A 288,358-nucleotide genomic window follows, 5' to 3' on the forward strand; every position below is an offset into this window, starting at 1 on the left:
GGGGAGGAGGAGGTATTTTTTCATGCTTTGTGTGTATATAAAAAGATCTTCTACACTTTCCATAGTATGCATCCGATGAAGTGAGCTGTAGCTCACGAAAGCTTATGCTCAAATAAATTGGTTAGTCTCTAAGGTGCCACAAGTACTCCTTTTCTTTTTGTGAATACAGACTAGCACGGCTGTTACTCTGAAACCTGGATAGATAAGCTAAGTGGCAATAGAATACAGAACATCTGGCCTACAGTAGACTCACTACTTCCAGTTTACGCCCGCCTGGTGGTAACTTGAATGTTATAATCGAATGTGGGGAAACTTCCTTTATTCAGAGAATCATTCTGGGAGCTGATTCAGCTTCAAGGGCTGCATGACACTTTTTTTTTTTTTTTTTTTTAAAAAGGACTAAACTCCTTATAAAGAAAAATAATTGCAAAGGCTCACAGATTCTGTGTGCTGCTCACATGGGGCTGGGCGCGAGTCACAGGCCAGAGCTCTTTGAACTTGCCGGCTGCTGCTAGGACTCCATTGAGCCTCCCAAGCGTTCTGAAGCGCGGGATCTGGGCTTGGGCCTTGTGGGCGCAGCGACTGAGGGGAAGCAGGAATAGCGGGGCCACGTTCCCTCGCTAAGCAGAACTTCCTCGCCGCCCCGGTGCTAAGCCTACGCCGGGGCCGCTGTCCGGACGCTGCGAACAGGGAGGCGCGTTCTGCGCTCACCCGCTGTTAGCGCCTCTCGCGCTACTAGGTGAGCCGTGCAGGGGGGCCGGCCGGCCGGCGTGTTCGCGGATTGCGCTACACGCTGGGGGTGAGCGGGGGGGGGCCCAGGCCACCTGGAGCGGGAAAGTGGTTTGGGCGGGACTCGCCTGACCTTGGGCCAGGCCGCCCCGCAGCTCGGCGCGTCCTGCCGCTAGGGAAAGGCGAGTTGGGCACGGCAGCTTCTCCCTCCTGGGGTCAGCCACAGGGCGGGCCCAGGGCTGCCGAGGCGACGGCCCGAGCGGTTGTTCCCTCAGCTCGTGTCTAACGCTGCCCCCCGGCACGAGGGGGTGCTAGTGCCAGAGGGGGCAGGGCTCGCCCCATTCGGCAGCCCCTGGGCCCTGCCAAGGCCTGGCTGGGGGACGCTGGGGCGCAGCCCGAGGGGCCCCTCTGCCGGCCGCCTCCTGATCGCCGGGCTCCTCCTAGCGGTCAGGGGCTGCGCCCCGCCCAAACCTGCCGGCGCGGAGAAGCTGCCAGGAGCCACTCACGCACTGTGCCTTGCTGCTCCTAACGGCCGCGGGGCGCGGGCGCATGCGCAGCAGGCTGCGTTGGGGTCCCTGGCCTTGCCTCTGTAACCCGTGCCTGAGCCGGGCCGTTCCCATGCGCAGCGGCGGGGGGGGGGAACCTGCTGAATGTCCCCACCGGAGACTGGCAGTAGGCGGCGGAGGGGCGCAGTGCTGTCAGCGGTATGTGGCTGTGCGGGTAGTGCTCTGGCAGTGTGCTGCCTCCCCGGTGTCCCGAGAGATCCCTCGCGGAACCCCCTCCCCAGGCTGGATGCCGATGCCCTTCACCCAGGATTCCTCCAACCCCCCGGGGCATTTCCTCCACCCCAGGTTTATAAATTGCACCCTGCACACTCCCCATCCTGTGTCTAGATGGAGTCCCGAGAATACTGAGACCCGTTCTTCTGTCTGTGCATTTCCCTTGGTGCCTGCCTGTTTTTGTACCTTGTTGTGTGCAGGGTAATTCCTTTCCTGTGCTTCGAAAGGCTCATCTCCCTTTCCTTCTCCTTTGTATTTTTCTCCCCATCCTAACCACAGTATTTCTCTCCCCTTCCGTTTCTTCCTCTGCCCTAAGTGTTCCCTACCCTATCCTAGGTGTTTACTAAAGCACATAGTTCTATTTAAAATGTTCGTTAGAACTTCAGGATCTTTACATGGCTTTGTACTTATTGCTGTTTTGCATCTTTGATCAAATAGAACGAGAAATTTAGGAATCACTGACATGTTAATCATATATATTTTTCCTTTGCTCTCCTCTTCCCACGTCTATGAAACATATAGTTAAAGGTTTGGTCCATTCACACTGAAAATAATGTGGTTTAAATTATATAAATACATTTGTTATGTGGGGAAAGTGGGAGTTTAGTGATTTTAGGGCTAGATCTTGCTAGCTGATGAGCACCTCCTATGAGAAGGTATGGCCATCAGCCCACATTTACTGCCCAGACACAAGGTACATATTTATTTATTTTGTCATTAAATATTTGTATATAGTACCATAGGGGCCCATGATGTCTTACAGAAAGCATAAAAACACAGAGCCAGATTTTGTGCTACAAGGGGTTGTAAACTGGCCATGTCTCCCCATCTGGCATCTGCACCATCTCCTTAAAACCTCTCCTATAGGTGGGTGGGTAGAGGGTGTGGTTGAATCATGTTGTGTTCTGGCAATCTGCAAGTGGTAGATGGCACTTGTGTGCTATAACCAGCCAGTGTTAATTAAAGTGCATTGAGGAATGCTTTAATCTCTGCTGGGGCAGACACAAAAACTGCTCCCTTGCAGTATCCCTCCTCTGTTACATCCAGCAGAGAATCTATCCCACAGTCTGGTCCCAAGGAATTTATATCAATTTGAAGATTGACTTTATTTCCTAATTTGAGTTACTGTTGTAATATTTAACTTCTTTATAACTTTGTTCAAGCAATGTTGCTCTAGGGCAAAATCCTGGTCCTAGATTTATAGGTTTCAAGGTCAAAAGGGACCGTTGTGATAATCCATTCTAAGCTCTAGTATAACTCAGGCCATAGAACTTTCCAAATATAATTCCTAGAGCAGATCTTTTAGAAAAACATCCAACCTTGATTTTAAAATTGTTGGTGATGGAAAATCCACCATGACCCTTGGTAAATTGTTCCAGTGCTGAATTATCCTCACTGTCAAAAACGTATGCCTTATTTCCAGTCTGAATTTGTCTAGCTTCAACGTTCAGCCATTGGATTGTGGTATACCTTTCTCTGCTTAACGGAAGATCCCATTATAAAATATTTGTAACAGATTTATAGACTGTAGTCAAGTCACCTTTTAACCGTCTCTTTGTTAAACTAACTAGGTTGAGCTCTTTGAGTCTATCACTATAAGACAGGTTTTCTAATCCTTTAATTGGTCTCATGGCTCTTTTCTGAATTCTCTCCAATTTATCAACATCTTTCTTGAACTATGAGCACCAGAACTGGACACAGTATTCCAGCAGCGGTCACACTAGTGCCAAATATAGAGGTAAAGGAACGTTCTACTCCTATTCAAGATTCCCCAGTTTATGCATCCCAGGATCACATTAGCTTTTGTGGCCATAGTGGCACACTAGGTGCTCATGTCCTGTTGAAACCTACAGCAGTTTTACCTTTGACTTCTTTGGGACCAGGATTTGTCCCTTGGGGCCTAGTCCTGCAATGTGTTGTCCTGAGAAGTGCTAAGAATGCTCAACCACCCTTGGTGTTAATGAGAGTTCAGAGCACTCGCATCTCACAGGAGATACTTAGCATTTTGTAGAACTGGGTCCTTTCTTTTGGGAAAACCCCCTTATTAAATGTTGAGGGCCTGCCTCTAGAATTTATATGATAGTTTGGTCTCACTAGAACTACTCATATTTGTAAAGTTGCTCATGGGTGGAAGTATGTGCAGGATTCGGATCATATAAGAAGACACAGTCCCTTCCGTAAAGGCTTTACAATCAAAGAAATAAATCTTTATTTTAGTTTAAGAAACAAAAATATTTCTTTAAAATTGTTTATGTACTGGTTATTTTACTGTTGAATTGCTTGTATACCTTATATATATAAAACCAGTACAAATTATTTTTAGTTTTCGTTACAGCTGCCAATCCTAACGTTCCATTTTCTGTGCAGATGTCACTTAACTTGGATTCTGAAGATGACTTCTGTTTGGAAGAAAATAGATTCAAGCAGTATTGTGCAGAGTTCATTAAACATTCACAGCAAATAGGAGATGATTGGGAGTGGAAAAGTATAAAGGTATGGGTAGTAATTTGATATTTAATAAAAACGTATTGTTGTAAGGTTTTCCCTCATCCTACAGCCTGGTAAACCAACCAAGCCCCAAACACATGCCCCATTATGCGAGGCATTGTGAAAACACATAATGAGAGACTGTTCTCACCTTGAAGAGTTTGACCTAAATAAACAAGGCAAACGCAAGGTGGGAGGATAAAGAGAGGCACTGAGAGGTGAAGTGACTTCTCCAAAATCAGACAGCAGGTTACTGGGACTAGAATCGAGGTCTCCTGAATCCCAGTCTCATACAACCATGTTACCTCTCCAATCCAGTTTTCTTTTTCTGACCTCACATATTTTCCTTGTCTGAAAACTTGCACCTACTTTTAACTTAGTTGTAGACAATATCAAAATGAGACGTTCAGATGTAATTTGCCTTTTTCATTTATAAATTTTTTCCATTAATTACTGAACACACTGGCCCAGATTCTCCTCTCTGGTGTGAACATTTTGTGTCACACTGCTGGATATAGAACCTAAACCTGGGGTAGTTAGGCATGAGTGGATCACTCAAGGGTAACAAGATACATCTGGTGGGGTACAGCATGCATAGCAACTTCTAATCCACCCTCTTCCCAGCTTCTCTGTGCTGGGGCTGCATTATTGACCTTTTGTTGTGTTTGCAGTGAGCATGAGTTAGAGCAGAGGTTCTTAACCTTTTTCTTCCTGAGCCACCTCTTCCCCTTCATCAGAACACTATAAAAACTCCATGGCACACCTGTGCCTATAAAAGTCAGGACCAGCGTTAGGGGGCCCCATGAACCTAAGTTGCTCAGGCTTCAGCTTCAGCCCTGGGTGGCTTTGGCTTTCTGCCCTGGGCCCCAGTTAGTTTAATGCCAGCCTTGCTTGGAGGATCTCCTGAAACCTACTCGCAGCACCCCGGAGGGCACCGAACTGCTGGTTGAGAACTGTTGAGTTAGAGCATCTCTCAGGTTGCTCTCGCACACACATCAGAGAGCTTGGCCCTTTACGCAGAACTAGAAAATGCAAAGATGACTATAGCTGAGAAACTAGACCAGTAATTCTATTTAATGACTTAGTCCCTCGCCATCCTTTTCTAAAACTTTGGGGAAAACCATGTGCAATGTTTAAAGTTATCTTTATAATATTTTAAAATACATTGAAGGCTTGTAGATCTGTGACAATACTTTCCCTATAAACTAGAATTTAAGACTCTCACTGCAAAAAAGGCAGGACTCTGGTAAAAAGGAAGAACCTGGCTTCAGCCACAAAATTGCAACTTCTCTTTAAATCACAGTTTTTTAAAAGAGTGAAAATATTAGCAAAAGAGTTACAATGCACCCTTTCATATAGGCAGCCATTTGAAACCTTAGATTTCAGTCCAAGGCTATGTGTCTGAGGAGTTTATTCAGAACAGAAAGATGCTCTGAGCCTCTATCAGGAATTCAATACTTGGGTCAAAGTTTGAACTTTCTGTGAAATAGAAGCTTGGCTGAAAATAGTGAAATGAGACAGATTTTTTTGTTCTCACATATAAAAAATGGTGAGATTTTTTTTTTAATGGGCCAAGTTGGCGACTCTGTGATTCCAGATTGTGATAAAAACTTGGCCATGGAGAACATCCATTTATTCAGTGATAATCAGGGGAAGAAATTTCCCTTGAAAGAGATGAGTGTCTCAAAGCAGAATGGGTTATAGACAGGTTTTTTGTTGCCTTTCCCTCTCTCCCCCCCACAGTGTGTGTGTGTATATATATATATATATATATATATATAATATGTGTGTGTGTGTGTCATGAACAGTTTGGTGTACTCTTAATGTTGCTGATGTCATTTACTTGGAGCCCATTCCTGCATTCCATACTCACATGAATAGCTTCTTTGATGTCAGTGAGGCTACTCATGTAAGTTAGGGTTGTAGAACTGTTAATAAATTTAGTAGAAATTAAGTTAATGATAAAACATCCAACTTTATGTGAATTAGGCTATCATGTCAAACTCACCTGGTCTAAGCAAAACCCTGTATTTATAGATGTGGAGGGTGAGGTCCATATTATGTTATAACCCTCTCTTGTCAAGGGAGAACTACCATGTGCAGTGTAGGAGTGCATCACTTATAGACCTGATGAAGCTGAATTTGGTTAGTAATACTGAACATTGCACAAATTAGGCAATTATATCTACTCTGCTAAAGCCATATATGCATTTGCTTTCATTATAATTTTTTTTCATAGGCAAATAGGTTAATCTCATTCCCGTGTAGCCATGAGTAACCATGTCAAAGGCTATTATGACCCAAATATATTATGATCTACACTTATTTTTAAGCCAGTTTAAGTACAGGTGAACTGTCTTCCCTTATTTTAAGGAGAAAAGTCCTTACAAATGTATTGATTCATTTATACATAAATATATGTTGTACTAGAGAAGCTCTGTAACATGGGAGATGCTTATCTTTCTTGGGTGCCCTATGCCCAGTGGTGTCAAGGAGTGCCTTCCCATCACCTTGCTGGTATAAAATAGAGATTACTAACCCCACAGATTCCTGGCTTTCATAGATATATCTTCCAGAGAAAATATAGGCTGTAGAGTTTGGAAGTATGTAGAGACCCCCTCAGGAGAAGCTGGTTCAGGGAAGTGTATATTACATGCCCACCCCTGCTCCAGAGCTCATTGTACACCCCCCCACCCCAGGGCAATTCAACCCTGTGGAGGGCAGGTGGTGTTTCTTCCATTCTTCTTCTCCAAAGATTTTCTACCCGTGTAGGCAGGTTTAATTGCCTAGTGCAGCTCTCTAGGAGGTCCACAAATCGAAAATTATCCAGAAAGCCACTTAAGTGGACTCTCTGGCTATCCAGGTCAGGCCTATGTTTTCAGTCATTTCTGTCCACTTTTTGGATTGCTCTTATGGCAATTCATAACTGAGGCTGCAGCTCTTTCTGCCATCAGGGACATCCCATGTATAAGCACACTCTCGGTGAATTTGGCCCACTGAGATTTAGTGGGAAGACAAATATAGCATGGCAGCAAGAGAAGCTAAGAGCAAGGCAATGTCTCAAAACATTATCCGTGTTAAAAAAGTTTACTAACAAAAATATATATATAACCAGCATTATCATATTGTTTCAGGTATGAAACTTGAAAAGAACGAAGTTCACAAATAGCCCATAACAGATGCTGCAGTTAAATATATTTTGTAATATAGGAAAGACGAGACAGAATGAGTGTGTCAGAATGGAACACATGTTGATTTAAAGATCAGAAGAAACTAACTAAACTGTGTCAGAAATGGTAGATTAACCAAAGAGTTAAATGATAGTTAAATTTGCAGACTTGTCAAGCAATTTAATGCTACGTTAATGAGTTTTGTTCAGAGACTTTTTTGAATGGAATCCTTTTACATCACATGTTGCACATATGCTTTCTGTGTTTGTTTGTCTAAAATAAAATGTAATGAAACAGCTAATAAAACCCCAATTTATTTGTTTCCTTTCAGAAATAAGCCCATAGCATGCAGATACTATTTATTGTTCTCCATGCATTTTTGCTGCCTTTCAGGATATGCTTTTTCCAGCAATCCATTATTAACATGTTCTCCCGTCTCTTATTTCTAATTGACAAACTCATTTACAGGATGTAAATCAGGGTGTGAGGAAACCCACCAAAAGTCTTTCTCCAACCTTGTGCAGTTTTGCAAGGACCCTTCACAATACCTGTGGTAAAAAGGGAATGAAGTCTAGGAAGGGTCATCATGGCCATGTCCATCTTCCCCGAGTCTGAGGCCCAGGCTGTTCTCTCTTAAAGAATGGAGCAGATTGCCTCAGACAAGCACTGTTTCTGCAAGTGCACATACCTCTGGTGTGCAGAACAGCAAACTCTCCTCTTAAGTGCCCCTTATGGAGAAGTGCAGCTCTGCAGTGGTCCGTGTACAAGGCAGTGGTGTAAATGCCCATATATTGTAAAGTATATCGTAGCATGCTTGTATGTTGTTTAAATGAAAAAAGCTGATCTATAAAAAAAAAAAAGATGAAAATTGTTAATCATCTGAATGATCAAAATGAGAGCATGTTTAGGGTTAATTTGGTCCCCTCACCCCAGTTCTGACTTTCTGTGTGAGACGTTATACAATCCAAGAGGGAAAAATCCAAATTAATCCTGGGGGGGTTTGCTGAGATTTGGGAAATTTGTTTTGGTGTGACTACATGGTTGTAGGTATGCAGGTACAAGCCCTTACTACAGATATACTGCACCAGTGCAAAATAGGGCATGAATTGGTGTGACATAACCTGGGAATTCATCCAGGTAGGTGGTACTGGTGTGAGCCCTCTCTTACACCGGTACACCTTATCTAGCCTATGGGTTTGCACGGACTACATCATGTAGCTACACTTGGCAGAAACCTTCAGTAGAGAGAGATGCTAAGTGTCTTGTTTAATTTAACCAGCAACCCCTGTTCTGTTGTCACTGTTTTTATAGATGTTATCTTAATATTGTGAAACTGTCCTTTAACTGCCTTTTTATATGCAAAAGGTTTTAGATTAAAATCTAGATTTTAATGAGCATTCAAGGGCTTTACTGATAGTAGGCTTCAGGCATTCCTCTCTGATGCAGTTTTAAGAACATTAATAGTTAGTGTTTTTTAATGTCATCAACACTCTTAATTCTGAGAAGATTCTATTTTCATCCAATACACATTAGGCCCACCTTGTGCAAATGGGACAATTTCCCTACCTGGAGTTGATTTGTACATAGTTCATGCCATTTTGTTGGAATAGTCTTCTTATGATTCTGTTCCTGGGGGAAAAAAAAGCTTGGTGTCAGATACTAAAAATGACTGAGACTACGTTGCTCTGTCTGTCTCCTACGCACTATTTCCCATCTCCTGAGACCTTCCACCTAGGCCCTCAGCTGCTCAACTCTCTTCCAGACCTCAATACAATGTTTTCCAATAGCTCCCTTGTGCCACCCCTTCTGGTACACAGATATCTAGCACTGATGCATTATCTTAGCAGCTGTATCATATTTTATTTTAATTAGTAGGGCAGTTGGCCTCCTCTAAAGCTGTTAGAATTACTCTGAACTGGCCATGAGGGGATACTGAAGATTAGTGCAGTTAGGACCCTCTACCAGCAGGTTCAGAACTTTATTATGCCAAGCATTGGTGCCAGAATTCTGTGTTTTATTTATTCTGTAGAATGGTGGTAGCAGTTAGAACTTTGCATATTTAAAGGATTACTGAAAATGTTTTTGGTTTGTATTTTCTGAGCACAGGACTTTCCTGATGGTTATATGAGTAAAACACACTTCCAAATGAAAAATGGAAATACCTCATTAATTTTCAAGGACAGCACTAAGGAGAGTGATGACCAAATACTGACACACGTTGAGGTAAATACACCTTTCTGTATTGATTTGCCTTTAAAACTTTTGTATAAAAAATAAATTATGAGCAGAATGTTTTCTATTGCTTAGAAAAAACAAAACCCACTTTGGTACCTGGTATACTAGCATGTCGTGAGACTATTCAGGTCTTGAATGATTAGTGAGTTTGAACAGTCTTCATGTAAAATCTTATCCTCTTACTTCCAGTTTATACGTGAATTGGGGAGGAAACGGAGTGGCCTCAAGGCTTAATACACACTCACAGCCTCATCATGGAAGGACAGTACTTATTTGTACCATGATATACCAATATTAAGGAAATATTGACTTCAAAAAAAAATCAAGATTTACTTACCTAAGAGATAAATATTAATCAAGGCAAAATATGAGGTCAGTTACCTTGAGGGACAGTAAATTGATATTTACTGAAATATATGAATTGTGAATATTTTTGAAAATCTTAGAGAGAGAGAGAGAGAGAAATCACTTCATTGTGGCATCAATTTCTTATGCAGTAAAAACTGTGGCACTTTACCAACCACACCCAAACTCCCTCCCTCCATATAACTCTTAGTCAAAAATTCCAGTTAACTGGCACCTTCCATTCCCCCCCAACATGCCAGATAACAAAGCTTTTACTGTGTATAGTGCTTTTTTTTCTTCCGAAATTAACTTTTAAAAAGAAAAAGTAAAGTTGAGACTCATTTCTCACTGAGCTCAGAATGAATTTATTTAAATACGTGATCTGATTTTTGACATTTCTCCAGACTTTAGTATTATTTACCAATCGGGAGATACACAATAGAAACTTACAGTCTTGTTTCATGACTATTTTCAGCCAATCATAAGCCAGGGTTCTTTTTTGAGGAGTGCCCCTGTGGGTGCTCCGCTTTAGGTAAATCTGCACCCCTGCACTTGTACTCCTATTTTTGGTAGTAGTGCCTAGTTGGGTCGCACATGTGCTGTCCCCGTCTCATGCTGCTTCAAGCTGTGCGACCAACCCTCTTAGTTCCTTCTCTACTGCCCCTTGCTTGAGATGGAGCAATTGGCAGCGCTTGTGATCTTTATATTTAGTCTAGCTTTAACTTTAAAGTACTAGTTAATTAATTAGCTAATTGCTCTGTCTCTTCCCCATATATTTATTTCTTTAAAATTTTTTTTTTATCTTAGGAATTTAAGTTTCAGTTATTAGGATACCCGTTACTGTAGTATAGTTATTTCTCCCATGAGGGAGGGCCCTATTCAAAGGGGCATACCTGGCTCCCTGGATTTTAAATGTTACCTCACTTGCCAGTCGTCAATCCCAGTTTCTGATGGGCATTCAGAGTGTGTCTGCTGCCTTGGTGAGACACACATTCCACATAAATGCTCCCACTGCCACAATCTGAAGGCCTGTGCCAGGAAAACAAGGGACCTACAGCTAAAATTCCTCATGATGGAAGTTTGTGCCTAGCATCCGATCTGGGATCACGGACCCCCTCCAGGGCACTGGTCTCCAATGGCGGTGTCTGACAGAGGTTCCCCACCATTCTCTTAGAGGAAGGAGCACTCCGACAAAGAAACTGGTTCTGACCTCCTCTTCTTGGGAACCTTTCAAAAAGGGACATTCCCTGATCCATCAGCCCCCATCGGTACTGACCGCACTGAGACAGTCCACCTCTGAGGTAGCGGGACTGTCCAGTACTATGTGAGCCAAAGACCTTACGTGAGCTAGCTCAGAAAAAGGCACAAAAGGGAAACCTACCAGCCTTGCCTCCGTACTGCTGGAGCCGCTCAAACATGCGGCACTGAGCAGTGCAGCAGCGCTATAGTCTATGGCGCCAACTTCTGCCTCCACAGTGTATAGTGCACGATCATTGGCACCGGCAACCATGGTAAAGGCACTGGTACTACCGACAACACCCTCCTCAGTACCGATGCTCTCGGTACCACAGCAATTTCTCTGACATGAAGACCTTTTAGTCTCCTCAGCACCAGAATCTCCACTCCTCGGTACTGACCTTACTCCAGCATGCTCGATACCATGCCAACTTACCACACTACCCAGATCAGCTCCTCCTTTATCCAGCGACAAGGATGATTAAGGAAGAGGAAATCTACTCCTCCCATCACTCCTTGCCTATCCACACAAGTACCGGACCAGGTCCACTAGAGAAACATGAATACCACCCCAGATCTGAAACTCAATGATGATACATACACCTATGGATGCTGGCACTAATGCCATTCCCACCACAGTGGCCTTACTGAGACCTATGGGCAGTGTATTGCCAACACTATCCTAAGCCTCCCAGTCCACACAAGGAGAGGTCAAGGCATTCTCCATCACCCTCTGAACCTCCGGAAGAGACAGTGGAGGAACTGGAGGAGATTTCAGATCAGGAAGTCACCTCAGCTGCCAATTTTTCAATCTCCTCTCTGGATGAAGCTATCATGCTCCCTTCACCACGATGGGGGATGACTTTAAACAGTTCCAAGAACTATTTAAAAGGATCGCAGATTCACTGAAGATATCACTGGAAAAAGTTGCGGAGTCGCAACATAAGTTGTTGGACATCCTCTAGACTTCAATCTCTTCCAAGATTGCCCTCCCAGTAAACAAAGTGCTTATGGACCCAGCCAAGACCATCTGGCAGACCCCATCAACAATTTCACCCGTCTCTAAAACAGCATATTAAAAAAAAAAGAAAAACTACTATGTCCCTTCCAAGAGGATGGAATTTCTATTTTTACATCCTATGCCAAACTCTCTGGTGGTAGAGGCTGTGAATGAGCAGAGGAAAAACCACCATTCCAGATCCACCCGATATGACAGGGACTTGAAGAGATTGGATCTTTTTGGTCATAAAGTTCAACGACTGTATAGTTCAGGATTGCAAACTAAAAGCATTAGTGGCCAAATACAATCACTCCAGTTACTCAAACATCTGACTTTATTGAGGACATACCTGAGGACAAAGAGGAAGAATTTAAAGCTTTCATATACAAGGGTCAACTCCTAGCTTGCACAGCTTTACAAGCTTCACTGGACTCTGCAGACACGGCAGCACACTCCATTGTCATGGCCATAGTAATGCAACAATCTTCCTAGCACTGCCTCTCAGGTTTTCCCCAAAGAGGAAAATGAACTGTTGATGATCTCCCATTCAAAGGCCCCAAGCTGTTCGCAGCCAAAACAGATGAGTTCCTTCACACATTGAAGGACTCCAGGGCAACTCTGAGATCCTTGGGCATATACACACCTACACAAAAGAAAGAACAGTGGAAGTATTACTTGACACAAAGATCTAGATCTGTGCCCTACACCCAACCTCAGAGGCAATATGGCCTGCAAAGGTGAAGGGAGAGACCTGCAAGGCAGAGCCCACTCCCTTCTCAGCCCTCAGTGTCTCAGCAGTCTCCCTCTAAACAGTTTTGAGGGTTTGGTCAAGAAACACAGACACCTTCCACTTTTTCTGTTGTTGGTCAATGGGTATTAGAAATCGAGACTGGCTATTCCATCCAATTTACCTCCATTCCCCCCTCCCCACCCTCTATCCCCATTCCTCTTTAGGGGCCCTTCTACTGTGATAGGAGGTAAACCTGTCTCTCATGCCTAGGCGTAGTAGAACCAGTACCAACACAACACAGAGGGAAGAGTTTCTACTCCCATATTTTCTAACCCACAAAAAAAAACCCCAGAGGATGGAATCCCATTCCTGACTTAAGAAGACTCAACAAATTCAGAAAGACATAGCGATTCAGGATGGTCATGCTAGCAACAATAATTCCAGCATTAGAACGAGGGGATTGGTTCTTGGCCCTCGACCTCCAGGATGCATATTTCCACATAAAGATACATCCCTCACATAGGTAGTTTCTCATATTTGCTCTGGGAACAGATCGTTTCCAAAGTACTCCCTGTCAGTTTATCTATGGCTCCAAGGTGATTCTCAAAAGTTCTTGCAGTGGTGGCAGCTCACCACTGCAGACAAGGGGTCATAATATTCCCTGATCTGGATGAGGAGTGCTTACTCAAAGCTTCAATTCAAGAAGGGGCCCTAGCAGCTACTGAAAAGATACAGCTACATCTACAAATAAACGAACACAAAACAACAAAAAACAAAACACCCCAACGTTCATACCTGTGCAGAGACTGGAGTTCATTGGGGCCTACCTTGACTCTCTGGTAAATCTGGGCGGAGAGGCTGTAGCTTCCACTCTAGTCAACCTAATTGCTATAACGTAAGCCCACCCACAGACATCGGCCAGGACTTACTCCCAACTGTTAGGCCATATGTCAGAAACAACATTTGTCATCATCACACCAGACTGCATATGTGATGCCTTCAAGGCTGGCTCAGGACAGTATATTCCAAACAGACAGTATAAACAAGTGTCTTATGATGCCAACCAAAGTAAAAAATTCTCTACGTTGGTGGACTCAACCACATAACGTTTGCACAGGAGTTTCCTTCACACAGACTACTCCATCGATGATATTCACAACAATACTTTGTTAGGTTCAGGGGGCACCTGCACAACGACACGATCCAAGGCCTCTGGTCCCCATTGGAATCAACATTACATGTAAATCTGCTGGAGCTGCGGGCAGTTCATAAAGCATGCTCACACTTCCTACCCATGATCAGGGACAAGGCCATAAAAGTGCTGACGGACAAGATCACTGGTATGTTTTATATAAACCACCAAGGAGGGGCATGGTCATACTCCCTGTGCACAGAAGCCATGCTACTATGGAACTGGTGCATCTACCACAACATCATCATCTCAGTCTCCTGCCTACCAGGATGCCAAAACACCACTGCAGATGCACTGAGCAGAAAGCTTTCCCAGCACCATGAGTGGGAAATGAACACCAGGGTACGACAGAACATATTTAGACACTAAAAGAAAAGGAGTACTTGTGGCACCTTAGAGACTAACCAATTTATTTGAGCATAAGCTTTCGTGAGCTACAGCTCACTTCATCAGATGCATACTGTGGAAAGTATAGAAGATTTTTTTATACTCACAAAGCATGAAAAAATGGGTGTTTACCACTACAAAAGGTTTTCTCTTCCCCCACCCCACTCTCCTGCTGGTAATAGCTTATCTAAAGTGATCACTCTCCTTACAATGTGTATGATAAACACCCATTTTTTCATGCTTTGTGTGTATAAAAAGATCTGTACTTTCCACAGTATGCATCCGATGAAGTGAGCTGTAGCTCACGAAAGCTTATGCTCAAATAAATTGGTTAGTCGCTAAGGTGCCACAAGTACTCCTTTTCTTTTTGCGAATACAGACTAACACGGCTGTTACTCTGAAACCTATTTAGACACTGGGGGTTTCCAAGAATAGACCTCTTTGCGACAGCCCAGAATGCAAAGTGCCCATGTTTCTGCTCCAGAGCAGGACTGGAACCCCATTCTCTAGGTGATACTTTTCTCCTCAAATGGGATGCACATCTACTGTACGCTTTTCTCCCACCCCCTCGCCTAGCCACGGTTGTACAAGATAAGAACTGACAACTAGAGAGTCATCTTGATAGCCCCCATATGGCCCAGAAAAATGTTGGTTTCCTTACCTCTTGAAGATGGCTGTGTGCCCACTACCCACTCCTCCACTTCTACCTCATCTCCTGTCTCAGGATGCAGGCCAAGTCTACCACCTGAACCTGGCAAGACTGCACCTGAAGGCATGGCAACTCCATGGTTCCGAGACGATTAAGTGATCTGTTCAGAGGAAGTAAAGGACATTCTTTTAAACAGCAGAAGGTCTACTACATGATATCTACCTGCGCAAATGGAAGAGGTTCCATACATGGTGCCAGAATAGGCAAATAGCAGCACCTACCTCTCCTTTATCAATGTATTGGATTACATGTTGGAACTCAAGAAATCTGGTCTCTCAATGAGCTCAAACAGGGCACACCTCACAGCAATCATGGCGTTCCACCACGAAGTGGACAAGTTTTTGATCTTTGCCCATCCTACCACTAAAAGGGTCTTCGTAACCTTTATCCTGCAATATGAGCCCATACTCTATCATGGGATCTGGTGCTGCAGTGCCTTATGGGGGGGGGGAGGAAGGGGGCTCTTTTGAGCCACAAGCAACATGTTCACTTCTCCATCTTTCAATGAAGGTGGACTTTCTGGTCGCTATCACATCTACCCGATGAATAGGAGAACTGGAGGCCCTCATGGCACATGCCTCATACACGTTTTTCAAAATGAAAGTTACGCTACAACCACATCCCAAATTCCTACCTAAAATTGTTTAATCATTCCATTTGAATCAATCCATCCATCTCCCATCATTCTTCCCAAAACCTAATGGGAACAAATGAGAAGCAATGCTTCATACCCTGGATCTCCAAAGGGCTCTAGCTTTTTACATTGAAAGGACAAAGTCTTTCAGAAAGTTACCAAAGTTATTTCTTTCCATCACAGAAAGATCTAAGAAAGACGCCATATCCAAACAAAGGCTGTTAAAATGGGTCTCCAGCTGCATTAACTTTCGTTATCCCCATCAACAGCTACAACCTCCACTGGGCATCTGAGCACTCTGTACATAGATAGCCTTCCTCAACAATGTGCCTATTATGGACATCTGCAAAGCAGCAACCTGGGTGTCAGCCCATACGTTCACACAGCACTATTCCGTAGAGTGGCACTTGTCATCAGATGCTCTTCTGGGACTTGAAGTTTTATTGTTCGCCATGACTGCAACTCTGAAGCCCTTCCCCTTCACCAAGGGCCACTGTTCTACAATCACCTAAAGTGGAGCATCCACAGGGGCACGCCCCTCGAAGAAGTAGTTACTGCACAGGGTGAGTAACTGAGGTTCTTAGAGATGGTTGTCCCTGATGGTGCTCCACTACCCTGCCTCCACCCTTCTACTTCAGAGTTTTTTCGCACCAGAGACTGTGCGGTAGAGAAGGATCCAAGGGAAGGTTGGCCACACAGTGCTATGTAACCGCCTGAGATGGTGCGTGATGGGGACATCGCATGTGTGACCCAATCAGGCACTGCTACTAAAAATCTCTGATTACAAGTGCAGGGGCGCAAATTCACCAAAAGTTGAGCACCCACAGGGACAACCATCTCAAAGAACCTCAGTTACTGCACAGGGTGAGTAACCTTTTCTTTTTCTCATATACAAAGTCATTTATGTATGTTCATTATATTGTATACTGCGTTGGACTGACTGACATACCTTAATATAGTCTGATCTTTTACCTGTATCATACCTTCAGCTAAGGTGACCAGATGAAACGGACAAAATATTGGGACACATGGGGGTGGGGGGAAGCGGCCGGAGCCGAGTTGCCGAAACAAAAACCAAACAAAAAAACCCCCAAAACCAAACCAAAGCCACAATATCGGGACAAATGGCATGCATTGGTCAGGAATCGGGACAGTCATCTGGTCACCCTACCTTCAGCCTTTTCACTAGCACATTCGTGTTTTCTCCAGATACTCTGATACAGATACCCAGTCTGAGATGAGGATTTTTTATATTCTGTTATTTTTTCAGTCTATTTAGTGACTGGTATGTGCCCATTGTCATGACATCTAGATTTGGCATAAATTAGTCTCCAACACAGTCAACATTATTGCATTATATACTGCTTGATAGGTCATACCCACAAGCAAATGACATATGATATCTGAATGACAACTGAAGCATTTTAAATTTACTTTTTAGATAAATTTTTGAAAATGAGTGCTAACAGCATTTGCTACTGACTGATGTTCTTTAGTTATCTCTCACAATCCTGACCTAAATTAACCCATCACTGTTTATGTACTGAGTTAATTTTTAACAGAAACTGACTGTTGTGCCAAATTCTTAGTACTTTTTTATTGCAATAAATTAACTCCCTTTAAGTGAGTGTTTTGAATCAGCACCACTTAAAACTATGGAGTCTAACTCTCAAGAGAAACACCAGTTCTACAGGTATTGACAAGGCGCAAAAAAAAAAAAAAGGGGGAGGGAGGTTTATAGAGCTAAATTTTTAATGTCCTAAAACATGGACCTAGATATCAAGCAACATATTATTTCAGGATCTTAATATGTAATATTTAAAATGCCTTAAGATTCTGTCTTATTATTACCTGTGTTTAAAAACACTTAATTTGTAACAGTGCTGCTTATATTTAAAAAAATAGTAAACTAAAACATTCTTCAAAATATACCTCATTTACTTTGATTGATGTGAGGGTGAAGTGCCTAAAATCTGTGATGTGAGGTGATTGCTGACTTGGGATCTAGTAAACAGGCTGTGGAGGGATGCTAACATCAGGAATATAAATATCTGGGTTGATTATTGTGAGAGCCATCAGGTCATTTGCTAAAATGCATGTAGGTAATATTTTAATAAGTGTTGGGATGGAGTCTTTGATCATGGTTCATGTTAGTAGCAATGATATAGAAATTCAGAAGAGAGGTTCTCAAAGATGAAATTAAGATTATCAGAAAGAAGGCATAAATTTAGAACCTTTGTAATTCCAGAGGTCTGTACAGGGGAATAGAGACTCCCAATGCATGGAAGAGGGTGTAGAGAAGAAGGATTTAAGTTTAGTAGGTTTGGATAACATTTTAGGACAAGAGACCCTTCACAGAATGGGTACTCTCCATCTAAACCAAAAGAAACCAGGTTGCTAACAACCAAATTATATCAAGTAGAAAATGGGGAGAGCAATCAGGTGTTAAACAATGAAATCTGCCATGGACCATTGAAACTATATATATCTAACAGTAAGTGGGAAGGCAGAAATGATGGTTGCAAAGGGAAAAAGGCAGGAGGACAAATCTGCTCTAGTAAACTAATCCACACCCTGGTGCAGTGTTCTATCGTTTCATACCTGAGATGTTGAAGTCACTCACTACTGTTCTAGAAGATTTTGTTGCTGCCTTAACTACTCTCAACATTCTTATCACTAAGGCTAGTTGTCACCCTTTTGGTAAAAATGAAAAAGTCAGTCTTAAATGGAAAAATAAGTCATGACTTCTTCAAATGAGGTTTTTTATTTAAAAATTGTGCTAAAATATTAGTCAAATAGGAAAATTCCATAAAATATATAGAATGTTTTCAGTAAATAAGTTATATGGTTTTATAGATCTGTCATCTCTAAACATCTCTTTATAAAGAAATAATTTTTTGCAGAAAAACTATTTGTTGGCAAGACTTAAGGCAGCACTACATTGGTTACATGTTTATGTTTGAAACTTTTTTTTATCATTATAAGGGCTAAAACCTTTTTTATTTGAAAGATAACGGTGCTCCACAGAGAACTATTCAGCAGTTAGTTTACTTTAAAAGTATAAAATAAAAAAATGCAGAATCCATGACAAATTGCGACAGTCTGATAAATGTTTCAGAGGAGCAGCCGTGTTAGTCTGTATTCACAAAAAGAAAAGGAGTACTTGTGGCACCTTAGAGACTAACAAATTTATTTGAGCATAAGCTTTCATGAGCTACAGCTCACTTCATCGGATGCATTCAGTGGAAAATACAGTGGGGAGATTTATATACATAGAAAACATGAAACAATGGGTGTTCCATACGCACTGTAACCAGAGTGATCACTTAAGGTGAGCTATTACCAGCGGGGAGGGGGAGGGGACCTTTTGTGGTGATGATCAAGGTGGGCCATTTCCAGCAGTTGACAAGAACGTCTGAGGAACAGATGGGCTGGGGAATAAACATGGGGAAATAGTTTTATTTTGTGTAATGACCCATCCACTCCCAGTCTTTATTCAAGCCTAGGTTAATTGTATCCAGTTTGCAAAGTAATTCCAATTCAGCAGTCTCTTGTTGGAGTCTGTTTTTGAAGTTTTTTTTGTTGAAGAATTGCCACTTTTAGGTCTGTAATCGAGTGACCAAAGAGATTGAAGTGTTCTCCGACTGGTTTTTGAATGTTATTTTTGACGTCTGATGTGTGTCCATTTATTCTTTTACGTGTCTTAGCCATTGCTATTCAGATCTAGATTCCTGTACTGGATGTCCACTGTCGTATCTGTACTTTCATGTTGAGGTTTATGTTCATGCAGTTTCTAGTTCCTGATCCTCTCCATCTATTTCTCTTATAGCAACTCTGTACCTGGTCTATTGTCACTTTTCTTTGTAGGTGAATGGACTGGTCCTAGTTGATACATTTAGAGTGTTGAGAAAGATCATAGAGGCAACACAGCTTTCTAGACATTGTTAATAGTAACTTCAAAATCTCAAATATAAACTCATTGAACAATGCCTCAGGAATTAGTTTGTAGAAACAATGTTTTGATAACAGAGTTGCTTCTCGGAGTGGCTCTGTCTGGCTTCTCTGGAGTTAGTCCTGAATAACACACAGGGATTTGTTCAGGAAGTGTGTGTGGTTCAGCCACTAACTACAGTAACCGTGTCCATAATATAATTTAGATGGTCTCATAGGGATTAACTGTAATGCTAAACTTCAACAACATCAACAGCCTGAAAGGAAAAGTCCATAGAATCAACAAGAAGGCTAGCAAATATCTTAGTAGAGGAACAGAAATTATGCATAGCCCAGAACAACAACAAAAGCAAAAAGGCAACTAACCACTACGGTTACATGGCAGGGTACAAGAGTATATTCAGTCCATAAAGGCATCCTCTAAATAATGGGAATCCAGTGCAAGGGATGCTAATAAAATAGAACTTCACTTTTGGTAGGCAAAATGGAAATTAAGAGGAAATTTGAAGAGCAAATTGCTGATGATAGAAGGAAATGTAATAAAACGTGACCGTTACATGAGTGTAACTCGCATTTAAGTAATTGAATTAAAAAAATTAAAGCACATCAGAAGTAAAAGATGTTGCATGAGTCAATTGGTGTTCTATGATAGGGGAAAATGGTATAAATGAGGCACTCAAAGACAATATTGAAATTGCAGAGAAACTAAACTATTTATTTTCTGCTTGTTTTAATTTGCCCAAACATACTGTACTATAACTGTTTTTACATAAATATAAAATGTATTAATACAAACCACTTTACAAGAATATGCAGTGTATCTGTATTGAATCAGTTATCAGGGTGGATACAATTGCCAACATTAACAAAATGTTAAAAAAAAAACAAAAAGAGAAAGGTGCTAATCTCATTACTCCTATACTAGGAAATAGATCAAATAATTTGATCAACTATTTTAGCTTACTATACAAATAGAAAGTTAACTTTTCAAGTTTGCCAGATTTTTCTGACTGTTATATATGATACCAGTCTAAATGCTTTTGGACAGATCTTGCAGTTGGAGTGGTAAACAATGAAAGGGTCAACTCTACAGAGCAGCCTGGATCATGTGGTAAATTGGTCCCACTTAACAAAATGTGTTTTAATAAAGTAAATGCAAGGAATATATCTAGGAACCAAGGTGAAATTTTGCCCCCATTAAAGTCAATAGTAGTTTTGCTGCTGACTTGACTGGGGTCAGGATTTCACCCCAAGATTATAGGTCACACTTGGAGGATTGAAAACTGTATTTTGGAAAGCAGTGACTCAGAAAACGACTTAGAGGTTGTGGTAGATAACCAGGTGAACATGAGCTCCCAATGTGATGCAGTGGCTAAGAGAGCAAATGCAATCCTTAGATGTATAAGTGGGGGATATAAAGTAGAAGTAGGGAGGTGTTTTACCACTGTGTGATGCTCTGTACCTCGGGGGAACACCCAGCACCCCCATGTTCATCCTTGTAAAATGATTGTGTGGTATCCAGTGCAAAGTTTGTCATGTCCGGTGTTTTCGGAAGGCTGATGATGTACTGAGCATGATTGTTATAGTAATTGTTACAGGTTATAATTTCATGTATATAGTTAGAGGCTAAAAATGTATCCTCATGGCTTAAAGCAAGCCCAGGAAAAACACTCTCCAAGAACAGAGAGGCAGTTCACACCTCATCAGGGCAGGTATGGGACAAATCCAGCCCAGCCTCACAGGAATTAAGGACGCTGGTGTAGGCAGCAACAAAAGAATCTGTTAGACTCTCGAGGGAGTCACCCCCTTTCTTTTGGTCAGTTTGGAACTGTGATAAGGTAATGCTCACCTAAAGTGGGGGGTAAAGCCAAGAGGGAAGAAAGGACATGATAAAGGGAAGAAACATTTGCCATGCTCTCTCTTTCTTCCATCTACATCTGCAGACACCACACCAAGCAACTGAAGCGCTGATCAAAGGGGAGAGCCTGGCTAAAGAGCATTCAGCCAGCCTGTGGTGAGAAGCATCTAAGGTTGTAAGGACATTGAAAGCATTAAGATCAGCTTAGAATGTGTTTTGCTTTTATTTCATTTGACCAAATCTGACCTGTGATCTTTATAGTTAATACATTTGTTTATAATCTATCTTTATAGTTAACACATTTGTTTGTTTATTCTACCTGAAGCGGTGCATTTGGTTTAAAGCGTTTCAGAGATTCCCCTTGGGATAACAAGCCTGGTGCATGTCAATTTGTTTGTTAAATTGATGAACTCATATAAGCTTGCAGTATCCAGCGGACATAACTGGACACTGCAAGGTGGAGGTTCCTAGGGTTGTCTGGGACTGGAGATATTGGCTAGTGTTATTCTGTTGCACAATCCAAGGAGCAGCTTACATGCCAGAGGCTGTGCATGAACAGCCCAGGAGTGGAGGCTCTCACAGCAGAGCAGGGTAAGGCTGGCTCCCAGAGTCAAGGATTGGAGTGACCTAGCAGATCACCGGTCCGGATCACACGTTGTATATGGTATTAATTCATGAGACCACTACTGGAATAATAGGTCCAGTTTTGGTGTCCACACAAACTGGAAAGGGTTCAGAAAAGAGCTACAACAAGAGGTCTGGAAAACCTGCCTTATGAGAGACTGAAGAAGCTTAACATTCTTTTGGATAAACAAAATAGATTAAGAGTTTACTTGTATAAGTACCTACATAGAGAGAAGATTTCTGATAATTGAGGTCTCTAATCTAGAAGGCAAAGACATAGCAAAATTCAGGAAACAGAAGCTGAAGCTAGATAAATTCAGACTAGAATTAAGGCGGACTTTTTTTTTTTTTTTTAAACGGTGGGGATAATTAACTGTTGGAACAACTTATCTAGTAATGTGGTGGATTTCCCATCACTTGAAGTCTTTACGATTGGGTGTCTTTCTTAAAGATATGCTCTTTTTTAAAGTTTGACCTAGATATAGGCTTGATGCAGGATTCCCAGGGTGAAGTGCTATGGCCTCTTTTATGTAGGTGGTTAGACTGGATGATTTTAGTAGTCCATTCTAATGTTAAAATTTATTCCCCAGTCTAGCTCCTTTGCACCAGTTGTGATCAGGAAGAAATCCCACATTAAAAAGCACCCACAATCTGCAGTCCTATCAATGTGATCTGTGGTTTCCTCTGAAGCAACCTAGATGGGTTCTGCTGTAGAATACATGGTTTACTGATCTGTTCTAGTATAGGAATTCCTGTGTTCCCAACGTAATATTAAAGCAACCCAAATGATCATTGGAGAGGCAGTATATAACTGTAGAAAAATATCTCTGTTTAGATTATTCAGGGCATGTTGTCTGTGGGCCACTGTCTTAATCCCATTGAAGTCAATAGGAGTTATGTCCTAGAACTAGGATTTAACTCTTACATGTGTTAGAAGTTCCTGTGCTAGTGTAATCAGTTGCTCTTCTGGTTCTGTAAATATGTTTTTCAGTTTGAAAACAACACAAACTACTAAGATAAGGACTCCCCAGGATTTACATGCGTAATTGTAGTGGTTTAGCTGCAGGGGTTCCTCCCTCTCCAGGTCCATGGGAGGCCACTCCGCCTCACTACGTCTCAGTGCGTCACCTACCATGGGGAATTAGCAGGACGACAAGAGTCTATAGTCCGGGTTCATGTTCAAGGGTCGAGTAACAAATGCAATTAGGTAGCCCAGGCTCTTAGTTAGCGCTGGGCAATGAGTCTATCGCTCAGGCCTGTATTCAGGGTCAAGCAGCAAGGGGTTCGGGCATCCTGGCTCCGGCAGATGGCCAACAAGCACTGGCTTCTTGGCCTAGAGAGGGGGAAGGCTGCCACTCCAAGGTTGGGAGGGCAGGGGGAATGCACAGGCCCACGCACTCCACTGCACTCCGGCCTAGGGTGCAAACAGTGGCAGTGGCATTTGCCACTGGGTCAGTGGGGATCCGGACCGCAACACACTGACTGGGTCGACAGCACTAACGCAGCCAGACTAAGGTCGGCTGTCCCTGGGCCGCTTCCTAACTCCCCCTTGGGGTGCACCTGGGTCTATAGAGGGTTGTCCAGATCATTTGGGTAGAAGGCCTTTGGTAATCCTGGCAATTCTTCTGTGATCTGGCCAGCATATTGGCTCTGGCTGCTCTGGCCAGTCCTCAGCTCCCAAGGAGCCTGCTGCAGCCTTCCAGCTCAGGAGCAAGCAGGAGGCATCTGGCTCCTCTGACAGCTGCAGCCCAGCTGAGCGCCCAGATCCCCCTTTTATACTTTCTGTCCCACACACTGACTTTCAGTGGGAGGGGTGAACATGGCCTAGGGCTTAGTGAGTGGTTCCTCCCCCTCTGGGTCCATGGGAGACCATTCCACCTCACTACAGTGATCTGCTCTTTTTTAATCTAAGTAATTGACAATGGGTAGAATGAGTTTTCTGTCATGAGTAAAACTATTCAGATTATTAATTGTATTACTGTAGCATCTAGGAGCCCCAGTCATGGACCAGGGCCCGCATTGTACTAGGGGCTGTATAAACATAGAACAAAACACAGAACTTGTGTCATTGATCCATAGGATCCGTGCTATACTCCTGCTCTTAAACAGTCCCTTGGAGGTACCTCTTCACTGTGCCTGACCCCAGAGGCATCCGACTCTTCTGCAAATGCAGGCCACACAGCTTCATTGCCTCATAAGAGTGAGCCTCTGTACTCCCGCACTTATGTTTCACACCATGAGCTCTGCCTGCCAAGTCCAACTGCAACAGACTCTTCGTCAGAGACTTTCTTTCCTGTTCAGAGATCAGTGCACCTTAGCAAGAACTTACAGTGACACCAGGCAGCATTTTAAAAACCTAGTAGGGTTTAGTAGTCAACTGGAATATAGCATCAGGAAATCCTCAGGTTAGCATAGAGAAGCAAAAGTTAAGATAGAGTTTAGACTGGCCAACATCAGGACTCCACCCAATCAAGCTGCTGTAGAATCCATTTTGACGCTGTCTCTTTGCCTGTCAATCCCAGATGAGAGCCCTGTGTCTCTCCAAAGCGTTTAACACAGCCACCTGACACCTTCCCCTTTGTTCTTCAGATCAGGGCCTTTGCTCTGCTTCATTGCTGAGAGATGGGAGGAAATCTTCTTCTTGGTTGTTGGTTGGTAGGTGTGAATGCCCCAGCCATTGGGATTCCCATCGTCTTTCTGGATCCTCTGTTGATATGGATCGCTTTCAGCCAGCCCTTAACAACCCATTGTAACAGGGCACACTCTCCTCTTGCAAGCGCTCCCTTGGCCAAGTGTGTGTACCTGCATGCTCTCTCTGTGGGGTGTCTTTGGTGATTGAGCCCTCTGGCCTAGTCACACACAGTCTGTCTGTATGATAAAAGCAAAACAAAATCCCTTTCGGGGTACAAGTCCAACAGGGGTCTCTCTCAGTGCCTGCTGTAATGTCTCCCTCAAGTTGTCCCTGCTCCGGGGTAGATCAGTGCCCCAGGGCTTCCTTCCTGGCAACAAAGTCTTCACCTGCCTAGGGCCTTTGAGGCCAGAGCTCTCCAGCTGGGCCACTGCAGTTGAGTTCCCCCCCTGCGGTGCCTCAATGTCCAGGCCACTTCCCCCAGGAGCTAATAGGGGGTGGAGGACCCAGGCCCACCCACTACTCCAGGTCCTAGCCCAGAGACCCTGTAGAGAGCAGCCATCCGCTATGTATGTCTACACTACGAAATTAAGGTCAATTTCATAGAAGTCGATCTTTAGAAAGTGATTTTATACAGTCGATTGTGTATGTCCCCACTAAGCTCAGTAGGTCAGTGGAGTGCGTCCTTAATACTGTGGCTAGCATTGACTCACAGAGTGGTGCAGCGTGGGTAGCTATCCCACAGTCCCCGCTGCCCATTGGAATTCTGGGTTAAGCTCCCAATGCCTGATGGGGCAAAAACATTGTCGTGGATGGTTTTGGGTACGTGTGGTCAGTCTCCCATCCCTCCCTCCCTCCGTGAAAGCAATGGCAAACAATCATTTCTTGCCTTTTTTCCTGGGTTACCCTTGCAGACACCATAGCATGGCAAGCATGGAGCCCACTCAGCTCACCGCTGCTGTTGTGAGCATTGTAAACACCTCATGCATTGTCCTACGGTATGTGCAGAACCTGGCTAGGAGATGCCAGCACGAGGATGATTGTGAGGAGGATATGGACACAGACGTTTCTGAAAGCATGGTATGTGGCAGTTGGGACATCATGGCAGCAGTGGGGCAGGTTGATGCAGTGGAAAACTGATTCTGGGCCCGGCAAACAAGCACAGGCTGGTGGGACCACATAGTGTTGCAGGTATGGGATGATTCCCAGTGGCTGCAAAACTTTCGCATGCATAAGGCCACTTCCATGGAACTTTGTGAGTTGCTTTCCCCCGTCCTGAAGCACAGGAATACCAACATGAGAACTGCCCTGACAGTTGAGAAGCGAGTGGCGTTAGCCCTGTGGAAGCTTGCAATGCCTGACTGCTACCAGTCTGTTGGGAATCAATTCGGAGTGGGCAAATCTACTGTGGGGGCTGCTGTGATCCAAGTAGCCAGTGCAATCAGTGACCTTCTGCTAAAAAGGGTAGTGACCCTGGGAAATGTGTAGGTTATACTGGATGGCTTTGCTGCAATGGGTTTCCCTAACTGTGGTGAGGCGATAGACGGAACGCATATCCCTATCTTGGCACTGGACCACCTTGCCAACCAGTATATAAACCACAAGGGGTACTTCTCAATGGTGCTGCAAGCACTGGTGAATCACAAGGGATGTGATTGGGAAGAGATGGCCAGCCCTCTGTGGAGATAGAGGTGGTTAGGGACTATTTAGAAAAGCTGGACGTGCACAAGTCCATGGGGCCGGACGAGTTGCATCCGAGAGTGCTGAAGGAATTGGCGGCTGTGATTGCAGAGCCATTGGCCATTATCTTTGAAAACTCGTGGCGAACCGGGGAAGTCCCGGATGACTGGAAAAAGGCTAATGTAGTGCCAATTTTTAAAAAAGGGAAGAAGGAGGATCTTGGGAACTACAGGCCAGTCAGCCTCAGCTCAGTCCCTGGAAAAATCATGGAGCAGGTCCTCAAAGAATCAATCCTGAAGCACTTGCATGAGAGGAAAGTGATCAGGAACAGCCAGCATGGATTCACCAAGGGAAGGTCATGCCTGACTAATCTAATCGCCTTTTATGATGAGATTACTGGTTCTGTGGATGAAGGGAAAGCAGTGGATGTATTGTTTCTTGACTTTAGCAAAGCTTTTGACACGGTCTCCCGCAGTATTCTTGTCAGCAAGTTAAGGAAGTATGGGCTGGATGAATGCACTATAAGGTGGGTAGAAAGCTGGCTAGATTGTCGGGCTCAACGGGTAGTGATCAATGGCTCCATATCTAGTTGTCAGCCGGTGTCAAGTGGAGTGCCCCAAGGGTCGGTCCTGGGGCTGGTTTTGTTCAATATCTTCATAAATGATCTGGAGGATGGTGTGGATTGCACTCTCAGCAAATTTGCGGATGATACTAAACTGGGAGGAGTGGTAGATACGCTGGAGGGGAGGGATAGGATACAGAAGGACCTAGACAAATTGGAGGATTGGGCCAAAAGAAATCTGATGAGGTTCAATAAGGATAAGTTCAGGGTCCTGCACTTAGGATGGAAGAATCCAATGCACCGCTACAGACTAGGGACCGAATGGCTAGGCAGCAGTTCTGCGGAAAAGGACCTAGGGGTGACAGTGGACGAGAAGCTGGATATGAGTCAGCAGTGTGCCCTTGTTGCCAAGAAGGCCAATGGCATTTTGGGATGTATAAGTAGGGGCAGATCGAGGGACGTGATCGTTCCCCTCTATTCGACATTGGTGAGGCCTCATCTGGAGTACTGTGTCCAGTTTTGGGCCCCACACTACAAGAAGGATGTGGATAAATTGGAGAGAGTCCAGCGAAGGGCAACAAAAATGATTAGGGGTCTAGAACACATGAGTTATGAGGAGAGGCTGAGGGAGCTGGGATTGTTTAGCCTGCAGAAGAGAAGAATGAGGGGGGATTTGATAGCTGCTTTCAACTACCTGAAAGGGGGTTCCAAAGAGGATGGCTCTAGACTGTTCTCAATGGTAGCAGATGACAGAACGAGGAGTAATGGTCTCAAGTTGCAGTGGGGGAGGTTTAGATTGGATATTAGGAAAAACTTTTTCACTATGAGGGTGGCGAAACACTGGAATGCGTTACCTAGGGAGGTGGTAGAATCTCCTTCCTTAGAGGTTTTTAAGGTCAGGCTTGACAAAGCCCTGGCTGGGATGATTTAACTGGGAATCGGTCCTGCTTCGAGCAGGGGGTTGGACTAGATGACCTTCAGGGGTCCCTTCCAACCCTGATATTCTATGATTCTATGTTTCACCAACATCAGAGTGGGATGGCCAGGAAAGGTGCATGAGGCTTGCATCTTTAGGAATTCAGGGCTGTTTGAACAGCTGCAAGAAGGGACTTACTTCCCAGACCAGAAAATTACTGTTGGGGATGTTGAATAGTTGCCAATAGTTATCCTTGGGGACCCAGCCTACCCCTTGCTCCCAGGCAGCCTGGACAGTAGTAAGGAGCAGTTCACCTATAGGCTGAGCAAGTGCAGAATGGTGGTAGAATGTGCCTTTGGATGTTTAAAAGCTTGCTGATGTTGTTTGCTGACTAGGTTGCTTGCTGACTGTGAGCGCAACCAGTATGCCATTGTTATTGCTGCTTGCTGTGTGCTCCATAATATCTGAGAGAGTAAGGGGGAGACGTTTATGGCGGGGTAGGAGGTTAAGGCAAATCGCCTGGCGACCAATTTTGAGCAGCTAGACACCAGGGCGATTAGAAGAGCAGAGCTAGGCATGCTGCGCATCAGAGGGGCTTTGAAAAACAGTTTCATGACTGGCCAGGCTACAGTGTGACAGTTGTGTGTGTTTCTCCTTGATGCAAAACTATCCGCGTTGTTGAATTTACTTCTCTGTAAGTAATCCCCCTCTCACCTTTGACCACAGGTGGCGAAGGAACTAAAGTCCCTATCGTTTTGAATCCATGCATTATTTATTTATTAAAAAAAAAAGGGAGATCACTAACAAGGTAGCCCGGGTGGGGTGCGGAGGAGGGAAGGACAAGGCCATATTGCTTATTGTAGCCACACTACAAATCAAAGCTGTTTGAATGACAGCCTTCTATTGCTTTGGGCCATCCTCTGGAGTTTGTGGCTGGGTCCCCGGAGCCTTCCCATCCCGAGTTCTTGGGTGTCTGGGTGAGGAGGACATGGAAGTTGGCAAGGAGGGCAGGCAGTCATAAAATGGGTGCAGTGGCGGTCGTGCTCTTGTTGCCTTTCTTGCAGCTCCACCAGATGCCTGATCATGTCTGTTTGCTCCACCATTAGCCTCAGCATCGCCTCCTGCATGTTCTGATCATGCTCACTGTATGTTTTCCTGGCCTCTGCCACCGAATACCTCCATGCATTCAGCTGTACCCTATCAGTGCGGGAGGACTGCATGAACTCGGAAAACATGTCATCGCATGTGCATTTTTTTCATCTTCTAATCTGCGATAACCTCAGGGATGGAGATGTTACAGGGTGTAGAAACATTTGCACCTGACCGAATGTTGCATGAATGCTTGCCTGAGCTCCTTAACTTTCACACGGCACTGCTGTGTGTCTCTGGTGTAGCCTCTCTTCACCATGCCCTGTGCCATTTTGGCATATATATTAGCATTTCTTCTTTTTGATGGGAGTTCTGCCTGCACAGATTCTTCTCCCAATACAGCAATCAGATCCAGTGTCTCCCGTTAGGTCCATTCTGGAGCTCGTTTGCGATTCTGGGACTGCATGCTCATCTGTGCTGCTGAACTTGCCATGCTGACCAAACAGGAAATGAAATTCAAAAGTTCCCGGGGCTTTTCCTGTGTACCTGGCCAGTGCATCGGAGTCGAAAGCGCTCTCTAGAGCGGTCACATTGGAGCACTCTGGGATAGCTCCTGGAGGCCAATACCGTCAAATTGCACAATGCTGCGTCTGCACTATGCAAAATTCGATCCAGGAAGGTCTATTTTAGCACTACTCCCCTCACCGGGGAGAGTACAGCAGTTGATTTTAAGAGCCCTTTAGGTTGACAGAATGGGGTTAGTTGTGTAGCCGCATTGCTTATAAAATCGACCTAATGCAGCTAAATTCGACCTAACCTCGTAGTGTAGACTGGGGCTGGATCACACTGCTGCCCTAATTCCCTAGGCCACTTTCCTCTAGCTCCGGAACATCTTTACCCTTACCTCAGGGTTGTGTCCTGATGGAGTCCCAGCAACCAGCTCAGGGCTCCTTCTCGCTCTCTCCGGCTTCTGGAAGCACTACCTTATCCGAGGTCCTGCAGCTCCCTCAGCCAGACACACACCATCCACACTCCTCCAGCTCTAGCAAAGAACTGGCCTTACTCTAGCCCTGCAGCTCTTCTTATACTTAACTCCTGGTCCCTGATTGACTATGTCCCACACAGCCATTCTAGACAGCATGGAGAACACTCTCCACTGCCCTTTTCTGGGGTGGGGTGTGGCAGTACCACGAGGCCTGCCATGCACATCATTTATAAAAATATTACAGAAAATACCCACTTCATCACACCCTGCCCCAGAGAGAGTGCCACAAAATCATATTTCACTTATTTTGTTGTGAGGCTGGGTAGCCCAATGAACTTAAATAGTGCCCCTCATTGTAGGCTTCAGTATTTACCATCAACTTAATCCATCCCCAACTTTTATTAAATGCTATGTTAACACCTTTCTTTAGGTGTGAGGGCAGAACTATTATGATTGTCTTATTAAGTACTGACAATGCGATAAGCACTGTACAGGACTCAAAATGAAGACAGTCCTGACCTGAAGAGCTTGCATTCTAAAGGGCAAAAATAGGAAAACCTGGATTTATTTTATAAATTCTTTTTCCTTATTAGTCAAATGGCCCAGCAGAAGCAGTTACTCGGAGTAATAATTCTGTGTGTGGTTTGCCTCAATTCTTTCAGAAGAAGCGAGTCATTGTGAAACCATTTCTGAACCATCATTCATTTCTACTTTATAAATCAGCAGACAGGTTGAGAATGCTCAGGGACAGTCCTCTCCTTTAGAAAACGGAGCATTCACTTTACAATTGAACTAGTTAAAGTTATATACTTATTCCAACATGGGGCCCATCCCATATGCCTGTGCAGGCAGAACTCCCATTATAACTAAGAGGAGTTCCGCATGTATGAGAAAATGTGGGCCTGACTCAGACATCTCTCTCGTATTCCAGAATCTGAGTTAATCTAACTGTTCAGCTATGCTGTTTTGTATATAACAACATAAATGTGAAAATCCCAATTCTCTGTAATTATTAATCATTTTTCTCCAAACAAAACCAGTATTTTTAGAATAAAAACAACTCTCTTTTTTGTGCAAAAGTAAATAAGATGAACAAAAATGTAAACATTTGCACAACCACAGTATTTGTTAGATGGTAAAAAATGTGAAGTAAAAGCCTAACAAACAGTACTTAAGGAAAAAAATGTAAATACATGTAATGGAACCCAGCATTGCATAGGAATAGAAAAAGGGATCTTTATAAAAAGAAAAAAATTCAAGTGTTCTGTACCGATTAAGGACATAATGGAGGTTTTGTCAGGACCCTAGAGTAAGGGGCAACCTGACTTCCCCAGAAGCTGCTCAGAGACTCACAAATCCCACTCCGTTTCCCTGATGACCTGGGGAGGCAGTAAACTGTGATGCATCTGTTAATGGCACAGCATATGTTCCCCAGAACAGCTATGCTGGCTGCCATGTCATGGGATGGGGAAGGAGAGTCAAGACTCTGTTCAGTCTCCTCCTGCCCACCCACATGAGGAATCTAGAATTTGTAGAGCCTGCTTCCCCTTCTGTATTGCTACCTGTGATAAAGTTAGCCAGCATTAGGGGGTAAATTGTCTTGCGTCCCTTGATGCCCCTGCACTGCCAAACCAGCTGGGCCCCTAGTTGCCTCCAAATTAGAGTTGATTCTGCATTTTCTTTTCTAGCACATTCCAGGAGTGTCCATTTTCTGTGTGTATGACTCTTTGGAAGTGCCAGGGCCCAGAAATGAACATCAAATTGGGGCAGGAGGATGGAACCCCACACAAAACAAAACAAAATCAAATATTATTTCTGTTTCCTGAGAAGATCCATATACTGAGACTTAAATCTTCTCTGTTATCTTGTGCCCCGCTTACAACACTCAGATACTTGTGATTTTGTTAATGCATTAATCTGAGAATTGATGTAGTCCTTAGCAGTCCACAGAAAAATACATCCTGTGTGAATTTAATTAACTGGTGTATTACCGTGAAAAATGACAAAAGAATAATATTGTTTAAGAAACATCAAAACTATAAGAAACTTCAATACACTCATTATACCCTTTCTTTGACCTGGAAAAAAACATCTCTAGAAAGGAAAAACTTTGTGTTGACAGAGGTGAGAAGGGGGTGGCAATTCATGTACCACATATTCCCAGCCTTTGGAGTCCTAAGTGTGTCATTCTTGATGAAATGTCTAAATTCTAATGGAATGGCCTAAATGTTTCTGCTCTTCTGAAGAGCTGTAAGCATGGTAAGCTCTCTCCTCTTCCCCCCCAACCCAAACTTTGTTACAAGATCCTGTTGGTATCATTTTTATTAGTGTAAGAGGGAAAAGGCAAATTGCCACGTTTATTGTAAATACAACAAAATATTCCCATATGCAATTTCTATATAGATCCATTCACACACACAGACATTCACACACAGGTTCTACATAGAGGTTGTTATAGTTACCAGCCTAGATGTTCCTTGTGCCAAGTCACTGGCCAGGGTCTGGGCACGAGAGTGGAGCCGAGTTGTTGTCAGATGCACATCCGATGCTCCTGGAGGGTGGTCATAGAACCAGACTCAAAGAACACAGTCCATGGACCCAATTTTTATAGGTCTCTGGTTCAATACAAGTCTATGGAAGTTGCTTCATCATGCTGAATTTACAAATGAGATGACCATCAACCAGCTCAGTCAGCAGGTGGTACATCCATGACGGCTTCATGATGGCTAGATGTTATCTTCTCGTTCTTCCTTGATGCGTTTTGGGTGGATTCTGGTTTGCCCTCCGGGGGTCATCCAGTTATCTCCACTTTGCATATTCTTCGACAGATCGATATCAAGGTTGAAATTCTTAGGATTAGGCTGGCACCATTTACTAACCAATTATTTCCCTGCTTCAGGCTCTCAATTCCATGCACTCATCATTCATTATTTTACTTAACAACACAATCTGTGACTCTTGATTCATTTAACAAGTTTTATCCCACTACCTATTTTTCCCTCTTTGGATACCAAGATTTACCTAGACATGACAAGGGGCCCCCGTGGGGGAAGAGCATCAGGGTGTTGTTTTAAAGAATAGCATTCTTTCCGCAAAGTTCTTATCACTTTCCAGCACAGACTCTTTGTCCTGTACTGGCCTGAAATAATTAGCACTTTGGCCTTGCATTTGTTACAGAATGAAATTCAACAGCATGGAACTGATGTTTATACCTTTTTACAATACCTATATTCTCTTTTGTCTATCTTTATTTCTACTACTAGGTAATTCTATCATACTTTATATAACTTGGAGGGCAACCCAACAACTTCACTATACCAGGACACAGTCACTTTGTTATCCCTGGCAAGTCTGGTTAACAGCACTCACATGTAGCCCTTGGCAGGTAGATGACATGCTACTGGCTTGATTATCGTTGTGGGTGGTAGGGCTCTGATCTTGTTTCTCCTCTATCTTTAAATATTCTTTGATTTTTCTTCTGTTTTACCCAGTAGAATATGCTTAATAAGTTTCCCACAAACCTTAGGAAGAATATCAAAGAAAATATATAAATTAATTATGAAGCGTTTGGGAGAACTGAAGCACATTGTATGACCTCCAAAAATGATCTCCCTCTAGTTAGCATGTTAGCGTGGAGTGACTTCAACTTTTTATCTGCTATCATAACATTCAAAGCTGTCACTTAATATTAACAAATAAACTCCACATCAAACAATTTTTTTAAAAGTTCTAATTCAAATTTTGTAACTGAATGTGACAGTTCAGTTAGTGTAGTAGAGGTTTGAAGACAGGCATAATCTCAACAGGATACCTGCCTCAACTCCCTTGGTAAATAAACCTCATCCTGTTTATGAAACAAGCATCATTCAGATTGTGCTAAGTGAAGGTAGTTTTCCTAATACTTGAACTTTGAAAGCCGAATACCATAATGCCCTGATATAACAAAGGTATTTATAATCTGCCTAATCTGGTTTGGTGATCAAGACATTAAAAAAGAAATACAGAGGATGTAATTTAGTGTCTGTTTAATGTAGATTCTTGTGCTATTTAGAATGTTTACTATATAAAATTAATACTCTAAGATTTTCAAAAATGGGTGCCTAAAGTTAAATATGAACTTAGGTGCCTATTTAGGGGGGACAAATACCGTTGTGATGAGTAACCATATCAAACTTAGAGAGACAAACATTTTTGAAAGTCTGGACTGAGATTTTTAAATTGTTGTTTATGTTTAATTCTGCAAGCCATTTAATCTAAGTATTTATCTTTCAAAAAAACCACCCTATGATTTGATTATATCAGTGTATAAAAAGTTGTCTTTTTAAATGAATTCTGTCATTATTCTGAAGTGGTAATTTTTTTTAAAAATCTAGACTAGATTCCATTGCCGGTCTGGTATTCAGCCTATGAAATATTCAGGCAGATTTACCCTAAAATTACATATCATGCCATACAAAAGTTGCAGTGATATGTAGGTCACGTCTTAGATCTCACATGTAAATGATCTGTTTTTCTTTTCCCCTCAATTTTTTTTTGGGGGGAAGTGTCCTTTTATGCAAGACTGGAACATACTCAGACTCAGATTTTAAATGGGCATACACATGACTTAAGCACATATAACCTCTGATGTGTGGGCAAAAATTGGAGATTCCAATCCAGGCAGTTATGCCAGTGGAAAAACTTGTGAGAGATCAGAAACTTCCAATTTAAAAATATATACTTATGTAGTGATTTTTGTTGTTGTTGTTGTTTTTTAAGGCTGGTCTAAAAACAGATATTTCTTGTCTTTGGCTTTTGATACTTCTTTGTCTGTTGTCAACATTCACCATTAATTAAAAAAACCAACACACATACTCACAACTCACTGATTAGTGGCTCTAGTATAGTTTAACTTTTTTAATGAAAAGAAATAGTAAAAGTGAGATGCTGCATCTGGGAAAGGTACTGAAAGTGACAGTCATGTTGACGCTTCTTTATTTTAAGTCCTGTGGCATCAGGGGCCTATTGTGTATTATTTAAAATGTCACAACTATAATGCATTTGTAACAAATTACTGGTATGCTATTTCATGTGCACTGATATACTGTGGGAAAATATGGAGCCATTCAATAGATTCAGTGCAATTTGAGCTTTGGAATTTACACTATGATCTTTGTATTTTAGTAAAGCTATAAAATATACACTATAATAAAATTATTTTTCATCTTGTGTTGGGAAGGTAGCTGTTGCTACATAGCTTGAAAGATCTGTGTTTGATAGAAACACTGACTAGCCACTGCACCACACAGTAACCCAGTGAAGCTCCAGAACTGGATTGTTCAGGATTTGAAAGAGGCTTCAGACTGTGGAAGCCTAGCAGTGTTTTTATTGAATACAACTCTTAAATGGGGGTAGGCACATGGCTAAAAGCTCAATAAAATACATAAAAGAGCAATGTTACTCTGAATTTTACTCTGACAGTTTGCTTTATCTCCCAGTTGTACAGGCTTGCATAATAAGCCTGAAATGTTTGTTTCTTTTGAATTCTGATCACTGTGTGCTCTCTTTATTCTCTATACTTGCATCATTGCTTTAGGTTATTATTAATAGCTTTGGTTTTAGTAGCATACTTCAATAACATACTTTAGAATTCAGCAGTACATGTGAAAATTATGTTGGTGACAATCTCTCAGAATTGATTAATGTTAATTTCATTGAGATTTACAAAATACAAAAGGAGCGCCCTATAAATACATAAATTAAAACCGACAGAGTGATGTCAAATATGATAAGAATGGGATTAATGTTAAAATATCATCTGCATTCCTAAAAACAATTAGATGTGCTTAGAATTATCTACTCCTGTAAAGTAATGGGTTTTAAAGATCACGGATTTTCTATATTTAATTGAGCAATAAAATATTTGGGAAGAAATTATGTAGGACTAAATTGTGCCCTGACCAGCACAGGACACAGAGGTGTAAATGAGATACTCGCATCCTGGGTAGTAGCACAGGAGTAGAAGCAGACTTTGCAGAGTGTTACATTTCTCTCTCTCTCTTTCACAAACAGTCTTTTGAGACAGGGTTGGGGGGCAGTTGGTGGGAAGGAGTTCCACCTCCAAAACATGGAGTGGCATAGCTGCACCAGCATGTCATGCAGTGTACGCTGTGCCAGGTATACACTGCACAGTTAACTCCCCTCTTGGAGCAGCAGGGAAGCCAGGAGGAAGATTGTGACACTCTAATCACAGTCTTACTCCTGGACTGCTGCACAGACACTGCAACAATGCACTGCCCCTTACTCAGGGCAGATTATTATCTCACAATCCAGCCCTTATTGTCGGATGTTTATAGCATGAACTCAGAACCACGAAGTATGTAGCATTTGCTAATACTGTTTTACCAAAAGTATAATCTAATTAAAGTTAACTGTTTCCTGTTTATAGTGAGACTCAGAATGCCAGGTTTTTTCCAGTCTTACATATACCTTTCTTTGACTCTTCTAAAATAAGTTGTAGTAGTGCAGTAATGTGCTGTAAATATCATATAGGGCAGTGCCTACTGCCAAACACCAATAATGGCATTTTGCTACGTGCCTCTGTTCTGCACAAACAGCACTCTGAGATCCATCTGTCAAGTCAACATATTTGTTTTGTGCACCTTTGACTGGCAGGTAATATTGTAGATTAACGAAGAATATGCAAACATTTTAGTGAACAAGATAAATAGATAGGATGGCCAGACCACCACACTCTTTGTTCCAGACTTGCAAAGCCAACATCTAATTGTTAATTTGTAAAAATAGTAACATTATTGTCCTATTTATAACTTATAGAATCACAGGACTGGAAGATACCTCAAGAGGTCTTCTAGTCCATTCCCCTGCACTCAAGGTAGGACTAAGTATTATCTAGACCAGGGGTTCTCAAACTTCATTACACAGGGACCCCCTTCTGACAATAAAAATTATTTCATGACCTCAGGAGGGGGGGACCAAAGCCTGAGCCCACCCAAGCCCCAGAATTCTAGGTGTGGGGAGCCAAAGCCCGAGCCCCACAGCTCCAGGAAGGGGAGCCAAAGCTGAGGCTCAGGGACTTCAGCCCCAGGCCAGAGGCCTGCAACCTGAGTCCTGCCACCCAGGCTGAAACCCTCGGGCTTTGGCTTTGTCCCTAGGTAGTGGGGCTCTGGCTTCAGTCTTGGGCCCCAGCAAGTCTAAGCCAGCTCTGGTAACCCCATTCAAAGGGGGCCATGACCCACTTTGGGATCCCAACCCACTGTTTGAGAACCGCTGATCTAGACCATCCCTGACAGGTGTTTGTCTAACCTTCTCTTAAAAACCTCCAGTGACAGAGATTCCACAATCTCTCTCGGCAGTGTATTCCAGTGCTTAACTACTCTGACGGTTAGGAAGTTTTTTAATGTCCAATGTAAACCTCCCTTACTGCAATTTGAGCCCATTACTTCTTGTCCTATCCTCAGAGGTTAAGGAGAATACTTTTTTCTCCCTCCCCTTTGTAACAATCTTTTATCTACTTGAAAATGTATCATGTTCCGACTCAATCTTCTCTTTTCCAGACTAAACAAACCCAATTTTTTCAATCTTCTCTCATAACTCATGCTTTCTAGACCTATAATCATTTTGTCGCTCACCTCTGGACTTTCTCCAATTTGTCCACATCTTTCCTGAAATGTAGCGCCCAGAACTCAACACAAAACTCCAGTTGAGGCCATATCACCAAGGAGAAGAGTGGAAGAATTACTTCTCATGTCTTGCTTACAACACTCCTGCTAATACATCCCAGAATGATTTTTGCTTTTTTTGTAACAGTGTTAACTGCTGACTCATATTTAGCTTGAGATCCACTATGACCCCCAGATCCCTTTCTGCAGTACTCCTTCCAAGGCAGTCATTTCTCATTTGTATGTGTGCAATTGGTTGTTCCTTCCTAAGTGAATACTTTGCATTTGTCCTTATTGAATTTCATCGTATTTACTTCAGACCATTTCTCCAGTTTGTCCAGATCATTTTGAACTTTAATCCTGTCCTCCAAAGCATTTGCAATGCCTCCCAGCTTGGTATTGTCCACAGACTTTATAAGTGTACTCTCTATTCTATTATCTAAATCATTGATGAAAATACTGAACAGAACTGCACCTAGGACCAATCCCTGTGGGAGCCTACTTGATATGTTCTTCCAGTTTGACTGTGAACTACTGATAACTACTCTCTGGGAATGGTTTTCCAACCAGTTATGCACCCACCTTATAGTAGCTCCATCTAGTTTGTGTTTCCCTAGTTTGTTTATGATATAAAACACAACTGATACTGTCTTGTGGCACTCTTCCTCAACAGCATAGGAATAGAAGTAGACTTTGCAGAGTGTTACATTTCTCACGCACACACACAGAGCATGATTCGTTACCTTTCTGCCTCAGCAAGAGAAAGCTTTCCTGGGACTTAAACTTTGTGTCTGCTCCATATCACATCAGTCTATCGACCTGACCAGCAAGCTCTTTAAGACACTGTCAGTTTTAACCTTGCCTTGCAAGTAATAATCAGTGAATCCCCCCCTTTCCTGAGTTCCCCAGAGTCATCTCTCTGCAATGTCCAGTCCCTCTCATTGGAAATTCACAGAAATTAACTGTGTTGCTTCCAAAGAGACTGTGTACACATCAGCCTATTAGGTTAGCTGAGGAATCACTCTTTACTTCAATATACAGAATGGAGATGGTTTTCAGTAAAACTAATGACAGGTTTCAGAGTAACAGCCGTGTTAGTCTGTATTTGCAAAAAGAAAAGGAGTACTTGTGGCACCTTAGAGACTAACCAATTTATTTGAGCATAAGCTTTCGTGAGCTGCATCCGATGAAGTGAGCTGTAGCTCACGAAAGCTTATGCTCAAATAAATTGGTTAGTCTCTAAGGTGCCACAAGTACTCCTTTTCTTTTTAGTAAAACTAATAACTTTGTGAATAAAGAACAGAGATTTAAGTGATACTAAGCAAGAATAAAAGAGACAGGTCTGGTTACAAACAAAACAAAACACAGTTTCTAGTGACTAAAACTTAATTTTAGCAAGTTACAGTCTTTGCCTAAGCAGTTTTCTCATTATTTCAAGTTACCAGCATCTCTAGCCCTCCAGGCCAAAAGATCCAATGTTCACAGAATCAGAAGGTGCTGTCCCCTTTGTTCCCTAAGTGATGGATAGCTAGAATGTCTTTTTGCTCCCCTTTTATTTCCCGAAGTCCATTGTCTTTGCCTCAAATTCTGATCTCTGGCATGCTTAATAAGGTGTTTCCTCTGCCAATTATTAGCTTTATTGCTGTGTTTACCTTACATGTAAATGTGCTTTCATTGTCCTCTGCTTGTGATCAAGCCAGTAAGAATGGTAAATCCACATTCCTTTGTCTAGGGCAGACTTGGCTTATGCACTGCCTCCAAAATACATTTTAAGAACGTATTTCCACCACACACATATAACTCTTTATACACAACCTATACACACATCAGTCAGTGATATTCCTGACCAGCACATCACCAGTTTACATCTGATACCTTACATGATATGTCCTGGATACACATTATGACAACAATGTTTTGGGGGTAGTCAGGATGTCAGGCCTAATACTAGTTACAGTATAATGGGCCCTGTATCATTGGCATTGAGGGGCTCTTAAGGTCACATGTTAGCTTTTGAAAAAGATTTTTTTATTTTAATACATTGTAGCTTTTGGTTTTGCTGCATTATTTGCAGCAATCAAACTTTAAATCTGCTATAGAGAATTGTAAGCAGAGAATGAAGTTCAATTGAAAAGTTTAAAAGAATATGCTTGAAATGTAGACTTTCTTTTTGTCCTTCAGGGTTAAGGCCAATCTTGCGATCCCAATTTTTTCTTTAAAAGAAAGATCCCCAAATCATTGTTACTGTCCTTTTAGCTGAGGAAAGCTGTCTGTGGCTCTCTTTGGAGCTCATCATTGTTGCTCTTGAACTGTTGAGAGGGATCACTGCAAAGGTATATGAAGCAATTCCTTGTCCCATCTGGTACAGAGCTTGCTTTTCTACTAAGTATTCCTATTCTGGAAGTGAAGGAGTGAACGCCTGGTAGTGGAAGAGTGAGGTGAGGTCTTGAATTCCCTTTCCTTATAGTGACATCTTGGTCTATCATTAGATCACTCAGCTGGACTCACTGGGTTTTTTTTTTTTTTTTTTTTTTAAATTCATACCCTCCTGGGCTTGTTTTAATGTTTGGTTCTGTGGCTCTTTTACTTCGGTCAAGAGGTCAGAACATGGAGCCTCTCTCAAGTTTAGTGTCAAATTCACTCCATAGTTTGTATGTGATTTTTGAGGTCTAGTCTCTCTTAGATATATTTAATTTACCTTAGTGTTGATGGAGAGTTAGAAACTTGCATTGATTGGAAAATATGTTCATAAATATAAAAAATGTTGGTCAGTAATACCTGTAATTTACCCTGCTTCATTTGGATGTTCAAATTCATTGCTATCACCATTATGGCAAATCCCAAAGATATGTAGGCTTCTTGTAGATCGACCTTGTAACTATTCTACACTACTTGTCAGGGGTAAGCCAGCTCCCTGGTGCCCCATAATGGCTGTCACGCCCAGCTGCTCTGTCATGCCTTCACACATTCCTTTACTCAGCCAGTCCAAATAGGGTTTTCTTTATTGGGGTACTCCAGGTCTCTCAGGCCCCAAAACACAGGCCAACAGAAAGGCTTTAAAACAAAACAGGAAAACAGCTTCATGTGCTGTGAAGTCCTGGCAATCTCTTTCTCTCAGGTGCCATACTTTCTGACCTTCTCTCATCCACAGGCACATTCCCCAAAGTCCTCTCCAGTTTGAGCCATTTTACCAGACTGCTCTGATTCCCTTGCAACCTGTTTCCATTTCTTCCGGCCTGGAACCCTTTTGAGACAGGCCTACCTCACGCAGTCCCATTTGGATTGTCACTGCCTAGGTCTCCCTACTCAGGCAGCCTTCCTTTCTCAGCCACAGAGCCTGCAAGTCTCCTGTCTGTATTCACCCCTTTTTCTTTTAACCACCATGCCTAGTTGACCCCAGCGGGGACTAGTAATGACCTAACTAGCTACAGGTGTCTCTCATTGGACTCCGTTAACCCAGTGTTTTGAGAACGCTGTTGGTCACAAGGAACTTGGCCCTGATCCCTCTAAAAGGGACACAGCACAACCTGGATCCATCTGTAGCTGGGTTGTTAAGACGGTCTGGCTGGAGATTCAGCCTACAGCCATAATTGGCAATTTTATCACCACTGAAGCTTTTGGTGACCACATGATCACCATTTGTGTAGCATGCTTTGTAATTTGTTGGTCTTCTATCTTAATGATATATCCATACCTAGGAACCCACTGAAATTGAACCAGTATTGATGGAGGTTGTTGCTAGGTTCGGCTATGAATATGCTCATTGCTGATCTTGCCCTGCCAATTACCGTGGAAAAGCTGATGAAGGTGAAGGGAGAACTGAAAATGTCAGTCCAATGCTTTTCAGCCTTCCTCAGCCCCACATTTCACTGCCATAGAATAGAGTTGGTATAACTGTGGTTCTGAAGATCCCAGGCTTTGTAGCAAGCTTGATGTCACAATGACTCTACAGGGGCTGTTGAAAGGTCCAAAACATGGTGTCAGCTGCTGCTATACAAGTTTTCACATCTTTTCGATATCCTCCAGCACTGTGTGATGCTTCCCAAGGTGTGGATGTTTATTGTGAGGAGAAAATTTTTGGTTTCTATATAGGGAGCCAGGTCTTGTAATATGTACTCTCTGTAAATGGTGTAGCTATGGTAATCTACAAGTTTGTACTCTTGGACTGCTTTTGAGTTTGATGCACAGCAAAGTGTTTAAAATCCAGAACTAGTGTAAGTGGGTGCAACACCACTAACTCAAGGTTGTTATTACAGTATACAACAAGGATGAATTTGGCTGATGGCATGTGACAGATAGCTGTGCCTGTACATATGAGAAAATATGATCTTAAAATATACCAGCTATCTTTTACTAGACTTCATCTTGTTACTGTTGTGTAATCATCCAGTTCCAGCTAGCCAGGGATTTGCTCAGACGTGTCTTAGACATGTTTATTAACAAGTTAAAATTAAATGTTCACAGTTTAAGTGGACTGTGCATGAGATAGTGGAAGTGGATTCAAAGTAAAGGGAAAATTGCTTGCATGTGTGTTTGAGGCCAGGGAACTACATTGTTTAGCATTAGCTGACATCTATAACTGAAGGTTTTTCGTCTTCCTGAATGAGCAGATTTCCCGTGCTGATCTCTGGTGGTAGCAAAAGAGCCCAGGTCATTTGAACTGAATTCAAACAGCATTTACTATTGGCCTGAATTTTGGGGAATGACTTCACGTCATATGTTAGATAAGATTTAAGCGTTGTGAGCCAAAAAGGAAGACAATAAAACATAAAGACTCTGCTTGGGACAGAGGAGCTGCGTGTTTCCTTGGGACAGGTGATAAAATGGGATACAGAAAGACAGCCAGCTTTTACGATGGGGGAGAGACACAACTGAAGACTTTCCCAAAGAATAATGGGCAACCTCTGATGAACGAACAAGTGAACAGTTTGCTTAGAGTAATGAATGCCTCTGAAAACAGCAAGTTTGCAGGCACCAGATGGAAGAAGAACATTTACTGCAATTTCTGCATCCCATTGTGCAACAGCCAACAGAGCTGTTAAAGCTTTCGGGTGATTTCTAAGCTTTTTAATGTGCTTTTCTTTGAAGGTGTTTTGCATTTCCCTGTCAGTTTGTGTGCTAGGCTCAGCTGTCATAGAAACAAATTTTACTGGCAAATTATCAGAATAGAGAAAAACATGAAGTATAAACTGAAATAAATACATTTAATCATATATTACATAAGTCACTAGGTGGACAGGAAGCTTAAGTTAAATAATATGGAAATATTTACAGAATGGGAGAAAGGTAGTTTACTGGCTCGTTTTTTGGGGCAAAATTGTGTCCCATGATCAATGTCAAACATGTGAATTAATATTTGAAGAAAAAAAGTCAGTCTGAATCCAAACATCATCAACTTTGAAAGGAACTGTGTGTGTTGTATTTTTTTGCATTGCAGTGTTCAGGTCTAGTTCCAGGAGTGGAGATCTCCAATAACAATACTCAAAGGAATATCTTTCAATATCTATGCCCAACAGGTCTAGCTAGGGCAGAAATTTCAAATTTCATTCTAAATTTCCTGGCTTGTGTTAGCTAATGTCACAGCCTTAACATTACTTTAACTCTGAGAATTACTGGACCTAATTTCAGAGTAGCAGCCGTGTTAGTCTGTATCCGCAAAAAGAAAAGGAGGACTTGTGGCATCTTAGAGACTAACAAATTTATTTGAGCATAAGCTTTCAGCTCATGAAAGTTTATGCTCAGATAAATTTGTTAGTCTCTAAGGTGCCACAAATCCTCCTTTTCTTTTTGTGGACCTAATTTGTAAGTGAGTGACATCTGGACACTGTTAATTTTCTGTGAAGAAAGGAAGGGTTTAATGTAACTAAAAGATGGGGACAGGACTGGATTGTTAGGAAGAGCAGGTCTGTCTATCTGGTCTTTTCCCCCTCCTCCCACCAGTTCCCTCATTTCCTGCCTTGCTTTTCTGATGTACTTTACTCTCCTGTCGCCAATTTCCTCACCTCTCTTCAGGATGAGAACCAGCAGGGGAAAGGCTAGATAGAACTGAAGTGGACGTTGTGGGTGTGAAAGAGACCAGAGCAGATCAGTGAAAGGACACAGCAATGGTTGTGCTGTGAGGTAGGCAGGGAGCATGATACTCTCTGCTTGCATGATGGGGATTGTATCTTTTGTCGTTATGGGAGGATTAGGGAGTTCTGTTCAGAGAAGGAGAATCAGCTAGGTCTGGGGGAGGGAGGCCGAATTCCTGCGGGGCCAAAAAGGAGAGAGAAATTGAGGAACTGCAAAAGTTTGTATTAATCTCTCTGAACAGAACACAGCTAAAAATCTACCATGGATGGTGGATATACCATATTGAAAAGTCTAAAGGATTTCAAATGCATCTATTTTCAACAAGTAGTTGCTAAGGCACAACATATAGATTTCCTCTAATTTACTGTGCCCATAGCTAAGGTTGCCCAACATTTCCCATTATAAGATCCTGTTTTCAGTTATTTATAACTTTGCTAAACTTCAGTTCTTCAGGCTGAAGTTTTCCATGCCAGGTGTCTGCCTCGGGGTTAGTTTTTTTGGAAAGTTTCAGCAAAAAAACACTCTGCTGTTTCCAAGAACAAGATTAGGGAAAAATAACTTGTCCAAATTTGGACAAGTTAGAAGCCTCTGAAAAATCACAGTTCGCACATGGTCAGCAGAGACTTGTTGGAGTTTGGTAGGTCTCCAAAGATTCTGTTTTCACTGGGCATGCTCCGTCTCAGGGCTGCATGTGCTGAGCAGGGCTTTTGCTGCAATAACTCTTCCTGGCCGCCAGGGACAATTGTGGTGTCAGGCACCAGGAATGAAAACTGAAACAACCTCACCTGTGCTCTCAATGTTTATGCTGCGAAGCCCAGGAGAAGAAGGAAGCCACCTGACTGTAATGAAGAGGTGGTGGGGGATAGAGACCAGCATGAAAGGATAGGGGGAAACAAGGTGTGTGGGTAGGAGGAGTGGTTATAGAATTCCTAGTCTTCCACAGTAGGGAGCTGAATAAATGTAGAAACTTCCTAGTTGCTGCCTAAAGCAGGACTATTTTTGTTTATGTCCTCATGCTACATGACGTCAGAAGTGAGTGGATCTCTCTGAAGGCGTGCCGGAACCTGTGTAGAAGTGGGGGGGCCTTGGGTACCAGAACTGTGGCCAAGCTCCTCCTCTTCCCTCTGGCGCCTCGTCTCCTGGTGAAGCCAGAGCCAGGCAGTGGTAAGAGTTGCCCAGGGAACCTGGGCCACAGTGGGGAGGCCCGCATTCTCCACCTGCCCTGGGTGGGGGGTCGGGGTGCCTGAGAGCAGTCCCTGGCCTATGTCCCCACCTCCTGGGGCATGCTGCCGAGGGCAGGTGGAGTGTCCGGGGCTCTCTACAGTGGCCTGGGCTCCCTGGGCAGCTCTTACCATGGCTCAGCTCAGGTTTCCAGCCAGCCCATGGGTGGGGGCAGGGCCTCGTGGCAAGGGGGTTAAGGCCCACCTCAGCCCCCCACCAGGAAGAGGCTGGCGCTGCTGGCAGGGTCTGAGCTTTGCGGCAGGGGAGTGGATCTCCTTATTAGCTCCCCTGCTACAAAATGTAGCCTGTACCACCACTGTCTGCCTGCCCGAGTCTATTAAGCCCATGTTAAAAAGTGGGCGGGCATGGCCCCCCCGGCCACCTCCGGTTCTGTCGTCCCTGTCCTTCTCTCTAAAGAAGGAGTAAAGAAAAGAGACCTCCGGAGTGGTAAGTGTTAGGATATAGATATTCAGGCCTGTCTGTAAAGGCCTATACTCTAAGAATTTAGGTGTATTCTTATCACTTAGCTAGTTATAGAGGTATAAAAGAAAGAATCAAAATCACTGTCTGCCGGTGTAAGGGCCTTCTCTTATTGTGACAGTCTGAGGCCCTGTTCTTAACCTAAGGCCTTTGGCTAAGCAGCAGAGGCAGCCATAAGCTGGGAAGCGAGCGGTCACACCCTTACATTCCAAACTAGTAACATTGAAAGAAGGTGCTTGTGGGCTGTTAGGAATACACTCCTGTCCTGATAATGCTGATCACCTCCAGAGAAAGGGAAGAGTCTAGAAAATGTAAAAGGAAAGTTAGTTTGATAGCATCCTGTCTGGCAAGAACTCACTTATCAATAGCTGGGATGTGAAATCCTCACTTCTGTATTGTTTTGTCATTATAGTTCCCACTTTGCTATTGTTTGTCTGTATAATCTCTGTCTGGTTCTGTGATTGTTTCTATCTGCTGTATAGTTAATTTTGCTGGGTGTAAACTAATTAAGGTGGTGGGATATAATTGGTTACATAATCACGTTACAATATGTTAGGATTGATTAGTTAAATTTCAGGAAAATGATAGGTTAAGGTATAGCTTAGCAGAAGTCAAGTTTTACTATACAGTCTGCAGTCAATCAGGAAGTAAGGGGGCGGGGAATGGGAAACAGGGAATGGGGGTGGGGAAATTGGAATCATGTTTTTCTAAGGGCAGGAAGGGGAACAGGGACACAGGTAAGGCTCTGTGGTGTCAGAGCTGGGAAGGGGGACAGTAAGGAAGGAAACTGGAATCATGCTTGCTGGAAGTTCACCCCAATAAATATTGAATTGTTTGCACCTTTGGACTTTGGGTATTTTTGCTCTCTGTTCATGCGAGAAGGACCAGGGAAGTAAGTGGGTGAAGGAATAAGCCCCCTAACAGTAAGTAAGCAGGGAAAGTGGATAATCAGAAAGGAGTCCTGTGAAAGCTGCTACAGGAAGGAGGCAGAGCCCTATCTTAATGCAGCAATGGAGCCCTTAGGACAAAAGGCTCCATTAGAGAAGTTTAATTTTAGCAACTGAAGCAGCTGGCCGTGCTGAATTTATAGATTTTTAGTATTTCTGGGTGGCTTCTGGTCTAACAGGGAAAGCACAAAAATGCCAGGTAAATTCCTGATATTTGCCATGTATGATGCTGATGATTGTATCCTATGTGTCCCACCCCTCACTGATGAGGAAAAGAAAGAATACCCCAAAGTGAAAGAGGCTTTTGATGCCCGTTTAATAGGCAGACAGAATATTATATATGCAAGGGCCAAATTTCATAGGAAGTGTCAGGAACAAGGGGAAACAGCTGAGACTTTTATTACTGAAGTTCATAGTCTTGCTGAACGTTGCAAATATGGAATATTAAACGAAGAATTAATAAGAGACAGGATAGTTGTTGGAATAACAACCAATTTACCAGCTCAGTTTCAGTTGGACTCAATGATCAGCAAGTTGGATTCAATATGAAGGGCAGCGCCGATCACTATTACTGGTACGACTTGAACTACTCCAGTTTCCAACCTTCTGTTCCTCGCTTCCCAGCTATTAGGTGCAAAGGCAGGGTCCTGGATGCATTACTGTGCACAGCCAACTATTAAGACGGCTTACTTCACAATTTAATCTGAAAACCACATCAAAAATACTGTCAAAAAGTCAAGAAGCTCCTTTTCTGAAATAGTTGAGCCTCTCAGACAGTACATCAGACATGACCTAAAGAACTGTGGCAGCAGGAGATGTCGGATTATATTTTGGATCAGTGGTGCATTTCTTGGAAGATAAACCAATCAGATCTGCATCCTGTAAGACTCTCTGGATCAGCTCTCGCATGCTCCTCCGAACTAAAAGATCCTTCTTCATTACAACAGGATATGTTGTGGTGACAGGTGATTTAACTTACATCTTTACCGTTAGGGCTTCTTAAGCTCCCCAAGCTACCCCTGGGGAGTTCAAGAACAACATGCCATCTGGTTACGGACTGCTCTCTATCATCTTGATGGTGGATGGATGCACTTGACCTCTCTGGATGGTGCTGCCATGCTAGAGTGGCTATGTCATTTACCCAGTGTCTCATTGTTTGTGCCATCAGAAGCGATGTGCCAGAAGAAGTTAGACCCAGATCTCACACTAGCAAAAGCTACAGCAAACTGAGAATTCAAGAAACTATAAAGAATAGCAATGTGATTTACGTACTAGCAGCATAGGGGAGAGTGCATCAAATAATATTGAAACAAAGAGAAATGTTTGTTTGGAGAGCAGATAAAATTTGTAGGATACATCATTAGCAATCATCAGGGAGTTCAGCCAAATTCAAACAAATTGAAGACATTACTCATCTTACCTGAACCTAAAGATGTTTCTGGGCATGACAAATTTTTTTGAGAAACTCTTACCAAATTTAGCTCATCTAACAAAACAGTGACGAGAGCTCCATAATGGTCACAATACTTGGATCTGGGATAGTCCACAACAAAAAGTATTTAATACAATAGTTCAGGGGTCAGCAACCTTTTAGAAGTGGTGTGCCGAGACTTCATTTATTCACTCTAATTTAAGGTTTCGCGTGCCAGTAATACATGTTAATGATGTTAGAAGGTCTCTTTCTATAAGTCTATAATATATAACTAAACTATTTATTGTATGTAAAGTAAATAAGGTTTTAAAAATGTTTAAGGAGCTTCAATTAAATTAAAATGTAGAGCCCCCTGGATCGGTGGCCAGGACCCAGGCAGCGTGAGTGCCACTGAAAATCAGTTCGCGTGCCGTAGGTTGCCTACCCCTGCAATAAGAAAAGGAGGACTTGTGGCACCTTAGAGACTAACCAATTTATTTGAACATAAGCTTTCGTGAGCTACAGCTCACTTCATCGGATGCATACTGTGGAAAATACAGAAGATGTCTCTATACACACAAACTATGGAAAAAATGGGTGTTCATCACTACAAAAGGTTTTCTCTCCCCCCACCCCACTCTCCTGCTGGTAATAGCTTATGTAAAATGATCACTCTGCTTACAATGTGTATGATAATCAAGGTGGGCCATTTCCAGCACAAATCCAGGTTTTCTCCCACCCCCAAACAAACCCACTCTCCTGGGGTAATAGTTTTTTCTCTACCAGCAGGAGAGTGGGGTGGGGGGAGAGAAAACCTTTTGTAGTGATTAACACCCATTTTTTCATGATTTGTGTGTATAAAAACATCTTCTGTATTTTCCACAGTATGCATCCGATGAAGTGAGCTGTAGCTCATGAAAGCTTATGCTCAAATAAATTGGTTAGTCTCTAAAGTGCCACAAGTCCTCCTTTTCTTTTTGCGAATACAGACTAACACAGCTGTTACTCTGAAACCTACCCCTGCAATAGTTTATTGAATATTGTGTTTTGGTACAATATTTAGTAAACTATTCAACAGTCAAAGTGGACACACCTCCATATGGTTTAGGAGCAGTGCTTACACAAATGCACCCAGGAGACCAGAGACCTGTTACATTGATATCAAAAAGCCTCACAGAAACCAAGCAGCAATGTGCTCAAGTGGAAAAGGAAGCTCTAGCAGTCACTTGGTTCTGTGAACAGCTCATTGCATATCTGTTTAGCTTGAATTTTAATATAGAAACAGACGACAAGCTCTTAGTGGGATTATTGGGTTCAAAACCACATGGTGACTTTCCACTTAGTATTGAAAGATTTTGGCTATGGCTGATGCTATTTTCTTTTAACATTGAAAACACACCGGGGAAAGCACTCATAGTAGAAGGCACTCTATCTAGAGTCCCACTTTAGTAGCCACCTATGGAAGAAGAAAAGGCTTTTAGAGAAATATGTCAAAGTACACTTTGACCTAGTTCTGGCAGCAATTCCAGCATCTGCCAGCTGACTTCAGCAAATTAAAGATGAACAACTAAAAGATGACTCAACTCTGCCAAAGAGGGTGACGTTGAAGAAGGCAGCTTCCAACAGACCTATACCATATTGGGAGGACCGAAATGACCTTCATGTGACTACTGGCCTTCTTCTGAAAGGACAGCACATTCTTATCCCTATAGTACTTTAGAAAGCGGTGCTCTTCAAAATCCATGAAGGGCACCAAAGTATAAACCAAGGTATAAGTACCAAAGTATAAGTGCAGTGCCGTAACTAGGAACCATTACTCTCTGCAAAGCTTCCTGACAGACCTTGGCATTGGGTAGCCACATATTTGTTTTTCTGGAAAGCGTACGCATACATTACTATAGTTGATAACTTCTCCAGATATATTGACTTACACAGATCACATTGGCTCAAGTCATCCAGAAACTAGTTGATGTTTACAGGACATGGAGTTCGTGAAGTTCTCATATCTGATAATGGGACTCAATTTACCTCTGAATTATTCTTAGCATTTGCATGGGACTTTGATTTTGAACATCAGACTAGTAGTCCACATTATCCCTAAAGCAACTGGGGGGTTGGTGGGAGGGAGGGGCCTCTTAAAAGACTTCTGCAAAAATCATTGGACACATATAAAGCACTCCTGACATAGTGATCAACACCACTTGCATCTGGACTATCTCTAGCAGATCTTCTGATGAGAAGAAGGTGAAGGATGGCTTTGCCTGTGGCATGGATACAACTTAAACGTAAGTGCCCGATGACAGAATTTTGAAAATGGAATGCTGAAATAAAAATCCAGCAGCAACAAAACTTCAATGTTGAGCAAAGAAGAAAAGCACCACCTGAACTGAAACCAGGGAACAATATTTGGCTTAGTAGCCTCCAGACATTTGGAACAATTCAGAACTTGGCTGAAACTCTAGATCCTATCTAGTGGAGATTCTAAAAATACTTCTCTGGAGGAATTGTGTTCATCTTCAGTATTTCCCAACACAACAAAGAGAGGATCTGGGATCTGCAAGCACTCTATCAGGAAGTGAGTCCTGTCCACAGGGAACTCCACACACAAACTCAACAGAGATGAGAACATGGTCTGGAAGACCTCACAGATTTGATCTTTAGAATACTGCTGAGGATTATTTTTAAATGCAAGTGATAAGGGGATATAGTAATGTAAAGAGTTTTAAGGAATTTTGAGTTTATTTTGAATTGTTGTGCATGTATACATTGTCTTATTATTTGTTTTAATCTTTTATTATAAAGAAAAGGAGATGTGGAGTGGTTGTAGAGGTTCTGGTTCTCCACAGTTACGAGCAAGGTCCAGGATGTGTTGCAGCAGGGAACTTAATAAACATAGCAACTTCCTGTTTAGGAAGTTCTCTAGTTGCTGCTTAAAGCATGGCTCTTCAGTTTATGTTCTCACACTACAGTGATCAGGGCAGGGGGAGAGGTTGAGGGAGTTGAGATGTAGGGAGAGAATAGGGGCAGGCTCAGAAGGGTGAAAGGGGCAAGCTGTGTGGGTGGGGTGGCAGAAGAGAAGTAGGCAGTGACAGACTGCAGAGGAGGTATGCGCAGTGACAGGGTGTGAGGGGCAGAGAAAGTTTGCAGTTGGGGATGGTGGGAGTGACAAAGACAGGCTTTGGGGGCTGATGCTAGGGACACAAAAGGTAGGTGGTGATGGTGGTAGGGGTGATAAGGAAAGATTGTAACCACTAGATTACAGTTCCTTCCAGAACCCAGACTAGAACCAAGGATTCTTTGAGTCTCAGGTTCCTCTGCTGTCTAACTAATATCTTTAAAATCAACTGGCAAGTATGTTTCTCATCCCCTCTAGAGCTGATCCACAAAAAGGGTAACAGTCTGCTATTACTATCCGTTACTCCCTTAGCTCAAGTGATAGAACTCTGTGCTGATGAAGCATGTGGGGAGTTCAGTGTGGTTCTACAGTATGGAATTTCTGTTTTTGTTTGCTTTTAAAAAAAACCTAGGTAATTACATGCAACCCCCCTACCCCCCCCCCCCACACTCATGTTAGAAAATTAAGGCTCCCAAAGTCAGAAAATACCAGAGTTAAGGTGTCTCAGGTGACCTTAATTTGGCCCCCTTATACATGTATATTATGATTAGGGCTCCATGTCTGTCACAGATGTCATGGAAGTCACAGATTCTGTGACTTTCTATGACCTCTGTGACTTCTGCAGCGGCCAGTGTGGTTGACCCCAGGGCCACATATGAAGTGGAATAAAAATGCTAAGTACTGTGAACAGTCAGATCCCAGGTGTCTCAAAATGGGTACCTAAAATTAGTGGACAATTTTGGCCTTAAACTCTCTCAGTTCCAGTTCCTAAGCTATAAAATGGGGCTAATTATACCTCCCTTCCTCACATACGTGTTGTGAAGATTAGTTCATGAATGTTTGTGAAGCACTCAAATATTATGGTGATAAATACCACCAAAAAGCCCAGGAGGAAATAAATCAATTGTAGTCAGTGCATGGTTTGGGCAGTGTGCAATAATATGGCATGGGCCACACACTGAATGATGTGTATAGAAATCAATATTTAATATCTACCCATTCAGTGAGTACTGGCCATCCTGTGCACTAAATGAGGCAGGAAAAAATAGTATGGGATCATGTAATTAAAGAATTAAAGATCAGGTAACAGTATGTGATCATGTAAGTAATATGGTCATGTAATTATAATGCATATACATACGAGGGCCAAATTTAGGTTGCATAGACAACCTTCATTCTGGCATTTCCAAACTTTTGAGTACTTGACTTTGCAACCTTTACTTTCTTTTACCATAATTTTTGGGGGATAAAATTGTAAATAAATTCATGTTGATTCCTTATGATACTACATACATACCATTTTTTTTACAGTAAATCACATAGTATTTTGTGTGGGCTTTTTAATAAACTATATCCTGCTGTCGAAATGGTCTAATAATAAGATGTATATGACTGAAATCTTGAAGGGCAGGATCTCCAATTTGGGATACTTGTCATGTGAGGCCAGTTTTGAGGTCTTACACCCTGATGGTATCCCTTTAAATATTGCTTCATTTATTTGTGGAGTTCTTGTCCTTTTTCAAATAAAATAAAATAAAATGAATATTTCAAAGAAAGCAAGAGAGACTGAGTTAGCTGAAACACATCATGTCTTATGGATAATTAGGGAGGTTTTAAAAAACTAGCTATGTACCTTGTGGACTGGAAATGCTGCAGAGGAGCTTTGGAATTATACAACCAGTATACAGTACAGTGCTTTATGCAGTAAATGCCCTATAAAAACTTATTTTAAAACGTATTGTGTGCTTGCAGTACAGTTTTAAAACTATAACATCTTGGCCACTTATGATTCAGTATTATAATAGGCTAATCACTTGCACACTTTCAATTTTAAACCTCTAGCTATTGCATTATAAGATTTCAAAATAATTATCAAACTTGTAAATGTCTGTACAATATATGGATTGTTTTGTTGAAAAAGCAGCAAAGTTCATGCTAAGATCTTGTATGGAAAGTTTCAGCAGCCAGAAAATGTGGTTTATAATGCAAGTGTGGATCCATATGGGCAATAATATCAGAGAATTACCCTCTGATCCCACTGAGGGTTACCAAATGGAACTACACCATTTGCTGAAGAAACTCCCTGAAAAAGCACAAGAACAAATCCGCACAGACACACCCCTGGAACCTCGACCTGGGGTATTCTATCTGCTACCCAAGATCCATAAACCTGGAAATTCTGGACGCTCCATCATCTCAGGCATTGGCATCCTGACAGCAGGATTGTCTGGCTTTGTAGACTCCCTCCTCAGGCCCTACGCTACCAGCACTCCCAGCTACTTCAAGACACCACTGATTTCCTGAGGAAACTACAATCCATCGGTGATCTTCCTGAAAACACCATCCTGGCCACTATGGATGTAGAAGCCCTCTACACCAACATTCCACACAAAGATGGACGACAAGCCGTTAGGAACAGTATCCCTGATAATGTCATGACAAACCTTGGTGGCTGAACTTTGTGACTTTGTCCTCACCCATAACTATTTCACATTTGGGGACAGTGTACACCTTCAAATCAGCGGCACTGCTATGGGTACCCGCATGGCCCCACAGTATGCCAACATGCGGCCCCATGGACTTGTGCTCGTCCAGCTTTTCTGAATAGTCCTGAACTACTACTTTCTCCACAGAGGGCTGGTCTCCTCCTCCCCATGCTGTGCTGCCCAGTGCAGTAGTCTGGGAGTTGACCTTGTTCATGAAGACAGAGGCAAAAAAAGCACTGAGTACATTAGCTTTTTCTACATCCTCTGTCCCTCTTGGGACAATAGCAAACAGTAGTGATCCTCCAGGAGATAGGGTGATCTGAAAAGTATTGGGTAAGTGACTGCAAGATTATCATCCCAATCTAGGCCATGATTTTCAAAAATAGATGCCTACTATGCTTACTTATTCCTAAGTAAGTGGTCTGATTTCCAAAATTACTGAGCATTCAGGAGATCCCATTGATATCAGTGGAAACTTCTGAGTGCCCAGCACTTTTGAAAATCAGGCCACTTTGCCACTTTAATTTAGGGTACTAAATCCATATTTAAGTGCTCATTATTGAAAATCTTGGCCGAGATCTAGAAGCCAAGTTGAGGAAACTAATGCTGCATTTCTGTGTGTCAAATAAGAGTAAAATGCAGCAGAAGATCAAGCACAGATGTCCTAAATGGTGCAGTAAGCATGGAATAAGTTTAAATGTCCCTCACCCAGAGTCTTTCTGCTCCACTTGTGTAGCAGCATCACACTTCACCTGTGTTGGAGATATTTTTGAGCTGTTATGTGATTTAAGCCATTATTTAAGCCAGTGGTTAAGCAGTTAAAGAACTATTGACAAGTTTAGAAGGCATTAGTTAAAAATATTTTTGGTCATATGAACCTGTCTTAGCTTAGCTGGATTGTTTGGAGTTCCAAAGGTCATGGCATTGACAGCTCAAGTGTTAAAAAATAATGAGATTTAAAAAATAATGCATGTTTAGTTCTTTTTATTTGTCTTCTGGTGTTGGAATCTTTAGGATTCATATTTTCCACTTTTTCCTTCACAACCCTGAGGGCTAGAGATTTACTTTTCATTTACATGAAAATCTCATGTTTTATTTTTAATCAGGACCTGAAGCTTTAAGAAAAATGCCAAATAATTGGTACCATTGAGGGGTATAATATACCAAATGTAAGCAAGGTAGCTATCACTTTACTAAAAGAAATTTCCTTATTCTCCTGTGACTGTGCTAAAAAATTGTTTTTAAATGTTATAGGCAGAGTCTCATTAAATTATGTTGACATTCTTTTGTCTTGTGAATTTATGTGCATAAAATAGCAGCTAGAGTCCATGTGAATATGGAACTATGACAATTTTACATGTTTGGGGTTGACTAATGACTTAATAATTCGTAAGGCAAGTTCAGTAAAGCTCTGTGGCTCAGCCACATGCAAATCTTCCATTCACATGGGTAGGGAAATGGCTTTTAAAGGTTTGCTGATGGTTCTGAAGAGTGCAAAGTCTAAGTGACAATATGCATACCATATGTGGAGAGAGTCACAGAGCTGACTGTTCGGACATACGTTTTTTTGCTCATAAATGGGTAATTAAATCTGTTCTGTCAGCTAATGTAAAGGTAATTGGGGGAAGAAAAAACCTGTATGGTAGGGTAGAGCAGTGGTTCCTCCCTTCTAGCGTCAGAGGGAGGCCACTCCGCCTCGCAGCGCCACCTAGTGGCTGAGAGCTGATCAACAGGGGATTAGCATAGTAAGGCAGTAAAGAGTCTAGGGCCCAGATCCCTGGCTGCGCAGACAGCAGTCAGGCTCAAACCCTCTGGCTGGGGCACAGCAAAAGCAGTCTGTGGCCCAGATCCCTGGCTGGGTGGACAGCAAGCAAACATAGGCTTTCCAGCCGAAGGTGGGTAGGCTGCCACTGCAGGGGTGGTGTTGGCAGTAGGGAGTCCAGGCCTACCCTACTCCACCGGCTCCCAGCCCAGGGCTCTAAGAGCGGCAGGGAATCCTGCCACTGAATCAGCAGGGATCCTGCCGAAATACGATGCCCATGGTTTCAGCAACACAATTGGATTAATGTCTGGTGTCCCTGGGCTACTATCTACCCCTACCTGTTTGTAGGGCTTCATCGTTCACAGACCTTCAGGCTCTTCAGGGTTCTTGATAGCTGGTAGTTCCAGCAGCTCCTCCAGGTATTTCTCCAGAGGCAGGAGTTGGTACAGCTTGGTACAGGGGCCAGCAGCATCTGACTCCTTCCCTAGCTCTCCCTCAACTGAGCTGGAGGCCCCGCATCTTATACTTCCTGTTCTGCCCCTCTGCTTCTGGCCCAGTGGGTGGAGAGTGGTTCCTCCCTTTCAGCATCAGAGGGAGGCCACTCCGCCTTGCTACAAGTAGTAGGGCTACAGTTAATCTGGGTTTAGCTTTTAAAGCATTTTATTTGTTCCCTTTTCATATCACAGCAAGTCCGCACCTTCAAGGCACTTCCCCTCCCTACTGACCTGCTTTTGCTTCCTATCACATCACCCCTTGCCCTATCTGCTCCATCATCAATGCAAGCCTTTACTGCCTGCTTGCCACTCTTCCCACTAAAATTCCAATGTTGCCCCTTATGCATGGAATGCCCTTCCCTGAACTGATCCTTTAGAAGGCCTTCAAATCCTTCCTCCAGATCCTCATTTGCTGTGATACCTGTAAGAAATCAGCCAATCAAGAAGGTTAAGGTGGAGAGCAGTCATATATTTAAAAAAAAATCAAATGTATATATTGATTGTATCCTTCACTCTTCTTTTATATGTAGCTTGTCGTCTTAGATTATACACATTTGAAGGTTTGGACTGCCTCTCTTCATGTGTTTGTATATCGGCTAGTACACTAGGACCACATCCTGTTTAGGGTGTCTGCACACTACTGGAATATAAATATTAAATAATAATGAAGAAAGCCATGCTAGCCTATCAAAGTAGAAAATTTTAAAAGCTGCTGCTTTGATAAGATTATAGGCTTAACTCTGCTATTAAACTATCAAGGAAGGACTCATAGCCATTCATCACTGCTAGTGCTGGATTGGAAATTATGAGTTTCTGAAGAGGAGAGGTATGAATAACTCTGAGGGGTATCTTCTAAAGCAGAACACACTGGAATAATACTCCTTCTGTGTTTAAATACAAGGAAAAAATCTTAAAATGAAAGGATTTGTTGCTTCTTTTGGACAGGCCTTTTTATGTTTCAAAGTGTTTTTTTCCTTGTTTTCATAATTATGCAGCTGTAGTACTACATGAAGCACTGCTAACCATTGGCAGGTTTCAGAAAAAGTGAATATGAAGTATCTGATCAATAGAAAGACTCATTTTGATTTCATTGGGAACTAAATCTGGCCCTAACTGGGCTCTGATCTGATAGTAGCATGTTTAGTTCTTAGGCCTAGGCTCAGTGGTAATCATCTTTCTTAAAATGAAACTGGAAAATGTCTGTGTGATGATGTAAAAATACTTCTGCTCCTTGCTTTTGTATATAGAGTTTCCTGGGTTTGTAGAATATCCTTGGTATCCATTGCCACTAAGATTCTAATCTTTGCCATCAGTAATCAAATTTTTTATGTTTGGACTTTATAGTTTGTTCATTGATCCATTTAGACCTCCCAGATTTTCATCTGGAATAATAATTTCATTTATTATTCCCATTGCCATGGATCAAGAGAAGAGGCTGAAGGTCAGAAGACACTCTGCTGCCACAGTAGATTCAATACTTAATTACTAAATGTTGGTTCATGCCTCGCTCTATAAGCAGGTCTCCTTGTTTTATCTGAAAAATCTGCTATCTTAATGGACACCCTATAAAAAAAGAGTAGAATAGGAAATCATCTAGGAGATGAGGGTTGTGATTGGTTTCTTTCAATTAACGTACTTGATTATCCTCTTGTCTTATGGGTAGCTTTATTTGAAAACCCTGTTGAGATCCTTAATGCTTAATTTTCTGGAAGCTCTCTTCAGTATCTTACTTAGCTAGGGTCCCTTGAGAGTATTTGAACTTCTACCTGTTGGCTTTCAAAAACAGCAAATTATCATGGATTTCTTGACTTTCTGTAAATACAGTAGTATTATAAGAGACAGCAGCCTGTACTATTGATAACAGCTGGTTATGTTGTGGATCTCCAGATGAAGGTATTTTTTATTTTTCACATATAAGGAACTGAAAATATTGTAATTAGGACTGTCAAGCCATTAAAAAACTTAATCACAATTAATTGCACTGTTAAACAATAATAGAATACCATTTATTTAAATACTTCTTGATGTTTTGTACATTTTCAAATATATTGATTTCAATTGCAACACAAAATACAAACTGTACAGTGTTCACTTTATTTTTATTACAAGTATTTACACTGTAAAAAAACAAAAAAAATAGTATTTTTCAATTCACCTAATATAAGTACTGTAATGCAATCTCTTTATCATGAAAGTTGAACTTACAAATGTAGAATTATGTTAAAAGAAAACTGCATTCAAAAATTAAACAATGTAAAATTTTAGAGCCTGCAAGTCCACTCAGTCCTACTTCTTGTTCAGCCAATCACTCAGACAAACAAGTTTATTTATATTTGCAGGAGATAATGCTGCCCGCTTCTTGTTTATGTCACCTGAAAGTGAGACCAGGTGTTCTCATGGCACTGTTGTAGCCAGCGTCGCAAGATCTTTGTGTGCCAGATGTGCTAAAGATTCATATGTCCCTTCATGCTTAATCCACCATTCCAGTTGAAAAATACTATTTCTTTTGCTTATCATTTTTACAGTGCAAATATTTGTAAGCAAAAATAATATACACTTTGATTTGAATTATAACACGGAATACAATATATATGAAAATGTAGAAAAACATCAACATATTTAATACATCTCAATTGGTATTCTATTATTTAACAGTCATTAAAACTGCGATTAATTGCAATTAATTTTTTTAATTGTGATAAGTTTTTTTTTTTTAGTTAATCGCATGAGTTAACTGTGATTAATTGACAGCCCTAATGGATAGTTATTCAGTAGAATAAGTGCAAGGTCCTTCAGAAACGATAACATTCTTTAACAGCATAAATAATATGCAATTAAAAAAAATAAAACAGTCTTTTGCTGACCAAAGCACATTTAATAGCTGTACATGGAAGAAATTAATGCCACATGAGTAATGCAGCTAATTGCTCAAGGAAATCAAATCAAAATTGTGGGTCCAGCAAACTCTTGATGTTTAATAATAATAATGATGATAGAATATAAAAAATTGAGTTTTACACCTGGAATTGAACTAGGTAATAGTATGTTGAGGTATTTACAAAAAAAAAGGATGGGCAAGGAGGAACGAGTGCAATGAGGTGAATGGGGGGTGGAGCTGCTGCATAATGCAATCCAGTGATTTTTTGCAAAGAAGCAAGAAGGAACCACTCTAGCTAGTTGGAGACTAATTTTAGAGCAGCTGTAAGGGTGCTGTAAATTGCTCTGAAGGCCATTTCAGCTTCAGGATCAAGAGAGTGGAAAGGTGGCTTAAAGCCCTATGCCATCCCCTTTCTAGTCCTGCTCTGATCACAGATCGAGCCCTTGAAAATACCTTTTCTATCTATCATCCTATGGTAAATTAATTTTATAGTTGTAAATAGGTTCTGAATTAAATAATACTTAAAAATATTTAAATAAAACTATGACTCCCGAACAGTAAAGTGCAACCCTCCAGTAATCTGGAAGTCTTAATCAGAAACAGTGTTGAATTCAATAACATGTCAGTTTGATAACAGGAAAAAGCCTTCTTTACCTTCCCTGCTGCACTGGTATGTTTGATACAGGTTTTACAAAATCCAAGTATTGTACAATTGAAGAGAAGAAAAAAGAAACACTTCCAGGCATTTCAAACAATGTTTTATTTTAGTTAAAAACAGGAAATAATCACATGGCTTTGAATGACAGTCAGTAAATCAATTAATAATAATGTAATAAAATGAGGGCCAGATTCTGCCACCCTTGCTCATATTGAGTAGTACCTTACTCTGGGCCATACTGTAGGACTCTTATTCATATTTAGTAGTATGTTACTCCACGAATAGTCCGACTGAAATCAATAGAAATACTCATGGAGTAAGGAACCACTCTACATAAGGGTGGCAGAAGCTGACCTTTAGTTAATAAGTGAAAAGTTTTCAGTAAAGTTAGTGAAATAGCAAATAACATTATAGTAGAAAATATAGATAAGTAAACCCCAAAAGAAAAAGGAACAAAGATAATTATCTCCCTCATGGTACTGGGCTTCAGAACAAATGCTAATGCCCCCACCCCATTTCCCTTCTCTCCTTGTGTGTACTATTTATATGCAACATTTCTCTTGGGTATTTTTAGTCATGATAGATAAATAGTAATCCTATCCCTGGGTATTTGGAAGAATGCAGAAAGCCTCCACAGCCCATCCCTTCAAAAATAGGTTAGGAAATAGTATTCATTAAAGGAACAAGAAATCAGTTCTGGAGGATTTGCAGCTTTTTAGGTTACAATAACATTTGAAATAAGAAATGTCTACTATATCCATAGTCGCAACCTCTGAAAAACTGTTTTGTAAAATTCTAGTCACCCACTTGTCCACAGCAAGTAACTTTTCGGATGGATGAGTAAAATATCATTAGTTATCATCAGTAGCCATAGTAAAGGTTTGGTGACTAAATTTTTTGCCTAAGTTGGTACATTAAGTTTTGCAAAGCTGCTTTAAGGGTCAGATCAGTAAATGAGACAAGAAGTTCCATACACATTTTTTTTATTTAATGCTGTAATGCTTATATGGCCCTCATCTCTGTAATACCTGAAGGTGAGAGTCTCACCCCTGCTCTGGGAAAAGGGGCTACAAAATACATGGATCTGGCTGGGAGAGAATTCCCCGAGGAGTCATCTAAGTTATGCCATGGGACACTACAGCCCCAAATCAGAAGCACACAAAGGTGGTTTATAGCCATTTTAGCCTGCCCTCTTCCCAAATCTGTGAGTTCTGCATTGTGTTTCAGCAGCTCAGAATATCAATCTGACTGCCTGCATATGCTGCAATTACTGTAATTTTGGGTGAAATAGCCATGTATGTGTGCTAATACCCTACATTAGTGTGCAATTATGGTAACTGTGTATGCAAATGTAAACTAAAATCTGGACAGAATAATGTAATTCTTTTTTGCATGGGCTTCGGGCCTCACTTTCTGAAAATCTGACTCCCAAGTTTCTCATATTCATTCATTCTGAAAGTGAGATCTCCCATTGATGTTTACAGTGTTGTTGTGGCTGTGTTGGTCCCAGGACATTAGAAAAACAGGGTGGGTGAGGTACTATCTTTTATTCAGAGCTGCAGAAGAGCTCTGTGTAGCTTCATAGCTTATCTCTTTCACTAACAGAAGTTCCTTCAATAAAAGATATTACCTCACCCACCTTGTCTCTCTGAAGTAGATTTAGGAATTCCTTTTCTCTTTTTATATCACCAGATATCCTAAAAACAGATGTAACAGAATAGAGAGCCATTTATCTTTGCAGTTAGAGAAGAAGGAGCTATAATAAAAACTGTGGATCATGTAAGTAGACAAGGAAGACCTAGCAAGACTTAGCAAACCCACAACTCACGGTTATGCTTCTGTATTCCAATTTTTTCTCTTCAGTGCTTGGGAGCTCTGAGCAATCATATGCCAGCTTTTCTTTGTCCAAAGACAAAGCAATGGAACCCCTTTTCTTGCGAAGACAGTCACTATGAAGTAGATTTATCCCACCCAGGGAAGGTTCTATAGCCTTTATTTGTTTATTCTGGACTTCATTAGCTATCTTTCTGCCTTTTGGGCTGTAGAAGCCAGAATCACTTCAGAACAATTAAAACTCAACTTTATTTTAACCAGCATATTTCCTGCAATGGGTATCCCATGACATTTTACACAACTAAACATTTGCAGAGATAAATAGTAGCAGAGGTTAAGAAACTAAGATATATGCAAGGGAGACTAATTTAGTTATTTTTTGGCTGAGATTAAAAATTCAGTGAAGATTCAGTGAAGCCAAGAGTTACAGAAATGTTCTACAGAACTTAAGAAGACTCTTTTCCCTCACATCAGCAGTGGTTGTATAATGTGAATCTATATGTATATGTATAATGTGAATATAATCTAGATGATCAGTTAAACATCTGCTTGTACCGAGCACTGTACAGATATTTAGTAGCTAGTAGCTGAAGGCAATGCTAGGTGTAATTCATAGAGTTGTGTGTGTGTGTGTAAGAAAAGAAAAGAAAAAATGCAAAAATGGATGATAACAGACTGTGAATCCCAGTGATGATTGAAACTGGTGATATTCTGAACAAAAAAGAGCTCTCAAATACGCTTATAAATATTTCCATTGTTTCACACCAACTCAGCAGACCTTCTAGGATTCGGAGTGATGTTTGTGGTTATTGTGTGTGCTGGTTGTATTGTTATGTGTGGTGTTGTGTTGCATTGATTTACTTGTGGGTCGTGTTGTTCTGGGAGGGTTGTGTGGATGGTGAATGAGGGGTGTGTGCTGTGATCAGTGTGTGCGATGATCAGTGTATGTTTGGGAATATTGTGTATGCTGGTCTGTTATGATGTGAGTGGTTGTTAAGTACTCTGGCAGTTGGACTAAGCAATCCATGATCTAAGGTTCAGAAGGAGCTGAGAGGCAGACCAGTTGCTAATCTCTGGGCAAAGATAAAAGGGGGGAAAAAACGGATGATGTCTACCAACTCAGGAGGAGGTGGTGGATGAGACATTTCCAGAACAAATAACAGAAGTACCCAAAACACAAGATTTGGTAGTAATGGGAGACTTTAATTACCCAGACATCTGTTGAAAAAAATAAAAGGCAAAACACAAAATGTCCAATACATTTTTGGAATGCCTACGGGACAACGTCTTGCTTAAGAATATGGAGTGGGGGGGGGACGACAGCCATTTTAGACTTGATTCTGACCAACAAGGAGGAATTAGTTGTGAATCTGAAGGGAATTTGAGAGCAACAGACTAAGAACAGACTTCAAAAAAGCAGCCTTAAAAAAAAAAAAAACTTCAGAAATGGTAGATAAGGTCCCAAGGGAAGAAAATCTAAGGAATAAAAGGAGTTCAGGAAAGCTGGACAATATTAAAGGCACAACAGCAAACTATCCCAATGAGAAGGAAACATAGGAAAAATAGTGAGGGGCCAACATGGCTCCATCAGGAGCTCTTTAATGACATGAAAATCAAAAAGGAATCCTGCAAAAAGTGGAAACATGGACTGACTGCTGAGGAGGAGTACAAAAGAATAGCACAAGCATGTAATAATAAAATTGCCTTTTATGTTCCTTGCTAGGTATAACAAAATTAGTTACACCTAGCAAGGAACATAAAAGGCAATAAGGGGTTTTATAAATGTATTTGGAAGAAGAGAAAGACCAAGAAAAGGGTAGGTCCTCTACTTAGTGAGAAAGGAGAACTTATAACATCAAGAAGGCTGTGGTGGTTAATGCCTATTTTTGCCTCACTCTTCATTAAAAAGGGAAATTGTGACAAGATTCTTAACACAATTAATATTAACAGCAAGGGAGAGGGAATGCCAAAATAGAGAAAGAACAGATTAAAAAATATTTAAATAAGTTGGATGTATTGAAGTTGGCAGGATCTGATGAAGTTCATCCTAGGATACGTAAGGAACTAGCTCAGGCAATCTCATAACTGCTAACGATTATCTTTGAGAAGACATGGAGGATGAGTGAGGTCTGAGAGGACTGGAGAAGGGAAACCATAGTGCCTATCTTTAAAAAGGGACAGAGAGGATTTGGGGAATTGTAGACCATTCAGCTTAGTGTCAGTACCTCAAAATATAATGGAACAAATTATCAATCAATCAATTTGTATGCACCTAGAGGACAATATGGTTATAAGTAATAGCCAATCTGGGTTTGTCAAAAATAAATCATGACAGACGAACCTAATAGCCTTCTTTGACAGGCTACTGGCCTAGTGGATGGGAGGAAGCTGTCAACATGATATATGTTGATTTTTGGCACAGTTCCACATGACAGTCTCATAAGGAAACTAGGGAAATGTGATCAAGATGAAATTTCTACAAGATGGGTGCACAAGTGCTTGAAAGACATACCCAAAGAATAGTTATCAATGGTTTTCTGTCAAAGTCTGAGGGCATATTTAATGGAGTTGCACAGGGTCAATCCTGGATCAAGTACTGTTCAATATTTTAATTTATGACTTGGATAATGGAGTGAAGAGCATGCTTATAAAATTTGCAGATGACACCAGGCAGGGAGGGTTTACAAACACTTTCAAGGACAAGATTAGAATTCAAAATGACCTTGACAGATTGGAGAATTGGACTCAAGTCAACAGTTGAAATTAAATAAAGACAAGTGTAAAGTACTTTACTGAGGAAGGAAAAATAAATTCACATACACAAAATGGGGAATAGCTGGCTAAGGTGATAGTACTGCTGAAGAGGCTGTGGGGATTATAGTGGAACACAAATTGAATATGAGTCAGCAATGTAATAGTTGCAAAAAAGGCTAATATCATTCTGGAGTATATTAATAGGGGTGTCATATGTAAGACCTAGGAGCTAATTGTCCCACTGTATCGGCAATGGTCGGGCCTCAGCTGGAGAACGGTGTCCATTTCTGGGCTCCACACTTTAAGAAAGATGACAAATTGGAGGGAGTCCAGAGGAGAGCAACAAAAATGGTAAAAGGTTTAGAAAATCTGACCTCTGAGGAAAGGTTAAAAAACCTGACATGTTTAGTCTTGAAAAAAGACGACTGAGCGGGGACCTGATAAGTCTTCAAATATTATTACAAAGAGGACAGTTCTCCATGTCCACTGAATGTAGGACAAGAAGTAGTGGGCATAATCTGCATCAAGGGAGATTTAGGTTAGATATTAGTAAAAACTTCCTAACTATAAGGATAGTTAAGCACTGGTATAGGCTGTCAAGAGGTTGTGGGGTTCTTGTCATTGGAGGATTTTAAGAACATGTTGGACAAAGACCTAGGAGGGATGGTATGTTTGGTTCTGCTTCAGTGCAAAGAGATGGACTAAAGGACCTCTTGAGGTCCCTTCCAGCCCTATGTTTCTGATTGTCTGTGCAGTCTCCCTCATACAACCAATTAAATTATTGCATGCAAATTAGCTGTAGAGTAAGGATGGTGATTGAGTTCTCATAGGTGTAATTAGTAAAGTCAAAGTGGCTGATAAGTTAAAAATTGGATGATAAACGGAATCCGAGAGATGACTGAACCTGGTAATATTCTGAACCAAAAAAAGCTCTGAACCATGCTTATTGCTGTTTTCATCACTTCACACTGATGCAACAGACATTCTAGGCTTCATAGTGACCCAGAATGACAATCCTGGAATCTTCTTATATAGATGGACAGTCCCTTTCCCCAAATGCTTACCGAATAATTAAATTCACTAGCCTTTTTGTTGTCTCTAATATAGCATAACATATCCTAGGTTCTAGCTTCACAAATGGCACTTCTTAATAACACTAAAATTAACTGGTAGTTAAGAATAGCTTTACAAGGTAAAGAACATATGCTATTAAAATGTCTGTATTACCCGCCTTCTACTGGCTGAAGTTTAAGTCATTTGGAAAGCGAACAAATGTTTTTAGACATGCCATTTTATACATCAGTGCTGAAAGCCAGACTGAATGAAATAAATGAATCTGAATATTAACATGGCTCTTAACATCCCTTGCCACCACCCCACACATCTGCATGTCATTTATTCAAGCTTATTATTTTACTTTTATGTTGTAAAAATGAGCGGGTAGATTGTAAAGGATTTGAGGGGAATACGTTTTTGATAAAGATAAAATGAAGATTGAATAAAAAGCTTTCTGCAAATATATTTAATTTTCGTTTCCCTTCTTTAAATGAGAGGAGCACCTTCAATATTTTTTCAGAAATACTACACTGAGTTCTATTTCCTTTCCAAAAACCAGCTGCTCCTCATCCCCTACACCACATGTCAGGCATATGTTCAGTGGATTTGGATCTGCACAGTTGTTGATCCACTGGCCCACACCAATCCTCCACGCCTATGTATACCGCCATCCCCAGGGAGCCCTTGTGGAACATAGCTGTGGGGCAAACAGCGGGTGTGGGCATCCTGCAGGAGCTCTTGGGAGCCTGTTGTCTATCTGCGTTGGTGCTCTGGTTCTGCTGTATTAAAGATCATCCACAGTCACAAGTGGAGGGAGAAGTTGTTCAAGATACACCCATATATTAATTGTTTTAGTGGAAATTTGTGTTGCAAAATAATTCATTATCTTGATTATAGAATTATGGTTAACATTTCTTAAGTTAGTTTTGTCTGATACAGATTGCTAATTACAATGGGAACTATCAATAGCAATAATATGAACACAGTCCTATTTCTTCATCAAAATGACAAGCTTTAATGCAGATGATACAATTGTTTGTTTTTCTGCACAGATAGACATGATTTCCTCAAGACTGAGTTCAAGAGGGTTTTACAAATTAAAGTATAAAGCACCTGAGAGGCAAAAGTCTTGTATAAAAAGGTGAAAGTTAAATATGAAACAAAGTTACATTACAGAAAGTCAGACTGAACATTCACAGCTAATGGCAGACATTTTTTAAATTCATGTCAAATTTGAAACAGCATAGAGCAATTCAATATGTTGCTTCTCTGGAAGGCTTGTTACATGGAACTAAAACACCATTATGCATTTATTATTTTTGTCTCAAACATGTTCTGTACATATGTATATTCTCTTTTAAGGAGATGAAGCAGGGATTTTAGAGATATACAAGGAGAATAATTTACATAATTGGTAGTTCTCAAAAAACTCTACATCAGGAATGAACTGGTCTCTAAAACTTAAAACCAAAATAAAAATCTCTAAAATTCCAAGCAGGGGATTGGATATACATTTTCTTGAGTCTTACACTGAATCCTCCCTTATGCAGATGTTTCCTTTTATTCTCAGTCAGCAATGGTATATCAAAGGATTTCAATCTAGTAATACAGAAGAGCTTACGCTCTTTTTTCTGTTTTAGAATAGTATATAGCAGTTGACTCAAGCATACACATTATTTAAAAGCTTCCATAGTACTAGTAGTTCCTTCAATTTCTGTGTGATTAAGAAACTAGCCAGATGAAATTAGTTATTTTGGTGGCACCCATATACTAATGTGATGAGGACTATAAAACTACACAGGTAGGTTGGTTGATTTTAGGTACTATTAGACTTTATTTTGATCTACTACACATTCATTGCGCAAGATCTGAATGTCAGTAAAGCCCAAAATGTAACCTGCTCCATTTATTATATCCTTTCCTTCCCACTCAAAATTTTTGAAACGATCTCTTGTGAAAGATATCCATGAAATAACATTTGTTTACAGGCAAATAAATAATCAAGGGAAATGGATTTGTGTAATGCTCTTTTGTGCATCAGGTAAGGTTGCTCAAGTACAACCATCAACCCAAACATTAAAAAAAATAGGAAATCCACAGTTAAGTTCTGTAAAGCACATACACAGTAATCAGTCAACAACATTTAGAAAGCATGGTCTTTATCTGGGCCCATTTGACACATACACATCATCCATCACAATCATAGGCTAACACTCTTTTAGAAACAAACAGCCTTGAAAAGTTAGAAAATTTGGGTTTGTGTCCTTTATTGCTGCTTTTGATGTATAAGGAAGCCTTGAAAGGGTTTTTCTGGGGGAAAAAAATTAAATTAAAAACTGGTATTGTCTGCTTCTCTTTTACGTTAGAAATTGAGGTTCTTTCTTGTCTGGAAGATTCCATGACTAGAGACCTTATTTGTAAATGACATCACAAGAAACAAAGGGAAGAGAATTTTTAGTCAATGTTTAAAATCCTTTGGTTTTTTTAATGCTTATTAACTAGTGGATACTAATAATTTTGAATAAAATAATCCTTTGCTAAAGTGTCAATGTCCTCACCCTTTCAGTTACAGTGTTAAGAGCTCATAAACATATCTGATACCACCCACAGTCCTCCAGCATCATCAGGGTAGATCAGTCTCTGTAGCCAGGATTTCACTGGTAACCTTTGCTAGTATAATAAATTTGATTAGGGAAATAATTTTATCCAGTTAGTCCTAGTAATATCCTTGTACCAACCTAAACAATTCTCCATCTTTGGGGATTTCACCCTTCAGATATTTTCAGGCTTGTGTTTCCCTCCACTATTGAAGATTACATTTTCTCTTGGCTAACCAAGTGGCAGTTAGCTTTCTAGAGCAGATTGCCTAGTTTATGTAACAATTTGGCAGTCCTTTTTAAATCTTAAAATTAGATATTTGATACAAAGTCATTTTTGTTATAGTGATTTGTTTTAATCCCCCCCAATAAATTCAACTGTGTAAAGTTGTAAAGATTCTAAGATCTATTTTAAGGTCTTCTGAGACTTGTGTAAATATAGTACTGTAATTAAAGATGGTTAAAACCTTCTGATAAACCTTTAAGTATGGTTTGTAAGTCACTTTAATTTTAAATTAAACAATTATGAAAAGGACTTTCTAAACACATTGATATTTTACCACTGAATGATCACAGCTTGACAGTATTTGATTTTGATTCTGGAATGTTTGGTTTTGAGAACCATAATGTATCTCTAAAGCCTATTTTACTAACATCCTTTGGTTTGAAGGTCACTGATGTCCATAAATGCTTTTATCTGTTAAAACTTCAGAACAGGTTTAAAGTTACTTTGTTAAGTATAAATTTTGAAATCAGGTGGTTATAATTGTTTTGTACGTTTGGAGGTGCAATGCAATCAAGTGGGTAAGTGTAGAGAGCTGGGAGTCAGAAGAAATAGATTCAAGTGCCAGCTGTTTTCCTGACTTGCTGTGTAAGCTTGGTTAAGTCATTTCACCTTTCTAAGTTCTCACAGACCCAGGTTGTGTTTGCAAAGCTAGAAGTTAAGGGAATAAAGCTTACTTAATTATTCTGGATCAAAGTTGAGACACAAACATGGCAAGTTTCAGAGTAGCAGCCATGTTAGTCTGTATCCTCAAAAAGAAAAGGATTACTTGTGGCACCTTAGAGACTAACAAATTTATCTGAGCATAAGCTTTAGTGAGCTACAGCTCACTTCATCGGACGCACCTCACAATGCCATTTGGCATAGAAATCCTTCCCCATACAACCCATAAAGCTGTTAAGAAGCATAATTCTCTGCATTTCAAGTGGCTAAAGTGGGACAGCACCACTCAGGTTTGGCCTATTTTCCCTTCCAGAGAAGGGGTTGACAGACCAACACTGATTGGTGTTGCAACCTAGCACATCAAGTTGCAATTCCACTCAAATTTGGCCTTGTCACCACTCCATAGACAGAGAAGTAGTAGTGGCTAGACCAGACCTGAGTGGTGCTGTGACCCCATGTAGCATTGCAACCTGGCACTCAGTTTGGGTGCCCTCAGAAATGGGGGGGCCTGGGGCAAACTGCTCTTCAACTGGGACTGAGGGGTTTAAAGTTCAAAGCAGAACAGTCCCACAAAACCTGGGACTGTTGGAAGGTATGAAGACGGGAACTCTACACTGCACAAACACGTAGTTGTTGTAGTTCTAGTTTACTGTTGACACATTCCTGGTTAAAGCATTTGGTTATCACATTTAGGAGTCTCTTTTTTTTTTTTTTTTTTAAGATTTGCACATTTACCTTCTATCTAGAGTTAGGCTATAGAATGAATGATCATTGCAAAAGTAACAAGCCCTTACTCTCAAAGTCAATATGACTTCCCAAGTAAGGACTACTTGTGCACATAAGATTTTCGGGATCAAGATCTGTATGATAATTATGCCATGTTGAATCACACTAAGCTTTAACTCAAGGTAAAATATAGATACACAATATTCTATAGTAAAATGGGATGTAAGCCAAACGTTTACATTAATCCTTCATTGAAGCCGGTGGAGTTACATCAGGGATAAATTTCTCCCCTTGTTTCATTCCAACTTTAAAATCTTATCTGAACAATAGAAAGGAAACATTAGATTGTCCTAGTGAAGTATGAATGTTTATAAGGAATTCCTGCTGCATGTTTTGTGGTAATGAGATCATGTATATCATTATGGATTCTCCTGCTGCATCTTGAATAGTAACCACATTTTCTGTTTGAGTGGTAACATATTGCATTGTAAGTAGTTGCACATTTCTCTGGTAACCCAATTCTGAGCATTTGGAGGACACATTCACAGAGACACACAAAAACACCACATTAGAATAGGGCTGGAGGGATGGCTTAACCCCCAGTATTCAGGAAATTCAGAATTTAGTTTGAAATATAACTTCCTGTTGTGGCTTGGCAGTGCAGTACAAGGGTGGATAGTTTTCCTTACCAGATGTGTTGTAATTGGTAAGCCCAATGGGGTAGGTAAGTATGTATTTTTGTACTTGAGAAAAATAGGGATATTTTTAACATTCCATTGAAATGCAGTACACTTTGAGAGCTTTTTGGAGGAAAATACTGGGAAACTGGAGATATCTTGCGACTTGAAAGTTGCTCAGAAATAGGTAGAGTGAGCATGTATACTTCAAACTCTACATCTGAAGTAGTATTTTTTTCCCCACGAAAGCTTATGCCCAAATAAATCTGTTAGTCTTTAAGGTTCCACCCAACTCTTTGTTACTTTAAACTCTAGACTTTCTGGATTTTGGCTATTTAAAGTTACACCTTTGATTTTATTTTAAGGTAGGGGTTTTTTTTAAACAAAGAAAAAATGTGACATAAGAGTAGGCCTGTCCCTGATGATTGTAATAAATTGGTTTTGTTCTTACAGTCTATGTAAATGCATGTTGTGCATTTACATGTGGTGGATGTGATATATCTTGACTTTAGCAAAGCTTTTGATATGGTCTCCCACAGTATTCTTGCCAGTAAGTTATAGAAGTATGGATTGGATGAAGGGACTATAAGGTGGATAGAAAGCTGGCTAGATTGTCGTGCTCAACGGGTAGTGATCAATGGTTCCATGTCTAGTTGGCAGCCGGTATCGAGTAGAGTGGCCCAGGGTCAGTTCTGGGGCCGGTTTTGTTCAACATCTTTATTAATGATCTGGATGATGGGATGAATTGCACCCTCAGCAAGTTCGCAGATGACACTAAACTGTAGGGAGAGGTAGATACGCTGGAGGATAGGGATAGGGTCCAGAGTGACCTAGACAAATCAGAGGATTGGGCCAAAAGAAATCTGATGAGGTTCAACAAGGACAAGTGCAGAGTCCTGCACTTAGGAAGGAAGAATCCAACTGGCTAAGCAGCAGTTCTGCAGAAAAGGACCTGGGGATTACAGTGGATGAGAAGCTGGATATGAGTCAGCAGCGTGCCCTTGTTGCCAAGAAGGCTAATGGCATATTGTGCTGTATTAGTAGGAGCATTGCCAGCAGATGAAGGAAAGTGATTATTCCCATCTATTCAGCACTGGAGAAGCCTCATCTGGAGTAGTGTGTCCTGTTTTGGTCCCCCCACTGCAGAAGGGATGTGGACAAATTGGAAAGAGTTCAGCGGAGGGCAACAAAAATGATTAGGGGGCTGGGGCACATGACTTACAAGGAGAGGCTGAGGGAACTGAGGTTATTTAGTCATCAGAAGAGAAGAGTGAGGTGGGATTTGATAGCAGCCTTCAACTACCTGAAGGGGGAGGTTCCACAGAGGATGGAGCTAGGCTGTTCTCAGTGGTGGCAGATGACAGAACAAGAAGCAATGGTCTCAAGTTGCAGTGGGGGGAGGTCTAGGTTGGATATTAGGAAACACTATTTCACTAGGAGAGTGGAGAAGCACTGGAATGGGTTACCTAGGGAGGTGGTGGAATCTCCATCCTTAGAGGTTTTAAGGCCCGGCTTGACAAAGCCCTGGCTGGGATGATTTAGTTGGGGTTGGTCCTGCTATGAGCAGGGGGTTGGACTAGGTGACCTCTTGAGGTATCTTCCAATCCTAATATTCTATGATTCTATGTTTTTGCACATGAGGCATACTTTCAGTATGCTTAGTAACTTCACATAATGAAAATCCTGAAGTTGATTTAAAAAATACTTACTGTCCATATGAAATACACAAGTTTCACTTGGAAATAATGTAGGCTGCCTTATATTTTTTAATTTCATCTTTTAATTTCAACCAGTTTTAAAAACATATAGTGTTGCTTCAGTCAGTGCTACCAAACCAGAGCTACAGATGGCTGGGAATTTTCTGTTGGAATAATCATTCAGAGGAAAATGCAGTTTCCACAAAATTGAAATTTTCCATAGGAAAATTTTGACATTGCCAAAAATCTTTTAATTTGTGGGGAAGGGGGAAGAGCCAATACAAAACATTTTGTTTAGGGTCAGTTTGTCCCAAATCAAAATATTTTAGTGTCTTGAATTGACCTGAAAAGTTTCATTTAGAGGCAATTCAGCATTAACCCATTGTGGCATACTGTCTTGTGGGAAGTGTAGTTCAGAGTGCCTAATGTCCTCATTCTCCTATTAGCTGGATTCTCCTGTGATGGAACACATTCTCTCCTGACTGAGCCATGTGGTATATTATAGGAGTCATATTGCTATGGATGCATCAAGGGAGACATTGTCCAGCCAGCTATCCTGGTCCACAGATCAGACCCATCAGACCCACACTACAACTCCCCTGAAGGAATGCACCACAATAGGGAAATGCAGCTTAATGTGGATTAACTCTAAATGAGACATTTCAAGTCAGTTCAATAAACCAAAATGAAACATTTTGCTTTGGTAATATTGAAATGTTTTGTTTAGAAAATGCTAACCCAAAACATTTCACCATTTCAGAATGGACATTTTTCTGAATGTTTAGTTCCATGAAATATTTTAATATTTCATTTTTTGTCCTGATTAGGGAAAAATGTTAAAATATCAGAATTTTCCAGAGGATGGACATTTCAGTTTTTGCTTGAGCCTCTCACAGTTCCTAGTGCTGACCAGACTGCACATGTTCCATCCCCACAGAGCGATTATCTGTGGGCCATCCTCTTGCAGCTCCCACCTGTGGCAGGACTGTTCATGTGCCATCTCCAGAGAGCAACTGAGCACACTCCTTCCTTCCCAGAATTACAGGGGCAAAGCCAGATTTTCCCTGTAATTGCTACGCCCAGATTCTTCAGACTGGGGCCAGATACTGGAAATGAGAGCAGGGAGTTTGTCTCCCCTGTTTTATCAATCCCCCTGCAGTTTGGATAAGGAAACTGTCTGATTTGCATGCAGAAGGGACAAAAGCTGGACTAGGGGGAGGGAAAGTAGTAGATTGTGACAAGGAATCTAGCAGGACAGGGACTGGAGTGGGGATAGAAAGACTGCCTGGGAGTAGGTGCGGTTACTGGTTAAGCAGGAAGGCTGGAACTGGGAGCCAGTTAGGGAACACAGAGTGGATCAGGAGCTGGAGGAAAGTGGGGAGATTGGGACCGGTTGGGGAAGGAGCCTGTGGGTGGTGATGAGTAGAAATGTGGGTGGTGGTGGGTGGAATTGAGAAGACAGATTGTCCAGGACCAGAGGTGTGAGGGGAGAACTAGGATAGGCTGGGCAAAGAAACTGTAACAGGGAGCGGATGGGAGAGAAGACTGAGATTGAAAAAGGAGTTTGGGGAGGAAGACATGGAGAGAGATGGGGTAAGAAGCTGAGGGGAAGATGGGGAGAGACTGGATGAGGAGCGGGGCGGGGGGGGGAGGAGGGAAAGACTAGTACTGGCTGGGAAAGGAGACTGGGACTGGCTGTGGGAGGGATTGAGAGTTGAGGAAGACTGGGACTTGGACAGCAATCCTGGAGGAGGAAACTAGGACAAGCTGAGCAAAGGGACTGGGATGAGAGGCCTAAGAAGTAGAGTCTGGGACTGTAGGCAATGAGAATGGAACTGAGTGAAGGAGCCAGATGCAGGGAGGAGTCTGGACTGGGACAAGGACACATTGTAGGTGTCAGGGGAGAAGTCTGTGCCCATTAGAGAACATTGCCTTCTGCAGCCTGGAATGGAACCAAAGGCTCCAGAATCTCACCATTCCTCTCCTCTCAGCAAATATCTGTGATACCCACTGGCAGAATATGTTTTTCATCTCCCCCAGTGCTGGTCAACATAGAAGATCACCACCTGCTACTGGTATTGGTTACTCTGTTAGCTCAAGTGGCAGAGATCTGTTCTATGAATCTAGTTTCCAACCCTACTGATGAATCATGTGGGAATCAGTTTGATGCCACATGATGGAATTTGTATTTGTTTGCTTTTCTAAAAATCTAGGAAATTACACACAAAAAACTACATTAAAAGAACTTTAAGGTTGCAAAGTCAAGCACTCAAAGATTAGGGGTCCTAGGGAAAAAATAGTACATGATCAGTACATGATAAAGACTGTATCATTATGAGTACTGTGACAAAGCTCAGTCCTTGCCTCCATGGGTCCCACGTTTCCTGGCGGATTTCACTAGCCTCAGAGGCTCACTGTGACCCTCCACATAACCCTTCTTTCTCTAGAGACAAGGGTCACAGTTTACTGAGCCATTTTCATCATAAGCCAGCAAGGGAGGTGAGGAGAAGTTATCCTTCCTTGCACAGTCTCTGATGTCTCCCAGTCTCAGTGATTAATCAGGGGGCAAAGGGGTGCAGGAAGCCCAGGGACCGTAATAGTATCAGCTATGGTAGCTGACCTTTTAGAAACATGACATACAATTCCCTGGGCTACTTCCCCCACAGCAGCCCTCACGTCCTCAAGCTCCACTTCACCCTTACCTCAGGGCCTCCTTCCTTGTGCCTGATATGGTGTGTACTACTCAGCCTCTCCAACAGTGTAACTTCCTCCCACAGCTCCTGACATGCACACCCACCTGACTGGCTGGGAGGCTTTTAACTAGTTTCAGCCAGCCCCTGATGGGCTTTAGGTGTCCCAATCAACCTAGCATTCTCCCTGCCTTCTGGAAAGTTCTTAATTGGCCCCAGGTGTCTTAATTGACCTGGAGCAGCTTCCATTTCACTTAACTTGGTACCAGGGATTTGTTTAGCCTGGAGCTAATATATCTATCTCCCACTACTTTTCTATAGCCATCTGGCCTTGCCCCGTCACAGTACATACAACAGGGCTGAATTAAAGTTGCATAGGAATCCTTAATATTGGCATTCCTTAACTTTTGACAGGTTTGAGTGTTTAACTTTGCAACCTTAAAAATATTCTTTTAAAATAGTTTGTGTGTAATATGTGTACACACTAGTGATGACCCATGTCTTTGCCATTCAAGTTTATGGTGAGTGTGAGGTTGTGTGTGTGTTGTGCTGGGAAATTTTTGTGTTTTGTGTGGGTAGCAAATGAGGGATGTGTGCTGTGATGAGGGGCTATCTGTTTGGGATTATTGTGTGTGCTGATTGTGGTGTGCTGAAAGATGTGTATGTGCTGGTTATGTTGATTTGTGTCTGGAGGTTATACTGGGAGATTTGTGTTGAGGTTTGTGCGTTATGATATACTGGAAGTTTCATGTTGACTTTTGCAGGTGACACTGACAGGTGTCAGTCCTTTAGTCTTCTTATATACATACCTATTGTACCTTACATACACATTTATGTACATATAGGCATATGTAAATATGTTTGCACTTCTATAAATTAAATGGCTACACCTGACTTTTGTTTGTATAATAATCATAATATAAAGAAAAGGAGTACTTGTGGCACCTTAGAGACTAACCAATTTATTTGAGCATGAGCTTTCGTGAGCTACAGCTCACTTCATCCGAGACTAACCAATTTATTTGAGCATGAGCTTTCGTGAGCTACAGCTCACTTCATCCGATGAAGTGAGCTGTAGCTCACGAAAGCTCATGCTCAAATAAATTGGTTAGTCTCTAAGGTGCCACAAGTACTCCTTTTCTTTTTGCGAATACAGACTAACACGGCTGTTACGCTGAAACCATAATATATTACATTTATATTTTGAAAAGTCTGTATAACCATTCACTAAGGCCCAGATCCTACAGTGTGTAGCTTGGGGAAGATCATTGGGTCCACTTGTGTCTCAGTGAAGCCAATGAGAATCTGACTGGGAGCACCCAACACATTATGGGCGCAGGACCTAAGTAATTCATTTTTAAAATATCATATGTGTGCTAAGCCCTTATTCTAAAATTACACCAGAGAGAATTTTACAACTGCATTATAAACGACCTTTTTGCAGCGTTTTATAATAAAACATCAGATTTGGCCTTTAGTTTTGTAGCAGTAGCAGACAGCCTCAGCAGCAGATTTTTCTGTTTGTGGAGAGTTGTATGTGGGTTTTTTTTTTAAATCGCATATTAATCTTAAACTATTTTTCTTCCCACTGAATTATTTGTTTGGCAAATGATTACGGTTTAATAAAATATAGGGAGAGAAGGAATTTTGATACTGGGTACTAGGTTGTTTCCTTTACATAACCAGGAGTAATTTAAATAGTAAATGTGTTGAGATTTCTGCAGGTCCTCATTTTGGGTACGTGTAGTAGCATGCAGTACAAGAAAAGATTCTTTCAGCAAATGTTTAGGAAAATACTTTCCAAAAGATTTGTACAAGATTAGAGTAACTGAGTGTTCTTCTTACTGGCTTCCTGTTTTGAAATTAAATGTCTTCAGGGTACTTAGAATATCTCATTTTAGAAAAACAAGAACAGTTTAACCAATTAAATACTTCATCCTTTTAGATATGATTCCAGTTAGTTGAAAAAAGAAAGGAGTACATAAAGTAGTCCCTGAGAGTCCTTAAGTAACCTAGGAGTGGCTACATTAATTCCCAAAGCCACAAATTAGCTTTTGAAGGAAGTTATAGGAGACAAAGTGTAACCAAACATGTTTAGGTCTAGATTATGGCTTCCTCTGTGTATCATGATCAGTGGAACTGGACTCAAAGGGGCTATGTTTCTTTGAGGGATTGTTAGAAAGGAGATACCAAGGGAACCAGGAATGCAGGGACTTAGGCTGGAAGCAACTCAGCTGTATGGACAGAGTAGTCTACAGGGTTCGGTAAAGTTCCAGTTGTTCAACTTAACCTGCATTCAGCATCTCTCTTTGCAAATCAAATCCTCTGCATATGCCTATCCCATTACTAGCCAAAATTTTGCTGATTTTTCTCTTTGGTTTCAATTTTATGAGGTCCTGAACACATCAACTTCCACTAAAGTCAAAGGAACTTGGGAGCACTTAGTATGTTACAGATTCCACCCTTTGAACATGGTTGTATGGCAAGGTTAGTGTTACCAAGGGGTCATGGCTAGTGGTGAGGGCTGGCAGTGATGGGAGGGTGTAGCAGTTGCTGCTACGACTGCATTCTTTCTCCAGTACCTTTAGAGACATTACATTTTTCACGTACGGAACACTTTCAAGAACTTTAATACTTTTTGCATTTCCTCTAATGTTGTAGGGGCCTTAAAAGCCACATAACAAGTCTTAGTGCTCACTGAAGACTATGAGCAATAGTCAGAGATCACTGTCAAGAACACTTATAAATTAAACCCCCCTTATAAATTAAAAACACATTTTATATATATATAAACACCATTATAAACACTGGAGGCAATGCGAGGTTTGGGGTGGGGGCTGACAGCTCGTGACCCCCTGAGGGACCCCCAGTTTGAGAACCCCTGTCCTAGAATAAGGTTAATTAATTAATTGCTACTACAGAGCGAGGAGAGGAGCAGCTAACGTATTTAACTAGGTTACAGCTGAAGAGTCAATTATACTTTATTTTAGCTTTTTTAATTTTCTCAGATTTCAGATTTTTAATATTCTTTGATTATTGAAAATTCAACTCCATCTAGACCAGTGGTTCTCAAACTTTTGTACTGGTGACCCGTTTCACATAGCAAGCCTCTGAGTGTGACCCCCCCATATAAATTAAAAACACTTTTTTATATATTTAACACCATTGTAAACGCTGGAGGCAAAGCAGGGTTTGGAGTGGAGGCTGACAGATTGTGACCCCCCATGTAATAACCTTGTGACCCCCTGAGGGGTCCTGACCCCCAGTTTGAGAACCCCTGATCTAGACATTTGTGATTTTTTCATTGTGAAGTTTTCAGTTTTCTAACTGTTTTTCAATTATTTCTTGGGTTACAAGACTTAAAGAGAGCTTTTGGATATGTGTATGCTATTAAGATGACTGCACTCATACACCGAATAAACTTTCAAGGCCTACCACTGAGCAATTACTTCAACTTGCAAAAGAGTGTCATGTTACTAAGATGAATTCATGTAGTTAATGATTCACAGACTATTTTGATTTTGCATGTCTGTGTAAAATATCCATGGCAACACTACTCTACATAATAATTTCCCCTAGTTGTACCTTTTTCCTGGTATCCCCACTTCTTGCATATACTTTCTTGTATCCTTCCTCTGTGATGGTACTGATAGGCCATTGTTGTTTCAATGTCATTTAATTTAGGCAGTGCTGTCCACCATTAGAGCACTGTTCAGTCACATACTCTTGTTTGACTACTTAACCTGAAAGGGAATTAGGAAGGTTTTTCTTGTCATATGAAAAAAATTCTCCTCAAGAGGGAGAATTTTAATGATTCGTTGTGACCTGGAATATTGTTCAAAATCTAAATGCAGTGTTTGCTTGACCTTGAGTCAGTGAAAAGCAAATCCTAATCTTTGGAGCACAGCAAGTTTCAGGGTGTAATTGTGTTAGGTTGACAAAGTAAATATGCATACAGTTTATGTTGTAACTGAACCTTTTCTAGTTATACATTTTGTCTTTACATCCCTATATAGATATTCCAGGGATCTGTATTTTTTTCCTGCAACAGTTGACCTAACACAGGGTAAGGAGAGATGTATTGCATTGGATGTTAGTAATGCAATAACTTGTGCAGGGCCAGCAAAACTTGAACTCTAGTAACAGGACCCAATCTAGTTCCATACAAAATGAATAGGAATATTGCTGTTGACTTCCAAGGGAAATAGCATTCGGGTCTTAGAAAGAAAATAAAAGAGGGAATGTTTTTCAGCTATATTTTTATATATTTAGAAATTTGGTATCTGGAACAGTTGAATTTTTTTTTTTTTTTAAGTTTTCCATTCATCTTTAAGGACAAAAATAAATTAAATTCATAGGAGATAGTACCAGCTAGTTCAAGTACTGTATTTCTGGTTTTGCAAAGATAATGTGAAAAATCACAGAATGGAGTTTACTAATAAATTGCAGTCTATCAAGGAAGATGGCTATCATATATTGTCCGCCCAAAATATTTATTTTTATATTGTGCTTTGCTAATTGTGTTTATGGCTTACAAAAGAACACATATATACATGTGTTGGAGACACTTGCTATGACTCCATAGTTAAGGTTGAGTTCTGTTTGGACTTAAAGCAGGAATTCAACTGGTTTGTTATGCGTGACGATTGTTCTGAAGTCCAGAAGGTGGCAAGGGCAGACCAGTTGAAAGTCTCTGCGTAAAATGGAAAAAAAAATAGGGGTAACATCTTGGTATGGAAGAGGAGGTGGATGGGACATTTCCTGAACAAATAACAGAAATACACTGGTAGTAATGGGAGACTTTAACTACCCAGACATCTGTTGAAGAAGTTAAAAAGGAAAAACACAAAATGTCCAGTAAGTTCTTGTAATATATTGAGGACAACTTCTCATTTAAGAATGTGGGGAAATAACCAGAGGGACAGCCATTTTAGACTTGATTCTGTCCAACAAGAAGGAATTAGTTGTGAATCTGAAGGATGAAGGCAATTTGGATTAAAGTGATCCTGAAATGGATTTCCTTATTTCAAGGAAAGGAAGGAATGAGAGTAACAGAATAAGAACAATACACTTCAAAAAAACAGACTTTAACGGACTCAGAGAACTGGTAGGTAAAGTCCCTGGGGCAAAAAATCTAAGGGATAAAGGAGTTCAGGAGAGCTGGCAGTTTCTCAAAGAGACAATACGAAAGGCACAACTGAAAACTATCCCAATATGAAGGAAAGATAGGAAACTCTTTTAATGACCTGAAAAATTAAAAAGGAATCCTACAAAAAGTGGAAACATGGACAGATCGCTAAGGAGGAGTACAAAAGAATACAAACAAAGGTACAAAGATGTAGGGAGAAAATCTGAAAGGCTAAGGCACAAAATATGTTACACTTAGCAAGGAACATAAAAGACAAAAAGAAGAGGTTCTTTAAATACATTAGGAACAGGAGAAAGACAAAGGAAAGTCTAGGTCCTCTACTTAGTGGGGAAGGAGAGCTAATAACTGAGGACATCAAGAACGCTGAGGTGTTTAATGCCTGTTTTGCTTCAGTCTTCAGTAAAAGGTTAATGGTGTCCAGATACTCAACACAATTAATAACAACAGCGAGGAGGAAGGAACCAAGCCAAAACAAGGAAAGAACAGATTAAAGAATAGTTTAATAAGTTAGATATATTGAAGTTGGTGGGGCCTGTTGAAAATCACCTTAGAGTATTTAAGGAACTAGCTGAAGCAATCTCAAAACTGTTAACACTTAGCTTTGAGAACTCAGAGGACGAGTGAGATCCAAGAGGACTGAAGAATGGCAAACATAATACCTATCTTTAAAATAGGGTATGAAGAGGAACCAGAGAATTATAGACCGTTCAGCCTAACTTTCATACTTGGAAGAATACTAAAACAAATAATTAAACAATTAAGCACTTAGAGAATAATAGGGTTATAAGGAATAACCACCATGGATTTGCCAAGAATAAATAATGCCAAATCAACTTAATTTTTTTAACAACAGGTTGGACAAATATCTATCAGAGATGATTTAGGTTTACTTTGTCCTGCCTCAGCACAAGGGACTGGACTTGACTGGATTCTTCCAATCCTACATTTCTATGATCTGTGAAAAGTATAATATATCCCCCCTACACTTAGAGCACTTACCCAATGAGTACAGAATGAATTTTCTGAGAATTTATAAGTAAATATTTAGTTTATTAGTTAAAATAATTACAATGGAGTCCTTTAAGAAACTGAGCATCTGTTTTGGTCCCTTGTTTGTCCCAAATGATCTAAATAAGGGATTAACACACACATTTCAAACTTTCCATATAGTTAGAATTAATTGAAATCTTACGCATAGGCTGTATTTGAATAAATTAGATTAGCTTAATTACAAAGTGTTAAGGTTTTTTTTCTTCTAATTGCTGTGATTATATAGGCTACCAACAAGCTCAGATCAACAGCACAGCTAACTCGTAAATGGGGCCACTGTGACATGAGAAGTAACTCAACCAATCACCACTCTTCCTCTACAGAGAATTAGCGTGCAACAATTTTGTTGATTGTAATGAGTCAAGGGTATGAAAGACTGTTGGTCTCACTGGTAGTTTGGCCCAACTCTCACTGTTCCTTAAAGATTCCAAGGCTGCGTACTAGGTTGGACATCAATACTTGAAAGGCATCTCATATCAGTGCTGCCTGTGCTCCACTGCATGTTGTGGGAGCGCTGACAGAAGAGTGCAGAGGGACTCTTTATAGCTCAAAGATATTAGGACTGGGCTCTACCTGCCTCTCCTCCTCTTAGCATCAATTTCTTTAACTCCGAATTTCCTGGATTTGTAATTTACATCAACTCTGTGATGCTTTTCCCCCTTAAGTTACTGATACATACTCTCAGTCTTAACTCCATCTTAACATAGCTTTTTGCCTGAGAAGTTAAAGAGGATCTGCATTTTTCTGCATAAAATGAAAGGAGTCTAAGGGCCAATCCTACTCCCTCTGATTTCAGTGTGAATTTTCCCATTGAATTCAGTGGGACCAGAATTGGTTCGCTGCTGAGATTCTCAATGCAAGGATAATAATTCTTGTTCTTCGACTGATGGTCCCTATATGGATTCCAAATATGGGTGTGCATGTGTGCCATGTGCTGGGGCCAGAACAGTTCTGTAGCAGCGTCTGTTGACCCGCAGATGCATTGTGAGTAGCTTTTGTGTGCGCAGCAGAGACTATAAGAGGCCATGCGGGTCAGTGCTACCCCAGTTCTCTCTTACTGCTACATGCCCTGGGTAGGAACTCCTGTTCCTCCCTGTTCTTAGCCTTGTCCATTCTTTCTTGTGTATATCTCTGTAGATAGTAATTTTTTTCTTGTTTTTTGTAGTTTTTGTGTTCTATGTAAATAGGTTTCCTTTTGGACTTCTTCCTCTGTTAGTGAGATCTCCCAGCCTGAGGATTATGTCCTGACAAGTCAGCTTAAAAAAACCTCACACCTGTGCTTCATGTCCACACTCCTCCTCTGTGAGCGACAAACACCAGTGGTGCCTTTACTGCCCATGTTGTTGCCCCTTGCACAATCTGCCATTCCTTCCTGCCCTCATTCCAGATAGACACTCAGATCCTTGGGCATTTATACTGCAGCACTAGTAATGCAAGCCCTTCAAGTACCAGTCACCTCTGAGACAGAGAATACCATCTTTTCCCCACAGTTGCTGGCCTGAGTATTCACCCAGAAGGCAACTCTGCTATTTGTGGAGGCATCCATTCTCCTCTTCCTCTGTTGTGCACCAACCTCCCTGCCAGAAGCAGTAAGGTTTAACAAGATGGTTGAGAGCCATGCTAAAACCACCACAGAGTTGACCTTTGGAAACCACCTCACTCCCTTCCATTTGGTCTGGGTGGACATTACAGCTGACAAATGGGTCTTGGACATTGCTGCCTCTGGCTGCACCATTTAATTCACTTCACTGCCCTCTTCATGGACCCTTCTCATGAAAACAGAAGTAACCTAAATACTTTGTCTAGGAACCATAGAAGAGTACCACAAGAGTACAGGGTCAGAAGAGGTTTCTAATCCCAATATTTCCTCACTCTGAAGAAAGAGGTCTTTGTCTTTTCCTAGATCTGAGGAGACAAAACAAATACATACATCATCTCAGATTCAGAATGGTAGTGTTTGCCTCTATTATTCCATACCTCCAATGTCAGGACTGGTTTGTGGCTCTCAACTGACAGGACATGTACTTCTTGTGGGCCAGGACGATGGTGATATGGAAGTATCTGAGATGCACATTGGGCACAAGTCACTGTCAGTACAAAGTGCTGCCTTTTGAATTTTCCAAGGCACTGAGTCTTTTTGAAATGCCTCACTGTGGTGGAGGTGCACGTGAGGAAGAAGGGCATCCACATCTACCTGTATCTTGATGACTGGCTGACAGGAGGCAAATCACATCAGGCCGCTGCTTCACTTTCTGTGTTCTCTTGGTTGGGCTTCCTGGTGAACTACAAGAAACAGTCTCTCAGCCCTTCACAGATGATAAGAGTTCATAACAGGATAGATTCCACCACTGCAAGGGCTTAGTTATCTCAAGACAGATCCCTCACTCTCTGGTCATTACTGAATGCAGTGATTTCATACCCAATGATGAGCCCAGAATCTTTGCCAGATGCCTTCTACAGTAAAATCAGGGCCATCTTTACGCCTTCCTCATGATTCCCAGTATGATTGCCAAAGACAGAGGAGATCAGGGGGACTCAGTCTCACAGCTTCCTACTGGCCAAAAGAGTTCTGGATGGTGGACTTGCTGCAGATGTCCATGCAACCATTGATCAACTTCCCAGAGCTGTTGAATGATCATGGTCAAGTATTCCATCCAAACCCAAGGTTGCTGCAGTTGATGGCCTGGATGTTGGCTTGCTGTGTGCCATGAAAAGGTTCTGTAAACTGTCCATGAGGAAAACTTGCTCTTCCTAAATTGCACAGGTTCTTGATCTGGGTAGCCCAACACGGTCTAGACCCAGTGAAGACCCTGATACCAAAGATTCTGGACTGCGTGCTACACTTAATGCATTCTGGGCTCTCATTCAGTTTGATTAAGATCCATCTGCATATTGGATATTATCCACCAATACTCACTTTTGATCTTCTGTTATCCAATGGTATCCAAATTTCCTCAGAGTCTTATGTATATTTACCCACTGTTTAGAGACCCTGAGTCAGCAGAGGACCCCTCAGTGTCATCTTTCACAGACTTATGGGTCCTGATTGGGTTCTCCATCTACCATCTTACTCTCAAAATGGTATTTTTGGTCACCCTCACTTCAACCAGAAGAGTCAGCAAGGTCCAGGTAATCATGGCAGACCCTCTGTATACCTTGTTTCATAGAGATTAAGTGGTACTGCAATCTCATGGAAAATTCCTTCCCAAGGTGGTTTTGCAATTCCATTTGAATCAATCCACTTACCTGAGTTTTTCCCAAAGCCATATTCTATGCAAGGGAAGAAGAAGCTGTACACTTTGGACATATTCAGAGCTCTTCAATACCATATTGAGAGGACCAAATCTTTCAGATAGTCCTTACATCTATTTGTAACTGGTCTCTACAAACATCAAGCCATTTAATCCTAAATACTTTCAAAATGGATGACACTGTGCTGCCACTGGCTGATGTTCTTTCCCACCAGAGCTCCAGTAGCATCCTCAGCGTGGTGCCAAATGTCAGTGTCCAAAATCTGCAAGTTTGCTATGGGGAGCAGCCTCTTGATGTTTGTCAAGCATTGTGTACTGGGCTTGGCTGCTAGATCAGATGCAAAGTTTGGGAGAGTTGTACTGCATACTCTGTTGAACTGATGCTGGTGATACACCTCATGACCACCATCCTGAAGAGGATACTACCTGCCAGTCTTCTGCACTGGGATCCATACTGACACATACTTGCAGAAGAAACAACAATTGCTTACCCTACAGTAATTATGGTTCTTTGTGATGTAGTCAGTGTGGATCCACAACTCATCCTCCATCCATTCTTTCAAAATCCTCAGCTAACACAGGCTTTAAATTGTGAGGGAACTGTGGGCGGGTCAGGGTCACTGCCTTTTATATGAATATGAGGACACATACAGAGCCCTGATGCATGCTGTGTTCAAAAAAGATTTTGAGGTTGAACACATGAGGCGCATATGCACCTAGAATACGATCCACACTGACTACAACATCTCAAAGAACCACGGTTCCTGCAGTGTAATTAACTACTCTTTTTTCCTCCCACTTGCTTCCATTTTCAGTAAATTGCTGACATTTCTGAAAAATATTGCATATGTCAGTGTGTATTACCTGGTTTATGTTTGTTTGTTCATGAGAGAAAATCAGTAAGTCAGAATTTAACACATACTCTTGTGCTGTTTTATTTTTATTTTAATTAAATCATCACTGGAACTAACTGCGGTTATAACTACAGTGTATGTTATATATTTGGTATGTTTTTATGAACCTTGAATAACCGTGCTGAATCTTTATCTCTAGATCTGCAACTTGTCCTGATATGTTGTTAAATCTTTGGATGATGCTTTCATATTGCTGATGATTATCGTGTTTTGTATGTACCATTTATAAAAAAAATGAAAAATTACTAACATTCCAAAATATTAAATACAATATTCTCATTGTATTCCTAAAATGGTAAAGTTCATATATCTAAGGCACTAAGTGGAATTTTGTATATTTTTTAAAGAAAAGTTTTATTTCAGCTTTTGAAAAAAAAATCCAACAAATTCTAGACATTTGTAATTCTGCCTCAATATAACAGTACAAAAAGAATAAAGAGATTTGGAAAGAAATCTCTTCGTTTAGATGTAGAGCAAATTTTCATGGTCTGTTGCTTCTTTCACTTGAATAGATTCTGCTTTTCACTTGTGATAACAGTTTTAGAGCAATCAAAAGACAAATCTAATTTCCAACCATTAGAAATGATTGTTAATACATGAGAAACTATTATAACTTTATGTATGGCATTTTTTGGGGGTGGAATGCTTGGATTTTGCCTATTGGTGTGCTGTGAATGGGGGAAAAAAAGGTGCATTCTCTATTTTCCCATTTATCTTTTTCTAGGGAAGTGAATCATTTTTATAATGACTAGATTCTTTTACAAGCGTATAGCAAGAGTACTGACAGGCAATAAAAGGATGTTCCTTTGGGAGCTGAACTATGAAGAATCTATATGACCACAGGTATCCACTGGATGTCTACATTAGTTCACATTTGAATTGTGGCAACTTCGTAACTTTCCAAGGAAACTGTTGAGTTCAAAAGGGCTCATCCATTTCTAGCTGTGATCATTCTGAGAACTTAGCAGTTAGTGACAATGCTTAAGAAACTGTTTTTAAGGGGCAATTTTTTGCTCATGTTAAGTAACAGTTAGGGGTATAGTAGCATCTTATAAATGTTTAACCAGGTCTGCAGCAGGCCAACAGATTTTGAAGATACATAAGCTTGGTACAGAAATAGAAGTGGTGATCCATAGCCACCCAAACGCTTTCAGAGAATGGATCTGCTCAATGAATGTAATCCATAAAACCACTATACTTTCCTCCTTCAGATCTCTTCACATCACCAACCTCTGCCACAAAGCTTATAAGAAATCATTCAATTAATGATGGCTATGTTGGAAAGCATATGGGGATAGTTGACATTTCCTTTATCTATTTCCAATAAAGAACATTTGCAATGTATATATGTATGTAAAAATGGATGTATGTGGTAATCACATTTGTACATCATTCATCTTAGATTGTAAGTTCTTCGGGGTAGTGACAACATTTGTGTGTGTGTTTGTGTGGCACCTGGCATAAAGGGAGCCCCAAGTCTGATTAGGGCCACTGGGTATTATAATAGACATATTTAATAGAGGTTGGGGACAGTGACCTCATGCAGATGTGCAGTCCTCTGAAGAACCTGGGCCTATCTTCTTGTGTGTGGCTGTCATGGAATTTCTAAAGCTGAAGTCCTGTTACTGTGTTAAAATAAAAATAACTTACCCTGGGTGTGTGCTGGAGGCCCTGGGAAGTCTTGGTCTTTTTCTCACTATTCATTATTGTGGTGAACGACCCTCAGTTTGATGGTCCCCTTGTCACTTCTTAAACAACAACTGAAATTCAGATTTGTGCTCTGCAAACTGCACAGATCATTCAGTTTGTCTAGCTTTCATGGTATCATCCAGCCTGGAAAGAACTCCTGATCAGATGTCAGGAGTCACACTCTCTCCTGATGTCATCTGGTGTATCTTTCAGGCCATAAATGTTTGTTGGGGTTTTGGGGAGGCTGCTATCACGTGGTTGGATTCTGATCTCACTACTGTTGTGCACAGTGTTACTCCATTGATTTCCCCCCCACCCCAGTTTTACTCTTGATTTACACCACAATAAGTGAGGGGAGAATCAGGCCCAGAAATTTGGTGTCTGTGATGGGTTAGCCTTCATATTCTGCATAGAGCAGTAAACATACAGAGGGGCAAAACCAAACTGCAAAGTGAGCTGGGGAGATAGAACAGATGGGATTACAGTCAACAAGGGGAGACTCAGTACTAGTAAATGTAAAAAACATGCAGGGGGAAGAAATCAAGATCCCTGATACAATCTATCTAAGCAACTGCACCTTTCATGTTAAAGTGTATTTAATCTTATCCGATTAATACTGTCTGAATGTTAGTTGTACATGTTTGTGAGACCAAGCACTGTACTTATCAAAGGGAAAGCATGGAGTTGGGAGGCTGGGTGGGGAGTTGCTCCATGAGAGCATTTCTATTTCACTATACTAAACTTGAAAAAACGAGAACCACGGAGTTGGAGAACCATTAAGAAGCACAAACATTATTCATTTGTTTTCAGAGTTAGAGCATAAAACAGTAAGATATCAAGAGCAAACATATTACGAGCAACTGAAAAAACCTATGTTACTGGTACTGGAAGCATCTCATCTTTCGTTTCATGACCAAACTAACAATACCAGTAACTCTGTATGTGTCACATTTTCCCCTGCTTCCTCCCAAGTGGCTAACCTACAGCAGGAGGGCATGGGGGTCATGGCACTAGTGGGAGATGATAAACCTGGGAATTAGGAGGATAGGCAACCGTAATTTCATCACAAGGAGAAATGTGCCTGCTCTTGGTGGAATCACTGCACTTTCTCCCCTTTCTCCTCCCAAAAATGTCCTGATCCTGCATTTCAAAGGGAATATTGGTGGGACAAGGATTGCAGGCTCACACTCTTTTTGTGTTTGTGTGTGGGAGAGGGGAAGACAGATCCCTTTTGATCGTGTAACTCTTGTCTCCCTCCCAGTTCATGCTATCAACTTCTGTACCCTACCCATCCCATTGAGGCCTATCCTCCCAACATGACCTGCCTTTCCTTTCATGGATACAGTTCTTATTAAATACTGTCAAAAACAAGTTAATTCTTCACCCCCCAGGATCTTTAACTTGTCTTCTGCCTCACAAAGGGATAAAATAGTATCTTTTGTTAGAGTAGAAATGTGTTATTTTGCCTTTGGAATGATGTGCAACATCAATTCTTATCTATTGATATAAATATTTTATAATTTAAAAGGAACTGAACATATATATTGGGTAGAAGAGAGAACTAAATGTCAAAGACAACTTTTGATCAATTAAAATTACTAAGAATGCATTTATAAAGGAACCAATATCATTAATTAGGCTGTAGCTGCTTATCTTTTTTATTATACATACATTGCTGTGGGTATAGTGCTTTAAAGCATCTGCTCAATAGTCCGTTATGATAGTACAAGAATGCTTTTTCGTGAGAGTAATAAAGTAACAGATGCTTCCTGATGACAACTTCCCAATTTGTTTAGGAAACAGTCAGTCAGTCCTGGATTCAGTTTTCCTTTGCAGTGCAGCAGCCATGCAAGCAAATTCTTATGGAGAAAAAAGAACTGAGAAATCAAGTGGCTGTGTAATTTTTCTAGGAATTACAATTTAGCCAGAAATCCCTATTTAATAACACTTTAATAAAATTCTCATTCTATCCACTGTGCAGATAAATCTTTTTGCCATAGTGAGTATCTAAACAAAATCCATCAATTCAACAACAGAGCTAACTCACCCTCTTTATATTTATATTTCCAGGAATATTTTTGGAGCAATGGTACTGTACACGTTATGACCTATCAGTGCTCAAGAGTAAATTATTTATGTTGCGTCGTAGCGGTCATAATACTGTAGTACATAAAGTACTGTTAACAGCTCAAAGGGTGCAGGACAGCAGTATATATAGCGAGGAAAGGAACAAATTAAAAATTAAAAAAACAACCTATAAATAAGCTATCACATGGCTTATGTGAAAATAACTGGATTTTATTTTTATGTATTAGTTATACCTTCTATTATTTATGGCTCTGTTAGCGATTATGCAAAAAGCTATGGCCATTTGTTTAAAAACCCCTCAGACTTACCTTCTGTTGGGAGACAGGAATTTTCTCTTAGTCTTTGTGAGTTTTATTCAGTCACAAAAAGGGTCTTAAATGCTCCAAAGATCATCTTAAAGAGACCCAGTTCATTTTATTCTAGAACATGACTTTAACAAAAGCTCAACTCACCAGCTAAAGAGACACTCTCAGTGGTTGTAGGCGCCAAAATTTACTTTACCATGTTAAATTCTATGCATCATCCTTACAGAGACTATAAAGTACAGGATTACATGTTGGTACTGTATCTTTTTATGTAACAAGTCCTGCCACTGCTGTTTACCAAAATTAAAAGGGATTAGAAATAGCTCTAAGAAGGAGTCAAGTGTCCGTGCATCTATACAGACTACAACAGTGCTTCCACTTGTCACAATATATACAGCATGCAAAGAGATCTGAATGATCAAAAATCATATTTTGAATAACAGAAGCTTCGTATACTAGACCAAATTCCAGCTTGTTACATGAGAGAGGAGGGAGAATTTTTGTCTTCCAAAGCTTCCTTAAGCTTTGCATTCTTTTGAATTCCCTGTTTCAGACACAGCCTAAACTATCATTTAAAAGCAAAAAACAGGTTAATACAAAATGAAAATGGTGAATCTCCAGCTCCCTAAAACATGAATGGAAATGGTCAACCTCCAGCTCCCTAAAACACCAGGCTTTTCAGGAGAAGACTGCTTGCACAATGTGCTCTTCCCTATTCTTAACCCTCTCCAGAGGTGTACCGACTCTTCTGGGGATGCCACTGATGGATGAAATAGCTCTTGTCTCTTGAGAAGTAGGATCTTTAGAGAGGCATATTGTAATCTAATTTCCCTCCAGTAACACCAGAAGTCCTCAAGGGAGATTTTTTATAGTCCATCTCCTCCCTCTTGAGGAACAGGGTCATCAGAGCTTCTGACTCCTTCACTGTTCTATTCCCTAATCCAGTTCATCTCCAGAAAATTAAGGTTTTTCTGCAGAGGTTGCTCAAACCCTGAACTCCCTGTAATCCCAAAAAGCAGAATTTTTTAGCAACAGACTGCTCATATCTTAACCCACCACTTCCAAGATAGCAGGACGTTCATGAGGCCTGTTCTGCTGAATTCACATTGAGGAAGGTAGCTCTTTGGTAAAGATGTTACTTATTTCTCCATTTGCTTTTGGGTGAAAGAGAGGGTGACTTTTTTTTATTCTAGTTTAAAAATAATTCCAAATTAGAAATCAGTATAATGTTAATGACTAAAATGTTGTTAGTTGTTTTTCCATATACACACGCATGAGAGTGTACATGCATGTACTGGACTGTTTTGGTGGAAGAATAATATTTAAAAACTTGTATCAGCACTGGAACTATCATTGGTACAGTACTGCACAGACAACAAAAGAAAGTGACTTAGCAAGTACTTCACTATATGTCAAATTATCCAGTCCTGTTTCAGAGCAAGATCGTCTAATGGCCAAAATAGTACATAAACCCATAATATAAAAACCTACTCAATATTAATATCTTCACAAAGAATCATTTTAAGTTTTTCTTCAAGAAGAGATTGTCTTAAGTCATATAGTTTGGGTCTGGGTTCAGATTTGAATCCAAAGGTCCTCAAAATTTGAGGGGATTTGGGCTGATCCCTAGTTGCTGTTTTTAATTTCTGACACTACCCTCCCTTCTCTTCTTCACTTTTCCCATTTATGCTCTTCACCAAAGCACTGTCCCAGAAGATATATCCAGTTTAAAGAATTATCAGTTTACTAGACAAAAGATCTTTTACATAGTATTGACTCCCAATATCATATCTGATCAGTGGGATTGCTATTGTATGTGAACTGGGTAAAGCATACAGATCTGTATCTGGTTGGTGAAGTCAAAAACAGTAATCAATGTTGTCCCTTCTGGCATATGGTCTTTAATATCTCATTGCCTAAGATTTTAAAAGCTGGGTCCACAGAGAGAGTTCCCTTTAATGTTCAGTCTCAGTGCTTTAGGTATCTGTTTTTTAGTAAACTAAGATCAAGCTTTCTGCAATTGGCCATTATAATTCAGTTGTTCTTTGAGCTGGTGTGATTGTCTAAATACCTTAATTTAATGTTTAAAATTGTGTTATCATTATTTCCAAATACAGTGGTATGTGGCTATCCAGAATCTGGGACCTCTAGTCACAGGTTTGTACACTTGTTTATCAGCAACACCTGATGGTCTAAAATACTATTTGGATGCAATCAACTTACATAGGCTTTCCAAAAAGTCATAGTATGTTCTCTATGGTTACCCTTATAGTTTGTCAGTTCTTGCATCTCCCTCATGGATTGAGTCATGGCAGAGGAAGCATTAAGGTGAGTTAAGGATCTAAGAAAAAATACAAAATAGCGTTAACTGTCTTACATGTTGTAACAACTTGAGGGTTACAGAATGCTGTTTCTTCATTGTTCCCTTTCAGTCTTTGGCATTATGCTTGGGCAAAGAACTAAATATTCACAGTTAGTTGGTACTAGTGCACCCACAAAGCCCATATTTGTGCATCTATACCTACCCTTTGGGGCATACAGTTGGTTTGTGTATGCAAATTCAGGGTTTTGAAGGCTCAACAAGTGCAAGTGCATGTGCATTCTTGGAAAATTTGTTCCAGTATATCTAATTAGCTTATTTAGTAGGGTTAAAAAGTTAATGGCCTAAATTTCAGAGTGATAAGCTTTCGCAATTGGTTGTAAAGTCAATAAGAACTATGGGTGCTCAGCACCTTTTGAAAATTATGTCTTATGTTCATACGTTGGTAAAAGAAGATACAAAAAGTAAGCTGGTAATTGGGAGCTCCTGGGAATGTATCGGAATGTTTCTGCTTATAAACAAATAGAAGAGGTGGAGCCCAATCTATAGTTGAAGTTGAATTTAGCACCATATAGTAAGAGGAGGGGAAGAAAATTGTCTCAACTTCAGAAGTGTTATTAACCAACACAACCTCTTGCAAAATAGCTCTTATTAAAAATGTAACTTAGAATTTATAGCATACAATGAATTATCCTTTGGAAAAGAAGAACATAAGAACAGCCATACTGGATCAGACCAAAGGTCCTTCTAGCCCAGTATCCTGTTTTCCGACAGGTTTCAGAGTGGTAGCCATGTTAGTCTGTATCAGCAAAAACAATAAGGAGTTCTTGTGGCACCTTATAGACTAACAAATTTATTTGGGCATAAGCTTTCGTGGGCTAGAACCCACTTCATGCATGGAGTGGAAAATACAGGAGCCGGTATAAATACATGAAAAGATGTGAATTGCCTTACCAAGTGTGAGGTTAGTCTAACGAGACAATTCAATTGACAGCAGCATACCAAGGGAGGAAAAATAACTTTTGAAGTGGTAATGAGAGTGGCCCATTTCAGACAGTTGACAAGAGTAACAATAGGGGGGAATTAGTACTGGGGAAATTAGATTTAGGTTTTATAATGACCCAACCACTCCCAGTCTTTATTCAGGCCTAATCTGATGGTGTCCAGTTTGCAAATTAATTCCAGTTTTGCAGTTTCACATTGGAGTCTGTTTTTGAAGTTTTTTTGTTGAAGAATTGCCACTTTTATTTATTGAGTGACCAGGGAGAGATTGAAGTGTTCTCCTACTGGTTTTTGAATGTTATGATTCCTGATGTCAGATTTGTGTCCATTTATTCTTTTGCGTAGAGACTCTCCGGTTTGGCCAATGTACATGGCAGAGAGGCATTGCTGGCACATGATGGCATATATCACATTGGTTAGATAGGTAGTGGTTAGGTCCTATGATGGTGTCCCTTGAATAGATATGTGGACAGAGTTGGCACCGGGGTTTGTTGCAGGGTTTGGTTCCTGGGTTGGTGTTTTTGTTGTGTGTTGTGTAGTTTCTGGTGAGTATTTGCTTCAGGTTGGGGGGCTGTCTGTAAGCGAGGACTGGCCTGTCCCCCAAGGTCTGTGAGAGTGAGGGATCATCCTTCAGGGTAGGTTGTAGATCCTTGATGATGCACTGGAGAGGTTTTAGTTGGGGGCTGTAGGTGACGGCTAGTGGCATTCTGTTACTTTCTTTGTTGAGCCTGTCTTGTTGTAGGTGACTTCTGGGTACCCTTCTGGCTCTGTCAATCTGTTTTTTCACTTCAGCAGGTGGGTATTGTTGTTGTAAGAACGCTTGATAGAGATCCTGTAGGTGTTTGTCTCTGTCTGAGGGATCGGAGCAAATGCGGTTGTAGCTTAGAGCTTGGCTGTAGACAATGGATCGTTACCACTTCAAAAGTTATTTTTCCTCCCTTGGTATCTTGTTGTCAATTGAATTGTCTTGTTAAACTAACCTCACACTTGGTAAGGCAATTCACATCTTTTCATGTATTTATACCTGCTCCTGTATTTTCCACTCCATGCGTCTGATGAAGTGGGTTCTAGCCCACGAAAGCTTATGCCCAAATAAATTTGTTAGTCTCTAAGGTGCCACAAGGACTCCTCATTGTTTTTGTTTTCCGACAGTTGCCAATGTCAGGTGCCCCAGAGGGAACGAACAAAACAGGTAATCATCAAGTGTTCCATCCCCGTCACCCATTCCCAGCTTCTGGCAAACAAACAGAGGCTAGGGCAGGGATCTCAAACTCAAATCACCACAAGGGCCACATGAGGACTAGTACATTAGCCCAAGGGCCGCATCACTTGAACCTTTTCATACAATGATGCAAAAGTATAGTCAAAAATGAAAAAAATGAAGAGTAATAGTATGCTATTAAAAGTCAATGTATTAACTTTTTAAAAAGTGTCATGTGAAGAGGGGTTTAATAAAATATAAACACCTGTAACTATTCCTTGTGGTCAGAGGGGAGCTTGGCTCCTATGGCGAGCCGCAGGAAATAACTCGGCCCGCAGGCCGCGTGTTTGAGACCCCTGGACTAGGGACACCATCCCTGTCCGTCCTCGCTAATAGCCATTGATGGACCTACCCTCCATGAATTTATCTATGAATTTTTGAACCCTGTTATAGTCTTGGCCTTCACAACATCCCTCTCATGTCTGCTCCTTATATTTATTAAATTAACTATTATAATGGTAATCCTTATTTTCTCCTCATGGGTAAGCCTACAATTTACTGAAGTACTGTGTTAATGTTTGTTGTTTTAGGATGCCCTGGATGATTCTCAAGTAGCTGGAATCTGTGCAACATCAGAAGTGATTCGTTATGAGTATCATGTCTTGTATTCCAGCAGCTACCAAGTACCAGTGCTTTACTTTAGGGCATGCTTTTTAGGTAAGACTTGTTATATATTAAACACATAGTAAAAGAAAAAAAATGCAGGGATGAAGTGGAATCTTTGAAACAGATTTTGTACTCTTTGTCAGTATAATAATCATGTTTAACATAAAAAATATGATGTGGGGTGTTCACTAGTAAATTTTCTGATATTCCAGACACTGTCAGCCCTAGGACCTTGGAGTAGATGATATCATCTCAGCCTGGAGGAGTCTGATCTTTAGACTCCTGGCATCATGCCCATGGTTGACGAAACCTGCTGGCCATTTTTCTTTTTTGATTTCTTTAAATGAATACAAAGAACTTAAAGCTACAGCATCAAATTCAGCCATGGAATAAGTAGGCTCTACTGCAGTGACTTCAGCTTAGTTACGCCTGCTTATTTCAGAGGTGAATTTGATCCACAATGATTAGGTCAAAATTTACATTTAAAACAGTCAGTATGTTGTCTTTCTTTCTAATGTAAACAGTTTTTAAAAGATATCAAATCTTTTCAACATAAAACCAACATAAAATCAGTTTGCACTGGAAGTAACAGTTTTAAAACATTGCGTAAAATGACTGAAATCAATAAAATAGTTTATTTTCTCCCTAATCTATACATCTTGTCACCCATTGCCCAGTGACTACTGCCACTGTGATTTCAGTCTCTCTCCTGTCAGGAAAGTAGAACACACTGTCTCCCTTCAAAGCCACTGTTAGTCATGCTTATTTAATCAAGAAGCATAGAGTGATCATACTGCAGCACTGTCTGTGCTCCTCTCTTCCCAAAGACAATGCACTTGGGGCTGAGGAGGTGGAATCTTGAGGTCATTTCTAAACTTGGTCTCCTGCATGGCAGCATGAGCAGATTTTGTGTTTTGGATGATCTCCTAATTTTATCCTGATGAAGACATCTGAATGTTGCCTGTGATATTTTTCTTTTTAGTTAAATAGTCGCTTAAGCTGCTTTGACTCTGTTTGATAGATTTAATCACTCATGGCCTTATATTGTTTAATTGCTTCTAATTTTGCAATGTTAGCATTTTAACAAGCACTTTAGATTTAAAATTGAAAACAAATTCTCAGACTCACTGGTGAAAAGATTTTAGTCCGAGGTGCAATTTCTAAGAACTGATAATTTGGGGTAAATGTTCAAATTGGGGAATTGGGGATACAGCTCAGTCTCCATAACCACCAACAGATCACAAATTCTCACACGCTTCATGTTGCAAATTTATTCCTAGGACTGTTACAAGCATTTACAAATGTGCAATAGTCTGTCATTAAACTTGTTTTGCAGGCAGAAGGATAAAGAAACTCTTGCTAGTCAGTAACTTTTGCTGTCTCGAAATAACATAGTAAGAGGCTGATTAATTTATTTGTGGTGCTGAAAAATGTCATCTTGTTGGTTTTAGTTGAATTAACAGTATACCTTCTCTGTGCAAGAGAATGGTGATGCTGCAGGTAGAGGAAACAGTATTTCTATAGTACTGTACTTTCATATAATTAGTATTCACTATAAGCAGTTAATCACCAGAGAAGAGCTCCCAGAGACAAAACAAGTTGTTTAGCTTGTCAGCATCAGGGAATCGGAGGTGTTGAAACATGACTCCTTATAGCTGGAAGTGGATGTTACAGAAGCTGGTGGATGAGCTAATGCACAATCCTAGTATTATGTACCAACAGCTCCCCTTGCAGTACAGAACTGTAATTGTTCCTACAAGTATAATTAGGTTTTTAACACACTTCTTGGGAATCTTTCACAGTGGAAACTTATGGGTTTTTTTGAGAATTTCTGGAGTCATCTGGAGTCTCTTTAGATCCTTATTAACGTTTTTCTTTTGGTGTCTGGCTTGAAGAGAGGAGGATACAAATACTGGCATCCAACTCTTTTTTTCCAGAAGCGTATTCAATTAGTACTACATCTCTTATTTTCATTCTGTATAGCATAGTTTTTTTGATATTGGAAATCCTTCCTTTGATACAGATTATCTACTTACTGCCTGGTTAGTGCTATCCAAAACCCCCAATGTGATGTTTTTCAGAATATACAGATCACTATTTATGACAGATATCTGAGCAAGCTTTCTGCTTTGCCTTGTCTGGTCCCCACCTGAAAACAAGCCCAGACAATGTACTGAGATTTTTGCCTTTTCATTATGATGCTACTATTCTTCCCTTGATAACCCTTTGGCCCTTTTTCTTCTGAGAGCCACTATTGTTCAGCTCTTCTGTTTGCTGAGTGGGTGGGAGAACACCCCACACTCAGACCTACATCAGCGTCACTCTGTAAATTGACAGGTTTCAGAGTAACAGCCGTGTTAGTCTGTATTTGCAAAAAGAAAAGGAGTACTTGTGGCACCTTAGAGACTAACCAATTTATTTGAGCATGAGCTTTCGTGAGCTACAGCTCACTTCATCGGATGCATACCGTGGAAACTGCAGCAGACTTTATATACACACAGAGAGTGTTTCATATTCTCTGTGTGTATATAAAGTCTGCTGCAGTTTCCACGGTATGCATCCGATGAAGTGAGCTGTAGCTCACGAAAGCTCATGCTCAAATAAATTGGTTAGTCTCTAAGGTGCCACAAGTACTCCTTCACTCTGTAAATTGTTATTATTGCGTCTAGATTAGGTGGTGGGAGCAGTTCTTTCCCACTCTCTCTCTCCCCTGTGTGGTCCAAAGTTCTCCATACCCAGGGCTACAGGGACCCTAAATCTGGAAACAGGATCATGTTATTAGGCCAGTTCACTTTTTTTTAATTTAATTTTTAACTTGCAAAAATTTAAATGTAAATTTTTTCTTAACAAACCTAAAATCTTGGAGTTTGAAATATTTTGGAACTTCCCTTGTGTTAGAATCATTGTTAGAAAATTATTTTCTCTCCTCTGGGGTTCCCCGGGAGACTTCATTTCTCCCCTTTTTGGTATAGTACATCCCAAATATCCTGCATTGCTAGGATTCTCTGGAGTAGGTGGGCTGTGCATGGTTTCCATTGAAGCCTGCCTGTATCTCCCTTTACATTAATGAGGGTGGGTTGCAAGAGATAAATGTGAGCTGAATCCCTTCTAGGGGCTTTGATCATCATGCTCCCACAGCAAAAGGCTAAGCTAAAATCCCAAACTCGGATTCCACACTGCAATGTGTAAAGCGGCCATTAGACCTGTAGGCCAGCCTAGGAAATAATAATTCCTCTGTTCAACCAGACTAAAGAGCTTTGTATATTTTACAATATTCATGAGCACTTCCTTACATTGTCTGTTATAAAAATGACTGGTGCCAACACACCCAAGTCTGCACCCTTCCAGGCACACTATTTAAAAAAACTGTTCTAGAACAATTAAATCCTTCATTTCTCCTGTTGTATAAGAGTTCAGCTTGAGTGGAGTTACTCAGTCAGTCTTTGGCTGCACACTTAAGGGAAAAAAAGGCTCCCCAAGAGATTGCTCCTGGTACTTTTCCACTAAGATCCTCAGTTGTTCTTGGATGGCAACTTTGAGAGCCCCATGGTCAGTGGCAACATCTTTGTCAGGCTTTAATTCGCATGTACAAGAAGAGCGAATGAGCAGCAGACATTAATGGCTGATTCTCCCTTCAGTGTATTCCACAGGGTCATACTTGTTCTGAATCCTCTTCCAAACTTTATACCTACCTGAAACTGACTGTCTCTTGGAATTCTTCCTGAAACCTCCTCCTTACCCAGGGAAAATTAAACTACATTACCCTACATGTCAGAAGGATTTTGAACTTGAATTTTCATAGAATGAAAACATTTAGGGATGATATGTATACTTTTTGTAGACTTTGAGGGTCAATGTACAGGAAAGACCTCTATGCCTTAGTGAGGGCAAAGACTTCATCTGCGAATAATGACTAAATGTGATGCCTGATGCCCTTGTTCTAACAGATATGTTAGAAGCATCGTATAGCACAAGGAGAAAGTTCTTAGGCATCACATTTAGTCATTAGTCCCTCTGAAACAGTCCTTCACTGACTTCTGTTGCTCCTCAGGCAAAAGGTCCAGCAGTGAAAGCATCCGTTCCCAAGTATGAAACTGGTATAGAACCATTTCAGCTTCTTAACAGGAGACATCCCTGGAGTCCCAGAGGAATATACTTTCCTCCCTCCAAATTCAACCTTCTTCATGCCTTTTTCCAAAGTCCTTCATCTTTTCCCTAGCAGCTGAGACTACCAAAGATCCAAGAATAGGATAGCTGAAGAAATACAGGAATCCTTGTTGAAGTGTTTGATGTAGTCTATTAGATTTCATTGAGACAGCTGGTGTAAGCAATCAGCCTTCTTCGATGCTGGCATGAACCAGAAGTCCTGGGCTGGGTCTAGTAACCCTGCATTAATCAGAAGAGTAACTTTCCATTACCTTTAGCCTTCAAGATGCCAAGAAGTGATGTATTTTTATGGACTGTAATGGTCTCTGTCTCCAAGGAATCTTCTATACATTTCAACAGCTCCTGAAGCTGTTCATAATCTTGTGGTAATACAGATGTAGTGTGTGGACATGGTTATCACTCCTGATCTTCCGGAAAAGAATGATGCAAGTCACCCACCACCTCTTCCTCCTCACAACCAGAGGAGGAGTCAAAAATGCTGGCTAGAGGTGAAAAAGGAGAATTGATGGGGTTGTGACAGATATGGCTGTGTTCTGCCACATTCTTGAGAGACCTTATTGAATTAAGTTTAAGTATCTTTTGGGTCCATTGTACTAAATGAATAGCTTATGTATTATTGTGGGCTGGGACTGTATGTAATCTCTCCTGGCGGAAGATGTGATGTGAGGCATGGTAGTTCAAAGGCCTATATTGAAAATGTGCCAGACAAGAATGGACATTTTGGACAATAAGTGTGAAGTGGATTTCCTGGGGAACACCAGGGAGAAGTTAATGCAAATTCCTCACCTCTAGTTATGCAAAAATCCAGCCTTCCGAAACTATGCCCTGCGGAGAGTGTTTTTGTCTGCTGATTACCTGATCCTGGAGATTGGAAATCAAAGGCCCAAGCCATATAGAGAAATGGCTGAACTGCCCACCCTGAGTTCTAGTTCTGAATCTAAGGCAGTTATGAACTTCTAATCGTGAGGAGAACCCAGTTGTAGGTTTTGAAAGACTGACCCCTACCAGAACCCTGGGTTGGAGTCAAGGTGACCTCTGATAAGCTTTTTAGAATTCATGTAGGTTCTTTTATTGTTTTTAATATGTTTTCTTGGTAATGCTTTCACCTTTAGAATAAATATGCTTACTTATAAAGAGCTGCATGGTAACTTATAATTGCTGGCATTTATGTTGTTCATAGCCTTTGAAGAGAAAGCAAAGCGCAAATGCTGGCCTCTTCAAGCAGCCTGGCTTGCTGAGAATATCACATTATAAGGCAGGGAGCTGCGCAGCCTTTAAAACTTCAGTCAGGAGGGAGATTTACGCAAGTCTCCACCCAAGAGAGGGGACAGCTGGGAGCCAGAAGCCTTTAAGTAGGTGCCCTGAAGGGACCATGAAGGGGGATTACAGGTGCATCTATCCTGAAACTCTGACAGTAATGTAGTGGAAATTGCACTCTAACTCTCTTAGGAACTTCTGGTTTGTAAGGCCACTATCATAAGGCAAGCTTAGAACTGTAGAACTAGAAGGGACATCGAGAGGTCTTTGAGTCCAGTCCCCAGCACACAAGGCAGGATTAAGTATTATCTAGACCATCCCTGAAAGGTGTTTGTCTAACCTGCTCTTAAAAATTTCCAGTGATGGAGATTCCACAACCTCCCTAGGCAATTTATTCCAGTGCTTAACCACCCTGACAGGAAGTTTTTCCTAATGTCCAACCTGGTGCTGACTGTGGGCCTGAGGTGTAAAATACTTGGGGTACTGAACACCAGTCAGGTAGTGAGCCTTCCTGAGACAACACACATCAGTTCTGAGAACAGGGCCTTGTTCTCTGGTTCTTTAAGAGACAACTTAGCCATGATGCTCCTGGTGCCAAGCGTGCGGTCAAACTAAGCCAAACGAGAAAACAAAACTTTAACTAGAAGTCTAATAAATTAAAACCCTCAATTAACCAAACTACAAGAAAAAAGCATATGATAGAAACTTGGGAGAACCCCAGTACAGCTCTCTGGGAATGGAGCCAAGATTTTTATATCTGCAGCAACCTTTCTAACTGTAGAAAGGAAGAAACTAAAGCAGTTGGAACTGCACAGCCCTTACATAATCTTGGCTCCAAACATTTGGTGCCAAGGAAGGGTGCTCTCTACTGCTTTCTGGATGTTCCTGAATCTTTCTGGCATCGGGGTGCATAACCTACTTTGGAATATGGAAAAACATTTCTCAGAGAAATTTGATCATACCCATTTCACAGAGAGGTAAAATGTGAAGGTCTGAGGCTCTGATTAATAAGGCCTCCATCCTAAGAAAAGCTTGGTGCCAATTGCTGCTGCTTGTGTCTATCTAGATTCGTATACCTGGTCTGGTGAATTGACTTGTCCAAGGCCATATACTGTCATAAGTTAGTGGCAGTGACAGGAGTAGTATTCAGGAGTTCCTGACTCCCACCTCTTTGCTCATTCCTCTTTTAGACCGCTAAAAAAAAAATCAAACATTTCCTGGTTGGGCATTTCCCTAGACAACTTTCCCATTTTCCTTTGGGTAGGTGTCAGAGTCTACATTCAGTCTCCATTGTTGCGCATGTATTGGTTCGTGCTTCTTTAGCAGTAACTCTCATGTGCTCCAGGTTCTGAACCAAAATCTTGGAGTTTTTTAAAACTCTAAATTCATGATATATCATGTGCTGGCTTTTTGACTTTAATGGCACCTATGTTTTATCAAGGCACAGTAAATCTTGTATGACGCACAGGAGAAGTAATGATGTAAGAAACACTTTTCATTTCACTATGTGACATTGTATGCAGATTATTTAATGAACTAATTCACAAATAATTTATATATAAACTACAAATTTCTACTTGTGGTCAATGCACCCTGCTCAAACCAAAGGTGGGGATAGGACATGGAGCTGCACAAAACTTGGCAGCAGTGGCAGGGCTGGATAGGTGGGTGCATGCTGGAGGACCCTAAGGCCAACTCTGGGCCCTTCACCTTCTCTCGCTTCCACTTCCCTGTGTTTGCTGCTCTGGCTGCCATCACCTCCTCTTTATGGCTACACCTCCCCTGGTCCGATCCAGCAGTAGGAATAGGGACACAAGAGGCAAAGGTGCCACACTGTCCCTTGTGGTTAGCAGCAACAATTACAGACTACTTCCGCTGCCCAGTTGGCTGTGTGAGAGCTAGCTAGGCAGCAGGAATGTGTGAGAAGGCTGCTAAATGTATGAACGTCAGCAGCCATAGGGCCTGGGGGACTTGGAGCATCCACATAATATAGATGTGTGTTTTGTACAAAATTGTGTGCATTTGCTTTAGGTAAAAGGCATGTAAAGCTATTATAGCAAAAACAAGCAAATAAAAATAACTCGAAACAATTGACCAAGTGCACGCAAACTAGTGAACTTCCCAACACAAAACACTCCTCTAGCCAAATGTATTGCTAGGAGTTGATTTCTGCTATTTACCACTCTTACCACCGTCACTGAAAAAATAAGCCTTGGTCTACACTAGGAGTTGAGGTCGAATTTAGCAGCATTAAATCGATTTAACCCTGCACCCGTCCACACGACGAAGCCCTTTTTTTCGACTTAAAGGGCTCTTAAAATCGATTTCCTTACTCCACCTGGACAAGGGGATTAGCACTGAAATCGGCCTTGCCGGGTCGAATTTGGGGTACTGTGGACACAATTCAACGGTATTGGCCTCCGGGAGCTATCCCAGAGTGCTCATTGTGACCGCTCTGGACAGCACTCTCAACTCAGATGCACTGGCCAGGTAGACAGGAAAAGGCCCACGAACTTTTGAATTTCAATTTCGTATTTGGCCAGCATGGCAAGCTGCAGGTGAGTGGAGAGCTCATCAGCAGAGGTGACCATGCAGAGCTCATCAGCAGAGGTGACCATGATGGAGTCCCAGAATCGCAAAAGAGCTCCAGCATGGACTGTACGGGATCTGATCACTGTATGGGGAGAGAAATCCGTGCTATCAGAACTACGTTCCAGTTTTCGAAATGCCAAAACATTGTCAAAATCTCCCAGGGCATGAAGGACAGAGGCTATAACAGGGACCCGAAGCAGTGCCACGTGAAACTTAAGGAGCTGAGGCAAGCCTACCAGAAAACCAGAGAGGCAAACGGCCGCTCCGGGTCAGAGCCCCAAACATGCCACTTCTATGATGAGCTGCATGCCATTTTAGGGGGTTCAGCCACCACTACCCCAGCCGTGTTGTTTGACTCCTTCAATGGAGATGGAGGCAACACAGAAGCAGGTTTTGGGGACGAGGAAGATGATGATGATGGTGAAGTTGTAGATAGCTCACAGCAAGCAAGCGGAGAAGCTGGTTTTCCTGACAGCCAGGAACTGTTTCTCACCCTGGACCTGGAGCCACTACTCCCTGAACCCACCCAAGGCTGCCTCCCAGATCCGCCAGGCGGAGAAGGGACGTCTGGTGAGTGTACCTTTTAAAATACTATACAAAAAAAACAAAACAAGCATGTTTAATGATTAATTTGCCCTGGCATTTGTGGCTCTCCTGGATGTACTCCCAAAGCCTTTGCAAAAGGTTTCTGGGGAGGGCAGCCTTATTCCATCCACCACGGTAGGACACTTTACCACCCCAGGCCAGTAGCACGTACTCGGGAATCATTGTAGAACAAAGCATGGCAGTGTGTGTTTGCTGGCGTTCAAACAACATCCTTTCTTTGTCTCTCTGTGTTATCCTCAGGAGAGTGATATCATTCATGGTCACCTGGTTGAAATAGGGTGCTTTTCTTCAGGGGACAGTCAGAGGTGCACGTTCCTGCTGGGCTGTTTTCCTGTAGCTGAACAGAAATGTTCCCCACTGTTAGCCACGGGGAGAGGGGAGGGATGAGGGGCTAGCCACGCAGTGTGGGGAGGCAAAATGCGACCTTGTAACGAAAGCACATGTGCTATGTATGTAATGTTAACAGCAAGGTTTACCGTGAAAGAGTGTAGCCATTGTTCTATAAAATGTGTCTTTTTAAATACCACTGTCCCTTTTTTTTTCTCCACCAGCTGCATGTGTTTCAAGGATCACAGGATCTTCTCCTTCCCAGAGGCTAGCGAAGATTAGAAGGCGAAAAAAACGCACTCGCGATTAAATGTTCTCTGAGCTCATGCTGTCCTCCCGCACTGACAGAGCACAGACGAATGCATTGAGGCAGACAATGTCAGAGTGCAGGAAAGCACAAAATGACCGGGAGGAGAGATGGTGGGATGAAGAGAGGGCTGAAGCTGAAAGGTAGTGGCAGCGTGATGAGAGGAGGCAGGATTCAATACTGAGGCTGCTGGAGGATCAAACTAATATGCTCCAGCATATGGTTGAGCTGCAGGAAAGGCAGCTGGAGCACAGACCGCTGCTACAGCCCCTGTGTAACCAACCGTCCTCCTCCCCAAGTTCCATAGCCTCTTCACCCAGACGCCCAAGAACGCGGTGGGGGGCCTCCAGCCACCCAGCCACTCCATCCCAGAGGATTGCCCAAGCAACAGAAGGCTGGCATTCAATAAGTTTTAAAGTTTTAAACTTTTAAAGTGCTGTGTGGCCTTGTCCTTCCCTCCTCCACCACCCCTCCTGGGCTACCTTCGTAGTTATCCTCCTATTTATGTGATGAATTAATAAAGAATGCATGAATGTGAAGCAACAATGACTTAATTGCCTCTGCAAGTGGTGATCGAAGGGAGGAGGGGAGGGTGGTTAGCTTACAGGGAAGTAGAGTGAACCAAGGGGCGGGGGGTTTCATCAAGGAGAAACAAACAGAACTTTCACACCGTAGCCTATCCAGTCATGAAACTGGTTTTCAAAGCTTCTCTGATGTACACTGCGCCCTCCTGTGCTCTTCTGACTGCCCTGGTGTCTGGCTGCACGTAACCAGCAGCCAGGTGATTTGCCTCAACCTCCCACCCTGCCATAAACGTCTCCCCCTTACTCTCACAGATATTGTGGAGCGCACAGCAAGCAGTAATAACAGTGGGAATATTGGTTTCGGTTAGGTCTACCCGAGTCAGTAAATTGCGCCAGCGTGCTTTTAAACATCCAAATGCACATTCTACCACCATTCTGCACTTGCTCAGCCTGTAGTTGAACAGCTCCTGACTACTGTCCAGGCTGCCTGTGTACAGCTTCATGAGCCATGGCATTAAGGGGTAGGCTGGGTCCCCAAGGATAACTATAGGCATTTCAACATCCCCAACGGTTATTTTCTGGCCTGGGAATAAAGTCCCTTCCTGCAGCTTTTGAAACAGACCAGAGTTCCTGAAAATGTGAGCGTCATGTACCTTTCCCGGCCATCCCATGTAAATGTTGGTGAAACATCCCTTGTGATCCACCAGTGCTTGCAGCACTATTGAAAAGTACCCCTTGCGGTTTATGTACTTGCCGGCTTGGTGGTCCATTGCCAAGACAGGGATATGGGTTCCGTCTATGGCCCCACCACAGTTAGGGAATCCCATTGCAGCAAAGCCATCCACTATGACCTGCACATTTCCCAGGATCACTACCCTTGATATCAGCAGATCTTTGATTGCATTGGCTACTTGCATCACAGCAGCCCCCACAGTAGATTTGCCCACTCCAAATTGATTCCCGATTGACTGGTAGCTGTCTGGCGTTGCAAGCTTCCACAGGGCTATTGCCACTCGCTTCTGAACTGTGAGGGCTGCTCTCATCTTGGTATTCTTGCGCCTCAGGGCAGGGGAAAGCAAGTGTCAAAGTTCCATGAAAGTGCCCTTATGTATGCAAAAGTTTCGCAGCCACTGGGAATCGTCCCAGACCTGCAACACTATGCGGTCCCACCAGTCTGTGCTTGTTTCCCAAGCCCAGAATTGGTATTCCACTGCATGAACCTGCCCCATTAGCACCATGATGCCCACATTGCCAGGGCCCGTGCTTTGAGAGAAGTCTGTGTCCATGTCCTCATCACTCTCGTCACCACGCTGACATCGCCTACTTGCCCAGTTTCACTTTGCCAGGGTCTGGTTCTGCATATACCGCTGGATAATGCGTGATGTTTAATGTGCTCCTAATTGCCAAAGTGATCTGAGCGGGCTCCATGCTTGCCATGGTATGGCGTCTGCACAGAAAAAAGGCGCGGAACGATTGTCTGCCATTGCTCTGACGGAGGGAGGGGCGACAGACGACATGGCTCACAGGGTTGGCTTACAGGGAATTAAAATCAACAAAAGGGATGGCTTTGCAAGAAACAAATGGCCCCCTCAAGGATAGAACTCCAAACCTCAAGGATAGAACTCAAAACTGGGTTTAGCAGGCCGTTGATTTCACGGAGGGAGGGAGGAGAAAATTAATAGAAAACAGATCTGGTCTATTTCTTGTTTTGATCCACTTCATCTATCTTTATACATCTTGCTGGCAGCAGTCTGTGCAGTACGACCGCTAGCCATTGTCATCTCCTGAGTGCTCGGCAGAAGACGGTGCAGTATGACTGCTGGCCATCGTCTTCTGCTGGCTGCAGATTAAAAGACTGAATCGCCATGAAACAAAACTTAAAAGGGAAATGACTTGGCTGAATCACTTCCATGTTTGCCCAGGCGCCCCTGACCTCATCGAGGTCGTTTAAAAGAGCACCCTGGACTACGTCGACGACGGCTACCAGTCATACTGCAGTGTCTGCTGCCAAAAGGCAATAAACTGTTGCTGTGTAGCAATGCAGTACCGCGTCTGCCAGCACCCAGGAGACATACGGTGACGGTTAGCTGAGCGGGCTCCATGCTTGCCGTGGTGTGGCGTCTGCACAGGTAACTCAAGAAAAAAGGCGCAAAACGATTGTCTGCCCTTGCTTTCATGGAGGGAGGGAGGGAAGGGGGACATAACGATATGTACCCAGAACCACCCGCGACAAAGTTTTAGCCCCATCAGGCACTGGGATTTCTACCCAGAATTCAAATGGGTGGCGGAGACTGCGGGAATTGTGGGATAGCTACCCACAGTGCAATGCTCTGGAAGTCGATGGTTGCCTCGGTACTGTGGACACACTCCCCCGACTACATGCACTTAGAGCATTTGTGTGGGGACACACACAATCAACTGTATAAAAACGCTTTCTACAAAACTGACTTCTATAAATTCGACCTAATTTCGTAGTGTAGATATACCCTGATACTATAAACACCTTCCTCTGTCCCAAATTACGTTCTACCAGAACAATTCTCTGGTCAGTCATGCTGCATCCTCCCATAGTTTAGATATTTATGAGAGAAGATTGCCAGACTTTCAGGCACTAATTCTTCCCACTGACACAGCTGGTCCTCATATCCATTAAATGCTTGATAACCTATTCCTTCTGGCTGCCAGATCAAACAAGGGGAATCACCTGGCTGATTTAGGGCACCATTGAGAAGATGCCCTATCATTCAGCAGACCTTGACTGGTAAATTAAGGTAGGAGCTTATGGGGAAAACAATGGCTAACTGCAGCTATGCCATCTTTATCAATTCCCAGACGAACTATATTAAAATGGAGTTAACGTTAAGAGTAATTTAGTGTAAAATACGTTACGGGGATGGTGTAATTGTTACAAAACAATGCAGGAAATTCAGACAAGGTTAAATATAAATCAAAATATGTTAAGGTACAGAAATGCACAGTTTGGGCATTCAAATAGCCTTCACTCTGCCCAGTAGTGGTACCATGAAACAACCATATATGTTTATGATTGAAGTATTTTAGTGTTTGTTGTCCCAGAATAAACTTGGTGCTATGGGTAGTTTTTGAAAACAAATATTTAGAATTAATGGTAATTTTTACCATTAGTCTTCTTTACTGAAAGTTTCTCCTTCCACATGTCCACCGTCTCTCTTATTATCAGTGGGACTGAGGCCACAGGCTTCCCTCTGTTAAGATGCCCTCTTTCAAAATAGCTACTGCCTCCAATTGTTCCTAGTGGTAATTCAGACAAAGTGGGGAAGACAATGGCCCCCTGCACTGTCAGCAGGCAGAGAGGAATATGGTAAGTGGAGGAAAATGGAGGAAGTGGCCATCTGTGCCCAAGGACAGCCTCTGGCTTCAGTCCCAGCAATAGGAGATGGCAGCTGTTTGAAAGAGAACAATTCTTGGCGGAATTATCTGAAGTAGAATGAAAAGGAGTACTTGTGGCATCTTAGAGACATGCCCCTCTGCCATGTACATTGGCCAAACTGGACAGTCTCTACGTAAAAGAATAAATGGACACAAATCAGACGTCAAGAACTATAATATTCAAAAAACAGTCCGAGTACACTTCAATCTCTCTGGTCACTCAATTACAGACCTAAAAGTCGCAATATTACAACAAAAAAACTTCAAAAACAGACTCCAGTGAGAGACTGCTGAATTGGAATTAATTTGCAAACTGGACACCATTGAATTAGGCTTGAATAAAGACTGGGAGTGGATGTGTCATTACACAAAGTAAAACTATTTCCCCAGGTTTATTTTTCCCCCTACTGTTCCTCACACGTTCTTGTCAACTTCTGGAAATGGCCCACCTTGATTATCACTGCAAAAGGTTTTTTTTCTCTCCTGCTGGTAAAGCTTACCTTACCTGATCACTCTCATTACAGTGTATATGGTAACACCCATTGTTTCATGTTCTCTGTGTATATAAAATCCCCCTACTGTATTTTCCACTGCATGCATCCAATGAAGTGAGCTGTAGCTCACGAAAGCTTAAGCTCAGATAAATGTATTAGTCTCTAAGGTGCCACAAGTACTCCTTTTCTTTTTGTGGATACAGACTAACACAGCTGCTACTCTGAAACCTGAAGTAGAATGTTATTCTTTAGTCTCTGCTGAAGGAAAAACTTTCAGTTATGTAGAATAATGGCAAAGTATGACCATTAATCCTAAAAAATATTTTTCAAATATGGTCTATACACAAGACTTCAGTGAGTTAATTATATGGGAAGCTTGAAGAGTCTGTTTTTTCATTACTGAGTTCTTTCAGGCTAAACCATGACTGACATCAGCTGCTAAATTTTTAAAAGGACACATTTTAAAATTAATTTTAATTCAATTTAATTAATGGATTTGTAATTTGTCAAAAATGTATTCTGTAACTCAAAGATTAAGTGCTATAATTTTGGGAGAATATGCTGCATTTTTTTTATACATAAAGTGTTTGGCATCTTGCTTTAAGTGCAAAATTCAGCTAATTCTTAACTATGGATATTCGACTAGTGTTTCCATAATACTAAAGCAGAGTAAATCCATTTAGAATCAGAGTAATCTATTCAGTGATTTTGGGATCTCAAGGTGCTCAAGTATCACATTGAAGATTCACAGATACCAGGGTGGGAGTATAATATAGAAACCTAGATGTGCATTAAAGTCCTACACTAGTGTGTCACAAATCTAGGATATCCTAGATTTTGCATTTGTACCTTCAATTTGGCTGAAAGATGTGGAAAATAAGTTGCCATGGAGCCTTGTAATAGCTGCATAGAGGATGCGATTTAAGAGCATACATTAATCCTTCCAAAGTTAGAACAAATTTAAGAAGCATATATTAACAAACTTCTCTTTAATGTCAACTGTTGACCAAACTCACTGTAGTCTAATGCTCTGTCATCACAAGACAGAGGGTATGATGGGCTGACAAGCCACATGTTCTTGAGGATGGCAAAGTATACTTACTGGATATGGTTAGCTCCTCAAATGATTAATTTGCCACATGTTTTGATGCTACTGGTGTATAGTGCGTATGTCAGAGTAGAATTTAGTACTGTTTTCTAAATATGTGCAGAAAATAAGATAAAAGAGAGGCTGTAAGTAGCTGGATTTTTACTTGTATCTAAACATGGCATTCAAATGTTAATTGGATGAATAAATCTTGTTCATTTTACAGACACGAAAATGTCAGTGGATTAGCACTATTTATCACAGGATAATGGTCTTCTGACACCTGATAAATGCCAAGATGAAGCTACTTATTGGAAATAGATCAAAATATTCTATTGCTATTTGTCAAAAACAAATATTGAGATAAAATTGACATGCTTATTTTCAAAGTGCTTGACACTAATCTTATATCATAATTCTATTTTAACTCCACAAGTAACATAGTAAATACTGTATGAATACAGTAGGGAAAAAAGTCTGCAGAACACTAAAAAGTATTAACCTTTTGTTTATGTAATTTTGTTTCTCATTCATGATTTATTTGTATTTGTAAAATATTTGATAATAAAAATATTTTGCTCTTATATATCATTGGTTCAAGGAGCTCAGCTTTACACAACATAAATTAGCCTCACAGCTATCTTATAGTGTGTTAGCTAAATTATTCTCTCCATTTTACATGTAGGGAAACTGAGCAGCAGATAGTGTAAGGCATAATTTTAAGTGCACATACAGATCAGGATTTGAGCTGTGCTACTTGGGAATTACTGGCACAGAATTTGACCAGTTGTTTTTGCTGTTGTCATGTCTGTTTTGATCTTCAGATAATCAGTATTTTTCAGGTTTATATGAAGCATTCTATATATTTAATACAAGATCACTGTGAGAGTATTGTGTGTCTTTTTACAGATGGAAGACCTTTAACTCTAGATGAAATTTGGGAAGGCGTTCATGAATGCTACCGGGCTCGTCTACTGGAGGGGCCCTGGGACACCATTACACAACAGGTTAGATGCTACTGTTCTTTTACAGTATGGAATTCATTTACCAAGAGACTAGATAGCATTAGATTCACCGATTAAAATAGAAGAGGCTTTGTGTGTATTGTGCAGTGATTCACAGGTTGGCTACTAATTATGTTATCAAGAAGACTGAAGTGTAACTTTCTATTCAAAATAAACTAATAATTTGTAAAATTGAAGGACAAAGTTAGTTTGTTAGTCAAATAATCTGTTATTGCTGACTAATGTGTTTAAAAGTCAGTACTTAATTGAAGTCAGTGTTTTAAAAGAAAAAGTAGCTCAATACTATACGTGTTACTTGTTTTACTATCCTCTGTTAAAGGTGATCAAACCGCCTATATTTTAAATGGCATTAAAAGTCACTAGAATTAGTATTGTTCCAATACAGTTATGGTCTTTTCTCGAGAATCCAATAATTGCCCTCTAGAAAATGGTCTAGATTGTGCATGACAAGGATGGGCCTTGTGGTAAGGCTCTAAGCAGGACTCAGGAGATCTGGATTCAGTTTCTGGCTTTGCCACAGGCCTCCTATATAACCTTCAACATGTTATTTAGTGTCTGTATTATTGTAGAATCTCCATGTCTCAGTTCGCCACTGTAGAATTAGGAGAATACTACTTGCTACCTCATCCCCACCTCCGCCCCATCCTTTTGTCTGTCTTGTCTATTTAAGTATAAACTCTTGAGGGCAAGGACTCGCTCTTACTCTGTGTTTGTACAGTGCCTAGCTCAGTGAAGCCCTGATCTCAGCTGGGGCCTCTAGATGCTATCATAATACAAGTAACAAACAATAATGAATCACATTCATAAAAGATGCACAGGCATGGGAATTTGAACTATGTTCATGGTTGCACAGTCCCAAACTATTCTCATTCTTTGTATCACAGCAGTGCTTGGGAGACCCCAACTGAGATTGTATGTATGCTGTTTGTTGTGCACTTCTAGGTATTGCCTGTGAGTTTGCAAAATACAGCTGTTAATAAGTACCTGTAGTCAATGCATTAGTTAGTGGGACCTGTCCACTGCAGACTAAGGATGAGCAAATCAGAATTTAATAAAATCTAGTAGCAGATAACCTGGTCTTCTCCTGTGGATATCACAGTTCAAGCTGTAAATTCTCCTCATTTAAAGCTGGATAGTGACTAGTTCTGCATTGGGTGAGAACAGTGCAATTTGCCTTCCCTTACGCTTATTTGACAGAGCTAGGATCACCCTCAGTCCTTGCATTCCCAGTGCACAAGGACCTGAGGCTCTAATGCCAGCAACAGTGCTAGGAACCCCTTAGGGCTAGGCGTGGAACAGGCCCTTTCCTGTACTTTCCAACAGAGCTGTCCTGGCGTGTAGAACGAGTGCATGCTATAACCTGTATAAATGCGTAGCAGAAGCCTCTGCTGTGTGCACTCCATAAGCAATGTGCCTTCCTAGGTGCTGCACCTCAACACTTCCCATACCCGTGGGCTGTTGCTTAAAGCCACAATCAAATCTTTTGTGAAAAGAACAGTGTATGCCACACCTACGGCTATATAGGAGGAGTAAATTGTAATAGAAATGTTTCTGAGAATAAAGGAAGTTTCAGTGACAGAATATGTATGTACTGTGTAAAATTAGAATAATGGAAGCCGTGACGAAGTAGGGAGTGGGGAGTATTGACCTGGGAATGTCGCGTGGGAGTTTTACTGGTGTCATAAATATAAAGGGAAGGGTAAACCCCTTTGAAATCCCTCCTGGCCAGGGGAAAGCTCCTCTCACCTGTAAAGGGTTAAGAAGCTAAGGGTAACCTCGCTGGCACCTGACCAAAATGACCAATGAGGAGACAAGATACTTTCAAAAGCTGGGAGGAGGGAGAGAAACAAAGGGTCTGTGTCTGTCTGTAGTCGTCTTGGCCAGGGACAGAACAGGAATGGAGTCCTAGAACTTTTAGTAAGTAATCTAGCTAGGTATGTGTTAGATTATGATTTCTTTAAATGGCTGAGAAAAGAATTGTGCTGAATAGAATAACTATTTCTGTCTGTGTATCTTTTTTGTAACTTAAGGTTTTGCCTAGAGGGGTTCTCTATGTTTTTGAATCTAATTACCCTGTAAGATATCTACCATCCTGATTTTACAGGGGGGATTTCTTTATTTCTATTTACTTCTATTTTGTATTAAAAGCCTTCTTGTAAAACACTGAATGCTTTTTCATTGTTCTCAGATCCAAGGGTTTGGGTCTGTGGTCACCTATGCAAATTGGTGAGGCTTTTTATCCAACATTTCCCAGGAAATGGGGGGTGCAAGTGTTGGGAGGATTGTTCATTGTTCTTAAGATCCAAGGGTCTGGGTCTGTAGTCACCTAGGCAAATTGGTGAGGCTTTTTACCAAACCTTGTCCAGGAAGTGGGGTGCAAGGTTTTGGGAAGTATTTTGGGGGGAAGGACGCGTCCAAACAGCTCTTCCCCAGTAACCAGTATTAGTTTGGTGGTGGTAGCGGCCCGTCCAAGGTGTAATATTTTGTACCTTGGGGAAGTTTTGACCTAAGCTGGTAAAGATAAGCTTAGGAGGTTTTTCATGCAGGTCCCCACATCTGTACCCTAGAGTTCAGAGTGGGGGAGGAACCGTGACAACTGGTACTGTCTGCATTGGTGCTGGATGGTGGTGGGATATCTGGTTGTGACTTCCCCTTGAGGGATGATATGTGAGCACGTAATCTGAGCCCAGGAGGGGGTTGGGGTCGGGGCCAGGGCCAGGTGACACCTTCTGCCCGGGAAACAACAAAGGCTGGAGGAGGAACCAGGGTGTGTGGCTGGGTGAGACTGCTGGAGGGGGTTGCAGTTTGGAGCTGGCTGGGGAAACGGAGGTAGGTCCAGCACCGGGGTCTGAGCTCCCTACCCCACAAGATGGATCTGACTGAGGGGTCCCGTTTTCTATATCTACAAGTTCTGTTTTGGACTGTGTTCCTGTCTAATAAACCTTCTGTTTTATTGGCTGGCTGAGAGTCAGGGTGAATTGCAGGAAGTGGGAGGTGCAGGGCCCTGATTCCCTCACACTCCGTGACAGAAGCCAAAAGCAAAGATGATTTTTACCTGTAAAGGAGCAATGAAATAAAACTGCCTGGAGATATAGAACATCAAATGTTGTGCATGAAACATGCACATACACACAGGCTTGTGGTAACAGGCTTTTTGGCTGGTAAAATATGCTATGCATTGAAGCTAATGTCTTTGTGGCATCTTTCCAGGAATAATACACTACATCTTAGTCCAGTGTCAAGAGCCAACTTAAATATCAGGGGAAACCATTTTGCAAAACAGAGACAGTTATAGCAGCAAGATATTAATTGAATATAATACTAAGGTGATTTCCTATGAAATAGGGAAATTGCAGAATGAGTTTAACTCTCTTTTCAGGAATAATACAGACTATGGGCCTCAAGGTGATGGCTCAAGGGAATTCAGACATCAGTGTGATACCGGGATTGCTGGCAATTAGGGGCTAAGCCCCACCAATAAGACTATTAATTGTTTTGGATATATATTTTAATAGTTCCATTAATTTTCTGTGCAATATGTTCTCCCTAAGGCTGAGTTTGCCACTGGTTTAAGACTGGAATTCCATTGAATTCAGCATGGTTGCACCACTTCACAGAAGTAATGAACTTGGTTCAAAGTCTCCAGCTGCACCCTGGTTGTGAAATGGGGTACTGATCCTGCTGAGTCCCTCCTTTCTGTGTATGGCTATGAGTGAGAGCCTGCAGGAAGAGCAGATTTCTATGTGTGGTGGTGTTAATTTTAGATTAATCCAGAGAGAAGCTGAGTGTTGAGGGCTCATTAACACATTATTCAGCCTCCTTTGGTCTGATTGAAAAACAATGGGAGTCAAGTGGGAGGGAAGGAACCAGGGTAGTTAGTGGTGTTGCCAACACTATCACATCTTTTTAGTGCCAGCTACCTCCGCTGTAACAAACATTTCCCCTTGTAAAACTGGGAGATAGGTATGCCAGACCAAATATAAAAAACTACCATACAAATAAGACTATTCACAAAGGAATTGCAGAAGGTAATAAACATACTAAGCAATTGCCTGCTAGTCTTAACACCAAAACAAGAGCTAGGACTACAAGAAAGTCTTTTCTGGATCTGAGAGTTGAACCGACATGCACCCTTCTCTGTCTGCTTATCTGGGCTGACACACTTGATCACATGAGATAGATTTAACTAGTTAGGGACACAGTTCACTTGGTGGATGTCATATGCTATCTCACCAAATCAAACTCAAAACTCTCAATATGCCATGAACAGCAATCAGAGAAAGTTCATGGTACTCAGATAAATCAGAAAAAGTTCTATGAACCATTCACCATTCCAACATGAACAAAATTTGAGCAAATCACAGCTGGTTCACAATGCTATTTGAATTCAAACTAGGGCTAATTTTGATATTTTGGATTCAGTAGTTGATATACTACTAGTAGTAGGAAGTCATATCAAGCTTCATTTGTTTTACATATTTAGGATTCAGCTCCATTTTAAGAAACTGGGGCTTGTATTCTAGGAGTCTTAAAAAATCTTGCTGCTATACTTTGCACATATGTGATGCAATGTCAGTGATTTACAAGCTGTGTGATTAAATGCAGGCATATATCTGAAACCAGCACCCGAGATATGAATCAGGCCTGTAAGAGTATAGCTGTAATGACTAGGATGTTGGAGCATATGGTTAAGGTAACCTTTAAACTAATTTCAGTTACTTTAGATTCATTATGGGAAGTCATGTTCACTTGCTGAGGAATTATCTTGAAATATTTTTTATTGACTAGCCTGTTTTTATTGCATATTCATAAATAAATTAGCTCGATAAGTTGCATCGTGGTTTATAATGATAGTTGATAAACTGTGATGATTTAATTGCACTTCCTCTTGTAATAATCTTTAAATCTGCCATCTGAAGTTCCAGTGATTGGCTTTCTTCCGTACTAAATCTCCCTGGAATTTTCAGTCATCCCTTTTCTACATCACCCGATAAGTTGCTTTAACTGCTCCCGTTTTAAATAATACAAATCAATTATACAAACACACAGCTGTTTAACGAAACTTCTAAATGTTGCTACAGGTCTCTGTGGGTATTTCCTGATGGCTCATAATGACATCAATTTAGCACACCTGGTAAGATCTGTGTGAATTGGAAGTGACTTAATGTGGCAATGACAAGAAAATTAAGTAGTATTTATGGATTACTGATGCTTTTTCAGAATTGTTGCCAACTCTAATTTTGGCTTCTGTTAAAGTCAGTAATGGAGGTGCAGACATCACATGATTACGTCCTAAAAAGTTTAGTGTTAATTTGTTGAGTGTTTTCACGGGTATCTTATACCAGTATTTCCCACCAGTTCTTATATTTCAGGAAATAGTCCCTTCTCATCTTTATTAGAATGAGTGGATTCTTGAAATCCATTCCTTCCTGGAAGCTCGGTGTCTCCAAACATAATTCCATTGTACTTATCTTGAGCTGTAAGCAAACAAAGCTTTCCTCAGCTCTATCTCAACTGAATTCTCTTTCTGAGTTTAAACCAGAACAGAATCCCAGACCTGCTTTCTGATGTGTAACCATTCTTGACAATGTTACAGCGTCATCCTTCGAAATCCCAAATCTGCAGATTTTCATTCCATCACAGAGGAATGTTCCTTTGTCCTACATTTTGTTTCTTCTAGCATTATTGTTGTTTAAAATGAATTGTTAAATCCGTTAGTTATATTCCCAGTTTGAGAGGTACCATGGGGATTAATACTAAATCAGTCTTACTTAACATCTTTATTGATAAAGTGGAAGAGAATAAACAGTATGTCTGTGACACTGACGGATATGCTAACTTGGGAGGAGCTGTAAATATAGCAAGAACAGAGAAATAATACAAAGGGTCCTGGAGAGATTAGAAATATTAGCAGAAGGTAACAAAATGAGACTCAACCTGAAAAAATGCAAGCTAATACAACTGGAGGGAAATAATCTAAAAAACATTTTCAGTGGAGGGAGAAGCTTAAAAACAGTGATAAAGAAAAAAGACCATAATGGTGATAGATGGCTGGAAAAGACACACCCATTTGACATTGCGATATTCAATTAAAAAAGCCAGTGCAGTTTTGGGTAGATACACAGAGACTAGGGCTGTCAAACAATTAAGAAAATTAATCCCAATTAATCATGAGATTAAAAAAATAATTGTGATTAATCACAGTTTTAATCACACTGTTAAACAATAATTAGAATACCTTGTATTTAAATATTTGTGGATGTTTTCAAGTACAACACACAATACAAAATGTACAGTGCACACTTTATTTTTATTACAAATATTTGCACTGTAAAAAAAGACAAGAAATAGTATTCAATTCACCCCATACAAGTACTGCAGTGCAGTCTCTTTATTGTGAAAGTGCAGCTTACAAATGTAGAATTTTTTTTCATAACTGCACTCAAAAATAAAACAATATAAAACTACAAGTCCAGTCAGTCCTACTTCTTGTTCAGCCAATCGCTAAGACAAACAAGTTTGTTTACATGTATGGGAAATAATGCTGCCCGCTTCATAGAATCATAGAGTCTCAGGGTTGGAAGGGACCTCAGGAAGTCATCTAGTCCAACCCCCTGCTCAAAGCAGGACCAATCCCCAACTAAATCATCCCAGCGAGGGCTTTGTCAAGCCTGACCTTGAAAACTTCTAAGGAAGGAGATTCCACCACCTCCCTAGTTAACCCATTCCAGTGCTTCACTACACTCCTGGTGAAAGTTTTTCCTAACATCCAACCTAAATCTCCCCCACTGCAGCTTGAGACCATTACTCCTTGTTCTGTCATCTGATACCACTGAGAACAGTCTAGATACATCCCCCTTCAGGTAGTCGAAAGCAGCTATCAAATCCCCCCTCATTCTTCTCTTCTGCAGACTAAACAATCCCAGTTCTTATTTACAGTGTCACCTGAAAGTTCAGAGTGGTAGCTGTGTTAGTCTGTATCAGCAAAAAACAATGAGGAGTCCTTGTGGCACCTTAGAGACTAACAAATGTATTTGGGCATAACCTTTTGTGGGCTAAAACCCACTTCATCAGATGCATGGAGTGAAAAATACAGTAAGCAGTATAAATATTACAGCACATGAAAAGATGGGAGTTGCCTTACCAAGTTGGGGGGGGGGTCACTCAAATTAATTAATTGGCCTCGTGTCATAAATGTAAAGGGAAGGGTAAACCCCTTTAAAATCCCTCCTGGCCAGAGGAAAAATCCTCTCACCTGTAAAGGGTTAAGAAGCTAAAGGTAACCTCGCTGGCACCTGACCAAAATGACCAATGAGGAGACAAGATACTTTCAAAAGCTGGGAGGAGGGAGAAAAACAAAGGGTCTGTGTCTGTTGGTATGCTGCTTTGCCAGGGATAGAACAGGAATAGAGTCTTAGAACTTTTAGTAAGTAATCTAGCTAGGTATGCGTTAGATTATGATTTCTTTAAATGGCTGAGAAAAGAATTGTGCTGAATAGAATGACTATTTCTGTCTGTGTGTCTTTTTTGTAACTTAAGGTTTTGCCTAGGGGGATTCTCTATGTTTTGAATCTAATTACCCTGTAAGGTACCTACCATCCTGATTTTACAGGGGTGATTCCTTTACTTCTATTTACTTCTATTTCTATTAAAAGTCTTCTTGTAAGAAAACTGAATGCTTTTTCATTGTTCTCAGATCCAAGGGTTTGGGTCTGTGGTCACCTATGCAAATTGGTGAGGCTTTTTACCAAACCTTGTCCAGGAAGTTGGGTGCAAGGGTTGGGAGGATTTTGGGGGGAAAGACGTGTCCAAACTACGTTTCCCAGTAAATCCAGTTAGAGTTTGGTGGTGGCAGTGGTTATTCCAAGGACAAAAGATAAAATTAATTTGTACCTTGGGGAAGTTGTAACCTAAGCTGGTAAAAGTAAGCTTAGGAGTTTTCATGCAGGTCCCCACATCTGTACCCTAGAGTTCAGAGTGGGGGAGGAACCATGACACCTCGTTAGCAGTGCCCCCCCCCCCTTGGTAAGGCAACTCCCATCTTTTCATGTGCTGTAATATTTATACTGCTTAATGTATTTTTCACTCCATGCATCTGATGAATTGGGTTTTAGCCCACAAAAGGTTATGCCCAAATACATTTGTTAGTCTCTAAGGTGCCACAAGGACTCCTTGTTGTTCATTCTGTAGAGAGGACCAAATCACATTTTAGTTTGAAGTCTGTGTGTCTGGTTGTAAATTTGACTACATATTACCTGTTACGGTTCAGGGCAACTGCACCTGTATTTCCCTGCAGTGATTCTGCAAGGTCACCATTTCGCAGGCTTTCAAGCTTCCACACCATTGCTTTTCTTGTTTTATTTCTTTCTGACTGGGGTATTTCCAGGCCACAAAATGCCCTGTTTTTACTGTGTTATTCTGGTATAGACAGGCTGTTGAAGTACACCGGCTTGCTTTTTCTTTAGAAACTTAACAGTGTGAATCTCCACAGTTATAGATACCACACATCGTTCTTTCTGCAAGCCAACTTTATTTTTAAAGTAAAAAGCATTACAGAGAAGATATAATAAAAACAATAAAAGAATCTACATGCCTGCTATAAGCTTACCAGAGATCACCCCAACTCTCACATGGGCTCTGGCAGAAGCAGTTCTTTAACACCTCACACAAGGTATTACCATTCAGATGATACAGAAATATTTAGAAATTGCTTAGTCTTTAAAACTGGAAATAAATTTTCCAAACTCTAGAAATATATTTTTTGTTGAAGGGACAATATGGGTGATTTTGTTTGCCGTGTGGTCTGGTTTAAAATCCACCCCTCATTCCCATTTTAAAACAAACAAGAAACAAATTCTGATGAAGAAGCATGCTGATAGCAATCAGTAGCAAATGTGTCAACAGTAACCAAGTGGTTTTTCTTTTCAGAGTATGACATTGTAATAAACCCTGACCTTCTCTTGAAAAACAAAGTCATAAGCACAAGAAAGTTTATGCATTAAGGCTTAATCAATGTTTAGTGATGATGGAATGTAAAATCAAACATCCAAGGATAGAAATCAATTTGCCTTGTTGTCAAAGGGGACTCAAACAGTTGAAAAACTGCCCTATAAAACTGGAACAACACTGGATGATTTGAAGGTCCTACAGACATTGTCTAAAAATCTTAGAACTGACTCATGAATATGAAGGTGGGGGGGATTGTGGAATTTATTGATTTTTTTTATGATTAATAAAGCTGTTCAGACCCCTCTGCTCCTACCCTCTCTATGCCCCATCAGAAAATACACTAAAGCAGCATTGTGCTAGGCACTCCTTCCCACCAACAGGACAAGCAACAAAAGAACATGTGGGTATATGACAAATTCCCCTGATTGCAGCCTTTTGCTTAGCATCCCAGAATCTAATTAGGTGCACCAGCTGCTGTCACCACAGTGCTGACATTCAGGGCATTGTGGTGTCCACAGTCATTACAATAGTTTACCAAAACAGAGCAAATCTAAACCATGTAACTCCATGGTGGCTCCTCTGCTCTGAGTTTAGATCTTCTTCCATCAATGTTTCCCTTCCAGAAGTTTTTAAAACACTTCGAGATCCTTAAAACTGAAATGTGTCCAACAATTGTATTTTTTCCCCCCTTTATTCTGCCGCTCTCACAAAGCTGCTTTTTCCTGGGCCCCTCTTTCAAAGCCATGCAGAAAAGATAAACTCAGTGGTCTAGCTTAAGAATAGTGATCTCTGAAGAAACACTTTCCTTCAAAATGTATTTCCCCTGTAGTGTGTGTTCACCATTTTTCAAACTATAATAAATTTTTAAATATGGGAAATGATTGTTCTCCATGTGATGTTCTAGTAAAAGACCTCTGCTAGGCTGGAACTTTAATTTAAAGATCCACCTTGTATAACCCTTAAAATAAAAGTACCAGGTATAGATGCTAATGCTAATAGAACTAGGACTGATAGTGTCCCTGCTGTTTCTCCTCCACATAGTTCATGCTTCATCAGGGCAGTCTCAGATACTCTGTTGGTATGGTGATTAATTTATCTGAAATATTAATATAATTCTCAAAAAATTCTACCCTTTATCTTCCGTAACAATAAACTTGCTTTCATTTATTTAATTGATTTCACATATTTTATTATTAACATTTCTGCAACAAAAGTGGATGAATTAGCAGCCCTGTCCTGTAAGTTACAGATCTTAAGCTTCCATAATGCCTAAGTAATTAATTATCTCTCCCATGCCTGGTTTTCCCCAAAATGTATTCTCCCTTTCATCTGAATCAATAGATTTTCTTTACTAATCTCTTCTGAGAAAGTCCATTGGAGCTCTAGGGGCCTTGTAATTTTGTTTACATGGAACTAAGAACTTGTGATCTTGTTCATCTTATTTGAAAGTTCAAGAGAAAGCACCCTGTGTCCATGGAACAAGTCATGTCCACCAGGCTGAGGGCATCCCTTGCACATTAATCATGGAAGCTCACTGTGGCTATAGGAACTACAAGTGGACAACACCTCTCAAGATTTAGCCCATTTTGTTCCACTTTTGACTTATTTTGGGGAAAGTGCCTTACTGGCTTAACTTTTTATTTCTGGTGCAGTAAGAGGAAAGCGGAACTTTCATCGGAAAGAACTGGCAGGACCAAAATTAAATTATTATTTGTATTATGATTGCACCCTGGAGCCCCAGTCATTAATTAGAGCCCCATTTTGCTTGGCACTGTACAAACCAAACAAAAAGATGAACCGTGCCTGAAAAGTTTACAATCCAAGAAACAATAGTTGTTAGTAGTAAAAAAGTATGTCCTAATATGTCCCGGTCTATTTTATGACAGCGCATTGAGCAGAAACCCTAGTTCTGAATAGATAAATTTAACTAATGGAAACCCAATATATGAGTAAAGACTAAAGGCTTGATCCAAAGCTCACTGAAGCCACTTGAGAGTCTCCCTTTGACTTCAGTAAGCTTTGTATCAGGCCCTAAATATCTTCACTGTGTATTTTAAATTGAGATTTCTTATTGGTATTTGATTTTAATTAATCAAAATAATAATATAAAAATGCATGTGAGATTAGGGGAAAAGAAGTCTAAACTATGTGAGATAAAAATAGAAGGTGGGATTTTCAAAGAGCTCAGTGTTAATCTGACAACTCCTACTGACTTCAGTGGGAACATAGATGGACCAATGCTGAATGTTTAAGAAAATCCTCCCCAGAATCACCATTTCCCTGCTTACGTCTTTTACACAGTTGGGGTAGTACAAGGAAGACAAAAGTTACATTTATTTTGATTGTAAGCTCTTTGGGGCAGGGACTATCTTCTTCTTCGTGTTGTTGCAGCATCAAATGCAATTGAGGCCCGATCTTCTTTGAGACACCTGGATGCTGCTGTTATTCAAATAATAATAAGAATAATTAATAATAATAATTAGGGAACTTAATTTGTTTTGTAGTATTTCTTTGCACTGATATTAGAAGGGTTGTGATGTCCTGATATGTAAGGGTTGTAACTTGGTACCTAGCATGTGGCTGTGGTAACCACCCAGTTATATGCTTTATTCTGTCATATATAAAAGTCTCTATCCACACTCATCTCCGAAATAGCAGCACAGAACTTGCCTATTTTTACATTAATCCACAATCTGCACTTTTTCAATATGTAGTTAAGAATCTGAAAGACAGGTTCTTTATAGTACAATAATTCTGTCCATTACATCACTTAGTTTATGGCAGTGTTAACACAAAAATCAATAAACATTATTTCTAAAGTGTCAGGGATGTTAATGGTGTGATTTTTTTAAAAAGATTCTAAACTCTTTTTAACAGAACACTCGTAGTGTTATAGAAGCACATCTAGCTGAAACTGTAGTTGGGAAGATTTAAAACATGGCTCAGGCATCTTGAAAAATGTGTGTAGGTAGCTATTTTTAGACATACAAATCTTTCTTGCCATATTGTGGGATTCTGCTAAGTGGGGGAGGCTTCATAGAATGTATCTTAACAGAAGGCTGCTAAGATTGCCTTTTAAATCGTTTTGAGTCATATCAACAGTTGCTATGGGTCCCCTGCTAATATTTTTGGGAAATTATTTGAATTACTACTTCCTGAGAGAAGGGAGATATCAGTCTTACCAGCAGAGATTGGAAAGTAGTTACAGAAAATAAAGCCTAAGAAAGGGCAGTTTAGCTGAATATTTATTTCAAGCTAAAATGTTCTGTGATAAATTGAAGTTGATGGGAAAAGTCCCTTTGACATCAGCGGTAGCATGTACCCATTCTTCAGAAAACTGCATAAATATTACAAAATGCAATGTACACATATGTGATCGAGTAATGTTTTATACATAAGGAAAGGGGTGGAGGGTTCCTTGCATATTTCTGTAGCTCAATTTCAGAATGGAGGTTCAAGTCATAGCTGTATTGTCTGGAAACAACATATCTACAGATGACACCTTCCAGCTATATATATTTGGGCCACATTCCCACCTGCCAATGCCTGGGGTGTTTGTCCCATCTATTCACCCCTGGGGATATAGCTGCACTGGAGATGGTGTTTGTCATATGGAAGGCAATTCTAACTACTGGTTAGGGCTCCACAGGAACGACACCTCTGATGCTAAATCAACACATCCCTTTCCCAGTCTTGGCCTGCTCATTTTATGGGCAAAACTGGGTGGCTCCACCACCCTCCTGTCATCTCTCCAGCATTATACAGGTTGCAGATCGCTTGCATTGCTGTGCCTGTTCCCTCAGGGGACCTGCAATCCAGGAAGTGAATGGAGACCATTCATCCTCACTTACAGCATGTATGTATTCCCATGAAAAGGTTGAGAGAACTTGCTAGCACAATCTGAGGGAAGTGAGAATGGTTGAGAAACGCTGAGCTACAGGCAACGGGTCACAATCCCCCAGATGGAAGGGGCACAAAAAGCAATCAGGAAGGGGGTTTTGTGGTGTTGAAAATTGTATTGCAATCTAATGCTAAGGAAATCTCTTTCCTCCACTCCCTGCACACCCTTACTTTTCAAGGTCAAGTATTCTCTGTCAACCTCTCAAAGCACACACAAGTTACATAGACTTATTTTTACCACTGATACTTTTGTTATAAATGAAAGGGGTGGTCAAAACAAATTTTTTTTTTTACTTCAAATAAGGGGGTCACTAGGCTGAAAATGTTGAGATGCACTGCCACAGCTGATGAAAGGTCGCCTCTTAACTTTCATTCTGGCAATGGTGTTTTCATTACTGGCCATTTAGGTATCAGTGCTCACTGTAGATCTCTTTCCACAGAGATTCAGTTTCTGTAATACCTGCAAAGGACTGTTCTCTCCTAAATGTCTCCTCTCCAGAAAAAGATTTCAGTTGACAGACTACAGCCATCCAGATGATGGATTGTTCTCTGAAATTTTCTAGAACTTTTCATCACCTATTTTACTTGATTTTGGAAAGTTTACTATAAGAGGTAGCTTTGACGGAGATTCTAATAAAAGAAAGAACATCATCTCTTAATTTTATTCTATCAAACAAAAACAAAAAAAAGAGCTACCATGAGTAATATCAACATCCTCTTTCTCTACATAGGAACATAAGATTTGCCAAACCACCTCTGACCATTGGTCCAGCAAGTGCTATTTCCACTAGTAGCCAATTCATGATGCTTTAGAAGGAGAAAGAGAATGCAGCTCTGTAATGCACATAGCCAGTCAGATAGTGCTAGACATGATGAAAGGATGGGGGAATTTTTTTCTAGGTAAACTCAGCATAGACCAGCCTCTGTTGATGAGAGAGTCGAGCTTTCAAGCTTAGAGAACATGTTTTCAGGTCTGGAAAATGTCAGTGGGTATGTCTACACTGATATTAGACAGCCATAGCTGTGCCAGCTGACTTGGGCTAAAAGGCTCATGCTGAGGGATTGTTTAATTGCAGTGCAGATATTTGGGTTCAGGCTGGAGCCCAGGCGCTAGGATCCTGTGAGGTGGGAGAGTCCCAGAGCTTTGGCTACAGCCAGAGCTCAAACATCTACATCACAATTAAACAGCCCCTGAGTCTGAGTGGGCTGGCATGGGCCAGCTGTGGATGCCTAACTGCAGCGTAGACATAACCAGAGTGTCATAGCTAAATACAACGTGGAATAGATTGTTTAGCATAAATAGTTAACACATATTTCAAGGGGCCGTTCAAGGTGAAGTTGCCTGTTAACACCTCGTCAGTCATAGGGGGAGAAAAGGAAGGGAGGAAGAAAAAAAGGTAGCTGAGAGGGGGGGCGGTTAGTGCCAGTGTCTAACTTCAGTGTCAGTGTCTGTCTTCAGTCCATGATTTTTAATGCCTAGCCATGGTATGAATTTAAGCTCCCAGGCTCGTTGTTTGAAGGTGTTGTGCAGGTTTCCTTTGAGGACAAGGACTGGAAGGGTAGACAGAGAGCGATATGGTGTTTTTCGTCTGTTATTTTGCTGTGTTCATTTGAGAGCGGCTACAACACAGCATACATGAAGGTTCAGTGATACCTTTATTCATACTTCAGTGCTATATGTATTTGACAGAGATAAATGGGTCATCCTGTTATTGATCACTGCAGCAAAGATTTTGCTTCACCAGGTTATGATACTCATTTGTGCTTCTACTCTGTTATATTAAATGGTCTCTTTGCCTTCTTTGTAAACGGCAAAACTTAGATAGAAATGCACACCATTCTTTTTTTGTTGGTTGTAATACTTCTAGTTAATAAATCTTGTGAGACGTGTGCTTGTCATCTCCTTTCCTGAGATCCCTTTGTTCAACCTTAGTTTTATCAGATTCCAAGATTTCATAGGATTATAAAATGAACTTTTTTAAGACATATTTGTCAGATGCTGGTGGGAGAGATTTTAAAATCATTTCCCCCCCTAACTCCTCATTACTTAATCAGGGTAGTAAATCTGGCTCATATCTCATCTCATCCATACTTCCACAGCTTGTTGAATCTTCAAATTGTACACATTAGATGAATCTCTTAACTTCAGAACAGATTTTAAATAGTAATTAATTAAGACTTCATGCAAGATTACTAAAATGTTGACAACTAAATTAATCTTATTTTGGCAAGTATGCAACGAGTCATCTGTTTATTTTCTTGAAAGAATGACTGAGGTGCCAATTGTGACAATATAATTGAATACCAGTTTTCCCACTGTAAAGCCCTCTTTTGAAAACTTTTACAACTGAGTTACAAACTTATGAGATGTGTTTATTTCTATAAGGAAAAAATGCTTTAGCCTTTTAAGCCTAATTTTGCAGTCACACCACTTATTAGTTAGTCTCTAAGGTGCCACAAGTACTCCTTTTCTTTTTGCGAATACAGACTAACACGGCTGTTACTCTGAAACCACTTATTGCTGTGAGCTCATCAGATCAAGCTTCACAAGGCTGGGCTGGTTTGATTTTCTCTGGATCTTCTAGGGAAATACTAATGTGCTACAGAAATGGGGTTGGCAATTAAATAGGTACCATTCTTCCCTCTCGGTCAATGTTGTTATTAGTGTTGCAATAGCTCCTAGAAGACCCAATCAGGAATTGTGATGCATTGTCTTAGGCACTGTGAAGAACAAAACAATTGTCCTGTCCTAAAGAGCAGAGTTTACAAACATTCCATCGTGTACTATGGGGAAAATTGTCATTTGGATAAAAAAACTAAACAGGTCTTGACCATCTGTGTCCTTTAAAGTCTGTCTGTCTGTCTATCCACTCATCACAGTTTGTGGAATATCTATATTTAATTCCGCACCACCACCACCACCATGATTCCGGCTGAACTGGGAGTGTCTTTCAGGATGCCCTAAAGATGGTGAAACTCCAGATTAGACTAATCTCCTTCAGACGTGTCATCCACACCTATATCCTCTCAACTAAAAACGCTTTATTTCTGTCTGACATGCTTAGTCCTTGACTTTGTAAAAACTATATTAAGCATTGTACCAGAAGAGCACAACTGTTTTCAGATGTCATGGATGGAGGTATGGTTGGCTGGTGTAGCTGGGTCCTGATATTTTAATGGCTTTGAAATACAAACCCAAGATTGACCAGGGAAGTGAATTAGCAGCTAGTTAAGGGTGTGGAAAATCGGGGTCATGTACTCATGACATGCCATTACACTGAGAAGATGGGCTGCCACACTCTGCACAGGCTGAAGCTTTTATATTGTTTCCACCTTCATCAGTAGGTACAATAAATTACTGTAACCTAGGCTGGAGATGAAGAGTGTATCGAACACTGATCTTTGTCCAGGCAGAAGGGGAACTCGGAGCTCGGGCCCCAGCCAAGCACAAGCATCTATATTACAATTTTGTAGCCTGAAGCCTGAGCCCCACAAACCAAAGTCAGCGGATTCAGGCCAGCTACAGGTGTTTTATTGCAGTGTAGACATACCCTAAGATGTTACACCTGCCATAGGCGCTGACTCCATGGGTGCTCCAGGGCTGGAGCACCCAAGGAGAAAAATTAGCAGGTGCTCAGAACCCACCAGCAGCCAAGCTCCCCACTCTCCCCCCATACACGCTCAGCGCCTCTCCCCTGCTAGCAGCCCCGCTGATCACTCCTCCCCCTCCCTCCCAGCGCCTCCTGCCCACTGTGAAACAGCTGTTTTGCAGCATTCAGGTCAGCTCCGGGAGGGAGGAGGAGGAGTGGGGACATGGCATGCTCAGGGGAGGGGGTGGAAAGAGGTGGGGAAGAGGTGGGGTGGAGGCAGAGCAGGAGCGAGGGCTTGGGGGCGGAGGCAGGGCATGGGCAGAGCGGCATGGAGTTGAGCACCCCTTGGCTAGAGGGGAAGTCAGCACCTATGACACCCGTTTTGATTAATGGGGGGCAGACTCCCATGGAAGAGGATGGTGTGTCAGCTTGTGCTTTGAAATATTTACTCCTTCAGACAATCATCACCCTGTTCTTACCCAGGGTTTATTTGATCCATATGTTTTTTGTGCCGGCACTGAGCTCTTTTAGAAATGGTACCCTTTTTGTGGTGCATTTCTTTTCATAATCATTCACTAACATTTTTAGTTTAAAGTGCAGCTCTTCTCTGGAAAAAGTGGCAGGAAAAATGTCATTCGGGGGTTCAATATTCATCATCTTAATAATTTCCAAATCAAGTGTGCTCACTTCAGAAGTAAGATGTTTATAATTGCCAGTCCTGCAAACTCACCCTGGGATCTGAAAGTCAAACTAAAAATATCTTTCCTTCTCATGCATCACTGGTAATGAAGATTCCATAGACCAAACTGTATCTACTGTTACAAGTGTGTTGTACAACCCTATTGACTTCTTAATTTGTCTTAGTCACACGTATGCAACCCTACTCTCTTCAGTGGAATTGGTGGTGTGTAATTGTTCCTGCAATTGGAATTTAATTTACATTTCTATTGACTCTATGGTCTGACTGTGAATACACATGGAGAATATATGCAGGAGAGAGGGAGGGATAGCTCAGTGGTTTGAGCATTGACCTGCAAAACACGGGGTTGTGAGTTCAGTCCTCGAGGGCGACATTTAGGGATCTGGGCCAAAAATTGGGGATTGGTCCTGCTTTGAGCAGGGGGTTGGACTAGATGACCTCCTGAGGTCCCTTCCAACCGTGATATTCTATGATTCTAATACATCTATTGAGTAGTAAGGGGCCACTGTAACAGTTTCTTTTCAAAGTACAATCTGACTTTAAATCAAAACATCTCTGCCTTTTGCTGTACACCTGCACAGGTGTTCAGCAGTGGGAAAAGATTGCGTCCCTCTGTAATTTTCCCATTATTTCTCATCTGATTTCCCCCTCCAAAATCCCACCTTTGCTGAGCATCAGTGCAATATTATTTTGATTATTTAAGAAAATGGAGTGCGGCGTCTCTTCCAAGACAGCAGCAGTTGTGCTTCAGTGGCTATTGAAGAATGACTACTACAGACAGATACATGTAACTCCTCCACTCTATTGTTTGATTTGTCAGAGCATTTAGGTAGTGGGCGTGGCTTTTGAAAACAATGTTCCAGTGCTCACTACATCACGAAATTGGCTGGGCTTCTCTTTGTAAATAGAAAACAGGACAACTAGAATCCATGGCCTAAGACAGCCTGTTATGAACCACAGCTCATAAGATAGGTGGAGCTTTTTTAGTCTTTGTTGGAGTATGTAGCCTTTACATCAAACCTCTTCCATTAGTCATTTTGCCCATCTGAAGCATTTTCTTCTTCTTATCACGTCTGCATAGCCAGTACCAAACCTATTACTAAAACATTTTTATGAAATTGCTGCTTTAATAGACATGTTACAATCTCCATCAGTACGCAAAACAGAGTACTGTACAATTAGTATTATAATGGATCTGTAGCTTCTATCAGAATGATAAAAGTTCCTTACATAATTGCAATTCTATAAAAATGCTGCTTCTGCAACATAGCAATTCCACAGTAATGGACAGGTTTCAGAGTAGCAGCCGTGTTAGTCTGTGTCCGCAAAAAGAAAAGGAGGACTTGTGGCACCTTAGAGACTAACCAATTTATTTGAGGATAAGCTTTTGTGAGCTACAGCTCACTTCATCGGATGCATTCCTTTTCTTTCATAGTAATAGAGTTTCTGTTGCAGCAACTCCATTACTGGGGCAACATTTTCTGCAGAAGTGCCGAGTGAGCAAGAGAATTTGGAATATTTTTTATGGGACTGCTGTTGCTGTCCTGTTGCCTTCTCAGGGAATGTGACTGATCGTTATAAACCCACTGTGAATATGCTGACTTCACTTCAGTATTTCAAGCTGCATTGTAATGTTTGAAATCCCACCCCCTAGTTCATAAAAAAAAAAAATCACTTCCCTTTTAGGGCATGACCAAAACAGAGCCTAAACTGGTGTGTAACTTTAAGGATGCAAATAATCCCAGTTATTTCAAGTTCAACATGCCTAAAATTGCACACTGGCTTATGCAGCATGCTGAATCAAGGAAATGTCTGGTTTTGTTTTTAAATGAGAAGTGTTCCATTTTCCTCACAGTAGGAAAGAGTTTATCCGCTCTGAGTAGCAGCCGTGTTAGTCTGTATTCGCAAAAAGAAAAGGAGTACTTGTGGCACCTTAGAGACTAACCAATTTATTTGAGCATGAGCTTTCGTGAGCTACAGCTCACTTCATCGGATGCATACCGTGGAAACTGCAGAAGACATTATATACACAGAGACATGAAACAATACCTCCTCCCACCCCACTCTCCTGTTGGTAATAGCTTATCTAAAATGATCATCAAGTTGGGCCATTTCCAGCACAAATCCAGGTTTTCTCACCCTCCGCCCCTCCGCCCCCACCCCCCCCCCCCCCCCCACACACAAACTCACTCTCCTGCTGGTAATAGCTTATCCAAAGTGACCACTCTTCTCACAATGTGTATGAAAATCAAGGTGGGCCATTTCCAGCACAAATCCAGGTTTTCTCACCCCCCCCCCCCCACACACACACAAACTCACTCTCCTGCTGGCAATAGCTCATCCAAACTGACCACTCTCCTTACAATGTGCATGATAATCAAGGTGGGCCATTTTCAGCATAAATCCAAGTTTAACCAGAATGTGGGGGGGGGGGAGGGTAGAAAAAAACAAGGGGAAATAGGCTACCTTGCATAATGACTTAGCCACTCCCAGTCTCTATTTAAGCCTAAATTAATAGTATCCAATTTGCAAATGAATTCCAATTCAGCAGTTTCTCGCTGGAGTCTGGATTTGAAGATTTTTTGTTGTAAGATAGCGACCTTCATGTCTGTGATTGCGTGACCAGAGAGATTGAAGTGTTCTCCGACTGGTTTATGAATGTTATAATTCTTGACATCTGATTTGTGTCCATTTATTCTTTTACGTAGAGACTGTCCAGTTTGACCAATGTACATGGCAGAGGGGCATTGCTGGCACATGATGGCATATATCACATTGGTGGATGTGCAGGTGAACGAGCCTCTGATAGTGTGGCTGATGTTATTAGGCCCTTTGATGGTGTCCCCTGAATAGATATGTGGGCACAGTTGGCAACGGGCTTTGTTGCAAGGATAGGTTCCTGGGTTAGTGGTTCTGTTGTGTGGTATGTGGTTGTTGGTGAGTATTTGCTTCAGGTTGGGGGGCTGTCTGTAGGCAAGGACTGGCCTGTCTCCCAAGATTTGTGAGAGTGTTGGGTCATCCTTCAGGATAGGTTGTAGATCCTTAATAATGCGTTGGAGGGGTTTTAGTTGGGGGCTGAAGGTGACGGCTAGCGGTGTTCTGTTATTTTCTTTTTTAGGCCTGTCCTGTAGTAGGTGACTTCTGGGAACTCTTCTGGCTCTATCAATCTGTTTCTTCACTTCTGCAGGTGGGTATTGTAGTTGTAAGCATGCTTGATAGAGATCTTGTAGATGTTTGTCTCTGTCTGAGGGGTTGGAACAAATGCAGTTGTATCGCAGAGCTTGGCTGTAGACGATGGATCGTGTGGTGTGGTCAGGGTGAAAGCTGGAGGCATGTAGGTAGGAATAGCGGTCAGTAGGTTTCCGGTATAGGGTGGTGTTTATGTGACCATTGTTTATTAGCACTGTAGTGTCCAGGAAGTGGATCTCTTGTGTGGACTGGACCAGGCTGAGGTTGATGGTGGGATGGAAATTGTTGAAATCATGGTGGAATTCCTCAAGGGCTTCTTTTCCATGGGTCCAGATGATGAAGATGTCATCAATATAGCGCAAGTAGAGTAGGGGCGTTAGGGGATGAGAGCTGAGGAAGCGCTGTTCTAAGTCAGCCATAAAAATGTTGGCATACTGTGGGGCCATGCGGGTACCCATAGCAGTGCCGCTGATCTGAAGGTATACATTGTCCCCAAATGTAAAATAGTTATGGGTAAGGACAAAGTCACAAAGTTCAGCCACCAGGTTAGCCGTGACATTATCGGGGATAGTGTTCTTGACGGCTTGTAGTCCATCTTTGTGTGGAATGTTGGTGTAGGGGGCTTCTACATCCATAGTGGCCAAGATGGTGTTATCAGGAAGATCACCGATGGATTGTAGTTTCCTCAGGAAGTCAGTGGTGTCTCGAAGGTAGCTGGGAGTGCTGGTAGCGTAGGGCCTGAGGAGGGAGTCTACATAGCCAGACAATCCTGCTGTCAGGGTGCCAATGCCTGAGATGATGGGGCGCCCAGGATTTCCAGGTTTATGGATCTTGGGTAGTAGATAGAATATCCCAGGTTGGGGTTCCAGGGGTGTGTCTGTGCGGATTTGATCTTGTGCTTTTTCAGGAAGTTTCTTGAGCAAATGCTGTAGTTGCTTTTGGTAACTCTCAGTGGGATCATAGGGTAATGGCTTGTAGAAAGTGGTGTTGGAGAGCTGCCGAGCAGCCTCTTGTTCATATTCTGACCTATTCATGATGACAACAGCACCTCCTTTGTCAGCCTTTTTGATTATGATGTCAGAGTTGTTTCTGAGGCTGTGGATGGCATTGTGTTCCGCATGGCTGAGGTTATGAGGCAAGTGATGCTGCTTTTCCACAATTTCAGCCCGTGCACGTCGGCGGAAGCAGTCTATGTAGAAGTCCAGTCTGCTGTTTCGACCTTCAGGAGGAGTCCACCTAGAATCCTTCTTTTTGTAATGTTGGTAGGGAGGCCTCTGTGGATTAGTATGTTGTTCAGAGGTATTTTGGAAATATTCCTTGAGTTGGAGATGTCGAAAATAGGATTCTAGGTCACCACAGAACTGTATCATGTTCGTGGGGGTGGAGGGGCAGAAGGAGAGGCCCCGAGATAAGACAGCTGCTTCTGCTGGGCTGAGAGTATAGTTGGATAGGTTAACAATATTGCTGGGTGGGTTGAGGGAACCATTGCTGTGGCCCCTTGTAGCATGTAGTAGTTTAGAAAGTTTAGTGTCCTTTTTCTTTTGTAGAGAAGCAAAGTGTGCATTGTAAATGACTTGTCTAGTTTTAGTAAAATCCAGCCAAGAGAAAGTTTGTGTGGAAGGTTGTTTTTTTATGAGAGTATCCATTTTTGAGAGCTCATTCTTAATCTTTCCCTGTAAGAAAACCTGGATTTGTGCTGGAAATGGCCCACCTTGATTTTCATACACATTGTGAGGAGAGTGGTCACTTTGGATGGACTATTACCAGCAGGAGAGTGAGTTTGTGTGTGTGTGTGGGGGGGGTGGAGGGTGAGAAAATCTGGATTTGTGCTGGAAATGGCCCAACTTGATGATCACTTTAGATAAGCTATTACCAGCAGGAGAGTGGGGTGGGAGGAGGTATTGTTTCATGGTCTCTGTGTATATAATGTCTTCTGCAGTTTCCACGGTATGCATCCGATGAAGTGAGCTGTAGCTCACGAAAGCTCATGCTCAAATAAATTGGTTAGTCTCTAAGGTGCCACAAGTCCTCCTTTTCTTTTTATCAGCTCTGTAATATTGGTAAGGCTGACCAGTACAGCAGAGAGGGAGAGAGATTGGATCATTCCATAAACTTAAATTATAAAAAAATAAAATAAAGATTCTAGTGACAATAAACTTAGTAACATAAAATACTTGTGTAAGCATAAGCTTGGGATGTAGGAGTTAAAGATGGGCATTAATTTAATTGGCAAGTACCGTTTAAAACTGATGGCACGATATGACCATAACTCTCTATAGATGTTAAGTGAGGAAGCTGCGTATCTTAATTTAATGCAACAATGTTTCTGTTGCCCCAAATGGAAAAGATTATGTGGAAAAAAAGTTTTATTATTTCTACCTTCTTCTGCTGGACAGAAGACTGACTTGAGTTTGCAGGTAGTGTTGGAAAAATGTTCCAGCACAAACAGTGCCTGCTACAGCACTCAGTAGTAGCGCCCTTTATAAAAGGCTTGACATCCCTCCGTGAATGATTTTTATCAAAGCAACATCATGGAAACTGGATGTGGCAGAAGCTGTTTTGGACATGAATCCCTTGCACTGTGATATAAATAGAGAGGCCATAAATGTTATGATGGATGTTCCAAGGCAGTTTAATGTAGCACTGGAGAAAATAGAAGCCATTACTATTGGAGGTGCTCCAGTTATGACAGAGAAAATAAATGGCGCTGTTACAGGAGATGTCCAGACAACGAAATACCTGCTGGCTGCAGGAGCAAGACTAGCTGCCTACAGCTAATTAGCCATTGCCTGGAGTGATGTTTATTGTTAATTCCCTAAATTATTTTGGGCTGCACAGAGGCAGGGCTAGCCCATTGGGGCCCTAAGCAGGAATATTTTGGGGACTGCCCCCACACACAGACTGAAAAAGTGAACAGGGGGCCCCCTTGAGCTGCTTGGGACCCTAAGCAATTGCTTAGTCTGCTTATTTCTAGGGCCAGCTCTGAGGCTGCATCTCAATATGTGCAGCCAGAGAAAATGATATAACCCAACTGGATGGAAGTTTTGCGTTTAATTATACTCGTGCTTTGGAAATACTCAAGTTTTTGTCACTGTTCAGATTGATCCCTGGCATTTCAGTACATAGCAGGCTGTTAAGCTGTGGATGATAGAAAAGGAGCAAAGTTTTATATTTATATTTTAACTCTTTGCAACCTTGTGATGGATGTTACAGTTTAATTACAGGTTTCAGAGTAACAGCCGTGTTAGTCTGTATTCGCAAAAAGAAAAGGAGTACTTGTGGCACCTTAGAGACTAACCAATTTATTTGAGCATAAATAAATTGGTTAGTCTCTAAGGTGCCACAAGTACTCCTTTTCTTTTTACAGTTTAATTAGTAACTGTTGACAGGGGAGTGATAAAAGAGAGCAAATAAAGCCCTGACACATTGATGAAAAATGGTGGTCATTAATTATAATGTTTGAGCCCCTCAAGTAAAGGGTAGGATTTAGGGGCAGGGGACTACCTGGGGTGCCTGGCTTGTGGGGGGAGGGTGCAGGGTGCTGTTTTTGTTTTTAGTGACGAAAAAGAAAATAGAATGTTTGAAGTAAAATGTTTTGGTATTCCATATGTGGATTCATTTTTCATTAACCTGCATGGAAGAAAGGTTTGGACAAAAGACCTGGGTTTTTTTTGTATGGCCTTAGTAAGCTGCTGCCAGACAGCAAAACTCTTGAACAATTGCATGGACCTTCACCGGACGCTGACACATTGGGAATGTTCAAATGTTAGTGATAAAGACATTTATGTCCAATTGGACAACATCTGTCATATTTTGCCACATGTGAAGTACTCTCCATTTCAAGTTCTCCAATTAATTCACAATGCAGAGCTGAAGGACACTTTTCCTAATGTGTGGGTAGCTTTGAGGATTCTGTTTACACTCCTGGTCACAGTCACGAGTGGTAAACGCAGTTCATTAAAACATATCTTTGATTGACGATGGTTGCCGAGAGATTTACATTGCTTGCTATTTTATCATTTGAAAATGCCATTGACCAGTCTTTGGATCTATCGTGCATACAAATAATGCATAAAAGTCATGAAATGGGCTACAAATGAAATAAAAAGTAAGGTATTAAAAAGTTTAACAAACTTTGGGGGGGCGGCACAAGCCAAAGATGCTCCTCGCATGGGCACCATTTGATCTAGGGCCGGCCCTACTCAAGTAGCTTATGGTTTGCATTTCTTTTTGCTGTAACTAAGAAAAACTGAGTTTAGTTTCAAATACCATACCAAAAAAACCCTCTTCTCCTGTGTCACATCTTTTGCCCATCAGCCTTCTCTGCATGTTCCATGCCAGAAGCTGAGGTAACAGCTGCATAAATGGATTCGGACCATCCTTAAAAATCTTTCTTGATGTCACCTAATAAAGAGCTCTTTCCAAAGAACGTAAATTAAACAACAGTTTGAGCTGAAAAATTCACAGGAGCTGCTGCTTGCAAAAATTCAATTTCCCATGAAAGTTGGGGAAGACTCAGAGAAGAGATATGCAGATATGATGGATTCCAACTTATGCTACTGAACAGATTGTATTATGAGTCTGTGTGGGGTTATATAGAGGAAAATAATGCAGCAGATTTCAAATAAACTGACTCACTGTCTGGCATTCCATTACTGTCCAGAAGAGTTGTGTGCAACCCATAAATGTAAGATTCCATTCTGTACAACTGCAGATAGCAATTGTGGGAATCGATTTGTACCTCCTGCACATTACTCTGCAAATTTACCACTACATGAGTTACATTGCAACAAGATTAATTTCTAGCTAAAAATAAGTAGATTCCCTCCTTCCCATTTAAATTAGGTTTGCGCTTGAAAATCCCAATGTGACTCATGTTTTTCGTCTGTCTGATACACAGCTCTGACCAGCTAAAGCAGTGGTCCTTAACCTTACCAAACTACTGTATCCCTTTCAGGAGGCTAGATTTTCTTCCGTACTCCAAGTTGCACCTCACTTAAAAACTACTGGTTTACAAAATCAAACATAAAAATACAAGTGTCACAGCACACTATTACTGAAAAAGTGCTTTCTTGTTTTTACCATATAATTATAAAATAAATGGTGACCGCTTCTGCCCCCCTGGCCCCCCGATTGAAAAACACTGATATAGGATATAGGGCAGTATAAACAAGTCATTGTCTGTATGAAATTTTAGTTTGTGTTGACTTCACTAGTGCTTTTCATGTAGCCTGTTGTAAAAGTAGGCAAATATCTAGAAGACATCTGTGTATCCCCAAGGATACATGTACCCCGGTTGAGAACTACTGAGTTAATGTATAGTATTGCTTCCTTAGGATATAGTTCACCATCCACTTCACTGCATATGGCATATCACCATTCTATCACATAGGTGCAGCAGATAATAAATATATGTATGAAATGCACTCTCAGGCGGCTCTTGTTCACTCTCGCTCAGAACATTTTTGTAGTGCTTCTGAAGGATTCTGGATTGACTGTGCTAGAGACTAAAGCCCATTTTTAATCCACAGAATGGATTATTCCTGGTGGAATTCTGCAACAAAAGTAAAAATTCTGCGCACAATATTTTAAAATTCTGCGAAAGTTTGCATATTTTATTTGTCAAAATAACGCAATATAATCACACCAGTTTCAATTATTTTTGGTTATTTTTTTTCAAAATACCTGTCAGCAAGTATGTCTGTAACAATACAACAAAAAAGATTCAGGCAATGTTTTTTGACAAATAGATTCCTTACTAAGCATATTAATACAGAACTCCAAGTAATAATTCATTTAAACTACAACACAGAACCGTATTTCCCACACCCCTCAGAAGCAGTGCAAAGACTTGGGGGAGTCAGGGGTAATGGAGGAGCTGAGGGAGAGGGAAGTAAATTGCTGGGAAGGAGCCTGGGTATGAACTGGGAGGGCTGTTGGGTGTGGGTGGGAAGAGTAAGGAACAGGTTTTTTGGGGGGGAGGCAGGGAGGGATTGTTAGGGAGCTTCCCCCATACAGACTCTGCCTCTCCCATTCAGTCAGGCACATCTGCCCCTGTCCCCATGTGTCTCTGTGCCCTCGCCCAGCCACTCCCCTGTCCCCAGGTGTCTCTGTGCCTCCACTCCCATTCAGCCCCTGCCCCAGTCTGTCCTCCCGCACTAGCCCTTATGAGTCCTTGTCTGACCCCCTACCCCCTACACCCAACAGCCCGTCTCCTGACCTGGTCTGACAAGCACTGCAAAGGCAGCTCTCTCCCTCACTGCGGGGAGCTGCAACTTTGTTCTATTGCCACAGCACCCACTGGTGGGCAAGAGGTGGAACTGCAGCAACATTTTGGCAGAAGCTTTTTCTTCACAAAGAATTAGAAATCTGCGGGGCTTATTAAATATGCGCACACGCAGTAGCGCAGAATTCCCCAGAAGTAATCGGTGCACCACAGACAGCAGTAGTGCAAGAGTCCCATGCTGCCCTGCCAATGTGCTTCAACACTGACCTGGAGGGACCACCTCTAGGGTCAAGAAGTTAATTCATTCTCCATGGCTGATTCAGTCGTTGGCTCCTCTGCTATAACTATCAACAAAGGCACTAATTAATGCCAGTTTTGATTATATAAAACCTGGCAGTTAATTTCATAAAGGCCATCATACAATGATCTTTTTCAGCTCCTACCAACCTGGGGCGGATTTGAACTGGTGGCTTGGCAATAAAAGGTTCTATCTCCCATTATCAATTTCCTATGCCATAAGAATGGCCATACTGGATCAGACCAAAGGTCCATCTAGCCCAGTATCCAGTCTTCTGACAGTGGCCAATGCCAGGTGCCCCAGAGGAATGAACAGAACAGGTAATCAAGTGATCCATCCTGTCGCCCATTCCCAGCTTCTGGTGAACAGAGGCTAGTTGACACCATCCCCGTCCATCCTGGCTAATAACCACTGATGGACCTATCCTCCATAAACTTATCTAGTTCTTTTTTGAACCCTGTTATAGTCTTGGTCTTCACAATATCCTCTGGCAAGGTGTTCCACAGGTGCTATTCATTCCTATGATAATGCTTACATATGTATTGGCAACTGTCCATCACTTCTTTCTCAGAGGTGCAAATTCAGTGATTTAACCTTGAATTTACATTAAGCATGATAACAACTGGCTAACACAAGAATGGGGACATGATTGTGTACAGAACTTGGAATTCAGGATTTAGACAGACGTCCCAGCTTCAACAGGCCGCTTCACTTTCTCTCACTGATCCCTCAGCAGCCTTTTTCCTTGCCTCAGCCTGACCTTTCTGGAGGCTTTTGTGGTATGGTGCTTGGTGGACCTTGGCTAATGATGTGTTGTGATTTCCTGTGCTTCTGTGGCTTTTACACGAAAACATGCAGTACATTCAATATGACACATATCCTTGACCTTCAGGTTTTGAACATTTCCAAGCAGCACAGCATTCATGTTATCTGATGTTTCTTATTTAGGACTGAGTACATCCTTGCACAATAGTGAATACATTTAAATTTCCGACTTTAGACACAGCCATTTGCTTGATGGGATTCCCTCCTACTCTCGCTGGTAAAGAAGGTCTTTAAAGTAAATATCTGTAATGTACTCCAATTTCCTGGATTAGAGCTGAACAAATAATTCACAGAGATTAGCTTGTGACGACACCCTTCTAAATATGGACCAAAGTGACACTGTCTTTTTCAGTGTGTCTTTCCTCATTCCCAGCAATGATGGCCTTTGCAGTAATGGAGTGGCAAGCTGTTTGCATGCCAGAAAGAGAATATTAAAAACAATACATGATTAAACCCACCTATGGAGAAATTCAGAGATATTCAATTAAAAGCTCAATGATCAACATGAGGGAAGAGCAGCTACAAACTATTGTAACAACCCACTTGCTTTTGTGTTGGCACTCTTGTTTCCCAGCAGCCAGGACAGGAAGAAGAGGTAAAGTGCTCCATTCCATTCCAGCAGATAGAAGGATGGCAGTTATCAGACACCCACGATGTAGAGCCTTATATGAAAGTTGGAGGGACTAAGGAAGGACAGTAGTAGGCTTGTAAAAATCCCTGCTGCAGTCTTATCAGCCGGGTGGGACAGGAATGTTCCTCCTGCTGGGTGCAGATGCACCCAGCTCTTTCATATGTACATCTGGCTCAGAGGTATCTGGGAAATGTTTCAGGCTCCAGGCATCATTAAGTTACAAAGCAAGGAGGTACTTGAAGAGAAAAGATGTAGAACAATGAATTAATACGATGTTACATAAAACAATAGGTCTGCATTCCTGACTCAGCTTAAGGGTGTTTTGCCCAGCTCAGTGCAGTATCAAGCCAAATATGGACTGCAAGACACTGAGGTGAAAAGGTGAATATTCAGCTAGTGAAATTATTTTTGTGCCCTGTATAAGCAAGCAAAATCAAGAACTAAATGAATCATCTTTGTTAATTTGGGAGGTGAACATATCTCTTTGCACTATTCGTTACATTTAAGGGTGCTGGGACTAATTGCTTATTTGCTGTGCAATTATTTTTTTTTGTGCGAGAGGGGTTTAATAGTATGTAAACAGCATTAAATATCTTTTTAATACCTCCAAGGAATACCACTTTCCTGAACTCTGTCTTTTAGAGACAGACTGATTCAGACTAGCAGCTGAATGGCAGAGATACTTAATTCACACAGGCACTTGTTTCTCAGTGCAGAACGGCATCAGTTCACTATTACTGACAGCAGATGGTAGCAGTCTTGCATGAATTAACTTTTTGCACTGAAGAGGTAAAACAAAGAGGTCTGAAAATATTTTCAGCCTCTGAATGTTACGTTAAAGAAAATGCTGGCTACCCCAATCTGCATGTTTTTAGCACTAGAACAAAGTGTCCTGCCACTGTCAGAGAGCCCTCAGTTATTATATGAATATTTAAAATGCTGTGGGGCAAATCCTGATCTCAATAAAGGCAATGGAAGAACATCCCCTGATTTCAGTAGGACCAGGATTTGTCCCTGATATAGGCTGGGGAATGGAGGAAATAGGAGTTTTTCCATTACACTGCAGGGAGACTAAGTCTATGAGCATTTTGCTGGTGAGTGTAGGCAAAGACGTAGATCTTTCAATAAAATACAGCCAAACCACTGCTGAAATCTGGCCCCAGAGCTGGTGTATCTAGCCGCATGGAGTAGGGGCCTCCCCAAGTAGTGTAAAACCAGTATTGTGGCTTCTGTACTGCCACTTTTCCCTGTTGCCGGTACAGAGTGCATTTAAGAGCCTACAGCCAGGATGCCTCCATCACGCCAATCCCCAGCTACAGTTTCAAGCCCTGCACAGAGACAAGCTTGGACTGGGAGAGTACAAAGATGAACTTTTTGCTCGCTTTATATACATGCTCACATCCCCTGTTCTTCGCCCCACTGAGTTGCAGTACAAGGTTCTTGGCCCTAAAGATCTGGCTCAGTAGCATCTAAACTAAGTACAGGTATTGTGTAAAAAAACAGGGTACCTGTTCCTGTTTTGGGTGTTCCTATTTCGATATTTTACTTTTCTGGAATCACTTTCAGATTGCTCCTGTCTGTGACATACTAGATGCTTACGTCCCTTGCTGAGTGCGGAGATGAAGTAGGATTCTGTTTGTTTTGATGCAGTGGTACCTTAACAATGTTAAAGCAAATTAATTTCCCCAGTGTGAGAGTCAGATGTGCTAATCTGTTGATACAATTACAGATGAGGTCATTGTTAAAGTTTTGCATTAGAGTGCCAGTTTGAGTGAGTCGGGGCGTGTATTGCTTGTGTGATGACTGTGAAAGCCTTATGAAACATTGGACTGTTATCAACAGTGTTGTAAGTGATATCAAGGTGGAATGGAACACACAGAACCTTCCCCTTCACTTCTTAATTCATGAGGCGGGATTTGATAGCAGCCTTCAACTACATGAACAGGAGTTCCAAAGAGGATGGAACAAAGCTGTTTCCAGTGGTGGCAGATGACAGAACAAGAAGCGATGGTCTCAAGTTGCAGTGGGGGAGGTCTAGGTTGGATATTTGGAAAAAAATATTTCACTAGCAGGGTGGTGAAGCATTGGAATGGGTTACCTAAGAAGGTGGTGGAATTTCCATCCTTAGAAGTTTTTAAGACCCAGCTTGACAAAGCCCTGGCTGGGATGATTTAGTTGGGGTTGGTCCTGCTTTGAGCAGGGGGTTGGACTAGACGACCTCCTGAGGTCTCTTCCAACCCTGATATTCTATGATTCCATGCTTTTAATACTTGTGGTGGATGAAGTATGTCCTGCCACATAGTTAACTGTCACTAAACATGTTTTTGGTTTGTTAATAGGCTGTGTTTTTTGTGAAGAAAACTGCAGTTCTCTGTTTGTATGGACTGGAAAATAACCTCTGTTCATATGGACAAGAGCTCAGGGCCGGTTACCAATTGGAGGAAGTTAGCCCTGAGACCCCCCACTCCCAGTCTGATCCCCAGATAAAACCATCTTTGCCCTTCAACTTGGCAAGACCCAAGGATCAGGATCAGAGGGCTTGTCTACACATACAGCAGCGCAGCTGCGCTGTTGTAGCACTTTAGTAAAGATGCTACTATGCCAACAGGAAAGAGCCTCCTGTCGGGATAATCAATCCACCCTCATGAGAGGCGGTAGCTATGTTGACAGAGAAGTGCTCCCGTCGACATAGCACTGTCTACACCAGGCATTAGGTTTGTATTACTAGGTTGCTCAGGGGTGTGGATTTTTCAGACCCCTGAGCGATGTAGTTATGTCAACATACGTTTGTAGTATAGAGCTGGCCTAAGATTGTCAAGGAGCTATTCAGTGGAGGCTCCTCTGCTGGGGTAGGCATTACGTTGTGTCAGAACACACTTTTAAATGGCAACTTTGCCCACTTGCTTTCTGCTGTTAACTTTTTCGCTGCTGTTACAAGTAACCTGAGCTGCTTTTGAAAATCTTTGCATCATAATTAAAATGATAGCATAACCTACACGGTACACTTATTTCTATTTCAGAATTAGAAACTGTACACTCGAATATTGATTGCTTAAATGCCTTTACTGTTCTTAAAAACAGGAGTCAAATTACATTTTGTGTAACTTCACTGAAGTGAGCTGTTGAATTACGCTATGAAGGAATTGGCCCTTTTTTTTTTTTTTTTTTTTTTTTTTTGGTTCAAATAGCATGTTGTATCTTTTCCTAAAGCCATTTTGATAATAAAGCCAACTGATGGATTCTTTCAGGAGCACCCATTACTTGGTCAACCATTCTTTGTCCTTCATCCCTGCCGGACTAATGAATTCATGGCTCCTGTATTGGCTAATTCACGAAGAGAGAACAGGTGAGGAATACCAGTGCAGTTTGTGAGGCGATAATAAGATGTTTAATATATGTAAATCAATTGTCTACACTTGCAAGGTCAGAACAGTCAAGAAATTGTCATCCCCAATCTGTGTGTAGTAAAACTCTGTGTTTTCACTTAAATCCCGTAAGTTAAAATAGACTCAAAGTGTGTAAAGTGCATTAGTAACTTCATATTAAAGAAAGTTGTCTGGTATAAGGTGACTTTTAGGCACAAATCTGAACATCAGTAAAGATTTTTGTAATACATGCATGTTTTCTTTGTTTTTTAGGAATATAAACTACATTACATCATGGCTGAGTATTGTAGGCCCAGTTGTGGGGCTAAATCTACCTCTGAGTTATGCAAAACTAGTGTCTGAACAGAATACAAAAGCAGATTAAATCTAAAGGTAAGAGGGGAATGGCATTTTTTTAGTCTCATATAAAATCAGATTCTAGTTTGTAAGCATTTCAGCTTTTACTTCTGACCTTTCAACTCAGGAGTGCCTAGGATTTTCCATCTGACAATTTACACACAGTCACTCCCTGTGTCATTGCCATTTTGCTTTGCACAGGAGAGCTGAGCTGAGGTCCCTCTGGCACTCTGCCAACACCCTTCTTAATAGCCAGGAAGGATCTCCATTGAAAGTCACAGTGTTGATGCTCTGTGTACTGGGACTGCTGTTTCAGCAATATCAGAGCTTCTTGGCTTAACTCCTCCAGTGCGCATTTAATGGTGTGATCTAATGTACTTGCCCTGCAGTGATTTTTATTTTGCCTCCTCCACTGCTTCTAATTCCTTGTTCAATGTCTCCACTTCAGGGCCCCAAGTTGAAGCACAGGTATTTGAGAATTGTAAAGCGATGGCAGCCTTGTCTGCGACAGACCTGACACAAACTACCCAGTTCCCTGACAGTCAGCAGAGCTCAGTAAGGCTTGCCATTCGGGGCTCTTCCCCCCTGGCAGCAACATGCTTGATGACCGCGGAACAACTAAGAGCTGGCTGCAGTTAGTGACACCTCACATTCCACCCGGACACAAGCTCCATTCCATGTAACAACGCTGACTCTTTAGGATTCACTTGCTCATTTCCTACCTCAGATTCTCCCTCCTTTTTTCTCTGGGTTTGGTCTTTACTGAGATTGTATCAGAACACCTATAAAAGGCTGAGTTTTCTGGCATGGGATTGAAACAGTGGATTTAATTCTACTCTGAAAGGTATCAGACAGCACCACTGTGTATCTAGAGAAGTATGCTATCAGTCTGCAGACGTTCCACAGTGATGCAGTTATATATGTGAACGTGGGCTTGATTCCATTTTAGGGTTAGTATGTTACCTGGAGAGGATAGGGACACTTAATTGCCAAAACTCTGATCATCAGATACCTCAGGGTGTATTGGAGAATGTATTGTATACGTATTGCTTAATTGAATGAATGGGTCAGAACTGTAGATGAATAGTACTAATAGTCTATGTATTGGTTAAAATTATACAATTCTACAATTCAGGGTGCCTCAGTACAATCATGTGAGCATGCCACTTCTTCCTTCTTCACTACTTCTAAAGGGTTTTGTCTCCAAGGGAAGGTACTGTTGTAGTAAATTAGCATTTCTGGTTGAGCTAGTCATTATTCAGGAGTAAAGGCCTGATCCTGCAATCCTTACTTAAGCTAAACTCCCACTCATATCAATGGAGTTTTGAGAAAGTAGAGATTGCATAATAGGGCGCCAAGATCAGCAAAAAAACAGGTTAGAAATAACTTTAGTGTGACAGTCAGTTTTGATTCCTTCTGAATCATGTTTTGTTCCAAGTGTTCTGCATTTATTTTGTACAGTTTCTCAGTAGATAAGAATTACAGATTTTGCCTTTACATGTTCAATGAAGATGACACTTACATGGGGAGTCAAATATTAGAATATGTTGGATCAAAACTGCAAATGTAAAATTTATGGGATTTAAAAATCTGTGGTCTCAGAAGTTTTATCATCATGTTTTTAATTTAGTTCCATCATGTGTGTGATGTAAAACATAATACAATCCTTAAAATGCTATTGACAAAGTAAAATTGTTTTGCCAGGCCATTTGGAATTTATAGTAAATGATACTAAAACACATTATTTATCCTATACTGGATTCTAATAATCTGTGATACCTTTGTTCCCTCCATGACTTGTAAAATGTAGTTCTTTGTTGACTTCTCATGACAGCAGTCAGATTGCCTTCTTTTCAAAACATTTGGTTATGTATGTTTTATTGTAAACAATATCTGTATCCTATTTCACACATTGAAAGAAGAATTATTTCTCTTTATACACGAGGAGAAACAAATTACAGGAAAATAATATGATTTTAAATCTGTGTTTAGAAGCCCAGATGCCCAGCCCTGCTTCATGCCCTTTGTGCTGCTTCAGTGAAGCAAAGGGGCTCTGTCAAGGTTCCTCCCCCACTCTGAACTCTAGGGTACAGATGTGGGGACCTGCATGAAAAACCTCCTAAGCTTATCTTTACCAGCTTAGGTCAAAACTTCCCCAAGGTACAAAGTATTCCACCCGTTGTCCTTGGACTGGCCGCTACCACCACCAAACTAATACTGGTTACTGGGGAAGAGCTGTTTGGACGCGTCTTTCCCCCCAAAATACTTCCCAAAACCTTGCACCCCACTTCCTGGACAAGGTTTGGTAAAAAGCCTCACCAATTTGCCTAGGTGACTACAGACCCAGACCCTTGGATCTTAAGAACAATGAACAATCCTCCCAACACTTGCACCCCTTCTTTCCTGGGAAATGTTGGATAAAAAGCCTCACCAATTTGCATAGGTGACCACAGACCCAAACCCTTGGATCTGAGAACAATGAAAAAGCATTCAGTTTTCTTACAAGAAGACTTTTAATAAAAATAGAAGTAAATAGAAATAAAGAAATCCCCCCTGTAAAATCAGGATGGTAGATATCTTACAGGGTAATTAGATTCAAAAACATAGAGAACCCCTCTAGGCAAAACCTTAAGTTACAAAAAAGATACACAGACAGAAATAGTTATTCTATTCAGCACAATTCTTTTCTCAGCCATTTAAAGAAATCATAATCTAACACATACCTAGCTAGATTACTTACTAAAAGTTCTAAGACTCCATTCCTGGTCTATCCCCGGCAGAAACCAGCATATAGACAGACACAGACCCTTTGTTTCTCTCCCTCCTCCCAGCTTTTGAAAGTATCTTGTCTCCTCATTGGTCATTTTGGTCAGGTGCCAGCGAGGTTACCTTTAGCTTCTTAACCCTTTACAGGTGAGAGGAGCTTTCCCCTGGCCAGGAGGGATTTCAAAGGGGTTTACCCTTCCCTTTATATTTATGACAGGCTCAAACAACCAGCTGAAGATTCCCAGCTGGTCAGTCTAGCCAACTTTGCACCAACTGCTTCTTCCTCCATCCCAGCATAGGATGAGGCATGGCCAGAGCAAATTTTGCTTTGGCAATCCTGGAACACTGGAATGGCTGCTAGTCCCAATGCAAATTATAGAAGACTGCTCTCCTTGCCCTGAGGGTTGAATTATCTTCCACTGTCCTCGGAATCAGGCAGGGGAGGAACACAAAAAATACACAGTTCCATATACTTGCATGCACAAGTATGCACACATATGCACTAGGTGCACTGACTGCTGCATGGCCCTATTGGAGGATCTAGCTCATGGTTATCTTTCTGTAGCATCACAGATGTTACCCAGCATTGACCTATGGGTCAAATGTACAGAATAAACAAGTCCTTGCCCCCAAGAAATCCAATTTTTAAGATACAGGGCCAGTAAAATATGACACAGAATGCAGAGTAGGATTTAATGTATATAGTTGGAGTGCTTGTTTTAAAATATTCTTCCTAGGCTTAGTGTGGAGGATTCCTTGATAAAGAACCAACAGATACTCTTTTTCACTTTCAAGTCTTATTTATTGGACTAGTTTTTGGCCACCTGTCAGAAAATAGAAGTAACAAAATGGTTTGGAGTAAAATGTATTTGCACAGTTTCCTAGATATTTCTAGGAGACTAACACTTTCTGTTTTCCAGGCATAGCAGACTTGTTGATAATACCCCTTCCAGTCATGACTATTCTATACTATTGACCTGAGATAATCATTGTTCATAAGATTACAAGTTCCACAAAACACTGCCCTGGAGCGTTACTGTGAGTACGGTCTTTCTGTCCATGTGACAGCATTAGATAAATTAACTCATGGAATATAATTATAGACAAAGGAAGTTCAACTTGTATAATTTATTAATGCAGTTACTCATATGAGGCCACACCTCACCAGTCTCAAGTTATGCTAGCTAAGTATGAAGTTAGTCCAACAGAATGGACCCCCACCACCCTTCTGTTCAGTCAACGTTCCTTTACAGACCTGATTTTTTCTGTTTCATCCAAGCGTTACAAAGAAATGGGGTTGTCATGTGGACTGAGAAATCGACATTCAGTTTCTTTTATACACAACAGTCCCCATTGTACAACATGGTTTTTCCTCTTTCATTTATCATTGTAAAGAAGACCCAGGATGATTTGGAAAAAGCATGGCACATTGTCTTTGATTTCAGATCTGTCCTTGAGGGGGTAAGCCCAGGCACATGCCACATGGGTAGCTGCACTGGTGACTTTTTTTTTCAGTACATTCTTCCCACTATACCTCCAGGAGCACCCTTTGCCAATAACACCCTATGCCTGCTTTGAAAGGCAAACTGTTTCCAGTTTCTGAAGCCCATTCATCTCCAGCTGATAAACCCCTTCTAAATCCCAGCGGAGTAATAATGAGCACCTTGGTGCTGCCCTCACAGTTGTTTAGATACTATGATAATAGATACAAAATGTTAAGATAAATAGGTGGGTTACAGCAACTGGGAGAGTTGGACACATAGATGAGTGATCTGGCAAAACGCATCATACATCTCGTAACTTTGTTTATTTAGCACTAATAAACAACTAAAAATTCAGATCATTAAGATGGTTAGTTCAAAAATCCTCTGTATTTTGGCTAAGATGTCATCAGTAATAAAAAACATTTCGTATAAGTAATCTAGTGACCTTCTAAAACATTTAACACGTTTGCTCACAAAAATCGTATCTAATTTCAAAATTAGATCAATTACCAGTGCTATATTTTATTTTATTTGGCAAGTCCAAAACACCTAAGTTTTTGGCAGCATAGGTTATTCTTTAAGTTTTGGAAAACTGCTACAGAAGAGTTTTCAATTATAAAGCAGTTTTAAATCTCCTTAAGTTTCTTGTCTGAAATCTGGAAAGAAATATTGAGAAGCCTACTACTGGAGACTCTTTCTTAAAGGAAGCCACCAATACTTGCCTTTGATTACAAGAATCAGAGAATGTAACCAGCCACATGTGCTCAATTGCAGTTTGCCTTTGGTTTCCTGTAGGAGGCAGGAACACTGTTCTATATATGTATGCTTCTTTTTTTGCATTCAGGCATAATCTGCTCCAGTAGAAAGTTTGGTTTTGCTTTGGTTATGGAAGAAATATTCTTTGAGTCAAATTATGTTCTCATTTTCATCAGTAGTGACTGCACTGATTTCAGTTTACACTGGACAACATTAGAGCAAGTCAAGTAACCTAAATTAATCCCTGTTCTGACTCCGTTGATTTCATTGACATTTTTCCAGGAACGAATTTGGGGCAATAGTTCTTTCCCAGTTAGCACAGCTGTGATTCAAAGAGTTATTGTAGACTTTTCCATTTCAATGTATATTACACAGAATTTCAGTCCCAACAAAAAATATTGAGTAACTTCTATTCTATTATAACACAACCTGAAATGTGAAGTTCCTACTGGCTCCTATCATAGAATATCAGGGTTGTAAGGGACCTCAGGAGGTCATCTAGTCCAACCCCTTGCTCCAAGCAGGGCCAATCCCAATTTTTGCCCCAAATCCCTAAATGGCCCCCTCAAGGATTGAACTCACAACTCTGGGTTTAGCAGGCCAATGCTCAAACCGCTGAGCTATCCCTACCCCCATTCTGTCATCTAAAAAGTCTAGCTTTTATGGTAATATGTTATGTATCTTGTAAAAGACACAGTTTTTAAAAATGTTTTTGTGATTCACCCCCTTAGCAATAAGAAAGGGAAGTCATAACAAGTGCTTACCAGCTGGAAGAGAAAGATACAGCTAGAAGTTCCTACTGCCCACTTTAGGGCTGCAGCTGCTTGACTGCTAAATTTAAAAGACCAGCTTGAGAACAGCATTCTGGGAAAGTAGTGCTGGGGAGTGTTAGTGGGAATAGGAAAGTGCTGTGCTTACCACTGTTAGGCCCTATTTTTCATTAGGCTGTTACCAAGTTTTGTTTTTTTAAACTCCAAGGAAACTTTCACTTAAGCATTCAAGGGACTGATAAAACTGTGACTTACTAGGGAGAATTTTTAACTGAAGGTTAGAGAGCCATTCACTTGTTTGATAAGAGGATGATGTTTATAGAAGATCTTATTGAACACCTTTCACTATTCTCAAGCCTGTCAGAACACAACCTCCCTTTCTGGAGCACCAGTGGATTTTTAAACTGTGGTAACTTTGCTAAAGCAACATCCTGCGCTTAATTCACCCTGGAGGGTCATGTCTGGAGGAGAGCAGGCAGTTCGCTCCTCTGTGGTTGCTCTCCCTAAACCACACCAGCAGGCACTAGATTCAGTGCCTCATTTGCCCATGTCCCCTTTTCCTAGTCATTGCTGGCCAGCTTCAGGCTCATTGGCAGAGCAGAGTCTGTGCCAGTGGTGTAGCTAGGAGTGGAAATTTGGGTAGGTCCCAATTTATGGTGGATGGGCAATGACCAAAGTTCTGAGATCACAGCAAATCATTTATTTTGCATATTACTATACTAGATATATATTATTATTGCATATTATATTTATTTTAATTCTGGGGGGCCAAGATTGTAGGATGCAGAGAAGGAATTTGAGTGCATGGAGCCCAGGGACTGAGCTTGCCAGTGGAGACAGGCAATCCCCACAGCCTTTGGGTTGTCAGGGCTGGGGGTGCTGGTTAGCGCCTGTGCAGAGCCAGGCTCACTGACGGGCTGCAGGGCTCCTTGGTGTGCATGGGGTGGTACCGTCGGTGGCGAAGGCAGGCAGGCAGGCATGTGGATGCCCTGGCTGTGCTGGAAGAGTGCCCATGAACAGTTCTGCCCTTGGGCCCAGAATTGCTGTCGGCAGGCCTGGACTCGGCTGACACCAAAGTTGTTTGGAATCCGGAGAAGTTTGCAGCCCTGGGTGGAGGCAGGGATGGGACCAGCTATGGTGTTCTGCAGATGGACCAAGAGCCAACTTCTCTTAGCCAAGTCTCCCTGAACCTCAACCACATGGACATTGGCTTCTGCATTCACACTGGCTCAGATTTGGGTGGGCTTGGGTGCTAATTGGGTAGGCTGTGTGGTCCACCCATGCCCACCCCTTGTGAGAAAATTTTCACCACCAGTGATCTGCATCGCTGGGTTACACCGCTGGAAGCTGGCTGAATCAACCTCCCATCTCCTCAACTTCAACATGACACCTTTAGTGTACAGCACCTTGAAATGCAGAGGGAAAAGCTCATGTTGCTGGCTATGCTCCATATTTGATGCTTCCTCCACCTCCAGAGCCAACAAGAGCCCACACTGGCTGAGCATGTATGGGAAAAGATTTGGCAAACTGTAGAAATGAGCTAATCCTTTTTCTCTTTGCACCTGATCCAAAATAAAATCCTGAACTGTTACTAGTAAATCATAGCCAAGCTTTACTTGGCCCGGATAAGACTGAGCCAGATGCTGGAGATACTGTTCTCCAAGCATCATAAGGTTTATTCTCTCACATCCTAAAGTTAGCTGTCACTTGCCTACTGTGGTCAACCATCTGCTTTAATATTTATATATGCCCTGCTTTATGAAGCAGGAACATTGACTAGTGTTGATGAAAGAATCACACAGCAAAGCGGAACTAGTTCTTTCTTCTCCAGGCTCCTCTCTGCTGTATTTCTATTGATTTCTGTTTTGCGGGATTTGGCTTTTATAGCGGGTGGTTGTAAGATTTATAAAGTGTAAAGCCATTTGTATAGGAAGGTCAAATATCTGAGTTACTCTTTAATTTATTTGGGCTTTGACTTCCTTTCCGGAGCATCTTTTATTCCAAATAACACAAGTCAGAGCTCCTCCAAGCTGGTAGAATACACAAATGTGTTCTCTGGACAAATCCTGACGCCATTTGCTAACTCACCCGTTTGACGTGTCGGTTTAGTCTGTATAACCTAATAGCATGGGTTCATTAAACAAATTAAAATTCAACTTGAAACAAAGTACTAGCCTTGATGCTTCTTTGTGCCATTCTCCCATTTCCATGGCCGCCTACTGCACCACCCGTGCCAAACCCTCACTGAAATCCTTCCTCCCAGTTCACTCCTGCTGAATTGCCTGCAAGGAGTTAAAAAGATATCTGACGTAAGGAAAAAAAACAAAAAAAGCTAGATGTGCATATGCCTGAGTCTCCACCTGATTTTATTGTTGGCACCCGTGTTCTTCCTCTCTGTGCCCCCCCCCTTTTTTTTTTCTTTGTTTGTGTATGGCCTTTTACATGTTGAATTGAGATGGTGAGTTCTTCAGGACAGGGAGAATCATAGAATCATAGAATATCAGGGTTGGAAGGGACCCCAGAAGGTCATCTAGTCCAACCCCCTGCTCGAAGCAGGACCAATTCCCAGTTAAATCATCCCAGCCAGGGCTTTGTCAAGCCTGACCTTAAAAACCTCTAAGGAAGGAGGTTCTACCACCTCCCTAGGTAACGCATTCCAGTGTTTCACCACCCTCTTAGTGAAAAAGTTTTTCCTAATATCCAATCTAAACCTCCCCCACTGCAACTTGAGACCATTACTCCTCGTTCTGTCATCTGCTACCATTGAGAACAGTCTAGAGCCATCCTCTTTGGAACCCCCTTTCAGGTAGTTGAAAGCAGCTATCAAATCCCCCCTCATTCTTCTCTTCTGCAGGCTAAACAATCCCAGCTCCCTCAGCCTCTCCTCATAACTCATGTGTTCCAGTCCCCTAATCATTTTTGTTGCCCTTCGCTGAACTCTCTCCAATTTATCCACATCCTTCTTGAAGTGTGGGGCCCAAAACTGGACACAGTACTCCAGATGAGGCCTCACCAATGTCGAATAGAGGGGAACGATCACGTCCCTCGATCTGCTCGCTATGCCCCTACTTATACATCCCAAAATGCCATTGGCCTTCTTGGCAACAAGGGCACACTGCTGACTCATATCCAGCTTCTCGTCCACTGTCACCCCTAGGTCCTTTTCCGCAGAACTGCTGCCTAGCCATTCGGTCCCTAGTCTGTAGCTGTGCATTGGGTTCTTCTGTCCTAAGTGCAGGACCCTGCACTTATCCTTATTGAACCTTATCAGATTTCTTTTGGCCCAATCCTCCAATTTGTCTAGGTCCTTCTGTATCCTATCCCTCCCCTCCAGCGTATCTACCACTCCTCCCAGTTTAGTATCATCCGCAAATTTGCTGAGAGTGCAATCCACACCATCCTCCAGATCATTTATGAAGATTGAACAAAACCGGCCCCAGGACCGACCCTTGGGGCACTCCACTTGATACCGGCTGCCAACTAGACATGGAGCCATTGATCACTACCCGTTGAGCCCGACAATCTAGCCAGCTTTCTACCCACCTTATAGTGCATTCTTCCAGCCCATACTTCCTTAACTTGCTGACAAGAATACTGTGGGAGACCGTGTCAAAAGCTTTGCTAAAGTCAAGAAACAATGTCTTACAACAAGAAACAAAGTCAAGAGAATGTCTGTTTCTCTGTAGCACCAGATGCTTTCAGGTCCCCAAAGGCTGTAAGGGGAATGGAATACTTAGCCCTTCAAAACTTTGATCCTATTAAAAGTTAGATTCAACACTCTGAACAGCTTTCTAGTTTTCAGCCTCCCCTCCCTTTTTTAAAACCTTTCTCCCTCATCATACCAATAGCAGCCCCTAGTGGCAGACGTAGCTCATGACAACTCTGCATTAGGAAACTGCATTTAACTAGCCTGAACACTTACCAGCCTGAACACTTCTACCACTTCACTTTAATACTTCCCTTTGACATCTTTCTTGCTTGATGATGTTGAAATAGTTTTCCTCAATATTTCTGGAAGCTGCTCTAATTCCTAGTGGCTCTTTCTGAACCAGAGTAGTGAGTTTAAAAAACCCAACTGATATTCCATGAATGAATAGTAGGGACTGAGCTTCAGGTTCCTGATGAGCTAACTACAGCCTCACACTAGCCCGAATCCCACCACCAGCAATTGTTTACAATAGTGTTTGTAAGTGAAGGCCAACATTTTCAGACATGCTCCCTAACTGTGCAATCAACAATGATATAGGCCCATTACCAAAGACAGATGGTAAAATTAATAATGGTGCAAAAAAGGAATAAGTGTTAAACAAATACTTCTGTTCTGTATTTGGAAAGATACAGGATGATGCACTAATATCACATGACAACAAAGTCCTTTCCAATCTCTCAGCAACTAAAGAGAATGTGATAAACAAATCGGCATGCCTGGATAACTTGTATCCAAAAGTCCTAAAAGAGTTGGCTGAGATAATCTCTGGCCTGATTGTTATTTTTTAATAAATATTGGCAATCTAGAAGACTTGAAGCATGTTAATGTCAAGCCAATAGTCTAAAACAGCCAGTAAGATGACGCAGGTAATTATAGGCTGGTTAGCCTGACAACAGTTCTGGACTAAAGACAGAAAGGATCATCATGATCATAGGTTGACCTCCTGCACATCACAGGCTATAGAATCTCACCCATCCACTCCTGTAATAGACCCTAACCTCTGGCTGAATTACTGAAGTCCTCAAATCTTGATCTAGAGACTTCAAGTTACAGAGAGTCCACCGTTTACTCTAATGCAAAGCACCAAGTGGCCTGTGTTCCATGCTGGAGAGGAAGGTGAAAAATCCCAGGGATTCTGCCACTATGACCAAGGGCAAATTCTTTTCCAATCCCAAATATGGCGATCAGTTAGACCTTGAGCACGTGGGCAACTCACAAGCCAGACACCTGGGAAAGGGTTTTATTAACTCACCATCCCCTCCATAAAGTTATCAAGCTCAGTCTTAAGTTTTTTTGCCTCCACTACTCCCCTTAGAAGGCTGTTCCAGAACTCCCTCTGATCGTTGGAAACCTTTGTCTAATTTCAAGTCTAAACTTGTTGATGGCCATTTAACATCCATTTGTTCTTGTGTGAACATTGCCACTTAAATAACTCCTCTCCTTTCCTGGTGTTTATTCCTCTGATGTATTTAGAGAACAACCATATCTCCCCTCAGCCTTTGTTGTTAAGTTGAACAAGCCTCACTCTTTATGTCTCCTCTCATAAGAGAGGTTCCTCTGATCATCCTAATAGCCCTTCTCTGCACCTGTTCCAGTTTGAATTCATCATTCTTAAACAGAATTGCACATAGTATTCCAGATGAGGGCTCACCAGTGCCTTGTTCAATGGTACTGACACTTCCCAGTCTACTTGAACGACCTCACTTGATGCACCCTAGGATTGTATTAGCCTCTTGCACAGCCACATCACATTGGTGGCTCGTCATCATCCTGTGATCAACAACTACATCCAGGCCTTTCTCCTCCTCTGGCATTTCCCATTGATAAGTCCCCAGCTTATAGCAAAGATTATTATTAGTCCGTTAAGTGCATGACCTGCACCGTTGACTATTAAATTTCCTCCTATTTCTATTACTCCAATTTTCAGGGTCATCCATATTTTCATGTATGATATTCTAGTCTGCCTCTGTATATGTGTCATCCACAAATTTTATTAACACATGCCCATTTTTTGTGGCAAGGTCACTAATGAAAATGTTACATAAGATTGGGCCCAAGATTGATCCTTGAGGAACTCCACTAGTAACCTCCCTCCAGCCTGATAGTTCACCTTTCAGTATGGCCCCTTGTAGTCTCCCCTTTAATCAGATCCTTACCCACCTTTTACTCTTGTATTAATCGCCATCTTCTCCTGCTAACTTATAACTTCCCATGTGGAACAGTATCAAATGCTTTATTGAAATCCATGTTGATTAGATCTACTGCATTTCCTCTGTCTAAAAAAAATCAAGTTATCTTCTCAAAGAAAGAGATCAGGTTGGTCTGGCATGATCTACCTTTAGTAAAAGCATGCTGTACTTTATCCCAATTACTGTTTACCTCTGTGTTTTTAGTTATTCTCCCTCAAAATTTGTTCTAGGGCCTTGCATACAATTGAGGTCAGGCTAAGGGGTCTGTAGTTTTCCAGATCACTTCTCCCCTCCCCATTTTAAATATAAGTACTATATTTGCAATTGTCCAGTCATATGGTATGCCCCTTGAGTTTATGGATTCATTAAAAATCCTTGCTAATGGATTGCAATGTCATGTGCCTGTTCCTTTAATACTCTCCATCCAAGAATATCTCCCCTCCCTCCTTCCCCTGTTTTAGTCCCATTAAGGTGTTTAAGTTTAGCTTCCACCTCACGTTGTAATTTTACTTCCATATCCTTGTTAGCCACCCTGCTACTGCCCTTAAAGCTCATTATCTTTATTAAAAACTGAGGCAAAGTATTCCTTTAGGTGTGGGGCCAAGCCTAGATTATCTAATCTCCACCCCATCCTCAGTGCTTAGCAGTCCCACTTCTTTCCTTGTTTTCTTTATTTATATGGCTAAATAACATTTTAATATTGGTTTTAATTTCCTTCGCAAGGTCCAACTCTGGTTGGATTGTGGCAGTTCTTCTTCCCTATACTTTCTGACCTCCGAGAGGTAGATTTCCTTGCTGATCCATCCCTTGCAGACTTTGTGCTTTCTTTTAATCACCTGTTTGAGATGCTTCTTCATTCAGTTTCACCTGCAACCTTTCCTTATAATTTTTCTCCTTGCTTAGGATCCAGGCTCCAGCTACTTGAAGTCAAAGCTGATTAAACTAATTCCAAGCCTCCTCCACATTCAGTGCCTTGAGTTCTTCAGTCCAGTCCACTTTCCTAACTCCCTTTTTATTTACCTTTCAAAATCAAGGTCCCTAGTTACAGACCTTTTTTTTTTTTTTTTTTTATTCTTTCATTTAGTTTAAACTGAATTAACTTGTGATCACTTGAACCCTTATCCTCTACAACCAGTTACTCTATTTTTTTCACCAAATAGTCTCTGAACCAACAAGAGGTGATGCCATTTTAGATTTAGCATTGGTAAGTAGCAATCACATCCAGGAAAATCTGGGCCCACCTTTATCAGGTAGCATTTGTCCTCCAATCTATATCTGGGAAATTAAAGCCTTCCACAATTTGTCAAGCATATGTGATTTCATTTTTTGATTTGATTACAAGTTTGATTGATAAAGATAATGGCATGTGACTTTTGTAAGGTGTTTGACTTGTGGTACTAAGACATTTTGATTAAAAAAATTATAGAGTTAAATAAAACACATTATATGGGTTAAGAACAGGCTAACAGATCTCAGAAAGTAGTTGTCAATGATACTGTGGCAAAAAGGACTAATGAGATCTGTTCAACAGGAGTAGGGTGGTGATTTTACCTATGTATACACAACTGAGACAAACACTAGAATGTCTAGTTCTGGTGTCCATATTTTAAAAATACTGAAAAACTGGAGATGGTGCAGAAAGAATGCCACAAGTGATTCAAGGGCTGAAGAAAATACATAACACAGTGAGACTTAAAGAGCTCAACCTGTTCACTTATCAGAAAGACAGAGAGATGACTTGATTATGGTGTAAAAGTAGATTCCTGAAGAAAATATACGAGGTATTAAAGGGTTCTTCAACCTAGCAAAAAAGGGTATAAAAAAGAAGCATAAAGCTAGAGAGATTTTAAATCAGAAATAAGGCACAATTTTTTTTAAAAAAAGTGATGGTGATAAACCACTGAAACAAACTACAAAGGGATGTGGTAGACTCCCCTTCCTTTGGAGTTTTCAAACACTGGATGCCTTTTTGAAAGATATGCTTTAGTCAGAGTATTGGGCTCAGTATACGAGCAGTTGAGTGAAATTTGATGGTCTGTCTGATATGTAGAAAACTAGATGATCTAATGGTCCCTCTGGCCTTAAAATCTCCAAGTTATGGGCCTCAGTTTTTGCATACTTAGACACCATGTATTTGGTTGTCAGGGGCAGTTCTGCCAAGCACTCCCAAGTTTACCTCAGCACTTACTAGTTAGAAGGAAATCTTACATTTCAATAACGTATTCTTAGCTGCGCTTTAACTGGGTCTGGTTGAATATTTATCAAAACTGTTTAATGGATGTTTTGTTCTTCCCTAACAAAAACATTTCTTGGGAATTGAGAGTTTTTGGGCTAATTTTCCAAGGAAAGCAAAAACATTGCTTCTGAAGTACTGCTATAGTGCCTCATTTCCTGTTCTATGGGACAGGCTCCCCATTGGACTTCACAATGTACCTCCTCCCCACATCAAAAAGGGGAAAACTATGATTCATCATGGGAGAAATAGTCCAACCAGGGAATGGGAGCACGAAGCACCCATACTATAGACTCCGTGAGGCATCATTTTAGAATTGAAAAAGTCTGGATTTAGTTTTGCCAAAACCTTGAAATTTTCCACAAGAAAAAAGAGCTAGTTTTCCAACTAGCTCCACTCTTAACTTAAACTCAAAGAGATCCAATACTATTTGTATGCTAAAATCTGGTTTTAGAGTATCTTTACAAATATCTTGTAAGCCTCCAGCTAAGTAAAACCGATATAACAAATGCTACAGTAGTGCACAGAAGTACTGATGGAATTAAGAAACTTGAACACCTTTATCCTGATCACTTGTAAGGCATTTCTTATTACAAGAAAAAGAAGTTAGTGGCAAACAAGGCACTACAGATGTTGGAACACAGTTACACATGTTATTTACAAACAATTCATTTAGAAAATCAACACTATTCTCATAAAAAAAATTTAAAAATACAAGAGGTTTCTTTAAATGAAAATTTTTATTGACATCCTTAACAGAGTAACAAAAGTTTATGATCTTGGTCTCTCCTTCTTGCCTTTGTACAAGGCTAAGAGGGAAACATTGGCTACTTTGACAACCTTGAAGCGAACTCCAGGAATATCACCAACAGCGTGACCTTTCCGACCAAAGCCAGCAACCAGAACTTCATCGTTTTCCTAGAATTAGAACAGGAAACACTGCAGTTGCACAGCAATCAACATCAGATTTATGCACGTGTCTGAAACACAATGTAAGAAATCAGAGCATCCCAAATTTGACCCAAGAGCTTTAAGCATATCACAACCCCTCCCAGGAAAGGCCAGCCAAAACAAAAAGAAGTGTTGTGGTCAGATATAAAAAGACTTAGAACTTTAGTCCCTTCAACGTTTTGGTAGGAACAAATATTAGCTAAGACACTCCTTTGCTTTGTAACAGCACAGCTGAGGCATGATGTGGCAGATGGAAGCTGAAAGAGCACTTCTAATGTCTGTCTTCTGCCCATCATCTTGTCTAAGTGCAGCAAGCATGGCCCCTGCTTGTGCCATCCCCCAGTTCAGCCAAATACACTTGGGAGAAGTTTTTGCTTTTAACATACAACTAGTTTTCTGTAGTTCATTTTCTGATAAATTATTCACCTCAATGAAATTCAAGCAACCATCATTAGGAACAAAGGCTGTTATTTTCTTGCCATTCTTGATCAGCTGGACTCTGACACATTTCCTGATGGCTGAATTGGGCTGTTTAGCCTCTACACCACTGAAACGGAAATACATGAAAAAGCATCACTGACATTCTGCTTGACTATTTTAGCACGTCTATTAGAACATCAAGAACTGCTACATTAAACATGCTGGATCACTTTGTACACCTCCATTCTATGGAGAATGTAAGTAGTATCTGTTTTTCATGAAGTACTATAAAACCCAACATTTAATGGACAATTACTGAAACACAGCTTGTCTAGTACCTTGGTACAAGAAAGAATAATACCGCAAATGGTCCCTTCGCTTCCTAAATATTTGAGCCAATACTTTGGGGTTGGGGGTGGAGAGGGAAAAGTTCCATGGGGACAAATGCTAACTTAATGAAACTGCAAATTAGAAACAGTACAATGGCACCCTGGAGGCTTGAGCAGCTACTAGGATAGTCTAGCCTCCTAAATAAGATGCTTAAAAATGCTGACAGGAACGCAGGCATAAGGTCTTTATGTTCTGATTTTTATTTGGGAAGAGAGAAGGGGACTTTAGAGGCGGGTGGTAATTGCAGACAAATACAGATTGAAACAAAAAATCAAGTCCAGGTATTAGTGGCTGAATAAAATATGGTAAGCATTTAAATTTAAACCAGAATTGTAGACATCAAATGGCATGATGGCAAACATCTTTCAGTCCTGATAACAAACAAGAAATGGCTCCAGTGCTGTCAATTTAATGCATAATAGCCATTTGTCCAAAAAACACCATGTAAATCTGTAGATTGATGGGCTTTATTCAGAAAATGCCCAGCACTAAATTAGTACAAACATCGTAGTGAATTTTTCCACTGGAGCTGATTTTCAAAAATTCAGAATTTCTATAGCTCCAACAGTTTTCAATGGGATCTGAGAGGACTCAGGACTTCTGAAAGCCACGCCCACTCCCTTTTTCAGCAGTATATCTCTTTAACCTTCAAATTTAAGAAGCCTTCCACTCTGAAGATAAATAGTTTTATTTTGAAAGTCATTTAATAAGGTTAACAGTATGTTGCACAAATCAAGCACAAAGACCCCTGAACTTCAAAAGAACCTAACTAAAAATGTATGTAGTAATCGTACATACTGCAGAAAGCAACATAGCCCTCCAGATTCAAGTGCTGATGCAGAAATAATGCCTGTTAACCACATATAACGTGTGATAAACGACTTATAGAGCTGGGCACAGTTACAATGAAGTTAAACAGCATTTACTTTAGCACTCAGTGGAGTTGCTGCAAACTACTCACAGTAGCTGGAGTGTATTTCTCCAGCTAACCTCCACAAGCAGTTCAGTTGTACTTACACTTTTTCCAGGACAATTCCCTTCGCATGGGAAGCTCCTCCAAAGGGGTTGGCTTTCAGGGCAGTACCCAAGTGGGCCTTCTTGTATTGCTTGTCATGCCATTTCTGATCCCGTCGGTGGCTGCGCAGCTTTCTAGCGGTGCGAAGCCCACGGCACTTACCTAAACAACAACATTTTGCGGGATACAGAAAAACAATCCATCAATGCCGCACGCTACAAACACGAGGCAGCAGCGCCCAGCTAAACCGGATGCAGAATCTAAGCGACCGGGTCAACCTGGGACCCAGAGGCAGATCGTTCAAGTCTCAGGAACGCCCGGAGCTGCTACCCGCCTAACGCCCCTGAGCACCCCCGATGCCCGCCCGCCCCGCAGCGCTGCGATCCCTGGGGGGGGGGGGCGCGGACGGGGAGAGGGGACCGCCGGGCTCGGACCGCCGCGCGTTAAGGGGGATTCGTTTCCTTTAGCAGTTCGGAAAACCGAGCCACCCACTGAGCGCGGCGGCGGCGGCGGCTCCGTTCTCGGAGGCCCGACCTCACTCCCGGCCCCGGGCGCTCACCCATCGCGCTGCCGCTGGCCCAAGCCGCAGAGAGAGAGACCCGGCATGCACCGCGGCTCCTACACGCCGCTGCGAGGACCCCGCGCGAGGTGGCGTGGCCGCGCCTGATGGAAAACAGAGAGGAAAAGTAAGCGGCACACCCGGAAATGGGAGTTGTAAAGAAAACTACAATTCCCAGAATGCATCACGCTTCCAGGCGTCAAGCCTGTCCAGCTCTTCCCCTCCCTGGGACATGCGGTGGCCCTTGGCTGCGTGCCCTGCGTGCCCCAGCCTCACCACCCCCTGGACGGCTGCCCCCATCTGAGCTGGGTAGGCACGATATGGGCAAGGGACCTGCTCCATTTCTGCAGGCAAATGTGTGTCCTCGCAGCCTCCCTCCCAGGGCCTGGTGCCTGCCCCGGGCACAGTTCTGCACCCATTGGCATCAGTGTGCATGGTTTGGTCTCACATTGCAGCATTGCCAACCCTGAGATTCTCCTGAATTCAGGAGCTGAGCGTACCAGAAAAACACCAATATTATAAGACTTACGATAACATCACGAAAGTTACAATAGTGATCCCATGAAGGACGGTTAAAGAAAAACCCCCTAAGCCATCTCCCTCGGTTATAGCTGAGGGAATTAATTTTGCCCTTGCATATTTTATTCATTCAGCTTCTCCTCTCTTTGCTTCTTTAAATTGGTCAATTGAGTTCATATTTGTTCTGCAACTATATACATTCGAGGCCATGTTCAGATCAAGGTGAGTTGCAGCGAGCCACGCCCTTGTTGCCTGCGGCCAGCACCCTCCTGTTGCTGTAATGCGGGTGAAAGGCCTCCACGAGCCACATACTCAGAGCAGACAACAAAGGTGCAGATGCCCCCAACGGGCTGTTACAGTTAGAGACTGAGACATTCAGGGTTGCAGCAACCACAAACCCTCTGCATCGTGCCTCAGGACCCCACTTTAGTCCTGTAGCTTTACCTTAGAGGACAATGGGCATCCTCACCCTGTGCGTACAGTGATCACAATGCTATAAACATCCATGCTGTTAGACTAGGTGGATGGAGGAAGGACGTTGGTGCAGCTGTTACACCCCAGATACCGCCAAGGAAGTTCAAGCAGAAATAATTAAATCATATCATCTTAAAGAAGCTAGCGACCCTATAAAGATATCCTGATCTGTTATTCGTTTGCCATCTCTAGATTCTTCGGCTTCTTTTTTGTGAGTGTAAAGTTCATGGGGAGGGAAAGCAGGTGAATGTATTAATTTAACAAAATTTGTGGAAGTGTCTCAACCTAAATCTAGCTCCTGCCACTGTAAGTGCCTCTCTCCTCTGATTTAGTAACAGCAAGTGGAGTAGTCATGGTAGATGTAATTCGATCGACATAGTGTCATTGGAAATACTACACTGCTTATGTTGACTGTTACTGGCTTTCAAGAGCTTTCCCACAATGCCCCACACTGATAATACAATTGATGCAAGTCCACCACCTGTGCACACACTAGCAATTTTATAACTGTGGTGGCTGTATACAGATGTAAGTTAGGTCAACGTAATTTTGTAGTGTAGACATGGCTTTAGAGAAGATACTAGATCTAACTGCACGTTAAATTAGGAACATCCACTTTTCTGCATTTATACAGGGAATTTTTAATTTAGTTTAGAGTAAATAAAACCAAATTTCATTTAAAAAATAGTTTCATGTTTTCAGGTACTAGCACAATATTTTAAGTGTCTCAAAAAGCAACAGTACACTCAAAAAATGTTCATCAGAACATGTGCCCCAATATTTCATTGCATGAAGGACTTGAAAAACCACACCATTTATCAAACTGAAGTTTATTAGTAGCCTAGATGGCTCGACAGGAATTTATGATCGTGGTCTCTCTTTCTTGCCTTTGTACAAGGCTAAGAGAGAAACATTGGCTACTTTGACAACCTTGAAGCGGACACCAGGAATGTCACCAACAGCATGACCCTTCCGACCAAAGCCAGCAACCAGAACTTCATCATTTTCCTACAGTGAAAGAAAGGAAGATTAATTGACTGAAAATTGTTTGTTACTAAGTACAAACGAGAACCCAAATATAAAGTTTAAGAATATTTAGAAAAGCAAATTGCACTGGTTGAACAAACCCTTTACATGTAAATGTACTGTAACTGCTCATGTTTTGATTAAGATACTTGAAATTTAAAAATAATATTACTAAGCAGACAGTAATAATTTCCTTCAGATGACCAAGTGCCACTGGACAGATAGGGCCAATAAGGTAACTTTGAGCTGTATTACATGGAGCCAATTCACAACAAAAAGTTTTAGGGATTCATTGTTCACCTCAATGAAGTTCAAGCAACCATCATTAGGAACAAAGGCTGTTATTTTCTTGCCGTTCTTGATCAGCTGGACTCGGACACATTTCCTGATGGCTGAATTGGGCTGCTTAGCCTCTACACCACTGAAATGAAAAAAAGTAATTGCTGTAACTGAAAGTAGCCATCTGCTGGCATCAATTGTATAATGTACATAGTAATCACTAAACTAAAAAATAAATCTCTCAACGTCCTTGCAGCATTTGAAATTGGAGCAGAATGGTATAAAAGAAGCAGTTTCTTTAATAAATGCAACAGAGCTGTAATAAAGAGTCGGCTCTTCAAATTAATACCCGCAGCTCTTTAGAGTGTATCAGCTCTTCTCTTCAGGATCAGCTTCAGAATCCTTCTACCCTCTTTCCCTCTATGTCCATACTATACACCCAACTCTAATTCAGTTTCCACATTCAGAAATAATCATAAAGGAAACTGCTACTTATAATTTTTAAAGGGTTTTGCTCGGTAAAATAATTTAATTTAACACTTTAACCAAAATTGTTAATTTCTGTTTTAATACATCTCATGAAGCCAAACGTCCCTCATCAAAGTAAAAAAACAACAAAAAAAACCCCACTGCATCATTAACTGACAGCATGGCTGAAGAGTCTAAGAAGCTGCATTAAGCCTCCCAATTCTTGGACAATGCAGAGGAGAGCAACAAAAATGATAAAAGATTTAGAAAACTTGACCTATGCATCTGATGAAGTGAGCTGTAGCTCACGAAAGCTTATGCTCTAATAAATTGGTTAGTCTCTAAGGTGCCACAAGTACTCCTTTTCCTTTTGCGAATACAGACTAACACGGCTGTTACTCTGAAACCTGACCTATGAGGAAAAGTGAAAAAACTGGGAGATCTTTAGTATTGAGAAAAGAGATGCAGGAGGAACCTGGTAACAATCTTTATATCTGAAGAGTGATCAATTGCTCTTCATGTCCACTGAAAGTGACACTAGAAATAGCGGGCTTAATCTACAACAAGAGAGATTTAGGTTAGCAATTAGGAAAAAACTAACCATAAGGATAATTAAGCACAGGAATAGACTTCTAAGATGGGTTGTAGCATCTGCATCACTGGAATTGTTAAGAACGGATTAGACAAACACCAGTCAGCTATGGTGTTGGTATACTTGGTCTTGCCTCAGCACAGGGGACTGGACTAGATGATCTCTCCAGGTCCCTTCCCCGCCTTATATGTCTATGTTCCTATTAAAATGGCAGTCACAACCAAAATATACAACTTTTGAATGGACTCAAACTGATGTTACTAACAGCTCCTTTGAAATTCACTCATCACTAAAGATTTTCTTTAACAGCATTTTCTTCTCCTACTAACCTAAGAAGTTCATATTTTCTTTCTGGAGAGCAGCTACTCATGTTGGAGAAATGATACCCCCTTTTTGAAGGGTCAGATACAAAGCATAGCTACTCCCCAGACCAAGCAGATATATTGATTCATATTCTTGGGGAGAAGGAAGTTAGGGAAAAAAGGTAGCAACAACTGCAAACATAGTTCATATTTGTTAAGCACAAGGGAAAACTATGTTAAAACACAGGATTCACAAACAATCCTCTAAATCCCAACTATGGCTATCTAAGAACCACTGGTCTTTCAGGTGTTATGTACAATAATGTTGCGAGGGTACAGTGTGTAAAGTAGACAGACATTTGATGACCCGGACCTAACTGTTAAGTTCAAAGTAGAGTTGGACCTTGCAAAGGGAATTAAAACCAATAGTAAAAGGTTCTATAGTCATATAAATAGGAAGAAAACAAAGAAAGAAGAAGTGGGACCGCTAAAAACTGAGGATGGAGTGGAGGTCAAGGATAATCTAGGCATGGCCCAATATCTAAACAAATACTTTGCCTCAGTCTTTAATAAGACTAAAGAGGATCTTAGGGATAATGGTAGCATGATAAATGGGAATGAGGATATGGAGGTAGACATCACCATATCTGAGGTAGAAGCGAAACTCAAACAGCTTAATGGGACTAAATCGGGGGGCCCAGATAATCTTCATCCAAGAATATTAAAAGAATTGGCACAAGAAATTGGAAGCCCATTAGCAAGAATTTTTAATGAATCTGTAAACTCAGGGGTTGTACCGTATGATTGGAGAATTGCTAACATAGTTCCTATTTTTAAGAAAGGGAAAAAAAGTGATCCAAGTAATTATAGGCCTGTTAGTTTGACATCTGTAGTATGCAAGGTCTTGGAAAAAATTTTGAAGGAGAAGGTAGTTAAGGACATTGAAGTCAATGGTAAATGGGACAAAATACAACATGGTTTTACAAAAGGTAGATCGTGCCAAACCAACCTGATCTCCTTCTTTGAGAGAGTAACAGATTTTTTAGATAAAGGAAACGCAGTGGATCTAATTTACTTAGATTTTAGTAAGGCGTTTGATACTGTGCCACATGGGGAATTATTAGTTAAATTGGATAAGATGGGCATCAATAGGAAAATTGAAAGGTGGATAGGGAATTGGTTAAAGGGGAGACTACAACGGGTCCTACTGAAAGGTGAACTGTCAAGTTGGAGGGAGGTTACCAGTGGAGTTCCTCAAGGATCAGTTTTGGGACCAATCTTATTTAATCTTTTTATTACTGACCTGGGCACAAAAAGTGGGAGTGTGCTAATAAAGTTTGCAGATGATACAAAGCTGGGAGGTATTGCTAATTTAGAGAAGGACAGGGATACCCTACAGGAGGATCTGGATGACCTTGTAAACTGGAGTAATAGGAATAGGATGAAATTTAATAGTGAGAAGTGTAAGGTCATGCATTTAGGGATTAATAACAAGAATTTTAGTTATAAGCTAGGGACGCATCAACTAGAAGTAACGGAGGAGGAAAAGGACCTTGGAGTATTGGTTGATCATAGGATGACTATGAGCTGCCAATGTGATATGGCTGTGAAAAAAGCTAATGTTGTCTTGGGATGCATCAGGAGAGGTATTTCCAGTAGGGATAAGGAGGTTTTAGTACCGTTATATAAGGCACTGGTGAGACCTCACCTGGAATACTGTGTGCAGTTCTGGTCTCCCATGTTTAAGAAGGATGAATTCAAACTGGAACAGGTATAGAGAAGGGCTACTAGGATGATCCGAGGAATGGAAAACTTGTCTTATGAAAGGAGACTCAGGGAGCTTGGCTTGTTTAGCCTAACTAAAAGAAGGTTGAGGGGAGATATGATTGCTCTCTATAAATATATCAGAGGGATAAATACCAGAGAGGGAGAGGAATTATTTAAACTCAGTACCAATGTGGACACAAGAACAAATGGATATAAACTGGCCACTAGGAAATTTAGATTAGAAATTAGACGAAGGTTTCTAACCATCAGAGGAGTGAAGTTCTGGAATAGCCTTCCGAGGGAAGTAGTGGGGGCAAAAGATCTATCTTGCTTTAAGATTAAACTCGATAAGTTTATGGAGGAGATGGTATGATGGGATAACATGGTTTTGGTAATTAAATATTCATGGTAAATAGGCCCAATGGCCTGTGATGGGTTTTTAGATGGGGTAAGATCCAAGTTACCCGGGAAAGAATTTTCTGTAGTATCTGGCTGATGAATCTTGCCCATATGCTCAGGGTTTAGCTGATCGCCATATTTGGGGTCGGGAAGGAATTTTCCTCCAGGGCAGATTGGAAGGCCCTGGAGGTTTTTCGCCTTCCTCTGTAGCATGGGGCACGGGTCACTTGCTGGAGGATTCTCTGCTCCTTGAGGTCTTCAAACTACAATTTGAGGACTTCAATAGCACAGATATAGGTGTGAGGTCTTTTTTAGGAGTGGTGGGTGAAATTCTGTGGCCTGCATTGTGCAGGAGGTCAGACTAGATGATCATAATGGTCCCTTCTGACCTAAATATCTATGAATCTAAGAGAAACCCTGAAACTCTGCCTTTTGTAAAATCATTCAGGGCAAGGGATAGTGAAGAAATTAGGGTTACTTTTTTGCAATCAGTAGAGATGCAGCTAAAATTAACAAAGTCTGCAAATATATTATGATCATATGTTACTAGGTGGAGCAAAACAACCCTACCAGACGATATGCAAATAAACAGTACACGTTCGCGGCTTGTCTCATCAGTATACACTTGGATTTCACGTACACTTTTTCCAGGACAATTCCCTTCGCATGGGAAGCTCCTCCAAAGGGGTTGGCTTTCAGGGCAGTACCCAAGTGGGCCTTCTTGTATTGCTTGTCATGCCATTTCTGATCCCGTCGGTGGCTGCGCAGCTTTCTAGCGGTGCGAAGCCCACGGCACTTACCTAAACAACAACATTTTGCGGGATACAGAAAAACAATCCATCAATGCCGCACGCTACAAACACGAGGCAGCAGCGCCCAGCTAAACCGGATGCAGAATCTAAGCGACCGGGTCAACCTGGGACCCAGAGGCAGATCGTTCAAGTCTCAGGAACGCCCGGAGCTGCTACCCGCCTAACGCCCCTGAGCACCCCCGATGCCCGCCCGCCCCGCAGCGCTGCGATCCCTGGGGGGGGGGGGCGCGGACGGGGAGAGGGGACCGCCGGGCTCGGACCGCCGCGCGTTAAGGGGGATTCGTTTCCTTTAGCAGTTCGGAAAACCGAGCCACCCACTGAGCGCGGCGGCGGCGGCGGCTCCGGCTCCATTCTCGGAGGCCCGACCTCACTCCCGGCCCCGGGCGCTCACCCATCGCGCTGCCGCTGGCCCAAGCCGCAGAGAGAGAGACCCGGCATGCACCGCGGCTCCTACACGCCGCTGCGAGGACCCCGCGCGAGGCGGCCTGGCCGCGCCTGATGGGCAACGCCGCTCCGGCGCGGAGACAGTCGCAAGATCAATGACGGCGCCGCCGGCAGCGAGAAGGGGCACACCCAGAAGTGGGAGCCGTTGTCAGGGAAACTGCAACTCCCAGGATGCATCGCGCAGCCGCCACCTGCTGTTTTCGGCCTTCCCGTGTGGCATCCCCTTGGCTGTGTGCCCTGCTCCCCATGCTACGGCTGCCCCGGCCTCTCTTCCCTTCCTCTTGGCGGAGCCGCAGTCTCCCCGCACCCAGGTGGCTGCCCCCAGCTGAGGCCCGCCCCCGTGCTGGAGTTGCCAATTTTGTTTGGACCTATTCCTGGAGGTTTCGTCACATGACATCATCTTTAATTAATGATGAATCTTTAATTCCTGGAGACTCCAGGCCAATGCTGGAGGTTTGGCAGCCCTACCTGGTGCTGCTGGGCAGGTGCGATACAGGCAAGGGGCCTGCTCCATTTCTGCGGGCGAATGTGTGTCCTTGCACCCTCCCTCCCAAATTCTGGTGCCTACCTGGGCTCCGTTCTGCGCCCATTGGCGTCAGCAGGAGGCGGCATGTGTGCAGGGTTTCACAGAACCAGGACTGAAAGGGACCTCAAGAGGTCTTCTAGTCCAGTCCCCTGCACTCATGGCAGGACGAAGTATTATCTAGACCGGGGTTCTCAAACTTCATTGCACCATGACCGCTTTCTGACAATAAAAATTACTACACGATTCCAGGAGGGGGGGGACTGAAGCCTGAGCCCACTCAAGCCCCACCGCCCCAGGCAGGGGAGCTAAAGCAAAGCTCAAGGGCTTCAGCCCTGGGCAGGGAGCCTGTAACCTGAGCCCCGCTTTCACATAGCAAGCCTTTGAGTGTGACCCCCCCCCTATTAATTAATTTGTTTTATATATTTAACACCATTATAAATGCTGGAGGCAAAGCAGGGTTTGGGGTGGAGGCTGACAACTCGTGACATCCCAAGTAATAATCTCGTGATCTGTTCAGGGATCCTGACCCCTAGTTTGAGAACCCCTGATCTAAATCATTGATGAAGATATTGAACAGAACTAGACCCAGAACTGATCTCTGCGGGACCCCACTTGTTATGCTCTTCCAGCATGACTGTGAACCACTGATAACTACTCTCTGGAAATGATTTTCCAACCAGTTATGCACCCACCTTATAGTAGCTCCATCTAGGTTGCATTTCGGTAGTTTGTATATGAGAATGTCATGGGAGACTATCAAAAGTTTTACTAAAGTCATGATACACCACATCTACTGCTTCCCCCCCATCCACAAGGCTTGTTACCCTGTCAAAGCAGCTAACAGGTTGGTTTGACACGATTTGTTCTTGACAAATCCATGCTGACTTACTTATCACCTTATTGTCTTCTAGTTTGGTCTCATATTGCAGCATTGCCAACCCCAAGCATTCAGAAAGCATGAGCCAAGGGCCCCCAGAATCACGAGGTTGGCTTACAAAGCACACAGTCTCACCAGATAACAACACTCAGATGTCTATTCACCTTCTCATGTTTGTGCCTTTGGGAGGTCACGTTTTCCAGGTTTTCTCCACAACCATAAAGGAAAGAAAGTTACATTTTTTAGGTACAGCTGAGATTCTCACATACCCACTGTCATAATCATACAGCTAAGGGTAGCATAAAATCCCTCCTTTGCCTGTAAAGGGTTAAGAAGCTCAGATAACCTGGTTGTCACCTGACCAAAAGGACCAATAAGGAGAGAAGATACTTTCAAATCTGTGGGGGAAGGTTTTTGTTTTGTGCTTCTTTTTTTTCCTCTCCGGGACAGTGAGGAACCAGGGCAGGGAAAATACATCTCCTAAAGCCATACCTGAACTAAGCATCTAAGATTACAAATTGTAAGTAATAGGAAGGAAATGCGTTAGATTATCTTTTGGTTTAGCTTGTGAATTTTCCCTAGGCTAAGAGGGAAGTTTATTCCTGGTTTTTTTGTAACTTTAAAGTTTTGCCTAGAGGGGAATCCTCTGTGTTTTGAATCTGATTACCCTGTAAAATTATCTTCCATCCTGATTTTACAGAGGTGCTTCTTTTACTTTTTCTTTATAATAAAGTTCTGGTTTTGAGAACCTGATTGGTTTTTAGTGTCCTAAAAACCCAAGGGGCTGGTCTGTGCTCACCTTGTTTACTCTCAAGCCTCCCCAGGAAAGGGGGTGAAGGTGCTTGGGGGGATATTTTGAAGAAACAGGAACTCCAAGTGGTCCTTTTCCTAAATCCTTGTCTAACTCACTTGGTGGTGGCAGTGATACTGTTCCAAGAACAAGGAAGAATTTGTGCCTTGGGGAAGTTTTTAACCTAAGCTGGTAGAGATAAGCTTAGGGGGTCTTTCATGTGGGTCCCCACATCTGTACCCTAGAGTTCAGAATGGAGAGGGAACCCTGACACTCACGGGTCCAGGAGTTGAGTCTACCAGAAAAACACCGATATTATAAGACTTACAATAACATCACAAAAGTTAGCGATACTGAGCCCATGAAGGATGGTTAAAGAAAAACAGCCCAAGCCATCTCCATCTGTTATAGCTGAGGGAATTAATTTTGCCCTGCATAATTTATTCATTCAGCTTCTCCTCTCTTTGCTTCTTTAAACTGGTCAATGAGTTCTTATATGCTCTGCATCTAGACACATTCATCAAGTTAATGTCCCATGTTTGTCTATTCTCAGTGGATGACGCTAATTAACATTGCTGGATTGTTTTCTTTTAAACTTCACTCTGGGGATCAGTTTTTTTTCAAAAGGAGACCAAGGAACCTAACTAGCCATTTATACATGTAATCATTCCACTTAGAGCAATCTTTTTGTCAGCCTCCTCACCATGCTCTTCATAAGACGAGAGGAGTTCTCGTTGGCTTGCCATCTCTGTGGATCCTTGTCTCCCACATTAGATTTTTGTTGAGTTGCCGTTGAAAGGATGGGTTTATATTTCATTTGCTTCTTTTTAGGGATTGGACTTGGGCTGTAGACAAGCCCAAGGTTTCACACTTGGTAATAATGGGCCATTTCTCTTCTCTGGTGCTAGCTCGTGCCCATGATGTGGGATGCTTCTCCTTTTCAAAGTACTGGTGGATGGGAAATAGAACCACAGATCTGGATTACCTCCACTTTTGTGTGTTTTAGGGAGCAGTGGGGTGCAAATTTGGGTGCCTGCCTTTTCAGTTGTGGTCCCAGTGTGAAACATAGGTTGCCTTTGGTTTATTTCTGATTCAGAAATCAGCTCCTTCAATTTCTGCAAGCCTGAGAGTCCCCATCCTGTGGAGGCCTGTTAGCAAGGAACAGGGGCCAGTCTGTGTGGCGAATACTAAGGGTGGGCTGTGCTATATGTGCATGTTAGAGAGGGTGCTGGCAGAGGGAGGTCCATGGGTGGCTGAGCCTCTCCAAACGGCCCAAATGGCTCCGCCCATGCTCCACCCCCAGGGACTCTCCTGATTCCCAATGGCACTTGTCCCCTGTGGCCGAGCTGGGGCTAGCGGGAGCCAGCCTATGGCCAGGGACTCCAGGTGGCTCCAGGGCTGGTGGTGCTGGGGGCTGCACTGCCTGCCCAGTGCTCAGGGCCACACTGCCTGCCCTGCACGGGGTGTAAGTGTGTGGGAAACAAGCTGCTGAGGGAATGAAGCTGATTTGTGGAGCAATGAATTGACACAGAATCCCAGTTTATGGTGGGAGTGAGAGTTAGGCAGCATGTGCGTAGAATGGTTGGTCAAAAGGAGCCTTTTCCTAGAATTTGTATTAATTTTTGCTACTGTACATTCGGACCAGGTTCTTACATGCTCTTATGTAGCATTTCTGGAGCCGGTTCATTATGTGTAGCAAAACCAGACTTCCTTGGCCCAATACTTATTAATGGAATATAAATAAATTAAGAGCACGCACCTTTTTACAGTAGTCTGTCATCGACTTTGGTTGTAGCATCCTGTTTTATAAACTGTTTGGCTCCCAGCAACCTATTCCCTGGTGTGCCATCTGAGCTGTGTGTCAGGTAATAAATAATCACTTCTAAAGTCTGCAGCCTTGTCAGTAATAGACTGATATGAATAGGGAGAATATGTTAAGGGCTGTTATAATGAGGAAGGTGATTAATAGTTCTCATGTCCACTGAAGGCAGGACAAGAAATAATGGGCTTAATCTGCAGCAAAGGAGATTTAGGTTAGATATTAGGGAAAATTTTCTAACTATAAGGGTAGTTAAGCTCTGGAACAGGCTACCCAAGAGGGTTGCGGAATCCCCATCGTTGAAGGTTTTTAAGAACAGGCTGGACAAACGTGTCAGGGATGGTGTGTTTCCAGTGGAGTTCAGCCCTCTCTGGTATTGTTCATTCAGCCCTTCCGGAAATTACTTATTACTGAAGCTCATAAAAATACTTCTAAGAGCACTTTTTTCTTTGTGTGGATTGTGCAATTTGCATTGAATGCCAGATATTATCAAAAAATTTCCCAGAGGAGGAGGAAATGCCCAGTATTTGCTTTGGAAGGTATTAATCACGACCCGTACTTCAGATTAGTACAGCACAGTGTTAAAGGTAGGTATCATCATCGTATGTCTTAAATGTATAGCCAGTGTAAAAGTCAGTACTGTATACTTTTCAGGAACAAAGTGAAGCTTAATATAAATGAGGTGGAATTGCCTTTCTTCTTGGTTGTGGTTATGCCAAAGCATTTTTATCAAGCAAATGAATACGCAGCCCTCTCTCTACAATCACATGCACCCTTGTAACACAGGGTTCATCATATGCTAAGAAGGCCATTTTCTGTGGCAGTCCAGCTAAAATGTTGGCAGCATATGACTCAGGAAATATAAGGACTAGAAATGTAATTTTTGGCGGGGGGGTGGGGGGAAATCTCACATTTTGGAAACTAAAAGGGCTAGAAGATAAGTTATTGTTTCAGTGAGTACTGACTTAGCCCTGGCTTATCTACTGTTGTTTAGGAATCATTCTCCCACCAAATGCTTCTCCAAAGTCTTGTCTTTATACAAAAGAACAAACTGCTGTAATAGGATACCCAATCTAGTGATTTATATCATACTGGTTTTCAGTTTAGCATTTTTCTTTCACAGCTCCCCCTCCCAAGCCATATGTTGCAGAGCAGTTAGAAAATAGCAGTCCGTGTGTGAAATCTCTGAAAGGTACAAGGGTGAAACCTAGCAGTGTCTTATTTTTTGCTTGAAATAGTTTTGTAAAGAAGGCAGGAGATAGGGATTATGGGTCCTAGAAAGTTTGACAGGTCTATAACTTTAACGGCTGTTCTTATTAATTTTTAATACATATGTGGCCCCTCCTTGTTCCCTCAGTATAATTTAAAACCAAAATCTGGCCCTGCATTTCTTTGCTGCAATGTTTCTTTTATATTTGGGGCCACAAACATCTGTGTGCTTCAAAGAAAACATATATTGTTTTCAGCCAGGCCTTGCATATTAATTTATATCTGCACTTCCTTCTCTCTTTTTTTTTTTTCCATGCTGGGATTCTCACAAAAGAAGTATCTGGGGTTCCCCTAATTGGTAGTAGTAGCTGTACTGAACACAAGCTGGTGGGAGATTTTAAGATTAGTGTACATTCTTTGTATCACTCTAGGAAAAAATAATTAAAGACGGTAAATCCTTGAGCTTAATGGTTGCAGATGCTAAAGCCCCCGGCATAATCTTATATCTAGAATGCATCAGACTGGAGCCCTTAATCAGTCAAGTAGGACTTACTTCTGTGATCACATCAGCAGATATCCGATATTAGCCGCCAAGTAATATGGGATAGTATATATATTCAGCAGATTGGGCCTCATCTGAGGTGGCTTGTGATTGGCCCCCAGTGTGAGTGTGTAAGTGGGGAGGGCCACAAAGAGTCTCTACCTTTTGCTCTGTGCCCAGGGATGGATTGCAGTTTCTGTCTGGAACATGAAGGATAGAGGAAGGGGGAACCTAACCTCCTCCCAGGGGCATCAGCTCCCTAAGTAGGAGAAGAGAGAGGCATGGGGGATTGAGCAAGGGGGAGCCTGGACTTCCCTCAGTCATCAGCAACAGTGGTAGCCTCTTTGGGATGAAAAGGAAGAAACTCTGAGGAGGGAAAGGAGAAGCCCTGTGAGGAGAAGAGAGTGGAGGCACTTTGCTGAGAGGGATTGGGGGGGGGGGTCAACTCAAAGCTGGAAAAGAAGGCAAAGATTTCTGGGGGAAAGGAGAGAGTGTCCCAAGGAGGTGGGTTGGGGAGAGAAGAACAGAGAAAGGTGGGGGCTCCAGGGTCAGAGATGAAGAAATGGGGGAATGGAGAGAGAATATTGAATAGAGAGAGAGGAGAGCAGAGAAGAAGGGGAGCAAGGAGGAAGAAACAACATGGAAAGAGAGAGAGCAACAGTTGTGGAGAATAAGAACTGGAAAAAATATGAAAGTGATAAAGAATTGGGATCAGCCTTATGATTTGAGGGGTGCTAGACAAAAGTGGGACTCGTAAATTCCTGTAAAAGAGGTTGAGAGAGGGACTACTGAGTTGCCTCTCTGTCTGGTCCTGCAACTGTAGAGGGAGACAGGGTTATCCCTTGCTTTGCAGACGTTGCATAGGACGCAGAGTGTGTAAAAGAGTGGGTTGCCAATTGACCACTTGCTTTGCTTGCACCAGATCATCCCCCACATCATTCCAAAAGATGGCAAGGTTTGAATCCCCGTGGATAAGGCCGCAGGTCCTGCTATCAACCCTGGCAAATTCCCAAGGATCCAAAGGAACTTAGGCATCTCAAATTGGCAACCTCCAAAATGCATCTAAATATCAATTGACAATTCTGTAAATTTTAAAATTAATTATGATTATAAAACCTAGTAAAATAGAAAGTAGAGCACCCACAAATTGATGCCATTTCCCCCAAAAAGAGGTCTTTATCCTCTCTTTATCTTACTTTCTACATCCGTAAATTTGGGATATTTAACTGTTTCTCAAGGGTGTTATGAGGCTTAATTAATTAAAATGTGACCTTCTCAGCTGAGTGTGATTACAGACAGTAAAGTCACATTGTTATTTGAAATCACAGTTTTCATGGCATTTTCAAGGGAGAGGTCAACTAGAACAATGAGTAACCTGTGACTGGCTCTGTTGAGCTTTGAGGTTTTTTGTTTTTTTTTAAATATTATTTATTTTCTTAAAAGACAGCTCACTTCCTAGCTCATTAGGACCCAAGCACTCAGTTCTTTTCTAATCATTCATTAACATGAATAATAGAGTATGTCAGGGAGAGTAGCTTAGAAAAGGCTTTTTATGTTTACATAGTTCATGCCAACTGATGCAGAAGGAAATGTTGCTTCCTATTGGCTGGAGGTGCTATCCATCACATGATATCTGAGAATACAGGCTCTGATCTCTTTGCTAGAACAGATGTGCTTGGTCAGGAGAGGTAGATTCCTTTCTCCATGGAAAAAAACATCACTTTTAGCTTTTTACTCCTCTTTTTATGTGGAGGATTTTCAGTCTCTGTGGACCAAATGTTTGTAAGACTGGATGGAAGGTCAGTAATTTGATACATTTCAACAAACTACTTTGGTGAAGCTGAATGTATGTTTTAAATGTTGTAGTTTTGTAATTTTACTTTGTGTCTTATGCAACTAGATTTGATCACAGTTCAGTATGGTATCACAGGATTAGAATATTTTTAGTTTTAAAACATCTAGAACTCATGCAGAAATGAACCTTTTCAACTCTAAGATATGAAATGTTACCTCTTTCAAATTATTTTATACATACGCCTAAAATGGTCTAAAAGGGCATATGCCCTAGTGATCTCTCTCTTATACTTGGTTACATTGTAATGCTTTTCTCACTTTTTCATTCCAAACCAGTTGTTAAAACAGAATTATAAATAAAATAGCAGCAGAGGTGCCAAGAAACAAGGGTGCTAAAATATTCCATTATGGGGTAAAGTGAATATTATTGAAATCTAGGTTCAACATTTCAAGAAATATTAAACTGACAAAATTGTTCCTAATCCTAAGTATTTGTATTTGCCATTGTCTTTGAGTGCATTCTATTTTTTTTATATAGTATAAATAGAGGGCACAGAAAATGACAAGAAAGAGAGAGTCCTTTCTAAAGCCAAGCATTATAAAAGTGAAAATAGCCAAATTTAATTATTTGCATAATGTCTCACTGTCACTAATAACATTCAGATCAAATATGCTGATGATCACAGCTGGTAATAAAGTCTGAATATTTTGGGCAACAGAGCATGTGGTGATTTGCTTAAGCTTGTATTAAGAGATCTGTGAGTCAGTTATAAATACTACAATATGTTTTCATTGAAATAGTTTATTTTCTGTTCTCATCTGGCAATTTCCAAATTAGTTAGTGCCTCCCTAACAGTTTCACTTTTCTTTGATCCGTAAGATGTTCTAACAGAATGGAACTAATTGAGTTTTCACACAAATTTTATAAGAAAAATTAATGAATTAAGGCCCAGTCCTGTTTCCACTGAAGTTAATGTAAGTTTTTTCTTTGACTAAAGCAGAATTATACCCTTCGTGTGTTAAGTCACCAAGAGTAATACTGAACTCAGTTTCTTTTTTTTTAAAAAAAGCAAAGCTCTACATTTTTGTCACTTCTTAGGTTCTGGTCCTAGAGTCCTTATTCAGGCGTAAACCATTAAAGTCAGTGGGAGTTCTGCCTGAGTTGGAACTGCAGAACCAAGTCCTTAATTGTGAAATTTCAATAAAATAGAAAATAATTATTTAAATGTGGGTTTCTGAAAGGTGTTTCCTCCTGTGAAATTACTACAAAAATAATACAGTATAATTTGAAAGGCATGATTGCTTCCCTCTGTAAAACTAACTATCTTTGTAGGGATTTGTTTGTTAATGATAAATAAAAAAAACCCTCTAATAAAATATTTTTCAGTAGGAGGGTTCCATTAAAGAAACCTACATTTTGGGCCTGATTCTGATCTCACTTACACTGGTGTGCAACCAGTGAAAGTTAATTAACTTCAGTCAAGTTACTTGTGGTTGGTGTAACTAAGGTACGTCTACACTGCAAACAAAGGTGTGATTGCGGCATGAGTAGGCCAGGGACCCTTGATACATACTTGGGTTGCTAGCCTGGGTTGAAGTCCATCTTCACTTCTATTTTTACCCATGCTAGCTGGATTAAAGTTAGGAAAGGTATGTCTACCACTCTACAATCACATCTTAACTTGTGGTGTATTTGTACCCTAAGATTAGAATCCGGCCCGTGGCTGTATGGTCCACTAGCAAACTTTTTTCTTTTATGCATTACGTTTGATTTACCTGTGGCTGAAATGTTATTTTCTAGTAAAATATTGTGTAAATAATTGAAACTAGTGCGCTAGGTCAGCAATAGTGAGACAGTTTGAAGTTGGATAACATTAGTCGGCTGCACTGCTTTTTGATATGTTTTTAAGGAATAATGAAGATACTACAGGAGTGTATTTTATTTTGAACATTGTGTTATCCAATATAATCTGCACTTCCAAGTGATAGTATTTGGTAGTAATACTATAGATTGTATTTTGTTTTAATAATATAGTTCCCTTAAACTGCCTTATCTGCTGAAATGAAAACTACACATGGCAAACTCTTCCTCACTTGATCATTCCTAATTCTTTTTGCAATCAATAGGCTTACGTATGTGAATAAGGGCCACTCACCTAAAGGTTTTCAGTAATAGGCCCGAAACTTTTACATGAGCTTTTTCAGATGGAAAAAAGACTTCATTACCTTATAGACTGATAATGTCGTCTGATAAGTAGGAATTTGCACTTCTTTATTCATATAATCTTATTTAGTTGGGTATTACATAGTGATTAGTCATTCCAATGCTTTGTATTAGGGCTAAGCCAATTTCAGTTGGGCTCCTGACAAACTTAGAATGGTAATTTTAGCATACAATACAGACATATAATGTGGACATGGAGCAGTTATTTTCAGATTTGCAATTCTAAAGAAGGGCCAATGTTTTTAACACATGAACTATATTTTATACTTAAGTTGAAGTATTTAGTTTAAAATAGGTGGAAAAGTGACCATAAATTCAGGGGTTATTTCATTATACTTTTAAAAATTGCTCCAAATGTGTTGCAGGTCTATTCACTCTTTGTGGAGTTTCTTATAGTTTAATTTCTAGCTCGTGATCCTTTCAGCCACTAGTAGAGCTCCAGCAGCAATAGTCTCAACTAGTTGCTGTCTGTCATATTTACATTCACAATGTTATTACTCAGAATGTTGTTATGCACAAGTCTAGTGTGAGCCCTGAGAATGATTAAAGGCATTTTCATTTGTGTTTGCACACCGTTTTCCCCATGATATTTCTGACCTACAGTTTGGCAGCAAGTTTAAAAAGCAGCAGAAGAGCCATGAAATGTGCTCCAAATGGTCCATCATGGCCAAAATCTTCCACACATTGAGATCTACCCATCAATATTATGAGGATAGCCTTGCTCCAGCAGATCTCCTTTGAGTTCCCCAACTTGTCCTTTGAATTTGAATGCTGCCGATCTGATGGTGGTAGGGTTTTGGAGAGCCACACCTGCCCGACTCAGAGACAGCATTCAGATAGTGCACATTCCAAGCTGTGAGTGCCTTTATGAAATATTTATTTACAATAACCAGTAGAATTGCTTATATCCCCTTACATTTACAGTCAGAGCAAATCCTGCCATAAACTTAATCTTGCTATAAACCATTCAACATCCCCTCCCAACCTGCATCCTCCCTGCTCCCTCCTCAGATGTCTATGGAAAAAGATGAGCTTTGGAAGGATAACAAACTGGGCTCTCGGAAACCACGGGGATGCCCTGCCAGCAGCTCCCTTTCTTTTACACTGAGGTGGCTTCAACTCTGCCTCCTCCATTGATCACAGTAGTGTAGCATGAGGAGAGATCTGAGGTAACTCAGGCCCAAACCATTCAGGACTTAGTTGGGCAAAACCAGCACTTTGAACTCTACCTGAATAATCTCTCCAGCCTATGAATGTCAGCCTTGTCCAGATTGAGTCTCACACCAGCTAGCCTGTATTCAAGTCCCAATCTGCTGCAGACACAGAGTTGTTCTGTTCTAGTGGATGTGATATAATGGAGATACCCAGTTGGGTATCATCAACGTATTGCAAACACCACAGACCATGTCTATTTACTAATTCTCCCAGAAGCCTCATCATATACACTAAGCAGAGCAGAATCCTGTGGTGTCCTGTACAAGAGAGTCCTTGGTGTGGAGGAATAATTGCCTATACTTACCCTCTAGGTCCTTCTGTATAAGAAGCAGCAATGCCACATCCAAGTAGTTCCATCCCCTCCTGGCAGGGACCTCACACATGCCAATGATACTTCATGATCAACTGCATCAAAAGCAGCTGACCGATCTAATAAAATCAGCATAAACAGGCTGGGAGGAGATCATCAACCAATGTCACCGGTGCACTTTCTGTCCCATACACAGGCCTAAAACCAGACTGACCAGGGTCAAGGGAAACTGAAAGTGCAGGTATTGCCATAACTACTATCTTCTCAAGTATGTTTCTCAGAAAAAGAGAGAAATTTACATAGCACTTGCCTGCATGTAAGCAGTAATGAGAAGTAATAGATAATGAAGAAATCTCAGACTCCTAGTTGCTATGGTGACTGGCACTCTATAAATGCCTAAGATGCACACACCTTAATATATACTGAAGGTCACTTCACTGACATGCCTGCCACGTTGCTACCTACCTCCCAAATGGAAATGGTCATGTGGCTGATGGTATTTGTCATAGTATGGTTGTCATAAATATAAAGGGAAGGGTAAACCCCTTTGAAATCCCTCCTGGCCAGGGGAAAGCTCCTCTCACCTGTAAAGGGTTAAGAAGCTAAAGGTAACCTTGCTGGCACCTGACCAAAATGACCAATGAGGAGACAAGATACTTTCAAAAGCTGGGAGGAGGGAGAGAAACAAAGGGTCTGTGTCTGTCTGTAGTTTTCTTTGCCGGGGGTAGACCAGGAATGGAGTCTTAGAACTTTTAGTAAGTAATCTAGCTAGGTATGTGTTAGATTATGATTTCTTTAAATGGCTGAGAAAAGGATTGTGCTGAATAGAATAACTATTTCTGTCTGTGTATCTTTTTTGTAACTTAAGGTTTTGCCTAGAGGGGTTCTCTATGTTTTTGAATCTAATTACCCTGTAAGATATCTACCATCCTGATTTTACAGGGGGGATTTCTTTATTTCTATTTACTTCTATTTTTATTAAAAGTCTTCTTGTAAGAAACTGAATGCTTTTTCATTGTTCTCAGATCCAAGGGTTTGGGTCTGTGGTCACCTATGCAAATTGGTGAGGCTTTTTATCCAACATTTCCCAGGAAAGGGGGGGTGCAAGTGTTGGGAGGATTGTTCATTGTTGTTAAGATCCAAGGGTCTGGGTCTGTAGTCACCTAGGCAAATTGGTCTGTAGTCACCTAGGCAAATTTTTACCAAACCTTATCCAGGAAGTGGGGTGCAAGGTTTTGGGAAGTATTTTGGGGGGAAGGACGCGTCCAAACAGCTCTTCCCCAGTAACCAGTATTAGTTTGGTGGTGGTAGCGGCCAGTCCAAGGACAACGGGTGGAATATTTTGTACCTTGGGGAAGTTTTGACCTAAGCTGGTAAAGATAAGCTTAGGAGGTTTTTCATGCAGGTCCCCACATCTGTACCCTAGAGTTCAGAGTGGGGGAGGAACCTTGACAATGGTATTCAGCAGTGTCTCACACATCACTCTTGCCAATGAATTCCTCGCTGGGGTACAACTGTTCCATTGGCTGTGCACATTCATCTATTTTTGAGTGTCTTTCTGCTGAGAGAAGAATCTTGACATGTCTGCATGAGCAGCTTTGGTACATTTTTGCATGAGACATATGGGCGTTAAATTGTACTTGTCACAAGCTTCCAACCTGAAATCATGGGCCTTGAGGAGTCCAATTTCAGACCGTTCTGTTAGGGACATAACATATGCATGGCTCCACATGTGAGTATGTCCCTTATCCTGCCTGTTTTCTGACATGGGGGTTGGTGTTGCATATTGTTAGTCTTCCTCAGAGACGTATTCATTTTTTACTTGACACAGTCTTCATTTTAGCCCCATTTGGGATGGGAGACTTCCGGGTGGTGGAGAGGCAGATGATATTTTACTAGCCCATAAAAAGCCCGCTCCCACTATGTGAGGGAATTAATTGAATTTTGCAACCTTGCATTAAAGTGTTCTAACATGAACATTTAGTCTGAGTGGAAATACTGGGCCTAGAACTTTAAATTTTATATTCAGTAAAATAACTGTATGGTAAGTCATTTGCCTTTAAGTTTTTGGCATGCCTATTTTGGGGCTTTCTCCTCTCCCCTCGTTTTTATATACATTACCATGAAAAATGTCAATAACTCTTGCATTGCTGTTGCTTGCCACAGGATACAATGTTAGAATACTAGAAAAGAAAAATATGTCAAATCCTCAAGTCCATGTTCTGCTCCTTTATTGACTTGAGTGGTAGTTTTACCTTAGTAACCACTAACTAAAAAGAGAGGAAACAATCTAGGATTTGGCCCACCCCAGTCTCTTCTCATGACAAACCAACAATGTGTGAGATTTAGGGCTATTTTCTTTCATTAAACCGAACTTTTAGAAAAGTTGGAGCCTGGTGTGTGGGACTGATAAATGCAGCAGGGCCAGACCATCACCAGCCTTTGTGTAGGCCAATGTAAGAAATGTCCCCTATCCTTGTGTAGCTCTGCAAGAGTCTCCCACAATAGCAGTCTCTGCACTCTGGAGAGTACAGCAAGATGCTTGTTCCTGCTCCTCTGTGTGGACCAAGATGCCAAAAGAGGGGGCAGAGTGGGGTCATGCTTGGTGCCCATTACTTTCAAGGGATCTGACCAACCTTTGGTTAATTAGGAGACAAGAATAATTTCACTAACTACTGAAATATACTCACCTCTGGTGTGAAACATGGACATTGTTTAATACTGCTCAACAACATTAACCTAGAGTATAGAATAGCAAGTGAAGAATAGTGGGCCAAATTGTGCTCTTTCTTGAAAGTGTGCAACCCTACTGAAGTCAGTGGGATTGGACATGTGTGACTAAGAGCAGAATTTGGGTCATTGTATCTAATTAAAACTATCTAGGGTGGATTTTAAGTAGGTTCTTCCAGCCCTAATTAGAGTCACAGGCTTGGAGCGGAAGCTTAGCTGGCTTTTGTACTTGGTTTATTACAGTTTCTGAGAAGAATGGCTGCTGTTTTCTTGCTTCCTCCTATTGCAGCAGAGCGCAGTTGGCACAGTGGTTGGAGCAAAGCTGTTCACCAGTCCTTGTAGTTAGGGTCAAAGTGACAAGCTGGAATACAGAATCCACTCTAGTTTGTTCAGTTTTCCCTTCGGGTTTGAGGATTTTGGAACTGAACACAATGGTTCTATTCCATGTTACACTGAGTATGCCTGAAAATACACACACGTATTGGGGAGGAACAGGTATAAAGACAAAGCCTCCTTAATAAACATTAAGGATGAAATTCTGGCTCCACTGAGGTGAATAGTTAGGCACCCTAGAAGTTTTACCACTGAATGTAGCTGGATTCTCTGATCTGCCTGAGCTGGGCTTGGCACAAGAGCAGGAGGGGAGGTGTTGCAAAGGTGGCTTAAAGACACCTTTGTGCTCCTCCAGACCTGGAGGTAGCCCTCAGCGTAAGTTAAAATATATTGTTTGTTTTAGTTTAGGCCTTGCTGCCATTAGCCCCAAGTGATTGTTCTGGCAGCCAGGGAACGCCAGGGCATAGGGATACCCTAGACATGCCTTCTTTTCCTTGGGAACACCCCTGCTCTGAATGGGGGTAAGGCATGATCTACAGTTGCTATGCCCAGAGATCCCCCCCTTACACAGGAGGAATCCTCAGAGGGCTGGATCCACCAAATGGCCAGCCATCATGCAGCTAAGACACTGGCCTGCCATGCTTATTTTAATACATTCAAGAAACTAGCCTTTAGAAATGTCTTATTTGTAACTTGCTTGCATGGTGGATTTAAATCTAATAAACACAAGGAAAAAAAAAACAACCCATGGACACATGCTCTCAGATGAAGTGGCTAAGGAGAAACTCCTTTGCTCTGCCCCTCCCCAGTCACATGTGGAGTGAACTGAGGTGGTTTCACGTCACAGGAAACTAGAAGGACAGGCTGTGGAGAGTCAGTGCAAGGGGATCATCACACCATTTGGTTCCACCCACAAAGGAATATTTTTGCAGTGGGCCTCAGGAGAAATGGGCACATAGCCAGTGGATCAGCATCTAAGCAGATCGACCAATCAATCCACCACAGGGAGGCACAATTGCTGAGGAGGCTACCAGAGGACTGAGAGTGTAGGAGTGTCTACACTTGTGTCCATGGGATTGGGAGGGATGATTCCACTCCATACGCTATGAAGCAAACCTGCACAAAGCCTGTTTGCTTGGACTTTGACCACTATAAAAGATTTGATCCTACAGGACAAATCATCAGCTGGTATAAATTGACACAGATTCACTGACCGCAATAAAGCTGTACCAATCAAACCCACTCAGTGTCTGGGCCTAAATGTTTTAGGAGACTAATGACAGGTTGTAAATTTCAGGAGACTGACAATAGTTTTAGGCAGGCATTCACTCAATGTTTTCTTGAGCTTTATTAACAAGAACCTTGCCTATTGACTTCAGTGGGAGGATGTTTGGCACCATGAAGGATTGTTCCTTTGTATAGCCGTATATCTGGGGGATTATGTTTGCTCTTTCCTGAAGTAGGAAAAAGTATTTTAGGGTTTGTATATTTTCCTAAATGTGCTGATGCTGAGGAATGCACAGTGCTGGCTTTGTTCCCCCTTGATCTTGGGCTGGCTGTGAACCAGTCAGTCCCCCACTGTAATTTGGAGGAATCTGAAGATTGGTCTAAATTAAAATAGCTGACAGTATCCCCAGTGGGCTGATACAGAAAGCTATGGTCATTGGGGAGGATTGAGGTGGGGGGGGAACCCTAACCTTTCCTTGGCCACAGCTTCCGTTCTGTCAGTAGGGATGGGATGGTTTAGGAGCTCACGCTACATCAAAAGAGCCTCCGATATTGGGATGACTATCGTTCCTGGGTATGCTGGCTTTTGGCTGTTTTGCATGTGAGTGCACAACTGTTGAATGAAACATTACAAAGTGGAACTCTCCTCAGGAAACTTGGTTCAAATGTTAAATACAGATATTGTACACTAAAGATTTTTCTCTGTCTCCTCTGTTTCAGTTCACATGCATTTTCAGACCAAGAGCTGCCCCAAAGAAATGGTAAGGCTTTTAAATGAATTGGCATGCACTGATATTGTCTCTGTGAGCTGCATAGTATGCCCTTGAATCCCACATGCAATTTCCATTGAAGTCATTGAGAGCTCTGGCAAGGAATAAGAGTATTATGCACACTTCACAGTAAAATCCTCCTTAAATATTCCCAGTTAAACAATTAGCCCTGTTAAAATAAAAAATGTATGGATTTCCCCAGAGCAATGGGTGTGAACTTGATAAAAACGAAATAAAATATTACATTTTTGGCATTAATTGAAAACATACAGGCCAAATATTCAAAGGATGCTACAATGAGAGTGTACACACAAACTAACATCATTGTGTTGTCCCCACAAAACCTTGCATTTGTGCAAATCTGTCAAGTAATTGCTCACTCGTCTACAGTTCATGTGTATCTTTATCCAACACAGGCTTGAAAATCCCCATTTGTGCATGCAGGCTCATTTGTGCATGCTCCTTGAGTGCACCTTCCTTTGAAAATGTGGTCCAAAGCATGAAGAAACAACGAACCCCTTTTAAATGGATGTAAGGTGGATGAATTTATAGCACCACGGTTAAACCCTAAAGTTCTTTTCCATTGGCATTTTACCTGAATAAGGGCTGCCAGATGTCTCTAAGAGGAAAAAAAAAAAAGATGTACAGCAATGGTAAATTTGCTAGAAAATTGATTTGTGATGGGCAAAGATGAGCTCAGTGTATGAGTATTTTTTTGCCCCAAACTGAAATATATTTCATAAATCTATAGAGCCCTCGAAAAGGTGAAAGTCCATCTTTGTTTGGAAGAAAACATGGAGCATCGTGCATTCTTAACGTATCACTCGTTTACCATTTATACTCATAACTCTCTTTCTTCTGCAGACCGACTTTATGAGGGTGGTGTGAAGCCAAAACATAACTTAAAACAAGTAGCAATTACACAGGTATGGAGTATCAGGAAACTGATTGTAAGTTCTTTCATGGCATAATTAGTTGAAATTTAATTATTATTTTCATGAGATAACAATCAACCTTGTCTAATTATTGTGGTACAATACTGATTTCCCACACTGTAGTCAGATATTCCTCATAATGACTTGATCCTGCTAGTTGCTGATTAGTTCCTGGCAGGTGCTGAGTCACCTCGACATCCACTGGAAGTTAATGAGAGTTCAGCGTATTGACCCCTATGTAGAGGCACTGAGCATGGGATGCAGGATTTTGCCTGTATGACTTGGTGCTGAATATCAAACGGAGGGAAAAACTGTTGGTTTATTAAATTCAATGGGCCTTTTGCCTGAGTAAGGACCATAGGACTTGTCCCAATACACAACTAAGAAAATAAGGTTTACATTTCAGGAATTCTGCAAATGTTGCAATTTAATCTAAGCAAGCTAATGAGTAAATGTAAATGTTCTGCACTATAACAGGGAAGGTGGACAGGTTTATCTTTTCCTCAAGATACTATCATAATAATATAGTAATCAATGATATTTGTTGGTGATTGTTTTGTAAGTTCTCTCCCCGTCTTCTGCAAACATCTTCTTGTTTTAAATCACAACACTCAGGCCGTCTTGTTGTGCCATATGTCAGACCAAGTAGCACAGGAGTCTTTTAGGCTTAAGCTAGGAGAGTTGGTATGCTAAATTTACTAGCCAAGACAAGACTTTGTTGCTTAACTGTAGCTATCCAGTCTGATAAAATGGTATGTGTGATTGGGACACAGAATACTTGTCTCATATGAACAAGACCTAGTGGGTAAATTCCATTCTCAGTTACACAGATGCAGCTCCATGGAGATTACAGCTATATTATCATATTCAGATATGGCAGGTCTGCACACTGGAAAAAATTCTCATTGTCTAAGAGTTAGAGCTAAATACTGAAATCTTTACTCACTGACATTTTTATTTGTTTATAGTCATTTCCATGGGAGCTTTGCTTGACTGTGGAAGTTGACCATGAGGGTTCCGTATCTTTATACTACCTGTAGTCAATGTCCTGACTTTGAGACAAAATGCAACACTCCCTATTTTTAAACATATAAACTAATAATTTTACAAGGGAGTCCTAACTCTGACCAGGGTCCTATGTAGATGCTATCTAAAAATTTGCATTTGTTTAAAAACAATATTGGGCCAGATTCTGCTCCATTACACACATGCAGCCTCATTTGCTTCCCTTGCTAAACTGGCTAATGTCTGTACAGTACTTTCAGCATGTAGAGCCTGATCCTTGGCCCAAGCTAAATCCCTTTTGCAATGCTCCAGCAGAACAAAGGGGACTTTAAAACTGCCCTAACTGCCATGGGAAGTCTCCTGTTGTAGGGGAATCCCCTTTCGGTGTACAACTGGCTATGCCAGCTTTGCTACACGCCTTCATGTAGGGGGTGTTCTGTGCTGGGTTGGAGATGGATAGGAGGGGCTGGGGTGGGAACGTCCAGTCTCTAGGAGGCTGTTACAGTCAATGTAAGTTACATCAGCTCTCTTGCTATGCTTGTGTATGTGTGTGGACCTCTGCCATCACCAGGACTGGAGGAGATGGAAATGGTGTATAGAACCATCTTTGTCTCCCCAGCTGAGTAGCACTGAGCATGAGCTCATTGCAGCTGAGAACTGGACCCATTGGGTGCTATCCCAATGCTATTGTTCATTATGTGATGTGGAGAGTAATTCCTGCAATAACAATCTTTTATGTGGTTTATTAGGTGGTCAGTTACAACTTGAGCAGAAAAGGACAATCTGAAAGAGACTCTTGGAGGACATTGCCGCACAGCCCTGTGAATGTCACCGTTAATGGAAGTCCCTGCATTCTTTTCTGGGCCAGGAGAATAATGATTAAATTTAAAAATCACACAAAGCTGGACTTGACAGAGAAGACATTTGGCGTTCATGCAACCGTGGATGTTGGAGATTCCAACTGCAGTGAAGACAGTGCAATGTAAGACTACATCCTACTCCGTGATGGCGTCAGGCACTGGCGGGGTTGCTAGTTAATTCTGGGGGCACAGCCTATTGTAATATGGAATGGAGCTACAATGCTCCAGCGGCACAATGCCTCCTAAGAATTCCCGCAATGTAACAGAGGGAAAAGACTAATTTTCTTTAACCCTTTAACGGGGTGGCTGGCATCCTTTTTCCTGTGTGGCCGGCCAGCTCTGCTTGTGGGGGTTGAGCCCTCACCCCATATGCTCTGTGCTCTCCCCATGCCCTTTTTGGAAAGTGGCTAGCCAGGGTGGAGAGCAGCCTCTGCGCTGCCCTGAGTGCAGGGACTGTGATTCTCAGCAGCCTTTATACTGGCTGTGCAAGGGTGGTAGAGGGTGATTATGTAAGGTCTGGCCATAATTCAACCCTTAATCTGCGACATTTACTCACATGGAGTAGTCCCTTAGTCCACACATGGCCCTATTGAAATCTACGGGATTGCACCATTGCGTAAGATGCTATTCAGCATAAGGGTGGACGAATCACACCTTTAATAAGCAAAGGCAAGTAAAGCTGTATGTGGCTATATAATGCCACACAGCAGTAATATTACTAGTTAGCTGCTATATAGCACTTTCCAGCTGTAGATCTCAAAGCACTTTACAAAGAAGGTAAGAATAATTGTCCCCATTTTACAAATGGAAAACTGAGGCACAGAGAGGTGACATGGAGTCACCCAGCAGGCCAATGGCAGAACAAGGAATCGAACCCACATTTCCTGAGTGCCCTCACCACTGGGCCATGGTAGCTGAAATAATTAACTTTTCAACAAGTGCCAAATTAACACAGCAAAATCCATCTATGCTACAGTAGAGGACGGATAACTGTGCTGAAAACCAGTTGCTGTTCTAAATAATCGGAGTCTGACTCATGAATGAGCTGTGTTGTGGAAGGAATAGAGAGAAATGAGGAAGAAATAATGTTAGTTTTCAAAATAAAAAAAGTGATACATTTCAAAACAATAAGCCTGTCTGCCAGTGGAGAGCCAGCAACCTCCTAATGTACATGGACCATTTCAATAAATTCCGTATCCCAGTAGAAAACTGCACAAATGTGAAATGGTTTGAAAGGCAATGCACAGTTTGAAAAAAATCAGTGATTTAAAATAATTCATCTATTCAGCATTTTCAAATGGAATCAAAATAGCTGGTCTCACTTTACAGTAAATAAGGAGATAAATACAAAACAAAATCCTGTAACTTTCTGTCAATCTTAGGTAGTTACATGGATCCTCTTGCCTTAGTGCCTGGGTGCTTCACTGTTGTTAGTGTATGTATTCTCACAACAAACCTGGACTGTAAGGGCAGTTTAAAGTCATTTGTTGTTATAAAATAAAAATATTTGGGAAAATTTACTGGTCAACAAACAAAATAACAATAGGCTACTAGAATATAGAGCCTTCTGCCTCAGCTCCCATGGAAAAACCTGCTGGAAAGGGCCAGGAGATAAATTTTACAAGATGTGTATCCTGTTAGTGTGGGCTATTGTCTAAGTCAAGAAAAAAATATCACTTTATTCTAGTCAGCATTAGGAGATGTATGTCAGAGCATTATGTAAACTTTCTGACCAAATCCTTGGAATCTCTGCTAGAGTCCTGCTATATATTAACAGAAAGCCTTTTTGGTCCGTGTGCTTCTGTCAGCCTTTAAGTATTAACTGAATTCCCTGCGTGTGGAAATCTATGCTGTGCAGATAGGAAAATAGATAATCAGGTTCCTGAATCCAGGATTAGCCTCACAGGAATTGCCAAATAGAAACCTTGGGCCAGATTCTGAGATGCATTGTTTCCACTTGCTGCTGCTGAGGAGAGCAGGGGGAAGGGTGGAAGCTCCCTTTCTGCTCCTCTGATTTTGGGCCTAAGGGCTGCTCTAAATTTTGCAGGCTGCAGATAAAGCAGAATTCTGTGTATTCCACCTCATCCCCTCCCACTTCTAGCAAGGCTCTTACATCCCTACTTTGTTAAGGGAATCCTCTGCTCTGCCTTTAGATCAGCACAAAGCATCTGGACCTATAACCAAGGATTTGGCCTCTTATGTGTTTGGACTTACTATATGTGTAACACAAACACAGAGGTAGATTATTGCATGCACAGAGTCCTGTCCCAGGCACTGAATTTAATGTGAGGTTCAACTGTGTGGTATAATCAGATTGGCACAATTTATGTCTGATTTTGTTTATAATTTAAGCAAGTGAGGGTCTGAAATCCTCCTCCTTGCTCACTGGACCCAATTTTGGGATAGTGAGTTAAGTGACCTTTGAAGAAATTAGTTCTGCACTTGAAACCCATCCAGTCTTGAGCCAGTATTAAATTGTCTGACTAATCATGCTTTTAATTTCCCTCCACCTTAAGTTCTAAAGTGATGTATGTGTATGCATGGTAATTCACAGTGTAACAATCAGGGCTGGCTCTACCATTTTTGCCGCCCCAAGCAGTGGAAAAAAACCCAACCTGTCGCTGCCGAATTGCCACCGCGGCGGAAACACTGCCGCCCCAGTCACCTGCATGGAACGCTGGTGCCTGGAGCCAGCCCTGGTAACAATATCTAATCTTAGATAAAGAAAAGCACAACGTTATGTCAACAATGAAAGTCAGTTACACAAATGGTTTCTAAGATGCAAAATGGCATCGTTAAATAAAAAATCTGTATGCCACAGAGTAATGAAATGTTGTATCTGTTAGCTTGTGAGAAAGTAGAAAGATGGTACTTGGAGCAATATTTACATAATCATACGGCTTTTAAGGCTCTATTTTAAATTTGACCTAACAATGCTTCTTACTGTGGTAAGCCACAGCTGTCCTCACTGACTGGACAATAAGCTGGATAGAGCTCTGCTACAATCAACATCTTTAATCTGATTCAGTGATGTTGTATAAATGCAACACTTTGAACTCAGCCATCATATGGATTTGTAATACTCTAGCAGGGTCTATGAGACAAAGAATGGGTTATATTATTGCATTAATGAAATACTTGTATCTGAGATACCAAGGTGATAAATGCCTTCTAAAATATATAGATCTGGGAAGGAACACATATATCTCATCTGACTATGCTCTAGGTACACTGATGTTGAAGTCAATAGGATTTAACTACACTCTTAAAGTTAAGCATGTGGTTAAGTGCTTTCCTAATGTGAAATCCAGACCCCACTCAAGGCAACAGCAAAATCCCCATTTACTTCACTGGGACCAGGATTTCATTCCTGAAGTTTTTTCATTGACTGCAGTGGGATTTGAATAAACCCTCAAAATACTGTCTGTTGTAACCATGTTTTGATCTTTTGATGAATGTCAGTTTGTTTTTTTTCCCTTTAGATTTGCATTTCAACTTGACATTGTTTTCTTTTTGATCTAGGCTTTCACTTAAGTTTGGTGACATGGACAACCTCAAGGGGCTTGTTATTAGGTAGGTTTACAAGATAAGGATAAAGACACTTATTAGAGTATCAAACCTTAATGTCTACTGAATGACTTGTAATGCAAGCTGTCTGGGAAATTAACTGTGAGAAGGATTATGTATCAGCAAGGGTTGTGAGTCAGATTTGCTAATTATATAATGAAGTATAAAGCAGACAATTATATTTTATGGAGTTTGCCTATTTAAATAAATTTTCTTTTTGTTTTTTTCCCCTATTTTTTTTTTTTTAAGATAAGTGGCCTTACTGCTGCACTGCAGGCTCCCCTCATCTAGCTGGGCCTGCTGATGGTCCACTGCTTCTTGTGACTCAGCCCTCCAGCCAGGTCATCTACAGCCTCAACCCTTCCAGAGTATCGGTGTCTCCAAAATAGACAGTGTTCAGCAAATCCTACTCATCCATACAATGTCTTCAGCCCCTCCTGGGCTCCTCTTCAATCCTATTCTTCTTTCAGAGTAGCAGTTTTCTCCCCAGTTTACACAGCAGAACTCAAATACCCTCAAACAAAACCAAACACGTTAACTTACTGGTGCCCAACCTGGGCTTGAGCTTTTCATCCAGCTGGCTTATCCCCAGCTCCCATTTCCTCTTCCAAACCACTAATCCACGGTGCTACCTCCCTGGAGCCTGGCCCCTATTTCAGAGCTCACCTACATGTGATTTGGAAAACTATATTTACACGGGAGCGCAAGCTAGTGGCAATATGATGTTTTCTAATTTACTCATTGCTTGGCTGAGTTAAGTTTTTTAACCAGTGGAATTTCTTCCATCTATTTTTACTTTGTTTTCCTTTGTCAGTTTGCCTCTCATCAGTCAGCTATCTGGGCAGCATATGATCTGTAACAGCAGGGAGGGAAGCAGAATGGATGATATTCCCCTAGTGCTGTTCCATAATTAGGCAGTCAGAAGATGCTCAGGATTTTTGTGACTCCCTGTCTCAGCCTGGGACCAGTCCTGATGACCAATGATTTTCTTCAGCTGCAGCAACAAGGAATCAAAAATTATTTTCCAGACTCAGGTCTCCCATATAGCGGCAGAAAGAGCCAGATCCTTCTCTAGTGTAAATTGGCATAGATCTGTCGACTTCAATGAGTCCTGTAAGGCTTTTCTACATGCTGGATTCAACAATATATGTCCTCACTTTTGCAACTTTACTAATTCTCTCTTTTTTTAAAAAATTATTTTCAGATTTTTATTGACAAGCAGTTATTACAAGCTGTCTGTTCAGAACTGGTTTAGTTTATACAGAATACAGCTGCTTTACAACCATTCTGTGCAAGCGACATTTAATGCAACCAGAATATATGCTCCAGCAAGTTATTCCTATCACTGTGAACATGTGAGCAGCTTGCAGAGGTATGATGCACTCCTGATTCCCAGCTCCGCAAATGATGTGTCCAGGCTCTGGGAAGTCACTTTTATCGATTTCCAGGTAATAAGATGAAGTTAAGCCAAGAAAATGTCACAGGTGTGCTGACTGGCACCTCTAGGCTTTGGTGCCAAGAAAACAATGACATACTCCAGAGATGGATGAAGGAGTAGAAATAGAACAGAAAAGAAGATCTAAAGTCTCATACTTAACTTCATGTTAAGTGAGATGAAGGGCTGCACTGGTTTGGTATCTAATTTCTTCTTAGGGATATACTTCAGCACAACACATAGGAGTGTCACCTTCTGCTCTACATTTCTGTACCTTTGTTGACAAATGGTTCTTTGTGTATTTAGCAATTGGGCTCGTAAGACCAGCTTCAGTAGAGCCTTCATTGAGCACTGTCAGCAAGTCTCCAACTGTCCTTGCATAGGACCTGCTGCTCCAGCTGACTGTCAATCAGCTGGGAAAGAAAGTTAAGTGTTCCATAGTTCAGCATTCTGTGAATAGATCACACCTGGGTCAGTTTCTGAGGTCAGTTCAAGGAGGATTTTTTACAACAGTCATTGACCCCATCTCCTTATCAGAATTAGGGGATAAGCTCACCCAGGAATGGACCCTTCAGCTAGGGAGGAGCAAAATAAATAAATAGAGGATGGGTAAGAAGGGGAAGATGAGGGTAGCTACAAAAGAGGGGAAGGTCTTTAAAACCCCATAGCAATCTGAGACAGGCAGCCAATCCCATCTGTCTTCTCTATGCATGACTGCACAGCAGATTTACTTCACCCTAGAGTTAAAGTAACTCTCACTTGTTTGCAGGTGAAATTTATAGTCTGTGGGCCAAATTCAGATCAGATATGAATGCAAAACTGCTTATTTCAGTGGAGTTGCATCCACATACACAAGGACTGAATCGGGTCCCACTATCTAATAATTAGATGTAGGCAAGTGTTTTCTTGGTCATTTTTTGGATACCTGTGTCCATGTTTGTATAATCAGACTCCTACCAAACAATGCAAACCAGAGTTATCAAGCTTACAGTTAAATTTGACTTAGCTCTCAAAAGATTTTGTTTAAAATCAAACTGCAAATCATTTGGGCCCCAAAGCCAAGGGGATTAGAATAACTGGCTGTTTCTAAAACACTGACATGAATAAATTGAATGAATCAAATCCAGCCAGTGCTGCTAGATAAAAAATTTTTATATACAACCATTAGCTTAAAAATTCTTACATAGTAATAGGAACAAAATCATGAAGTGCCCCCTAACCAGGAAAGTGAGGATTTTTAATATAAATCCTTTTACTCTCTTAACAGATTCAAGGCTTTAACATTGAAGGAGGACAGTTTGCTTATGCCAAAGATTGTGCATCCTTTTTCTCACCAGCAATTTTGATGGGCTTGATTATGTCACTGATTCTGCTTCTAGTCCTGGCCTATGCTCTCCATATGTTGATCCACCTGAAGTCTCTTGATAGCCATTGTGAATGCAAAGCCTCTCCTGCCTATTTTGTACAAGTGAAAGACAGTGACATGGCAGATGAAAAAGAACCACTGAGAAGCAATGGAAATGAGTCCTATGAACTTAGAAGTCAACAGTTCTGTAAAGTCTATATTTAGAAGAGTGTTGTTTGTCTCATTCAGGCTATTGGTATTTTCTTTCAGCAATTCTGTCCTGTTTAGTTGTACAGTAGCTAAAAGTATTCACCAAATGATTTATTTGATCAAAGAAAAAATATAATCAGACTGCTTGTTTAGCCATTCTCTGGCTTATTTCTTGAGACCCAGTCAAAAGATGTCTTGGAAATCAGAAAAATAGAAAAATCTCCCATGGGAGTGAGGGAATGAACGTGGTGAGAGTCTGCTCTCATATTACAAAAACAATTCATTACAACCACCTTACAAACACTGAACGAGGAACTGGTAACAGAACCTTAGGGTTAAATAAAGATTAATATCTCCTAGCTCATCCCCTCAAAGGGTGATATTTTTCCTTACACTGTATTTTCTGTTGGTCTATTCAGTCTGTATTAAGTGTCCCTGGCAAAACAGCTCCCATCTGTTCCTTAGAAAGTATGTGCAACAGTATAAATAGATTCCACAATTAGAAGTCTTTGCTGATTCTCATCTTAAATTTTCCTTGTCTTAATTTTATTCAGTTATTCCTAGTTTTATTCCCCTTGTGCCATCATAAAAATCCTTCTCCTCTTTGTTTATACTCTCCACATACATAAAGACCATTTTAATATCATCCCCCACCCCAGTGAAATGGTAATGGATCTTTGGAACTGTGGCATCTCAAATGTTTTTCTATGTTTTGACATGAGACTTACTTTGTTGAGGTGGTGGTGGAGCTGTAGACATCTGGCCATAGGCTTTCCCATACTTCACCTGCTGAGCTTTAAGCTAAAAGAGAGATTATGGGTTTTATATGCTTTAATTCTAGGCTAATTTCTTTACAACTAAATCCTGTCCGTCTCCCATACAAGACATGGAAGTCACAGCTACATGGTGGTTCTATACCTGAAAATACATATAAATTATGTTGGCTGGAAGCCACCCAACAGTGCAAGGGGTATTTAGAAACGAGACATAATTTTCACTTCTCCCTCCTGTAGGAGATTAAGGTTTCATCTTGTCAACAATCCTATCAATTGGCAGTGCCAGGGTTAGAGGACCCAAAATTAGTTTTAATTTTGCTCTTGCTCCCAGCAAGAAGGAAGGTGGTAGTGAGCTACCCATGTTGCTACTGGGCCAAAGTCAAGCCTGAAAGAATATTTTGGCAAATCTTTTGCAAACCCAGATTTAGTAATCAACCCTCTTTTTAATTTTAGAGAAAAGAAGCTAATCAATAGAATATGTTCTTTCCAAACTCTAGTTAAAGATGGACCTATTTTAGGGTTACTTGCACTCATGGAGATATGTCCTAAACTCCTGTTGCGAGAGCATTGCTGTCAGACGATACATCAGGCCCAACAACACACAGACATGCTGGTGAAGTCATTCTGGAGCAAGTGGTTCACTGAGTGAGGCACTTCAAAAAGATCCTTGTTGAACAATAAGCAGGAGTAAGCAATAAGCTGCAGGGCACATGATAAAGCTGTCCTCTAGGCTATGACAGCCAAAGCACACTCTCATAGATGAAGATGATCACGTCCTGTAAGACAAAAATGTGGATTTGCACAGTCAGTCTCAGTGTTGCAGTCAGAGCATTTTGAGGGTGTCATACAAACAACATTTTAGAAGAATTAGGACATTCCACAGCTCTGGTTCTAAAACAAGAAAACTTGATCAAAATTAATTGGTTGCTTAAAAATGGGCTGAACTGGCACAAAATGCCAGTCTGCCTGTCCAACATTTGCTTAAGATCAGGTTTTAGTACCATGAAGAACCAATTTATATTTGTTACAACTAGGGAGACCAGATGTCCCGATTTTATAGGGACAGTCCCGATATCTGGGGCGTTTCCTTATATGGGCTCCTATAACCCCCCCACCACCTCTCCCGATTTTTCACACTTGCTATCTGGTCAGCCTAGTTACAACAAATACATATTAATACTACCATTCTTTGTTTTGTTTCAAACATGATCTGCAGAACATATCAGGCGTATTACTTGGTACAGAGCAGTAAACATAAAAACGTGTTACTTTTCTGTAAGTTTATTTCATCCCTTCAGCAGAAGAAAGGGTCAAATGTAGAAACTGACCCAACTCACTTTGAAGTCAATGGAAAGGCTTTCATTGTCTTCAGTGGATGTGGGATAAGGCCCACAGTTAGTACATTCAGTTGTTACTCTCTGAGTCAATGGTTACACTGAATTAAATGGATCAGCAAATCAATATCAGTCATATGTTTTATCTACTCTAGTTTAACCTTTACATAATTGCATCCACAAATCTAGAAGGATTCCCTTATGCAGGAGTCTAAGGGAGTTCAGGTAATGTGTAAGCTATTGTTATTTGTGGAAAATTCATCGTCTACTGTCATCGGAATTTTATATAGATACCTAAAGGAATAATCAAAGAGGAGATAATCAAGGTCAGGGATATATAGATATGGGTCCATTAATTAGACATAGCACCCAAAGGTTGTAGACTGCAAAGTTTTGACCTGTAGCATTCACTTTTTAGATTCCATGCACAATGATCAGATGAGAAGCTTTGTATTCAAGAAAGTAATAGACATCAGTATTTATTGGAATGTATTGGCCCTTCAGATCTGCAACCAACTCTGTTCCGTGCCTGATTTTGTAAAGAGTGGTTTTAGTCATAAACCCAACATATTTATTTAGATGTATAGAGAATATTTCAGAAGCATCTATCTCAAGCACCTTAGCCCAAATTAAAAAAACAACCAACAAACTACCACCAGATAAACAGTTTCGTCTAACCACACAACCAGACGATACCAGCCAGAGATGAAATCATATCCAGCCAATGCTCCTGGACTCACAAATGCCAATTCTTATCAGGCCTCTCACTACAAAAGTATTGGTAAATAGATGGGCCTCACAGCATGCTTTGAAGGTCAACAGATTAGGATTGTTTTGGAACTAAGGTGGGGAGGAAGTTCCAAAACTGAGGACTCATCAAGGAAAATGCCCTAGCTAGCATTTCCTTCACTCTTAAAACCACTGGGGCTCCAGTGAAACTACATCAGCCACACCTGTGGGAATATTGCCCAGTGGAAAGGCAGTCTCTCAAGTGGACAAAACCCCTAAACGGCTTGGGGTTTACGTTAATAATAGTGTTTTGTGGAGCTGTGTTCAAGTGCACGTTACAGGGAAGGATCCATTTGGTCTCAGTGGGTCACTGGTAAAAAGTGTCCTGATGAGCCACTTTTCATTAACAAAATCAATCTTAGTTCTTCTGTCTTGGGTTCCAGATGACTACTTTGCTTTGTTTAGATTCAGCATCATATTGGTGTGAGGAGTGTAGTCTTATTATGGGGAACTGGTCAGCCTTTAAGATGACTGCTCATATCCTCCACCCCAGGCCCTCAAAGGTTCTGGAACCTATGTTACTTGTTAAAAGAAATAATCAATACAGAAGTCAACTTTCCTTCAAAAACCATTAGCACTCCTATTTGGGCACCAGTTATTGGAAGACTATAGGGCAGTTCTATGGACCACCGTTAGGTGGCTCACAGTGTTCCTTCTTATATTTACCCTGAGAACTTCTTAGGTTCTGAACCCTAATGTCTGGGAAAGAAACATCTAAACACACAGGATTCCAATTCCTCTGCTTTACACTGGCAGTGTTGGTCCTGTGAAGGAGGGTATCATACTTGAATTGCTGACAGCCTCTTCAGATGCTTTCCTTTTCCTTCATGAGCCTGATCAGAGCTGTACAGCAGCTCTTGATTTTTTCTATTGTTTTATCTATAGTGTTTCTCTCAGGATTTAGGTGACCTACCATAATTGCCTGCACTATCGGGTTGCCAGCCAGTCCCTTAAAGAAATCATGTTTAAAAAGCTAATTTTCATGGTAGGTTTGGTTTTTAAAGGTACACATTTCAAGTTTCTAGGGTTGCCAGTTTTGGTTGGACGTATTCCTGGAGGTTTTATCACATGACACGATCTTTAATTAAAGCTTAATTTTAATTCCTGGAGATACCAGGACAATCCAGGAGGGTTGACAACCCCAATTTCAACAGTATTAGTGCAGGTTTGGCATACTCTGCTTAAAGCTCTGTCTAGTCTCACAAAGGAGATTGTGAGATTCTCACAAAGCTGTCCTTTTGTCAGAAACAAGGAGCCACATCTTCAGGAGATGTAAAACGGCAAAGCTCCCAATGACCTTTAAAGTGATTCTGCTTGCTTTGCAAAGGTACAAATAGCTCCTTAAAAACACATCACTCTGAATTGCACGGAGCCAGTTATCACTTTCTCTGGATCTTGTACTTCACTGATTGTGTGTTATCATTGAGTATCCTGCAGGAAAGTGGGGTGCATGGAGTTCTTGGAAAGCACTGATGGAAACCCAATCTTGATTTGGTAATTTGAATTAATCTCTCTTAATTAACACTGGTTATTTTACTAGTTTACCTGAAGAGATATTACAGCAATTCATCATTGCCAGCAACCAGCTGGTATCAGCATTAGAGAATTTACTTTCAGGAGAGAGTGCAGGGCAAGGTAGAAACCATCCATTCACAAATGCCTGGGATAGAATTTTAGGATGGAAATTCATGGCACAGTAGAGAATTAAGTGGAGAAACAGAATGTGTAGGGGCCTTGTATGCTGTCGGCATCTAAACCAACATGACCTCCTCCTGAGCTGGTCAGCATTCAAGATCCTCCAAAAGCCTGACACACTGGAAATTCAACCCTTCCAGGTGCTGCCTCCTGTGAAGCCCTGAATCCCCTTACAGTGCCACTGACTTAGGTTTGCCACTTGGCCGGTTTTTGTTCAGCCTTGCTGGTTGCCGGTAAAAAGATGTACTGTGCCATTTTTTCCACCACTTGGAACTATTGTTCAGTGTAAGCTGTGCACACATGTGGCTATGCAGTGATCTTGTTACTACTGTACACATCACACGGCTGAGAGCATGTTTGGTACTTGGGGCCTGCTCTGCATGCTGGGCCCTCACCCTTCTGCAAGCATGGTGGCTTCTTTTGGTGCAGAGGACTGAAAGTGGGATAGACTCTCACTGGCAGGGATAAGAAGTGGGGTCGGAGAGGCAGGGACTCCTGGGAGGGGACAATTGAGGGGGGTCCCTCGAGGGAGGAGACTCCTGGGAGGGTGCTGGGGTGTAGAGGCTCCTGGGGGAAAGTTAGCGATAGTTGGCACTAGGACCCTATTTGCTGGAGAGAGGGACTGGTTTCTGTGCATCTCAGAGATGTCAACTCTAATGATGTCAATGGGAAATAAGGGAGACCAGCACCTTGCAGGAGGCATCCAGCCTCTATAATACTGGATACTAGTTTGCCGTCAGTTCTGATCTCACAAAGCTCATTGCAATAGCAGTGTTACCAGCTCTTGGGATTTAACCCTGACACTCATGATATCAGAGGTTTTTCTTAGAGCCTCAACTGCTGAAATCAAGCAAGTGCTTGAACATCTCAGCCTTCGTTAAAGGAAAAAATTAGTTTACAGCCTCTGTGGTTGCAGAGGAAAGGTTGAAAATGTGACCTGAGAGCACGTTAGAGACTCAGAAACCTGAAAATCCTTAAGCCAATCTCATGGTTTTTGGGGGTCTGACATGATTTTCCAACGGCAAGGGTTGGCAATGCTGCGCAGGCCCTCCACAGGGTTTTGTGCTCCTCCTGTTGGATTGTTGCCCTATGAACATTTCCAACAGTCACCCCATCTCCTTTATACATTATTGTAAAATATGTAAAGAAAAATACAGACTCTGTGTTCCTCTCCCTGTTACTCTCATCCTCCATCCATTTGTTGCACAGATTGAGAGGCAACTTGATTATAACAGCAGTACTTTCACAGGGAGAAAACTCCAGCTACTAGTGGGCTCTTCAGTCTAGTGAGAAAAGTGTTGGCTGGAAGATGAAACCAGACAAATATTCCACTTAGAAATAAGGCACACGCTTTTAGCAGTGAGGGTGATTAACCACCAGAACAAGCTACCACTGGAAGTGATCTATTTATGCGCCATCTCTTGATGTCTTCATGTCAAGACTAGATTTCTTTGTGGAAGATACGCTTTAGCCAAATACAAGTTGTTGGGCTCAATATAGGGGTAACTGGGTGAAATTCTATGGCTTGTGCTACACAAGAGGTCAGGCTAGATGGCCTTGTGGCCTTGCAAATCTCTGAATTATTTTTAGATTTTAAATGCCGAGCTCTTTGGAGCAAAGATCACCCTTTACTCTGTGTTTGTGGAGCACCTAGTACAATGCAGACCAATCCTGATGAGACCTTGAGGTGCTACTGTAATACAAATAATGAATAATAATTCAAACAAACACCCACCTCAAATTACTTGCAGTAAATTATTACCTTCTGTCAGCAGTATTATTTTATCACATTACTGTTAGTAATACAGTTGCTCCTAGAGGCCCCAATTTATATGGGGGCCTCTTTGTTCTAGGTGCTGTATAAACAGAGTAGGAGACAGTCCTTGCCCCCAAAATGCTTACAATGTAAACAGATCTGATGGAAGGTGGGAGAGAAAACAGAGACAGATGTGAAGCCCAAGAGCCTATACCAAGTCATTGGCAGAGGTAGGCATAGGACCTAAGTCTCCTGAATCTCAGTCTAATGCCCTATCCACTGATTGAACAGATTAAATATGCATATGTAATTACACAAAAATTAATGCTCTTCAAATGTCACTTGAGCTCCAGATTAATAACTCTGGCCTCAGTATGATCTAGGCTTCCTTCTTAAGTTCTACATAAGTCCTTCATAAGTTTTACAGTGGCAATTAAATAGATACATATATCTGTAAGTACAATCTTGTCTAAAATCAGAGAGATTAATGGGTCAGCATGCATGGGGAAGCGATCGTGTAAAGCTCATGGAAGGCAGATTTTTCCTGTAATAAAAGGGGAACTCCTGTTCTGCTGGAAGTCTGCTTAGTGAGTTACATAATATTCCTATAGTCATTTATGTGGAAGTAATTGAAGAATTGTATTTGTTTATGTAGTGACTTCGTTTGTTTGTTCACATGTTTGCCTGTCTCTTGTAAGCCCCTAGAAGGATAAACACTGCTTAAAGGTTATGAGAACTGTATACAAAAAAAAACCCCAACAAATACTGAGTTTGTAGGTATCTTACAGTGAAATTATGTCTGTACTGTAACAGTATTATTTTTGTTCATTCAGAACATGACAGCCCTCTAGTGGTCACCTTTGACAGTTGCATCTAGAAATTAAAAAGGTCTTACATTCAATAATTTTATAGAATGCAGAACTAATTTTCAGCACATATGAAGACTGTCACATATTCCAAGCAACAGTTACTATGCATTTTTACTCCTTAGATAATTAGGCCACATTAAACAGAAGTCAAGTTATAATGTACTGTTTGTTTTACTTCTTTATTTATTGTCTAGCAAAACACTGACCTGAAGAAAAACTCTGTTCACTTATAGAAAAGGAGTACTTGTGGCACCTTAGAGACTAACCAATTTATCCGATGAAGTGAGCTGTAGCTCACGAAAGCTCATGCTCAAATAAATTGGTTAGTCTCTAAGGTGCCACAAGTACTCCTTTTCTTTTTGCGAATACAGACTAACACGGCTGTTACTTTGAAATCTGTTCACTTGAAAGCTTGTCTTTTTCACCAACAGAAGATGGTCCAATACTGCCTCACCCACTTGACTCTCTAATAGTGGAAACACTGTGAGATATGGCATACATTTTAATTTTGCTTAAAGTCCAATTGTGTCCATTCCAAATCACCTGTACACAAACACTGTGCCCGTAATCTGCAGGTACAGTTAACATCTAAATGTGCTAGGTAGAAAATGTACCACTTCAGAGGACATTCTGCATAGTAATGAGCTGCTAACCCAGGCTCCAAACTTTCAAGCTGCTCCATGCAGACAGACCCCAGCACTGCTGCAGAGTCCCTCTGAAATCAGAAAGTGGCAGGGCCCTGATATTGAAAACACTTAATGCACGTGCTTAATTTCATGTAGGTGACTGTGGCAAGTATCCCTGGCTTCAGTGATGTCTGACTTCAGTGGGACTATTTACGTGCGTAAAATGTGTGCAGGACTGGGGCTTGAGGGTGTGACTAGCCTAGATTTTCTTCCCTAAAATTTCTTTATTAACTAAATCTCTCTAAATGTGCACCTTGAGAAACAAGTTATTGATCACTGTGAATGCTGGACAGCCTGTTGTCAGTCCCATTGTTTGATTTGCTTTGCTTTCAGATAGCAAAGCTTGCTGTGCAGGGAAGACATACTGCAGAGAGAGAGATTATGAATTCGCAGATGAAACCCGGAGTATTCCTGGGTTTGGTCATGAGAGTGTGCAAACTATATAACAATACAGTCTTGTACATGTCACAGCAACATTCACCAGAGATGTTCACAATGACTTACACAGCAAGTCTCACAATACCATGTGGTAATTATTATCACACCCATTTTATTGGCAGATTAAGTACAGCAGTTTGGTGACCTTGCAAATGTCACATGATTCAGTGGCAGAGAATGGAATCCAGTCTCCTTTTCTAACTGCTAGATGTACTATCTTTTAGGCAGTTCTCATGTTTCCTCCTCTTTCCCCTTGGGAGACGAATGTTTTCCTTTTCCTAACTGTATTCAATGAGAGAGATTAGGGTTAATCTGTACCAAGTCTGATTAGTCCTATGTAACCTCCCTAAGATTCTTATGGTTCAACAGTACCCCATTCCTTAAATTAAACAAAATGGATTTGAAATTTTTTTTTGGATAAAAATTTATTACTCACCCCAAGCATCCCATAACTAAAATAAAAGCACAAGAGACATCACTGTGCATCTGCCTCTACACCCAGCAGAGGTTTTCTTCTATGGTCAACAACAGAGCAATCTGAAATTCATTCTAGCAGACTAATTTCAAATAAAGGAATGATCTTAATATCCATTCTACCCATCTAATAACTTGGAAAGGTGGTCTCCATTTGTTGAAGTAAAAGTCTGCAAATAAAACAAGTTTATTAATGCAAGTTAGTGCTATACCTACATACTGGCCAAAAGGATCCAGTAGCGTACAGGAAGGTGGAGGGGAGAAATCAATCCCATGTTCAAGGCCATTAATATTCGGACTACTACTCCAGCACCAATTCATCCAGGCCTCCTTCCCAGATTGCATCTGTCATATGGTGGCTAATCCCCCACAACATACATCACCAGCACAATTTCTAATAAATCCCTAATAACTGAGACTAATATAGACTCTTAAGTAATTTCTCAAGTCTTTATACACTCAGGGCCAAATCAACAAAGCTCCACTGAAGTCAACCCATACCATATACATACACTTTCATAACCCTCTTGACCCATCCAGTACCATCTTTGTGTTCAGTGTGTTTGCACAGTGCCTATTACGATAGGGCCCTGGTCCATCACAGGGGATCCTAGGAGTGACTGAAATAAGAATATGAATTCTAATTAATTTATGTATAATACCTGCCTGGCTCAAGGCTCCCTTAGCAAATTGAAGGACTCTCCCTTGTGGCACCATTGTGGTATGGGTTCCATAACTGTCTAAAAAGCATACCCAGGTGCTGTTGGTTATCAGTCAGGAACCTACCTGTCTTTTTAGGAAGTGATCCTATTACAGGCAGTAATATATAGCATCATAACTGAGCCTGAGCAATCAGGCTCCCTTCCAATGGGAGGCGTTTGTACGCTTGTATGCACCAAGTCTTCAGTGTTGCTTGATTCCCTTTCATGGCCAGTCCCCTTTAAATGTTGTTGGCAGTGCAGACAGGAAGGCTCTGATGTTTTCAGGCAGTTCTTGAACCCTTTGAAGATTTCTGTTCCTTCTCATGGCCCCATCTAAATAAATAGAATTCAGTTTTGTATCACTTGACACAATCCAACCAGCCCTTCCCTAAAATCATGACCCCTCTGAGATTAGAAATGCAGAGGAGGATTGCTAAATATTTTCCAAACCATCAGCATTCCTAAATATTCTGGAACCAGATGATGCCTTAATCTTCCCAAGCACGTATCCTGATTATTTATAAATGGCCATTAACCAAATGAACCTTACATCTAACATAACACTACTGTTGTCTGGGTCAGCATACATCCCCATAAGCATCACACAGATAAAGTATATTTAAAAAAAGCAGACTCTCTTTAATGATTTCACCTCCCCCCTAATTCATTTACAACCACGTCCAGCAACCCAAAATGTAGATACTTTGGTTTAAAGGTTCTGTATAAACAAAACAAAATTACCTGGAAAAACTAGCTTTGTGTTCTTGCTTCCCACTCTGTTGCTGGTGTATTGGAAGCAGCATTCTGAATAGTCGTATTGAGTGTAGCTTCTGGTTTCGAGAAAAAAGCATGATATTTAAAATTACGTTGAACATTTTATTGATTCTCTCTCTATGTTCAGTCAACTCAAGTTAAGCACCGGTTCATGTGCACCTGTTGGGATAGATCACGTCACAATTACCTGTTCTGTTCATTCCCTCTGGGGCACCTGGTATTGGCCACTGTCAGAAGACAGGATACTGGGCTAGATGGACCTTTGGTCTGACCCAGTACGGCCATTCTTACGTTCCCTGTTCTAAAGCTAGATCACTTCTCTTTTAGTTTACACTGTTGCTGTCCCAAAACTAAGTAAAAAAATCACATATTCTATCTCAGTAATATAACGAAGGCCTCAAACTTTCAACAATAACAGGTGTTTGTTTATTTAACACCCTTTGGCTCTCACTAATGAGTACTTATGCAGATGCCTTCAGGGGAGGGCAGGCAGGATGTTCTGCTGACTCATCATGGCAGTTTCCCTTTACAACCAGTATCATCCTAGTCTTGGCTGGGGTGAGTTCACCTTGAGAAGTGTGGTCCAGTGGTTTGGATGCTAGCCTAGAGATTGGGCTACTTCTGGGTTCAAGTCCCTACTCCACTGCAGACTTCCCATGTGACCTTGAGCGAGTCACTTGACCTTTCTGAGCTTTAGGTCCCCTAGCTGTAAAATGAGGAAAATAGTACTTCCCTACCTCTGAACAGGGGTGTGTGAGGATAAATACACTGACGATTATGAGGTGCTCGGATACTACAGCAAATGGAGCCATATAAAAGAGCTAAGTTTGAGCCACTTCTTCACCCAGGACCTGGTCCCTTATACCTAGTGGGACAAATTTGTGATAGGGTTAACTACTGCACCTGTGGAAAGGGAAATAGAATCCAACAAACTTTATTCAGCCAGAGCCCTCACAAAACAGCACCTGCCTTCTCTAGATCTGGTGACAGGCTGCCACATCCACCACAATAAACACTTTTCTTTCAACCCTATTTCCCCAGCTGCTCTCTCAGATTCACCTACAACAAGGTTAATGGAGGAGGGGTAGCCTGTTACAATATCTATTTGCATATAATCAATGTTTGTACAGTGTGTTGAACATGTAAAGAACTTCACAAGTGCCAAGTCGTATTTATTAGTGTATTAGTAATGAGAGATGTACAGTTTGTTTCCACATGTTCAGAGGTCCATATTTGTTACAGAGGAGGAACGGAAGCTGGGGGAGGGGAGAGAGGGAGGAAGGCTACCATACTTTTCCTTGCTAAAATGACTTATAAAGAATAGGATCCCTTATTAAATTGCGGTGGTTGTGTCTCCAGCTTTTTTTCAGCTGTTCTCCTTCCATCCTAGCATATAGGATCTTGTTAGTAAGAAAAAGCTCTTCAAAGGATCCCAAAGTTTGTAGTAACAAGCCTTTAGTGGTCTCCTTAAGACCAGGCAATTTCTCAGCAAAGTCCAGTTTTTTCTTTCCGATAAGGAAATGGATAAATAATTGGTAAGCCACAGTTCTTTATTTTGGTTTATAAGAACAATCATCCAAAACTTGGATTATTTCCATATTTTTTATTCCAGCCAGGCCATGGCATGTTTTTTTTTACCTTATAACAATACATACAATAGTCACTTATTAGCAGAAGTCACCAGTGGGTCCTGAGCCCAGCTTTCCTGTTGCCCACAAGGGACTGCTCTCAAAACAAAGGAAAGAAATTAGTGGAAACCAGGATAGATTCATTCATTCTGCAGGCATCTGAGCTGGTTCAGTCCTCAAGAAGCCAGTATTTTAACTGAATGTATGGGCTATGTATAAAAACAGAAGGAGCCTCCTGGAATTTGTGCCTATGTAATTCATCATTTCTCTGACCCTCCTCAAGGCCAGAGTTCTCATGCTCCAGTATAACAAGTTGCCCTGTAAAGAGGTTGACATCTCGTGAAAGCTTTTAGAAAGATTCTGCAAAGAAACCAAACTGTGATGCTCTTCTTTTATTCTTTGTTACTGCGACACCTCATATTCACCACTTTTTTATATGGCTATGATATATTTTGTACGAAGTATGCCTTGTGAGGCATCATTTGGAAACCCATAATCTACAGAACACCACTGTCCTGTTAAAATGTGTGTATCAACATTGTATATGGAGCTACGAGATCTTGTTATATGATTGTTACTGAAAATATGCTGTAGTTCTGGGTCACGCCCTCAGACCATTTTCTCAAAAACAAAGGCACACTGTATCAGAGGGGTAGCTGTGTTCGTCTGTACCCCAAAAACAACGAGGAGTCCGGTGGCACCTAAAAGACTAACAGATTTATATGGGCATAAGCTTTTGTGGGTAAAAAACCCACTTCTTCAGATGCATGGTGTGAAAATTACAGATGCCTGCATAAATATATATTGTCACATGAAGAGAAGGGAGTTACCTTACAAGTGGAGAACCAATGTAGAAGGCCAATTCAGTCAGGGTGGATGTAGTCCACTCCCAATAATTGATGAGGAGGTGTCAATACCAAGAGAGGAAAAATTGCTTTTGTAGTGAGCCTGCCTCTCCCAGTCCCCATTCAAACCCAAATTAATGGTGTTAAGTTTGCAAATGAACTGTAGCTCTGCAGTTTCTCTTTGAAGTCTGTTTTTGAAGTTTTTTTGTTGAAGGATGGCTACTTTTAAATCTGTTATTGTGTGCCCAGGGAGATTGACATGTTCTCCTACTAGGTTTTGTATGTTACCATTCCTGATGTCTGATTTGTGTTCATTTATCTTTTACGTAGAGACTGTCTGGTTTGGCCAATGTACATGGCAGAGGGGCATTGCTGGCACATCATGGCATATACCACAGTAGTAGATGTGCAGGTGAATGAGCCTCTGATGGTGTGGCTGGTGTGGTTGGGTCCTATGATAGTGTCGCTAGAGTAGATATGGGGACAGAGAAGGCAATGCGGTTTGTTACAGGGATTGGTTCCTGGGTTAGTGTTTTTGTGGTGTGGTGTGTAGTTGCTGGTGAGTATTTGCTTCAGGTTGGGGGGCTGTCTGTAAGTGAGGATCGGCTTGCCTCCCAAGGCCTGTGAGAGTCGGGGATCATTTTCCAGGATAGGTTGTAGATCACTGATTGTGCGCTGGAGAGGTTTTATCTGGGGGCTGTACGTGATGGCCAGTGACATTCTCTTATTTTCCTTGTTGGGCCTGTCCTGTAGTAGGTGACTTCTGGGTACCCGTCTCACTCTGTCAATCTGTTTCCTCACTTCCCCAGGTGGGTACTGTAGTTTTAAGAATTCTTGATAGAGGTCTTGTTGGTGTTTGTCTCTGTCTGAGGGATTGGAGCAAATGCGGTTGGATCTTAGGGCTTGGCTGTAGACAATGGATCACGTGATGTGTCCTGGATGGAAGCTGGAGGCATGTAGGTAAGTATAGTGGTCAGTAGGTTTCCGGTATAGGGTGGTGTTTATGTGACCATCACTTATTTGCATTGTAGTGTCCAGGAAGTAGCACACTAGCAAAGTGCTAAAAGGCCATTACCTGCTTAATTGGAAATTCATCAGCAGGGAAGTTGTAAACAAGAAGTTTATAATTTGGGAGGACAGTTGGCAACTCATGTACACCATGGAACTGCCTGACCCCATGACCACGCAAAGACTTTTCCAGTACAAAGGATCAGAATATGAGAAGGGGGAAAAATGCCTCTAGATTCCTCTCCTCCCCCATCTTTGCTCATGGCAGCAAGATTGCTTGAAAAACAATGGTACATCATTGAACTGGGGACAGTGGTCCTGGCTTGGTTATTTTTCCATCCAGTACAGATTGTGGAAAGCTTGTGGGTGAGAGAAACCTTTTTGCTTTTAAACTTATTGGTCTTGGTAAAGTTTAGGAATTAGCTTGTGTGTTTATCTTTTTATTTCTTTTGTAAGCAACTCTGACTTTTCTACCTTATCACTTGTAAATCACTTAAAATCTATCTTTCTCTAGTTAATAAACTTATTTTACTGTTTTATATAAACCAGTTTATTTGATTACAATGTGTGGGAAATCTCTACTTAGGTCAACTGCGCTGGTGCATATTTATTACCCTCTGCTGGAATGATTGACTAATTATGAACTTGTACTGTTGAGTAGCTCACTAGACAATACAAGATGCACATTTCTGGGGGGCAAGGCTGGGACAGAGGGATATGCAGGTGTTGCACTGTATCTATTCATGGACGGCTAGGCATAGCATTTGTGTATTCAGCTGGGTGTGACTTTACATGTTGGTGGCTGTGAGTGAACAGAGCCTAGCGGGGTTTGCTGTTCACTAGCAAAGCAATGTAAAAGCATCCCAGGCTAGAGAGTTCAGTAGTTTTATTTCTTCAGCTCCCATCCACTGTGGCTGCTTATTCCATATTTTGCATCAGAAACAGAATTTGTGGATGAGGAAATTGTTACTATGTCACTAGCACAGGATGATGGAGCAGATCTCACAGTGCTAAAGTTTTCCCATTGTCTTTTACAGGAGCAGGACAAGGAAACATGGGGAGAGGAAGGAAACAAAACTGATAGAACATGGTATACACTACGATAGATTTAGACTTCTTAAAATTTTCCAAACAACATCAGTTGATCTTGTAGAAAATTGGTGTGGTTAAAAAAAAAAGCTAGTTCCTATCTCAGCTCCCCCAACCATTTTTCATCCATAACATTATTTTTTAGGTAAAAGCTCATGAAGCCACTGCATCAGCACTGGACATGCAACACATGGAACTGTGCTACAAACTGCTCTCTGAGGACTTGCATTTCGTTATTTTAAGGAATCATTTCCCTTTTTTGTATTTTTACTTTGAATTTAAAAACTAAAGCAAAGAAAAAACTCTATGCTCTAGAAATTAAACTGTTGAGTTGAAGTGCTCTCTTTTTATTAGTAAAATCTGAAGCAGGAAGGGCAACTGGTCCCGGACCTGATGTTTGCAAAAACTGAGATTTGGCATTAGTAGTTTGTGTTCCAGTCGTACTTAGTAGCGGCACTGTGCTATGCATTGTATAAACACAAAGGGAAAGATGGCCTGCGCTATGCAGGTCAGACTAGATCATAATGGTCCCTTCTGGCTTTATAATCTATGAACCTCTGAGCCCTGCCTTGAAGAGCTCATATTAAATTAGTTTGTTCTCATCCACAGTCAATGATAGGGGTAGGTAAGAGTCACCTCCACTTCCTTTGGTGGTCCAGATTGCAGGACCCCAGCAGGAAACTCCACCTAGAATGGGAGCAAAGTGCAGCAAGGTACCTGTAAGCCCTTCTCTGCCAAGGAAGGGTTGGAGCCAGCTGATACAACCACCAAAATGGACAGTGCTGTTTGGGGAGGGGGCATGGCCAGGTTAGCTAAGAGCTGTGCTGCTCCAGCACATCTTCTGGTTAATCTCTGACAGATTTTAAAGCTCCTCCCCTCTGCAGAATCACCTGGAGAGGTTGTGAGCAGTTCTTCCACCCACCCTCCAAATCAGTGAGTTCTCCCTCAAACACAGAGGGGTGAAGTCTGTCCCTGTCCCTCTGCATGTTTGCAGGGGGTGTATCTGGTCCATTGTCAAAATACACCCAAACCCTACCTGTCAAACTCTGCTTGTGTGCTATTAGGGCTTACACAGTGAGGGAAGGGGGAAATTAGTCAGTGTTTGAAGATGTGAATAGATGTTGGAATTTTTAATCAACTAATTTCCAGTCCATGCTTTTTAATGCAGAGCCCTTGAAAACTTTTGCTCAGAAGTTGAAATGGTAGTTGAAAAATGATTGATCCATAAGCTACATTGCAGCTACTATCTTTTTGTAGATTTATAGATTCCAAAGCCTGAGGGGACCATTGTGATCATCTAGTCTGACCTCCTGTATAACTGGCCATAGAACTTCCCCACAATAATTCTTAGGGCATATCTTGATTTAAAAACTGTCAGTGATGAGGAATCCACCACAACCCCTGATCAATTGTTCCAGTGGTTACTTACTCTCACCATTAACAATTTACACTTTATTTCCAGTCTGAATTTGTCTATCTTCAACTTCCAGCCATTGGATCATGTTATGCCTTTCTCTATTATATTGAAGAGCCCATTATTAAATATTTGTTCCCCTTGTAATGCACATTTGCTAATCCTTTCATCATTCTTGTAGCTCTTCTCTGAACCATCTCCAATTTATCAACAACCTTCTTGAGTTGCAGACAACAGAACTGGACACAGGATTCCAGCAGTGGTTGCAGCCGTGCCAAATACAAAGGTGAAATAACCTCTCTATTCCTACTCGGGATTCCCCTGTTTATGCATTCCAGGATTGCATTTGCTCTTTTGACCCGTGTCACACTGGGAGCTCACGTTCAGCTGATTATCCACTACCATCACATCTTTTTCAAAATCACTGCTTCTCAGGCTAGAGTCCCCCATCATGTAACTATAGCCTTCTTTGTTCCTAGGTGCATACATTTCCTATTAGCCGTACTAAGACACATATTGTTTGCTTGTGCCCAGTTTACCAAGTGATCCAGGTTACACTGTACCAGTGACTTGTCCTCTTCATTTACCACTCCCCCAATTTTTGTGTCACCTGAAAACTTTTACATTTTTATCAATGACCTGATGACTAATAAATAGCACTTAGAGGTCTCATTGTTGATTTGTGCAGCCAGCAGGATTTAACTTTTCTCATTAGTTTTAACATATCAACCTCTTCACCCTCTAAGGCCTTGGCTACACTGGGTGGCGGGGGATTTCAAACTAAGATATGCAATCCGGCGGGTAGTGAAGACATGCCCTTTGATACACCAGATGAAATGTTAGCAGATAGATATTCATGCTAACAGTCATTTATACCTGCCTAAGCAGGATCTATAGACCTAAAGGTCTAATTACTCTGAAAAGGTGCATAAAGCTCCTATTGAAATTAATGGGATTTATATATGTACTTCCCTTATTAGACAGGAAATTAGATGCGCTTAATATGTGATTGGGTTGTATGGGGTGATGGTTTGTCCTTGTCCCCCCCACGGCATTATGAGCTGCATACACAGAGGTGTTCAGGAGGTAATAGTCACTCTAGATAGAACTGATGAGACCACACCTGAAATACTGTGTTCAGTTTCCAGGTCTCTTGCTACCAGAAAAATGCTGACAAATGAGAAGAAATTCAGAGGAAAGCCACAAAAGTGATTGCAAGTCTGAAAACCCATATTCATATATAATCCCTGCTCTGATATTTCCCATTGCCACCCCACTCCTATCCTGCCATAGGCAGGCTGTGCACCTTGTCCTGCTGCATTAGGATTGCATGCCTGCTCTGCTACCGCTCTTGTTTTGACAGTCCTTGTTGGGTCTATCAAAAAAAAAAAAAGAAGATATCTTCTAGGATGGTGGAACACAGATCTATACTACCATATAAAGATCTGACAGCTAAGAAAGCTGTACTCATTTTCATGGTTCTTTACTGGACTTTGTTAGCACTTGTGCAGTGAGACAAATAACAAATGAAACAAGTTTTAGTTGACAGGCGTATTGGTCTGTCTAACCTGTCTTGTAAGCACTCATTTGAAATACAGAGTTTTGATCCAAAACCCAATGAGGTCAATGTGTTTTGGATCAGGCACTAGTAAGTCAGGCTGTTGGTCAGTTATCCTGGCTCCAGCAGTTGTCAGCACCACATGCGTCAGGGATTAGAAGACACCTACATGAACCTAGCTATTTATATTATCTTGTACGCGTTGGGAAAATCCTTCTCGACCTCCCACAGGTGAACAGTCTATGCCCTGCAGCAAGAGCCACTTGTTCAGCATAGCATTTATTGAGTTCTTTCTCTCATATCCTCTGTTTCCCACTTCAGCTTTACTTCTCACATTTTGATTGACAGCCAGGGGGAGATAATTAAGAAGAAGACAGACATTAGTCTGTACAAAGAAAGTGCTGCTATTTCCTTAATTAGCCCCAAGAGCATCCAGCTTCTGATCTTTTCTCTTCCTGCATCATGCCACTCAGATCATCTGTGGGAATCTTCCTTCTATTGATTTCTACTTGTGCCCATGTCATACAATTCCTTCTTGTAGTTTTTTGCCCTTCAGCAGTTCTACTTGAGCCTTTGATTGTCCACCTAACAGAACTGTGAAGGAGATGCAGCAGGAAGACAAAACCAAAACCAACAGCCTTGTCTCATCTTTCTCTGCTCCTTTATTTCCTTGCTTCCTTTTGTATGAGAGCTCTTAGCCTTAACAAGCATGAACGCCATTGGCGTCTGTACGCCTGTAGCTCCTTTCCTTAGGGTTAGCTCTTCCCCTGTTCATTCCTTGTTGTCGCATGTGATTTCCCATGATCTCTTTAAGAGACTTAAGCTGGGGAATGCTCAACAAGCTTCAGGTGCCTTTCTTCTTCAGAAGAGGATCGGGTCAGGTCAGGGCTGCCTGTGATGAAGCTCTCTGGTCCAATGAAGGCATATTGCTTAGTAAGGGGATGCAGATACATAGGAAGAAAATAGCTTCTTTACAATTGCAACCTGATACCATTAGAGACATGAAAAGTCTTTTCCCTCTTTATATCCTGAATAGCTTATGACAGATTACTAGCTGTCACCTGAGAAGAGATGAAAGAAGGATAAAGTATAAGAAAAGCAGTACAGAATAAAGCAATGGAAATTGTTCAATGTCCAGAAAGGGGAATCCACAGGAGGAGAACTTTAAGAAGACTGGAACTATTTAGCTTGGAAAGGAGAAGAGGAAATATGATATATTAATGGTCAAAGTCAATCAAGTAACCTTATCTCCTTTTGCTCTTGATCTAAGAACAAAGGATCACAACATTTAAAGGCAACACATTGAAATTAATAGCCTGATGCAGATAGCCAATTAAGATTACACATAATGTATAGACATTTAAATAAGAAGAGCAACTGCTGTTATATGAGGTAGGTTAAAATTAGCCGGGTCCTCAATCCTCATATTTCATGGCATAAACAGTTCACTAGCTGGGAGCAGAAAGGATTGTTTCCCTCCCTCATGGCCTAGCATTCCAGGTGTAATATGGTGTTGTTACTTCCTCTGAACTCGGGAGTACAGGGAACACTGGGACTATGAGTTGCTGGTGAATTCCAGGATGGCAACATCAAATGGGCAGATTTGATAGCTTTCTTGAAAGCGTGAAGTGGTTGACTTTTCTAAAGCAGTTTTACAGAAAGCAGGCCCCACTATCTGAATAGATATGGGTCAAAGAGCCAAAAGGGAGACAGATTGAACTCACCCTAGATGGGAATTTGGAGGTCTCTGCTGCCTCTTCCAACGAAGATCTCTTATTTTGTTTTTAAGTTTAACAATGCAACCACAGTTCTGAAAAGTAATTCTTCTCCCAAGTATTTTGGTAGGTTCCTACATTATGATGAATGTCAGTGCCATAGAATGAACATTTCATGTGTCATTTTATCACCCACCTGTATGAACCTAATGATTTCAACAATCTCCAAGAACCCATCATATTTTGAAAACATTAAATTAAGACTGGAGGATGCTAGTTTAATTGCGCAAGCTTGAGTCACTATTTAATCTGGCACCGTGGATCTCGCTCTGGTTACCTGGCTTCTTTTCACAGCTGCAGAGGTTTTATGAGGGCTCCTTCGTCAAAATCTGAGATGCGGTCTGATGATTTGGAAACAAGTAGCCCCATTGTGTAGAGCCACTGCTTTCAACCCTGTGGGACTGGGTTAGGAGTAGTTGGACAGGGATCTGGAGCGGGCAGGGCATTGTCACCCTTTCCCCCAGTGTGCTAGCCAGAGCAGCTTCATTGGTGTGGAAGGGGAAATAATCTGTTCCAGGTACAGGGCTGATGCAAATTACTTGATCCCTGCAGCAAAGCGGGAGCCATGTACTTCTCTTGATCTGGGCCAGTAAAATATCCCATCACCTTTTACTCAGGGCAGATTGTAAAAAAGACAATCTTGCCCTGAAGGTGCTAAAGCATATATTTCTACCTGCCAGTCCCAAGATGTTTTGAATTGTTTCCCATGCCTGATTTATTGAGTGAACCTTATCACAGTGTCACCAAACACTGTCTTTCTTGATGAGAGCAGCTGTTCAGAGAGGCTTTAAGAGGGGATGCAGTCAGGTTCAGAGTCAGGAAACAGCCACTCATGATCCTCAAGTAGGCTGTAAATGCCTTGTTCAAAAGAGGTGTGGCAGGGCAGGGGTAAAACCCCCTTTAAAGCCCTGCCAAAATGCTGGCTGCAGAGGGCTCTCTGGTCAAAAGGCCAGGTAGAGAGACACGGATGTGCAGCAGGAAGCCCAGCTCTAAGCCCTAATGAGGGCTAGCTCAGAGCAACACGCTGGGCTGAGTGGGAACAGCTAGGCTAAAGACTTGGAGGGCTATAAAAGCCCTGGGAAACCCTCAGTGAAGGGGTGGCCTGGGAGGAGACAGGAGGGTGGTTTCTTTGTCTCCTTACCTACTAGAAGGACCCTCAAGGGCCAGAAGACCCTGGGAGGGGTTTGTGGTGTGATTGTTGTTGGGGGAATTGGGACTGCACAGGAACACTGTAAATAAAGACACAAAGGTGAAACCAATGAAGAAGGTGGTAGGACTCTTTATTACACCAGCCTAAACACAGGGTGCAGGCACAAAAGTGGGAATGCCGACATAGACCCTATGACAAGGGGGATTCATTAATATGGCCTGGAGAAGCACAACCTCCCACTCTGTGCTCTGGGACCCCCTCCCTGAAGGCATCGCACAGCACAGCTGAGATGACTTGTGCCTTTCCATACTGCAGGGCACAATCTAAAGGGAGGACATGTGACTGCCCCACGTCTCCTCTGCCCAGCGACCCTGCCCTGCCCCCAGCTGGCAGCTGCTGTGTTCTCCTCGCAGAGCCAGAAACATACGAGGGGGAAGAGGGGACTCCAGCTCACCATGCCCCTGTCCCCAGAAGCCGGGCCTGGGCGGGCAGTGGAGAGGGCGGGCCACCACCACCTCCCCAGCGAGGCTCTCTCAGGCAGCTGGTGTATTGCCCAGAGCAGCGACCCTGAGCAGCCAGTGTGAGAAGTGGCTGGTCCTGCCCCTTCTATTCCCCGCCAGGACTAGGCTGCCATGGGACCGAGCGTGCCAGGGGGCAGGTGCAGCGGGAGAAGGACAGAGCCCCTCTCCCTCCCCACCCCAGCAGGCCAAGCAGCAATGGGGGAGGGGGCATTTGACCCCACATGCCCCCCCCCATGCATTGCCTATGGCAGGGTGGCATCTGACATTACCATGTTGCAAGTACTGGTGGCAGGAGGGCAGAAAAACATGGAGGAAAAAAACACTACCTGGTGTCTAACTGGAGCTCTGTGGGATTTCCTGTTTTGCAACCCTTGGATTCTGCTCATTTTTGAGGCCATGTGCAAATCCCAGCCTCTTCAGGCCAATGGGACTATGGCAAGGTATTCAGCCTCCTGCACCTTTTTATGCAGGAAGGGAACATTGCCTTCTATGTTATCCATATTTCAAAATAGCCATCAGTTTTGTCTGTCCTCACTGTTCAATCCTTCATTACAGACTGCTGAACTAAGCTTGCAGGGGCTTCAGGCCTACACCTTCCCACTAGCATTAATCCCTGTGCATTGGTTCAAATATACATACCACCTAAATGATCAAAGCAATTTGGGGACCCAATCCTGTGAGGGTCTCAGTTTGAATAGGAACTTCAACTGAGTAGGAGGAGTTGAAGATGCTCAGCTCCTAGCAGGAAGGTGTCCCAAAAGAGGAATATAGAAAATCCTCACTGTTTGTTAACAGGATTTGGCTGCATGGTTCCTACAAACTGCGTTGAAAACAGACCATTAAGGGTTTCAAGTATGAGCAGTTTTACTGAGAAAGATAAAAAGATGCATAAACTCTGGCAAGTGCAAAAGTATAATTAGGCAGGCCTAAAAAGAATTTGGAGAGCAACTAGGAAGAATTTTATTTTATTTATTTTAACTTTTTTTTTAGTACATCTGAAGCAGGAAGCCTGCCAAACAATCAGTGGGGCCACGGGATGATTGAGGATGGTGAAGGAGCACTCAAGGAAGACACGGCCATTGTGGAGAAGCTAAATTAATTCTGTGCATCAGTTTTCACTGCAGAGGATGGAAGGGTGTTTCCCATACCCCAGCTATTCTCTTTAGGTGACAAAGCTGAGGAACTGTCCCAGATTAAGGTATCAGTAGAGGAGATTTTGGAACAAATTGGCAAATTTAACAGTAATAAGTCACCAGGATCAGATGGTATTCACCCAAGAGTTCTGAAGGAACTGAAATTGAAGACCTACTAGCTGTGGTATGTAACCTATGATTTAAATCAGCTTCTAAACCAGATGACTGGAGAATAGCTAATGTAACACCATTTTTTTAAAAAAAAAGTTCCATAGGCAATCCTGGCAGTTGCAGGCCTGTAAACCTAAGTACAGTACCAGGCAGATTGGCTGAAACTATAGTAAAGAACAGAATTATCAGACACATAGATGAACACAGTTTGTTGGGGAAGAGTCTCCATGGCGTCTGTAAAGAGAAATCATGCCTCACTAATCTATTAGAATTCTTTGAGAGGGGTCAAACATGTGGATATAGTGGATGTCGTATACTTGGACTTTCAGAAAGGTCCCTCATCAAAGACTCTTAATCAAAGTAAGCAGTCTTGGGATAAGAGGGGAAGTCCTCTTATGGATCAGTAACTGGTTAAAAGGCATGAAACAAACGGTAGGAATAAATAGTCAGTTTTTACAGTGGAGAGAGGTAAATAGCAGAGTCACCCAGGGATCTGTACCGGGACCAGTGCTGGTAGGGAAAAGGGGTTAGGTGGCAAAGTTTGTGGATGATAAAAATTACTCAAGATAGTTAAGTCCAAAGCAAACTGCGAAGAGTTACAGAGGGATCTCACAAAACTGAGTTACTGGGCAACAAAATGGCAGATGAAATTCAATGTTGCTAAATGCAAAGTAATGCACTTTGGAAAACATAATCCCAACCGTACATACAAAATGATGGGGTCTAAATTAGCTGTTAGCACTCAAGGAAGATCTTAGAGTCATTGTGGATAGTTCTCTGAAAACATTTGGTCAATAAGAACATAAGATCAACCATACTGGGTCAGACCAAAGGTCCATCTTGCTCAGTATCCTGTCTTCTGACAGTGGCCAATGCCAGGTGCTTCAGAAGGAATTAACAGAATAGGTGATCATCAAGTCATCCATGCCCTATCACCTATTCCCAGCTTCTGGCAAACAGAGGCTAGGGACACCATTCCTGCCCATCCTGGCTAATAGCCACTGATTGACCTATCTTCCATGAATGTGCAATGGAAGTCAAAAAAGAGCCTCTTGTGGAGTACATACCCCATCATGCCTCCCCACTACTCTTTGTTTCACTTGTATTTTTAGGTTGTAAGCTCTTTGGGGCAGGGACCATGATTTTGTGTTTGTACAGTGCTTAGCACAATAGGGTCCCATCTTGAATAGGGCCTCTGGGCACTGCTATAATATGTGTGAAAATATGCATTTACTTTAAATAGCTGTGTATGCCACTTCAAGGCAGATTAAAACTCATGACTCTGGATTAAAAAACCCAAGATTTTAAAATAATACATGGTCTCTTCCTTCTGTCAAACTCATTCCTCCACTCCCCACCCCCCCTGAACTGCTGCATTCCACTCTACAGTAGACTTAGGGGTTAGATTAATAACAGACTTGTGTCAGTACAAAGCCTGATAACAATAGATAGCACTCCTATATACATGCAGGTGCTGAAAGTTCCACTGTACATATGCTCGAGGTCAAGAGGACCTGAGTTCCCTTTGAAATCTGTGAACATAATAGGGGATAAAGGCAGAGCACTAGTTCAGGTAAGGATTATAGTTGACTTGGCTTAAAGCCACCCTACATTCTTGCTAATACAATGCATCTGTGTTCTGTAACTGACATATTAGATAATTGTTTTGAAGTCAGGAGGGATTAACAAAACCTACTTAGGCTATAAGCAACTGAATCCCAAGAAGACTTTCCCTGTATTTGCTGAACACCAGAAGGTGGAAAGGGAAGTAGAAAATGGAGAGAAAACCGTATAGGATAAAATCCTCCCCCCCACGACCACCACTCTGTGGATCTGTTATCTCTGTTGAATATTCTACGCTTCAGCCACTCACAAAACTCCCATAGAGACTGATTGAAGTTCAGTGCATGAATGAGTGCAATATATGCAATCATGATCTAGAGAAGAAATTCACTTTGTGGCTTGTACCACAGGAACATTAGGGAAGAAGTCAGACTCTCAGGCAAAGGGACTAGAGATAAGGAAATGTTACTATTACAGTTGGAGTAGAAGCGTTTTAACCTATTAGAACAGCAAGCTTCAGAGTCAGATCATAATAGTCAAACTTTAAACTTACCATAGGTAAGGAAGAAACAAAAAAGAGACAGCATAGACTGATATTCTATCTGCTAGGCAGTCAGGCTGATAGAGGCTCTGAAGTCTGGTAGTGCAATACATTCCCACTGAGGAAGTCTGGGTTTAGACATGATTTTTGGACTCACTCAGAGACTGTGTAGCAGAGCTCTCTCCCTCAGTCTCCTTGGGGGTGGGAAGCTCCTAGATGCCAACACAGAAACACTTAATGCAGAGGAGAACTTTAGAAAAAGCATGGACAAAGGTGGCCCAAAATGAATTAATGGGCAAAAACTTGACTACTTGAGCAACCCATTATCTGAACAAGATAAGACTCCTTTAGGCCATACACATTTGTATGGGTGAGATGTGTCTACAGTCAGAGTCTATGGCTTCCAGTGGTAGAGAAAATTTCAAAGAAAGAAAGAACTTTTTAGTTAGACATGAGGTTGTATCTAGTTTTGTTGTGAGCCACTGACATCTGCAGGCAGACCCCTCCACCACTCTCATGAACCCAACCATACCCAAGGCAAAAAGAACAGGAGGACTTGTGGCACCTTAGAGACTAACAAATTTATTTGAGCATAAGCTTTCATGGGCTACAGCCCACTTCATCAGATGCATAGAATGGAACATATAGTAAGAAGATATATATACATACAGATAACGTGAAAAGGTGGAAGTTGCCAAACCAACTCTAAGAGGCTAATTAATTAAGATGAGCTATTATCAGCAGGAGAATGGCTGGGTCATTACACAAATTGAATCTATTTCCCCATGTTAAATATACTCACACCTTCTTGTCAACTGTCTGAAATGGGCTATCTTGATTATCACTATAAAAGTTTTTTTTCTCCTGCTGATAATAGCTCATCTTAATTAATTAGCCTCTTAGAGTTGGAATATTCAGACCAGTTATATAATTATTTGCAATTGACTACTGCTGGAATCTGGACAACAACTTTCCAAACTAGTGTTTTGGAGGACTGGTCTAGAAGAGCATTGCTTTAGTCTTCTCTTTTTACCACCTTCCAATGGAGGGATTTTCTTGTCTTTTCCCTTAAAAAATAAAAATAAAAATCTACAGACAACCAAAAAAAATCCACAAACCCCAGTGTTTTCTCTGCTAGTGGGTTCCTTCTTCCTGCTGTACAGTACGGGCTGGATTTTCAAAAACTCTCAGTGTTAGTCTCTCTCCGCTTCCACTGATGTGAATGGTAAAGCTCCCATCGATTTCAGTGGTACCACAGTTAAGCCCATGCAGAGAGTTTCTGAAAATCCCCACACTATGTAAATAAACAGGAGAATATAATTCAGTTTTATACTAGATAAAATTCCTTTGGTGAACAGCACTGAATCCTTTATTTTATGTCTCTACTATGCAATAAGACTCCAGAGCAGGAGAAACTGCAAACGTTACCTTAATTTGCTTTGTAACCTTTGGGGTATTCATCACCCATCCAGTTGTCATGATGATATATATAACTTTGACCTCTGGGTTCTGACTGAACCAGTGTAGTCAAGTAGAAGAAGATTTGTCTTTGTATTATGCTGATATTGTAGAATCTCATACCACTCACTGATGTACAGCTTTGGACATCTTAAAGAGATTATGATAATGGCAGTTACTGGTTCTCCTCTATCTAATCTAAACTAAAGCCATCATTATAGAAATGGGCCTTTTTTCCTTTCTTTGATCATGGCTTTCCTTAACTAGGAATTGTTTAGGCTGAAATGGAGTTTCTACAACCTCCCATACTATTTGAAAATATGGAGCATTTCTCTGTTTAAACTTGATGGTTAGGACCAGATTTCCTGTTGTGAGCCTACTCTATTGCATCCACAAACTGTTGGTGCGTAATTATACCTGCGATTTTTATCACATCACAATTGTTATTTGGGTACCCTGATTTCTGGTAGCGGTCAGGAATTTAAAAGTCTAATTGATAAGTCCACAAATAATTGCTGTTGGTCTCATCTCTGCTCTGGGGAGTGCAGGGATTTTCATGGCTGGCAGTGCAGCTGGGTCCAACCAGATCTGATGTGTCCTTATCCCTGTGGCTCAGGCCAACACACATCTTTGGAGAAGGGGAGAGAGGGCAGTAGACCAGCCCAGTCAAAGCTGGGAGTAGGTGACATCTGCTTTACAACCAGAGTAGAGACTGGATTGGCTGCTGAGCCCTTTACCTACTTCCCTTGACTCTGCCCATGAGTGTCCCATTATGTCCCTATTGCATTTACAGACGTTAATTAAAAATAAAAGTTTAGTAATAGCAGCAGTGGATCCCCCCTGATGGGGGTGCCTAAGGCCACAACTGCTGTATATTTGATTTTTTTTGCTCTCTATCTGCTTTTCAATCCTACTATTTCATTTCAGTATTTTCTCTTTGAGCTTTCTGCTCCTTTCCTGCAGCACTGTCTTTGCTAAGCAGAATGCCAGCCTGGTCATGTCTCAGTTCAAAGCAAGCTTTCAAACCGACACTGTTTGAGTGGATTAGAAACTAGGCAGGTACTGTATCTTGTCGCCAATTCCCATCCACATAATCAAGGGCTGTTTTCTTCTTGATGTTTTTATTAATAGGGTAAAGAGACAATGTTAATCCACAAAAAACCTATTAAAGCCATAAGGTGAACTTTCAAAGAGTTGTGGGGTTTCAGTCATGTGATTCATGTTGACTGTAATGGCTCTAGAACTATGGATAACTTTTTGAAAGTTTAGTTAGTGTCTGACTTAAAACACAGTCTATCGTACTTTGCTAGCTTAGGCATTTCTCAGAGGTTCTGGTTGTTGACAAATTAATGGTTAGGGCTTGAAGCTCTAACTCTTAATTTTGCACACAAGTTTGCAAACTCTGAATGCGCTATGTTAACAAATGGCTAGCAAAATCTAGGCACAACAGAGAAACTTAGGCTCACATTTTCAGCTTGAACTCTGAATACCTTGCTTTCAAAAAGATTTTAGGCTCTTTACGTTATTGGAATGTGGTTTTTGTGGAAAAGCTTGACAGATCTACAAACCCAACAAGCCTTTGTTTTTAAGGCAGATAATGTAATAATAGTACTTTCCATCCCAAAGTGCTTTACAACACATGGACCGAATCTTGGCGTTCTGACCTAGATAAGATCCTTACTGACCTCATTGTGAGCTTTGCCTTTGTCAGGAGAGAAGGCTAAGGCCTGAAATAATGTACTGTTCTGGAGCTGCTTGAAAAATAAGGGACTCCGCCCCCCCCCAAAAAAAATTAACAAAAATTGCCCTTTATTGAAATATTTCAAATTTTGAAATATTTTGACCAGATGTATACAGTACTGCACAAACAGTATTACAAACAAGATACAGCTGGCTAGGAGGGCAGTTCAGGCAGACAGATTGGACTGTCAGAAAGATGAGAAATGTTGGTCTTTGACAGTGAGCAAACCTCTTCATGAAACGACAACAAGATTTCAGTTTAAGGTGTCGTTTGATTGACATTCACTCCCTAAACAAATGGGGGCTCAGCTTATTTGCATTTGAAAAATTAAAGGCAGAGCAAACTCAGCTAAGATTCAGGCTTTTGGTTCTGATTTCTGAGAACACTAAGAAATCCCTGTTTGTTGGAACTTGTCCTCTTTTGTGTATCCAGTTTCTACTTGCCATGTAAAGAACATTTTACTTACCACAAAAAAGTTTGACTCAATATCAGCTGTATTTTTACTGTAACTGACTTTGCAACCACTGGGCTTCTTATTCATGGAAACACTTCATCTACACTTTTTCCTTTGGGTTAGTTTGACGAAGAATTTGAACTAATCTGGACTAAGAACATGCATTACACTGTTACATCCAGCCTATGCAATTGCACTCAACCTGTGGAGAGTTATTTACATATTTTGCTCTCCTGCTGATATTTTCCCTACAAAGCAAGTGTTCACGTCATGGTTGTTAAGATGACTCAGCATTCCATTCTTAGACTCTGGAGTTTACAGGCTTGAATCTTGGAATAAGGCGATAACATGTAAAAATTAAAAAATACCCTTGTTAGGAGCATTGTATTTGCATTGCTAAATAGAATAGGTGTCCCTGGCCACAACCCTCAAGATATAAGGATGCTGTTTTTTTTTAATACACCAGACATTTTGAAACACAGGTTATTTGCTAATAACCATTGCTTAGCTTTACAAATATTCCTGTCACTTGTATTAATACTTCTGTCTATCTAAAATAGTGACATCTGCACCATGTTCATTTCAAAAAATGTTTTTGGGACAAATCCTGCTCACTTTCCACAAGGAATTCTACTGAACATTTTCATGAAGCAATAGGACCTATTCCTACATGCTGAGGTGAATTTCATCTTATGTGTATATTTTCTCAGCATTCTTCTAGATGTTTTCTGTTTAATACTAATTTATTTGTAATTGAGGGCCTAATATTCAAAATTTGGTGTGTTTGATTACCTGTGCAATATTGTACAGTTAATAATTGTGTAAATTAATTGTGAAAGCAAATCAGGTAGTTGTGTGGGCAAAGAGCATGTTACACAGCTCACTGCCATTTAGTGTGCAATTGCCAGAGGTGTGTGAGCAATCGCAGCAACTACTTACCCTTCTTAGCATGTGTAATTGCATGTACCTAACCACAAAAGTTAGGCTTGTAATGTCTAATGACAATATTTATACCCCCCCCCCCAGAACTAGCACTGAATTATAAAAGATACAATAATGGGTCTGTTCATGCAGTTGTTACACACACAAAAGTCCCATTGACTTCAATGAGAATTACATGTGTGTAAGTGCTGGAGAATCAAGCCCGAAGGCCCTGATTCAGCACTGCACTTATGCAGGTGCTTAATTTTAAATACAGGCTTATGTGCTTATTTGAAGTTAAAGTTATGCACATGCTTCAAGTGCTGTGCTGAAGTGGGGCCTAAATTAGTGCAAAAGTGGAGCATGCATCTCTGATTTGAATGAAGGCAAATAACACATATGTTGAATGATGTAGGACTGGTCATGAACAAGCATTCTTTCTGTTCTCAGTATTTCTGACCTATTTAAAAAGCAACTTATATCATTTGCTGTGAATTAGGAAAAAATCAGATAAGATCTCTGACTCACATTCTAGTTCAACTGAGGATTTAAAAAGAATAGTCATGCACCTATTCCATTTTCGGTTGCAGAGGCAAATTCCAAATTAAATGCAGAAAATTGTTAACTTTGGTTACCGGCTTAGTTATGATACAATGTGAATCAAGAATATTCAATTTCACAATTAAGCTTCTTTCTCAAGGTGCTTAAAAATTGAAAAAAAACCCCAAACCCTAGGTATTTTGTATTTATCAGCAGACCTGTATTTGGTTCCCAATGGCAGATTGTGTCTCGTCTCTCTAACTGTGACCCCAGTGATACCTGCATCTGAGCTTATTATTTGGCCTAGAATAACTGATAATTAAAACCAGCCTTACTGTTTGAAAAGTAGATATATTAATACTGCTTGTTTCTTCATCGGATATTTAAATGGATTCATTCAAATATAAACAAATTTAAAAGGACTCTAATTCTTACTACACTTAACAACAACAACAACTAGTATCTCTGCTCTCCGCAGGCTGCTCTGAATTAATGCTGAACATATTCTGGAACTCTGGAGCCACATTTAGCCTCTAGGCTGCCAGTTAGCCACCCCTGATTAGGGGCCTGATCCAAAGCCCATTGACGTCAATGGAAAGATTCCCACTGACATCAGTAGGCTTTGAGTTAGGCCCTCAGCCCTTACAGCTGAGTTGAGAAATACTTTGCTGACCTTTGTAAGGGCCTGATTCTCCTAATAAAGAGATGGGACTGTTGTCTGTTTAAGGGCTGCAGGATCAAACCTTTAATGCATAATTTTCCAGCACAGCTCAGGCAACCCCAGGGTGCCTCTGTGGAGTAAGTAGACTAATCTAGAACAAACAGTTTTCCCAAACATGCAACAGAAGCTCCATAAAGATGGTCCTGTGTTATTAGCAAATCCCAAAAATTCACATGGATCTTGGGGGATCCAACGTTTTCTGTGAGCCGAAACCTCCCTACTAATTCTGTAAAGAGAATAAGTGTAAACCTGCCTGCCCTATGGAGCAATCTGGAGAAGACTCAATGGGAGGGAGTGATCTGTCCCTTAAATATTATTTGAAAGACAACCTCTCGCTCCATGGTCGTGCCTATGGCTCTGTGACATGGAGCTCAGCTCTGCTGAATATACCAGGTTGGGAATTCCCAGTTTGTCCTCTCCACAGCTCACAATCCCATACGTAGAAGGACAACAGCAGTTCTCTTCATGGGGGGGGTTCCTCTGCAGCTGGGTGAATCTGGGTGAATAAATTCATGAGCAACAGCAGTGAACAAGAGCTACAGCTTAACAAAGGCTCTTATTTTGTTTAACTCATCAGCCAATTGTTTCCAGATACTAAGTGCACAGGCAAATTTGAAGGAGCTAAGTTTTCCAAAAACGCAAGCATGGTAGTGATTTTTTTTTTTAAAGATAAATTAAACCCCCATATTTAATTGTTTGTGCTACTAAGAAAAATCCACTTGTTTGGTATTGTTTTAGTTAGCCCCAGTGAAACACATAATGCTTGCAAAACTGCTTTGCTTGAAAATGAATCTTCTTAGTGGCAACAAAATAATTCCCCGCTGATTTCTAAGGGCTAGAATCAGGGTGGCCAAAGTTCAGTCCACAAGCAAATGAGGCCAGCCATTTCCTATGGCCTGTCTTCCTGGTTAATAGGGAGATGCAGCCCATGGAAACAATAGATCCCAGCATATAATGCGGCTTCTCATAGCCTGTTCTGACAGGGTCCTCTTTGTGGCTTACTTGTAAGTTGTGCAATCCTTAGATCCATTAGAACAATAAATTCTACACAAGACTGGGATTTTCAAAGGGGTCTTAGGCACCTTCCTCACAGCCAAAGAAACCAATGGGCATTGGGCACCTAACTCTTAGTTCTCTTTGAGAGTCCTAGTCAAAAGCCTAGTGTAAACTGGGATGTACTATTCTGTAGCTGCTGTTGCTAACCCCAGACAGGCCAACAATCCATCCACTATTCTTTAACAATGGAAAGACTAAATAATGCCAATAAGTAATATTAATAAGTAATAGAGGTTGCCCAGGAACAGATGATGCTAATGGAAAGCACCTGGAAGGCTCTCAGTCAATATCAGTTCATCCTGAGAGACCTGTTTGACAAAAGATGTGTCAACACCTGCTTGAAGTCTCATTCTTCTCAGTGATAAGGAGCTATTCTCAGTGATAAGGAGAGGGTGCTTGACTGAAATGCCTGTCAAACTTAATCTGAAAAATAGCTCTACATGAACTCAGTTAATGAGATAGGTTGACAGCTATGTATTACATGAAGAACATAGGTGCATTTAGACATGAAAGAGTGACTGGTAGCTCCCAGCTGAGGGTGGAATAAAGGAAAAAGATACCTCCTTAAAAACTTCATATGATGGGATGACCTACAGTGTAAAGAACCTTCCCTGTTGTCTATTTTATCTTGTTCTTTGTATTCATAATCATGATTCCACCTATATATCTTACTTATATGGCCCTCATTGCCATAATATCCACAGTACTGTAGACAATCATTTAATGCAGTGATGCTCAGACCTCAGTGGTTCAGGAGCCAAATTAGCGATCAACATTACCCAAAAGAGCCACAGCAGTGTGAACTCATTGTTTCCTTTACTATAGTACTATATAGCCATATTTAAACAGTATGACAGGGCAATATTCAGTTATATATAATTCTCACAGCAAAATGACTAAGTATTATTATTTTATCAACTACAGTTGGTTAATAACATAGTAAAAGCATCTGAGTGGTTAGTAACCTAGATTGGTTAATAATTAAATCACACAGTGTTTTAATATACATGTGCTGCAAAGAGCCACAGCAGACACATTAAACAGCCACTTGCAGCTTGTGAGCCTCAGTCTGAGTATTACCGATTTGATGCATTTATCCTTACGACATTCCTGTGAGTTAAGGAGGTATACATATCCCCATTTTACAGATGGGGAACCCAGGCACAGAGAGGTTATGTGACTTGCCCAAGGTCACAGAGGAAGTATAGAGCAGAGCAGGAAACTGAACCTTGATCTCCTAAGTCTCTGACCTTGTCTCCTCCTCAGCTTATCACTCTTTACCTCTTGACTTGGTGTCCTGTTCCCCTTCTCTCCTCCAATACTAGTCTACTCTGCCTTACTCCTATTGCCATGTGTTCTGGGCTTTAATTCTACCATTCCTATATTTACCATTTGGCTTGCTTAGGAACATAAGACTTCCCATTGGTTTATTATGTCTGTCTGGAGCCCAACAAGGGTAGTCAGGACCAAGGAGCAAACCTGAGGCTGAGAGTGGCAGGGAAGTTCACAGTCAGGTTCCAGGCCAGGGCTGATACCAAGGGTCAGAGTCCAAGTCACGAGGCAAAATCCAAATCAAGCCAAGGTCAAAGCCAAGCATTCAGGAACAAGGAGCCAGAATGATCATAGCATGTACAGGAGAGACACACTGTTGACTGAAAACTTCCTGAAACACCCCTTAGGTTTATATAGGGCAGGAAACCAACCAGGAGCCATGAGGCTGCTGCTGTCAAACCCCTTGAGGCAGGCCTGACCATGGTCTGTGTCCACAGTTGTCATGGGCAGTGGAGCACAACCTGATTACAGCTGCCACTGGGTGGCAGTATGGAAATGCCAGCTGCTTACCTGTTCTGTAGGCCTGTGTTCTGGACCTCTGGGGCCTTCAAAGGTCCAGTATCTCACCTCTAGGAGCTGGAAAAACGTAATGCCTCCTGGGGAAAGCAGAAAACAAAAACTCACAATGCCCCTAGCCAATTGTGTAAAGTTTTACATGAAATAATATCTTCCTAAACTGTGCTTGATAACTTTGCAGCTTGAATCATGAGATTTACATAGCTGCATCACAGTGGGTCATAAAATTTTCTGGCTGCTTTTATAATCCAGCTACAGTGATTTATCTCCATGCTCTCCTGCAACAGTGAGTTCAACAGACTGTCTACAGATTGTGTGTGAAGAATATTTCTTTATATTTGTTTTGAATTACCTGTCTTCCATTTAATCAAGTTATTAGTTAAATTAGGAAAAACGAGGATCAGTACAAGAATTGTAAGGTAGATAAAGAGCTGGCTAATGGGCAGAAGGCAATCAGTTGTACTAAAAGGCAAATTATCAGACCGGAGTGAAGTTATTAGTTGAGTTCCTCAAGGATTGATCTTGGCACCAATCTTTTTCAATATTTTTATGAATGACGTTGGCACAAAAAGCAGGAGTCTTCTAAAGAAATTTGCTGATGATGCAAAGTTGGGAGGCATCGTCAATATGGAGGAGGATCTGAATATTATACAGGAAGATCTGAATGACCTTGAAGACTGGAATGACAGATGGGATGAAATTCAATAGTATAAAGTGCAGCATCATGCACTTAGGTTTAATAATAAGAATTTCTGCTACAAGCTGCAGAATTCCAGGTGTATTTAACAAAGAAGCCACTAATAATACCTGATCATTCATGGAGGAAGGTAGACATGGATTTATGTGCAGTCGGAAATCAAATATACCTTGTGATGGTTGCTTACTATTTGGATTATTGAGAAAATAGATCCCTTACCTACAGTAACAGCAGCCTTTATTATTGAACACTGCAAAGCTCAGTTTGCCTGACATGGAATTCAAGAGACTGTTATTATTGATAACGAACCTCAGTTTTCCTGTTGGGAATTTGCAGTTTGCAGCATGAGCAGAATTCAAATATATCACAGCCTCGGTGCACACTGCGGATACAAATGGCAAATCAGAAGCAGCTGTCAAGATTGCCAAGAAACTATTTAAAAGGGCATACTGGGATAATAAAGACTCACGGGCAGTGTTACTGGACTGAAGAAATACACCAAAAGAAGCCCAGTACACAGTTTTATATCACATTGCACACAGATTCTACTGCCTAAAGCAAATAACCTTTAAAGCCAGCAGGAGTAGGGGAAGGTGGCAAAAACAAATTAACAGTGGCAACAGCAAGACAAATACTGCTGTCAGGGAGGTACTAAAGAGCCCCTGAACTCTAGGCAGGACCATCAGTAAGACTGTGGCAGCAGCTAATGACAGTGTCAAGAGACGGAGCGCAGGAACATGTATGCAAACAGTAGCATTGAAGTCATACATGGTAGAATTACAAGGATAACTCTATTGCGACACAGCTGTCATTTGTGAGCAACCAGAGACCAGTTTTCCTTAGACGATGACGTGGGTGACTGATCCCACATGTATGAGGATGCAGGAGAAAATGTCAATGACTATGAATGGAGTTCACCTCTGGGGTGACCCTTAGGAGCTGGCAAAGGTGATGGCAGAAAATCTAGCTGCACAGAGATTTTCTGAGAGCAAAGAGCAAGAGAAGGAGGGGACTCAAAGCGGGACCATGTGAAGTGGGAGCTGTGAAGATGCCAAGTAGTTTCAGATTATAGAGTGAATTAAATTTACTCAGTTGCCTTCATAGGAAGAGACGTTACAAGAGGGCTTTATGTCTGTATACAGGTAAGTAGTTAATAGACAAGGTGCTAATAGATGGATGTCAAGAGTGTGTAGCATTGTTCCTGGGTTTTGTGGGACCGGTAATAAAACTTGTCATGCACTGTAAATAGAGTCCTCTGTGCATCTCTTAACATACTCCTTTTCTTACATGATGGGCCAAGGCAAAAAAGGAGGGGTTGGTGAGTTTTTACTTTGTCCTTCATAATCTTAAATGCCTCATCTAAGTCTGCTTCCAGCCCCTTAGCTTATCTCAAAGCTTTTAAAAAATCTCTCTTTAACTGCAGGCTTCCTTCTTACATTGGCACTTAGCCACAAGTGGTGCCTGCTCTGCCCTCCCTCTCCTGTTTTCCACTTGTGAACTGGGTCATGCACTGTTTATGTCAGTCCTTGTCAGCAGCATTTCTTCAACAATCTTTCATTGTTCAAATGTAGTTGGCAGAAGTAGGTGGGTCTGTTTCTTTAGTCTGACCTATTATCATGACAGGTACTCAAAAGATATAGCTCTGAATTGCTCTGGTCACTCTCCACTTTCATCTTTTGCACTGTCAAATTGTAAACACCCAGGATGGCCCTTGTCCATCAAACATACCTTATCACTACCCTCTGGGAACTAGAAGAGACCCCCCCCCCCCAGCTGTCTTCAGATGGCTTATGAGCCCAATGAATCAACAGTGGTGAATAGTGTGCAGAACTAGGGGAAGGTACATCTGTTTTACTTTGATTTAAGTTTTATGAGGGGATGCTACTAGGGTAGAACCACCCCTGAAACTCATCTTTAAGCATCTCTCTTTGCCTGGATCTCATCTTAGTTTATCATTTCTTAGCAAGAGGAAATCTGTACTACACGGGTGTAGGACTGACATGAAATTGTCCTTCAGTGGTTCCAGGAGACTACTAAAATACATACTACAATGTAATCCCATAAAGCTAGATACCCTCGGATCATGCCCCTTTCCTGCTCAGTGTCCTTCATGTTTCAGGAACCGCTAGTCCTATGGGGAAAGAGAGATTACAGCTGCCTTAGGGCTGTGACAATCTTCTCTAGTGGACTTTTTTCCAATGGATGACCTGTGCTGGACAGCAGAAGATTGAATAAACAAAGAGAAAATCTGGGCTAAAGAGCACAGCCTGGATTGCTCCTGCTGCCATTAAAGGCAATGGGAATAGGATCAGGTGATGGGTAGTATATGTAAGGTTTTTGCCATATATTTGCCTCAGTGAATTTTCAAATAATTTTTGATCAAATGTAAATAATGTGTGTCAAGGCAATAATCCAACAAAAAACAAGTTTCTGCAGAGTACAGTGGGGTTACAAGATTTAATGCCTGTCATTTTTATTATAATTTCCTTCTGTCTTGTACAGTGACACCATCTGAATGTAATCAATATTGACATGGTAAGGTTTAAATAGAAAAAGAAAGAGGTTATAGTTTAGAATGAAAAAGAAGACACTGTAATTAACAGTATGCTCTTTTGTATGTTTGTAACAGACTTTTTGGTGGAAGGCTATTTACAGTAGCTTGTTGACAAGGCACAGATGTTTATTAGGAGTGAAAATTATACCAACTAGCTCAGTATCTCTTCTTTCTCTCTCTGCAGAAACAGAAAAAACTGCCATGAATCAGCAGAGGGCGTCAGCAGCCTGTGTTTCAAAATGGTTATAATGGAGGAACACATCAGTAAATTTGCTAACAGAGTTTAATAGGCCAGTGCATGAGTGGTAGCTTTTAACTACCACATGGAGACTCTTAAATTGTCTATATAACAGTGACAATTTACTGTGCGGAAGCCATTTAGATTGCAATTAAAAATATATATAAATAAAGAAAACAATGACCCAGCACTAGAATACAGCAGACAATATCTAATGACTGTGACTGAGATCATTTTTGAAGGTTGCCTGCTTCTACTCTAGGCTGTGGCTCTTTCTGATGCCAATGGATACACGCTGGATGAAATGAAGCCATCGACAATTTACAATGTGGTTTGAGTATGTGCTCTCTTAGAATATAGTGCCCTGATGGAGCAATAACTCACTGAAGAGGACAAATGTAGAACAGCGTACAAACACTGAACAAGCAATAATAGATAGCTGGGATGTTTTAATTTTTATCCAAAATTTAACTCAATTGGTGTCTTAAGGAAAATGAAAAACTTATGAAGCTTCTGGTATGTTGTAACCAGGCAAGCAATATTTAGTGTCCTGGAAATTGAATTCAGATTTTTGGGAAGCTTCCTAGATTAGTAGGTTTCACAAAACTGGATTTTGCCAGGCATTTCTCACATGGTGGCCATTGCCATTTACTTTAAAGGATCCTGTTAGAAAAGGAGAATTCTAAAGTGACTGCAATATGAGCCATTCCCAGAGCTCCTCTAAAACCCACTTTCCAGATCTAGTTTGGGATAAAAAGTTTGGGGAGGGAGGAAAGGAAAGCTAGGGGTTTTTTTGGACATGAGCTCCTTTTCTTGCTTTTCATATCTTCTGAATTAGATTAGAGAACCATTTCAGAATCCCAGCAATATTTCCGCAGTGAAATTGCAATGGCCCTGCAGCCCGAGGGCAGGTCTTGTCATTACTAGAAAGAATAAGAGCCTTGACTTGTATTTGAAAGGCAATGAAATTCTCTTTGAAAACAATGACCTTGGGCCTTGGTTGTGATAGATTTACTGTACTCCTATTGATGGATTATGGTTAGTTTTTCTCCTTTCTCCTGCCTTTCAGGGAGGCAGAGAGGAGAGGGAAACTACGTGGTTGCTAAAATAGTGACTCTCCCCCAGCTAATGGACTATATTTCTTAACTTTCTAGAGGTAGCAGTAGATGAGCCACCATTGGGCTCATCACCCATGTGTTTTGAATTCTAGGGTAATGGTCAATGAGGGTGTGTGAATGAAGGCATAATCCAAAGGGCAAGTTAAATAAAAAAAAAAAGGGCCTTCAAATAACTAAGTATCTTCAGAGTCCAAGAGGTGCTTGCTCAGACATATGTGGATTTCCTTCTTGTTCCTGTGCCACGATCTCACTCAGTCACAAATTGATTTCCTCCTATAGCATTGTGCTAAAGTTCTCAATAACTCTTGGGTCAGATCTAGGAGGCAAAGAAGGGATGGTCAGTTTACCCTTGCCTTGTCTTGTATCTGCTGCCTCAATTTCCCACATTCATGGTCTCCCCAATAAATTCACAACTGACATGGTACAAGTACTTGGGGTCTGGTTTATTAACAAAATAGAACAGTTCAATGTGAACTCAAATACAAACCTTGCAGCCTAGGCTGTACAATTCCTGAAATTGTTTCTTTTCCATCTGAAGCTTTCTCTCCTGCTCCCTGCCTCCCACTTGATTAGGGCAGAGAGCCCTCTCCCAGGTCCTTCCCCTGACCCTCTCTATCTGAACAGGCTGCCTCTTGAAGTTCCACCTCTGGGCTACCAGCATGTGACCCATGGTCATCTGACTCACCCTCAGGCCAGAGCCTGGAAACAGGGTGCTGGGATACATGCACTAGTCCAAGGACTTCAGCACTCTGTTACACACTGATACTTGTGTATTCCCTCAGGAAGAGACAAAAGGCAGAGATATAATAACCAGATGAGAGGGAAAGAGACTATGTTGAGATTTGTTTCTAAGTTCCAGTAAACAGTAGTCACTGTACATATCCATTGCAAAAAGGTCAAAGCATGGGCTAATGCCGCACTTGATTACTATTCATACGTGCATGGAGATATTCATTTTCCGAATGCATGGGAGAGACTGCTGACAGTTTGAAAACATGGGCCTCTCTGAATCACGGACAGGAAATAAAGCCTAGCATATTTTTCAAAGGTGTGGATAAGCAAAAAAGATTTGAAAGAGTTCATATCAGTCACTACCTTTTATCTGTGCTGGCAAATGAAGCACCACTAAGATGGATGTGGCTAAATTTAAATGCTTTTCCAGCAAGTTTATCCCAAGAGGTTTTTTGGGAAACAATTCTTAATAATAACTCCTTGGATGTGTTCCATGGCTTTCTTTTATCATAATCGAGCCTTCCCTCCTTTTCCTTGTCATTAGCTTCCCCCAAAAGGCTTTCTCTTTGAAAACACCTTTAAAAGGATCTCCAGGTAGAACTAAAAAAAGAGACTTGCCATAGCTAGCTCCAAGTTGATTTTTACAGTAAGTAGTTATGTCAGTCTGATTTTATTCCTTCTTCTGTACAGTAAGTTGCTGACAAGAAGAAACCAGTTTTTGACTAAGGCTAATAAAAGTACAAGTCAAGCAAAATCATGTCCCATATTGCCAGGATGTGAACAGGGATGTTGTCCTCAAAGTCACTTCGCTGCTCTACTTGAATGTAGGTGGCAGTACTAGGGGGCGGCGCTTTTGTTTTGCTCTCTTTTGATGGAGTGCTTTTGAGAGGTGCTGGGATTCACAGCCGTAAGACTGAAATCCACAGAGCAGATGGTGCACAGGCCGCAGTACTCTCAGTGCACCTCAGCCCATAGCTGGAGAAGGTAGTTTAGTCTCCTCGGCCCATTCCTTTGTTCGACTCTCTGCTAAGAATGCCCACAAAAGTGCCGGTTGGTGTCAATTGCCACATTGGCTTTTGTGATATACAGACCTGTTCTCTAGAAACTGGACTTAGACGGCAAAGCATTCATCAGATGGTAACGACTTTTGTTCACTGCCACCCTGGACGAGAGTAGAAAAGGCTGATTTGGAAGGGAACAAACCTTGGACCCAATTATCAATTCTCTGTGCGGCTGCTTTCTTAACAGAAGAAATACCGTGACTTTGTTTTGAACTATTGGCGTTCTTTTATTTAGTCTGACCTCCCATGCTGAGGGGGTAATGGGAGTCTTCTTGAACTACCAGGAAAGAATCCAGGTGAGCCCATAAATATATTTTTTTTTAAAAGAGGAAAACTATGAAGAAAAATAAAGCCAGAGAAGTTGTTGCTGTAGCTTTTGCATTGTGCTGACCTACTAATATTCCCAGAAACAACCCTTTGGATACCAATGGATTAGCACATAATTTTGAAATATTGTGGATTCACTGTCTTCGTATTGTTTTGCTCAGGAAGTGGTTTGTCATTGTTAAAAAAATGTGACATGACTAAATTCAGTCAGTTGCAGGGATTTTTTAAATTTAAAGTGAATTCGTTAGTTTGGGGGATGTTTCAATAAGCAAGAAGAGCCACTGGGGAAATCTGTACATAATAGCAACAGCTTCCTATACAACAGAGGCAAAAACAGCAATAAAGATGGTGGGTATTCATGTAGAGCATGAGATTAATGGGAGGCATTGGCGGGGCTGTGCCAAAAGGAATCAGTAATTGTGCTGAAGTTGATATCAAAAACCTTTTTAAAATCTGTAATATAATAAAAAATAAGATAGCAACTTTGATCTTTTTGTCATTCAGAAACACTGGTCACTTGTAGAGCTGATTGACTCATTCCATGTGAATAAAGTATCGGAGACATGTGGCTCTTATTTCTATTTGTGAGTTTTTCAGAACTGATACCACTTCTGTGAATGTGTTTGTTATTTATATGTCTTTACTGTAGAGGTTCAACAACTGCCTTTCAGCTTGTGAGATGTTTGAGAACTGTGGTGGGTATCACCGGGCTCCAAAGGCCTTGTCTACAAACAGGTTATACTGATTTAATTAAAACAGTTTAGGAAGTGATGTGGTTAAATTGGTGCAATCACCTTGTGTGGACACTCTTCAGTTGGTTTAAGAGTGCCTTATATCAAAGTAGCTGAAGTCAGTAAGAAATCGAAATCAACATAAGGCTCTTTGGGGCAGGGTCTGTCTCTTTGTTTTATATGCTTGCACAGTGCCCACCATTGGTGCCCTGATCTTTAGGTGCAACCATAATACAAACAATACTTTAATACTGTCCACACAGACGTGTTGGAATGATTTATCTACATCAGTTTCTAAGATGATATAGTTAAATGAGCACCACTTGCTTGTGTAGACAGGCCTAAATCACATGGTGTTGTTTCTGCTCCCTGTTTCGGGCACTGACATTTTTCAAACAATAGAATAATCAATAACAAATAGAAAATAGTGAACACATGAGTATTCATATTCAAGAACAAATGCCTTTGTTTGCTTGTGACTGTGAGGATTTGTATGAAGAACAGTCACTTGTGTGAAAAAAATCACAAATAATAAGAAATCTGAACATGCTCAGATCAAACAGCCACTGGAATCCAAACAAATGCCCACAATCACTGTTTTTGCCATGTTAGACAACTTCTAGTAATTGCTTAAGTTAACCCCAGAAAACATCGAAGTTGGAGGTACAATTAAAAAAAATAATTGGAATATAATGACACTTAACAAACTTTGCTTTTTGAGACAATTTTTGCTCTTAATTACCGTGGAGTTGAATGAGATCAGAATAATTTCACTGACTTCAGATTGACACCAGTGTAACTGACATCAGAATTTCACCCTTTGTAATCAAAGTGTATTAGAAACATTAACTAATTCCAATACTCATAATGCCCCTCTAAATTAGGTAAATATTAGTATTCCCATTTAGGCTGCAGAAGGAGTCAGTGACAGAGTGCAATTAGGATTATGTTTGGCAAAAAGAGAAACAATTTTTGTAGAAAAAATATCTGAAGACTAAGGAGTAAGGGAATAGTTTTATTGAAAACCAGATATATGGATGAGACTGATATTCCTCTGAGGTCTTTAGCTCTGCTTTCTGAAGAGTTGGAGCAAGATGATTGAATTTCTGAATGAAAAGACCTAGTTATCTGGATTCTTTCAATCCTTTGTATTTTTAAAGTATTTTATGGTCTTGGTTCTTATCCCATTTATTACAGTGTAAATGAGAAATAATGGCATTGAAGTCAATAGTGTCACTCAGATGTAAAATGGATTTGAGACCGAATGAGGCCCTATGTTTTTCTTTGGTGGGTAGGAATATTAAAGGCAGTTTCTTGAATAACATATCTAAACATTTTCTTTTGTAGTTGACTTTCTTGCAAAAGCAATAAAAAGAAATTAATAAAAGAAGATGACAATCTTTTCTTCAGTGGAGTGTTATTTTGCTGATGAAGTAAACCTAGCTGACATCCAGAATAGCTTATGCCTGCCAACTACAGGCTGATGTTGGCTGGCTGCTCTTTTCCCTCAGCTCTCACTGTAATGGAGAGAGCCTTAAGTCCTGCTCTGTCTTTTATGATCATGCATGGGGATGTATCTAAGAGGAAGGGGATGAAATTCAGAATATGAAAGTGTAGGGTGAATAGCAGGAAAAAATCCTGCCAAGGAGACCTATTAGACTGTGGACTGGACTCACGAGGAAAGTGATGAATGCTCCATCACTTGGGATATTTAAAACTAAACTTGACACAATACCAGAGTGTGACTGGAGTGTTGCTGTCTGGGGTCAGAGCTGTTTGACCAGACTACAGCTATACACAGACGCTCAGGGTGTGACTTGCATGCTGGTAGGCTATTTGTGAGTGGCCCGGATTGTGAGCTGCAACAGCAAAGCATCGTGAGGCTCCCAAGCTTGTGGGGCAGGTGGTCACACAACCCCTCAGCAGTCTTGATTGCACCCCAAAATGCGAGATAGGAGATGGACTAGGGGTCAAATGACCCTGTGCGGAGGGCCAGTGCAAGGCCTGTGCTTCACTTAAATCCTCAAAATAGGGCACTGTGCCAGAGAGGCTTTCTGAGTCAGTAATAGTCACTGCCAATATAGCATGCCTAGACTGCAATCCAGGGGTGTGATTGCAGCTTGAGTAGACATACCCGAGCTAGCTTTGACCTGTCTAGCTTGGGACCCTGAGCAGGGAAGCTGCGGCCGTACATACTTTAGCGCAGGCTGTACAAGGCTGCCCAGAACCCTAGGTAAGTCCTTTTGGGGCTAGCCTGTGCTGAAGGATGCACTGCTGTAGCTTCACTACTCTGGGACCTGGCTAGCCAAATTAAAGCTAGGTCAGGTAAGTCAACTCAAGCTGCAGTCGCACTCTGTGGTTGCAATCTAGTCACACTGCAGTCTAGACATGCCCACTGGTGGCTTTGAAGCACACGACCAAGGCTTTGAATTGGCCACAGAAGCAAACTAGGAGCAACCCTGGTTTTTCTGCTGGAACAGGCACACATTTACTTAACCAAGTAGATGAAGTCTGGGTTTTGTTTCTCTCTTGAAAAATGAAGGTTATTAAAGAGGTGTGATCTAGGAGCTGGTCTCACTGCAGGGAGCAAGAGATGTATGGACATTGCTAAATTCAGGCTGTAGAAGTGATAGGCAATTTTGTGTATGTCAGAGATTGATTTGGCTGTTTAAGCTGAATCTATAGTAAAACCTAATCATGGCTACCCATAGGTTTCTTCAAAGCTTCAGAGTTTACTCTAGTTGTGAAGTCTGTCTCAAAACATTTTCACAGGGTTGAATACTGTGGAAATTAATTGTAATCTGAAAAGGAAAAAAAGACTCACATGAATTTTCTTCCAAGTCCTTTTCCAGATTTATTTTCTGCTCCAGTTTTCATGGGAAAATCCCTCTCTGCGGTTATGCATCTATTTTAGTGCTGAAATAATGCTTTTCTTGTCAGCATTTTGTTTTTGTAGCTGCACTGAATCTATAACTTAGAAATTATTATGTATTTGTTGAGGAAAAATTAATGTTGGAAATTACAATGATGTAAAATTTTGTGACACTGCAAGTTAGGGGCCCAGATTGTCCCATCTCCACTGGGCCTATTGAGGGTGGGGACTTTTCAGGGATATGGCTATGACTCCTGATCCAGAGGTTGGCTTTATGCCAGACCCAGCTTTGATCTTAAAGGGGCAGCTTTTAATGGTCCTGTCAGGTCCCTAGGAGATATCTGCCAGCTGGGGTTGGCCAGAGCCACAGAAAGATCCTGGAACAAGGGCCAGAACTGGCCCAAAGTTTCCAAATAATTAGCAGAAAGTCTGCATATAAATTGGATTGCAGCAATCCAAGCCACCTATACTCCCATTTTCCACTGGCAGGCTTGTACCAGGCCAAAAGTGAATGCCACTAGTTGCCTTGGGGGTGTGGCCAGGGCACAGGGGAATCCTCAATGGCACAGCTGTCCTCCTTGGCAGAGAGAGCTTCAAACAAGCAGTCCCAAGCAAGGGTGAATTAATCTCTTCATCTTCAAGTTAGAGAAATGGCATTTCAGACAATTCACTCAGGCTTGGCTCTATGAGCCAGCATTTGAGGGTTACAGACAACTGGCACCAGAAAGACTAAGAGAGACAACCAAAGCAGCATTTGATTGTAATGAAAACAGAGAGGATGTGGGAGAAAGTGTATTTATAAGTATGTAAATGGATAAATCTTTTCCAAAATGACTTTCCAAAATTACCTCCCAAACAAATTATTTTTAAATGGAACTCTTTCTGTTTCATGTCTTTTTTATCCCCAGTGTGAAATATTTATGATCAGTTTTCCCTTTTCACTTTGAGAAAAAAAGTAGAATTAATTGATCTGTAAATGTATTGATGGCAAAAGTTCAACAGGAATTTTAACTGAACCAAATCACCAAAGTACAAGATGGGAAATATTAGGATTCAAATCAGGTACTAGATAGAGCCCATAAACGCTCTTAAATCAGCGCAGCAGAAAAACTCATACAGACATTGAGAAAGAAAAGAAGAGAAATTAAGTTTTCTATAGAATCCAAAATAATTGTTGGCGTGGAGGCATGCCAGCCTAGGTATTCAGCTGAGATGGCTATATTAAAACACATATTGGCTTGCGCCCAGCTTACCCAGTGATCCAGATTGTTCTGTATCAGTGACCTGTCCTCTTCATTATTTGCCACTCTTCCAATCTTTGTGTCATCTGCAACCTTTATCAGTAATGATTTTATGTTTTCTTCCAGGTCACTGGTAACAATGTTAAATAGCCAAGTAGGGCCAAGAACTGAACCCCACTAGAAACACATCTGATGATGATTCCCCATTTCCAGTTTTGAGACTGATCATTTAGCCAGTTTCTAATGTGTTCTAATTTTGTATCATTCAAGTTTTTAAATTAATTACACCATATGAAGTCAAATGTTTACAGACCTCTAAATATGTTAATCAACCCTATTACCCTTACCAATGAAACCTGTTATCTGATTAAAAAAAGATATCAAGTTAGTTTGACAGGATCTATTTTCCATAAACCCATGTTGATTGGCATTGGCATTAATTACATTACCCTCCTTTAATTCTTTATTAATCGAGTCCTGTGTCAGCCACTCCACTATGCTGCTCATGATCGATGTCAGGCTGCCAGGCCTATAATTACCTGGGTTGTCCCATTTACCCTTTTAAAATATTGGCAGAACATTAATTTTCTTCCAGTCTTCAGGAACTTCCCTAGTGTTCCAAGACATAGTGAAAAATCAGCATTAATTGTCTAAGTAGCTCCTTGACCAGCTCTTTTAAAACTCTTGGATAGAAGTTATCCAGACTTGCTGATTTAGAAACGTCTAACTTTAGTAGCTACTGTTTAACAGACTCCTGAGTAATTATGGGTCTGTAAGATGTTTCATCATCATCATATGATGAATATATAATATTATATTATGAAAAATTTGTTTTTGAAAAATGCTATTTTCTAATGAAAAACAAGTTTTGTTGAAAATAATTTGACCAGCTCTAGAAATAAGTGTCTTTTACACATAAGCTGTCGATATACATAATTTCATAAAAGTCAGAGTTAGCCCTGGGGATGCTCCAGATATTTTAAATTATTCACCCTTCCAAGAATTAATATGGCAGGCAGAGAGGCAGATAGCAGTGTTCAAAGGGCCATCGCTGGCTATCACTATTTATTGAAAGTTTTCTGTAAAAGTTTTGCGTAGAGGACGAGGCACACCTTTTAAGTACGGCAGGCTGATGTGATACTGACAATGTGAGCTCTGCATGGCTGGGTGCTGACCAATTCTAAGACGTGAAGTGGGTGGGAGGACTTCTCCTCCATAGGCTGTGGATTAACAACAGAACCACTGCATGGCTACTACTCCAGCCTGATGGTTAAAAGTGCTTGTATTTACCCATTGCATGGGGCTGTAGCAAAGGAACTATGCAGTGGTGGGTATTCTGGCTCTTGCCTCCAGTAAAGTATAACAGTGCAGAAGGAGTCCCTGTAGTGTTGTACACCCATACAGGGAGCACAAACCTGCCACTTTTTGTGGACCAGAACCAAATCATGTGTTGCAATCTCCTTTTGATTATTCTGGCCCACATCCTCCATTTGGCTGCTAAAGTGGTAATGCTTTCAGCAGGGACAGTTCAGCTGCGTAAGAGAATGAATGGATCGGTAGTAGAGGAACAACAAGGTTCATTCTTTTTTTAACTCCTTTGTAGGTTTGCAAAAACCGGTTCAGTAGAAGACCGTTTTCACACTGAAATTTCTACGGTCAAACACTGTCAATGGGATGGAGGTCAGTGAATAAGACTGGACTGACAGGTTTATAGTTCAGTTGTGTTAACACACAGCATTGTCAGTTCTGGTAGTCAAAAGCAAATCCTGAATTTGGCTTAGAAAATGAAGATTTTTTTAAGTTGAAATGTTGGTGTCTGAGAAAACAGGTAAGATGTACAAATCAACATGTCCTGCTGTATTAAAGATTCTTGCATCAAGGAATTCCAATGTAATATTTCTAAACTGGAGCTTTTTCAACAAAGCAATATTTCAGGTAATCATGGATGTCATCTTTTGCTCTCCAGTCTCAAATGGGCATGCACAAGGGGGGGCAAGAAGGGGCACGGCTTCCCCCAATAATCACTGGGGGGCACAGGACTTCTCTAGCCCCAGGGCCACGGAGGCAGGGAAGAGTGAGCTTCTGCTTGGGTGGGGTGAATAGCGAGCTCCTCCCAGGGCCAGGGCTACGGGAGAAGGTAGAGCAAGTTCCTGCCAGGGCCAAGGTGGTTAGCAAGGGAAGAATGAGCTCCTGCCAGGGGTGGGGAAAGAGCAAATTCCTTCTGGGGCTGTGGCAGTGGGGGGCAGCGAACTCCTCCCGTGGAGGGGGGCGGGAATTAAAATTCCTGTGCATGCCTCTGAAGGGAGAGGAAGGGTTAGTATAATTCTTGGGCTTAGCCCTGAAAACCCTTACCACCCACATGAGTAGTCTTTGCTCAGATAAGAGTGTCTGTGGAATATGTGGGACTATTTGTGTAAGTAAAGGTTTGTGAGGGTGGGCTCCTGGTAGGTGGCGTGCTAATCAAAGAGAATTGGGGTGTCTTTGAAAAGCTTTCAGATAAAAAGCATTTGAACTGCATCCTGTCCAAAGCTGATGAAAGCAGAAAAACTAGTTTACCATTGAACACAGTGCTGTAAATCACGGTGAGTCCACTGACTTCTATGGATACCAGCTTAACAGAGATCAGAATTTGGCCTTTGTTGTACGTGGGTGTTACAGTTTCAGGGCTTCTGCACCTGTATTCCCCCTCCATGGCCTCTTACGGGCACCCACTCTGGGCTCCTGGCTCTTCAGCTGTTACATCTCCAGGGTAGAGACTTGTGTCTCTCTCCCTCCTGACTGGGGTTTCTCCAGGCTGCACAGTTCCCTGCCTACACAGAGATGTAGTCATCCCATCTCAAAAAAGATATATTGGAATTGGAAAAGATTCAGAGAAGGGCAACAAAATAATTATGGGTATGGAACGGCTTCTGTATGAGGAGAGATTAATAAGTCTGGGACTTTTCAGCTTGGAAAAGAGATGACTAAGGAGGGGGGATATGATAGAGGTCTATAAAATCATGACTGATGTGGAGAAAATAAATAAGGAAGTGTTATTTACTCCTTCTCATAACACAAGAACTAGGGGTCACCAAATGAAATTAATAGGCAGCAGGTTTAAGAAAAAAAAGGAAGTATACACAGTCAACCTGTGGAACTCCTTGGCAGAAGATGTTGTGAAGGCCAGACTATAACAGTGTTCAAAAAAGAACTAGGTGCGTTCATGGAGGATAGCTCCATCAATGGCTATTACCCAGGATGGGCAGGGATGGTGTCCCTAGCTTCTGTTTGCCAGAAGCTGGGAATGGGCGACACTTGATGATTACCTGTTCTGTTCATTCCCTCTGGGGCACCTGGTGTTGGCCACTGTTGGAAGACAGGATACTGGGCTAGATGGGCTTTTGGTCTGACCCAGTATGGCCGTTCTTATGTTCTTACACTGTGAGTTCCCCAGCAAGCCAGACTGCCTAAGTAGACCTGTGTCTGTTCTTTGCTTTCTCCTCAGAAGCTGAACAGCATAATTGCCCACAGTTATAAATTACCACACAGCTTTTTCAAATGAAACACATTTATTCTTAGGCTGAAAGCAATACAGAGGAAACATAAAAACAATAAAAGAACCTCCACCCATGCCAATCAGCTTACCAGAGATCACTCCCTACCAACTCCAACAAGGACTCTGGTAGGTGTCAGTTCTTCAAACCCCACAAATGAGTTTTTCTGTGGGTTACAAGTTCATAACAGCTTTTGCTCAGAACAAGAATAACTATGAATAGTTCATCCTTTCCTTTATATAGTTTGGGCCTTTGGTCTTGTAACAGGTGATCAGCACACAAAGGTCCCTTCCTCAGGGCATAATTTCAAATGGCTGGGTTTTTGCATAAATACAGTCTGATAAATGTGTATACACCTTCCGCTAGAGATTCTCACTTAACTCTGTTTGTACCATCATTCAATATTGTCCTTTGACACTCATGACACTTCCCAAGGTTTATACTGGCCACATCCTTCCCCTAGAAAATTTCCATACAATCCCACAATAATACATAAAGTTTGCATTTTTTAATACAATGGACTCTGAAGATACTTAAACTTAAATCAATAAGGTTTTCAAGGATATTGCCATATCTGGCACATCAACGTCAATGGAGCTGCACCCACTAACGCCAGGCCTATATTTGGCCCTTTCTGCTTAGGCAGTCCTGAATACTTAGACATCTTGAGAAAGCACTGTTTCTATCACATATATAGACTGACTCTGTTTCCCTACTTACTCAGCATTATGGCATTAGGACCACTTCATTTTAATGATCCTGGCACTGGGAAAATAATGTTTAAAATGATTGTAGAAGAGCTATTGAATCCAGCAGGCCCTGAGACATTGCTTTAACACAGTATATGTGGCGCATCAAATGGTCTCTGGAGACATGCAGACTAATACACCAAACAGAACAGTCATATCATATTTATGATTACACAGATTCCCCAAGGAAGTAACACTGCACAGGCATGGTTGGAGGCAGACAGTTATCAGCTGGAAACAGCTGTGGGACTGAAACACCGGGGGGCAAGCTATGTAAATACCCCAAACTCAGCTGTGTCTTCGTATTTATATATGTTTTGTTGACAGCTGAGGGGGTTGTCAAGAAGGCTGAGTTTGGAGAAATAGATGAGAGGCAGGGATCTCGGAGGTAGAAGACTTTCTATTAATTTTGTTGACCCCTGGTTTGTAAAAATGTGTACTGAAGAGAACCATCAGGCACACACGACCACATACTGTGGAAAGCCACTTACGGTGTCACAAGTTCATTTTTAAAATGGTGCTTTATAAAGCAGACCCATCAATTTGATGGCAGAATGATTCTGCGCAGATGTTACTCCAGAGAAGCTCTTCATTTACGAAGCTCTGGCTACTCTGAATATCACAAAAATACACTTCTGTCTACAATGACAAGCACAGAGACATGCCAAACTCCAAGGGCCTGATTCTCCTTCGCCTATACGGGCGTAAATCAGAAGTAACGCCACTGAAGTTAGGGAGGTCACATCTGCATAAAACTATAGCTGCTGGAACTAGAGGTGCCGGGGGTGCTGCCGCTTGAAGTGGTTTCCATCATATACAGAATTCACAGTTTGGTTCAACAGCTCTTAGCACCTCCACTATACAAATTGGTCCAGCGCCCCTGCATCAAACTGGTAGGAGAAGAGAATCAGACCCCCAATGTTTTGATAGCTGTTCCAGTATTCTACATAGAAACAAGTTCCCCCATCCTTGGCTATACAGGCGTTTCCAGACTAAAATACAGAATAAGAAAACAATATTCCTGGTTTGAGTTCATGCATACTTACCAATGCTTACTGATAGGGAAGGCGAGGGGAGGAGGCAAGAAAACTTCCAGCAATGACTGAATATAACCAGGGGAGGGAAAATTCACAGAATCATTGTAAACATAGTTTCAGTTCAAGACCTACACTTGTTAAAATGTATTCTCTCTGAGGACTAATTATGCAAGATCATTTTTTATGCTTCACAATTTTACAAGTGCATTAAGGCCCTTTCTAGTTTTTTGGCAATGAGGAGATACACTTACAGTGCAGATCCACCACTGTCCCCTATCCTTCCAAAAGAATCACAACCACTAGAGCTATGTGGAGGATAAGGGTTGCCAGGTGTCCGGTTTTGACTGGAATGGCTGGTCAAAAAGGGACCCTGGTGCCTCCATTAAAAGTCCAGTTGACGGTGCAGCAGACAACACTTACCCCAGTGGCCACTATTCAGGTTTCAATTTATCCACCATTGATACGTGTTTCTTCTCAGTGCTATACCATGCCATGCCAACATCTTCCTTTGTAGAAACTATATAGTGAACTGTGTATAATTAGAATAAGAGAGATGCTCTTAACCTATTTATTTACACTGTAAAATATTCATCACCTCATGCCTTTGCCTACCTCTTGGTCTTTTAAAATAAATAACTATCACAAGTTACCAGTTAACAATATAGGGCCTGCTCCTGCTCCCATTGAAATTGGTGTCAAAAGTCCCACGAACTTGATGCAATTAGAACAGATGCTTCATCTGGCAAGTACTTTCTTTCCTGCTGAGTATGGGAGATCAGCCAATGCCCGGTTTGCCAGGCATTAGCCTGTGTGTGTGTGAAAGACTCCCCACAATATAAAGTAGCCCCATATAGTAGATGCGGCCCTTTTAGGATATTTTTAAAAATAAAAAATTCTCCAAAAGTCATGTGGGATTTGTCCCAGGTATCAGAGGGAAAGATTGGGTTCCAAACAATTAGCTTGCAGAGCTGCTGGAAACATTTTCTTGTTTGGCTCGCTAACTCTAGAAGAGCTATATGCAAATGCTTCACTTTCAGTTGTCCCATGTGGTTAAAATGGAGCACATGCTTTAGTGCTTTGTGAGATCACAGCCTAAAGAATCTCAGAAGGTGTGTTTCTTCCTTCCCCATTTCATTTATAAAAAGAAGTATATTGAAAATTGGGCAAAATAGTTCTGCATGGTAGTTCTGACCCGGGAACTATCTAACACTACATGGAGGTCAATTGTCAGCAAGGTGTACTCAGTGGTGTTAAAGCAGAGTGCATTAGTCAGGCTGTATGTATAAAGCAGCCAGGAGTATTTCAAGAGATAGCAAGATGTGTTTAATCGCCATTGACTCTTTTTGGCGATACTCATCAATCACCCACTATCTCTAATGGGCATATTATGTTGAGTATGAACAACTAAATCCCATGATATTGGGTATCCTAGGAACTAAAATGCTCAAAATACATTGTTCGGTGCATTTGTGTACCTCTAGGCACACAAAGGACATGTCTACACTGTCTCACAGTTCCCACCTTTGAAGATCAGTGTGCCTCAAAGTGCTGCGCTCTACTGCCCCCATGTGGATCCTGCAGAAACAAACGAAATGTTTCCTAGTTCACATTAATAGCGTCCTGTTTAAGGACTATATATACTTCACGCCCACAGCATGCACATGGGGGAACCACAGCACAGCAGTTTGGTGCAGACTGCTATTTTCACCCCTGTAGTCTGTATTGTGGGGCCTGAAGACTGATGCTTTCCCTAGTAAAGCCCACAGTAAATCCAAAGCTTACAATGTAGACGAGTGGTGCCCAAACTTTTCCTATTGTGCCCCCTCTTACCAGTAATGGAATCTGTTCGCGCCTCCCCGCCCCTCCATTACAGCACAGTTGGCTCAGCAGAGGAGGTTGGGCTGAAGGTGGACCTGGTGGCAGCACTGGTGAAGAGGGAGGACCTGGGGCTTGAGGTGGAGCTGGCCTGGAGTGGAGAGGGAATGAGGGCCTCTCTCACTATGTGTTTGTACAGCGCAACGGGGCTCTGATCTTGGCTGAGGCATCTCATTACTACTGTAATAGAAATACTTAGTAATAACTATAATAGTGAGAGCTCTAGAGAATAGCTTTGATGTGCTCTAAATGCCTGATTGCTTAACAGGTAAAATTGTTTGGCCATGTTACATTTAAACAATGCCAAATACTGATGATTCTGAAAAGGCGTTATACAGGACATTAGTGATGCCAGGTACTGGGAGGTGATATTTTTGCTCTTGCCTTTTTTTATTTGTCTGAGTAGTTCGTTCTGCCAGGGCTGTCAAAAAGAAATAGAACAAATTCATGTGATAAATGAGCACATTTAGTTGTCATTAATGATCTGTGTAAAAATAAACAATAATAATGTACTGCATCAAGAGGAATAGATCTGGGAAGCGTACTCCAACAGCATCTGTGTATCATCTCTGATGCCATGCCATTGATTATCTTTGGTGACAGTCATCAATCACCCAGAATCTCAGGCTGGCCACTGAGAACAGGATTTGAGGGAAAGCGCATCTTATATATAACGCTGCTAACATCTATACAAAATACCTGGGATCATCAGCCTAACTCTCTAAAGACTCTCTACACCTCTGAAAGATGTTGGAAAGACTTACTGCTGAAAGCAGATGTTTAGGTAGTGGAACATTGCAGGAGATTAATCTCCATACCAGGACCAAGTACTGGGCTCTGGTATTAGATGAAGCCAAGGTCTATTGATACTGAACTTCTAATTTCAGATATGTTGTTGGCTTGCTACTTTTCCTTTTGATATCTTCATTATTTCTCTGACACTCTTTCTTTCTTGGTGCTGGTTAACATTAAGATTATACAGATGTCTGGTATTTTTAAATGCTCAGTCCATGGAATATAGTCCTTCCTGTGATACTACTGTATAATTACTGTTTCAAGTATCTGCATTGACAGTAATTAATGGCAATGTTAGTGTGAACTTGGGCAATGACTGTATCTATCCCAATCACAATCTTCAGCTCTTACCTAATTCTGGAAAAGGGAGTTGGCACTTTTGGGTCTGTCTAGACATGTCTTGCCTGTCTGATCACATGGGTCACTCACTCCAGTAATATTAGTAGATGGGAGTGAGCCAAATAAAAGACAGTCCAATTAAATTCTCTGAGCTTGCAGGGTGGTTATAAAGGCAACACGCTGTGCTATGTTAACATCTGACCAGTGAAATAGTTGTTTCCTGATCTGAGCTTTGGCTCGCAGCCACAAAAAACACAAGACAGATGTTATGCTTTATTAGGGTCAGGGTTATCAAAGAGATGTGATTAATAGCCAGTTGCTTTACTTATTGACATTTTGTTTTGTTGATTACTCAGGACACAAAAATATTTTTAACTGATTTGGTGGGCAATACAACTGGATGGGCAGAAGGCAGGACCATTCAGAATAAAAAACGTTTCCTAAAAATAATTTTCAGTATCTCAGTTTGGGCTGATGCTTTTCTTTGAACTTGTTTGATCTGGATACTACTGATACCAATATCTAATAGGGCAGAGAGGTTAATGCTTTCTCATAAAGATAACAATAGTAAATGGAAACAAGGTGTTCTCTACTATTTAATGATTTCCTATCATATGATCAAGGCAAAAATGTTACAGAATTGAAAACACTGATGTTCAAAATGCATCAAAGTAATTTGTTAGTTTTTGAAGTAGGAATTTATTTATAACCAAGACTGTTCTCCGATGGAATGACAGGTTTGCAATGTACATGAGTGATTTGAATCAGAACAGGGTTTCTATGGGAAATCAGGAAGGGAGAATTTGATGATTATAACTGGTACATTTAAATCACACTTTCTTTTAAATGTTATGTTTTGTGATGGTTTAAAATAAATGCACAGAGTCTAAGGGATATTTGTCATTTTTAAGGCAAAGTCCCACCTTGGGGACAGAGTGGGAGGTTCTGGAGGCATATGGGAAGGGCTGAGAAGTACTCATGGGGAGGGGGGCAGCATCACTTTGTGCAGGTAGATGTACTAGGATCATGTAATTTTTGTGCTCAGATTGTACTAGAGCCACATTGTGCTCAGCACCTACATGGCTTCACAAAGGGAGCAGAGGCTGCTTACATCTTCTCTCCTCTTGTTCATCCATACAAAGTTGAACACAAACTTTGCCCAAGTTCCATCAACCACTGAAGAATTCTTTTACTAAACCAATCATTCCTGAACCTACAGGACAAGAAGCAAATGAGCTAGAGTCTAGACTCATCAGAGCCAATTTCAGCTGACAGAGTTGCAGCCACTTTACACAAGGTCTGAATTTGCTGATCAGTCTTCATTACCAATATTATAATAGTCAAGACTTCTGGATCATACACTTTTCCAACACTATAATTTCCTTGTCAAAACTATTGATATTCTGCTTCCATTCCTAAACCAAGTCTTTAACATCTCATTTTAAAAATGGTGCCCTATCACCAGCTGTGATTTCGCTGATGTGTCAGTGACAAATTCAAAACAAAATCCTAAGTGGCACTCCACTTCCAATCTTATATCATCCATTAATACAGTTGATAACCCTCAGGGCGGAATGCTTATTAAAAACTCTATTCACTTGAATCAAGCACCATCTATCATCCAGAGATTTGTGTCACTTGTGTAAGAATCTTTTAACACTTCCACACTGATGCTCAAGACAGGGCTCGATCCTAAAGTCCTGTTTCATATTGACTGGAGAAAACGGCAGGCCAAGTGCTTTAAGACTTTGTCCTCTCAAATCTGTAAATTGTCAGCAGGGTTGTTTCCTTTCATCCATGTTTTACTTCCCTTGTCTTATATGTTAATACTAGAAAATAGTCTATTCAGTAATGTTTTTGGAGGGCCATTCAAAACATTTTAGCTTATTAATGGGGTAGATTATGCCCTTGTCTTTGTCAGCAAAGGTGCATACCACCTCATTGCTCTGCCTGCCTGGATATTGGGTACCATCCTAGCCGACAGCAGCCACTGCTCTCCAGATAATCTTCCTGTCAGCAGGTGGACTGGGAATGTGTGGAACCTCGACTCTGTTGTTCCCTCGACCTGCATATTCACTGAGCACAGTAGCACAAGGTCAAGGGAAATAAGCTGAAAATGTTCAAAGGCATCAATATCTTACTTCCCCTTCCACCAACCCTGACAACAAGAAGGCAGAAAGGGAGGAACTGTGACACCTTGAGTCTCCATTCCTTCTCTCGGTTGCTCCTGGGCTGGAGAAATTATCTATTTTCTCCTTACTCAGGGCTGAGCTAAAGGTACAGTTGAGTCCAATGTGAATGGCATTGAATTTTATAGAATTTCCTTTGTTTTAATGAAAATAATACTTGATATTTCTCACTGGGCATGTGAATGGTGAAAAATACAATAGTAAATAATAATCATAATAATCTGCACCTGTGCAAGAGTTTCCATTTAAATGTTTACCTTCTGCCTAATTTATGTTACCATGGTAGTGCTGCCTAACCTTCATTCCTGGGTCTTTGCTCCTTCCACCTTCAAATTTCCCACTATCCTGTTCAGTACTTTTTTGTCACCTATGGTTCATATTAATATCATAAGTCATTGCTCCGATAACTAGTAGAGTTTCCCATGAGAGGGAGAATAATACGGATATTGCAGTCACATTAATTACTTGCAATTGGTAATTGTAAAAATTTTAATGGTGACCACTATGTGATTTTTTTTAATAGGCTGGAATTTTCAAAAGGAAAGTCAATGGGGTTGGGGCATCTAGTCCCTCTGGCTCTTAGAAAATCCCAGTCTCAGTGTTTTAAAAGCTCGTCATTTGGAATGTTAGTTCCTGTATTTTGTTTTTCATTAAGAGAGATGATTAGGGAAGTTTTTCAATTCCAAAGAAAACGATGTCTTCCTGTGTAACTGTCTGATCACCACTGGCCTCCTTGAGGCAGGTCAGTGCCTCTTCAGTCCAACTGGCTCAAGAATGAATCAGAGCATTAACAAGAGATAACATCATTGTGATGCCATTTAGAAAGAACCACCATCCATAATAATGCTTTGCCTTTCTCATGCTCTTTTCCATGGCTTAAATAAGATAAAATTCCAACTGTTACCACAGGAGAAGTTGAGTAACAGGTTCACTGGGATGTCAGGAGGAGTAGCTTAACAAGCGTCCTGGATCTAACCTTTCACTATCTAATCTGTTGATCCTTCTGGTTTCAGAAATGTCATGCAAGAAAATTTAATTCCAGTAGTTGACTGTAGGCTGAGTTAGTTTCATTCACCATGAATGTTAGACTGGAAAAGAATCTAAGTCATTTTTAAAAAGAAATGAAGTTACTGTAGATTTACTGCACACAACATAATAATAAAGGAGAAAAGGAAAAAAATAGGAAAGAAAGGTAAGAAATAAATGGTGAAAAGTTGAAGAAAGTAATGAAACCCTATCAAATGTTGCTTAAAAGGAACACTGTATTACAGTAGTATGATTAACTACTTAACGCAAAAGATACAGAAAGAGACGTAGCATCATTGAGAGAGTGTAGGTTGGCTTGGCAGAAGGCTGGAATAAAATTTTATGTGATTGCAACAGCATTAAGAGACCACAGTATTCAAATAATGTGCTGACTGACATCTCTGTATATGCAATCTTAAACCTGACATTGTTTGTCCTGCCCCTCAGACCAAAGTAAAGTTGAAAAATGTGCAGCTCTTAGAAGCTGTTCAGAGATTTGGAATGATAGAATAAATCTGGTACGGCCTTGGGTTGGTGAGAAGAGGGCAAATGAGGCGGTCAAAGGTGCATGATAAATTCAATGTAATATTTAGCTCTGCAATTTATCACAAGTATCACTATCACATTGTGGTGCATGTGTAGACACACACAGACAGTCTGACAAGCATTTGTTCAATTTAAAGTTTTGCAACCCAGACTGTGTCAACAGGCCAGATTTAGGCCCTGTGTAAGATTCAGGCCCAGATTCAAGCTCTGCGTAAGAGCAAGCATTGAACTGAGGTGTAGTAATTCTGCGTGGTGGGTGAACAATGAGCTCAGAGGCAAGCTCTGGAGGTGCTCCACACACTAGGTCCCAGACCTCAACGGGTTCCCCAGAACATTTGCACATTTTGAATAAGTACAAGGATTCTACAGGAGGGCTGCCAGAAATAGAAGGTGTAAATACCTTAGGCACACTTGCTTTGACAGTTACAACTATCAAAAGATAAATCCAACACTTCACAACCCATCTCAAGGAGGCAGTCCAGTCCAAAGGTATGACTGTAACAGAGCCCTGGTGTAACCCCTTGCAATGTCCTCTTGCATGCAGATTGCAGCCTTCTGTTCACCTGCTGAGGGTACTGCTGGCCCCCTGTCAGTAACCACATATGTCTATGTGCAGCCTTCTTCTCTGACTCCCTGGTTGCCTTTTGCCCAGCCTTGCCTCTGCAGCCAGATCCCAGGCAACTGCCTCCAGCCTGCTGCTCCTGCTTACCTGCAGCCTCTGGCTCCCTTTAGAGCCAGGCTTCTGGTTTTATTGCCCTGTCCTGTACTCCAGATCCTGCAGCTCTCTACTGGCTGGAGGTTGAAGTGGGTCGAGGGTTAACACAGTGCCCAGTAGTGGGGCAGCAGGTTCATTACAATGGAAGTCAATTTTGAGATAACCTGGTTGACAGAGAGCGGCAGTGAAGTAAAGATATGATCAAGCTTAAGAAAAGCACAGCAAATGGAACCTCAATAAAGCCCCCAAAGAGAATTCTCTATCAGTGAATTTAGAGAAGAGAAAGAGCCAGGAGTGTGTTTTTCAATTTATCTGATAGTATTTGTTCAGTAGATGTATTCCCATGACACATCATTTGTCCTATCATTTGGCACCCTAAGTCCTGTGACTTTCCAGATAAGCATTTCTCATCTCTACATAATAGTGGATTTATCCACATGATTTTTGTCTTCATGGTTTTTGTTTTTGCTTGTAAAGACTTTAAATCCAGATAACTGGATTTAAAGCAGCATCACTAGGATTATTTCTGTTGCACATAACATTGGCTCAGTTTCTGCTTTACTACCTGCAGCTTCATACTCACTGGAAATACCAGAATTCTTCAAAAGAATGCTTAGTTCAGAAAATTATGATGTTGTTTACTTGCTTATTTCCCCAGTATAAATGAACATCATGGAACTCCTAGAGGAAAACTTGGCTGTGCCTGGGTTATGGAGGCATTAAAAGAGCTCCAGAGTTGCAGTTGAGTTTGCATTTAAATCAGGGATTTCTGGGAGGTCATCGTCTCTGAAAATCAGCCATTTTTATTCGGATGCCTAAATATGGATTTAGGTGCCTAATTTAGAAACCTGAGTTAGAAAAATTTGGCTATAGGAGGGTTGGTTTGCTTCCCCTCTCTAACAACATGTAAAGAATAATTTTTTTCAGGAACTGTGAAAAAGCTCACTGCAAATTCTTGAAGATACAACATTCTTTTTATTTAATATCAGAATGATTCTGCGATGGGTTTGGGACCTTTGGGGTGTCACCTGATGTGCTGGGATGCCACTGAGTTAGCCTGTTCTGCCAACCTGTTCCCCTTTACCTGGCCTTGCTGGGCTAGGCTCACAAGCCTCTTCCAGTCAGGGCCACACCCAGCTGCACAGAGAGAGCTGCATATTCAACCTTAGGGACTTGCCCCAACACTCTGGTGTCCACTCCCTTTAAGGGGTATAAACCCAAAGGTTTTTATGAAATCTGCCCCCCTCCCTCAATGTGGAAGGAGATATGCACAACTTCTTGCCCGCCCCCCATAGAAATTACATAAACTGTGTTATATTATAAACAAGAAATACACTTATTAACTACAAAAGGTGAATTTTAAGCCAATATAAGGGATAACAGACAGAACAAAGCAGATTACTGACCAAATAAAACAAAATACGCAAACTGGGCTCAATATACTTAAGAAACAGGTTACAAAATGAAAAGGAGGACTTGTGGCACCTTAGAGACGAACAAATTTATTTGAGCATAAGTTTTCGTGAACTACAGCTCACTTCATCGGATGCATTCAGTGGAAAATACAGTGGGAAGATTTATATACACAGAGAACATGAAACAATGGGTGTTATACACACTGTAAGGAGAGTGATCAGGTAAGGTGAGCTATTACTAGCAGGAGAGCCGGGGAGGGAGGCGTGGGGGAACCTTTTGTAGTGATAATCAAGGTGGGCCATTTCCAGCAGTTGACAAGAACGTCTGAGGAACAATGGGAGGTGGGGGGGGGAATAAACATGGGGAAATAGTTTTACTTTGTGTAATGACCCATCCACTCCCAGTCTTTATTCAAGCCTAAGTTAATTGTATCCAGTTTGCAAATTAATTCCAATTCAGCAGTCTCTCATTGGAGTCTGTTTTTGAAGTTTTTTTGTTGAAGAATTGCCTCTTTTAGGTCTGTAATTGAGTGACCAAAGAGATTGAAGTGTTCTCCAACTGGTTTTTGAATGTTATAATTCTTGACATCTGATTTGTGTCCATTTATTCTTTTACGTAGAGACTGTCCAGTTTGGCCAATGTACATGGCAGCGGGGCATTGCTGGCACATGATGGCATATATCACATTGGTAGATGTGCAGGTGAACGAGCTTCGGAAATGGCCCACCTTGATTATCACTACAAAAGGTTTTTCCCCCCACTCTCCTGCTGGTAATAGCTCACCTTACCTGATCACTCTCCTTACAGTGTATATGGTAACACCCAGTGTTTCATGTTCTCTGTGTATATAAATCTCCCCACTGTATTTTCCACTGAATGCATCCGATGAAGTGAGCTGTAGCTCACAAAAGCTTATTCTCAAATAAATTTGTTAGTCTCTAAGGTGACACAAGTCCTCCTTTTCTTTTTGTGGATACAGACTAACACGGCTGCTACTCTGAAACCTATCAGGTTACAAAATGTAATTTCTCACCCTAAATGTTATTTTAGGCAGGTTGCAAAGTTTCTGTGGTTCAGAGTTCCAGTTATATTCCTTTTCAGACTGGACCCCTGTCTCAGTCTGGACTCCCACCTGGCCGTCCCTTCAGGTGCAATCTTTCTTCTTGGGCAGACAAGCCATGGAGAGGAGTCCAGTTTGCCTTCCTTCCCACCCTTAAATAGGATTTACATAAGGTGAGAATCCTTTGTTTCCCAAATTTGACCCCCCTTCCCTTCCTGTGGAAAGTTACAAGAAGTCCCAGTAATGTTTAGTATCAGGTGACAAAACCACCTGACTCTATAGGATCACAGTGTCCATGAGTCAGGGGCAGTGTGGAGCGTACACAGGAGCGTGGAGTGTACACAGTGTGGAGCGTACACAGCCAAGCTTTTCACAGTCCATTGTCCTTGCTGATGGGCCATCCGCCCTGTCTGACTTTTCCATTGTTGTACCTGAAGTGTTAGCAGTGGGCATCACCCAAAGTAGCATAGCTGAAATACAGATACATAGTCAATATTCCTAACTTCAGATAAAGATATGATACAAGCATACAAATTGGATAATCACATTCAGAAAATCATAACCTTTTCAATGATATCTCACATGAGCCATCTTGCATAAAGTATATCTCAGTTATGTCGTATTCATATCATAAGCATATTTTCATAAAGAATATGGAGTGAAACATTACAGATTCCATTGCTGCAATTTTCAAGTTCTATCGTAAGTGAATTGTAACATTATGTGCCATGATTGCCTACAGCAGAGAACAAAATGGAAAACTATAGATGTAATAGGAAGATAGGATTTTCCATACTGGATTTGATCACTGCTCTATCAAGTCATATATACTGCCTCTGGCGATAATTCAAAACCATGATCTACTCAACCAGTTGTGCAATGCTGTACATTAAGGGAAAAACTCCTTTCCTGACCCAAGGGAAATCAGTTTACATCCTGAAGAAAGATATGATTACTCTTATCATTATTTTACCTGGCATGGCTACAAGTAGCTATTAGAAATGATCCAGCATCTTAAAAAAATCTAACCTGTCTCAAGATCTCCTGCACTAATATATCCTATAAGGTGACTATTCTGTATATCTTGCTGTCAAGGCTGCTTCCCCACTCTGGCACTTTGAGTGCAGAAGGTGGAGGCCAGCAAGGATTCTAAAAATAAATACTGGCCACTCTGGTCTTATATTAAACTCCCAAGGTTACAGCTTTTCTCTGACCTTAGATGGGTAGATGCTGCCACCACCCAAGTGCAAAAAACCCTTTGAGAACCCAGGAAGGTGCATTTGGGAATTCCTTCCTGTGGGGTACCCTCAAGCCCTTTCAAACACCCCCCTCCCCCCCCCCCGGGGAAGAACTGAGAAGAAAACAAATGAAATCAGCTGTTGCCACTAGCTAATTAAACAACGTGCACAAACATGATACAAAAATCTAATCTTATTCTTCAAAAAAGGTAAATTTTATTAAAAACAAAAAGAAAGAAAATACATCTGGAAACTTAGGCTATTGCTAGATTTAAAAAGAGCAAATACAATAATTAAGCATCAAGAATGGTTTTCTTGAGGTCCAGCTTAATGGTTACAAGCATTTGGGGTTAACACAGAGGAGTCCACAAGCCATAAAGAAATAAAAAGAGACAAATCTAATTGTGTCTTCGTAGACATTTCCTGATTTACTTACATATCTGGGGCTTCAAATGAGTAGTTTCTAGGTATGATCTGATGATTTTATACCTTTACAGCATAGTTCTGCCCTGTTTCCTCTTTCCCTGAGAACAACACAGACAGACAAAGGGGAAGTTTTTTCCCAATTTTTAAAAGTTCTAGCCTTCACATTGTCTCTTTTGGTCAGGTGCCTTTTACCTATGCAGGGAGACTTTTTAAGCCTTTACAGGTAAAGCAAGTAGAGAACAACTACTAAAAGGGATTTTATAGCTAACTGTCTGGCTGGGTGTCCATAAAAGGGAGCTACCCGCCTTTCATTTATCACATGTGCAAATCAACTGAATATTTTTTTTGGTTCTACATTTACTGTCCAGTAATTTCATGAGGTGTTCCACTTCTAAGTCACTGTATAAGGTTAAAGGAATGATGGAAATTCTTTCACAATGCAATTTATAATTTTGAATGCCTCAGTCAATGCTTCTCTTTTCCTACCTAAATAATGCTGTGGTTTCCACTCTCTCGGTTTATCACTGTGTTAAATTTATCATCAGCCTCTAGACAATCACCTGTTACAGGAAAATCCCCTATTACTTCTATAGTAAGAGTTCTCTGTCTCCATGATGGTTTAATAGACTTTATTATTTCCCATATTTTACTGAACCTTCGCCCAGCACATCCTGCACTAGGCATGATGATGTCATTGCATTTGTTTTCTCACAGTAATGAATAATACTTGTGTTTATTGTTGTATCCACTGATTAGTTTTATTATCTCATAGTAATAATACCCATAGTTCATTTCCTTACGCTTCTTTGACAGGCAACCGTTTTCCTGTTTTATTTGTTTTGGTGGCGAGCTATGCCCCTGAGCTGGATGCCATCCACAGAAGCATGGCTGATTATGCCCCTCCTTTTGGAACATCACCCCTCATGACGTTTTTCATCTTATTGATGAATCTCTGGCTTGGCGTAGCTCTTCTCTTCATTTCTTCCATCTGGTTTCTTTCAGATCTGAACAGCTGTCTGAGACATACTTTTCTTGATCAATGACATTATTGTCCATGGTGATCATTTCCTTTTCATGACTGAATTGAGCTTCTGTATTCACTTTTATAGGTCATGGCATGTTAGCTATGAAGACAACACCATCTTGCAAATGTGAGTTGGTTCAGCCACTTCCTTCCAGTTGGTGTTCAATGCTTTCTCCTCTCCATTCTCTCTTTGCAGGCAGAGGCCTGGGTGATATATCTTGTTTCTCTATCTCTTGTTTCTGCTCTTCTTACTGCATATGCAGTGAAGACCAAGTTACGTTTTGGTAGAAACTAAATGTATCAGCCATATCTGTACTTCAGTTCTGAAGAACTGCCAATGAAAGAGGTTTCTTTTCCATTAATAGGTCACAAGATTTTCCTGTTGTCAATAAGTGGTTTACACAGAGAGGTCAGGATGGCTCAGGTAATCAAATGATACGGTGGTGGGAGAGGTGAAGTGGGACATAGCTTTGCACGTCCAGGCTTTTGGTTCAATTCTGACAAAAGTTGGGAGTGTATGGAAGTCCCTACCATATACTCACTGTTTGGTGACCATTGTATTAGTGGTTTCAGTCCAGTTCTTAGGTTCCAAAACCATTTTACGAAAACCGCCACTGCTACAGTTGGCATGAATTAACTTTACGGCAGTCCCAGCAGAGAAACTCTTCACTGAATCCTCTTCCCAACCCCTCCAAAGGTGCTCCAGCCAGAGCTGGGATGTAACTTATTGGCTGGGTTGCATGTGGAAGCTTTGCCTGTGCCTATTCTATGGAAAAACAAAAGACTTCAGTCTTTTGGGCTATCAATCTGGCACCTTTCATGAGCACTACATTCACTTTAAAAAGAAGGAAAAAAGGAAAAATGGCCTGCATGGTGATAGATTATATTTTTGCATCTTTGTCAGTATTTCATTCAGCATTATTAGTGTGCAGAGTGTGCTTGAAAGCCTGCTCGTTCCTTTATTTGGTTGGAATCTAATTTGCAGTATTAGTCACTTGCTCACTGCCAAGGTTAACAATTTGTAGAGACAGGAGGCTAATGGGACTTAGTCCTCCGGTTGTCTCTGCACTTTCCTTTTAAGACTAGCATTATCTCCCTTCTTTGTTTTTTTTCTCTCTCTCTAAAGCATTGTGAACATAATTTCCAGCTATTCTGTTTCTGCTCTCCCCATTGTCTTTTGCAATACTGATTACACCTTATATATTTTCCAAAAAAAATGCCTCTCATGGTTTTGTTTTCGCTGCTTTTGAAAACGCAGGTTAGTAAAAGATTGTTGGCTATTCAAATGCACTTTTGAAGTGTTAAAGCTAAGCTTTATGGACTCCCTGCTAGGTTAAAGATCACAGTCATTAAACTATCTTATAAAAACTAATGAGATTAAATTAAGCTGGTGGTACAATGTAAGACTTCTTTGTAAATTGATTTAGGAAAGATCAGAAGGAGAAAATGCTCATTGTTACCCTTTAACAATCTTTGAATTTTATGAAGCATTCTAGCCATGACATGCTCCCCACTGTAGACAATTGTCTTGAGAAAGAAAGCCTTGTTGTTTGTTGTGCACAGTTCAGCTGCTGAGCAGCACTGTGCGCCCTGACTGTACTGTGGTTAGTAAATAATAATAGCTCTAGAACTATATTGATTGGATTTCATTTCTGTGTTAGTCCTTTTGATACACTGCACTGCATTAAATCATTGAGTTGCGAGGGGCCAGTTTGGCCTCATGTACGTTAGAGAAGCCCTAATGTAGCTCTAACTTTCAGTCACCTGCAACAGCTGCTAAGGGGCTGTTCCAGAAGCTAGGGTTGCCAGAATGCAGTATGTCTCAGCTATGCACCCTCTTCAGTGCACCCCCAGCATGCTATGATGAAGGCTGACCAGGGAGCTGGCAGAGGCCTGGCTATGCCAGCTCTGTAGTGCACTGGGATTCACCTACATAAGGAGAATCCCCACCTGGCCACTTAGGACACCCTTAAGGCTGCTTTTTGTCACTCCAGTGAGTGGCACAAAGCAGCTTGATTGGGCCAGAAAATGCGGTCCACACTATTCTCTCTCTCTCTCTCTCTCTCTCTCTCTCTAGTGTGTGTGTGTGATGCAGGCAACTTTAAGGAGTAGAAATTCAATGTGGGTTTTATTGTGCATTTACACTCAAAATGTTAATGCTGTTCACATATACTTTTCATAGACTATACCTTACTGTAATTTAAATTAAAACCTTTAGTTATAAATTAATTGTTTAGTGTGAAATAAGAGGAAGTTATTTATTATTTTTAGTTAAAAATGGTACTACACAACTGTTGAACTCTCTTACATACAAAAGATGGTATCTCTTGACAACAGAATAATGTGGTTTAATAGTTATGCATCAGTGTACAGAGACAGATGTGTGCCTAACCTGGCAAAATACTGAAAAAGAGGCACCAAATTCCAGGTTTAAAGTTTAAATAAGAAAATGCTACTCTACATCACCTTTTCTGACAATTCAGGAAATGCAGAGCATAAATGGGGTCAGAAAAGGGCTCATGACTGAACTTCTTTGCAGCTACGTCCCCAGTTACTTTTGCTGTGTTTTAACCTCCCTGACATCATTTGCTCCCCCCCTCCCCAATCATCTTTACAGGAATCCCCACCAGGTCAGTACTGGTTTCAAAGAAACTCACATGCACAGACGTGTTGGCCCATGTGCTGCTGTCTCCGCAAACATGCCCTCACACGTTGCCACCCATTAAACGTCCCCCTTAGTGTCTCCTGTCCTTCCATGTTAGCTTTCTTGGGAGGGCATGGCTACAGCTACCTTTGTAGTGCTGGCATTAGAGCTTAGTGTTTGTATCAGGAGCTGGCTCCTTCCAGTCCTCGCTTGGGGCAGACCTTTTAAAAAAAAGTAAATTCTTGTTCATGAGAACTAGGTGTAGCACTGAGCTATTGTTACTTTAAGCAACACTGGCTCTTTCCTGAAGGGTTTCAGCACCATGATGCACATTGGCTGCCCGGCTAATTGCTTTACATTGCAATCTATTTTCATAGGCAAATGGTGCCCAAGGGTGAAATAACAAAAATACTGAGGCAAATTTTCCAACATGTGTTCTTTAAAATTCCCCCCTGAGTTGGAAGAGTGACCTTTGGTGAACAAATGTTCTTTCACCTTCAGTGTTCAAAACTATTCATGTTTTTGTATGCTTACATGATTAATTCACAGGCTCTCTTTTCATCAGATTGATTTCTAAACTCTGCTTTTCTTGCTCCCTCAGATTTAAGGCAATTTGTTTTATAAGACTGGAAATACTTTATTCTGTAAGACTATGTTTGATTACATGTTTAATGGATCCTGAGTAAGTGCTGCATTCAGTTACCTTGGCTTTAGTTTGACTAGCCTTTAAAGAGAGAGGTCTTCAGGCAGATTATTCTGTAACTCTGATCCTCTGCAGCTGACATGTCCCAGTGCAGATTTTGCAAGCTGGAGAGTTCCATTTGAAACATATCCAATTTCCCAGTAGTGTTGCTTGTTTGCAGTTCTGCGTGGCAGTCTAACGTAAGAGTGAGTCATTCTCTAGGCTTTTTACTATATTTTGGGTATCTTAAATAAACCTTTTACCAGGAAAGCCCCAGACATTTTTCAAAAATGATTTGAATATAAAAGAATATAACTGCCACTGGCACAGCTCAGATTGAGACTGGGGGGCAAAGGACCAAGTCAACACTATCCACATATTGTGGTGATAACCCCATCTCCTGTTCTGACCTAGCTGAGTCCATACAATTAAAAGGTATCTTAGCTTACCCAAACATTGCTTTCCAGTAATGAATTCAGTTTGAACATTCTTTACCTCACCATTTGCTGTTCAGTGTCAAGGACCAGGTCAGAGACTGGTGAAAGGAAGTGGGTCCATCCACAGTGTTCCACCTCCTTGTGAGGCTGGGTGACTCGGAGCTGTTGCATCTTTGAAAGTTAAAATCTGAACACAGATATTTTCCTGATTTTAAACAGTTGTTAACTCATTCCCCCTCTTTGACTAAGGTGACCTCAATGAGGTTTTTTTCCTTGGACGACAGAATAATTCCTCCTCTTTCGTTTTGTTGCTTTCCTCAGGTGTTTATAAACCATGTTGTTCCCTCATTTCTATTCACTCTGCTTGTGTTCATGAGGAGTCCCATCCCATCTCCAGGTCCTTTTATAGTTTCACCCTAGTCTCCTCTGTGTTTACAACAAATTTGGAATCATCGGCAAATTGAGATGTATTGTACTGAATGACCTGCATTATTAGGGTCTGACTGAATAAGTCTTCCATTTTTTATTTTCATGAACTAAGTAAAATGTCATTTAACACCTTTTTGAGGATTCTACTAAAATGTAGGAAACTCCTTGCTTCATTTGCCACTTAACCACCTTTCCTCATTCAGTGCCCAATCATGTCTGTTGACTTATTCTCACTCCTTTTCCCTCAGCACCAATTATCTCCCCAATCAGCAGCACTGCTCACAGAGGACAATACAAGCAAGACTTACATAAATACATTGGGCTAGGCTGTGTGACTCAGATTACATGCTGTTCAAATGAGGAAGGGGAAGTAAGAACTCCCTTTACAACTCCCTCCCTGTCGGTAGGGTAGGACTAAGTGGATGGTGGGCATTTACTTTCTCTATCCCTGAAGCAGGTGGGTGGGAATGGGTGAGGAATGGGCAGAGCCTGTCTCTCACTCGTTGGCCAGTGCAGCTGAATGTAGCATGATGTAATTTGCTATTAATATAGGCCAGCAGCAAATTACTACACCTTTTCACAAGAAGGGGGAGTCATTTTGAATGCTAGGTGTGTCTCCAAGCCACAGTGGCTCTTGAAGTGGTGCAGTTTATGCATCACCTCTCATTCAGAACTGTGCTTAAAGTCATAATCTAGCCTAAAAAAACAAACAGACCTTCCCTGAGGTTCGCTGCTCCAGGCTAATGGGGGCTGCGGGAAGCAGCACGGGCCGAAGGATGTGCTGGCTGCTGCTTCCCGCAGTGCCCATTGGCCTGGAGCAGCGAATCATGGCCAGTGGAAGCCGTGATCGGCCGAACCTGCGGACGCGGCAGGTAAACAAACCGGCCTGGCCTGCCAGGGGGCTTACCCTGGCAGGCCAAAGGTTGCCGATCCCTGGGTTATAATATTGCACTCTTCCTTTCTACGCAAAATAACCCTTACATACCTCTTATTGATAATGGAGTTTGGAGTTGAGGGTATTCAGCTGTAAGGGGTGTGTGTGTGTCTTCAGACTATCTGAACTTTATTGATGTCATATTAATTTTACAAAGTTGTATTATAGGACTTGATTCAGACCTTGCTAGTGAACAATATACTGAATTTAAGAAAAGTGAACACACATTTATTGAAAAGAATTCTAAATACTGTATATTACTTTTCATTGCTTTAGTTAATGCATTTGCTGGCTTATGCAAGAAGTGTCATACACAAAACAATTACAAATAAGGGCAATGATGATTGTTCCCTTTCTGTCCTTTCTTGCATAACTTGCTTGCATCCTAGTATCTTTACTGCTCCTCATGTCCCAGTCTGCACCCATCTCTCCTCTCAGATGGTTTGAGTGGCCAGTGTTTGGTTACTGGTCCTCTTGAGTGGATTGTAAAAGTGTTTTGAGACGCCCCTTCCATTTACTACTAAGGAAGGTCACATGCACAGTGACCACCTATTTTCTTTGTAGACACCTCCCTTCTAGTATTTACAATTCATAGGACTTTATGGTCTTCTGCAGAAACGGATCTATTTATTGGAACATGTTTGGAGCAGAACATTTGTCTCCATGGGCGTCTTAGAAATCTACAGAACAAGGTGTTTTATGAACAGCATTTTCCAGTGCTGCAAAAGCAGCAGCAGAAGCACTTCATTATTACGGTTGTCTTTGTGGCTAACATCTGAAGTATTCCAGGTTTTCTATCCTTTAGTGAGGTGACTCCTAGATTTAGAGTGACCAAACATTTTTCCCCAGTGTGTTTTACAGTTATCTTAAAGAATGAAAACATGGTATCACCTTTGAACACATTGTACATGTAATCCATGGCAACTGTGGCAACGGACGGTTGGGCCTTTGGAGGTTGAGATGGGCACCATTTGTGTTTATAAATTGAAAAAACACATAGCTTCCTAGATTTTAATGCCAGAGGGGCCTTATGGGGTTCAAGTGGTAATCAAGTGTTGCATAGGTCTTGCGCTGGCCCTCTGCCTGGGGATGAATTTCACCCGCTGTGACTACAATGGATGAATAAGGGAAACAGAATTTGGACCATCGTTCATGTTGGGTAAGTAGATGTGGTGACAGATTTTCCTTTTCTAGTCTGTCACTGTGTAAGCAGTACCTAAGATTCCAGGTACAGAAGGTGATATCTATGCATTCAGCCAGTTCAGATATGAGTTGGAGAAGGCAAAGCAGGAAGAATAAATTGTTTGACATTTTAGTCTTAGAAAACTGAGGAGAGATTCTTTCAGTCCCCTGCTCCAAACCCTGTACACTACTGCAGTGGCAGACAGGGGCTGGAAAGGCACCAATAGGTTAGTGTAAGCTCACCTTTGGACCTTCTTCCTTTGGGGTGTGCATTCTCCCGGGAGGCATAGCATTAAATTGGAACACTGGTTTACGTTAAACTCTAAAAAAGTAATTCTTACTCTCTGTTTTGTGTTTCTTTCTTCTCTAGGGCTTCCCCCTCATATATGGTTGATGGCTTGGGGCCATTGACTCTGACTAAAAGGGTATCCATGTGAGTCCCTAGGTATCTCAATGTGGAGCTTTGTTGATGTAGAGATCAGCTGCTAGGAAAAGTTGATAGAACTAAACAGTAAACAGCTCTCTCCTTCCACTCCTTGTAGACTATTCTCTTGACATCTGTAACAATACAGGTCTCCTTCGCAGTGCAAAACTGCTGTCGTTGATATTAATGATTCCTCTCCATCTGGCTGACAAAGGAGTTTGAACCTGCCCTCGTTTTTGAATCCAAACTTTTGGACTTGACTGTGTATTCTCTCTTCTGAAAGGCACAGTTTCATGGGAAAACTTTGCCCATTCCATCTATACAGCACAATCCCTGCAGAGAAAAATCTGCAAAGCAGCCAGCTGGTTAAAAAGTCAAACCGTAAGTGTTCTTTATATTAAAATTCAAGACTACTCAGCACATCCAGGAATGAAGTTCTCAAAGCAGCCCCTAACCATCATGAGACAATAGCCATATCCCATAGTATATGGGAAGTGCTTTTGTTATACTGAGATTTGTTTTTTGCCAGGAGGAATCGCAGGGATGAGAAAATGCAGAACACTTATACAAAGGCCAGGCCTTATTATACAGATTGGGCTCTGGAAGGATGTTGTGTAGGTAACATCTTTATGGACAGTGATGCAAGTGGAATCCCTTTGGTACCGGTATGGGGGGGCCCATGGGGGACATGTGACCTCCTCACGTGACCCTCCACGTGACTCCTCCCTGCCCCAGCCTGGGGCCCCCATGCTCTCCCTGTCCCCTCCCCATGATCTCCCCCCTTACTTGGGGGTGTGTGTGTCTGTCCTCCTCCTTCTGCGCCTTCAGAACTGCAGCAGTGAAAGGAGAAGAACGTGGGGCCACCAGGCAGCCCCACGCCTGCAGCTCCTCCAGCGTGGCTGTTCTGCCCCCAGCCGCACGGCGGGGCTGCTGTACAGACAGAGGAGACCCTGCGTGGAAGGGCGGGGGGTGGTACAGCTGCGCCGGAGAAGCTGCCAGTGTGGGGGGCGCCCAGTGACCCCACGTTCTGCTGCTCCTCTTTGTGGTATGCCGTACCAGCTAGAAATATCTTGCTGGCATGGAGTACTGTACCACCCTGCTTGCACTGCTATTTATGGATCATCTGCTGCAGGAGGAGTTAATGTTATCCCCACATCTTTTGTAGTAAATTGTAGGGCTAGAGGTTAAAAAGCATTGAACTGGGCATAAATTAATATTCTTCATAAAGCACTATTATTTATACCGTTTTCTTCATGCTTAACAACACTTGTGCTCAGACCCTCAGCTATGCCTGGGAAGTGCATGGCCCAGGTCTCCTCTGATCCTAGGATTGTGGTGAGGTGGGACAATCCCCTGGTATAATTTAGGGCATCCTGGAAGCTGCTGTAAATTACTTCAGCTGCCGATCATCCTAAATTGCCAGTATGGCAACCAGGCATCATTGGAGTATAGAGAAACCCCGAACACCACCTTCTTCTCAGCCATGTCCTCTTATGCTGGCATCAGGGAGAGAGTGGCAAAGAAGCCAGTCTGGTGGCTCTATGACATTCTAGGATCCATCTACACTGGGGCGGTCTTCCTGGGGCTGGCTTTACAGTTAAAATCCACCAGTACTGCAATACAAAGAGGCCACAGTGCATTAGTGAATCTAGTCTTTATATGGATTATTATGTAATAATTCATGCCTTGTTATGCTTTACACCTTATTTAATCTAATAAAAGGCATTGACTAAATTGCCAAATCAACTTGTTTTACTAAGTTTTATACAGAAAAAATGTTTAATGTTAATAGATTTCTGTGAAATTATACATTTATACATGGAATACTTAGGGGTGCTGTATCCTTGAACAGATAACCTATCTCTCGGAGTCAGTTTCTGTGTATAAAATGGGAATCCATTCTTCCTTATTTACCTACCTTATTGGTGTAGTTAGGATTAACAATTTAGTGTGTGCAGAGTAATTTGAAGTTGGAGGCAAACATTTTCAAAGTGACGTGATTTTTGGTGCCTCAATTTTCAGATGGCCAATGTGAAACGTATTGAAAAGGGGCCTGATTGAGAAGGCAGCTGCTGTGAAACAGACAGGATAGTCCAGTGTTTAGGGCCTATGCTAGGATTAGAGAGACCTGGGTTCAATTCCTTGTTTTACCACTGTCTTCATTTGAGACCTTGGGCAAGTCACTAAACCTCTGTGTGCATCAGTTCCCCATACTACCGCGCTACATCTCACAGGGGTCTGTGAGGATAAATACATGGACGATTGTGAGGAGTACAGTAATGGAAGCCATATAAGTACCTAAAATAGCTAACACTTTCTAAATATCTGGTCCTTGAAAGATATAGAAGGCTGGGCCAAAATCACTAGCCACTTTCGAAAATGTAGGCCATGAAGTACTACAGAAGAGCTAATTATTCTTTTTAATAAATGCTTGGTAGGTGGAGTCCCACTAAAAGGATCAGAGAGCCCTGTGGTGGATTAGATTGGGAACCAGTTCCTCTTTATATAGCATGGATTTGTACTTTCAATTCAAAACTTGAAGTGTGAAAGTGTATAGTATAGAAATAAGAAGAGGAGGGGGCCTTGTTCACATTTACACTAAGGCTCTTTATGTCACTGCCAGGATAAAAATGGCCTTAACGTGGGTGTAAATGTAATTCACTCCAGTATAAAACTCCTTTACATTGCTGGAATGGTGTAAAGTGACCTTTGTGTAAACGAGACTCAGGCCCAGTAGCTTTAGTTTCCTGGTTAGTTTTGTTTCCCAGAATATGATATTCCCCTGTTTTCTGTACGCCTTCTATGGATCCAGAGGTGGCAGTTTCAATGAAGTGTTAGAGGATGCAGCCTCAATTTGGTGAGTTTAGATGTTTATTTTAATTGTAGAGAGAAGAGCAGGACTGTTTTTCCTCTTTGTTTCCTCAATGTACCACTCCACCCCTCCACCTTATTACTTTCCACAGGCTCATTCAGGTGGATGTCACTTTGCATTTCCCTGCTGGGCCTCGGCACTAACATATTCTGGGCGTGACTCCCGAGACATTATGGGCTGAGCGTGGGGTGTTTTGGCACTCACCCTCCTTTAATCTTTTTTTTACATCTAAGGGCTTGTCTACGTGTAAAATGTTACAGTGGCACAGCTGTGCTGCAGTAGCAGTTCAGCGTAGACGCTACCTACGCAGATGAGAGGGATTCTTTTGGCAGCATAGGTAATCCGTGTCCCTGAGAGGTGGTAGGTAAGTCAGCTGGTGGAAGAATTCTTCCCATTTTTCCATTGACCTAATGCTGTCTACACGGCTGGCTTAACTATACCGTTCAGGGTATGGACTACCCGAGTGATGTAGTGTGGCCGATCTAATATTCTCATGCAGACCAAGCCTCAGGGTGCCTGTACATTACTTCCTTGGGTCCCTTTTGCTTCAACAGCTGGATGATTTCAGACCGTAGTAACTGTATGTTCCGGTTGGATTTTCCTAGAGCAACCTATATACTGATTTGTTTCAGCACAAACTTTATTGCTTAGAATTAACAGCACTTTCTGGCTATCTAATCATGAGATCATAATGTTCCACACAATATGTGTGAGAAACAAAATGTAAATGAAAACTTAGAATCTGTATGTTTAAAATAAACAGTAAAAATATTTACTCTATTATTACTTAATTATCTATTAATCTTTGTTTCAGTTTTCACAGATGAGAGGAAGAAAATGTTACTATTTCAGCTCTAAGCTGTCTTCAAAAAACTTTGAGTGAATGTGGTCCACAGGATGTGATAAATAAAATCCAACACAGTTAGGCCAATATAAACTTTGCAAAAATGAAACCTTTTATATTATTGGAATCATCCCTTAAGCAGCTTTCCAAAAGTGCCAGGGAACAGTATTATATATGTCTGATTAACCCTCGAAGGGGCAGCAAGAGCTCTGTAAACTGAGCAGATGTGTTGCTGCTAATGTCTCTATAGTGCTCTAATTTTTAATTTTTATTCTGTTTTAAAATCTGTATTATAAAGCCTTAAAAAGAAAATAAATGCAGCATAAATGTAGACACCCTCCTCCCCTGAGTTAAAAAGTTTGAGTCTGCATCCAGATCCAAACTTCCCCTATATCTGCCCATCTTAGCACACCTCATTACTCAGAGTAGCATCTGATTGCCTCCAGAATATCTGAGCACCTGATTTTGTTAGGGGGACAAGTAGGAATGGAATTTTAATCTCTTTTGGAGAAGTGAGTTGCTTTGAAGTTCAGATCTGAACTTTTCCAAAGATTGGGTATGATGAAATACAGGATTTTGGTTTGGGTTTACATTAGTAAGTAATAAACATAGAAACTAAAACGCTTCTGCAAAATAGAAAACATTATTTCACTCAGTTTCAATGAAAGTGACATATACCTTAAGGAAATCAAGATGTGAGGTGCCTTACTTATTTAAAACAACCTAGTATTTGAAATTTTGAGAAATCAATTGAAGATATCAGTGAAATGAGACTATGTCATACTAAACATGCTATACTCATTTTATCTGAAATGATAATGGGTCACATTTATTCCTGATGGTTACTCCACTGAAGTAAACTATAGAATGAATTTGACCCTTTCTTCCTGAAGCTGCAAAAACATTCCTTTCATTTCTTTGGCCTGTTTTTTTATCATAGGAACAGTAGGAGCTTTCCATTTTTGGAAGAGTTAACTTTTTGGCAATCAGTATAGGTCTTCAGAGCCAGCCTTTATAAAAGTTCAAATTACTCAGGAGTGAAAAATAAGTAGAGTGTATAAAGGAGGATCGTACTGGAGAAGGAAACTCAACATTAAATGAATCCTACTGATGGTTCCATCCCCAAAAGGACGGATTCTATCATACTGCCAGACCATATGTGCTAATGTTTTAGGAACAGTGTTGAATCACCAGCATTAGCTTTAGCACCAGGACTAAACATTTTTCAATAGTCTCAGAAGATTATTTTCTGCTGGACTAGCTGTAACCTTAGATTTTTTTTTTAATGCTTGAAAAATGTTATTCTACTGTGGTTGAAAAATAGTGTAATTAAAATCGTTCCAAAGCCTTCATAGGAAAATAAGAACATAAACTACTTCTGACTATAGGTGGGAATAGATATCAGAAACTCTCCCACTTAGCTAATGTGAGCATATGTTTACTTTTCTGTGTACTTCTCTCTTAGAAGCAGTTTGGCTAGTGGGTTAAAGCTTCCTTCTTTGTGGTTAAGAGCATGGGAGTGGAGGCTTTAATTTGACAATTATGTATCTTTTCCCAAAGGGCATTTTGCTGAGTTTTGAAGTTTTCCCCCACTTGGTAATTTAGTGACTGAACTGACATCATTGTTGGTTTATTGGCCTGAAGCAAAAGACATCAATAAGAGAATGAGCTATCTTCTCTTGACATTTGTAATTTTCTCTCCATCCATGCAAATGGTGGATGGACTATAGTGCATGGTAGTGTTTAAAACTAAGCCTGTGGTTTAATATCACTGTGTGGGAATATTGTCTGTTGTATGTGATATGTTGCACAATATACTGAACATACAACTCAATTGCTTTGTTTTTTGAAATGTTAAAACTGGGTAGGCGATTTTAAAAAATATGAACAAATTATTCATGGAGCAGAGTATCTTTTAACAATGTTTTAGAGGGATTGATCTGAACACACTGCATATTCTTTTACTTCATGACAGTCATAATATGAGCTACATTACTTAAAAAACGAGTAATAAACCAGGGAGACAAGCAATAAATCTCCCAAATTTCGGATGATTGCATAGAAAGGCTCAAGCTAGGTATCTCTCTTCCAAGCACACAATTAATGATTAAAGTGCTGATCATCATGACAACTACAATCCACACTCTTTGCCAACATAGAATTTACTGGACGAGGTTCTGTGGCCTGTGTTATGCAGGAGGTCAGATTAGATCATCATAATGGGCCCTTCTGGCTTTATAATCTATAAAACATCTCTTTGAAAACACAAACACAATCTATTTCAGTGCCTACCAGTTAGGTCCATCAATCATTGCCTTTGGTTACCACCTCTTCCTTATACAAATCCTATCAAATTGTTCCTCTGCCTTCCCAAGAAATCCTATTACTTTTACAAAGAAAATGGAAAAAGAAAAGGAGTACTTGTGGCACCTTAGAGACTAACCAATTTACGAAAGCTTGTGCTCAAATAAATTGGTTAGTCTCTAAGGTGCCACAAGTACTCCTTTTCTTTTTGCGAATACAGACTAACACGGCTGAAAGAAAATGGAGAAATTAATCTATGGGTAAATCTACATAGTAGCAGAGAGGGTGACTCCCAGTGCAGACAGATACATGGGTATGTACTCGGGTGGCTAGCCTGAGCTGCCACCTGTGCCACAGTGGCCACACTGCTATTTTTAGCATGCAAGCTGAAGCAGAGCTAGTGTGTGTCTATCCACGCTGGGAAGCAACCTCCCAGTTGCTCTGTGGACACATCCCAGGTGGCCTCCAACAAATTCACAAAGGATCTCCAGTGTGAAAATAGTGGAACCACAGCCATCCCGTATATCTTTTGTCTCTCAGCTCCATTTTGCAGAACACTTTAGCTTTTGTAACCTGGAAGAAAAAAGCTTCTCAGACCTCAGTGAGCACGGTCTCATATTTATGAGACTCAGAAGATGAGGATGAAGATGTGTCTGAAACTTTCTGCTCCTCTTATGTATGAACAGAATATGTGCAAGAGCAAACAGCAATCAAGAGAATTACAAGTAGGACAAAGACAACAGAAATATCTCACAAAAAGAGCTCAACAAATCCTGTAGGAAAAAGGTTTGTAACTTTTTCTCAGCTGTGACTCATGTTCACAGTGTGGTTCTGTACTGAAATACAAGCTGTTGTGTATTGCAATCCTGCTAAGTTGGGAACCATAATAGTGCAGATCCAAAAAAATATTCTTCAAACTTTTTACTCATTGTTATTGTTACTGCAAAAAAAAAATCTGCAAAAGTAGAAAAGAACAGTACACACATCGAGCGCCAAATTTTGCCCTGGATGGAAACATCGGATTCACATTAAAGAATACTGGAGTAAAATATGTACACCTGAGGGAAGAATTTGGTCCCCAAAGAGAAAGAGGTTGTTTATATATTGAATATATCCCTTTGGCATAAATATGATGTGAAATAGACCATAGCCAGGAATACAAAAATTTGCTGGGCCCAAGAAGTAAGAAGGGATATTGGTAACTGCTCTTCCTCACACCAACAGGAGCCAAGATACAAAAATGTAAATTATAAGAAATTTTATAAGCAGGTACAAATTGCTTTCAGCACATATAGAAAGAAAAGTAATATTACGTATTTTAATGAGGGTAGCTCTTGACCTCAGCATTTATGCAATGCTGAAGACACTGGATCAGACTTTGCCCTCAGTTAAACTGGTGTAAAGCTGGAGTAGCTCCATTGATTTTTGGCAGATTGCTGGGGAATTTAAGTCAAATGGAGCATTCAGCCTTGAACTGTTCATTGTCTTGTAATCCCCATTATGCATGAGGATGTCAAAGTTGACATCTGGGCAATTTTGAAGCAGGTTGGAAGAGAATAATTTTATTACAAACAAAAGGACCAGCCCAACCCAGGTCAGAAAAAAAAATCAATATTTCCAAAGTCTCATTGGCCCTCTGGCTGACAAAAATCAAGCACAGCAATTTGGAGTAACTACAACTATGCATGGATGACTGAGCTGAAGTGGGTGGATTTTGGTGAAGGCATGGTCAAGGTGTGGGCATATTGGGGATGAGGGATAGCTCAGTGGTTTGAGCATTGGCTTGCTTAAACCCAGGGTTGTGAGCTCAATCCTTGAGGGGGCCATTTAGGGATCTGGGGCAAAAATTGGGGATTGGGGATTTGAGCAAGGGGTTGGACTAGATGCCCTCCTGAGGTCCCTTCCAACCCTGATATTCTATGCTATTTTGACAATGGTCTGGAGATGGTGAAAGGTAAATTTACCGATGAGGAAGGTGCAAGAAATTTAGGAAGGAGAGAACATTTCAGGAACAAGGATGACTCCAAAAAAATCTGTTCCTTGGATTAAAGTAATGGTCTCATATAAGGAAGGTGTGACATTCTAATCAAGAGATGTGGGATAAAGTAAATGACAACAACAGCAGAGACATTTATTCTTTAAACCATTTTATATTGGAGATAGCCAGGAGCCCAAAGAGTCAAGAGAGAGAAACAGATGGGTGTAGAGAGATCAGAGTCTGAGATGAGAGAGAAAGAAAACATATATTTGGACATTTTTAATAATGAAAGAATTGTTGGACTTTGTCAGCATAAAAAGGGATGTGGTGCAAATGACTGTTCTTGCAATAAGTTAGTTTCATTGTACTGCAGAAATGTAGTAGATTTTTTATATTTTAAATAATATATTTTTTCTTTTAAAGAGAGTTTATTTCATTGTATGGGAGCAATTGTGCAACTGAAATGTGTTACCAAAAAACCAAAGAATTTGAAATTCCATATGGAAAGTAAATCAAGGAGAGACCTTTTGAAATAGAAACATGGGACCATAGGACTATTTAAAAGAAAGGAATCGTATTGAGGCTAGTCCTTATGGGCCTGAGAACTTAAAATCAAGCTATTTTACTTTTAATTTTACCACATTAACTTGAGAAATCCATTGACAGGATGCACTGTGATTATGTTTCTGTTGAGCTTTTTCTGGTATTGCTGAATTTTAACCACCCCTTTTCTTTAAGCATTTCTGACCAAATTGTTTTCCTCTTCCTTAACTTTAATCCACAATATCCTGTTTTAAAATTAGCTAAGATTTCAAACAGCTGATTGGCAACAGTCTCCTCCTTTCCTTCCAGGATCATATAGGCCTCTAAGATATTCTTTCAATGTCATTTCTTCTAAACTATAGTGTATAAGCTAAGTCCAGCTTATGATTTCAAACAACATACACATCTTCCCTATATTTTTATAGTTGTCTTTGCAATATCCTTGTTAAATGAGTGACCGCCATCTCATGCAATATTCCAAATTACTATTCACCTGTGCTTTACTGAGTGCCAGACTAATTTCCCATATGCACACACTGCAAGTAGACTGTATTCACCGTTGGCTAAAAAACAGTTTCCTTTCATATAATAATCACCATCATTTTGTGGTCTTTACCGTCTGTCCTAGCTGTACTCTTTGGCACATTGTGTTTATTATAGGGGCGTCCTTGGCCAGTACTTTAAGCCACTCACACCATTTTGGATTTGCAAAATCAGCTCCACCCTGTGTGCCTGAAGGTCATTTTCCACAATGTTTGAGTCATCAGAAAATATAACCACCTGTGAATATATAACCTCCTAGGTCATGCAAGGTGAAAAATATTGGGGGTATAGTATTGTTCCATGTTCCTTCATCAATGCATTTATTTAGTTATTTATTTATTTATCTATCTGCGACTAAGGGTCTAATCCCGTAAGGTGCCTTGAGAAGTGCTAAATGTCCTTCACTTTGGGAGATTTAAGAGCACTCAGGGTCAAATTGTCAATGGTGGGTGCTGAAAGTGAGGCACTTAGGGACAAAGAATTGCCATACAAGAGCATACCCAATGATTCTTATGATTCAGTAGACCAGTTTAGGGCATGGCTACATTAGAGAGTTTACTGATGCAACTGTGCTGCTGTAAGCTCTCTAATGTAGCCCCTCTAAGCAGATGGGAGACAGCTCTCTCCCATTGGCTTAACTACTTCAGCCCCCATGAGTGGCAGAAGCTATGTCGGTGAGACTGGCACTTATGTCGGTGTAACTTGTCACTCAGGGGGGGTGATTTATTCCCCCCCCCATTTCCCCTGAGTGACATAAATTATGCCAACATAAACTGTAGTGTAGACATAGCCTTAGTCCCTAATTCAGGGAAATAGCACGAACCAGGAAAGCCCTTAAGGACATGCACTTCATACAATCAATTGGATTTAAGCACATTCTAAAGTTAAGCACATGCGTTCCTAAAGTGCTTTCCTAAATCGGGGCCTCTGAAAATGGCAGATACCAGATACTTCAAAGGACCATGCAAGAAACCTCACAGTGGACAATTTTGTAATAACCTGCCCATTGGGGAAGTTTCTTTCCAACCTCAAATACTTAGGAGGTTGTTTATGCCTGAGGCATGAGACTTTATACCGCTTATGAAAACTGATCCTATCTTGTATAATCAGAACATCCACACTTAAATATCTTTTCTGAATGCTTCTCAGCTTGGAGCCCTGGTCTACACTACAAACTTAGTCAGGGGTATAGAAAATCCACACCTGAGTTACGCAGTTATAATGACTGAACTCCTGGTGTAGACAGCACTGTTGATGGGAGGTGGAGTACCTATGCTGACAGGAGAATCTTTCCCATCAGCATACGTAGCATCTTCAGTAGGTGCAACAGCACCGCAGGTGCACCGCTGGAAGTGTAGACAAGCCCTTAGTCTGTCATAACTTTGAGCAATGAAATTCACAAGTTAATAAGAAATACTTTTTAAACTATGCATTTTCAGTTAATAACTCATTGCTTTTCAGATGCATTGGCTAGCCTCTTATTCTGATTTGAGAATCTTTATTCTATAAATCTTAAATCTGTTACAAATTAGGCATTGTTTTGGGGGCATTTATATTCACATTTAGGTGCTCTAATGTGAAGCTAGGTGAGCAGTTTTAGGCACCCAAGTTTGAAATGTGGATCCCTGAACCTCTTAGGGTATGTCTACAATACTAAACAAACATCCCCCGCTCTTCCCGCCAAAACCCCAACAAACAAAAAACAGTGAACCCATGGCAGCAAATCTCAGAGCTTGAGTCAACTGACTTGGTCTCATGCTACAGGGCTAAAAATAGTAGTGCAAATGTTCCCACTTGGGCTGGAGTCCGGGCTTTGAAACCCTGCCCCCTCACAGGCTCCAGCCCAATCAAGAATACCTACTCTACTATTTTTATCCCTGCAGCGCAAGCTCAAGTCAATTGACTCCGGGTCTGAGACTCGCTGCCGCAGTGTTTTTTTTTTTGTTTTGTTTGCAGTGTAGACGTACCCTTAGAATGCTCCCTGCACCTGGCAGTTCAGAATCACCACCCTGTTTGGCCCTGCACTGCACAATACTGATGCCAATGTTACATATTTATGAACATTTGAACATCAGTGAGTCACAAGAATAAACAGTCATTAAAAGTTAATCAGTATGAACATTAATATTTTTCTTGAGTTACTCAATATTTAGCCTTGAATTCATGACAATGTCAATTAAATATAAAGGCTACGCTTTGTTTTCACATTACTGAAATAGTTCTAGCTCCTGGCAGAGAGCTGGTAAGGGCATAAGGCCTTGATATGGCTAAAACCAGTCCCAGGCAAAAGAAAGGGGGTGATTTATTGGGTTTGGTCCCAGTTCCCCAATTGATGTCAATGGCAAATCTCCTACTAACTTCAATGGAAGCTCAGACTTACATTTAAGTTGAAGAAGGCCCCATGAAGACAGAGCCCAGTGAAGCCAGGACTGGGTTTTAATGGATATCAGTGAGTTAAACTGCCACTGTGATGGTGGTGATTAACTCTTTTATGCAGCAAATATCACATCTTGCCAGATTCTGAATAAGAGAGGTTGTGGTAGGTAACCACATAGTAAGTCCATCCTGACTATGTAAATGGAGTTGAGGATGAAAGAAAAGAGCTAATTACAAGACAACTCATATTTTCATTTGGTTTCAGTTTAGCAAGACCTTTACAGTGGTGAAATTCTGCTTCCTACATGTCTTTCCATGTCATACTGTCCATCTGTCCTGTATTAGAAAGAACACCATATAGTCCCAGCAGCTTGCTCAGGAAAGGTTTCAACAAAGAATGGAGATTTTAACAACAGACATATGTATACACATACATATATAAATCCTTCTCCCTGCATAAACCTTCTGCCAAATATTATAAATAAGTGTCATATTTCTAGCTTTGTTTTATGACTGAAGTAAGAGGATTTGATTTACATTGGGACATGACCTACTCTAATAAAGTATCCCCTTACTGTCAGAAACTAGGTAGTTCCTGCTTCAAATTGGGATTGTGAGGATTATTTCATTGAAGTTTGCAAATCACTTCAAGACCCTTGGAGGAAAGAGTGTTAGAAATATAGAAAAGAAAAGTACTCACTAAAAGAAAAGGAGTACTTGTGGCACCTTAGAGACTAACCAATTTATTTGAGCATGAGCTTTCGTGAGCTACAGCTCACTTCATCGGATGCATACCGTGGAAACTGCAGCAGATAAAGTACAGATAAAGTACTCACTGTGAGCTTATGCCACTGTTTGTGAAATAACCAAGGTGATACAGAAGTGTAACATGACTAAATAAGGGTGTGTTCATTTAATAGAGTGATATGTATCACTTTAATGACTCCACTTGCTCTGAGCGTCAATCTTTGGAATAGAATGGTGGGCTAGAATATCCATAAGCGAAAACTAAATCATCAAAACATACAGTGGAGAGTTTAAGGAACTGCAGGAGTTGAGATGTATCTCTCAAAAGTAGATAATTTTGGCTAGGATACTGTTATGTACAGCAGGAGATACACAAATGCTGCTGGAAATAAAAAGAGATCAACATTACTAAAACAGGCAAAAAGAGAGTGAAGAATCAGCATATGATTACATCTATATGGGTTGGAACTAACTGACAACTAAAACCACTTTCTGAAATCCAAACTGGCCTTTTCTTTCTCTGTCTCTCTCTCTCTTTTTTTTTTTTTTTTAGGTTCAGAAATGTTTGGTTTATTGTGTCACTTATTGTGTTGCCTGAGATTTGCAGTTACCTCCTGTTTGATAACAGTTGGTACGGAGCTTTTATCTAATTTTAAAGATACCTATGCACATGAAATGAAAGTATTTCAGACAAGGTTTCATGCAGATGGAAATCAACTTGGGACTCTCAGTAATAGATTCTAGAATCACTAGATGTGCTGCTAATCCAGGGAAAGCACTTACAGCTTTAAATGGAGAGAATTCACTTTTTAGTTTGGAGAAAAATGACCTTTCTTTCCACTTCTCTTGCTTCCTCTTTCACCCTGGTTTTACCCTCATGTAACTTTACTTCAGTGGAGTTACTCTGGTTTACATGTGCCTAAGGAAAAGGAGAATCAGACTCAGTATCTCAGTCCTGGTCTACACTAGGACTTTAGGTTGAATTTAGCAACGTTAAATCGATTTAAACCTGCACCCGTCCACACAGTGAAGCCCTTTATTTCGACTTAAAGGGCTCTTAAAATCGATTTCCTTACTCCACCCCTGACAAGTGGATTAGCGCTTAAATCGACGTTCCCAGCTCGAATTTGGGGTACTGTGGACACAATTCGATGGTATTGGCCTCCGGGAGCTATCCCAGAGTGCTCCATTCTGACCGCTCTGGACAGCACTCTCAACTCAGATGCACTGGCCAGGTAGACAGGAAAAGAACCGCGAACTTTTGAATCTCATTTCCTGTTTGGCCAGCGTGGCAAGCTGCAGGTGACCATGCAGAGCTCATCAGCACAGGTGACCATGATGGAGTCCCAGAATCGCAAAAGAGCTCCAGCATGGACCGAACGGGAGGTACGGGATCTGATCGCTGTTTGGGGAGAGGAATCCATGCTATCAGAACTCCGTTCCAGTTTTCGAAATGCCAAAACCTTTGTGAAAATCTCCCAGGGCATGAAGGACAGAGGCCATAACAGGGACCCGAAGCAGTGCCGCGTGAAACTGAAGGAGCTGAGGCAAGCCTACCAGAAAACCAGAGAGGCGAACAGCCGCTCTGGGTCAGAGCCCCAAACATGCCGCTTCTATGATGAGCTGCATGCCATTTTAGGGGGTTCAGCCACCACTACCCCAGCCGTGTTGTTTGACTCCTTCAATGGAGATGGAGGCAATACGGAAGCAGGTTTTGGGGACGAAGAAGATGATGATGATGAGGAGGTTGTAGATAGCTCACAGCAAGCAAGCGGAGAAACCGGTTTTCCCGACAGCCAGGAACTGTTTCTCACCCTAGACCTGGAGCCAGTACCCCCCGAACCCACCCAAGGCTGCCTCCTGGACCCAGCAGGCGGAGAAGGGACCTCTGGTGAGTGTACCTTTTAAAATGCTATACATGGTTTAAAAGCAAGCATGTGAAAGGATTACTTTGCCCTGGCATTTGCGGTTCTCCTAGATGTAGTCCTAAAGCCTTTGCAAAAGGTTTCTGGGGAGGGCAGCCTTATTTCGTCCTTCATGGTAGGACACTTTATCACTCCAGGCCAGTAAAACATACTCGGGAATCACTGTAGAACAAAGCATTGCAGTGTATGTTTGCTGGCATTCAACCAAAATCCGTTCTTTCTCTCTCTGTGTTATCCTCAGGAGAGTGAGATATAATTCATGGTCACCTGGTTGAAATAGGGTGCTTTTCTTCAGGGACACTCAGTATAGCCCATTCCTGCTGGGCTGTTTGCCTGTGGCTGAACAGAAATGTTCCCCGCTGTTAGCCACAGGGAGGGGGGAAGCTTGAGGGGGTAGTCACGCGGTGGGAGGAGGCAAAATGCGACCTTGTAACAAAAGCACATGTGCGATGTATGTAATGTTAACAGCAAGGTTTACCCTGAAAGAGTGTAGCGACTGTTTTATCAAATGTGTCTTTTTAAATACCGCTGTCCCTTTTTTTTTCTCCACCAGCTGCATGTGTTTCAAGGATCACAGGATCTTCTCCTTCCCAGAGGCTAGCGAAGATTAGAAGGCGAAAAAAACGCACTCGCGATTAAATGTTCTCTGAGCTCATGCTGTCCTCCCACACTGACAGAGCACAGACGAATGCATTGAGGCAGACAATGTCAGAGTGCAGGAAAGCACAAAATGACCGGGAGGAGAGGTGGAGGGCTGAAGAGAGTAAGTGGCGGGCTGAAGAGAGTAAGTGGCGGGCTGAAGACAGGGCTGAAGCTCAAATGTGGCAGCAGCATGATGAGAGGAGGCAGGATTCAATGCTGAGGCTGCTGCAGGACCAAACCAGAATGCTCCAGTGTATGGTTGAGCTGCAGCAAAGGCAGCTGGAGCACAGACTGCCACTGCTGCCCCTCTGTAACCAACCGCCCTCCTCCCCAAGTTCCATAGCCTCCACACCCAGACGCCCAAGAACGCAGTGGGGGGGCCTCCGGCCAACCAGCCACTCCACAACAGAGGATTGCCCAAGAAAAAGAAGGCTGTCATTCAATAAATTTTAAAGTTGTAAACTTTTAAAGTGCTGTGCTTAAAGTGCTGTGTGGCATTTTCCTTCCCTCCTCCACCACCCCTCCTGGGATACCTTGGTAGTCATCTCCCTATTTGTGTGATGAATGAATAACGAATGCATGACTGTGAAGCAGCAATGACTTTATTGCCTCTGCAAGCGGTGATTAAAGGGAGGAGGGGAGGGTGGTTAGCTTACAGGGAAGTAGAGTGAACCAAGGGGCGGGGGGTTTCATCAAGGAGAAACAAACAGAACTTTCACACTGTAGCCTGGCCAGTCATGAAACTGGTTTTCAAAGCTTCTCTGATGCGTACCGCGCCCTCCTGAGCTCTTCTAACCGCCCTGGTGTCTGGCTGCGCGTAACCAGCAGCTAGGCGATTTGCCTCAACCTCCCACCCCGCCATAAACGTCTCCCCCTTACTCTCACAGATATTGTGGAGCACACAGCAAGCAGTAATAACAGTGGGAATATTGGTTTCGCTGAGGTCTAAGCGAGTCAGTAAACTGCGCCAGCGCGCCTTTAAACGTCCAAATGCACATTCTACCACCATTCTGCACTTGCTCAGCCTGTAGTTGAACAGCTCCTGACCACTGTCCAGGCTGCCTGTGTACGGCTTCATGAGCCATGGCATTAAGGGGTAGGCTGGGTCCCCAAGGATACATATAGGCATTTCAACATCCCCAACAGTTATTTTCTGGTCTGGGAAGAAAGTCCCTTCCTGCAGCTTTTGAAACAGACCAGAGTTCCTGAAGATGCGAGCGTCATGCACCTTTCCCGGCCATCCCACGTTGATGTTGGTGAAACGTCCCTTGTGATCCACCAGAGCTTGCAGCACTATCGAAAAGTACCCCTTGCGGTTTATGTACTCGCCGGCTTGGTGCTCTGGTGCCAAGATAGGGATATGGGTTCCGTCTATAGCCCCACCACAGTTAGGGAATCCCATTGCAGCAAAGCCATCCACTATGACCTGCACATTTCCCAGGGTCACTACCCTTGATATCAGCAGATCTTTGATTGCGTGAGCTACTTGCATCACAGCAGCCCCCACAGTAGATTTGCCCACTCCAAATTGATTCCCAACTGACCGGTAGCTGTCTGGCGTTGCAAGCTTCCACAGGGCTATCGCCACTCGCTTCTCAACTGTGAGGGCTGCTCTCATCCTGGTATTCATGCGCTTCAGGGAAGGGGAAAGCAAGTCACAAAGTTCCATGAAAGTGCCCTTACGCATGCGAAAGTTTCGCAGCCACTGGGAATTGTCCCAGACCTGCAACACTATGCGGTCCCACCAGTCTGTGCTTGTTTCCCGAGCCCAGAATCGGCGTTCCACAGCATGAACCTGCCCCATTAGCACCATGATGCATGCATTGGCAGGGCCCATGCTTTCAGAGAAATCTGTGTCCATGTCCTGATCACTCACGGGACCGCGCTGACGTCGCCTCCTCACCCGGTATCGCGTTGCCATGTTCTGGTGCTGTATATACTGCTGGATAATGCGTGTGGTGGTTGATGTGCTCCTAATTGCCAAAATGAGCTCAGCGGCCTCCATGCTTGCCTTGGTATGGCGTCCGCACAGAAAAAAGGCGCGGAACGATTGTCTGCCGTTGCTCTGACGGAGGGAGGGGCGACTGACGACACGGCTTACAGGGTTGGCTTCAGGGAGCTAAAATCAACAAAGGGTGTGCCTGTACATCAAGGAGTATTTCAGGCAGGACTGCACGGAGGGTTCCAATAAGAAATGGTGCACCAAAGTTATCGTTGTTATTGGAACAAGGAGGTTAGCCTGGCCTCTGATTGATACATGGCTAGATTAACCTCGCTGCGCCTTCTCTGTGACTGACTGCAGTGTGATCTAGACAGGGGAGGAGGAAAATGAGTCCAAAACAAATCTGGTCTATTTCTTGTTCTGACCCACTCCATCTATCCTTTACATCTTTGGCTGGCAGCAGACAAAAAAGGCGCAAAATGATTGTCTGCCCTTGCTTTCACGGGGGGAGGGAGGGTGGGAACGGGGTCCTGACGATATGTACCCAGAACCACCCGCGACAATGTTTTAGCCCCATCAGGCATTGGGATATCAACCCAGAATTCCAATGGGCAGCAGAGACTGCAGGAACTGTGGGATAGCTACCCACAGTGCAACGCTCCGGAAGTCGACGCTTGCCTCGGTACTGTGGAAGCGCTCCGCCGAGTTAATGCACTTAATGCACTTAGAGCATTTTCTGTGGGGACACACACACTTGAATATATAAAACCGATTTCAAAAAAACCGACTTCTATAAATTCGACCTAATTTCGTAGTGTAGACATACCCTCAGTTAAAAATATGAAAAGCAAATTTATGTCAGGGATTCCACTTAGAAAAGCCTGAGAGATGTGGACATGATTGAATGATTGACCTTGCTGAAGAGGGGATTGGGCTTTGGCTGGGGCTCTTGCAGGCTAGACCACTGACAGCAGGGGCAAAAAGAAAAGACAGGAAGTTAGAAGAAAGAGGAACCAACTGTCTCAAATTGCTGATTCCCAAGGAACGGCAAACGGGATGGTTGGTTCCCCTTCCTTCTAATCTGTTAAGTGTTTTTTCCTCCCCTCCTCATGCAATACTCAGCAGTCTAGTCTGCATTGCAGGGCAGGTTCATTGTTTCAGTGGCCTGAATGGGAGTCAACCATTCAGGAACAGGGAGAGGAAAAGGCCCTCAAGAATTTAGAAGAAAAGTGTTCTTCCCCAACTTCCTACCAGTTTCTTAAATTCCTGAGGGTTTTCCCTCTTCCCTACTTCTCAATGGTTTCGTCCCCACCACGGGGCAGACAGGATCTATCTCCTCAGCTTGCCCATGAGGAACTGGTTCTGTGGGCAGACAGATTTTAAAATGACAGTTACTGCACAGAGTGTAAAATGGCAAGCTAGAGAAAAGTAGATGCAAACCAGGGAATATTTCTGCCAAATGTTTGCAGCATATAAATGGAATAGGACCTGTCTGGTGATGTTATGCTTTTCACTATGTACAACATTTTAGCTGATGATAAAAGAATACCACCAGGTAGAAGCCTCATCTCAGACAGAGGAGGAGAGACAGCTTGATTCTGCTGCACCCTGCTCATGAGAAAAATAGATGATCGTGCAGGAATTGTTTGGTGTAAAAACAATACAATAAGGAACAAGATAAATAGTCTATTTTAATTTGGTGGAAGTGTTCATATCTGTACCAACCACTCCACTGGAAAACCCTGTTCTATCTTCCTACCTACTTTACCTATGTTTGTTGTTATACACTAGTCAACCAATGATTCTTGGAATTTTCCAGAGTCAGATTATAACAAGTTTAAAAGTGAGTGAAAATTCTTTGCATCTTTCTTCAGGTATTCAATGAAACATTTTCTAGATCTTTATATGATGTTGTTTGGTTGGTGCAAACCACTAAAATATATATTTATGGAATTTGATGGTGCTGTTTTGAATAAATAAAACTTTAGGCCCAAATTTTGCCCTCAAATATTCCTGTGCAACTCCCCATGGCTCTTACTGATGTCCCAAAGGAGAAAAATATTGCCTTCTCAAACAGACTTGCTTGTTATCAAATCAAAGTTAATCTGTTAAGAACTAGTGCATCAAAGGATGTAAATGAAAGCACTTCTCTATGCCTTTGTTTAGCAGTTCAGCCTTTTGGAAATCTTTGCAATCGCGTTTGTTTCAAGGTAGGGTGATGAAAAGCAGAAGTGCACTAGAAGCAGTGAAAAAGATCTGCTGACCTGGAACCAATCAAATTTGCAGAAGTATTTAGACAGAGAACTTAGTAGGTCAGGAGTACTACTTAAAAAAAACCATCAATTAAAGTGTCAGGAAACATCAATTTATCAAATGACAAGCTCTGCATTGAGCACCTGTCGTTTATGAATGCTTAAGCATTCATAAATGTGAGGCATTTTACTCCAAACCAAGGTCTAATTGCTTTTTAAAATTCATACATTTCAGTCACAAACCTTTGTGTGTGACTGATCAATTTATGCTGTAGAAGTAGAGATTGCAGAGTTCAGTTCTGAAATAGATCATAGGAAATTACTGTCTATTATTCTGGAGCTAATTTACTCAAGCTCTTACAGATCACAACTTGAGACTTTGTAGTGCATAAGTCACTTTTGAAAATGGGATTTAGATTCTTAAGTCATTTCCTTACAGAAAGAAACTCTTATTTCCATTTATAGTGCTCTAGTCACAGTGGCTAAAGCTTGAGCCTAGGATGCCTCAAGGCTTGAAGGGCAAAGATTTCATTCTGGCCCCCACTGAGAACCTTGCATAAAGACTGTCTACTTGCAGTTTGCCCAGGGGTGATGTGTTACTTTGTTATCACTAATTTAGACTCTCTGTTCTTAGTTGGGCCTACGTGTAATGCTTTATGTACAGTAGCGTATGTGTGTGGCAATGACAATTCATTGACTTCAATGCTACTCGAATAGGGGCTCCTGGGCAGCTCATTGGCCGTTCACCACACCACCCTTTTGTGCTAGCTTAGTCACAGCGGGCACAAAGCACAGCTGACCAGCAGGCAACATGAGCAGTGGCTGCCTTGCACAAGGATACTGCAAGAAAAGAGTGGGGTGGAGGCGCTTGCATGAGCACTCTGCAAAGCGAATAAACCACAGGCCACGTTTAATAGAGGTACTCTACTTGAGCTTCACTTTTTAATACAGTACTGAGCACTGCTGTGAAGGTTTGAGACCAAATCAGGCATTGTGAAAAAGGTGATGCTCTACTAAAATGTAAATTAGATGTGAAATTTGCCTAAATGAGTTAGGAACCTGAGTGCCATTTTCAAAAGTGATTTAGGCACCCTGGGGTACAGCTATGCAAGTTTTTTTTAGCAAATAGTAAATCCGCAGAAAATGAAATGGGGGGTGGTGGTTCTGAAACTATTCACCAATTTGGATTCAATTTGGTGAATAATTTCAGCCAAAATCCCCCCCACCCCCATGTCACAATGGTTCATTTCCATGTTTTTGAAGTGAATTATTTTGGCATTTCTTTTAGAATTGACACTTGAAATGTGTTCTTTGACTGGAACATATTTGGGGGGGGGCACTTTGGTGAGAAACAAGAAGAAAAAAAATCAGTTTGGGTTCAAAACTACCCCCTCCCTCGATTTTTCAGTCCTCCCCTCCCCCCCACAAAAGTCAGTTATTTGCTTAGCTCTACTAGGCAGCTCCTCAGGCGTAGGCTTCTAGATCAATAAGATGCTTTTGAAAGTTTTGCCCGAGGCATCTAAAGCAGAACAGATACTTTGCCTTTTAAAAGCCTTTCAAACATCTGAACTCCTGCATGTAATGCAGCAGAGTCTATTAGATCAAATATCAGGCAATGAGAGGCAAGAACACCTTAATATTAACTCTTCCACTGGCTCTTTTGTTTCTGTAGCCTCACTTTCTCCACGTATAAAATGGGTGCCACAATACCTCCCTTACAGCAGTATTGTGAGGACTGATTAGTTAATATTTGTTTTGGACGTTGAAAAATCTGACAACCATATACTTGTTTCTGTCAGACATCTGAAGGCCATTTAAGCTGAATCTCAAAGGCTATAGAAGTGTATACAAATGATTCTCTTCTCATGGTGTTTAGAATAAACATCAGAGACTTTACATTTCACAGTTCCTGAAGATTGGTATTTTTATTATTCTAGGTATTTGTACAGCGTTTATCACTGTAGCATCTTCATTTGACCCAAGCTTTGTTATTAAATATTAACCACTGGGTTCAATTGATGTTGGGGAAAGAGATGTTTGATATAGTAAAACTGAACCAGGACTTTTTCCATTATAAAGAGTTTGACAACTACTGGAAGACCTGGCTAAAAAGGACAGACTTTGGTTTTGGTCTTTAAAAAAGGAACATTTTCTTTATATATGAAATAGATAAATGTACTGGATTTTTATGCTAATGCATTTAAAGAATAATCAATATAGCTAATGGGCCAGATTCTGCACTAATTGACCCTGGTGCAAACCCACTGAAATCAATAGGGCCTGATACACAACGTTTCCACTGCACTGAGAAGAGAAACTCCATTGGCATCAGTGGAATTACACTGGTGTAAAAGAAAGGAGAGTCAGGTCCAGTATATCACCAGTACCGCTTGAAACTCACATCGAAATCCATGTGTAATTGAGAGCATATTTCCATCAGATATCTGTTGTGATGCTGACAGACCAGCTCAGACCAAAGCCATAGGCCAATTCACCTGTGTGTGAATAGAGATGAAATGAGATGTTAATTGTACTGTTTTTGCCTGTCTATATCCTGTTTGCTATTATATTACACTAACATTATACATGCTTGGTAATTAAATAATTCTAGATCAAAGTGTGTGTGTTAATATAAATGTGTAGTCAGGTGTTAGAACTTCTTGAAAACTAATGGAATGCTACTTGTATTGTTTTCACTTATCTATTCCTATTATAATGACAGGTTTCAGAGTAACAGCCGTGTTAGTCTGTATTCGCAAAAAGAAAAGGAGGACTTGTGGCACCTTAGAGACTAACCAATTTATTAGAGCATAAGCTTTCGTGAGCTACAGCTCACTTCTTCAGATGCATATCGTGGAAACTGCAGCAGGCTTTATATATACACAGAGAATATGAAACAATACCTATTCCCACCCCACTGTCCTGCTGGTAATAGCTTATCTAAAGTGATTTCCAGCACAAATCCAGGTTTTCTCACCCTCCACCCCCCCACACAAATTCACTCTCCTGCTGGTGATAGCCCATCCAAAGTGATAACTCTTTACACAATGTGCATGACAATTAAGCTGGGCTATTTCCTGCATAAATCCAGGTTCTCACATCCCCCCCACCCCCATACACACACAAACTCACTCTCCTGCTGGTAATAGCTCATCCAAACTGACCACTCTTCAAGTTAAAATCCAAGTTAAACCAGAACATCTGGGGGGGGGGGTAGGAAAAAACAAGAGGAAACAGGCTACCTTGCATAATGACTTAGCCACTCCAAGTCTCTATTTAAGCCTAAATTAATAGTATCCAATTTGCAAATGAATTCCAATTCAGCAGTTTCTCGCTGGAGTCTGGATTTGAAGTTTTTTTGTTTTAAGATAGCGACCTTCATGTCTGTGATCGCGTGACCAGAGAGATTGAAGTGTTCTCCGACTGGTTTATGAATGTTATAATTCTTGACATCTGATTTGTGTCCATTTATTCTTTTACGTAGAGACTGTCCAGTTTGACCAATGTACATGGCAGAGGGGCATTGCTGGCACATGATGGCATATATCACATTGGTGGATGTGCAGGTGAACGAGCCTCTGATAGTGTGGCTGATGTTATTAGGCCCTGTGATGGTGTCCCCTGAATAGATATGTGGGCACAGTTGGCAACGGGCTTTGTTGCAAGGATAAGTTCCTGGGTTAGTGGTTCTGTTGTGTGGTATGTGGTTGTTGGTGAGTATTTGCTTCAGGTTGCGGGGCTGTCTGTAGGCAAGGACTGGCCTGTCTCCCAAGATTTGTGAGAGTGTTGGGTCATCCTTTAGGATAGGTTGTAGATCCTTAATAATGCGTTGGAGGGGTTTTAGTTGGGGGCTGAAGGTGACGGCTAGTGGCGTTCTGTTATTTTCTTTGTTAGGCCTGTCCTGTAGTAGGTAACTTCTGGGAACTCTTCTGGCTCTATCAATCTGTTTCTTTACTTCTGCAGGTGGGTATTGTAGTTGTAAGAAAGCTTGACAGAGATCTTGTAGGTGTTTGTCTCTGTCTGAGGGGTTGGAGCAAATGCGGTTGTATCGCAGAGCTTGGCTGTAGACGATGGATCGTGTGGTGTGGTCAGGGTGAAAGCTGGAGGCATGCAGGTAGGAATAGCGGTCAGGTTATCACCATCCTGGCCACTATGGATGTAGAAGCCCTCTACACCAACATTCCACACAAAGATGGACTACAAGCCGTCAAGAACACTATCCCCGATAATGTCACGGCTAACCTGGTGGCTGAACTTTGTGACTTTGTCCTTACCCATAACTACTTCACATTTGGGGACAATGTATACCTTCAGATCAGCGGCACTGCTATGGGTACCCGCATGGCCCCACAGTATGCCAACATTTTTATGGCTGATTTAGAACAACGCTTCCTCAGCTCTCGTCCCCTAAAGCCCCTACTCTACTTGCGCTATATTGATGACATCTTCATCATCTGGACCCATGGAAAAGAAGCCCTTGAGGAATTCCACCATGATTTCAACAATTTCCATCCCACCACCAACCTCAGCCTGGTCCAGTCCACACAAGAGATCCACTTCCTGGACACTACAGTGCTAATAAACAATGGTCACATAAACACCACCCTATACCGGAAACCTACTGACCGCTATTCCTACCTGCATGCCTCCAGCTTTCACCCTGACCACACCACACGATCCATCGTCTACAGCCAAGCTCTGCGATACAACCGCATTTGCTCCAACCCCTCAGACAGAGACAAACACCTACAAGATCTCTGTCAAGCTTTCTTACAACTACAATACCCACCTGCAGAAGTAAAGAAACAGATTGATAGAGCCAGAAGAGTTCCCAGAAGTTACCTACTACAGGACAGGCCTAACAAAGAAAATAACAGAACGCCACTAGCCGTCACCTTCAGCCCCCAACTAAAACCCCTCCAACGCATTATTAAGGATCTACAACCTATCCTAAAGGATGACCCAACACTCTCACAAATCTTGGGAGACAGGCCAGTCCTTGCCTACAGACAGCCCCGCAACCTGAAGCAAATACTCACCAACAACCACATACCACACAACAGAACCACTAACCCAGGAACTTATCCTTGCAACAAAGCCCGTTGCCAACTGTGCCCACATATCTATTCAGGGGACACCATCACAGGGCCTAATAACATCAGCCACACTATCAGAGGCTCGTTCACCTGCACATCCACCAATGTGATATATGCCATCATGTGCCAGCAATGCCCCTCTGCCATGTACATTGGTCAAACTGGACAGTCTCTACGTAAAAGAATAAATGGACACAAATCAGATGTCAAGAATTATAACATTCATAAACCAGTCGGAGAACACTTCAATCTCTCTGGTCACGCGATCACAGACATGAAGGTCGCTATCTTAAAACAAAAAAACTTCAAATCCAGACTCCAGCGAGAAACTGCTGAATTGGAATTCATTTGCAAATTGGATACTATTAATTTAGGCTTAAATAGAGACTTGGAGTGGCTAAGTCATTATGCAAGGTAGCCTGTTTCCTCTTGTTTTTTCCTACCCCCCCCCCCCAGATGTTCTGGTTTAACTTGGATTTTAACTTGAAGAGTGGTCAGTTTGGATGAGCTATTACCAGCAGGAGAGTGAGTTTGTGTGTGTATGGGGGTGGGGGGGGATGTGAGAACCTGGATTTATGCAGGAAATAGCCCAGCTTAATTGTCATGCACATTGTGTAAAGAGTTATCACTTTGGATGGGCTATCACCAGCAGGAGAGTGAATTTGTGTGGGGGGGTGGAGGGTGAGAAAACCTGGATTTGTGCTGGAAATCACTTTAGATAAGCTATTACCAGCAGGACAGTGGGGTGGGAATAGGTATTGTTTCATATTCTCTGTGTATATATAAAGCCTGCTGCAGTTTCCACGATATGCATCTGAAGAAGTGAGCTGTAGCTCACGAAAGCTTATGCTCTAATAAATTGGTTAGTCTCTAAGGTGCCACAAGTCCTCCTTTTCTTTTTTCCTATTATAATGTAATAGCAGGCATTTATGTTATGTATATCTCTGTGACCAAATAACTCAAATGCAAATGAAGAAAGGTGCTAACTTCAAAGTGAGGGCCATTGTGTTCAACAATGGGAATTCACAGATTCACCCTCAAAGGGAAAGCCCATGTGGGTAAAGACACTGTTCAGATTGTTTTCTGGAGAAGCTATAAATATGGATTCAAGGAATGGTCCTGTATATCTGTACTGTTTGGATTCTAACAGAATAGAATAACTGAACAAGAAGATGGAGCTCCCCAGAGTTATTCTCGGTAGCCCTGAAAAGGTTTTTGGGAAAATGGCAGATTACTACATCTCTCCTATTATTTGGACTTACAAACTTTGACTCACCTGTTAATGCATATTACCTGATTTCACCTCTCAGTAACTCATTTCTTTTTCTTAGCTAATAAATCTTTAGTTAGTTTAGACAATTGGCTGCCAGTACTGTCTTTGATGTGAGATCTGGAGCTTCAGTTAATCTGGGGTAAGTGACTGGTTTGGTGAAATCTAATTGTAGAATATCCCATGAGCTTGGGGTCTCTGTACTGTTTTCTGACAGTCTGACCTAAGATGGGCAGTCATATTTGTGAGCCGCTCCAGACAGCATGGCACCTTGAATCTGGATCTAACATATTACAATTACTGATTCAGGGTCAAAGAAATATGTCCTGATCTATCTTTTGCTCTGTAGTAACTGATAATTGACAAGAATACCAGCTTGTTTTCATATTTGGCAAAAAAGTGATTTTTTTTTCATACAACCAGTCAGCTAGACATTATATGTTACCAGAAATGGATAGCAAGCTCCCTGAAACACTTTTGAGCCAAGCCAAGAGGAGTCTGTGAGGATTTTCTTTTACATCCTTGAAGAGAAACTGACAATAGGGCCTGTTTTGCTTTGACAAATTGGGAAGGGATTATTTTGATGGAATTGGGTGGAATATTCTTATTCAATAGCCATTGCAGTAAAATTGTTTATTTCCACAACAGCTGGGGAAATATGAATTGGAAAAACTGTGCTGGAAAATTAGTTAATTTTCCAATAAATAAAATGCAATTTTTTTTGGTTAACTTCATTACATATCCCAGTAAATGCAAAATAATACTGGATAAAGATTTCCTTTCTCCTGTAGTCACAGTCCCTTAAAAACTTGACTTGGATAATAAAATAATTTTACTTCACTATTTATACACCTATTGCTTAAAGGAAAACTGGCAAATTTTGAAGAGTAACCACTGTAGACTCATAGTTTCTAAGGCCAGAAGAGACTACTGTGATCATCTAGCCTGAACTCCACAGGCCATGGAATTCTTTATTTCTGGGAAGTTTTATTTTTCAAATCAGAGATAGAGAATTTTTCCTGTGACTAAAGGGAATGTAAATAGCCCATTCAACCTTGTCTAGAGTACTAAATGAAATGTCAACAATAGGCTTTATGACAGCTAGCTGAACCATTACCGAACCTGGCTTGTCCTTGTCTACATTTACAGTTAAACCATATTCAACATTGCTGTCTTTGTGACAACCATTGTTGACAATGGTTCCATTTGGTAGTGCAGGCCTTAATTCTGTTGGACCTTTTGTAAAGGCTGATGAATTGGTGCTCAAGAGGTAAACAAGTGGGCAGGCATTTAGAAGACTTGGCTAACAATGGTTTGTATTTAGCTGATTTCTACCAAGTAAACTTGTTGAGTGTGCTAATGTTTTCAGCCAGAGATGTCAGAAACCATTGTTTCTTTATTCATCAAATATGAATGGACTGGGCATATTCTCTAATGGCAGGAAACCATTAAAGCTGGGCTGTTCTGGAAGAGAGGAAGAACAGGCTTCCCGGTATCCAGCTATAAAAGGGGAATAACAATATCTACCTCACGGGGTATAGCGTGACTTAATTGGTTATTTTGGAAAGTTGCTATAGGAGTGAAAGTGGGAACAATGCCACCTCAGTACTGTCTACGCTCAAAAGTTAGTCAAGGAGCTAAGTCTTTACAATTGGTCATCATAAAGGTTTGTTGGCCCCAGGGCAATCCTGCTTCTAGTGCTTCATGTTAATATGTTTACTTTATGGTAGTTT

At 41.4% G+C, this 288,358-nt stretch overlaps 5 protein-coding genes across 9 annotated transcripts; 3 read left to right on the top strand and 2 right to left on the bottom strand.

The window, feature by feature from the left end:
• Positions 1 to 441: 441 nt before the first annotated feature.
• Positions 442 to 144,030, top strand: ATG10 (autophagy related 10). Of its 4 annotated transcripts, none has more exons than XM_073344398.2 (10): positions 442 to 739; positions 3,876 to 4,001; positions 9,272 to 9,388; positions 90,652 to 90,691; positions 90,807 to 90,862; positions 93,648 to 93,774; positions 109,402 to 109,499; positions 141,074 to 141,171; positions 141,464 to 141,583; positions 141,996 to 144,029. In XM_073344398.2, exons 2-9 carry the CDS (start codon positions 3,876 to 3,878, stop codon positions 141,573 to 141,575), a joined length of 774 nt encoding a protein of 257 aa, XP_073200499.2. In that variant the 5' UTR covers positions 442 to 739; the 3' UTR covers positions 141,576 to 141,583; positions 141,996 to 144,029. The 4 variants fall into 4 exon arrangements, with proteins under 4 accessions (XP_073200499.2, XP_073200498.2, XP_073200501.2 ...); XM_073344397.2 differs by lacking the exon at positions 442 to 739 and adding an exon at positions 1,289 to 1,433; XM_073344400.2 differs by lacking the exons at positions 442 to 739; positions 141,074 to 141,171 and adding an exon at positions 1,289 to 1,433 and having other exon boundaries at positions 141,996 to 144,030.
• On the top strand, positions 99,546 to 103,015 carry LOC140911413 (zinc finger and SCAN domain-containing protein 32-like). The gene is made up of 2 exons (XM_073344401.2): positions 99,546 to 102,309; positions 102,897 to 103,015. The coding sequence occupies exons 1-2, from the start codon at positions 101,625 to 101,627 to the stop codon at positions 102,980 to 102,982; spliced, it is 771 nt and encodes a 256-aa protein (XP_073200502.1). The 5' UTR covers positions 99,546 to 101,624; the 3' UTR covers positions 102,983 to 103,015.
• A 12,145-nt stretch (positions 144,031 to 156,175) lies between the features above and the next one.
• LOC140911416 (small ribosomal subunit protein uS12) lies at positions 156,176 to 158,897 on the bottom strand. Its single transcript, XM_073344404.1, has 4 exons — positions 158,790 to 158,897; positions 158,233 to 158,392; positions 156,832 to 156,952; positions 156,176 to 156,372 (listed from the first exon to the last, which is right to left on the bottom strand). Exons 1-4 carry the CDS (start codon positions 158,791 to 158,793, stop codon positions 156,226 to 156,228), a joined length of 432 nt encoding a protein of 143 aa, XP_073200505.1. The 5' UTR covers positions 158,794 to 158,897; the 3' UTR covers positions 156,176 to 156,225.
• A 1,699-nt stretch (positions 158,898 to 160,596) lies between these two features.
• On the bottom strand, positions 160,597 to 165,926 carry LOC140911415 (small ribosomal subunit protein uS12). Its single transcript, XM_073344403.1, has 4 exons — positions 165,819 to 165,926; positions 165,256 to 165,415; positions 161,109 to 161,229; positions 160,597 to 160,790 (listed from the first exon to the last, which is right to left on the bottom strand). Exons 1-4 carry the CDS (start codon positions 165,820 to 165,822, stop codon positions 160,644 to 160,646), a joined length of 432 nt encoding a protein of 143 aa, XP_073200504.1. The 5' UTR covers positions 165,823 to 165,926; the 3' UTR covers positions 160,597 to 160,643.
• Positions 165,927 to 173,311: 7,385 nt separating this feature from the next.
• LOC140912050 (V-type proton ATPase subunit S1-like protein) lies at positions 173,312 to 192,080 on the top strand. 2 transcript variants are annotated; one of them, XM_073346208.2, is made up of 7 exons: positions 173,312 to 173,432; positions 182,187 to 182,227; positions 183,101 to 183,186; positions 184,926 to 185,158; positions 188,559 to 188,609; positions 189,808 to 190,051; positions 191,306 to 192,080. In XM_073346208.2, the coding sequence occupies exons 1-7, from the start codon at positions 173,338 to 173,340 to the stop codon at positions 191,606 to 191,608; spliced, it is 1,053 nt and encodes a 350-aa protein (XP_073202309.1). In that variant the 5' UTR covers positions 173,312 to 173,337; the 3' UTR covers positions 191,609 to 192,080. The 2 variants fall into 2 exon arrangements, with proteins under 2 accessions (XP_073202309.1, XP_073202310.1); XM_073346209.2 differs by having other exon boundaries at positions 183,101 to 183,162.
• Positions 192,081 to 288,358: the final 96,278 nt, after the last annotated feature.

The sequence above is a fragment of the Lepidochelys kempii genome, chromosome 5 (genome assembly GCF_965140285.1).
Source record: "Lepidochelys kempii isolate rLepKem1 chromosome 5, rLepKem1.hap1, whole genome shotgun sequence".
NCBI lineage: Eukaryota > Metazoa > Chordata > Testudines > Cheloniidae > Lepidochelys > Lepidochelys kempii.

What these genes read in the sequence shown, in the direction of transcription:
- ATG10 (XM_073344397.2), top strand. Translation starts at nt 1,380, where the DNA reads ATGTCCCCACCGGAGACTGGCAGTAGGCGGCGGAGGGGCGCAGTGCTG. An exon ending in AAATACTGACACACGTTGAG is followed by an intron (nt 9,389 to 90,651) that starts GTAAATACACCT and finishes TTCCAAATACAG; the next exon opens with TGGTATGTGGCTATCCAGAA. An exon ending in GGGACACCATTACACAACAG is followed by an intron (nt 109,500 to 141,073) that starts GTTAGATGCTAC and finishes GGATTCTTTCAG; the next exon opens with GAGCACCCATTACTTGGTCA.
- LOC140911413 (XM_073344401.2), top strand. Translation starts at nt 101,625, where the DNA reads ATGCACTGGCCAGGTAGACAGGAAAAGGCCCACGAACTTTTGAATTTC. An exon ending in AGGCGGAGAAGGGACGTCTG is followed by an intron (nt 102,310 to 102,896) that starts GTGAGTGTACCT and finishes TTTCTCCACCAG; the next exon opens with CTGCATGTGTTTCAAGGATC.
- LOC140911416 (XM_073344404.1), bottom strand. An exon ending in GGAATTGTCCTGGAAAAAGT is followed by an intron (nt 156,953 to 158,232) that starts GTAAGTACAACT and finishes TTTCCGTTTCAG; the next exon opens with TGGTGTAGAGGCTAAACAGC. An exon ending in GTTGCTTGAATTTCATTGAG is followed by an intron (nt 156,373 to 156,831) that starts GTGAATAATTTA and finishes TTCTAATTCTAG; the next exon opens with GAAAACGATGAAGTTCTGGT.
- LOC140911415 (XM_073344403.1), bottom strand. An exon ending in GGAATTGTCCTGGAAAAAGT is followed by an intron (nt 161,230 to 165,255) that starts GTACGTGAAATC and finishes TTTTCATTTCAG; the next exon opens with TGGTGTAGAGGCTAAGCAGC. An exon ending in GTTGCTTGAACTTCATTGAG is followed by an intron (nt 160,791 to 161,108) that starts GTGAACAATGAA and finishes CTTTCACTGTAG; the next exon opens with GAAAATGATGAAGTTCTGGT.
- LOC140912050 (XM_073346208.2), top strand. Translation starts at nt 173,338, where the DNA reads ATGGAAAAAAACATCACTTTTAGCTTTTTACTCCTCTTTTTATGTGGA. An exon ending in TTTGTAAGACTGGATGGAAG is followed by an intron (nt 173,433 to 182,186) that starts GTCAGTAATTTG and finishes CCTCTGTTTCAG; the next exon opens with TTCACATGCATTTTCAGACC. An exon ending in TGCAGTGAAGACAGTGCAAT is followed by an intron (nt 185,159 to 188,558) that starts GTAAGACTACAT and finishes TTTTTGATCTAG; the next exon opens with GCTTTCACTTAAGTTTGGTG.